General features: G+C 45.6%; 2 protein-coding genes, 1 long non-coding RNA gene and 1 other non-coding gene across 6 annotated transcripts; 3 read left to right on the top strand and 1 right to left on the bottom strand.

Moving 5' to 3' along the window:
- Positions 1-43,110: 43,110 nt before the first annotated feature.
- Positions 43,111-161,002, bottom strand: LOC146179007 (uncharacterized). Its single transcript, XR_014700677.1, has 2 exons — positions 160,913-161,002; positions 43,111-43,247 (listed from the first exon to the last, which is right to left on the bottom strand). It is a non-coding gene; the product is annotated as an uncharacterized LOC146179007 (long non-coding RNA).
- On the top strand, positions 142,759-173,295 carry LOC146179006 (uncharacterized). 2 transcript variants are annotated; one of them, XM_084578697.1, is made up of 7 exons: positions 142,759-142,989; positions 163,348-163,455; positions 163,721-163,762; positions 163,896-163,932; positions 166,260-166,545; positions 169,775-169,961; positions 171,746-173,295. In XM_084578697.1, exons 2-7 carry the CDS (start codon positions 163,426-163,428, stop codon positions 171,905-171,907), a joined length of 744 nt encoding a protein of 247 aa, XP_084434823.1. In that variant the 5' UTR covers positions 142,759-142,989; positions 163,348-163,425; the 3' UTR covers positions 171,908-173,295. The 2 variants fall into 2 exon arrangements, with proteins under 2 accessions (XP_084434823.1, XP_084434822.1); XM_084578696.1 differs by lacking the exon at positions 142,759-142,989 and having other exon boundaries at positions 163,196-163,455.
- Positions 173,296-179,263: 5,968 nt separating this feature from the next.
- LOC146179004 (uncharacterized) lies at positions 179,264-231,010 on the top strand. Of its 2 annotated transcripts, none has more exons than XM_084579826.1 (9): positions 179,264-179,339; positions 180,633-180,683; positions 215,963-216,119; positions 222,026-222,269; positions 222,994-223,081; positions 225,285-225,324; positions 225,983-226,181; positions 229,258-229,441; positions 230,098-231,010. In XM_084579826.1, exons 1-9 carry the CDS (start codon positions 179,307-179,309, stop codon positions 230,245-230,247), a joined length of 1,146 nt encoding a protein of 381 aa, XP_084435952.1. In that variant the 5' UTR covers positions 179,264-179,306; the 3' UTR covers positions 230,248-231,010. The 2 variants fall into 2 exon arrangements, with proteins under 2 accessions (XP_084435952.1, XP_084435951.1); XM_084579825.1 differs by having other exon boundaries at positions 179,266-179,339; positions 215,960-216,119.
- On the top strand, positions 200,224-200,365 carry LOC146179005 (U4 spliceosomal RNA). Its single transcript, XR_014701002.1, has one exon. It is a non-coding gene; the product is annotated as a U4 spliceosomal RNA (small nuclear RNA).
- Positions 231,011-261,372: the final 30,362 nt, after the last annotated feature.

The raw sequence follows: 261,372 nt of genomic DNA, 5'->3' as shown, positions 1-261,372 counted from the left end.
ACGACGAAGCTTGAGCATGCGGAGACGCTCGGGTGCGTTCGCTCGCCCATAGTTGGGGTACGGGCAGCAGCTCTGGGCTTTCGAAATAAATCCTGTACCGGCCGCAACTGAGCTGACATAGCGGTATGCAGTATGTATTATTTTGTAGCGAGAGCTACATTAGCAACCGTCTCGTCGTTTTGCCGTTGCCTGTCTAAAGAGCGAGAAAGAACAAGAAAAAGAAGAAAATAAGAAGAATTATATAGCAAATTCAGCTCTCAATGGGCCTGTTGCCGATGTTGTACCGAATATTATTTTGCTAAATATATCCCATTTTGAACGGTTTCAAACGTTAAACTCCTAGAGCCAGGAGCCGCTCTTTGCGACTACGTATTTCAAGCATTCAAACTTCCATTGGAATGTCCGATGTTGTACCTCGAGGATATGTGAGGTCTCCATGACGCTCATGCGTTGTAGAATTCCTTGCCTCAATCTTTATTTACGTCGCTCTGGATTAGCGCCGTCGAATCTTTGTGCGTCATATGATGACGTGGAAACAATTGAACTATCCTCTCCTGCCGCAGGTACGCTACTCAGAGAAGAAATTATTTAGAAATACCTCTTGCTCGCCTAGGACTGCCTTTTACAGTTCCTGTCCTCTTCTTTGGTGAAACCGTCAAAGGGTATATGCCCTAAAACTGGTGTGTGAGTGACTTCACAATTGTAATACTGCTACCGGAAGATTTGTGCGTTAGCGCTGATCTGGCTGAATGATACTCTTCTCTTTTAATTATTTTTATTATTTTTAAATTCTATTTAACAGTTTCATCTTACCTGTACTCACCTATGGGGCTGAACCGTGGAGGCTAACCAAGAGAGTTCTACTTAAGTTGAGGACGACCCAGAGGGCTATGGAACGAAAAATAGCAGGAGTAGCATTAAGAGATAGGAAGCGTGCAGAGTGGGTCAGAGAAATAACTCAAGTTACCGACATTCTAGTGGAAATCAAGAAGAAGAAATGGGCATGGGCAGGACATGTAGTGCGAAGAGAGGATAGCCGATGGTCGCTTAGGGTAACAAACTGGATTCCAAGGGAAGGAAAGCGTAGCAGGGGGCGGCAGAAACAGTTAGGTGGGCGGCTGAGGTCAAGAAGTTCGCAGGGGTCAAGTGGATGCAGCTAGCACAGAACTTGGTTAAGTGGAGAAATATGGGAGAGGCCTTCGCCCTGCAGTGGGTATAGTCAGGCTGATGATGATGATGATGAAATGTTATCCCTTTTTTCATTGATTTCTATTCCTATCGCCTCAAGATTCCAAAATATTTCAGCCACACTAACTACTAATAAATAGGTTATCTATCATGCAGTCAAATCGACATTATGAATTCTATTCTGTCACCTACAATGAATTCTGGCCAATCCCCCACTGTGGGTATGTGCCATATACACCGAAGGTGAAGAACAAAAGAAGAAGAAAAGGAGGAGAAGAAGAAGAAGAAAGAAGGAGAAGAAGAACGAAAAAAAAAAGAAGAGAAGAGGAAGAAAAAGGAAAAGAAAAAGAAGAAGAAGACAGATAACTCGGTAGTTGGTAGAGGCGAATTACAACAACGAGTTGCTAGGACAGATGGTTCGTTCGAACGTTGCGACGGCGGTGTGCCCCGGAATTCGACGTAGAGGCAATGTCATACCACCAGAAGTCTTCTACACCCGAATGAAAGTACTCAACGATGACAGGCAAGGGTTGCGCATATATGAAGTCATTCCCCTATGGCATAAATAAAGCTGAAAGCATAGAATAAACTAATATGTGCAAAAGCCATGCGTCTTTACTTTGAAGTCCAACCTAAGCGTAGCCATGCAGATTCCTCTCGCGTAACTCCAGGTTTAAACACATGCTAAACCACAGCTAATGTTTTCGGTACAAGTCCAAGTAGTGAATATAAACAATAATATTCCACGCACGCACATAAGGGCATACAAGCGCGCACCGACGTAGGCTATAGTAATTGCTTGTAAATATGCTCGAAATGGAACTGGGACATACGCTAGTGCGCAACTCAGTTCCATAGAGTAATGAGGTATGTGCCATTTTGTCTCAAGTCATCATCATCACCATGGAGTAATGAAAATGGTGAAAAAGGAAGAGGAGTGGGTTCAGCTGCTAGCGTCATGATCTCTCTTTCTTTTTTCTTTCCAGTCCTCTCATGTAGTAAGGGTCGTATATTTCACCAGACAGTGTATGCACAGTAGAGAAGTGCGCAGTAACATTCCCACCACTTCCCCTTAATTTCGGCGAGAGTATATATATGATCTTTCCGTGCGTATAAACAGATGCAGGCAGTTTTTAATGCCTGCTGGTCCTCCTGATGCTAATCTTTTTTTGTTTCTTCCTTCCGCCAGAAAACTGCTGCTAAATAGGAATGACAGTTGTGTGGAAAAAACCGAACAGGAGGACGAAACAAAGTGCACGGCAGAAGAAAAGACTGCTGTTAAACAGAAAAAAAAAAGAAATAAAAAGCTGGGCCGTTACGAATCGACCCACGCTCAAAGAGTTTCCAGGTTTAGTAAGCCATGGTGCAGTGATCGCAAGAAAACCCAACACGTTGAATCAGGAGATGCCGTTGACGGTTGACAGCGGACACAAAAGGATGTGGTAGAAGCAAACAACGTAATAAAGAAAAGGCGAAAACAAAATTCGCCAATGCGCCATACGCCTTTGCCAATACGCCGCTGAACGGTGCCGGTGCACGGATATTGGAATGCACAAGTCCTGCCCAGTATTGAAATAGCGGTGGCTTGGCCGGGTGTACTGCTCGTTTCCAGTGGGGGTAGCACGGCTAGAAAGAGGAGACTGTTTTTGTTGAATTCAAATGCACTTTTCCGGTAGAATATAGGCATCTTTTATTCAGTTGTTGATAGGGAATCACATGAAAATAAAGAACTGGGTGTGCTTCAATGCGTTCTGCATACAGAAGCATTCGTTATCGTCTTTTGACTACATTTTCCGAGAGGCAATTCCGAGAGGGCAGTTTGGTTGCTCACAAATATTAAAAAGGAGACGACCGACGTACGTAGCTATGAAATCAACAAAAAATACTAAGCAATAAATAATAAGCCCTACTTCAAAAGTATTGGCCACGAGTTTGCGGCTAGTATCTCTACTATGCTGTGACCTATAAATGACATTCGCGTTCATAAGATATTGTTACTGCAGGTCATTGTCGATTGTGAAACCACAGCAGCTGTGAATAGTCTCGTCACAGGCAAGGTAACGAGAAATGATGGAATAACTGAGAACATTGAAACAGAACGTCTACTATACTGAACTAATACTCACAACAATATTTGATCACTATAGTAACAAAGGTGTTCATTCAGATACTCTTAAAACCGCTAAAGTTGTCCCAGTTAACAAACAAGGGGGTAATAATTATCCGGACAATTATCGTCTAATCTCTGTTTCAATGAGAGCTTATTTCTTGGTTTATGAGTGTCGTGGACAAGGTTTGTGGTTACGAACTCTCAATAGAGAACAAATTGCTCCGGCTTATAGTTCGGATAAGGCTGGTTATGGAAACGAAAGCTTTGTTATCCTTGCTTGTGCTGTGTTGCTGGGTTAGGTTAGACACATATAGGCATAAACCTTGTTTAATGTGCGGAAGCTGTATTAAGCAAAGCCTTTTTTTCCTATTTCACTGTCATTTCACAAACAGCTACAAGTTTTGCACTACTGCACACATGTTCAAGATAGATCAAAATTATTTCTTAGCAGAAAAGAGCACTGTGTGTAATAAAATACTCTAGAATGTATTAGTTCTGTGCGCCCTTGTTCAATAGGTCACAGATTTTGAAGTTTCCTTTGCTATACCAAATGAAAATCGCGATGGCTGTAATAACATTGTGCGAAATAATCACCCTCTTTCAAATAATCTGTTTGTGTTCTCTAACAGGAAAGCTATACATGCAAGCAATATTGAACTTATTTACCCTCTAACCTAAAACTCCCAAGGAGAAAGTTTAATTTCGTTCGAAACATTGTGCCACAAACTGAAATCGCTAATAAGTTCCACTTCTTAATTAAGCGTTCTCAGTTTTCGAAACTCAAGGGGCTTGTTTGCTGACTTTTTGTACATGTGCGACTTGAGTGTTGATCACCGTTGCTGATTAGAGGGAAGTGGGTTTCACTCATTCGTAAACATTAAATAGTCCACCATGAATCCACGCTGCCAGCCGTTCGTGACCCGGACATTATTTATTGCGCATCATTCATTGTTGTTTACTGCGGTATAATTCTTCTGATACATTTTCTTTCCGCGACGTTTCGCCTTAAGTGAATAAACCAGCCACTTGCTGAATCACACACTTCATTTATCATCAGCAGTGATCAAACTGATAATTAGAATGGTTGATAACATCTTATAGCAACAGCGCGAAAACGAACGTACGCGCGAATAGCAAAAAGGACACCGCGAGTTACATGTGCGAACAAAGCTCACGGAGTTTCTTTTTGCTGCTCCATGGATGTGTTCTTTTTTCTCTGTAGTTTTATCGTGAATATTATCAGGCGTTAATGTTAATGAACTGCTCTTTAACAACACAAACTTCCTTTTGTGAGCATGAAAACAGCCCTGAAAGCTAAGTATTACTCAACTTGCGGCATGAAACCTGACTTCATTTTATGAGCTTGCAAGGTGCTGAGCCTTAAGAGGTACATCACTTACGCTACCGGATACAACACTGGCATCGGCCACGCTTTTTTTTTTCTTCTTTTTATGACAGATTTTGTCTCACAGCTGTCAGTGTCTTTCTTGCCTCGCACCCACTGCATTTAATTACAGCGTCTTTGAAGCGGTTACACTCACGCCCGGTTGGAGGACGGTGTTCACTCTTCCCTGCACAAACGACGTAGCGGTTGTTTCGCGACAGTGCATGGCGATACATTTTTCGCCGCGATAACTTTGTTGCGGAAGCCCGCCTTGTGAAGGATGACATTTCTGCTCTTTTCCAGTTTATCACATGTCACTTTCCTGAAGATCGCATTCCCTATCTCTTCCCGCAGAATCCACGACATTGGTGACGACTGCGTTGCACTGGCAGTCTGGTGGGACTCAAGTCCATCGATCTCGGTGAGTATAACGTTCGTGCTCCACCGTTTCACAATAGGGTCGTCTGTAAGGGACGGATTCTTTCCGGTTTTCAAGACAGACGCATTGAATTCGGTGTCATCGTTGCCAGATTTTTGAGTCCTTTTAGACACTTATTTCGGGGTCTTTCACAATGATCAGCAACCAACATCAGGTAACTATTATTAATATCATCTTCCTTCTCTACCGCCTTCATATTTGTACTTTCAGAAGCCTAGCTGGAAAAGCGAGCCTAGAGTGAAATTAAGGTATCTAAACACTATAGAAATGATTAGAGAAATAAATATTAGCAAAGAAATAATAATTTTACGAATCGCCAATTTAAAGCCCTGTCATTAATACAAACTTCTTGAACTGAATTTTCTACTTAAGTTCACCCCCCTCCCCCCCCCCCCCCAAAGAAAAAAAAACTAAAAAAAGACCTAATTTCATTAGGCGAACAGAATTCTCACTTCGATTTCATGATTGCGATTGGTTCGAACTCCTCCTAATCGCCTTAATAGTTGGCGGTCACAGGTTCGATACCTGGAGAAGGACAAATTGTTTTTTTTTCAGCTGCAGACCAAAGGACATGATTCTTTCATAAGAACCGAATGAACTCTAGTTTCCTTCCCTCCTTTGCTTCCTTCACCCGTCTCCTCGCCTGAAGGTTAGCTAGCCAGGATTTGAATGGCGGACCACCGTATCTTTCCCTTATTCCCTTGCTCTCTTTTGAGTTACGAAGTTTATGTAAAAGCAGAGTTAATCTTTTCCCTATACTCGCAAGACTGCGCTTGGATGATTGGACGTCAACGAGAAACTACTTATTCGAATAGGTAACGCCTCTGTTACAAATCTCGCGGACGCATATTTCCGGGACACGTCAGAACAGCTGTAAATGCATTAACATTGAGCGTCATTACCCGTCGTTCCGTGCTGAACCAAGTTTATTTAACTTCACTGATTTCAGTCGGCTTATCCGCCACGTGACGTCAGGACGAGCTGTTCAGCAGCGATATGCTAAAATGCTCACGCGAAGAAATTCCGCGTTGTCGCTATAACGCGGAAGCACAAAGTACCGGAGCTTTAGTGTAATTACTTTGGTGTAATTACTGTTAGCGCGGTGCAGGCAGCCCTTCGCGTGGACGACGATGCCTGCGCCTCACGACCTTACCATACACTCCTCGACGCGACTCGGATCAGGTGCGTTTAATTGCCACTCCTCCTCTCTCACCTTACTCTGCCTTCCCCACCTCCTTCATTAAGCGAAATTCGTTGCTTCGCGCGCTGCGAGCGCGCGGAGAAGGGAGGGGGGGGGGGGGGGGGGGGGGGGGTTGAGAGGGAAAAAAAAGTTCTGTGGTATAATCAGCGGGCAAAATTGTCTCTCACTCCTAACGTCCGTGGCACGGGCATCGCGCAACGGTGCTCGAGACGCCGATACTTGAACCGTGCTTGCGGGGCCCCGCTTCCTCGGAGCGGAAGAGGCACCGTTGGTCGTTGGGGAAAGAAGCGTGCCGCTGGCGTCGACCGACCAGGATTGGTGATTAATTTAGGCATCGCAGCGCGCCCAGGTACTCGCCGCCGTGTGCCGGGTAGTACCTCTCCCCCCCCGCCCCCCCCCCCCCCCCGATCTTACCCTCTCCCCGCTGCTTCGCTCATTAAAACGACCATGCAACGCCGAAACGCGCACCCGCAAGTTTGTTTCGCCCGCATTGCACAAGTGTTCTCGGGAAAGCAAACCGCGCGACTGCTTGGTTGGGTTGACTTGCAGTCTGGCTGTTTGTTGCGAAAAGCCGCTCAGGGCAGCTCAGGTTGGGGCGCGTCTGTGCCTTGGAGTCACCACGAAAGAAGACAATAGTGGGAAGCGGCATAATGAGCCTAAGTAAGGTGGCAGTCTTACAAACGACCCTCATGCTGCGCAACGAGAGAGGGAACGCCCCCAAGCGGCAGTTTTCGTTGAGACCTCAACTACTCAACCGCTTCGCGACCAGGAAGCTTTTTTTGTTTGTTTGTTTGTTTGTTTGTTTGTTTGGTATGGAGAGTTGAGCGGTAGGAAGATTTCTGATATTTTTACACTTCGTTTCCGCTTTCGCGGGCTATTGTTGGAGCGGCGTATACTGCATGCTGGATTAAGGCGGCTTTTGCTTTAAAATACTCGTGGCCGATTACTGGAACTGTTTGGTTATCCATATCTTAGCCAGGTGGCAGCTGTGGTTGGTTGGTACAGCTTTCACTCGGAGAAAGGAGAAGTAGAAAAGCATAGCTTCGTTGAAAGTTTTTAACGAAATTTGTTGCTTAGTGTTCAATAAAGCGCACTACGACAGCGCGATGACGCTCTTTCAAAGAATCGGGGAGGGGGGCAGACAGAATTTAAGGAAGAATTTTGCGGGCCCGGATTTATCATGAAAACCTTTATAAATTGCTCGAGAGCCCATAAAGAGAAATTGCCACTAGCACTTCGCCTCTTGTAAAACCCAAAAAATATCTCTCTCACTCACTCACTCACTCACTCACTCACTCACTCACTCACTCACTCACTCACTCACTCACTCACTCACTCACTCACTCACACACTCACTCACTCACTCACTCACTCACTCACTCACTCACTCACGCAATCAATCAATCAATCAATCAATCAATCAATCAATCATCAATCAATCAACATCAATCAATCAATCAATCGCTCACTCACTCACTTTCCTTTGTTAGTTCAATCTGTCCTGTGCGACTTATAAAAAAACAGCCGCCGCATACATTCGTCTCCGTCATAAATATAACAGAAACAACAGATAGCTGTTCTAAGGAACAGCCGCTATATTATGTTATACTATGGTGGGCAGTGTTAGACTATGCTATGGAGTGCAACTCTGTTATAAGATATATGGTATGATATGAAATGACATGGTAAGACAATGATATGCTGTGTTACGTTATGATAATGCTCAGCTATGTTATACTGCTACGCAACATTATTCTAGGATATGCTATGTTATGAAACGCTATATTATACCATGCGAGATGTAGCACTGTGCAGCTGCAGACGCGTTCTTGTAGGAATTTCTACCACTAATTCTTTAACTTGCACTGATGTCAAAATGCACACTCGGACATTGTTTAGTTAAGTCTCAACTGAAACGCTGGCGCTGTGGTCGAGATTTAGTCCAGTGCCGGCTACTTCAACATATCAGACAGAGACCGCGGCTTCCGAGGCTGCGACTGTCATAATTGTCCAAAAAAACAGCGCGAACAAACGGGGACGAAAGGAAGAAACACAGGAACAAGCGCTGACTCTCAACTAAAGTTTAATCGCAGGAAACACGCTTATATAAGGAACAGAAACAATAGAACACCAAAACCAGAACGCACGTGTTACTATGTGATATACAGATAAGCAACCTCACAGTCCCGCAGGAGCAGGGAAGGTTTGCTGACACACAATCTTTCTTTCTTAGCCATATTATACGCCTCGATGATTTCCCTGGTCAACTGGTCGGGGTGTTTGTACAAAATGTCAGTATGATGTATCACCAACTCGCCCGCTTAACTATCCTGTTGAACGTCACAATTGTGCTGCTGGGTTTGGCTTTGATCCTGCCCGAGACACACACTCTCTCTTATGGCCGCAAAGCCATGTTGGCCGCAATTTGTAGTTTGATATACGATGATGCACATCACATGTTTCATTTCCATGCCTGCCGTTCGTAGTTCAGGATAGCCTCGCTAAAGTAAGTCTTGAGTACCTTCTTTGGGTGTGGCATGAGTGGCAAGTTCAAATTTCAGCACAAGTGACAATACACTGGCAAAACACGACTTAGCGATGGATCAACACGCCGGTGCCGACAGTGTTGGGCAGTTATCGTTCTTCGGTTGGAGTGGAGTTGAAACAGCTGCCATCCAGCAAATGATTGTTTTACCATTCGTCTTTATTCAAGACCTATTTCGGGGAATGAGCGTGATGAAATATGAACAAAAATTCTTTGTTTCTGTTCAACATTTCTGTTCAACAGCGGAAACGTAAAAATTGTGCGCCCGCCCCACGATGGACGGTTGATCATGTTTCACTGTTTTCGCATTGATGCAGCCGAAGGCAGTCGTGCACCATCAAATGAAAGCACCTAATTTATTCGCCATGACCGCGCTGTATGGTAACGGGGTATTAAAAGAGATGTATATTCTTTGAAATATCCTACGAGTAAAAACGTCGCTCTACACGGTGACAGTGCGAGAAACAAAAAGGTCTACCCATAGTACACTCACGTACGGCCGACCACCACGCACTATTATAATGCAAATGCACTTTCAAATCTCAAAAAAAGAAAAAGAAAATGCATCGTACGTGCAGCCTAAGAACTATTTGATTTGATTTGACTTGTTTTTATTTGGTTCGAAGACATTTCATTTGAGTCCCCTTTTTGAAGAATTGTACTAGGGCTGACACGTCTGTAGCTTAGTCTAAACCAATTTCCTGCCCTGAGAGGCCAAATAACGCTCCGTTTCATTCAGGTTTAATAAGAAGATATTTGTATTTCAATGCGTGTTGAGTACATTATGTACTTAACTTACCAGGCGTTATATTGTACTGCTTAATGTTTCTGAATAGAAACACTAAACATTAACATTAACATAGAATAGGCCAATAGAACGCAACATGGAGAAAGGTCATGGAGAAAGGTCATGTATAGAAAGGCGTGTAGGACATTCGACTACAAAACTCCGTCCTGTAAACTTTCTTGCGAACACGCATGGTTCGGAAGTATGTTTTCAGTAATTTTGTGAAACCATACTTTCGGGGAGGACTCAAGAGGATATATCGGTACAGTTTATTTTGCTCTTTTTCTTTGCTTCGCCCAAGGAATATTTTTGTACTTCGAAGCACTGGCCCTTCTGGCAAAATCAGTTGGCTGGAGTCGGTGCATTGTACTCGCCGCGGTGGTCAGTGGCTAAGATGCTCTGCTACTGTCCCGGGTTCGAACCCGACCGCGGCGGCCGCATTTCGATGAAGTTGAAACGCAAAGGCGTTCGAGTGCTGTGCGATCTTCACTGCACGTTAAATACCGCTCGTCAGCCTCGGTTGAAGAGGCGAAGAAAAGATCTCCGAGAAATTAACAAAGTTCACTCACTCACTCACTCACTCACTCACTCACTCACTCACTCACTCACTCACTCACTCACTCACTCACTCACTCACTCACTCACTCACTCACTCACTCACTCACTCACTCGCTCACTCGCTCACTCACTCACTCACTCACTCACTCACTCACTCACTCACTCACTCACTCACTCGTCGAAGTTATTCCGAAACCCGCAATTAAGCACTTCTTTCTTTTCTTTCCTGTTCTTTTCTTTTAATTCTTTCTTTGTTTCTTTCCTGCGTGGGTCAGGTACCCGTAGAGAGGTGTGACATGTACTACGTATTTCCTGCAAACAAATTTACAAATATTTACGCTTTGTAGTCGGTATACATGGAAGCGCCAGTATTAAGTTCCATGTGTGGAAATATTTCGACGAGGAAAGAATTCCGACATTCGTCCTTTGCGTCAGCAGCCTCTGCAATACTTTGACGACGAAAAATTTACCCTCTCTCTATTTCTTTCCCAATTTCCTTCTCCTGCGCGCCTCTGGTCGCTTGCTCAACTGGCGCGAAAGTGCGGGGGCTGAGCGACGCGACTTGACGGGTGTCTATTAGCGAACCTAGATGCGGCACAAACTCGCCCGTACATCAATCGATAAGCGACGTCCAAGAGCTGCCCGTTCTGCGCCCGAGACCATATGTATGTTAAGCGCGGACAGTTCCCCCCGTCTTTGAGTGCGGTGCCGCTGCATGCCCCGGCCTGAGGACCGCAGCAGCTGCTTCCGACAAACACGGGCGAAGCTATTACTCCTGCTGGCTTCGGCGCTTATTGTCACCGCACGTTTTTTTTTTTTTTTTTCTCCATACCTGCGTGCGTGCTTGTGTAAGTGCATGCGTACATCCTAAGCTAACAAAGCACCAAGCAAAGCTAAAAACATTATGTGGGACTTTAGCGATTAAAGTAGTGAAAGGCGAAAGCATGAGTGCCGCATTCGGCTACGCAACTGGACCCAATTATAATTACTAATCAATCATTATAATAATATTTAGGTATTAAGTAGGTAATTATTTCATTAACTGAATAATTGTTAACAATTATAGCCAGTTGCGTAGCGGAACGTAGTAAATCAGGGATTACTTAGCTGTCAATAATTCGCATATAATTATATACTTGGTAATTAATCATTAATTAGTAATTGCGCATTGATTGACATATAGCCATATAAGGCACGCATTCGCGCATACTGTGGTGGTGCTTTGTAATTGGTCGAGACCTCTATGGCGTCATCCCGCCTCGGCCAATCTGAGCCGCCGCAAAAGTGGAACAGATTTTGTCGACGACACCATGAGCCATTAACGGCTTTCGCCTTAAAATTATGCCTAGCTTGGTAGCTGAAGATGCAATAAGTAGAGGATGAACCAGAAGTCTTCTCGCGTGCTCACAACTCATGTGATGAAATTATATTGTGCGCCTAGAGAACCCGACTTATGCATGCTGAATTATAATGAAATCTGAAAACGTGTATTTCAGAAGGCTTCAACAACAACTGCGTCCTATTAGTGTTTGCAACAAAAAATTCTAAGGGCAGTTGCGATACTCCCTCATGCGAAATTGAGCGCATCTATCATAGGGGTTTTGCGATATATTCAGACAAAGAATTTGAGAGACGCTTTTGTGCATATTTGTGCAGTTAGAAAATACTCCTTATTTTTCTTGCGAGGCAGTGCTCTTGGCTCTTCTTTCGCTTCTTCTGTGAAATTCTTTTTGGCTGGTGACTCTCTTGGTCACTTGGTCACAGCGGCACTGGCACCAAGGGCTACGCGACTGCAGCGCCGATTGGAGCTGCGCTCTAAAACTCCTTGTGTCCTTCTCTCTCTCTCTCTCTCTCTGGCAATAGAACGTCTTTTCTGCAAGACAATGCTCATTCGTCGGCGAGACACTTAGCTCTAAAAACCGTACCTCGTTTCGATGAATAGAAAATTATTGACGTCCTCATTGAAATGATCGGGCTGCCACATCTCAGAAATGAATCTCTCTCAAGCGTATGACCTCCGAGATCCGCGCCGGAAAATCGGTGTGCATGGGCTCATGCATTTTACTTGAGAAATCGGCCGATGACGGCGACGACTGCATTCTGTATTTTTCTTTTAATTCTCTAGCTTATAAAAACTGAGTTTTCTATTAGAGTGCTCTCAACTTGTTTAGAACGCGATACTCGATTGACCCTTCTATTTTTCCTCAGAGCTCATCTGTACAAAATGGCCGGTTGAACCCGCGTTTCACTGTCACGCTGCAATGCAGTTATTGTCAGCCAAGCGCGAGGTTGCTGAATATTCAATGAGTGAGTGAGTGAGTGAGTGAGTGAGTGAGTGAGTGAGTGAGTGAGTGAGTGAGTGAGTGAGTGAGTGAGTGAGTGAGTGAGTGAGTGAGTGAGTGAGTGAGTGAGTGAGTGAGTGAGTGAGTGAGTGAGTGAGTGAGTGAGTGAGTGAGTGAGTGAGTGAGTGAGTGAGTGAGTGAGTGAGTGAGTGAGTGAGTGAGTGAGTGAGTGAGTGAGTGAGTGAGTGAGTGAGTGAGTGAGTGAGTGAGTGAGTGAGTGAGTGAGTGAGTGAGTGAGTGAGTGAGTGAGTGAGTGAGTGAGTGAGTGAGTGAGTGAGCGAGCGAGCGAGCGAGCGAGTCTCTTCGACGATATAATCCAGCACCCGCTCCATTGCTTTTATTTCTATTCTTGGACAGTACTTGAAGTGCTTCTGCGAACGAAAAAAAATGAAAGAAGCGAGTCGCTCCGCCGCCCTTACTTTGTTCTCCAGGCGCCCTCATTATTCCTGTGGATTATTATTAGCCAAATACTGCAAGGATTTCTACATGCTACTTTTCTTCATTCCTCCCTTAAACCTACACGAAGAACGGGAGCTCAGCGTGCGCAATTACAAGTTGAATGAACTCCGTTTCCGTGGGGCCACTTTTAATGATGTCGAGCAACAGAGGCTCCAGAAGACTCATGAATTCAAACTTAGGCGCCTCCTTCATTTCCTTATCATTAAGAGACTGATGTTTGATTTCGATAAAATGCTCTTAATTATTTATGCCACGGCAAAGCTTTAAGTTGTTCGTTCGTGCGTGTGAGAGAAAGGAGAACTCTGAACCTCTGTGTTGTACACAGCCAATGTAGTCCGCCAGACGGTCGCCTTTCCTTCCGCCGCAGTGTCTCCATCCAGTGCAGCCGACGCAGACAACTGATCATTGATTCTGATGTTTCATAAATGCTGCAGTCACGCTACTCCTGGCAAGTAATCGAGACTTGAGCTATTCTGAAGTCCCAGCTCCCAAATTTGAATCCTGCTTCTTTGGATCACCGACTGTGGTATTCGGGGGCTAATGAAGTGAGTTCGAGCCGAACAAACGGGAAGCACAGAAACGGGAGTGCAGTGCTGCATCGGTGGACTCAAAGTGGATGCCGACTCTAATTAAGCTGAAGTTGGCCCGTTTGAATAGATTGCATCGTTCTATAGTTAGCAAGAGTCTAATCGTTCCTGAAAGTGTCGCTTTCGTATGCTAAAAAAAAGTGTATCTGTCAACTGCCGGCTCTCCCACCGCGGAGTAAGAAGAATCGACGCAACTGCCGTGAGTCTCTGCCGATCACGTGGCGCGTGACGTCACCTCCCAAACCAGCCAACCGAATTTTTTTAGGCGGTTACGCCTTTTTTGGATCCGTGATACGCTTCTGAGAACGGAGGAAGTGTTACTGAGCTGTAGCATAAAATTATATGCATCATCATCATTGGCTTTTTCCTAAGATGCTGTCGAGACTTTTTACCCGTCACGACGTTAGGTGTTGTTTTCAGTTAAACTACACCGCGAATCACATCCAAGCGGCAATAGGAGAGCCGTACTTAAAAAGTTTGAAACTAGAGGTAGGAACATTTTTCCATCCCATTGTTTTGCCAATCAATGAATGCGTCAACTCTTTCGACCAACCGGTGACATAGTCAGAAGGAGCGGCAGAATATATTTCCACCTGTAACGGAAGTTGTTTGCGGTTATCCTTTTAAGAGCCCCGGGTAGCTATACATTTTTCCGGTCCCCGTTCTACGCGTGCACTATATGGGTTCAATCGACGAATCCGCCTTTTTCACAAAATGTGGCGCCCTCTGGGAGTGGTCGAAAATTCGTCAGCTACTGGTTCCCAACGTCTCTGGGAGATGCAGCCGCCCGCGAAACGGTGTGTTTTCTTGACAGCTATACCACCATATATCGCATACGCCTGTCACGTATATTAACTACACATGGCCTCCGAGACCAGTTACGTTAGCGCCGATCGCGGAGGCCAAGAACTGCGCATGCGCAGTTGGGGTTGGTGGTTCGTATTCAACCAGGGGAGAAGCGCGCATGCGCAGAGCGACCTTGTGAAAAAGACGGAAAGAGCTTTCTCGTTGATACAAGCTGCTTATAATGAATTTACCTGTTAGGTTAAATTCGTTCCGTACGCACTATAGGCCTTCCGCGCCAATGATAGCGATGCCTTCCAGAATATAAGTCCTCCCAAAAAATGGTTTTTTGCTGTACCACAAAAATTTTTCGCCTCCATATTTTGTCTTGAAGAAAGTTTAGGTTACGTGACAACCCATTGCATTTTCCAGAGAAGTGATGAAATTCCATGATAAATTTACAAAAATAAATTCACTATTTAGGCTTCAAAATTTTCCTGAACGGAGTTGCGCATAGCACTTTAACACTATTCAGCATTAAACTCTCAGCATAATCTTTTTACTAATCGAAATCCTTTGTTTTACCCAAAGAGTGCCACCGTTACAGTTTTTTTTTTTAATTTTTTTTTCTGAATACCTTCCCGGCATTTCTGAGCAAAACGATTCCGCGGGCTTCCATGGCACGTACGCCTTGAGAAAAATGTGTGAATCCGTAAGGGATAAAACAAATTTCTTTAAAAAATCCCATGTATCGCACCTGACCTACCTCAGAAAGAGGTAGCTGAGGTGCTTTTCCTACTTGTTAAGGTTAAGCGCCCACACTGAGGTAGCTGACGTACAATGCTACTGATTGGATAGCTAGTACGATTGTTACTTGTCACAACGATTATTACAGGAAGTTTTTCGTCCTAGGCGAGAAAAAAAGTTTTGAAATTGAAAGCTGTCAACGCCAGTGGTGTCACGTGTCAGGCACACGCCGGCCGACTCATGCCCTGCTCTTCAAGCCAACGCCGGCAGCTGCAGAACCAAATTATTCTTTTCGTAAAAAGTGAAGGTTCAAGTTGCATATCGGTGTAGGCTCTCGATCTCGTTCGGAGAGGATGGGTATAGAGGTAGAATGCAGATGAAGTTTTCGCACGCTTGCTGCTTAGACGTGTCCATGTTTTGTTTGTTTGTTTGTTTTTTCGAGGGAGCCCCCACCAAACAGATAATTTTTCCGGGCGCCTGTTCCCATAGCAAGTGCACTGCAGTAATTACTCAATAGAAATGTCTACCACAAGGGCTCTATGTTGGCTACTGGGAGATAATTTTGTTTGGTTTATTCACGGAATGTCGGTTTAATCATAATGAGCTGAGCAAAAATGGCGTTGTCAATAAGATACTGGCTTATATAATAAGGGAGTAATTACTGATTGATATCCACCCAATCAGCCATACAGCTACAAAGGACAGCTATATATACACAGACACTTTGGAGTTAAATAAACATTCGTCCTGGTCCGGGGATCAGGACGAACTTAAGCAATCAATTAGTAATTACTTCCTTATTAAGAATATACTCCACCTGGGGGGATTCCCCTAAATATTCGACGAAGATACTGACTTCTGACACAAAAACTCTGCGCGATAGGCGATTTACCTCATACGCAGCCAACTTATGGTGATGGCCCTCGAAGTAACCAGGCGTTTTTTACTTCCGTGTGCGCCTGTAGAGGTCATCTATTATGTTGTTTAAGACAGTTGACTTTAAATTTATCAGTTCGTGAAAACCAAAAACATACACTCACGATAACCTGTGCGGAGGATAATTCATCGACGAATCATATTCAGTGAATTATATCGTTCAGATTTAATAGACCGACTTTAGCATGAAACGAAGGCTGAACCTATACGTTCAGCTTTTCTCCAGCAATACATCACTTCGACGCATAGGGGGTACCAAGTGCGGAGGTGAGAGCGCGTGCGTAAAGCGCCTGAGCGGTGTGTCGCGGAGCTGTATAGGGAGACCTTATAACACAGTTGCTTCCTTGGAGGCATCGTTTTTAGCGTTTGGTTCGTGTAGTATGCATACATGAGTATTTACGTGCAGGGATTGCCTGCATAAACTGGTACTTGATCAAAAAGTTCGCAATTTTTTCCCCGCCAACTATCACTTGTCGCCTCCACAGACACGTCTGTACGCGAACGCTCTGTGCTAAACGCAATTGGGAACGAGAGGAGAAACAGAGGGTCAGTATAAAGTCGATGAATCAGGCGCCAATTTTTCACTGTAACTTTGCTGTTATTCTTTACTTTTTACCTCTCCCTCTCGCTCTCTGAGTTGGGCGATATCTTAGACCTCAATCACAGTGAGTGTCACATAACGGCCATAGTCGTATTATCACTATACCTGTGTTTCTATAGACTACAAAGTTCTATTCTTGACAACTTTTTGTCTCTCTCTCTCTTTCTACACACACACACACACACACACACACACACACACACACACACACACACACACACACACACACACACACACACACACACACACACACACACACACACACACACACACACACACACACACACACACACACACACACACACACACACACACATCCTTGATCTCTAGTTATCTGATTGGTGGAGACGACGGCACCAGAAGCGTTAGCGACTTCCGGTTCCGGCGTTTCCACCAATCATATGATTCAGGGAGATAGAGACACTTGCGATAACGACGCAAACTCCATGGGTGATAACAGATAGTCTGTTAGGCCACGCAGGCACGTCCGTGCGGCTTCACTCAAGCGGCAATTTATACATAATTATGTCGAGTAGTCTGTCAAGTAATTGGGTAGCTTAACACCGTGTGGCTAAAAATATGTGCGAGGTAAAAGTTGAAGGATTACAGGTTAAACGAGGAACAAAGCGGATATACGCAAACGAACATCTCCAAGAGGGTCGCACACGGGAGCCGTTAACTATGTGACGTCATATCCTTAAGGGCGGAGCTTAAGTGTGCCCCTTAGTGTCTGTTTTATATTTGAAGCGACAGCTGATGAATTGGTGAAGGCTAATTCAACAAGTTAACAAGGAATACACTGCACCGGAGTATTCGAGGAAGTGCCGGAAACCGTTATCAGCACGCGTGGGGTAAACGCAATAAATGAGCCGGACTTCGCGCCTTTAAACTTCTTTGGTTTCCAGTACGTGAGAGGATAATCTTTTACCTCGTGAACTTCGATACAACGTCTAGTTGATTATCTCTAATACCATCAATTCAGCATCACCGGAATCCGGTTATGTGTCCGGCAGCGGTGCATGGAACTCATTCTGGCCCTATAATCCATGCAAGCACTGGTTAGAATGCAGCCACGGCAAATGTAGGAGGCTGTAATGGGGAAGGGAGGGAGGAAAGGGGAGAAGCGAAAGAAGGTTTTAGGATTTCGATCGGCACAGTCCACTTCAGGTCCTCGCCAAATGAACTGTCACCGTCGTCCTCGCAGCCATCACAGCCGCGGCAGCAGGCTTTCGAGATTTCTGCCTTTCTGCCGTTCGCGAACCGCGTTCCAGCCTTGGGGGCCTTAATCCAACATTGATTGAAGATGCCGCCGGGATGTAGAGTCAATATACTCTGCCGGCCCAAGCGCTTAAGAAATAAGCATTGGAGAACAAGTAGGTGGACTGGGCGCTGAGCAACTCACAAAGAGAGAGAGAGGCGCAAGGCAGCACGATGGAATAAATATCGCGCCAAGTAAAAGAAAATATATGTCCCGAGGTAGTACGCATTCCCTAGCGCAGCTTCGCCACTCCAGCATGAATGGGAATCTCGGGATTATATTTTCATTTCTATACAACCGTTCACTTTTTACCTCTTTGAGGTTGTCCAAGGGCACGCCACTGGCTCTTGAACATTCATCGTCACTAGCACTAAAGGCGCCGTGCGCCTCTAACCCGGGAGCGACGAGCGCGCCGCCGCACGGAGTGGATGCCAGCCGGAACTCTCCGTGTGCGGCCATGGCCTCTGGAATCACTCCCGCGGCGGAGGTGATTTCAGAGGCCATGGTATGGCATATAGTTAAGCAGTGGGTCACCGCCGAATTTCTTCCAGGCACCCTCATAATCATCATGATCAGCAGCAGCAGCAGCCTGACTATACCCACTGCAGGGCGAAGGCGTCTCTCATATTTCTCCAATTAACCCGGTTCAGTGCTAGCTGCATCCATTTGACCCCTGCGAACTCCTTAACCTCATCCGCCCACCTAACTTTTTGCCGCCCCCAGCTATGCTTTCCTTCCCTTGGAATCCAGTTTGTTACCCTCAGCCACCATCGGTTATCCCCTCTTCGCAATACATGCCCTGCCCATGTCCATTTCTTCTTCTTAATTTCCGCTAGAATGTCGGTAACTTGAGTTATTTCTCTGACCCACTTTGCACGCTTCGTATCTCTTGATGTTACCCCTACCATTTTTCGTTCCATAGCCCTCTGAGTTGTCCAGGTACCCTATAATTACCTTAAAGGAAGTAACCCTGACTGCTTTGTAGTTGTCTGCATCATATCTTATCGGAATTCACCGAACACCACGTTTTACTACTTTCTACGCGACGTTATGAGCGGGAACATCGTAAACGTTGGATACAATGAACGGTGATGACTACGAATACAACTCGTTCGTCGTCAAACATAAGCTCATTGTTTTAACCTTTGTACGAAATTGTCCGCAGCACACTTGTATTGTTGTTCATAGAAGGACTCTTTGAAATGAAAGAGTTTTCAGACTAATGCCATTCAGTTCAGTTCAGTCGTTCAGTCGTGTCCGACTCTTCATGACCCTATGGACCATGTCACGCTTTCCGGTCTCTCACTATCTTCCTAACATCACATAACTTCATCTGCAGTGCCTCGAGGATGCCATCTAACCATCGCGTTCGCTGCCTACCCCTTCTCCGGCGACCCTCAACCTTTCCCAACATCAAATCTTTCTCCAGTGACTCCTCTCTTCTCATCAGATGACCAAAGTAGCTGGGCTTTAACTTTAGAATTTGACCCTCCAATGAGCAGTCAGGGTTTATGGTCGACAATATCGACTGATTTGATCTTCTGGCAGTCCAAGGAACTCTCAAGAGTCTTCGCCAGCACCACAATTCAAACGCGTCAATTCTTCGGCGGGCAGCCTTTTTCACAGTCCAACTCTCGAATGCCGTTATGATTTCCTATTGCTACAGCTTGCTTCTATAGTCGGCTTGTTGCAGAAGGTGCCGCTATTTGGTGGCCCTCTTCAGTCCACTTTCGTCACGCGGTAGACGTGGCTGGATTTAAAAAGCTGAACCCCTGTAGTCAAGCTTCCTGCCGAAGAGAAGCTTGTGAGGCAAGTGATTGGCTGAAACCGTTTTGCTATACATTATGGGCCTGCAGATGCCAAATGCCGCAGCTGCGTTTACCTGTGTACTCCGGGCCAGAGCGGAATGCAAAATTATCAAGTAGGGCGAGGATCAGAAATTTCCCTGAACTCGCTGCTACCTCCAAATGATCGCGTCGTTTCCGCCTTCTGCTACACCATGTAGCCTGCTGCACAGCGTTTCCTGCCCAATTCTGCATCGCTTGCAATATCAAAAAACAGCGCCGCGACTTGAGACAAACAGAGGAAGAGAACTGTCTCAGGTCGCGGCGCTATTTTTAGATTTTGCAATACACCAACTAGCTCAGATTTCCGTTCTTCTGCATCGCTTAGTATCGCGATAGTTGTCAAATCATTTCCATGTCCGACTACAACTTCCTGACGTGATGTGAACTGGGGAGCCCGAGCTAGGCATAAAAATGAAGATAACATTTGAACGTTAGCTTTTGTAAAACAAAAAAGAGAGAGAAAGAGAGACAGAGAGAGAGAAAAAACGTGTTTTTAGGCATCACACTTCTCTAACTCCTTCGAAGTGCGGAGCACGAAAGAAATCGGCGTCTGTCTACGACAGTATTCTCTCCCTGGCTGATTCAAAACGCAAACAACGTTCCTCTCTTCTCTCGCACTTTCTGGCGGCTGTTTCTGACGAGTCTGTAGAGGGGTTGTCGGTACACTACGCGCATTTCGCGACACACTACGGAATCGTTCGTTCTTACGCGCTCGGGAAGCGCTCGGCGTCGCTCTACTCTGCGACATCCAGATATATCCGGGCGTCTCTACAAACTCTGGCGCGTCTATCTCCAGAAAGTATTTGGCGTCCTCGCTGTACAAGCGTTTTTTGAAAGCCGCGCCCCGTAACAAGCTAGTCAACAATGTGGCACCTCTCCTCTTTCCACGGTCGGCGTTGTCGGAGAAGACGTTGATGTATTCTGAAAGGAAAAAGAAAAAGAAAAGTAGGCTTGAAGGAAGTGTGAGAATGGTGACGGATTTAACGAAGTGTACAGACTTTCAATGTGGGGTGCAGATTGGCGGCTTGCTCGGCTTCGGATTATTGGCACTCTGGTCACGGGGATGAGGCTCGTGAAGCATAACGGCTGTATAAGAAAGGTTGGTTGGTTTGTGGGGTTTAACGTCCCAAAGCGACTCAGACTATGAGAGACGCCGTAGTGGAGGCCTCCGGTAATTTCGATCACCTGAGTTCTTTAGCGGGGCTGGTACAGGTGGGTCGCCGCCGCTTGTGGTGGAGGCTAGCCTGACACCAAATTTTTATCTGTTGTAGGCCGTCATTGCACCTGCCACCGCTGATAGTGTACGACGGATGTTGCGGCGCGCGTCTTTCTTTCCCTCTTCCTTTACTTTCTTCTCTATTTCTTTTCTGTCTGCCCCGCCGGGGTGGTGCAGTGGTAAGACGCCCGACTACTGTATCGGAGTTCCCGGGTTCGAACTCGACCGTGGCGGCTGCGTTTCGATTGAGGCGAAACGAAGAGGCGTCCGTGTGCTGTGCGATGCCAGCGCACGTTAAAGATCCCCAGGTGGTCGAAATTACTCCGAAGCCCTCCACTACGGCTCCTCTTTCTCTCTTTCCACTTTCACTCCCATCTTCCTTCCTTTACGGCGTGTGTGCGGTGTCCACAGAAAACAAGTGAGACAGTTGCCGCGCCTTTCCCTTCCTATAAATAAATCTTCTGTCTGCACGAGGCAGCGGAGGTGGCTCAGCTACAGAGCCAGTAGCAGGCCCATGCATTTTCTTTTTTTTTCGTCCTACAGCCACAACAATAACAACAACTGGCATCGCACAGCACACAGACGCCACTCCGTTTCGCCTCCAACGAAACGCAGACGCCGAGGAAAGCATGCAGTTAGCATCACACAAGAAAAAGAAATTGTAAGTCGGATATAGAAGGGCCAGGAGCATCCATGCAGAAGCGGAAGGAGGCTTTTAATATGTATGTATCAGAAGTATCGAACGCCATAGAATTGCTGATATTAGCCTTTTGAGACAAACCCCCGCCTTTAGAGGCGCAGGATCCCTTTTGCGGTTACCCGCCGTCCTTGTGCGAGGTTTGAGGATACAGTTCCAGTCAACCTGTGAAGTACGTGTGTCGGTGTGTGATTGAGGAATAAGTTCAAGAAGACCACTTTTTTTAATTTCGAAAGCAATACTACGACAATCAAATCGAGACCTCTGGTGGCCGCAGCTACGCCGTGAAGAGGCGTAGCTACTTATTTCCTCGTAAAAAAATCAGCCTGCCATGACATTTGAATGCACGTGACCCCTATGCCACGGGCAGGAGCTGCCAAATCGAGTTTGATTTGGTTTGGTAAAACTTTATTTCCTACAGTAGGCGTCCGTGTGCTGTGCGATGTCAGCGCACGTTAAAGATCCCCAGGTGGTCGAAATTACTCCGTAGCCCTCCACTACGGCTCCCCTTTCTCTCTTTCCACTTTCACTCCCACCTTCCTCCCTTCCCTTACGGCGCGGTTCAGGTGTCCACAGAGCAAGTGTGACAGAAACTGCGCCTTTCCCTTCCTGTGAACCAACCAACCAACAGTAGGGGTCCTGGAGGACACTCGGCTAGGCGCTAGGTGTAGAAGGCAGCTCCCACGTCGGCACAGAGAGCCCGAAGCTCTCCGCCGCCGCGCGGGCCTCCTAAACAGCCCGAAGCTGATCATGTAGTGAAGCACTTTTTAAAACTTTGTCCCAACGTTCCTTGTTCTTGGCGTAGGCGTCGCTCGATGCACAACCACACAGCATATGGTTTAAGACGGTTACTGCACCGTTCACTCACATCTTGTCCGTCGTAGTCTGGGTGGATGTGCTTCATGCGCCAGGGGTTGGGGTATGAGTTCGTTTGGAGCAAGCGTAACGTGACTGATTGGCTGCGGGTTGATTTCTTATCCGGGAGGGGAAATGCTCGTCTGCCTAGATAAAAGTGCTTAGTGAGCTCGTTGTACGTGAATAATTGATCTCTGTACTCGATATGTGGAGTAGCAGGGGAAACCGGAGGGACGCGGTAGATGAGTCCTCGCGTCGCCTTGTGTGCGATCTCATTGAGATTCCGCAGGCCGCCCCCTAAGCTGCCCATGTGTGCCGGGAATCATACGATGGAGTGATCGGTGATGTTACTTCCGCCTAAGATCCGTAGCGTCCTCTTGTCTATCCCGCCCTTGGCGAAAGCTCGAGTGGCTGCTCTAGAGTCGCTGTATACAGTTGTGAAGTTCGAGTCTTTTAGAGCTAGTGCTATCGCTGCTTGTTCAGCTACCTCTGGCTTCTTGGTGTAAAGTGTGAGTGAGTTGCGCGTACGCCCGTGCCCGTCGACTATTGCTACCGAGTAGGCATGCTTTCCCGGTATGTACGCTGCATTCACGAAAGCTGTCTGGTCGGGAAACTGTGCCGCGTCCGCAGCGAGGGCTTTGGCGCGGGCGAGCCTTCTTCCTTGATTGTGGATCGGGTGTACGTTTCTTGGGAAGGGGGGGCACCTCCTTTCATATGGGAGGGTGATATCAGAATCCGCCTGCCAGAACCGTTTGCATTCTCGTTAACCCTACGACACGCAGGCACGTCCCTACGGCTTGGTTGAAGCGCGACTTTATATGTGGGCTGGTAGCTTATGCTCTCGCGTCGTACTCTTAAAGGATGAGCTTATGTGTAGTTAATAATGTAGCACCTTACACTGATAAGGAGTTATAGGGGATTCATTTAGCAGAGAAAAGAAACTTCCGCAGTTACTTTCGCTATTCAACTGGGGTTAACCAGTGCTAAACCACAAAATGTTTTTCAAACAATTGGATATTTATGTATAGTAGTCCAAATTGCACTATATTATAATCGAACACACACACACACACACACACACACACACACACACACACACACACACACACACACACACACACACACACACACACACACACACACACACACACACACACACACACACACACACACACACACACACACACACACACACACACACACACACACACACACACACACACACACACACACACACACACACACACACAAAAAAAAAAAGAACGCCACGACACGATAGTGATAAAAGACGACCCGGTAAATGACAAGTAGGAAAACCGACAATGAACAAACACTGCGATAAAAGAAGACTATAAAAATAAAAAAGCGAGCATTCCAGGTATAGTAAGTAGGGGCAAGAGTTACACAGAAAAGAGCGTAAAATACTGAGCCAGATTAATGTTAATTAAGGGACAGTTTGTGGTAAAAAGGAATTCTTGTTCGGTGAGGCATCGTAGTCGCACAGTTGATCGCTAGCGGCGGCCGTACAAGATGAGGAAGAAACGATGAGTTGATTGTGGGCTCGGTGGAAACAAAAGACACTTTCCAAGAGAGAGCGGCCGCGAAAGTGGCCCGGAAGACTGCATCACCGCAGAGCGCACTGCCGCAGGCGTGCTGCGCTCTTCCTTTTTCTACTCTCGGTTGGTTGCGCTGCGGCCCATAGTCAAGGACGTTCGCTTGCCGATCTCTGCCCTGGAGAGTTATGTCGAAGCATGCTAGGAGGAGCGAGGAGATCCTGTAACTTCCGCTCTATATGTGAGGCAGCTTGTCACACCTCTATACGAACTAGTGACATCGTTACAATGTCACCACTTCGCGCCAAAATGACGGGAAAAACGTATCACAATTTACTTCCTATCTCTAGGCAAAGGAAAGGCCTTTTTCGCGGGCGAACGCCATCTCACTTGCGAAAGCTTGAAAATATTGTTACGGGGTAGTTCAGCTTGTAGCAGAGGGCGGACACGGAGAGTCAAAACTCACGAGAGTCTTCTTCTTCTTTCCTTATGCATATGCACCGCCTAATGTGACAATATTGTCCTCAGTATATTTTTATGTCACTCAACGATGATAGAACTAGCGCGTCCTACATGCGCATATTCCTTCGAGCGATACTAAGTGCCTCTGCTCACGTATGCGCATGTGTTTGCGTATATGCATCCGTACGTGCGTAGATACGCAAAAAAATTTAGAGGGTCTTATATGTCTTTTAAGAGAACACTCTCCGACAAGTGCGTGTTTGGACGGTACACCATCGCTCCTGTCCCGGGGTGTTCTTTGGCGCGCGTTCAAGTATAGGATTGCAGATGGCAGGAACGCTAGACAGGATGAGACTTCTGGTTGGTCGCTTCGAATTTGGCGGCTGGTGACGTCACTTCTCTGTCGACCAATCAGGTGCGCCGCTCGCGCGGACAGCTTTTGCCGACGACAGTATAAGCCATTAAAGACTTTCGCTTTAATACGTAACCAGTAAGAGTGCCTGTGCGTGACTGCGTGCGCGAAGCCTGTATTGGTGCTTCTTGACTACGATTTTAAGATATTGATTGATTGAAGGTCCTTTATTGAATGGAAAGGCTCATGGTTATGGATGGCGGTAAATGAGAGTAGAAATAATGTTCATTGTTTGCACAGGTCGTCACTCAAATCATATTGCCCTGACCAGGCCACTAAGGGAGCCATACTTGGCAAATATCATGTGTGTTATAGCATCAACATCAGTTTCTAGAAGGGAACGGTAGTTCAGGCGGTAGGGTTTGATCTCGGAGCGTCCAGTAGAAAAAGCAGGGCAATCCCAGAGTAGATGAGATATGCCGCCGCGCGTTAGAGTCGTACAGGGGGGGCACGTAATCATTTTCTCTGTATACTGACGCCAGCGGGCCATAATACGTGGCGTGTAAGGACTTCTTGACTTCGGGTGAAGTGGGTTTTTCGCGTAAAAGGTGGACCTCGTGTGGCCACCTGCATGCGATGCTGACTGAGGCTACGAAGACTGGTCCCAGTATACTGCATAAGGGCAAGAGAAGGGGTGTGTTGCCGGCCCAAGGTCGAGTAAGGATGAAGCAAGGGGGGTGGGGAAGTGACTGAAACCCTTATCTTAGTGCTTTTTAGATTAGCTTCCCTAATTAGCGCTCTTTTTCATTTATTTTTACTTCTTATTTCTCCAATCCGATGCTATCATTCATTCTAGCTACCTTCTTTTCACCTGAGACCACACTGAAGAGAGCGCCACGTCACACGAGTGGAATCTAATTTCTCGTGCACACAAATGGCGTCGACGCCACCACGGTCGCCAGTGATTGAGTTCTGCGAGTTCAGGAAGGACAGACAGCAAAACTCTCCACAAGATAGGGAGTGCCTCTTAGAAATTCGAGGAAAACGCGGTGGCAAGAAGGGCAGTAAACAGTGTCTCAAACGACTTGCCACAAGGCTTCTCTGCTTCCGAGAGCTTCAATGTGCGTCATTTGGGGACCACCGCCTCTCCACGATGTCGAACCTTCACAGCATCTGCACAGTCGGTCCGCTTTCACTTTTTTTTCTTTTACCCTAACTTTACCGTCGCTGTCACTGATCGTGACTCTCCGACTTGCGCCTTGTTTGAAAGAAGACACGAACAGTAAAAGTAGGAGTCTGGGGGAGGAGAGAAAGCACACAGAACGAGTCTTTTGAATCGAAGTTCCCCACTTCAGGCAGCCAATCAACCACATCGCTCTCTGGAGTGTTAGAGCAAAGGCGGTTTTTCAAAGACTACTCGTTCGTGACGAGAGTTTGATGCCTCGAAGAAGCAACAACCGCGGCAGCATCACCACTTCCGGTGTGCAAACAGATTTCACCGGGACGGGAAGGTCTCGAGTGCAGTGGGATCAGATGGCCCGTTCAACACTAGCCTAAGTGTCTCCCTACTCTTCCCTATCTGCTCATTTCTTTCCTTCATGCGGAGTCAGAGTTCGCATTAATTAGCTATACGACGCGGTGTCTCGGCAAGAACTTAGCGGTGCCGTGCCGCCTAATTCGTTCCCTGTCAAGTGTTTGCAAGCAGCTGATGTGCTGTAGGCTGCCTACGGATACACGCAACCTAATGAATAGGTTGCGTGTAATTGCTCTGCTTTAAACCGCCCTTCGTTCCCTATAGGGAATAAAGGTACAGAAAAGGGGATGAATTACCTGATTCGAAAGCGCCTAGTTCCCTTTTACACTTTCGCTTCCCGGTTCAACGTGGCACTTCTCCCCAAAGGAAGTGTTAGAAGATGTTTCTATTAGACTTTTTCTCTCTTTTCTTATCCAGAATTATGGTCTCTCTCAAGAAACCTTTTTGAAAACAATTTAGACAAACATTTAGACAGAAATTTAGAAATTATAAATTTAGAAAGAAATTTAGACAGAAACAATTTGAAAAAAAATTTAGACAGAAATCGTTTTCAACGTAAGAATGCAGGATTGATAATAAATCTACCCTGTCTAATTTGCTACCCACCGAAGCACTACTCTGTAACACCATTACTCTCGCTGTCTTTCAATGTTGCAAAAATGGAATTATAATACTCGACTGATGATCACAAATGTGTAACGCATCAACTTAGTGTGACACGCGACATTTTTTTCACAGACATGTGAAGTTGTTAACGCTGTTGTTCTTGAAAAGTAAAACAGCCGGTAGTGAATCCGTTCTTCCCCAGGACTAAACAATTATCAGAAGAGAACTTAATCAATCGCCTGCAGTGGACACAGTTAACCAGTACATCTGTTTAGTCACCTCGATTTGAGGTTATGAACTTGAACCCCCTTGTGAACATGTTAACGAGAGCCACCTTTCAAGTCTGTGGTGTTTGAGACAAGGTTTTCCTCCTAAATTTTGCAGCTGGGTTTCTGGAGCCTCTTCCTAGCGCACACTGCTAAGAAATCTGGGCGCCGGGCAGGGGGACCATGTTAATAAAAAAATTATCAATAAAAAGTGCCATTTTTTATTAGTACAATTTTAAGCACTATTTCCCTAAATCGCATACCTGAACTGCAGTTTCTACAAATGACCACAACATAGAGCAAAGACAATCCATCTGAAGCGCAGGCTTTAACGCGTAGTTACAGTGAACTATAGAACGAACAGTGTAGCTGACAGGGGCCTCCGTTTGTCCACCAAACCATCGCTTGTTTCGGCCCGATTTCAAGACAGTGCAGTTTGATCGTAGAGCCACCAGAAACTAGTGGCCTAAAATAGAGTTTGAGCGGTCAAAGTTTTGCGCCCGAAAACCCTTCGTAATATTGGCTGCAAAAAAAAAAAAAAAGAACGAAAAAAATATTTCGTTATATTTACATGGCGTAACACAGGTTACCAGTTCTGTTGGCAGGTTAATTCGCGAACTCTGCAGCAACGCGTTCACGAGTAGCGAGAATAGCTCCACAGCTTCGTTCTACATTTTATAGGACAAGCGTCCAGTGGGAAGTCATATACACTACCTATTTTCGTTCCTTATAGCATAGCCGTTTTGTCAGTTGACTGGTTGATCGGTTGAACAGCGAACTACGACCTCAGATGAACTAAACAGCCGGTGAGAACCAAACTACAGTTGGCGCTGCCGCGTAGTACTGCTAATTGCCGTTAAGTTCAACTGGATAAACTGAACTACTTTTTAAAACACTCGTGTAACAGGAATACCAGATGGTAAACCTCCTCTGCTCCGAAGACGACTCCTGATGTACGGCCAATGCACCTTCATCGGACATCGTCGATCAATGTTTAAGTAGTTACTGCTATGGACGGCGATTTTGACAACACGGCACTGTGTATAAACCATACGATGAAAGCGCTCCCCAAAAAGGTGCAAATCTCTCCAGTTTGTCCCTAACCTCAAAGGCGTTAACAGCCCTGCCTATGTCCTGCTCCCATTCAGTGGGTTTTGCAGACTCTTGGTGTGACGTTTCCCCTGAACCGAAGTCATTACTTTCCTGCTTCCTTATCTTCACCGCTGTTGTTTGTGCCGGGCTTTTTCCCGCCTCGCCCGGCTCCATTCCCTCAAGTTACAACGCAAGTCCCTAGTTAGCTCTAACTCAAACAACACAGGCCGACGCCTTCTTTCTTGCTTCATTTTGTTCAGCACGTACTACTGCAGAATGAATCTCCGTTTGGACAGGAGCTAATTTGGAGCCGGCACGCGCCCCACTGAAAGGAAGAACGGGAGGGCGGGAACTAAAAGAGGGATAGCTCCCATGCGGAGGCAGTTAATTCCCTAATCCTGACACCTTGTTCACGTTTGTGGTAGCGCAAGCTCCCGCTCTGCGCGACAAAAGGCGGCGAATGCGAAAAGAGGAACATGGATTGGAAGTCGGCCGAGCTAATCTAGGTTTCAAAGGAAAGGAAAAGAAGAAACGTATTATACTTGTCGCTTGCTCTCGAACCAATGGTCCGTACTCGCCCATCTTGTCTCTTCTGGTGGGGAAAAGAAGCAAGGAAAGTTGTACTAACTTTCACTCTTGAAATGTTTCACTATTTATTTTGCTGCTGCCAATCCCACTTTTCCTGTTTGTCTTTCCTGACGGAGAGGAACATTATACATTCGGAAGTTGCGAAAAGTCAGACTCTCTGCCATGGTAACGGAAGTCTTGGTTCATCCCTATAGATACCTAGAGCTAGGTAATACTGCTTCCTAACTCCCTTTTTCCTCATTTATCCTTTGTTTAAACCACACATAGGTTCTAAACAAAGAAAACACTAAGCGCCGTCTTCAACTTGTTTGGAGCCACTGTCCTTCCTTCAAACAATAAAAAAAGAATGAACTCGTTAATGAAGTGGACGTCGGGAAAGCTCAGTGGTCCAGACTATTCCTTTAAAGCTGTTGGGACGCTGTGCAATGACCTGCCGGGAAGAAGCGGTTTCAGTGAAGTGGGAGTGCGCCTTCTCAACCTCCCGCTTTCCCTAACTCCCTCCGGCAACAAGCTCATTAAAATACTGATGCGGCCACTCTAATGGCGAAGTCTGAAGGGAGAGGGGCGTGGCGGCGCGTAGTGGCGAGGGGAGTTGGCGATTGGGGAATAAGGGAAAGGTAGGGATGACTCGCCAGTGCCGGAGCTATATGCCCGCCTCTCGAGCGCGCCTACTCCGAACGGGCTTATTTGTAGCCCGGGCAATCTAATTGACCCCGCCGCGTGCTCTCTCCTGGCGGCGAAGGTGGTGGTGCGAGTGATACCGGCGTGAGAGCCCAGAAAAGACGCGGCCAGTGCCGGGCGAACTGAACCTTCATACGCGGTGTGGCGCCACACTTAAGGGGAGGAGTAGACGCACTATGCTCTCACCCGCGACTGAGATTCCACAACTGTGTAGGCTTGGTTCCTTTTCCCCTCCCCTTTCCTTTTTATTTACAGCCCTCTCCCTTTCTGTGTTCTCTCGGCGAGGTGTCATTCACGGTTAGGATCAGCGCTAATCCCCGGGGGACTACTGAGCCGTGATCGCGTTGTGCTCTAAGGCTAATCCGTTCCCAATCAAGCTAACCAATTTTTCCCCGGGGGCTATGGGAAGGAGCCGCGCTCCAATTGGTGCGTCGGGAGTGCTGGATTAAAAAGTTCCTGCTCCGCCGAGAGGAGCTCGCTCTATGAGAGCGCTTAGGCTTCGTCGTCGCTATGCACACGCCGCATTGATGCAACTTAACAGCCCGGGAACTTGAAGATAGAGAAGGGGGGTACACTAGGAAGCCTCTGCCATCCCTCGACGTCCTGAATCCGCCAAGACATGAGCTGCGCATTTACCCGGTTTGCTTCTCCGGTGCGAAAGATCGGATTCTTTGGAGCGTGTATACTCTGATGAGCTGACTGGCGACATCGACAGAGGGGATGGGCTGGGGACGGAGTTGGAAGTTGCAGAGCGTCGCACCAAATTAAAGAGCGCTCGACCTTGCAAACGAATTGAGTGGTTAATGAAGGGGTGCTTGTTTTCTCGCCGGTCGTGTACAGCTGCATTTGCTTGAAACTCTCCAGTTAGCGTCACTTTTTTTCTTGCATTTCTTTTCTAAAACAGAAACTGTCCCTGAAAATGTATACAGTCTTCTTTTTTACTTTCCGAGTTCATGTTCTCCAGAAACTTCTCATATTTATGAGTTCCACCCGCTTACTCAATAAGTGATGCAATTAACTATTACTAATTTACCAATCCAATCAACCCTTTCACGAAGTAAGTGTAATAACTACTCCCAGCCGCATTGCTCCTACTTACCCAGAAGTCCATTCACTTACCCTTGTAAACAAAGGTATTCGCACTGCCTTCTCCCCAAAAAAATCCGCTGCCGCTCCCTGCGCTGTCTCGACCGCACAAGATCACTCGCCTATAGCTCATCCTTCGGCTTGCACGCCTTATCATTCTTACATTGCATATTGCATCTTCACTCTCTCTTTCTCTCTCTCTCTCTCGCTCTCTCTCCTCGGGCCCATATAGGCAGTTTCGAGCAAGGGACACGGATAACGCCATTTAATTTTTCTACACAACAATAATCTTATTCATTTAATTTTATGGTTATGCTGATATCTGTTCGGTAGCATAAGACGGACTTGTTGCTAAAGAATTCCATTTGAAAATCTAACACTTTTTTTTGCCATTCGATTCAAACCTCTAACACCAATAACAAAAAAAGAGGACTCCGTAATCAGTGATCGGAAGTAAATAGCGTTGCAAGCAGATCTCAGCGATCTACAACCAGAATGATTGCTAGTGCCAAAACATTTTTTTTTTTATTTGCAGGTGGTCGCGGTGTCGGTAGCTGCATTTAATCTTCCGATCTCTTCAATCTTACGAATGCTCCATTTTCTCTTAATGTAGCCGTGTTTTCATTTCAGAATGCTGTCCCCCTTGATACTAGCCAACTTTAGTTTCCCATTAGTGCCTCTCTAGCATTCCGCTCATCTATGAATTGGCCCATCCACTCGCTTACGGGCATTCACTGATACGTAAAGACCAGCTAATCCACATGGTGACTAGGAAATCGCCACACCCTTCATCAATGTTTTCTATCCTAGTTACTTTCTTGTCTCTTCTCTATCAGGGAATCCATTCAGCCTCTCGTTTGTAAGGTACTTATTAACTCAGTGCAAATGTGCTCACATCGTCAGCCGTGCGAGACTAAGACGAATCCAACTCTGACACCGGAAGTAGACCTTATTTGTACGCTAACAGTCGGGGCCTCATTGTGGGGAAAATCTGCCGTCGGTTCCAGAAATTTGGTCATTTGCTGGAGGAAGGTGACTTAACGAGACCGCTTGTGACTGCTATATACGATTCGACGTATCTTCATCGTGATCGCATTTACACCTCTCTAGACAGCTTGAGGAAACAACTAAACCCTAGCCACATGACCCAAATAGGTGCTTGGCTGTGTACACAGAAACATTTAGTGGTCCGCAAACACAACCATAAAAGAAAGGCACAAACCTCGATGCAAAAACCTCCACATTACAATATATTGTGCGTTTAAGTGTCCTTTTGATTTTTTTTTTTTTTTTTTTACGGCAAGATGTCTCATAAGCAGAGCACGGTTCGATAGCTCCGTTCTTCTTTGTGAACCCTAAACACTATACACCCTGTGGGAGAAATAGACTGCAATGCAATATTTTCCATATAAATATGAAAAAGGAAAAAAAAACCTGGCGATATATATATATATATATATATATATATATATATATATATATATATATATCCACTATATATAGGGCTGTTTCATTTCCTCCCTTTATGTTGAGCTCTCCGCAGTTTTTTGTTCTTCATATACCAGCTCCTGGCCTGTTACATCCTGCAACTTGACAAACATGCTAACAGCTTGTAGTTATTCTCCGTCGCACCTCAATGCTAATATCGCCAGCGTTGCCTTTGTTTGCCCTTGTCGAGGTCGCCAGCGTTCATGTTAAGTTTTATTAAGGCGTGTTCGTTCGAAAGTTTCCGAATAGACTTTCCCACATGTAGAACACTTCACTACGACCTTGTGGCTGAATTTTTCCTTACTCGATCCTGGAAATAAAGCATCAGAATGAGCCCAATTGCACGAAACGGGAAAGAGTTAACATTGTTGAAGCATTGAAAAAAAAACAAAGAACATTGCTTGCTTTCGCTTTGTAATTGTTCGAAGCAGATGGTCGGATTGCATGGGATAACAATCATGCAGTGGTTCTTTAAAGCAAGGCTGAAGAGCAACCTATTTCAGGCTGATCTCATACTGAAAACTATTCCTACGTTATCGAGTTTCATTCAAGAAACTCCATTCTCATAGGGCCAAGTTTCAGTAGCCATTGTTACCGGACCGACAGTCTCATTTCTTTAGGAGTCCCAGCTAACTCACTGTCTAGTTTCGAAGAAGTCTGGAAATAAATCGATCAGTGTGCGCGGGTGATTTTGCTCGCAAAGAGCTTCCTTTGTGCCTTAAAGATGAAAATTAAAGCTTAACAGTCAGCACGAAAAAGTATATTAGTCGAAATACGAAAGGTGCACGGGGACAGTAAAAACAAAAAAAAAAACGTAATAAAATACTGAAAAAAATTTTGTCATTCGATTGCACACCGGCGAGTAATTACCTCTCCAACGACCCATTCCTTCATGTTCGCGCTTCGTATCGCATTGTCGTTCACCCGTACGCAGCCGCCTACACAATTTCTATCAAATTTTACCCCCCATGTGCATGCAGCGGTTCGCGAAGCTTTCCTATTTTACGCGCACCAAAAACGGAATGCGTGGAAACAAAAATGAAAAAAAAAAAAAAAAAAAGAAAACCGACGCCGCATACCACTGAGCCGTCGCCACTGAGGCAGAATCACAGGTTCTACGGCAAGAATACAGAGCACAGGAGGACGTATATATGCCAAATACACGTATAAATTACGATAGAACGAAAAGAAGAGTGGCACGAGGCACAAAGGAAGATGTTCGCTGAACACCAGAGGGGGCCATTAAAACGGACCACCCTAATTACGCCGCAGACAACGAGAAAAAAAAAAAAAAAGACGAGAGACTGGAAGTTAAAAAAAGAAAAAGAGTAACCAATCAGGAGGATTGAGCGAACTAGAGTGAAAGGCAGAACCACTGAAGTGCGCGGACAAAACAACGACGCCAGAATCGAACAGACCGATTCAGGATAGAGAGAGACATATCTTTGGAGTGTATAACGTAATTAACTGGAGCTCCTTCCCTTTTCTTGTTCAAGGACAAAATATAGATATGCCATTAAATAGTAATCAGAGGGTTTACAAGTGGCAAGCCGAGCGAGGCAGAAAGCACAGCGAACGGGCAAAGGGGGACAGGGGAAGGCTAGCGCATGAGATGTGAAAGAGGTGTACCCTCACCTTAGAAAAGAAAAAAAGAAAACGTCGAAAGTGTGTACAACAACTGTAAAGTTAAAAATAGAGACGGAAATGACGATCGAGGAAGAGAAAAATGCAAGATTGCGTGGATACGTCTGTAGCCGATCAATCTTTCTGCGTGGCTTGGATGATGTTCCCCGCCCGTGAACGCTCTTTCCTTACAACGTCGCCTCTCCCCGCCCCAATGATTTATTGCTGCATCACCTGAAGACTCGGCTCAATGATTCGCGCCGGATCGCAGCCCATTCTTTTCCTCGTTGCCGTTTCCCTGCATCCCGTATTTTCCCCTTTAATTCCCTCCTCTTCCCCCGCGCCTGTGCCATCCCCTCGCGTTCCATACACGAAACGTTCCTCCTACCCTCCCCTCTTTCTGGGTGTCTTGCTGATGGCCTCTGATACAGTGTGTGCGTTTTTTTTATCATCCGCTTCTTTAGTTGAGTCTCCGCGTTTGATATTCTTTTCTTCCCGTTTCCCGTTTTTTTTTTTTTTTTTGCGGCTGCCTCGCGGGAGTGCTTCGTGCGTTAAGGAAAGTTGGCTCCGTTTTTTTCCATTATTTTCCCTTTTCCTTCCCTTTATTTCCCGCAACCGGAGCAAGGTTTTCAGCGCCGTAATTTGGAACGAGGGAAACCATAGCAGAGTCCGTAATTTACTTCCGCCTCATGTATATAATATATATATACACACGAGAGCCTAGGCAGGCGGCTGTCTGTGCTGGTACGGTGTATCTATCAGTCGCGTTCTGCTTGGGCCTGAAGTGGTGTTGATTCATTGCTGGGAGGTTGCGGGCGTATGGGGCCTCGTTTTTCTTCTTCGCGATTGAGTGTCAACCGCAGTAGCTGTTTACTGCATCGTCCGTGGGCTCAAGCAAACAAAAAAGAAATCACCGGAAATTAGGATTCCCTCTCTCTTTCTGTGGAGGACTCTGCTTTCTTCTTCTTTCATTATTCGCAAATCACGTTGCGACAAACGTGCTTGCACGCAAAGTGCTTTTTGCTTTTTCGTATGCTACTTTGTCCTTGCCATGCAGAAAACGGGCTGTTGCGAAATAAACGCGGATGTATTCGTATAGAAATGAGGCGTTACGTATGTGGTACTGAAACTTCCTTTCAGGGGATGTCGGTCATGTGTACTTTATACATCCAGGTCATAAAGAGAAAGAGCACTCGCTACGCAGTTTGGTGGGCTGCCACTTTGTTTCTCCGCCCCATTTTTCCTCCTGAGGTCTGTCAACGCTGTGCTCGTCACTTCAACTTTGGAAAGCTGTCGTGTGCGAGGGCTGCGCGCGTTAAGTTGGATTAGCCACTCAGAATTACTAACAGACTACGGCGTCCCGCGAAAGCACTTTATAAAGTGCAGCAATAGGTTTGGTTTATAGTGTTTAACGTTTCAAAGTAACTCAGGTTATGAGTATAGCAATAATATTATCTTCTATGACAGCGCCCTCTTCGCCACCAGTGCCTGTCATGTCAACCTCTGTTAGGTCGCTACCAAGAATACAAGACGAGCGCTCCTAGAGTCTTATCTAACGTGAGTGAGGGAAAAAGAGTGAGGCTTCTCGTTCATGTTTAGCACAACAGGAGCATTACCAGATGTTCTAGTTATATAAAATTTTAACCTGTAAGCAGACGGAACCTCGAACGAAATGGTAATGCACAAAAACATAATGTCCAAATTTTTATAACGTTTACGTTTGCTGACGAAATTTAGAATTTCTGAGAGAGATGCCATGAATTGTTTTGATCTCTATTTCGGTTCCTTTTCCCTCTCAGTTAATAACTTCTTTCACAGTACTGTCCAGGTTCCGACTCGCTAATGAGGAAGCTGTTGCTGATAAGCATCTACCCAAGCTTAGCCATACGGCTCCAGCGGAACAATACGCAGCTTTCTCAGAAACTCCGTGTTTGAAGAGAAATTCATTCTTTCCAGGTATTCAAACCCCGGGCCTGTCCGGAGCAGTCGCCCTACTAACTTGCCTAACCACGACGGTTAGCACATCAGTTAATAAGACGAGAGCGAATGAACCAACATATCAAATCGTGAACTACGTTGGGTTATCACTGGTGACGACTACGTTCGCAGGAAGCGCTAGGGCTCGGGACACGCGTATAGGGAGGTCACGTGATCAGTGTGAGTGAACGTGTGCGTCGGTAGCAACTTCTCTCGTTTTAAGATAACACGTAGTACAACTGAGCGACTGTGCTTAGCGTGCTATCATAACAGGTTTAACAGGAAATCGTTAGTGCAGTAGTTAACGGTACTTGTGTCGCTATATGCTTGTTCTCTTCGTTCTCTCCGCATTCGGCACTATTGTGTGGAGAACGAGAAACTGGTATGACGTGAGTGAAATTTCAGATTGTAAATTCATGAATTTAACGTGCTGAAGCGATGCATATGGTCTTTGAGGGAGGAAACCGCACAGCGCTCGTGTGGCCTTGACGTTTCGACTTCATCGAAACACTGAAGCTGCGGTAGAAATCGGACCTGCGTCTCCTGTCCCATGTTAAACCACTGAGCCACCGCAGTCGATAGGATGACGTGAAGGGAGATTACATGCGCTGTATATACTGCTTCCTGTGCACGAAGAACATTTAAAGGGCAATTCCGGGTTTTTTTTTTTTGACATTCGAATATTCTAATAAAAATTTTACTGTATATTCTCCTCTCCGTCCTGGCGCATTCTACAAAATTTGGGCGCCGTACGATAATCCGTTCGCGCGCAACACGACTTTAAAATATGCTGCTTTCATGGCGTACGTTGAGACTATTTCTGCTGGCACCACTGAGTTTGTGACGTCACAAACAGCATACCCGCGTTGCTGTCCACTTCCCGCATGATTATGAAGTTGTGAGGCTTATATTGAACTCATTTTATGCAATGCTTCATGGTTTCCGTGCTTTATTTTCACCATCCAACGCACGTACGAGTGTTTCTCTAATACTGAGTGTGACGTCACCATTTCGTCACCTGGGACGTCGTTTCTGGCCGTGAAAGCAGTTTCGGTTTCAATTTACTGTTTTTCTTTTTTAAAAATACTTCCAATTGGAATTTCGAAAAGCGGTTTTTTGTGTTGGAGTCAGGACGTGCCGAGGAATGTAATTCAATGAAAAACAGAAAATTATGGAAAAACCACCGGAGTTGACCTTTAAGCCCATTTTGCCAGCAGCTGCTATCCAAAGCTTAAGAAAGCCTTCTTTTTATTTCCAATCTAGTTTTCTTTTTATCGCAACTAGATATTTTGTTTATATCGGATATTTAGGTAACAGATGTTTTTTGTATGAAACCATTCTCTTTCATACTGCCATCACAGAATAAAACTCGACGGAAAAAAAGGAGAAACCTAGTGCATAGATATATTCCTTCTAGCTTAGTATAGCTTTGCACCCCTGTATAATCTAGGTCAAAAAGAATAAGTCTTCTGTGTTTGTTTCTATAATAGTAGGTCGAACGCGTAAAAAAAAAAACTGAAATAAAATAATTTTCGAGACAATGAAAATTAGATACAGCAGAGATATTTATAGCGACTTTTTGGTAGACTACATGCACTGGAAGGTCACTTTGATAGCTCTATATCAGGCAGGCAGACTCAACTGTACACGTCATGGCTTTCGGCTTTGTCTCTATAGTCTCCTTCGCGGTCTGTTCCGTATTCTTCCCAGTGCACATTGGATGACAATCCGCATATCGTTATGATATCAGGGCTTACCACACCGCAGATATTTCGAATGCCCTGGATTATAATCAGAAATGAAATAGGACGTTAAGCCGGCTTCCCGTGTGCGTATTAGCAGCTGAAAAACATACTTTCTGGTACAAAGAACTAATTTGGACGAATATTAAGCACACAAAATATTCGTCGTTCAACAGGCGGCTGTGATAATTACACCAAATGCCGAGATTTTTCTACCACAACCCATGAAAATCGTAGTTGTCAGCAGCAAACACATGCAATCACGTGGCCCAAATAGTTTTTCTAGGATCTCGGCATTTTTTTTTTTATTCGTTGTCATTTTTTCACTAAACATTGGGAAGCGCAAGCTAAAATTGAATCGGCCGCGCCAACTCGCCACTAGGTTTCAAGTAGCGGAATGTTCAGGCTCTACCGGAGAGAATCTCAATAATGTTCATGAATATTCAGCATTCAAGATCCGTACAAGCTTGAATATTAAACATTTTTCCTCATTTCCATGCATTCTTGTGCCCTTATACGCCTTTAGTTCCATTGTACGTGGGGGCACAGTTTTTCGTTTTTCTTTTTGCTCCGATAGGCAGTGAATATTTAACATTCAGATATAAACATCAATGCAAAACACACGCCCTTGATACCATTTTTTTTTCGAAGTGATATTTAAACTTAATATGTAGTTGCGCATTTGCTTTCCAGAAATTTATATTCGATTCCTATAACCAGGTGTAACTCGCTAGCACCTAGTAACTAATTTGTTCTCTACTGATTCTTTAGTACAATATTGGTTTATGTTTGGGCATCGACGGTGATTAGAACGTGGAAGTTGAGCTATAGGGAAATTGTTTAATCGTTTTAAATAATTACAATTCATATATGACAGTTGGTCTCGAAAAACGGTACTTGGCGCCGTAGAATGCATACAAGTCACGTCATGAAAAATTAACTATAGATATAACAGTATCGTTCCGCTGTTTGACCCGAAGAACATCAACGAAGAAATTGAATTATATATTAGACACTAAGTCCAGATGAATTTAACGTGGTGTTATATATCTACCACTGCCTTGTGCACTTGTGAAACGAAAAAAAGAGCGCAACTAGAACCTAATGTCCGCACCGCTTTAACCGTGTGGCGTCGACGGCATGACGAATGGCCGCATGTCGTAAGGGTTTGCTCCGTTTCTGCGACGAGATTGCAAAAATTAACTCGTTGCGTGCATCCGCTGGAACCTGGCTGCTATTAATATTAGTGCTCACACCAGCACACCTCTGGCAAATAATTACCAAAAACAAAGGTCCTAACCCAGCCCCGACAGGCAGTCTTTTCGAAGCAGAGCATTATTATGGTTTTGTGGTTTTGTGAGGTTTAACGTCCCGAAACGACTCAGGCTATGAGAGACGCCGTAGTGGAGGACTCCGGAAATTTCGACCACCTGGGGCTCTTTAACGTGCACTGACATCGCACAGCACACGGGCGCATTGCTTTTCGCCTCCACCGAAAAGCGGCCGCCGAGGCCGGGATTCGATCCCACATCCTTGGGAACAGTAGTCGAGCGCCGAAACCACTGCGCCCCCCGGCGGGGCGCAGCGCATTACTAAGCGTTGTCCCTAAACTTATGTACACACGTCATTCTTAAATAATCGGAACCGAACGCGGCTCCCCATTGTTCCAAACGGTGCTCTGCAAGCACACTTCTCTCCACATTGTAGGCGTTTAATGGCGATCGAGAATCGCTCACCCTACGCAGCTCTGAGCGCGGGTCATCCAGCGAGCGAGCGAGCGGAGTGATTGGGGAGCCATTCCATTCGACCGCAGCGCCGTCTGGATGTGGCTGCCTCGCCGCCTGTTTTCGTTGCGCCGCACTTACAGCAGTTCTCCACTCGGTCGCAGGCAGCCGCGATTTTGCAATAAACTGCTCGCAAATCCAATAACGCCTTCCATTTCCGTTTTGACTGGGAGGGCCGGTGGGCGCTTCGCGTAGCAGGTTTTATTCGTTTCGACGTTTCCTTTCTCGCCAAGAGAAGGTCGGGGAGGCGGAGCAGGAAGATGGAGGAAGGAAGAGGAGTGAGAGAACGTCCTAGGGGGATTCACCGTAGGCAGGGAAGGTGGGTGGAGTGGTTCCCCGGATTACTTCCCAGTCCTTGCATGCCGCCCGCTGTGCGTTTTTTGCTTCCCGGAAAACGAAAAGAAGCAAAGAAGCGCCACCACGGCATATTCAGTTACTTCTTCCTTTCTTTTGCAGCTTTGAGCTAACATCGAGTGCAGGAGAAACGTTTGGCTTAGTGAAATCATCGATCTCAACGAGTGTCTGCAGGTTTTGATTATAGTTGCTATCAGTAACATAACTTGCTCCTATTGATTGTTTGCGGAAACTGCGATGCTCCAGCATTGTCGTGTTCTGATTTCAACTTGAAAGCAGCGATAACGATCGCATTAAAATTCCGCGTTCTTCTGTAAGGTACAGTTCAGCGAGATATTACGCTCGTATCACCGAATCACGTACCGGTTTATTGGTCAGGCGGTATGCTTACCGTATCGTTTAAAACAGGTGATCAAGCTATGATTCTCAACTTGTAGCGCACTGCACAGTTTTTAATATTGTATACTTTTCGCGTACTGTTCCTATGAGTACTCTTAGTTCTTTTATAAGTTCTGTATATTTAAACTTAACCATGTGTCTAATTCAGTTTTATAACGATCTCATGCTGCACATTTTTATGAGTTAATTGTTTTCCCAGGCCAAGTATCACAAGCCTCTAACAGTTCAGAGAGGCCCGTTTTCTATTTAAATTCATTTGACTTTGCGAGAGAGTCATATTAATCTTGTCGATATTTTTATTAGTGTCTTAAATTTTAATTACATTATTTTTACATCAGCTCGGATTTGTAATGTTTCAAAGAAAGTACAAGTACAAGTAAAATTGAACTACTTTTTGTCACTCGTTAAGACTATTTTGGAGTATGTTATTTTTATTCCGTCATCCAGTACCAACATATATATTTTCCATCCAAAGGTCTCTACATCTTCCCACCCTATTTTTTCTATAAGCAATTTTCCACCACTTCGGGAAATCAGACCTTCAATCGAATTCTGCTGGGCTTTGAAATTTAAGAAAAAATTATTTTCCGTTCTGTTCCTCAAATTTTTCAGCATTTATGGCAAAGAAAGACGCTGTCTATATGCATACGACGCCTTTAACCGTTTACCTGAATCTCTCCTGTAACCTCCGCGCGCTACTAGGAGATAAAAACGGAATAACTTCATTTTCGAGTTTCACATTCTTATTATCATTAGCACCGTTAGACTCCTTACTTGTTTCGCAAAATCATTTTTCTTACTAGTTAGTTCGAATTGATATCCGTTGTAAAAATGAATGTTGCCCTGTATAGAAATTACTTCTGCCTATGCGTCGCTTCACTTTTACTGCAGGACCCGATCCCTGAAGCCACTTGTAGAAGAGCCTCTGCCCTGTTACATACGATGCAAGAGGGGGGAAAAAGCATCCTATGCCCCGTCGCAGGGGGATCGGTAGATAGGGCGCTTGAGTGCTGGTCTCTAGAACGCGGTGTGGGTACCAGCCGTGGCGGCCGCGTTTCGATGGATGCGAGACACATGGCGCCCATATACATGCAATGTATGTCAGCGGCCATTAAGAACACCAGGGGATCAACATGTGCATATAGTCCACCATTACGGCGTCCCTCATAGACAATCTCGCTTTGGGACTCTAAACATTTTAAACCATAAATGGTTAGTACGTTTCTCAAGACATCCCTCTCGGCTCAGTTAAAAAGAACGGTATAATCCCGTATAAACTCGAATTGGAGTAATTACACGCTCGTAGCATGTAGCGGAACGGCTACGAGGAATAGAAGGGCTCGTATGCTTGCACAAGATACATGCGATTTCGATTCTTGCTTATAAATTGCTTGGGTGAGTATGACTTGTTGGTTTGCGATCGCGTTGGTATCAAGTTTGTCTTTTGTACACCTATCTATTTATTATGCTTTTAGCAACATGAGTACAGGTGTGATTTAGATCACTAGTACTGGTGCTTAGTTCTTGCGCAGTTCAGTTTGATGACAATGATGAGATCTTGACCCGTTTCGTAACATTTAGCCCAGAATGTACGCTGCGATAAGGCCGACACTGTGCGCTGCAGTCTGAAGCGATGAGGAGACTGCCAATATTGTGTTCTTTATTCCGCCTTGCCAAGAGAGACGGATGTAGCATGTTTTTTCTCTCTTTTTCTTCCTGGGGGGGATTACAAAATGTTGCGACACAAAGTGCGACTCTTGTTCGGTAGGCATCATTCTGTCCACAGACGATCTCCTATCACTGATTGTTTCTGAAATTGGAAACGTTCGCTTACGCTATCCAAGGTCAGAAACATTATCCTGTGTCTATTGATTGCTCTTAGCCCTCAAAGCACCTGAATATTGTTTTGCTTTGACTGCGAGAAAAATCCCCAGATATAGCTTCAACTAAGATCACATTTCGCTTGTGCGCCGATATAAAAACTTTATTACAGGGATTTTCCGTTCTCGGTGCTCTGTTCTGTTTTATGTTCGTATCTGTTGTTGCTAGGGCACAATTCTCGTTATTGGCCTGTATTGCATCATCCACTGTTACGCCACTCAGTATCAGCAACGTCTATGAGATCCATTCCATCATCTCGATGCCATTACACAGTTTCCAGCTACTGACGCTGGCAAGTAAGGCTGGCGCAATCATCAAATTTTTTTTTTTTTTTTTTTTGGGGGGGGGGGGGACATCTATTGAGATAAATACAATTAAAACAAAATATTCATGTTCTTTGAACACGAGTAACCATACAAGGGAGTATGGAGCAGCACGTCTCCAATCGCACAAACTTTTGGGGCAGGGCATTTTTCCGAAACCCTTCTGCAGATTTTCATCAGTAAATGTGCGGAATGCCTATAATGCCTATATAGCCGGCGAAGGAACCCGTTTTTTTTCTTCAAAAAGAGCGAATTCTTGCAGTCTCCAAAATTTTTACCGAGCTTTAAGTCTCCCCTAATTAATGTACTTGATGCCTCTAGTGCCGCTGTTAAAAGTCGCCCTTCATTGCTAATTACACCAAATTAATTTGACCTAAGGTAGTAATGAGCTTTTGTTGCCAATCATATATATCTTTCGGAATGTTTAGCGATCAAATTATACACCTGGGCTCTCTTCTAATAAGAAGCTGCTGCTAATATGGAGTGTGTTACAGGATCTTACAGTTCTTTTTACTCTCATACAGGATGATCCTTGTTTACCGTGCAGGCTTAGCATGCTACGCCAAGAGTATCCACAACGATAAGTAGAAACGTATATTTTTCTACGCAGTACCTACACCTTCTCGTTGTTCTTTCTATAATAGAGTTTTATTTGTATACGACAACCAACGCATTACTGGAGGTAAAGTTAAGCAAGGTCAGTTTGTTAACTATATCAGTCTGGCAATGATCATGCGGAAGAAAGCCCACAATAGGCTTTTCGCTTCATCTCACCTGTGATACACCGGTGTTCCTCTGCTTCTCAAGTGAGCTCTGGCTTCGTGCTGGCGAGATTGGCGCCCACCGAAGCTCGTGTGGTGCAGCACCAGCTCTCTAAGGGACACTGGCCCGTGTCACGAAGCGGGCGTCCGCACATCTGCACAGCCGTGAAGAGCTCTTCACAAAATGTAACATGCCTAGGGCCGATCAAGTCTTTTACTTCAAACTGTTTCAATGGAGTAACATTAATATAGCTACACGCCACACCTGTCGACAGTTGCACTTCATACGCAATTCGTAAGCTCCACTGCAGAGTTATTCCCACCGTAAGTACTAATTATGGGCGTCAAACAATAAAATTTAAAGCGATTAAATGAATAATCAGGGACGACCTTAATGTTCAGTACGCAAAACCTTTCTACAGTTTCTAAAAATAACGCGAAATGTTGTTAGTTGGCAGTGACATCGTATTTTAAATTGTATAACATGTTCCCCGCCTGATAATGAATTAAGGCTTATTTAAAGTCTGCCTGCTTGGCAGCGAATATTTACTCCATTATTAAAATTGTCATGCTGGTTTCATTCTACATTGGCCCACACCTTGCTGATATTTCCAAAAAGTTCTTAATTACAAGCTAAAAAAATATGCTGCTTACTTTTGAATCAAATAACGCCGTTTTTGTGTTTTGTGATCGCAGTGTTGTTACTACCTTTTTGTTGGTGTGTATTTAATACCCTTGTAACAATTGCTTGGGAAACTACATAATCATTACGATATGGCATAAGCCATATCTCATGGATGTATGCCCCTTTTTAAGTGACGAGTTTTGTTTCTCTTGAGTGATATTCCTCTTGTGAAGGATATAAGTTGCCTCGAACTGTGGGGGGCGCAGAGGTTCTGTCAGGCCTCTTGCCTTTACATCTGCCCACTACACGGCGGTTGTCCGTGAAACAATAAAGAAACTTCAAACTTCAAGTCTCGGTGGACATTTTACTGCTGCAAGGCTGTGCATCTGAGTTGACGAGCGTACTAAGATGAGCAAACTCGGGTGAGTGAAAATTTAGGTTCAAAATGAATTTTGTGGTTTAAAAACACAGAAATAAACGGGAACGTATAAGGCACGTTTGGGCTTGACCCGTGGTCGGTAAATCTTCTTCCCCGTGCATGAAAAATGAGACGTAGGAAGCTCCATCGCTTCCGAATTTGTAACAAGAGACGCGTTTTCACAACAAGATAGATGACGTATGCGGCACGCGAGCATTGCAAAATACGCTCGCCTGCTTCAGTGCGTGCACGCTCAATAGTGGTGTCTTGAACGATGCACCAGGATAGCACTCCTTGAGAATATCATGGCCGGAAATAGTTTAGACCACAGAACCCCCGGTCCTTGTGGTTATAGAGCTTCGAAAGCTCTGAGCAGGCTTCCATCGTCACCGGTGTTTTTGGTTTTGAGATCCGATTCCGGTAGTGTGTAGTGTAGTTTATGGTTCATGGGGTTTAACGACCGAAAAATATTCATTCTATGAGGGACGCGGTGGCAAAAGGTTTAGCCTAATTTCGACTGCATGTGACACTTCGAGGTGCACTGACATCGCGTAGTACATGGGAACCTTGCGTTTCACCTCCATCAAAACGCGGCCACTACGGTAGGGTTCGAGCCCGGGTTTCCTGACTCAGTAGTCGAGCGCCCTAACCACTGAGATACCGCGGCAAGGTTCGTGTGTATTCACTGGCTAGGACGAATTAAAGCTGTAGTTTAGAGACATAAAGAACAAATGATTCGAAAAATAAAACTATCAAGGACGTTATTGGAAGCGTCAGTATACCGACTGAAATCAGACTTCTGCGATTTATTTGCGGGCTCACGAATTCTCTACAGCTATCTGCCTTTGACCAAATCGAGAAAATACTTATGGTATTGAAATAAAATTTCAAGAGTTCAACGCTGCTTAACCGAATATTGAGCGAAAGCAATAGCTGCGGGTGATGATGATGATGACGATGACCTGATTCAAAATGGCACATACCCACTGCGGGGGATTGGCCAGGGTGCATTGTAGATTGTAAATATGTATGTCCAAGGACTGGAGTATTCAGATAAATTCAGGGTGACCGAGCATCCTTTTAATTCTTCTTTTTCTTCTTCTTCCCCAGCCCACCCATAAAGCCCTGCTTTAACCAATCCGTATGAATGTGCCTTAGTGGCCTAGAGGGGTAACGAAATGCCAAGGTCCTGGCAGGCTGATTCTGACATAACCGTCCCATGTGGAACGAGAGACCCAAGTTGGCAGCTCCTGCCAGCCCACATATAAAGCCCCTCTTTAAACAAGCCGTATGAACGTGCCTTATTGGGCTCTAGGAATAACGTGAATGCCAGGGTCCTGGCAGGCTGATTCTGACATAACCGTCCCATGTGGAACGAGATACCCAAGTTGGCAGCTCCTGCCAGCTTGGGGTCGTCTACGGGGGTCGTCTAAAGTGGTCAATGGTGGTCACCGCCGGGCCACGCTGACGGCTCAAACTGCGAGCAGTATTGCTTTTGCAATAAAACTGGCGCACAGACTTGTTTTCAGGACGCATTCTTTATCACTTCCCACGCCGCGTATTCGCAGAGAATGAAGAAAGGCACTCTTCTTTCCTACCAATAGGCAGCGTATTGCATAGCAGCAACACAGACCGCACATGCCTGCCAATCATTCGCCTTCAGCCATATGTTCGGACTCACCTTGGGTATACGCCAGTGACTTCTTATGGCTAATACGAAGCTCGGCCATCTTCACGTGTATACACTCAGAAACAGATACAACAGAGCCCGTACTCATCGTTTATTAACGAAAAAAAAAAATGAAGACTTCACGTCAGTGCCAGCTCCTCGGTGATGAAGCCAACAGCCGATTCCTTTTCCGCTCGGCAACAAATGTTCCGCTGGTAATGCGATCGCATCTCGGTCGTTGCGGCGGAAGTGTTTCGCCAACGTGTTCTCACGGCCGCGGCCAACATACGCACGCAGACACCTTTATCGGGGAGGTGGTGATGGCAGCCACGCGCGGTACACGACTGCTCAGCAAGAATGCGAGCATCGTGAAGGGAACTATGAGAGAAAATGGGGAGGGAAAAAAGGAAGAGACGTACACAGGAGGCAATCAACTTCCGTGGCCGGAGCACTCATCTAATGAAGCACGTTTTTTTCTCTGCGGCAACCATTAGCGCTAATCACGGCATTTTCCTGGTCTCTTCCTCCTCTATTTCTCTCATCTGTGGTTCCACCGGAGGCTCCTACAATTCTAGATTATTTTTTCTTTTTCCTGTTTCTTTATCTCTCCCCCCTCCCCTCCTCTCAGTCCCACGTTTCCGCATCTTCTGGCGTCTACCCAGACGATCATTTTCTTGTTACTAGCTGGAGGTAGGCTGTACGACCCGGCGTACGCCCACGCAGTCGGCGCCCTACGCTGGAGCCCGGTCGCGACGAGGGCTCGTTTCCGTAGTGGAGAACGATATAATTTTTGAATGCTGCCGTAGTATTTCCCGCAGAAACTTGAATATGTAACCTTTTGTACTTTTTGAACTTTCTCTTTTTTTATATTGCGCATTTAATTACAAAGCTATACATAGAGGATTGCAGTCTGGTGGGAGCCTGCATTCTGCACTGCGATTGCTTGTTCACTATGTACAAAGAAAAGTTAATCAACTACGTTCAGTGTCTTTTGTTGAACGGGCTACACAGAGTCTTTACCTCACGCGCCCAGCCTTCTGGGCTGAGTGTCTGACCATATAACATAAGGAAAAATGAAGGGCTCGTTATGGCACAATGAAAGGAACCAACAATCTCCGAGCCGTAGGTAAACGTAGGGGATACCTGATTTTTTGAATACTTTTGTAGTTTATATTGACCAGAATTAGTCCTGTGATTATTTTAGGGAGAAAGGTAATTAAATACGAAGTGGGAGGGAAGTAATGCACCAACGGTGGGAGTCGAACTCACGAGCTCCGAATGTTAATTGCGTTCAGTGCTCTTCCAACTAAGCTATATTCGTTTTTTGTTTTGCCTTTAATGCCTTTATTTCACAATTAACAGAGGCTGGTCGATTTCGCGAGAATGAGTCGGTTTACATGCAATATACTCTTAATTATAAAACTTTAAAATGAGACACTTTTTTTTTTTCAAATGCATAGCTAAACTCAGTTGCACAAGGCTTAATTTTCAGAACATCAATTTTCTATCGAATATCATCCCCAAAATACTCTTGGATGGGTCTGGCATTGAGATCAGCATGGCGAACAGCCATTCGGCGTTCCGACAAGCTATGCAAGCCTAATAACATTATCATTTCATATGGAACACTGTCATCATTTTCTACAGCCAAGAAACGAATTCCATCGACGTTTAAAGAAATATCTAGGCAAAATGCATTGAAACGTGTAAAATGAATGCCTGTACACCCTATGTGAAAATGTTCTTTCCTTTTTTTTTTTAACTGCATATAGGGATTCAGCCCGTAAAGACGTGGATGGCGGAAAAAGGAATCTTTGTACCATGGGGTGTGACCTGTAATTTGCGTACAAAGCCGGAGACAGTTGAACATGTGTTTATAGATTATTGGGATGAGGTTTTCTTTCGCGATGCCCTGCAACTGAGCTACATCGACGCGTGTCCAGCCTGCCACTTGGATATTTATGGTGGCTGTAAAAGAATCATGATAGTGTTCACCAGCTCTACCCTCATCACCGGTGGTGGGTTCGACTCCTACCATTGGCACCTTCTTTATACTTCCACTTTTTATTTGATTATCTTCCCCCTAAAATCATTAAAAGACTAATTCTGGTCAATGTCACCTATAAGGACTTACAAAAATACATATTCCTTACGTTTACCGTGGACTCGTAGACTGTTGGGCCCTTTCACTGCAGTATAACGAGCCCATCATTTTCACTTCAATTTTCTGTTTAATTGCTTGCGTTGTCCGCGGTTCTGGCAGTCTTGAGGACGAAAAGGTTGCGTAAGAGAGTTCTCGCACAACTTCCGCCCTCCCTAATGATCACGTGCCACGTGACGTTCGCGGTATGACATGACGTTCCACGTCCGCCGTTATGGATGAGGGTGGCGCTGGTGAACACTGTCTAACACTGTCAGGGTTCGGTAGCACCCACCATTAATACCCAAGAAAATGGGAGGCTGGACAGCTAGCCGTCTATGTAGTTCAGTTGGAAAAGCACTGTACGCGACATTCTGAGGTGGTGGGTTCAACTCCCACCATCGGCGCGTTGTTGTTTTTTCTTCCATCTTGTATTTAACTATGTTTCTCCCTAACATAATTACAAGGCTAATTCTGGTCAATATCAACTACAAGAGTGTAAAACGATAGGTATCCCCTACGTTTACCTTGTACTTGTAGACTGTTGTATCTTTTCACCTTTTAGCAAGGCACTTTGAAAGCCCCTGCAACTCCAGATACAGAGAGTTGATCAGACCACCCCCAGAACGATCCTAAGCCCTGCGTACTGTGGATATCGGCGGTGAATATCGGCGGTTACGCACTCTTCATCGACTGAAGCTTTCAGCGCAATTTCTTCACCGGGTTTCGTACTGTACCCGAACCAGTAATGACCGAATATGTAGGAGCAGCTCAGTGAGACATGCACCCTCCTATCAGTCACCACGAAACGTAGCCGGCGGAGGGGCATTGGTGGGCAAAGAGTCTTCCTGAACCGTTAAGCGCGAGGTCGCAGGTATGACCGTTGATGTCACTGGCTTAATTTTAGGCTCAAGAAGATTGCCGGGTGCCTTGGTACATTCTTCATCGTCAGTCAGATTGCGTTCGCTGAAGGATGATGGTCCATCCCAGCGATCTCCAAGGAAATCAGTATTGAGCCAATAGCAGCCACCCTGTTCTTCATCGTCAGTCAGATTGCGTTCGCTGAAGGATGATGGTCCATCCCAGCGATCTCCAAGGAAATCAGTATTGAGCCAATAGCAGCCACCCTGTTCTTCATCGTCAGTCAGATTGCGTTCGCTGTAGGATGATGGTCCATCCTAGCGATCTCCAAGGAAATCAGTATTGAGCAATAGCAGCCACCCTGTTCTTCATCGTCAGTCAGATTGCGTTCGCTGAAAAATGATGGTCCATCCCAGCGATCTCCAAGGAAATCAGTATTGAGCCAATAGCAGCCACCCTGTCCTTGAGAACTCCCTTACAACCACGTTGTACCACCTGGCTGTATGCGCTGCCAGTATATATTGTCTTTTCCTCAGAATCTGCTCATTGAACCAAAGAGACCATCGGTTATATATCTCACAACTGATACGCATATTCGAGTTTAGTGACCATCTAGTCTGTTGTCGTTAAATACCTGGTAAGCCCAGTAACAGCATTTCTTCTGCTTCTCAAATTTCAGAACAGCTTTGCTGATTTGAACTTGCAACCTCGGTGAGTACTAAGTTCGCTGTTCTTTGTGGCTTTACCTTTAAGCTGGAGACCACATTACGAGTTGAGAAAAAAAAAAAAAGCACGCAGATGATCTGCTCGTTGGCACCTCTTGAGAACGACTAGAAGCTTGTTTGCGTCTCTGCGTGCCGTTCCAAACTGCTGCCCTCGACGCAAGGGACGCTCCTCGCGCGCTCTGAAAATATCTCCGACGCGCTCCATTATCAGAGCTCATCAGAAACACCTGTTCTGCAGAACGCCGACTCGCAGGCGACCGCGTCCCCTGCTGCCCTTTCCCTCGCTTTCCCCGAGTATTACCGCAATGCAGTGCACGCAGTGGCCTAAAGGGACAGCGGACTGTCACAGATGAGCGGAAAAATTTGACTTTTTTTTTTTTTTTTTTTTGTGTAGATCACAGGGCAACGAGCAAGGCTTTTGCGGGCATTTGTGTTTTAGATTGAGAAAGAGAGTAAAGCCAGAGCCGACGGTGGCGCCATGCGGTGTTGAAACCTTCCCACTGTGCTTGCAATCGGCATACGTAACCTGGAGTAAATCGACAACAATTTTTTTTTAGGCGAAAGCCTTTAATGGCTCTTGTTGTCGTGGACAAAATGTGTCCCGCTTTTGCAGCGGCTCTGATTGGCCGAGGCGTGATGACGTCATATATAGAGGTCTCGACCAATCACAGAGCCCCACCACAGTAAGAGCGAACGCGTGCCTTATATGGCTATATGTGAATGACTAAGTGCTAATAATTACTAATTTATGACTAATTAATTCATTCCTGTGTAATTAATAATTATTAATTGATAAATAACTACTTAATTCCGAATTATTTAATACTAAATATAATACATTGCTACGAATTAGTGCCAGCTGCGTAGCAGAATGCGGCACTACAGTCGCTAAAGTCCCTAGTAATTTTTTTAAATAGGACTGAGCGCAGTTCATAGACGCCCTGATTTTAATTATCTTACAACTAATTCGCGTTTCGCATGACTGGTGTTGAATAATAACTAGTACAAACGAACTAAGTAGTCACGCTTCTCTTTGTGAGGTCGGAGACTGTTTCATCAGCAGTAGCGCCTTCTTCAACTAATTTTGCTTCACTTTTTCACCTTTCTGTCTTTCGGAGCACCCCTCAAAAATGATTGTGTGGTTTATCCACTCTTGAGTGCATGCTTTAATCTACTGAACTTGGACATGAATGACGATATGCATGCGTCGTTATGACATGCGTTTGAACGAGTCAGATGGTCATTGAAACTAAGGAAAGAACGAGAACGTATATGCATTTTTAATGTAGTGTTCTTCGGAGAGAAAGTTCAATAAGGTAGAAAGGACGAACTCCTCGCACAAAAAAAGTATCGTGTTGTGTTTGTTGGTGTGGTTTTAATCTGTCGGAAACTGCTAGTGTAAGTGTATTAACGTTTCAGCCCAAATGTAATTGATGAGAGAGTAAAGAAAAGAAAACCACATTCCGCCAGTGAGATCTGAGCCCATAGCATTCCGATGTCGCGTACGATGCTCTATAATATCGATTGATCGATTGCCCTGCGCTTTCCTTGCTGTCGATGACTGTTAGTTTCCTTTGAATATCTGTCAAAACGGGCCTACGATATCTCTACCCTTGTCTGCTCAGCAGCTTATAGAATGCTCCGCTGCTGAACCTCTTGATGTCATATCTAGTGTCGGATGGCTCTCGCGCAGCTCTTGCTCTCAGTTTTTGATTCCATTCTATGCCGCACTTGCGGTATCAAAGGACGTTCTGTGTACTCAGCTGCTGATTAGGGTACTTGTGGGGAACGTTTTTGAGGTTCGGTTCCTCGCAACGTTAATACCCGCGAAAGCAGGGGATTAACAACCTGCGCAGTAGTTGGGTTGGCGCGGCGAAGTACGCTCTACGTACCTGCGTCGCGGGTTCCGATATCATTGGCGGAATGTGGCTGTTTTTTCTGCTTTTTAATCAGTTATGTTTCAAGTAAAAATTATAACACTAATAACTTTCCAGTTATCAGTGACGCAAATAAAAAACGAAAATTCCCTAGTAACTTTTACCCCGCCGAGGTGGCGCAGTGGTTAAGGCCCTCGACTACTGTTCCCAAGGAAGAGGGATCGAGTCCCGGCCTCGGCGGCCGCTTTTCGATGGCGGCGAAAAGCAAGGCGCTCGTGTGCTGTGTGATGTCAGCGCACGTTAAAGAACCCCAGGGGGTCGAAGCCCTCCACTAGGGCGTCTCTCATAGCCTGAGTTGCTTTAGGACGTTAAACTCCACAAACCACCACCATTAACAACCAGTTTTGTTCGGCTTTGACGATCATATGGGTGGCTTCGGACTAATAATACTCTCACCACAGTGAACGAAACCGGGTGCACGAGCCTAGAGATAAACTTCTACCTGGCTAAAGCTGTATTTCTTTTCAGTGGCGCGGTACGATCGCACAATATACATCTGAAGCGCGGAAAGCAAACGCGCCGACGAAACACGCAAAAGTAGCGGCGCGCGCACTTGGTTCACTCTACTGCGCAGCGAATCGTGCCGAAAGCGCGCGCGAGCTTTATTATGCGCCCACCGTGTTTTGGCCTCGATTGCGCGTCTCCTCCTCACGACTCAGAAAAACATGCTCCACAGACTAGTAGAATACTCGATGAGTCAAGAAAGAGAGGGGAAAAAAAGGGGGGGGGGGGCGGGGGTGCAGGCCCACAGCGAGAAAGGATTTTCTCTGCAAATACGGGTTGCGCCCCCTTGTTTCGCTCAATTTCTGAGTTTTTCGCCGATGCGTGTAAGCAGTATATTCCAAGAGCGAGCGACGACGAGAGGTTTTCGGCCGGCAACGTGTCACCAAAATAAAAAGAGGTGACAGAGAGGAGAAGAGTGAAAGCGAGAACGGAAGAGAAAGTCTGAAAACGCAGTCGAGGGCGAAGTACGCTCAAGGCATTTCCTCAGAGCAAGCGCGCGCGAAAACATAGACTGGCGGCTTGTCGCGCGTTATTACGAGGCAAGCCGAGGACAGAGAGAGAGAGAGGGAGAGCGCGCGGATTCTGAATACGTGAACAAGCGCTCGACTGCCGCGTGCTCCCCCTCTTGCAGCCCCTTCTCTTTACACAGGCACACACGCGCACACACGCGCCACCGCGACCAACCCTGTTGTTTCCCCTTGACGTGGTGTTGTCGCAGTGAGGCGCAATACCGCTCAGCTGATGCGGCGACGCATAGGTGCATTGGAGCGGCAACGAGCTTTGGAAGCCGCTGCATGCCTGCGGTCAACATATGGGAACGCAGAGGGGAGGTCGGACGCTTTGCACATCGAGCACCTTATGGCTGCTCCATTATATGTACGTTGCCTAGTTATATAATGTGTGTGTATGTTCTGACAGGAATGAGGTGAATAACGCAAAATTGGGGAAGGGTGTGCGGGGAGAGCGGGTGCGAAAGAATTGAGGTTCAGTAGGAAGGACGTTTAGGTAAGAATTATATTTCGTAAAGAATGCCACGGATTCAGGATGTAATGAGAGCGCAATGCAGCCTCAATCTGTTTTGCAACGAAGCATCGTTTTCACTGAAACACTCTATATTTGTTTTTGTTCAGTTAATGCTTTTCTATTAAGACTTTCTAGACTCAGTGTGAAAATTTCGCGTTCGCGAGATGTGTTCGCGAGATTCCACGATACGTACCCGCGACAAGTCGCAATAGGTTCTGACGTCGATGTGATGTCACCGTTTGGCTAGTCCTTATAAAAAAAATTAGCTGTGGTTTAGCTTGTGGTTAAACGCGGAGATACGCGAGAGCTTCTGCGTGGATACGCTTAGGTTTAGCTTAAAAGGAGACATGGCGTTTGCACATAGTAGTTTACTCTGTGGTTTCAGCATTATTTATGCCATAGGGGGCATTTTTGACCACTAAAGTGAGATGAGGCGAAAGCCTCAATCGCGCGGCGCTCCAAAGCCCTCCACTACGGCCCCTATGTGTGTGTTTTCACTCCCACCTTTGCGATAACGCGATAGAGTAAGCTACCAGCCAAAAACATAAGGTCCGCTTTAACCGAGCCGTATGAACGTTCCTGTGTGGCCTAGGGATAACGTTAATGCAAGAGTTTTGGCAGGCTGATTGTGATATTACCCTCCCATATGAAAGGAGAGGCCCGAATTGGCAGCTCCTGCCAAACATAATGTCACGAAGCCCTACATTCAGTTAGTGCTCGGCCACGTCAGCTGCCAGCTACCGCCTCCCACGACCTCTTCCTCTTCTTCGTCGTCGTTGTCGTCGTCTTATTCTTCTTGCGGTTGCTAGGCAACGACTCAAGGTCAGCGCGATCAAGACGAAGAGTCGAAGCGGCTGGCGTAGTGTTAGCTCTCACTACAAAAGACCCGTAGGGCCACGTGCAAGTCAGTTCTCTAGCACCTCGATGAGAGGAGAGTTAAGATGCCGTTACCGATGACGACGAAACCGAAGAAAAGGAAGAAGGAAATGAAATTATCCTGTGCACAAACACGCAAGATAGAAGTAGAAACGAATAAAGAGAAAATGCTTAAGCGAAGGTAAATGCAATCCTGTATTTTTTTGCTCAATTCAAGTAATGGCGAATGTCATCCCATTAAAACCGTTTGTTGCTGCCGTACGACGAAGCGGAGAGTACTCGGAGCGAACAGCTGGGGTACTTGATTATGATTCAGAAGATGAGGCATTGTTCAGCATACTGAAAACGCGACATGGATGAGACAAGCGTCATCCTTTTCGGCCTTAGCTAGCGTATACTTTCATTGCGACAGCATTTATTAGATGCCTCCCTGAACGTTTAGTGAATCCGAATACATTTGAAGGAGAATCACTTTGTCAGCAGTACAAGCGGCCAACCAAGAGACTGTAAGTAGATCAACAGAAAGCATGAAACACGGTGAAAACGGAGAGGTTCCGGCTGAGAGCAGAAAGTGAAAGCGCGAAACATCCTTTGTTGCTTTCGCGTCAGAACTGGACCTAATAGACGAATTTTTTTTTTAATAAACCGACAGCTTTTTTTTCTTTTTTTTTTTTACAGTTTCCTTAATATCGTGTACTGTAAATACAAGTAAGCCCATAAGGGAGTAAAAAACTGGCAGCGTGTACACTAGTATACTTCTTTGTAGGGACCCGTACGTCATTCCCTCCAGGTTCTGGGGGTAGATTTTCATCGCTAGAAAATGAGAATACTTATGGTCGGCAATAGAAGCTGGTTCTCACTCCACAACACGGGAAGCTCGAATAATTACCTCAATTTTAAGGGAGGCTTTATTGTCTTTCCTAATTGATAACCTCAAAAAGCCTGGACAGCCGTTAGAAGATATAGATAGATGGATTTATTGAAAGGAAAAGGCAGAGAGGTTAGCCCGAATAATTCAAATCTGGCCTGCTACTCTGCACTGGGGAATATGAAGGAGAGAAGAAAGAAGGTCACAATGGGTGACGATGCGGGAGAAGGCATATGAAATATATATACAGACACAGCAGCTTGCTTTACAAGCGTTAGAAGTCTCCTTCCATTGCCGATTGCATGAATTACTGTTATGATTTGAAGAGGAAATAGTATGCTTCCTCTACCAAACCGTATCTTTTGCAGCGTTGAAATTTGGGCTTGTTGGTTCATACTTCGCAATAATAGCACAAAAAGACAAAGGACAAAGGACGAGTAGACACACACAGCTCTGGGTGCGGCGACACCTCCTTTGTCCCTTGTCTTTTCGCGCTTTTCCTTCGATGTATCCTTAGCAATGAAAATCTACCCCCCCCCCCCCCCTCCTCCAAACCCGAGCTTGAAAAGAATGTCATGCCCCCATAAGGAAACTGCGCTAAAGGACATGCCACCGTCTTTTCATTCCATCATATAATGTGCGATTAGAGTGTATATTATGTTGGGGAGACAAAGTGTGAGATTAGCACGGTGTTAATTACCGCTGCTTTCTTCGAAAACATGCCTTGATTACTAGGAACTCTCTATCCCACCGAATTAACCAGTTGACGAACGCGAAAAACAGCGACACTCAAAACATTATCACCAAAAATTAAAGAGCACTGCAGAATCTACATTGGAGTAAAGCACGGATGCTGCTGTTGGTTGCTTCTGGTTGCTTCTAGTAGCCTAATTCCCTTCTTGTTTGTCCATTTTAGTCTTTGGTACTTTCAAACTGCGCGCCAATCTCTTCATGCAACTTTTTTGGCTCTACTTCCGGTTGTGTGACGTCACATCCTCTACCTCACATTAATTCACGTCTTGTTTACCCTTTTTAGTCTTTGGTGCTTTCAAATTGCGCGTCAATCCCTTCCTATGCCCTTTTTTTGCTCTACTTTCGGTTGCGTGACGTCACATCCTTGATGTCATATCCACTATGACACCCGTTTCTCTCTTTCTGCTTTCATTCCCACCTTGCACGAGTAAGACGCCCGACTACTGTGTCGGAGTACCCGGGTTCGAACCCGACCTCGGCGGCTGCGTTTCGATGGAGGCGAAACGAAGAGGCGTCCGTGTGCTGTGTGATGTCAGCGCACGTTAAAGATTCCCAGGCGGTCGAAATTGCTCCGCAGCCCTCCACTACCGACTCCTCTTTCTCCCTTTCCACTTTCACTCCCACCTTCCTCCCTTTCCTTAGGGCGCGGTTGAGGTATCCACAAAAAACAAGTGAGACAGTTACCGCGCCTTTCCCTTCCTATAAATCAACCAGTTTTACCCCTTACGGCGCGGTTAAGATGTCCACAGAACACGTGTGGCAGATACTGAGCCTTTCCTTTCCTGTGAGCCAGTTATTATAATTAATTACCTAATTAATTTATAGGCCTAATTATTTTTATGCAGCAACATTACGTCAGCCTCTATCGATTGACACCACCCATTACCCTCTACCGCTTCTCAATTACCCGCAACTGCTGCGGGCACGATTTTGCGGACGTGGCCTGCGGACAGAAATCTGTGAACATAGCGAAGTAACGCTTTCGCTTTAATAAAGCATAAGCTCAGAATACACCGAGCTCTACTACAGGGCTTGGTACTTGCTTGAAAAACATAGTTGCATTTTATCGAGTGTTCGAAACTCAATTATGCTTTGCACGGGAAGCTAAGCACGGTGCTTTTTCAAGGGCGTCGCTTTCTTAGCAGATGATAACTAAGAGAAAAAATTACCGGAGGATGCACGCTAATCATGCATTAAGATTTCACTTGAGACGGGGCTGAATAAAAGTACATTTTGCATGCAGCACCTGTGAGATGCACTCCGGTACCTATTCCTTCCGTGTTTTTTAACTTTGTGCAGAAGAAATGTGGGGTTGTGAGGGGGGGGGGGGGGGGGTATGGTGGTTATAAAAATAGCGTATTGCGAATGAGCATCTTTCAGACTTTTAGACCACGCGAAAGTAATTCTAGAACAGCATTTCTGAGCCGGTTGGTTTTTCCACCCACCTAAAAAAAAAAAAGCTTCAAAAAAGCAGCTGTGACAGAAAAATTCTTTAAAATCAAACGTTAAAGACACCAGAAAAGGACACAACCGAATGGAGTTTGCTAAAGCAACTGTGACAGAAAAATTCTGCTTTAAAATCAAACGTTAAATACACACCAGAAAAGGACACAACTGTGGGGTTTACTCAAACGCACAGGCGGCCGGGGAACCAAATACATATACGTATCCAACGCACGCAGACAGACAAGTAAGTCTCGATTCAACACAGTATTGCGAGGAAGCTGTCAGTCATCGGTACGCAAAACTTCACTGAAGTCGCTTATTACCTAGATGCGCACACTCTTGCTTAACTATCTAGCCTCTTTTTTTGGTGAGTAATAGTGACGGTGCACTAATGCACTTTTCACTGCCTTGCATCATAACGCGATAGGTTTCCACAAGCTCCCTTTTCTGTCTGCTTTTTCCTTTGAAATACTGTCAAAGTCAGCAACACAGTTTTCACATTATCTGCAGTGACGAGGGAGATTATTTTAGTATTACACATTTTTCAGTCAGTTCACGCCACTGACGTCAATGCAACTCGAGTAATATGTAAGATTCCCCTCTCGTGTGGGAGGGCACATATGACTCAAACTGACAGATGCGTGAAAGGCCGTGCACATGAAGAAGTACGTGAACTCGCTCAAAAATGTGCGAGACCAAAATAAGCTTCCTCGGTAGTGCAGAGAATGTCAAAACTGTGTTCCTATGATATAATAATACTAACACTAATAATAATAATAATAATAATAATAATAATAATAATAATAATAATAATAATAATAATAATAATAATAATAATAATAATAATAATAATACTAAGAAGAAGAAGAAGAAGAAGAAGAGTTGGTTCAGAGGAAGGGAAAGGGGCAGTATCTGTTACACTTGTTTCTGTAGAGAAAGAGGAGAAAGAGGAACCGTAGTGGAGGGCTGTGGATTAATTTATACCACCTGGAGATCTTGCGCTGACAACGCACATCACACGGAGGCCTCTTCCTGACTGATTGATTTATAGGAACGGAAAGGCGCGGTACCTGTCTCACTTATTTTTTGTGGACACCTCAACCGCGCCGTAAGGGAAGGGAGGAAGGTGGGAGTGAAAGTGAAAACAGAGAAAGAGGAGCCGTAGTGGAGGGCTACGGAAAAATTTCGACCGCCTGGGGATCGGAAAAGGAAAGAGCAGGCAGGAAAGGGAGCTATAATTTCTAATGAAATTATATCTATTACTGATACAAATAACTTTCCCAAAGATTTAACCTGCATTGTATAAGTACTAGTAGTTTTGTGTCTACTAATACAATTATTGCCGATTTCATAGCTGATATTGTATATATAGGATGTATTACTTATGTACCCGATTTTTGCAGTGTTTCTTTTTTCCTGTATTTCTTTTTGCCCACTCCCCTCTGAAATGCCTGTACGGCCCTGAGGGTAAAGACAAATAAATAAATAAATAAATAAATAAATAAATAAATAAATAAATAATGGAAGCCTATTTCATTAGAATGCAAGAGAGTGACAATTGCATTAGTGTGCCGTCACTATTACTCACCAATAAAAATGTTAGGTTGTTAAGCAGCAGTGTGTGCATTTAGGTAGTAAGCGATATAAGTGAAGTTTTGCACGCCTATTAATATGAAAATCCTCGCAGTACTGCGTTGAATCGACACTTATTGGTCGTCTTGTGAGCGTTTGATACGCATATGTCATTTGGTTTCTCAGCCGGCTGTTCGAAATGAATCACAGTCAGTTCTTCTAGGTATATGTTTCTTCACCTATATGTATATGTACTATATGTCTGGTGTTCTATAAATTTGTGGGTTGTGCGGTTTAACGTCCCAAAACAACTCAGGCTATGAGAGACGCCGTAGTGGAGGGCTCCGGAAATTATATATGTATATGTACTATATGTCTGGTGTTCAATAAATTTCTGGATTGTGGGTTGTGCGGTTTAACGTCCCAAAACAACTCAGGCTATGAGAGACGCCGTAGTGGAGGGCTCCGGAAATTATATATGTATATGTACTATATGTCTGGTGTTCAATAAATTTCTGGATTGTGGGTTGTGCGGTTTAACGTCCCAAAACAACTCAGGCTATGAGAGACGCCGTAGTGGAGGGCTCCGGAAATTTCAACCGCCTGGGTTTCTTTATTTAACATGCGCTGGCATCGCACAGCAAACTTCTCTTTGTGTACTTATTTTGTTGTGTTTTATGTCTTTCGCTGGTTCATATGTTAGGCTCGCACCAAGCAGCCCAAATGGTCACCATGTCAAGTGCTCTCCTTGCGCAAGTGTAATAGCAAGACTCAACAAAAACGCGCATTGTTGCAAAATCGCCCATCTGGATATCTTTAATGTGCACTGCCTTTGCACTGTACACGGGCAAGCGTCCGTGTGCTGTGCGATATCAGTGCACGTTAAATTTCTCCAGGTGATCGACATTAATCCGTAGCCATCCAATATATGGCACCTTTTGCCGCTTTCATTCCCACTTTCCCTCGCATCTTCCTTCCTTTACGGCGTGGTTCAGGTGTCCAGAGAAGTATTGTGACAGGTACTGTGCCTTCCCTTTTCTGTGAACCAATTGATTGATTTAATGTCCTTTATTGAATGGGAAGGCTCATGGCCATGGATGGGGATAAAGGGTAGTAGACAGAATCTTCATTGTTTAGGTCGTCACTCGAATCACATTGCTCTAACCAGGCCACTAAGCAAGCCATACTTGGCAAATATGGTCTGTGTGTTAGCATCAGTTTCTAGAAGGGAACGGTAGTTCAGGCGGTAGGGTTCGATCTCGGGGAGTCCAGTAGAAAAAGCAGGGCAATCCCAGAGTAGATGAGATATGCCGTTGCGGGTTAGAGTCGTACAGGGGGGGGGGGGGGGGGGCACGTAATCATTTTCTCCGTATACTGACGCCAGCGGGCCATAATACGTGGCGTGTAAGCCGCATGGGCGATGAGCTTATTCAAGAGGACTTCTAGACTTCGGGTGAAGTGGGTTCTTCTCGTAAAAGGTGGGTCTGGTGTGGCCACCTGCATGCGATGCTGACTGAGGCTACGAAGACTGGTCCGAGTATAGCGCATAAGGGCAAGAGAAGGGGTGAGTTGCCCGCCCAGGGTCGAGTAAGGATTAATCAAGGGGGGTGAGGAGGTAAATGTGGACATCCCACCTGCCAAGGCAGCCGCGGCGTGTGCCGCCGCATTGCCCCCTGATTCGTCCGAGTGACCTGGGGTCCAGTGAATAGCGACAGTTCTGGTCGCGAGTTGGTGGCGTTTAACGAGGCGCTGTATGGCCGTAGCTGTTACATCTTGTGAACCCGGAGTAGCGATTTCCTTGTAAGCTTCAAAGGAATCAGTAAGAATACGGTACGTATTGACCCAGTTCCGATGCAAGGCACTCCTGACAAGACTCCCCAAATCGCGAGGAGTTCAGCGTGAAGAGGTGTACCTTGAGGTAGGTGGCAGGCATAAGCTCCTGAAAGGGAAGGGTTGTCATTGCATACCCAGGCCATAGATGCAAATTGGCTTGTAATCGATGCGTCGGTGTATATGTCAGTCGTATCAGGGATTCGCTCTTGTCGGTGATGTGCAGCGAGGAGCTCCCGGGGAATGACAAAATCGCGGTTTATAGGTCGGCGATGGAGGCGTGTGACTACTTTCTACCACCTGGGGATCTTTAACGTGCGCTGACATCAACGCAGGAAGCGTTTTTGGTGTTCTGAGCTTGCAATAAGAGTATAATAATTGGTTATATGTGAACGAATTATTATACTCTTATTGCAAGCTCAGAACACCAAAAACGCTTCCTGCGTTGATGTCAGCGCACGTTAATGATCCCCAGGTGGTAGAAATTGCTCCGTAGCCCTCCACTACGGCTCCCCTTTCTCTCCTTCCACTTTCACTCCCACGTTCTTTCCTTCCTTTACGGCGCGGTTCAGGTGTCCGCATAGCAAGTGTGACAGATACTGCGCCTTTCCCTTCCTGTGAACCAATTAATAATAATAATAATAATAATAATAATAATAATTATTATTATTATTATTATTATTATTATTATTATTATTATTATTATTATTATTATTATTATTATTATTATTATTATTATTATTATTATTATTATTATTATTATTATTATTTACACGCGCATAAATGCCCTCTGTATTTTGCACCCAGAGTGCTTAGACTGCAAGAAATAACTCAGGTTCTAAGATGAGACGAATATGAAAGCTTGACACTCAGTATCTGCTTCCTCAGACTATATACGACCGCAACTTCTCTATGCTTAAAGCAATAAATTGATGTTGGGCGGTCGTTCTTAACTACTGAACTGGACAAATTTATTGTGTTCATGATATATTTCTTCGTCGCTTCTTCGCAGTAGCGAACGAAATAAAGAAGTGAAGAAGTATTAAGCGAGCGTACGAGTTGTAAGCCTATATTAGCTGCCTGCAGACTAAGTGCAGCATGGGGTTTGATATGACCAGATGCGTGTGTTGCTTGTCAAGATATCTGCTCCACAGAGCAATGCTCCTGCGAGTACAAAATATGTCAGAGTGAAGTGCGTCCTACCATATACGCAGACAGATGTCCGTGGTGCGATGAGAAACCCACACTATATCACATCACATGGGCCTGTCAAAATATAGACGTGGTCCCCAAACTTCGAAACCCGAGTGCGGAGCAATGGGAGACACTGCTGTTCACCGACCGCTGCGAAGACCAGCAAGGTCTTGTACAGTGAGCTCTAAGGGCGGCAGTAGCCAGCGGAGCCCTAGACTGAGGGCAACCGACCACTGTGTAGAAGTGGACGAGGTCGACGGAGAAGACTATTGTGGATGCAACAAGCAGACATCTCTGAAAACGTCCCAAACACCGCAAAAATAATACAGGGCTAAATAAAGTTTTTCCTTCCTTCCTTCCTTCCTTCCTTCCTTCCTTCCTTCCTTCCTTCCTTCCTTCCTTCCTTCCTTCCTTCCTTCCTTCCTTCCTTCCTTCCTTCCTTCCTTCCTTCCTTCCTTCCTTCCTTCCTTCCTTCCTTCCTTCCTTCCTTCCTTCCTTCCTTCCTTCCTTCCTTCCTTCCTTCCTTCCTTCCTTCCTTCCTTCCTTCCTTCCTTCCTTCCTTCCTTCCTTCCTTCCTTCCTTCCTTCCTTCCTTCCTTCCTTCCTTCCTTCCTTCCTTCCTTCCTTCCTTCCTTCCTTCCTTCCTTCCTTCCTTCCTTCCTTCCTTCCTTCCTTCCTTCCTTCCTTCCTTCCTTCCTTCCTTCCTTCCTTCCTTCCTTCCTTCCTTCCTTCCTTCCTTCCTTCCTTCCTTCCTTCCTTCCTTCCTTCCTTCCTTCCTTCCTTCCTTCCTTCCTTCCTTCCTTCCTTCCTTCCTTCCTTCCTTCCTTCCTTCCTTCCTTCCTTCCTTCCTTCCTTCCTTCCTTCCTTCCTTCCTTCCTTCCTTCCTTCCTTCCTTCCTTCCTTCCTTCCTTCCTTCCTTCCTTCCTTCCTTCCTTCCTTCCTTCCTTCCTTCCTTCCTTCCTTCCTTCCTTCCTTCCTTCCTTCCTTCCTTCCTTCCTTCCTTCCTTCCTTCCTTCCTTCCTTCCTTCCTTCCTTCCTTCCTTCCTTCCTTCCTTCCTTCCTTCCTTCCTTCCTTCCTTCCTTCCTTCCTTCCTTCCTTCCTTCCTTCCTTCCTTCCTTCCTTCCTTCCTTCCTTCCTTCCTTCCTTCCTTCCTTCCTTCCTTCCTTCCTTCCTTCCTTCCTTCCTTCCTTCCTTCCTTCCTTCCTTCCTTGTCACTGCATGTACATTTTCAGGCAACTCACCGGCGGTCAGTGTGAGACGAACCGAGCTAACTGGGCGGAGTACGAAATAAAAAAACTACCTTTTCTCACTCTCACATCTTACGCGTTTTCTTGTCTGTTATTATGGAGGGAGCCCATGGTTCTGTTTCATTGTTACCGTTGTGTTAGGCTCCTCTCCACCTCAACACCCCCCCATAAATACATATAAAGCAAGAATGTTTTGAATCCACCAGTTTGTTTATGCCTTATTGAGACCGGGAAGCGCTAGCGCTAGGATTTTAACAGTGCCCATTGGACATAAATTTGGAAGGCTCCTCTAGTTTCGTCAGCTCAAAGTCTAACGAAGGTCTCTTTTATAAGTTGCATCTAAAGATACAGTCACTTATAAACGGCTTGGTTGCGACAGAGTGATGATTGTCTCTAGCTCTTTTGGCAATCCAACTTGGCTGCAGTCAAGGATATTTTTAAACCACGTATGTACATATAATACACCTGATTTTTACCGCACCTAAACCCTGCGAAACAATGTTTAACTTTTAGCGGCGCCTTAAATTTGCAGTCTTAGCCGGAGTGCAGCCAAGACGACGCAACGCCACTCCACTGGGAGCTCCTTATTGACTCCCTCGCGGTGCAGCAGTACGTCTTCCGCGGAGGGCAGCGCGGAGGTTTTGCTCACGCTCCCACCATCACCGCAGGCAGGTCTCGTTCGAGCGTCGTCGCGAGGAGCCGCCAAATCTTAGGGAGGCACTGCTCCGCGGCTGCAGGCTAGGTAGGTGAGATGCCAGCGCCGCGCCACAGAGCAGCCAAGCCGGCGCGCTTAGCATACCAAATTCACACGCAACGCATCCCTTCCCTCTTTTTCCCTGCTCCCCGCGCTTTCCCTACATCCCTACTGAGCCCGCAAACTGAAATTTTCCGGGCCCGAGCACACCTCCAACCCCCCACTTTGCACGCAAAAGACGTTTTTCTCAGTGCGTCGAATACAAAGGAGACGGTGAAATAGAGGGGGAGAGAAAGAAAAATAAATAACCATCCCAAACACTCCCCGTATAGCCCTCTTCCTTAGTCGCCTTCTCTCAGCCTTCCCAAATCTCCTTCTCCTCTAGCCGCACATAAATACGCAATTGCCATGTCGAGGAAGGCGTCTCGTGCTGGGACTTACCTTGGCTTCCTTCTTTCCCTGCCTTCTTACGAGCTCTTATACGCCGCTTTATCCGCCCGAAACAGACTTGTGCGTGAACCTTTATTTTTTTTCAGGAACGTCTCCGCCCCTCCCCCCCTCCTTTCTTCATCTTTTGAGCTTTTATATGACTCGCTTGTTTGTCGTTCCTGCAATAGGATTCGTGTCTATCAAAGCTGCGTTCTTTACACGTTGCCACTTTCCTTCAGCTTTTCACGCGTGTGAGTGACACAGTCTCAATTCTGCGGGGTTACACTAAAGCGCCCTTTCCACGCATGCCGGTCTTCTGTAATAACCTCCTTTTTCTTGTTTTTAGTTGCGCTTCTCACCTGCGAGGCTAACCATCATTTAACTGTAACTAAAAAATATATGAATAAAGAAAGCACTTCAGTTGTTTAGTTATCCCACGTGCGTTTGTTTTTTTTTACTTGAACGTCGTGGCGAGTTGCCTTAAGTCATTAGATACTCATTAGGCCCTGGTCTGCCAGCCTTGGAAAGCCTCTAAGGACACTGCAGTTAGCGTCTTGTAGGCACTGAGCAGAAACAGCGGGGTCTGAGAGTCAGCGTCAATACCAGACGTCCTGTTTTCCCGATAACCGTTCGATAATAAACTAAACAAAATGCGCCCTCGTTCTTCTCTCGTTAGTCATCCCTTCGACGTCATGAAGAAATTATGCGTCCCGAAACAAGCAGTCCTCGCAGCTTGACCGCCTCTCTTGCTTTAAAATTTGTGTTCCTCTTCTGCGTTTGAACTTCGAAGCTGCAGGAACACGTTGCCCTTGTTGCTGTTTTAGAAACGTTAGCTCCTTCCCTCCCATGCACAAACCACAAAGTCAATACATGATGCAGTTGCAACTTTGAACTCTCGCACTGTGCAGCCAACTTCATCATCTTCATCGTCACACCTAGGTGCACGAGAGCGCTATGCTATTGCCACAGCCGATCACGCCTCGTGTAAAACTGCAACACACTCTCGTGTTCACATCGTCGCCTTCATGTATGTATGTATGTATGTATGTATGTATGTATGTATGTATGTATGTATGTATGTATGTATGTATGTATGTATGTATGTATGTATGTATGTATGTATGTATGTATGTATGTATGTATGTATGTATATGTATGTATGTATATGTATGTATATGTATGTATGTATGTATGTATGTATGTATGTATGTATGTATGTATGTATGTATGTATGTATGTATGTATGTATGTATGTATGTATGTATGTATGTATGTATGTATGTATGTATGTATGTATGTATGTATGTATGTATGTATAACTTTATGACACGCCGGAAAACAACGGTTTAATGCGTCGTGACGCTGGCCAAGCGTCGACCCGGAGTTATGCCCTACTCTGCATTACCTCATTTTGGCCCGTTTGTGGTGGGCCGTAAGACTTGTGCTTTTCGAGCGCACCCCGAGCCTCCTGGACGGCCCATAGTTGACTGTCCTTGTCTGTTCTTTGCACAGCACTTTGAAGTTCGGGTGGGTATGTCTTGGATGTAGCTTCACCTTCATCGTCGCCTTCATCAAGTTGCAACAGCAAGACGCTCTAGCACCGTATAGTGAGCATTTGTGGTCTTATATAATTAAGTTCCATTTACACCACTCCTTCATTCAGCCTGGGTAAATGCGCCATACACATACGCCATCTCGCTAAAGACAGACACAGCAGCCGCGCCAAATAAGCTACCGAGACCATCGAAGAACGAGAAGCCGGACTCGCCCGTTGTCGAAATGCTTACCAAGCGCGGAAACGCGGAAGCGAGCCAACATTGAAGCGGCAGCGACGATTTCAGTTGTGGCTGATGGTTAATGCTTGTGAAACTTGGTTCAAGGATACTGAACCGCTACAATTTCTTTGGTTCCATATACAAGCGTCTCGCTTTTCGACCATGAAATATGGGGGTATTGTTATACAACCCCTAAATACTCAAGCACTTGTGCAAGAGACATATTTTCCATCCACGCAAAACTAACAAAAAAAATAAAATATGCGCCCACAAAAGGTCAACATATTTCGCTGAGCAATTAATCGCTTTGCAAGGTGAACAGGCAGCAATTTCCTTAAGAGTAAACCTAAATCGTGTAAGTTTTCAGATTGGGGAATAGAAAAAGAACGTTTTCACAAAATTAATGTGTGTCTTCAGCTGTATAGATATGATGCTTGATCATTTAAAGTGAACATATTTGGTGCATTTATAGCTATCGAATTAAAACAGCGGAGTTGTAGAGGTAGAACGTTCTCCTAGCATTCAAGAGGACCGTAGTTCGAACCCCAATGTCCTACAATTCTCCAACTTATTAAATATAGATCGGAGTGTCGGTAGAATTACATAAACAGGCCAGGGATGGCGCGTGGTCCCAATGGCCATCGTCCGAAACGCACTGATTGGACACGCTGGTGTAGTATTTGATTACCGATTTCTATATCAATGTACCAGTTATTAACCCCCGGCATTCATTCCTTAGCAACTACGGAGTGGTGAAGCCTGTGACTCTGCGGAGAATGCCAAGGATTTTCGACTACAGGAAGGGAATAGAATTTAGATGGGCGTCATCATCATCATTAGTCGGACTATACCCACTGCAAGACGAACGCCTCTCCCATTTTCCTTCTATAACCCCGGTCCTCGTCTCGCCGCGGTGGTGCAGTGGTAAGACGCTCGTCTACTCTACCGGAGTGCCCGGGTTCGATCCCGACCGCAAGCATATATACATACATACATATATATATATATATATATATATATATATATATATATATATATATATATATATATATATATATATATATATATATATATATATATATATATATATATGCAACTCCAAAACGATCTGCACAGACACCGCCACTAGTATTCGGTTAAGAAGCACAGTCACTCTCCGCGTCGTAGACCATAGGTAGCAGCCACCGACGGTGAGCACGAAGCTTGTAGTACACGTCACCCACGTTGATTTTCTTGCTAGCCCTGCGCGAGGTAATTTTCGTCGAATTACCGTACCTACACCAGCGCACATGTATACCATGCGCCGGAGGATCGCATTCCGCTCGTCTCCTTCATCTCAGACATCGCGCATACCGCATTTTTTCTCCTATTACTGATATAGTATATTTTTCGACGAAGCATCTCTTCGGGCCCCTAATACACCACGGCAGCCTGACTGCAGAGAGGGAAAGACACGCTGGCCCCATCGCTCAAACAACAGGTATGCCAGCGGCTTGTCATGTAATTCTCCGTGATACGGCTTCTCATAAAGCGCGCGTGTAGCGAATGTCTCATGCAAATATGTATCGTCGCTGGCCTGCGTATCAGTAACAGTAGGTTTCAATGCAATTTCATCAGCTAGATCTCTTTAAATTGGTATGTGTTGATGCTACTACGGAAAGCGAAGCGCAGGACTCTTTTTTTTTTTTTTTGTTGGGCGAGACCTTTGGAGCAACTTGCATTCTCTTTGCGGTGCAGGCACCCGTTTAACAGGCATTTGTTGAGAATCTGATTAGACTTGCTTTTCAAATTATTTTTGATCTTGTTTTCTTTTATTTCTGCTAAGCTCTTTCTGTGTCCGTGGTTCGTTCTCCGAGGCTCCGATTCCTATACCTCTATTTGTTCTTATAAAGAACGAAGAGTATCCGAAGCGGACTGTACTGACTCGCACAAAGAAAAAGAAAAAAAGGTCTTGAGCCACGATTGCGTCCAAACATGATTTCTTCAACAGCCGACCACGTGCAGAGGAGATTTGGCGCGCCTCGGGTTTCCTTCTGCTTCGAGGTCTGCAATGATCCGCTTTCGCACGGCTCCAGTCAACGTCTGGATGTCACAATCCTGCCGAGCGCTTTCGCGGACTTATAGCAGCCGTATCAAGTCTCCCTACCTATAACGCCGTCCAGAGATATTCGAACATGAGCTATTTCCAGGGCTATAACAAGCGGTATATGGCAGTCTATGACAGCTCGCCGATAAGCAATGCTGCAGCTTTATCTCTCCTGCTTGGAGCTAGAGAGGCATCTTTGAATTCGACATGAATTACATGCGCTCTGTGCTGACATAATGCTTTAAAGAAAATGATGCCAATTAAAGTTGGACTCGCCGTCGCTTGAGGTGAAAGTCTGTTCAGGTCAATGATGGAAACATGGAATGTCGAAGCCAGCTCAATACTTATGTTGTGTAGCCAAATGTCTGTTTTTGGACGTACATTTTTTAACAACTACGTCAGTGACAAGATACAAGCCAATTCACCCATTTTTACTTGCTCACGACTGACTGTGACTGACTGACTGACTGACTGACTGACTGACTGACTGACTGACTGACTGACTGACTGACTGACTGACTGACTGACTGACTGACTGACTGACTGACTGACTGACTGACTGACTGACTGACTGACTGACTGACTGACTGACTGACTGACTGACTGACTGACTGACTGACTGACTGACTGACTGACTGACTGACTGACTGACTGACTGACTGACTGACTGACTGACTGACTGACTGACTGACTGACTGACTGACTGACTGACTGACTGACTGACTGACTGACTGACTGACTGACTGACTGACTGACTGACTGACTGACTGACTGACTGACTGACTGACTGACTGACTGACTGACTGACTGACTGACTGACTGACTGACTGACTGACTGACTGACTGACTGACTGACTGACTGACTGACTGACTGACTGACTGACTGACTGACTGACTGACTGACTGACTGACTGACTGACTGACTGACTGACTGACTGACTGACTGACTGACTGACTGACTGACTGACTGACTGACTGACTGACTGACTGACTGACTGACTGACTGACTGACTGACTGACTGACTGACTGACTGACTGACTGACTGACTGACTGACTGACTGACTGACTGACTGACTGACTGACTGACTGACTGACTGACTGACTGACTGACTGACTGACTGACTGACTGACTGACTGACTGACTGACTGACTGACTGACTGACTGACTGACTGACTGACTGACTGACTGACTGACTGACTGACTGACTGACTGACTGACTGACTGACTGACTGACTGACTGACTGACTGACTGACTGACTGACTGACTGACTGACTGACTGACTGACTGACTGACTGACTGACTGACTGACTGACTGACTGACTGACTGACTGACTGACTGACTGACTGACTGACTGACTGACTGACTGACTGACTGACTGACTGACTGACTGACTGACTGACTGACTGACTGACTGACTGACTGACTGACTGACTGACTGACTGACTGACTGACTGACTGACTGACTGACTGACTGACTGACTGACTGACTGACTGACTGACTGACTGACTGACTGACTGACTGACTGACTGACTGACTGACTGACTGACTGACTGACTGACTGACTGACTGACTGACTGACTGACTGACTGACTGACTGACTGACTGACTGACTGACTGACTGATTGTGTTCATTCAAGCTTGATCTGAGGTGACAGGAAAAAATCCATTTGACTGACTGACTGACTGACTGACTGACTGACTGACTGACTGACTGACTGACTGACTGACTGACTGACTGACTGACTGACTGACTGACTGATTGATTGATTGATTGATTGATTGATTGATTGATTGATTGATTGAGTTCATTCAAGCTTTATCGGTGGTGACAGGAAAAAATCCATTCATTTTTGCCCCCCCCCCCCTCCAGTCATTATATCGCTCACAGGATCACAATGGAACATGGCAAATCAACATATACAGTCAATACAAAGTAAACTCTCATCCCGAATCAGGAAAGGAATCAGCGCCGCCGCATACGTCGTCACAAGAAAGTATGAAACGAAAAACATACGCATTAGCATAGAAAATAGTGTTGCAATAGAAACGCAAAAATTACAAAGAACTAAAAAACGAGAAATGCTTATGCGGGAGATAGATACAGGAGGTAGATTTCTACATTGTTCTTGAAGTGATCGCGGACACGAAGCTGTAACCCTTTTAATGTATAGTAACTATTACATTCAGTCCATTACTTTTCAAGTTTCACAACTATAATTTACTCATTAAACACAAATCTGGAGCTGCTAGAATACTGACAATGATAAGTGGGAAATGAATATACGATTGAAACAAAATTTGCAGATTTATATTGCATGTACCACAAATGACATAATTAAACAAGCAAAGCAATATAAACATCTCAGTGTTACACTAAACTGTGCGCCTGAAGCGGGAAAATTATTATAGATACCGTACGCTCCTCTGCGGTTAAACAGCCATGATTTCTGAGGCGCTGGATGGGCAGTTGGCCTGAAGGCGTACAAGACTGAATGCACATAAAGACACTTTCGAGCAAAGCCCCTAAGATCAATGCATGCTCAGTGGATATAGCCTTCCCCCCTATTTTATCCAATTTGCTCTAGCTTCGCTGTATTTGCTTTTATTGTGAAAGCAATACTATGACAGCCATATCGAGACCTCGGGTGGCCGCAGCTACGCCGTGAAGAAGCGTAGCTACGGTCCTGGTCCGGTCGCTCCTTTCATATAGGAGGATGATATCATAACCAGCCTGCCAGAACCTTTTGGATTCTCGTTACCCCTACAGCACGCAGGCACGTCCATACGGCTTGGTTGAAGCGTGACTTCATATCTGGGCTGGTAGTACACCCTTAAGTGATGAGCTTAAGTGTCCCCAATAATGTAGCACCTTACACTGATAGCGCGTGATAGGTGAATAATGTAGCAGGCAAAAGAAGCTTCCGCCGTTGCTTTTGCATTTCAACTAGGGTTGGCCAGAGCTAAACCACAACTAATATTTTTTTCCTTTCAAGATATATCAATTTGGTAGCTGATGTATCGATTTTATGAGGCTATTTACATCGTATGTCCTCTTATAGTTTTCATATGCCTCCATGCCCTCCTCTGACATGCCCTATACGAAGCATTCTGCAAAACAAAAATAGTTAGGCAAAGGTTTAACCCGGCTAAACCTAAGTAACCAAAGGGAAAGCAGCATGTTTCGCTTGACCCGCCTCTCTTCGTCTCTGCGCGGCAGCCTGCCGCGAGCTACGTACCATGAATGTCGACTGCTGCCATTAACATATGCCATCAGTCACTTTATACCCATCGGCGAGACAATATCGGAAGCTGTTGTAATGCGGCGGCACCAGCGGAGACGAGGCAGCGCCGGCGGAACTTTTGCCGATATATATATATATAATTAGCCAAAAGCCAAGACATCCTAGGCTAAGCTTAAGGACACCGGAGGGCGCTGAGGGAATGGACAAAAGCGCTCTCGAGAGAAAATGTAGAAAACGAACAAAAATATTAAAAGCGAAAACGAAAGCATCAGAAATATCCGTACAAAAAATAAAAAATAAATAATGGATTAGGCAGACGCGTGGCGCCATCTAGCGTGGTGCACCCAAAATGCCACAGCACAGGAGTCTCGTGCGCTTGTCTCAAGGGGACCGCGAATGAGCCTCGAGCTTCGCACTTGGTTTGATTGTTCCTCACCTGTAAGCTGCGCATTTTAATGCGAAAGTATTAAAAATGCAAAAATAAAGTTGTAGATTTTGGAAAAGCAACGAAACACAAAAGTGCTCATAACGAATTTAGGCACAAACTCGCAATGTTTTCGCATTTCCGCACGTAAGATGACTTATGTGAGTCCGTGTAATTTTTGTTTTAACACCGCAACCTCAGCTCATTGAAGTGGCCCCCAGCTGTCGGCGCTGGACGGAGCGCGATGCATAAAAAACATGGAAATAAAAACTTTCGCAACATTTTTATTTCTAATTTTACTGTATCCTAATTTCTTCATTCGATGCGACAACTTGACTGAAGGTCTTCAGATATTTGAGTCCGATCACGTTCACGATTTGAGGGACCTTGCGACTGAAGGTGAAAGCTGAATCCGCTAGTCACAGGCCGATTGCAAATTACATGTAGCATAGGAAACAGACAATATTATTCTGATAATATTTTTTAATTTATAGAGGATATGTAAATGAAACAATGAAATTAATGTTTACAAGTGTTTTAAGACAATAACAAACACATCTAAAGGAAATATTCATCGATAATAAGAGCTTCCTTCTGATGACGATCGACCCAGTTGAATTCAGTCTCTCCGCTGTTCTTGCTCACACTTCTTTGGACGCCGGCGAATTCCGATCAGCGCCGTTGCGGACGACAACACTGAAATTAGCCTTACTGCTTTTATGGTCAGTAGGTTCCAGAACGAAGCGCCGTGGCGAAACGGACTCAACACTCACTGCCGCACGCTCCAAGCATCCCTTGCCAACCCACTCTAGACGAGTGTGCCTCCGCCAGGGGCGCTCAAGTTGCTTCGGAGTGAGATGTGCACTAAGCGTATAAGTACTCCGAATTCACGTCATGTAAAAAGCCTTCGAACTGAAACCGGACTCTACAGTCACTAAACCCCGCCGTGGTGGCTCAGATAATAAAGCAAAAAATATTAATAATAATAAAGCCGTGTGGCCCAGTGGTTGAGACGTTCGACGGCTAAACCCAAGGACGCGAGATCGAGTCACGACTGCAGTGGCCGCGTTTCGATGGCGGGGAAAAGCGAGGCATCCATGTGCTGTGTGTGCTATATCAGTACATGTTGAAGAATCCCAGGTTGTTCTCCCGGAGCCCTCCGGAATTTCCGGAGACCTGAAGAACCCCGGGTTGTCGAAGTTTCCGGAGCCCTCCACTAAGGCATCGCTCATAGCCTGAGCCGCTTTTGGTCGTTAAACCCCATAAACCGAACCGAACCAAGCCACAGCCACTGCATGCCAGTTTTGATGTGATTTTTTTTTTACTTGAAAACGTTTGGCTTACCTAATATCACATGCGCATATTTTACTTCTACTGCGTGCTGTTGCGAATTGTTCTCCACAAACTGAGGCAATAATAATAATAATAATAATAATAATAATAATAATAATAATAATAATAATAACAATAATTGGTTCACAGGAACGGAAAGGCGCAGTATCTGCCACACTTGCTCTGTGGACACCTGCACCGCGCCGTAAGGAAAGGGAGGAAGGTGGGATTGAAAGTGGGAAGAGAGAAAGGGGAGCCGTAGTGGAGGGCTACGGAGTAATTTCGACCACCTGGAGATCTTTAACGGGCGCTGACATTGCACAGCACACGGACGCCACTTCGTTTCACCTCCATCGAAATGCAGCAAACTCACATTTCTGAGCCAGCAGGCGACATTCTGGGCTCGTACGTGCGTCCAGGTTTAAGGCGTTCGGCTGCTAATCGTCAGGTCGTCGGTTCCATTTGGCCCCAGAGGCCACATTTAAGTAAAAATTACAAAAAATGACCTATATATTTACTGTGCTGTCCGTCTGCACTACTGCAGGCGGTCATAAAGGTTTCGAAGCCTATCACTACTTCCACCCCCCCCCCCTCCCCTCGGAATGCGCAGAAACTCGTTTTGATCGTATAAGCCTTTCTTATTCCTATTTATACGTCACTGTTAAACATACAGACAAGCCTGCAGACAACACAGCGCAGATCTACAATGTTATTTCCTGCATTTTGCGGCTATCAGTGTTTCCCTTTTCATAGTCTCGGTAATAAAACTTAATAGCAAGGCTGCTTTGGAGTGCTGTGTCAAATAGCGCAAAAAATATTTAGCGTCTTTCTAGCTATAACTGAAGAACCCCGCGCACTATTTAAACAGGATGGAGGAGGGAATGAAAACGGGAAAGGGGGGAGGGGAAGGAACGACGTTTCACAACTCCATATTTGAGCAAATACACTTTGCAATGGGTCAAAGTTTTCGCCGCTCATTTGCATTTTCCTGCAAACTGTTTTATATTTCCGAGACTGACAATGACACACTAAAAAAACGATGCGTTGCCGATTGCATTCCATGGAACATAAAAAATGCAAAAGAAATGTCTAGCGCTATTATTGTGACCGATCGGAAGCACGCAGAGTGCGTTCCTCGCAGCGACGTCATCGGCTTGCGGTCGTACTGCATATGAAACATTGGACTTGCTGTCTTTACATCACTACAGTTCTTGTTTTTGTACTTCGTACCTGCACTGCATCTGAACGAATACTTCCTGGAAACGTTCCGTCGATCGAATATTGTCATCTTTACTTCGATATTCGACATGTTTTGTTATTTCTATCTTTCGATCCCGACCTTCCTCTCACTCCTTTTCACCTCCTCCCCACTCCCCCTCCAACCCATTTGCTTCAGTGCTCTTTCTATTTCCCGCTATTGTGCGCATAGAGCCGGTCGCTAAGCGTCGCCACCCTCCTACCTTTTCCCTTTTGACCTTAACTCGGGATAAGGGGAATGGAAAACAGAATAAAAAGAAAATGTTTCAGCGACGTTGCAGTGCCCTTATTGAAAATTCCGCGCTACCTATTCCGATTTGGCGCCAGCGAAGGGTGCTCTTGTTTGCTCCTCATGCTTACAACGCAGGCTCCCAGGTTGGTTACCTCTCCCCTTCTCCTCGCCCAGCCAGCTCCCCCATTCGTCGTGTTCCGTCTTCATCCTACCTTTCCTCCCGAACCGGCTTTGCCTGCGTGACGCCGAATGACGCCCCGTTGCTACTCAGCACACAAAGGCATACGCAAACATACAAACTCACTGACATAAACACGCTGAGGTATGTGAAACAAATACGCCACTGTTCTTCAGGCAAATCCTTCCCTCGGTTTCTTTCAACACGTTATTGTTCCTATAGTTCCCGTTTTCCTAACTTTCTTGTATATCTCCCCGAACCATACCTCGTCTTCTATTTTCGCCGGTGAGTTTTCGCTTCGACAAGCCGCCAGGGGTTGCCTTGCGTACCTCGCTAAGGGACGCGAAGATCGACAAGGTAGTAATAATTACAGAATAAAAAACTTTGCTTTCTATAGTGCAGAGCATTCGCTGCTTCTCTGCTGAGCGCGCTCTCTAATTGGCTTCTAGTCTCGTCCTTGCACTGGGTGATATCGGTTCATTCTCGTCTTCTCACTCCACTGCTCGTTCTATTCTTTCTTCCCCTTTCACATCCTGCACTCTCGGTCGGAGCACAAATTAGAGTTTCAAGTATTTTCTCGTTTCGCGTTTCATATGCTTACGCGACGCCGGCTGTGTCTTCCTCCCCGCTTCCTTCCCTTCGTGGGCTGATTCCTTTCAGAGCCGTTTTTTGAAACGGCGCGTCTACTTTTTCATTTTTCTATATCTCGTGCTGGTTGCCTCGTCTGTGTGCGCTGGTAATTTAGTTTTGTGCCTTTCCTCGCTCTCTTCTACCACTATACCTCTCTCTCCCCGCCCTGTTGTGCGTTTAGTTTTTGTTGGCCTTTCAACGTCGTCTTTGTCGCATCTCGTTCTTCTCCTATCCTTATTCTGATTCCATGCAAGAACCTTAGTTTACCTGTCTCTGCTGAGCCGTACGATGCGAAAGGTTGAGAAGGTGACATCTTTGCCTTGCGTGCTTTTATCCTTACAATGACGTTAATGTACGCGAGTAGAGCTCTCTTCTTGGCGCTGTATAGAAAGCACAGAACATTTGAATTATGCGAGTATGCGAGGAACAGCAATGCGACGAGCTGGATAATAGTGAAGGAGAACAAAATTTTTGTTCCGCGAAAGGGCTTTGGCTTTAGCAGCGCAAATGCGAGAGCAAGATGGCCTAGACTTGACACGAAGTACTGCGTTTTATTTACCCTTTACTAAGCCGCGTGTCATTGCATTTAAACGCATCTCTGCGCTTGGCGATTTCAGCTGTTTTTCACACCACGCTGCTCAACTGAACGCAAAACCCGTGCCTTCGACATTAAATCAACGAATCAGCATGAATTCAGCGCAGCTGTTCATCAAAGTGGCGAGCTGATGATCATCACATATGGCACCAGGAGGCAGTCTGTCGAGCAGAGTCGCTTGCTTCCTGATATTCGGAGGTTATGTTCTTCTGTAGCGGACGGTAACGTAGGAAGTTTCCCAGCTGAAAGCAGGAAATAGACCAAAGCGACAAAGGAAAAATTCGGAGGAAAGAAATAATTCAAAACCCCAACTAGAGCCATTTATGGACTTCATGAGGGGAAAAGGCTTAACTCAATGTGCATAATTTTATTAGTAATTTAGAAAAGACTAAATAGTACAGCACGATTTTGTGCAAACATGCTGGCGATGATCGACCTGCTATTGCTAAGCGCTTCAACTTCTGACTTACGAAGTACTCCGCGCACTGGCATCAACAGTAGCTCTAACTGCGATATAATTAAAAAAAAAATGTATGCCAAACGTTCATAGTACCCACGATTATTTTGTACATTCCCAGCCTTAAACAGCATGGATCGGGAGCAGCCCAAGATATAAGCCCTTGCCCAGATTTGTGGGCTTGCGACGAGTTGCAGTGCCAGTCAGAGTAAGTTTCATATACGAAAGGGATTTCGCCATATTTAGCTCGTCCTGCTCGTCGTAGGAACGGGTAAACAACCGAAGCATCTTGCCTCGGGACATGTCGGAGTCCACAGCGGCGTGTTTACGACACGAGGGGTTAGGGATTAGAGCTAATCCAGCAGACTCGACTTTGAAGTGCGCTGCGTCTCAGTCAGTCGTTATGGGCAATTTTACTGTCAGAAGCTCAAGACTGCGAAATCATCCTCGGGCAGCGTAAACAAGCAGATGTGTTACTGTGAAATTCGCCGATAGAATTGTCTCGTCAGATGCCTCTTCATCCCGTATTTTTTTTTTCTGCTACTTTGGCGTCACCCTGTATTTTTACTACTGCTTCCCTCAAGCTCTTTCCCTCGTCGTCTGCTTCGACGCCTTTCCCGTTGTTGTGCTGCGAAAATAGTGCTACGCCTTTCTGCGATCGGGGCCCAATTGCGACGTGTCGCATACATTATTAGATTTTGCCTTTTAAGCATGATGCGCATCTGAATTGAGCTTAAAGATTCCATTCGAGTTCTCGGAAAACGTGCGTGTTAGCTAAGATGCTATATCATATTGAAAATTAATCCAGATCCCTTCGCTACAACATCTCGCATGATTTTTGCAAACCTTTCAGAGTTCCAGCGACCATATAAAACCGCATATCATACCTACCAAATTGTGCCATGATATACCACACCACACTCTGCCACACCACAAGACACCACACCCATCCCCACACCACTATATACACCACACCACAGCACATCGCACCACACCACACCACACCGCACCACACCACTTCACTTCACACCAAACCGTACCACACCACTTCACTTCACACCACACCGTACCACACCACAGTGCACCACACCACACCGCACCACACCATAAACCATACACATTATTCTGATCGACTGAAGCCTCAAACCTCCCAATTCATACCAAAGTCGGGTCAGGCGATTGCTCTATTTGTTATTTTTAGAGTTGCATTTATTGCACTAGTTGCACCATGCGCTCAACGATAGAGAACCATGCGCTCAATGATAAAGAATGATGTCAGCAACAATGGTCGGTCGCGCATTTTTCTCTAGCGCCTCTGAATAACCGCTCGCGAGGTGCCTGGTAACTCCGTGCCTCGACTACGAAAGGGTCCATATTGATTCAGTGCTTTACTCAACGTGTAGATTTAAGACTAATTTACACAATTACCTCTCCAAAGCTTTTTGCTGGTGATGACTCACTGTTTGCTATAGCTTTTACTGTGCTTCTGTTTTATAGTAACAAGTTTCATAGTTTGGCTTCCTGATGTGAGATGCTGAGTAAATTGGTCTCTCGCCACGAACTTATTTTTGTCTTAAATTTTGGTTGGTTGGTTTGTGGAGTTTAACGTCCCAGAGCAACTCAGGCTATGAGAGACGCCGTAGTGGAGGACTCCGGAAATTTCGACCACCTGGGGTTCTTTAACGTGCGCTGACATCGCACAGCACACGGATGCCTTGCTTTTCGCCTCCATCGAAAAGCGGCCGCCGAGGCCGGGATTCGATCCCGCGTCCTTGGGAACAGTAGTCAAGCGCCGTAACCACTGCGCCACCCCGGCGGGGTTGTCTTAAATTTTCATCTAAATGTAACGCATTTGGTGGTACACATATTCTTGTTATTAATCCTCGCGTATAATGCTATAAATTCAATTAATATTTTGTTCATCCTGTCTAATTCGTAGTGCGATTTGATGGACGGGACGTAGAAACCTGATCTCACCATATGAGACAAATTTGCTAGAGATCTCCCCATGGTCAGTCGTTTCGCGATCCGCAAGTAAAATCTAAATTTGAGCTTGGGTATGCTTTAAAGTGATTTTTCCCGTGCCAAGGAACTACTATCAGGTTCTCGTCATCATTTCTTTTGCCATGTTATTCTTCGAGTAGCAGCTGACATTAGAAACTGGTATTTATGTTCACAATTTTAACAAAACCGGCGGATTATGCTTGTCACTGCATACAAACATAAAAAAGATGTTCTAAAAAGGGCGAAATCCAAAGGCTACAATCCTATTATATGACTCTGTAAATTGAATATAAGCACGCCATGTTCATCTGGTATTCGGTCAGAAGCATGGATAATGTCTTTGGAGACAGTAGAACAAATCACGTGATTACTGACCCTGGCAGCTCGCAGGCTACCTCGAATCCAGTGCATACACTCTGCCCGCTTCTTCTTCCTTCGCCACTGCCACTGCCCGCTTCTTCGCCACTGCCCGCTTCTTCTTCCTTGATGTCGTCCGTAACATGGCCCGGGGCCACCGAGCGATCGTCCCGATCGTGGTCGAAGAAGTGCACGATGTTGATGATACCATGGCATGATGATGGGCGTGTCTAGATGCTTGAAAAAGAAGAGGAAGAATAGAATGGCTTGCCGGCACGATGATTCGCGATGAACCTTGGCAGGACACTCTCGGGCCACACGTTGCCACGACTCGATGGCTGAGGCCAAGGCACGCACCGCATGGCATAGGCAGGGGAGAATGTCTTGAAGTGTAGCGGTGTCATGGGTCGTAGGGTCCTTGGTAGGCACATCAGGTCAGTGGGGTCACATTAGGTCATTCGGGTCTCTCCTTGTGTCTTGTGGTCATGTGTGGAGTCTCGGGTCAGTCTCTCCTTCGTCGTGTCTAGTGGTCGGGGCGCGGGGGGGGGGGGGGGGGGGCGGAGGAACGGCAAGGTCTTGCTGGGTCCGGCAGGCTGGAGAACAGCCATGCAGTGCCTCCTAACCTTTCGCCGACGGCGCAAGAAGTCACAGGGCGCTGATGCTCCGGACCAGGATGGGGCGGTGATGATGAATTACCCAGCACCTCCACCAAATGTTACGATACGGCAAGCCGATGAAAACAGGAGAACAGAGGACAGAGAGATGGTCGATGACAGTGAGATGACGTTTAATGAAAATGTTGCCGGGCCTAGCGCGAGCGCTCCTGTCCGCGCGCCACTGCCCGCTTCTTCTTCCTTGATGTCGTCCGTAACAATATGTTTACGGATCGTGCCTAAAGGTCGGGAATTTGCGGAGACGGTGCAGCCTGAAACTTTTAATAAGGACACATCCTAAAGCCACCGTACTCTCAGCAATGCATTCAGCCGGTTCACCGGAGACAAAGGTTTGCGTAGAAAATTGGGGATATAGGGAAGGGATGCTGTATGGAATGCGGGGCGTTTCTTCTCGTTGTGCTCCGCTTGCGACATTTCTCGGAACATCGGCAATCCCTGGCCGCACTTTAACTCCCTCTTCCAATTTTCAAAGGCAGTTCTCCCCTGCCCAACCAAATGCTCTTTTTCTGTGTTGTTTTTCCCTGGCCTTTTTCGGTCGAGCTCCGCGTCCTTTCAAGAGGAGTCCCCACCCTCTTGATACCAGACTGAAACGCGGACCGCTCTCTTCGCAGCTCATCAATAATGCACGCGAGCTTCGCCCAAAGGCAAACAGTAGTCGAGCTCCGCTGAGAGCGGCTAGAAATGCTCGGCAAGGCCGCTGCGTGTGCGCGCGGTCAACCTGCGCCGAACGCGAACAGGCTCTTAGCGAGACGTGCGACTCGTCGAATAGCGAGAGTGGCCCTTTGAAGCCCGATGGGCGAATTTTGTCCTGTCGGCGGTTGTGAAGTTTGGCTGAAGTCGAGGAGGGCATAGCAGACGACTAAAAACGTTCCTCCCGCAGGCTCCACGTGTCGATAGCCTGGGACACAGGGAGGGACGGCGTCTGCGCTGTCCGTAAAATGGATAGTTTGTGATAGTCTGTTTACCAAGTTTTTTTACAATGCATTTCCGGGCTTTGTTCAAGCAGCGATTGTTTGCGAGTAGGCTACTCCCCTTACGTTTTGGTTTCTTTGTGCGACAATTGGTAAGATGGGTAGCAGTGCAGTGTGGTGAGCAGCATTATTGTTACGTGTTCAGGTAACGTTTTGTTTACACGACGGTGACCGGGGAAGTGATTGAGCGAATGACAAAGTGATTTTACCGCAATAAAAAAGATCGTTTTTGAACTATTTAGCCCTTGTATTCGACATAGTAGCTAGGATTGTGCTCACAGGCGCTGCTTTGAACGTGTGAATTAAGTTTTTTTGCTGGAGAGTTTGTGCACATCTCATCCCATCAATTTCTGACATTGACTCACTTATAAGGTGTGTACGCATGTCTGTGCGTGTATACTGATGGTATTGATTTCGATATAGAATTTTCTCATGCACATGCATGATTTCCTTTCTTTTATCTGATTCAGAAATATTAAAAGCTGAAATCATCTGCAATGTTAAAGATTTTCTATTTCGTAATATAATTTAACTTAATAAAAGAAAACATTACAATGAGTATAAAATTCCACCAGACCCGCCGCGGTTGCTCGACGGTTATGACGCTCCACTGCTGATTCCTAAAGGACGCTGCAGATTTTAACCAGACCACGGCGGCCGCTTTTAGACGGACGCAAATAGCAAGACTGACATATAACGTGGGATGCCAGTGCTCGTTAAAAACCCAGGTGGCCGAAACTTCTTGAGCCCACCACTACGGCATCCCTTGTAGCCCATTGGTTTGGGATGTTAAACCATATGAAAGAAATCACACCGAAATTTTTCAGGGAATTGCTTTTTTTTTTTTGTGCGTGGCTTTATCAGCCTACGTGATGATCACCTTGCCGCGAATATCAGCGCATGACTGCACTGATATTTTTAATGTCTTTGAAACAACAACTGCAGGTTGGAAGAAAACAAAAACACCCTATATGCTGACAGGAAGCATTTTTATATTTATTCTTTGTGTTCTTTGTCTATTGCTGCAAAAAAAAAAGCACATTTAGCACTTTTCAATACGACGTCGTTAAAGGTCACATTATCCAGAAATTGTGCCGTTGGGGCTAGGCGCGAAAAAATTGCAGGGGTGCATTTAAGTCTGCTTAGGTGAAGTAATGCGAAAGCATTGTGAGTTTCGTCACGCCACCAGGTGGAATCGCCCGACATTACGCTAGTGGATTTCGGCCGCACTCCTCTCATGGCGTATGTGTAGGGGCGTGCATTTACATATACTAAACAAAGAAGCGGCGCAGAAGGAACTTGACAAAGACTACGATGTTTACTACACAGCGCCAAAGTGTGTTGCAGTTTTACACGAGGCGTGATCTGCTGCGGTGTTTCGTGTAGTGGTCTCTTCATTTTTATTCCTGACGGTGACAAGTTTTTTTTTTTCTTAAGTGTTAGTTTGTGCATGCGGACACGCTCTGATGACAGGTTTAGATGACAGGTTCTGTCCGCGCCACGCATGAGCCAAAGAATGCTTTTGCATTAAACTCAAGGGCACGTGGCTCGACCTGGCAGGTGTTGGCAGTTAAGATGGCCATGCAGTCTCTGTCGGGTTGTGTGAAGCCACAAGACAACATGATATAGCCGAGACAATTCAGGCTTCGCCTTTGAGTTCAGAGGGTGAAATCAAAATCAACTCCTTCCTCACCCTTGAATATACATTTAGACTGAAATCGGAGTCCAGCCCTTCAGTACCCTTGAATACCGAGTTAGATGTATACACTTCCAAGGCCACGCGGGCATGCCCGCACATGTCCAAAGCGAGATTTCATATCTCTGTCGGGTGGTTTTTCACTCAATGTGTAGGCGCCATGTTGACGAAATCACGGGACGCCCCTAACGTGAAACACACAGGGACGCGTAATCGAACGCAAAGGCGTTTTGAAGACTGCGACCACGTTCTAGTTAAGCGTTAACGATACTGTACATGTAAGCAAACGGAGGTCTGCAAGAGTTACCGTAAACGGGAGCCATTAACGTTATCGCCTCCCCCCCCCCCTAATGGCGGGGCTTATATGTACCCTCAGTTTCTTGTGTGTTTGTTTCTTTGTTTGCTTGTTTATTTCTGAAGCGACCAAAGCGTATTCGAAAAATCTTGACCACAAGCGGCTGTTCTATCCGGCGGCCGAGACTGTTGTCACTGGTGTTATGGGCCCACTTGGTCGTGCAAGTTATCCGCTACCGTTACAAAAAATGCAGCCAACAGCGATGACTGTTCTCGGGCCGGCGGCCAACGAGCGTTTAAATTTCCTGCTATCACCACCATCGTGATTCGTTCTTTTGTAGCTGGAATAGGCTTGAATGTCGAGTATGGCTGTTCTCGTCATTACAATTTCGTGACAGCATGTTTTCGGGTACATGTAACTGCACCTTCACTTTAATATATTCTCAGTATTGTTGATTCCATAGCTGTTATGTTTCATCACATGTATTTGCTCGGTTTCTTCGTGACATATACGTCATCTATATTTTTAACCCTTCTTTGTTTACTCTTCTTACTCTTGCAGGACTCGAGCCACAGATTGTTGCTGAGAGGCGAACTACCAGAATTGCGACGAAGGGCCACAGATGTCACCTCCCAGGCAGCTGTCGTGAAGTGGGCGTCCTGCCGTCTCTGGTAAGCTATCCAAATGAGGACAAGTCCACTACCCGAGCAAATGCAAGGTGAGCTTCTGACGCAAATAATGTTCTTGACCTTCTGGAGCGCACTCATTAATTCACTGTTCATTCAATTTTAGTTTAAAAGAGAGCCTTATGGCTAGAAACTAAAATGATGATGATGATTGTAGACTTTTTTAAAGGCTCAATTTGCGCAGCCGAATACGTTGGCTTCAAGGCCCTGCCATGCGAGCTGAAAAATCGGCAGCAAACAATTAAGATGCGACATGAAGACCGTGAGATGCGTGCTGCGAAACTGACCCTGCGAAAATGACGTCAGCATCAAGACTTCAGCTGTACCTGCTCGGCAAGAAAGACATGCGAAAGCCTCAAAACCCGTAAAGGCATTTCACAAACGATTACGAAAAAAAAAAAAAAAACTGTTTGGTTACAGTTTTTCTGTACTTCTAGATGTCTATCACGGTGTCACAATGGCCTGTCATTACCCTCGACTGTCGCCTTGATCTGCGAGGGGCGTTTTTAACTAGCGACTGTTTGCGTTCCAGATGTAAAGCAGCTGTCACGGAATGTTGCTTTACCCTGTGGTAAGCATAGCATTATTTAGAATAATTGTTTAGGCCACCTCTTTATATTATCTTTTTTCCGGATCGCTCGTGGTGATTGATCCCCTGAATTTGAGCATGTTCTCAGTGGTTGCAGAATCATTCTCAGGCAATTTTTGTTTGCATACGTTGCACTTGTCCTATTTTTTCGCCCCACTGGCATATACTACAGCTACTGAACGGTTCTTGTACAGGGTGATTATTTTTAACCATTTATCAAGGTGTTCAAAACCTATAAGAAATACGTCTCTAGGGTTTGTGTACACTATTATAATGTACACGAACCATGCACAGAGACGTATCATTATGCACGTGAAAGAACTTGATGATTAGTAACCTATTAATTAAATTAATCAATCAACGTTTATGTTTTTAATTCAAGGGGCGACGTTACATTGGTAAATTAAACATGAAAGGTGTGACCTGTTTTCCAATTGTTTTTGACAGCAGTGCGGTTCAAAATATTGAATTTCAAATATTCGGATTTCAAAGCCTATTGAGTTGGCTTTTCCGCACTGCATTGTTGTAAAGGACGTCGTTAATGTCGCGAAAACTTCGTTAACTTCTTCAGAATTATAAAATGCACAAACGGCGCCTCTATGTGATGCTTAGCTAATGCAACAAACCGCGATTTTGTGCTTCAGCATTGCCAGAAAACCAACTAAAACAGCTGTCAAATACGTATTTTTGACGCTCGATAATTCGAACGCCGCGGTTGAATGAGACAGTTTAAAAATTCGGCTCACCCTTGCTGTCGGTGGTTTTTGTTTTTCCCCAAAACATATTTCCCGTTAAAATCAAAAGTAAAGATCCATAGGTAATTTGAGTCAATAATTCATCGAATCATCAGGCTGAATCACGTACATGATGTCCGCCTTGCTGTAAAAGTCACGTGCACAAACCACACAGATGTGTGTATGGCATCTTAAACTACAAATTTGTAAAGGGTAAAAAAAAAAATCTGTTTATATTATTTACCATGGACTCATCGGTCCATTCATTCCTCATCTTCTGCGTGGCCGGTGATGTAGATTCACAATGGACAGGTGTGTTCTTTTCTTCTTCTTCCTCTCTGTGAACTTTTGTACGGGGCTCATTGCGTCCAGCTAATCTCTCGATAAAATATTTGATGTAACTTTTATTCGCCGTTGAGCTACCGTTGCAGAAATCTGCCGTTATTTGATTTCCTTAAAACCTAGATCCACCGCTACCAATTAATTGGTATCGCTCGACAAGTAACATTCTAAAGCTATAAACTATAACACCACTTCATACCAAGTCAGCAGAGAGCTGTATCCCTACCTCCAACTATATCCGAAATATGGGCTTAAATTCATGAAGGATTTCGAGGCAATCTAATTGTTTCCCAATTCCCATAGAAGATTAGGGGCTGCTTTGCGGTCTGTCCTTTTCATCACACCATTTCGGTAGGGAACTGTTTGCTTTATACGCAGTATCGGTCAAACTCCTCCGACACGAAGGGCGTCTCACGGGCATTGCCGTACTTAGCAGGGATAAACTCGCTGGCGAGTCAAACCACGATTATCAGGAATATATTTCTTGCGGACCTTGCGCATACATTGATTAAAGAGAGTAATTGAGACAGCAGCCAGTTCAAAATCAGAGACCCGGTGCTTATAATTCTTTACCCGTCGTACAAGTAGTTTCTGCTCCCCTCGTCCCTTATGTCACTCGCAGGCAGCCAGAGTGAGAGGGCTCTACAGATCTCCAGCGTCGTCGCCGAAAGTCGCGGCCACCGAGCGGCAGCGCATACGGCTCGTCTCGACAGGACAGCTAGGAGCCAGTCGCCATGGCAACCGCGAGCACCCGTGGCGGGAGCTTGGGGAGGCAGCGCCCGTGCGTATGCTCCCCTCGTTGGACTTGTAACGGGTTCCCCTTTCTCCTCTTCCTCTATCATCCTCCTCAAGCTCGTCGTCATTCGTCGCCCAGCTTTTGGCGCTGTTCGCTGACCTCACCTTTTCCCGTGCGCTCCTCTCCCGCCGCCCTCGACGACAAGTGGGAGTGCTCCAGCACGCGCGCGGACGTGTGTGCGGCGGAAATGTTTTCCCTCGCCCTTGCAGACGCCGGAAATGGACGGACCCTGCAGCCATCGCACACGGAGACCGCGTGCTGTTTGTTGCATTTGGACGCTTTGCGCGTCCCTCGGGCGAGGTGATACTGAAGCACCGCCGGAGGTTGGCCTCGTGACAGGTGAGAAAGTTGTCATGCTGCCTGTTCATGACCAGTGGTCGGTGCAAGACTGGCTTTGCTTGGGGCTGGAAGCGCCGTTCTGAATGCAACGGTTTTGTTGGTTTATTTTTGCCTTCTAGCACGTGTCTAAGAAAGCTTCTGCGACTCGTGGAAACCGAGGTCGTTTGGTTAACGACGCAGTCGCGTTGTGATATTCCCACCACATTTTTTCCTCCGCCTGCTTATGGGGACGTTGCAAGGTAATGTTTCGGATCTGTTTCGAGCTCCAGATTTCTTTTTAAGAAACATTGGTATTGTACAGCACGCACGTTTTTTTCTCTCTCTCTCTAAATTGTTCATTTTTGAGACAAAAACAATGTAATTTTGTTGAGTTGAAGCTTTTAGGGCGAAACACTACGCCGATAAAGCGGAGTAGCGCGTAAGTCATTCCTCCTTTCCCCGCCGGGATGGCGCAGTGGTTACGGCGTTCGACTACGGTTCCCAAGGACGCGGGATCGAATCCCGGCCTCGGCGGCCGCTTTTCGATAGCGGCGAAAAGAAAGGCGCCCATGTGCTGTGCGATGTCAGTGCACGTTAAAGAACCCCAGGTGGTCAAAATTTCCGGAGTACTCCGGCACAGTAGTCGGGCGTCTTACCACTGCATTGCCCCGCCGGGGTGGTGCAGTGGTAAGACGCCCGACTACTGTGCCGGAGTTCCCGGGTTCGAACCCGACCACGGCGGCTGCGTTTCGGTGGAGGCGAAACGAAGTGGCGTCCGTGTGCTGTGCGATGTCAGCGCACGTTAAAGATCCCCAGGTGGTCGAAATTACTCCGTAGCCCTCCACTACGGCTTCCCTTTCTCTCTATCCACTTTCACTCCCACCTTCATCCCTTCCCTTACGGCGCGGTTCAAGTGTCCACAGAGCAAGTGTGACAGATACTGCGCCTTTCCCTTCCTATGAACCAACCAACCTCTACTACGGCGTCTCTCATAGCCTGAGTCGCTTTGGGACGCTAAACCGCACAAACCAAACCATTCCTCCTCTACTGAGAGTTCGTAACACTGCCTAGTCATCACTGCTTATAATCGTCACTTCATTTTGTGAACTTATTTTGATCTTATACGCATTTTTGAATTATTTAAGGTTTAGCTCCTAGCTTTGAAATTCAATCGTAGCTCCCTAGCTTCCATGGACAGTTGCAAGTTTGGTTTACAGTCGGCCAGGGAGCTTTTTTATATTTACTATACACTGCAAATCAACAGGAACAGCTGTCATAAAATGGGTAATTCTGGTGTCATTTCAGACAAAGCCGTGTAGTTTAGTGAAAGAAGACCGCTGCAGTATGTGAGTCTGAGAGGGGCATAGCCATAAATATTGGGCAAATTTTGGCAAAGAGATTTGAGAGTAATTTTTTCATGTGTTTTAAAACTCCATCATAACAGTCAATATATCCAATATATTTTTCGCAATGATCGTTTGCAGGAACACATCCCATAGCTTTTTTTTTTTAGCACTATCAATGACTCCTATGATTGGTGGAGAATCTTCAGGGGCAGAATTTGGTATTCTTTGGGAGCTTGAGCCATTTTTACCAATAAGTTCATAAAGGTCTCTTACAATATTCGACAGTTGCTTGACAATTATTTTCAGAAATAAACGTGCGATGTCAGCGCACGTTAAAGATCCCCAGGTGGTCGAAATTACTCCGTAGCCCTCCACTACGGCTCCCCTTTCTCTCTATCCACTTTCACTCCCACCTTCATCCCTTCCCTTACGGCGCGGTTAAGGTGTCCACAGAGCAAGTGTGACAGATACTGCGCCTTTCCCTTCCTATGAACCAACCAACCAACAGCCTACTGGCTTTCTAAGGGAGGGTTAATTATTCAAGCAAACGCAGGAAAAACATTCGAAGGCTATAAAGTTTGGCTATAAATCATATGCTTAAACCATTGTTGCCAACATGGATGCTAGAGTTGCCTAAAAAATAAACAGTATCTCATGAAGCTTAACTCATAACGACAGAAGTTACGACAAGTATATTGAGAGAATGGGCCATGACATTATAATGATAATAACAATATAATAATCTTCTCAGGCTAGAACATATAGCCTAAGCAAAAAGGTTCAAATATTCAAAGCCTTTCCAGAATATATGCTCATTTGACAGAGGCCGACAATTGAGCGCGTGACAAAAAATAAACATAAATCCGGGCGACGTTTTAATATTTTGATATCCTATCAAGAAATTAAAAAGAATTTCTAATCACTACACGCATCGTGGCACATGCGAAAAATACATATGCAGGAACAAGTGTACATGAGAGAAGGCTTAAGAGCCCTACCAATTATGACAAATAAGGACCATGTTTGAAAATTTTCGCGTTAATGTATTCCACGAAATCGTATCTTAATTTATTGACGAAAATATCTTAAAAAGCACAACTGGACTTTACATAGGAGAGATGCATGAAAACAGCATAAAAGCACGCATCCTAGAACAATGATATATGCGCACATGAATCTCATTCGAAGCAGAATCACATAAAATATTTTGAAATGAAGGCAGAGCGCAATAAAAGACTGCACCGTTTAAGAAGAGCATTCAAAGCGACACAGAGGGACGTTGATGAGAGTAAGCCTAAACTGGAGAAGAAACAAAAATGTTATCTGTACTTTTATGTCTTTTCTGTGCGTATGCTGCGTCTGTAAGAAAACTAACTTTGTTTCTGTTTCAGTTTCGCCGTTTTCCCTAATCGCTCGGCCTTTATGTGTCTACACACGGCCGGTCTCGAGGGAGAGCGCGTTTCAAGCGCGCGCTCTCTCCCTCGAGACCGGCCGTGGTCTACATTAGCAATTTCTCAACTATGTGTATGAATGTGTTTTCTTCGTGAAAAAGCTAAAGCTTCAGGAAGTTCACGATCCTTTTGAGGTCGCACTAATGAGCATTACGCGAGCGGTATGAATACTTAACGATGCTTTTTACACTTCCCAACAACTGTAATAAACGCTCAATCCCGTTCATTATTGAAAGTGTGTCGCGCCACTCTTTTCCTCTATTTAAAAGTTTTACATTAACTTACACCAGTCGTATTTACTGGGAAAAAAATACAAACAAAAAAAACAAGGCCAATCATTGGGTGAATGAAAAATGTATTAAAAAGAACATCAGCATTCAGATGCAGTCCTTGTAAGCTCCACAACACTTGATATTTGGAACCCTGGTGTTCTGATCATTTCATGCAAAGTTTTCATTGCGAATAACTTTAAGGGTTTAGAAAATATTTACAATGTATTTTTGTCACTAACCTAACAGAAAATGTAGAGCAATAAAATAGATTTTGCTTTTTAGACGAATAAACACACCTTTTCTTGGACGCTTTTACTTTTCAATGCATCAGCACTTCACTAATCGTGCAATCGGGGGGTTAGCTATTTCGTTTATCATTTGCATTGGTCTGACATGTATCTCTAATCATGCAATTCATTTCTGGATCCATACATGCTGTGTTGTTGTCATAAGTGGTGAATCAAAACGAGTGGGAACGCTACTCTAATCTGCCCCTGATGTTGTCTGTATTTTGTACGGAGAAAAGCAGCTGAGGTAAACATACTGGTGCCTATTCCTTAAATGCGATGTTAATTGCCTTGAGTGGTGGCATACAGAACGTTAAAAGGGGTTCAGGGTGCCTAAACGTCATAGGCTACAAGGGAAGCCGTATAGGGGGCCTCCGAAACCACCATGATACTACCGCCATGGTTGACGTACGCTGTCATCATATATTACATAGGCTCCTTGCGTTTCATCTCCATCGATAATTGGCCGTCGTGGTTAGAATGGAACCCGCGCGTCGGGCTCAACAGTGTGACGCCCTAACCACAGAACCATCACGGTGGGCTTTAACATCCTGAGGAAATTGCCTTCGAGAAAAAAAAATCTGCATTTTTTTTTACTTAACGCAAAGTATTTTTGACAAATTAAATATAGTACAGAAAATTAAATGCAGTAAATACAGTAAAAAACTAGGCAAAGCAATCTAGGCCAAGTCTTCAACAGCTTATAATGTAAATTCCGCCTGTATGATGAAGTATGTTTAAATGACAGACGTTTACGAAAGTGAAGCTGCTATCTTTTTAGGGTGTTTTATTAATTGTAACAATTATTTATCCTTAAATTAACTTTTTGCAGTTAGCAAAACGAGGGTTATGACATACGCATATAGCACGCATGTCGATACCATTTTTTAAGGTGGGATGAAGGATCTGCCAGAATGATGTTAAATTACCGTTTAAGAGGAGTTGGCAAGTGATCGAGGACACGAGATAGGAGAAGGAGATAAAAAGGAATTGTCGCGGGAGACGCCACGGGAACGTAATCCGTAGAGGGCACTCATTTGAAAGAAAGATGCCGCATGAAAGTGTGATAAGCTGGAGGAAAAAAAAAAAAAAAACGACAGCTTTGAAAGCGTTGGGGAGTAGTAAGAGCTTATTAGGAGAATGTGCTCATATTCTGATTTGTGCGGTGCGGTCATAAATAAAAGAACAAGAAAAGTTTGAAACAATTGAAACCCCGGCCTGTCGCAATCGAGAACGTACATACACAGTCGTAGATCAATAGCAGGACGTCAAAGGTCAGTGCGTTCAACACAAACAGGGAAATAATCTAAAGAAGCTAAAGAATTTATTTTTTGTTTTCGCATTTTCCCATTCTGAAATTCATTCTTCCATATTATGGCGTCAACTTAGGCCCTACGCTTCATCAACTGTTTCGTTTGGTGGGTCGTACAACTGTTCGGTTTGGTTTGTGGGATTTAACGTCCCAAAGCGACTCAGGCTATGAGAGACGCCGTAGTGGAGGACTTCGGAAATTTCGACCACCTGGGGTTCTTTAACGTGCACTGACATCGCACAGCACACGGACGCCACACCGTTTCGCCTCCATCGAAACGCAGCCGCCGGGGTCGGGATTCGAACCCGCTTCCTTGGGCACAGTAGTCGAGCGCCGTAACCACTGCGCCAGCCCGGCAGGGTGGGTCCTACAATTGTAAGGAGCAGAGTGGTTCCTTAAGTGACGTTAGTGAATGCTCCAGGATACGTGCTGACTTCTAAAAGGAGGCTCAGGAAGGACGTTAGACGGAAAATATTATCAGCAGTTAAACGCGGTAAAACCAAGTTTGACAAGCGATTGATCTGCGTCGCATGGTTTTGCTAATACCGCGTGTTCAGATGATGTCATCGCGCGCCTCTCACATGATTTCTGACGTATAATCAATCAGCTTTCAAGGTCAAGGTCATGTGGTCAGTTATTCGTGTGGGCATGGACTAGCTTACCGCATAGCATGCACACTGGGCGAGACTTGTCACTAGACAGGCTATATAGGCACACGATTGACCTTGGCTCAGCTTCAAGGCCAATATGACGGAACCGAGAAGTCCTCGAGTTTGTACCTGTAGGATTGGACCTATTGTTCTATAAAAAAGCTGTTTAAAAAAAACAAAAAACAAGGGAAAAAAGGTGGTACTTCGTTCGTATGCGCAAATCTCTGCCTACACAAAGCCTTGGTCATGCAGTCACCATTTTTAACCGGTGGCTTCAGATCAGGGGTGAAGAGCGGTTTTAAAAAAGGTTCGAATTACCAGGAGAGGTTTCGACTATAGTTGGAAACGGCAATTCAGCGGTGTAATCATCTGCCACGTAGTCACTATTGCCACAAGACACATAGCGCAACATGAGAGGTTAAAGTAGTATTGCAACAAAAATTATTTCTTGCCTTCGCAATTGTACCAAGCATCCCACCTATAAGCAACCGAGCTTTTAACGTAGACGGCCTCTTCTAGCAACACGAAACCAACCGTGGGTCGCTGAGAGTTGCGGGGTTTAGAGTCCGCAGTATATTTCTCATTATCCAGTGTTGACTGTTTAACAAAGGCTAACTATATCCAACTTTTTAATTATTGGTACCGGTGCTAATATGCCAATATGTGAACTCTTAGATCGTGTTGGAAATCAGATGACGGAAATCTTTTTTACTAAAGTACGACTTAAACGACTTTATTTAACGCCTCTATAAGAAGGCTGCCACGCAACAGTTGGTGGCGCATTTTTCTCACCCGGTACGTACGCGAGGTCCCATCAAGGTCAACACTGGAATGCAAGAGCGAATGTCGTCCTCAGGGACACAACTTCGCACGACGAATCAGCACTTCGATCACGTTGGAGCTAGTGCATATTGTGTAAGAGTGGTAAAAAAAGGTAATTCATGTAGATGGCGCTTTTCTGCGGGCCAGGGCTTTTAAAAGCGACTCACAACTTCTGCATCGGCTCTTTATTCTCAAAACGAACAATTAAAGAGATAATTGTAGCGTTAACTTTGCAGAACGAAAATAGATTTCTCCAGAATCCTCCACACGGCTCTCAGAAGATCACATTAGACTCGTTCGGCTGAGATGGTCATTTAAAAAAAAGAAAAAAAGTACGTTTAGTGAAGACACCCGGTGCATTCTGGCCTGTTAACCTTGCCATCCACGTCGAAATTAGTAAAATATTGACATCATCATTATTATCATCAGCCGGACTATACCCGCTTCAGGGTGAATGCCTCTCCTATTTTCTTCCAATTAACACGATCCTGTGCTAGCTGCGTCCACTTTACTCCTACAAACTTCTTATTCTCATCCGCCCACCTATAATTTTCTGCCGCCTCCTGCTACGCTTTCCTTCCCTCGGAATCCAATTTGTTGCCCTAAGCGACCATCGGTTATTCTCTCTTCGCACTACATGCCCTGCCCATGTCAATTTCTTCTTGATATCCACTGCAGTGCCATTTCCTCGAGTTATTTATCAGTCTTAGTCTGAACGCCTCCTATCTCCTAACGTTACATCCCCCATTTTTCGTTCCATAGCCCTCTGCGTTGTCCTCAACCTAAGTAGAACACTCTTTTTTAGCCTCCACGTTTCAGCCCCATAGGTGAGTACAGGTAAGATGCAACTGTTATATACTTTTCTCTTGAGCGAAACCGGTAAGCTCCTAGTCATAATCTGAGAGTGCTTGCCAAATGCGCTCCATGCCAATCTTATTCTCCTTGTTATTTCTCTTTCGTGATCCGGATCTGCGGTTACTACCTGTCCTAAGTAGACATATCCGCTTGGTAATTCCAGTGCTTCGCTACCTAACGTAAACTGCTGTTCCTTTCTGAGGCTGTTGAACATTACCTTAGTCTTCTGCATATTGATTTTCAAGCCTACCTTTCTGCTTTTCCAGCCTAGGTAATCAATCATTCTTTGCTGTTCATCCCCTGAGTTACTCAGCAAGGCAATGTCATCAGCAAATCACAAATTACTGAGCTATTCTCCATCCACCCTTACCCCTAACTGCTCTCATTTCAAGTCTCTGAATACTTCTGAGCAAGCTTTGCATAGTACTGGAAAGATCGTGTCTCCTTGCCCAACATCTTTCTTTATAGGAATTTCGTTACTTTCCGTATGCAGAACTATGGTTGCTGTGCAGCACCTATACATTATATATATGTGTTGTTTTGTGGGGTTTAACGTCCCAAAGCAGCTCAGGCTATGAGAGACGCCGTAGTGGAGGACTCCGGAGATATCGACCACCTGGGGTTCTTTAACGTGCACTGACATCGCACAGCACACGGGCGCCTTGCTTTTCGCCTCCATCGAAAAGCTGCCGCCGAGGCCGGGATTCGATCTCGCGTCTTTGGGAACAGTAGTCGAGCGCCGTAACCACTGCGCCACCCCAGCGGGGCGCATATATATATATATATATATATAGCATAAGTAAATAGACGTACTTGGTTGCTAGAGGTTACATACAAGTGAAAAAATGCTTCATACTGTTTCCAAGTTTATTTGGAGTCGACGTTTCGGCAGGAGCCCTGCCTTTCTTGAGTCTTGAGAAAGGCAGGGCTCCTGCCGAAACGTCGACTCCAAATAAACTTGGAAACAGTATGAAGCAATTTTTCACTTGTGTATATATATATATATATATATATATATATATATATATATATATATATATATATATATATATATATATATATATATATATATATATATATATATATATATATAATCTTCCAGCAATTTCACGTACGGCTCGTCTACACTCTGACTTCGCAATGCCTGCATGACCGCCAATGTTTCTCATGAGCAAAATGTGTTTTCGTAATCAATGAATGCTAAGTATGAGGGCTGGTTATATTCTGATCATTTTTCTATCACCTGGTTGATGGTATGGATATGATCGATAGTAGAGGAGCGTTTTTAATAGTATGGGTGAAATTAAGAGAATTTAATCATGAGCTCGAATAAAGCGAATGCTCGAATTAAGCGGTTTGAGGTGCATTATCAAAACAGACAGCCGATAATGATATGCCTTTCTGATCACAAAGACAAGTTCTTAAATTTCTTTGGAGCGCATACGTCGCACAGCTGAGAGTTGAATGCCTCGTTTCAGACCCCCTCTCTCGCTCTTTATCTCATTTCTAGCCCCGGGGCGCCAGACGGTAATGAAGGCCCTTGTGCGGAAAAGCTCATTCGTGTGACCAAAGCTCATCGAATGAAAGCGCACGCTATACAACTAAATTTCCTTTCGCGTCACCTATGCCTTCACTTTCCCTCCACCCTGCATCCATCCCCTCTGAGCCAATCTTTGATCCCGTGTCCGACACTCGCGCAGATGCTGCCTGGGAAACGTATTTGCATAAGGGTGGAGTAGAAAAGGCTTCCCATCAGCGCGGCCACTGCATTTGCCATTAGAAAGGCCGGTACAGGAAAAATCACGTTGAAACTCGTTGCCGCAGAGCATCCGTGCCCAATTTGCGGCCAGGACGGTGTCCGCCACAACCTAAGCAACGCAACAAAACACGGTGGCGTCCGTAGTGCAAGCTACGGCTATTACGTAAGTAACTCGAGTGCACACATGCATGGGCTCACGGCGGCATCTGATCACATATAAACTGCGGTTGCATGGTGCATACGTTAGGCGCCCCCTATACCGTACCCCCAAGGCTTAACCCCCCAATAACACGCTAGCACGAAGTTGAGCACGCGTGCGAAGCCCAATGCGATGTAGGGAACAGGTTGCAACACACGCCGTTGAAAGCCACAGAGCAAAACCAAGGATGAGTATACCTGATGCAAGAAGGTCGAGAGGGTGAGGGAGAAAAAGAGGAGGCAGCACGTGCCACTGGTGTGTATTGCAGCTCAGGCAAAACGTTGGCTCGACGGGGCATCCGCGGCTCGCGCGTGGCTTCTCGCCCCGAGGGCTCATTACAGCGGAGTTAGGGAACTCCGGCGGGTCGGCTTCTATGGAAGCTCGCAGCGGGACGGCCAGCACTTGCCCGCGGCTTATCGGAAGGGGGGGGGGGGGGGGGGAGGGGGGCGTTCTCTTATACTAGGGGTCACAATTCCAAGCCTCTGGCCTCCATTGCTTCCTTTTTGCCCGCAGCCTTCCCGACGTCCACTCCTTTCTTTCCGTCGGGATCTCCTATCCCTAGCAACCAGGCTGCCCTCGCACCTTTCCTCACCTCAATTCTATCCCTCCTCTTTTTCCTTCTTGCACTCAGGCTCTTCCTCCCTCGCACTGTGTTCCTCGTGCGGGGCCATCGTCGATTCTAATAACCTTTTGTCTCGGCCTTCGCGAAAAACCCGCTCCTAGCCTCTCCCCTCCTCCTCATTTTTCGCGCCCGCCTTGCTCCCTATGCGAGCCGTCGTGCTTCCCCCGCTCTCCCGTCTCTTGGCGCCGGCGATGTGAGAACACGGCACCTCCCTCCAGCTCACAGCTCAGCTGACTCCCCCTTCGCCCGCGATCCTCCTTTACGGGCTGCCCAGCCTGCTTCCTGAAGCGACGGGGCAGCAGCTTTTCTGCGGGCCTTTCGCAATTACCGGGACAAAAGGATCGCCGGATGACACCTCCTTTCTCTCACTGTCCTCCCTCCTATTCCTGTCGTCTTGTTTATTTGACATTTATCCCTGTTTTCGTCTCACGCCTTCACCCTGTCGCCTTCGCGCTCAATTTTTTTTTTTTTTTTCACGCCCTGTTAATTTTTTTTCCTTCTTTAGCTCACGTGTCTTACTGTGCCGCGTGGCATAATCTTCCCGCCGGCCTGCCAGTTTGGCACGTTTTATGAGTCTGTACTCCCGCCGAGTCCATTCTTCGTAGTCTCGTTTTATCACACGCCTGGCCTTTCCCGGCTTTTCTTTTTGTCCGAGGTGATTCCAGGCAATCCTTGCAAGCTGGTCCGTCGCTATCGCTTCGACCGGTATTCGTGAGAAGTATAGGTGTGGGCTGTTCGAAGAGTTCGCTGAATGCATGCGGCCCCGGGAACAATCTCCGGAGACATCATTTGTTGTTCAAAGAATAAAAGAAGCGCTTAAATTGCAAGCAGGAGATAACAAGGTGTCATTTACAGGGAACCTCTTTGTAGTTTACTTGTTCCTTTTTTTATTGCGAAAGCAATATTACGACACCCAAAGCGAGACCTCTGGTGGCTGAAGCGACGCCGTGAAGAGGCGTAACGTATACGGTCTCCTCATTCAAAAATTAGTCTGCCATGACATTTGAATTCACGTTATCCCTACACATTGTGGGATATTAGTCAACATACGGGCAGCGTCTTCCCGATCCAAAACTCCCTCTCCACTTTCACATCTTTTCTCTACCGACCTTCTAGCGGAAAGGATCTTCATTGCAGATCTGAGGTGCATAACACCAGCATAGTAATGAACAATCTGGCCGGCTTATCATTGTAACTCTCAAACACAGAATTCCATTAGAAATCCCGTGGGTTTTTAGGAACAATCCGATACGTGACGCTGAGACGAACAAGTACATCTTCCGCTTCTTGCACAGGGGAACAGTTCTCTGCCAGTATTAGGGGGACATTTCCACGGCCTGTATAACTTTTCTCTTCAAACCTTGCCACTCTTACAAAACGGCCGCAATGCGTAGAGTCAAGATAATCTGTTATTTGTTGACAACTATGATGGCCACCTCCAAATGAGCGCAGCGATCTGCCACTGAAGTGAAAAGCCCAGACGAAGACACGTTCACTTGTCGAAATGCTGGCTCGTCTTGCGCGTTGAGGCCCTTTTCTTTCTCTCTGTACCCTCTCTCCCCTTGTTTAGGGTCCCTTCATACTGTGTAGCCATCTTCTTTCTCTCGCTCAACCCAAGTTAAGGGAAGTCCACGTTTGTTAATGAGACACGCCCCTGCGTCCCACATTTTTTTGACAGTAAAGTATCAGGTACAGCACCGGTTATAAAACCTTGATTACAAAACAAACGCAAAAAGATAAATCCGTGTTGTTCTGAATCTACAGGATTTGACATCTGGGCAGCAATGTTGCAATGTTGCTCGCTGATAAAGCTTGCAGAAAAAAAGACTAAAACCAACAATCCTTCCTTCCTGTTCCTTCCAAGTGTCGATTTTATTTTGTATTAAGCGAGAATGAGATAAAAGGTCTGCCTTCGCCTGGGCCCCTCATCTCTCGGTCCCTTCATACTCAGGCTACAGAGAGAGAGAGAGAAAGAGAGAGAAGGCAGAGTGGTTAACCAGGAAAGCTTCCGGTTTGCTACCCTGCACTGGGGAAGGGGAATGAGGAGTTTAACTCAAGCTGCAACGCGGGCCTCAGACAGTCGGCAGAGTACACTGCCGTTGCTCACTGGTAATAACGTTATTCTTACGTTTGAAAACACTTCGGGAAGAAAAGTATTGAGCATATACGCTTTAAAACATGCCACATTTTTCGGTGTATAAGGCGCGGCTTTTTTTTTTTTTTATAAAAAAAAAAAAAAAGTTGCTATTGCGTCCTATAAAACAGCGCTCCGTGTATGCGTTTCTTTTTTCGTTCTGCGCAACGTTTCCAGGTGAGCTTTACGTCGAAACGTTGGTGGTCGTGGGTTCTGCGATTACGAAAGCTATGTTCGCCTCGCAGGCTCCTAGCAACACTAATATAAAATGGACATCCGCGCCCTTCGCCCTTTCCGCACTGCCAAGACAAGCCAGGACAAGTCGACTCACTTTTCCAGTTTCGATTTACGACATTGTTTGCTGCCTTCTACGTGTGTGTGATTTTCGACAATACAACAGGCAGATTTCTATGCTAGGTGAGACTTGATTGCTCTTTCTTTTCCTTTATGTTTTTTTTTTTCCAAATTCTAGTTAAACACCCGTATTTATCTAAATAAACCAGTCGTTGACCATATTCAGTATCTACAATTTACCTTGGCCACTTTCCCGCCGTGGTTATGTGCCATTTTGTCTGAGGTCATAATCATCATCATAATCATCATCAGCGAAGCGACTATGAGTAGGAAGAGCATGCTTCACCAGCGAATATTTTGATAGCGCGTGCGAAGATAAGGCTCTTAAAGGTTTGAGTAATAATCATGTGCCGCTGCTCTCTTTGCACAGGAGTATAATGGGGCGTGAGTGTTGCATCCTTTATTGTATTAATTGAAAACAACGGTTTTCCTCTCAGGCACAGATAACTTCGCGGTTGTCGCGTGAGCACGCATATCCAAATCCCAGTGCCCTAAAGGGAAAATTGAGGCGCGTCTAATACAAGGATGTGTCTTATACGCTGGAAAATACGGTAACTATGATGCTTTATTTCACCATGCTGCGTTCATATGAAAAAAAAAAAAAAGCAAAAGGTGGTCTCAAAAATGGCTCATTCTGCGCTCTTCTACTCGGCAGTGTGAACCTCCGCTGCCTGATCAGAACACGCTCAAGAACTCCTTGGCTGATGACTTTCCTATCACAAAAAATAACAAAATAAAAATAACGCTCCTCATTCTGTGATGCGGCTCGTCATCGCAGCTTGGTGTTTGAAACATTTAAACGAGATGTGAGACACGGGGGAGGCGCCTTATTTAAGTATGACGGCTGCCGGTTCGTGGCGCAAGAAGTGCGTAGTAATATTTTGTGAGAACAATCACTGTATTCCGCCGACCTAAAACCAAGTCTACAGACGCAGTATGAAATGTGGTCTTGGTATATTTGATTGGTTTGGTTTGGTTTGTGGGGTTTAACGTCCCAAAGCGACTCAGGCTATGAAAGACGACGTAGTGGAGGACTCCGGAAATTTCGACCACCTGGGGTTCTTTAACGTCCTTGGTATATTTGAGGTCATTTTGCTACCGAATGAACATGTACAGCCTTTATCGGGTCAAATTCTAAGCCCTGTATTGGCGCGGATTTAGCATTAGTAGAAACCCTTTTCATTAGGGAGGGTAGGACAAAATATCTTCTAATCACAAAGTATTTCGTAACCCTGTAAATGCATTACAAGCCTCACGAACTGGCTCAGAAGCAGGCCCCCTGGGCTCTGGAATTTTGGCAAAGACTGTACGTACACAGCAACGCGGATGACGCAACTTTGTCTCGACGCACACACGTCACCGACATCTTGCCGATTTCGATTGAAACCAATATCGATTGCGCATGTACGAAGTACACTAGCACAGTAAATGGCCACAGTTGCTGCACCTCTTAATGGGCTTCCTCTCCCTGTGACGAAGCGATACTGGGCGATATCGAGCGAATCAGGCGGTTTCAGCCGCGCCTAGAAAAAACGCAGCATCGAGGTTTCCACAACAGCGTAGTGGTGGCTAAGGTCTGCTTTGTGTTCCGATAAGTGCCTGACGTTGATCGAGGGCCGTGGTGGCGACGGAATGCTTTGGGTCCAGGCTTCGCGAAGGAACTCGCTTTCTCTTTGGGCCCCCAAGAGCTGAAGGCGATGAAGCGTGGGGGTCACGTGATTCATAAGTGCCAATGGGGACCGCGCTAACACAGGTAGTGCGGAACCTGGAGAGCTTGCCGATTAAAGCATGTATTATAATAAAAGAAGAAAATTACCTACTTGTTGCTTTCACCGCAACGATCCGATGTTTACCGCAGAGGTGCAGAGAAAAGCATTCAGTAGGTGTCAGAGTTATTAGTGCACGCTAAGATTCGTTTGACGAAACACTGTTTGAAGCGGTGTTTTTTTTTTGTTTTCTTTAGCACAGACGATCTCAAATAGAAGCAACCAATCAAATTCTGGCCAATAATTGTGCAGAAATCTGTAATTAAACAGAATTAAGGGAAAATGCAAAAGTCGGAGCTATTAGAGATCAAAGCTTATTGCTGTCTACATTAAGTAAACCAAATTGCAAAAAAAAAATCTGTACAGACTGACTGACACTCAAAAATGACCGCTATGTGAAATCTTACATTGACCTCTATAGATCTGGACGCGTGAGCGTATTAGCAAATGACTGCAGACATCGCTCTTCATACGGCGCGCTGTTCCTTCCTCAACCTCACAGCATTTTGGATAGAATACTGTCAGAAAAACTTCAATTGTCTAAAGCTAAAACTTCATCTTTTCCAGCGCTCTCTCATGCCTTCACTGGCGTAGAATTGATGCAACTTGCGTCTACGCGTGTTCAGCGAAAAAAAAAAAAAAGGGAGATTATCCTATATAATCCCCTTCGTGCGTCGCGCTTGAAGCTCTGGAAGGAGAGACAACGAAAACGAATAAATGAGGTTGTGAAAAGCTTGTTTAAGAACGTACGTCCAGGATTAACAAAAGCATAGCAAAACTGGTCGAATATATGTACGGAAGATGGCTGCCGCTGCTGGCGACACAGAGTGCACTTTTGTTCGCTCGCGGGAAGCGGATTGTTCTTGCGATTCCTTAATCTCCTGCGTCGAGCCTTTCCCAACAGAAGGCTCATTCATCGCTCTAGGCGTTTCTCCAGCCATCGCCGGCGGCCGGAAGCCAAGTTGATGCTCCAGTGCTCCCGCGACCGCCGCAGACCCCCTCTTTTTGCCTAACGTGTCCTCCCTCTCTGTCATCCTCTCGTTTTCCCTCACTGCTTTCCCTAAACCCTTCTCCGTGTGCCTCCCTATCCAAGTCCTCCTCTCCTTTTTCTCCCTACGCTCACACTCACGCACCGCATTCTAGGCATGCATGCGTGGAGCACCTATTTCCTCGTTGACGAAGTAATCGCATCATCACCGCTTGCGCCGTCAGCCAACCGTAAGGGCGGTTGGGAAGCAACGGGAAAGTCGGGGAGGCTAGGGAAGCGCGGTAGGGAAAGAGGGAAGCTAAAAGACGACAAACGGACTGACAACGCTGTTTTTCGGGCGAAAGAACGGCGCCGCCGCGTTAGCACAACTCAAGAACAGTAAGGGGGAAGAGTAAAGGGAAAGTAGACAAGCCAAGTGCGAGAGACAGAGAGGGCGGCAAGACAAGTCTCTTGGGTATTCCTCCCTGGTTTATCTGTTCATTATTATCCGGGCCTTGGTTCTGTCTGCCTGGCGCGCAGCATAAGTTTTTGTCTTCCTTACGTCTCCCCCCTTTATTTTCTTCTTCTTCGCACCTTGCACTTTGACATCTAGTCCGCGCCGAGCTTTTAAGCACCCTATTACTTTAGTGTTCCTTTCGAGTGATGTTCCCCATCTTCGCGCTACCATAACCCAAATTGAACCTCCAGCTCCCCCTTTCCACCACAATTTAACGCCTGCCAGCTTTCTAGTTCGGCGCCTTAGTCTTCAGGCGCAGTACGTCGGCGATTGTGTTCGTCCTTTCTCCACTAGCGTAAATTCTGTATGGCTTTTCCCTCCTCTTCTTTCAGCTACATTGTTTTAGCAGTTTAAAGAGGCAGAGTTTCGTTGGTTTGTTGGGTAATATTACTCCCATCTGAACTATAAATCTTCAAACTCGCCTGTTTTAGAAAAGGGGTCTATTTTTTTCTTATGCAATGAAGCTACCCTCCTTAAAATTGCATACGTCTGAGCCGATTTCTTCCCCTGCTCGTGGTCTTCTTTAAGACTTCCTTGGCTGCTTTTGTTCCGAATTAACTCAGCAGCTTGAGTGCTCCGCATTGTACATCTATGCTAAACGCTGTCTGGCTCGCAATACCTATGACACCTCAGTACCTATAAATAATATTTCCAAATGCGATAACAGTAACTTGGCCCATATCCAGAGAGGCGGGGCGGAGGTCTTTCACCGCCAGTACTTTCCCCGGTGCTGCCCTTTATGCAGGCGGATATGGCGGCTATGCACCGGTGCCGGTAACTGAGGTCCAGAACGGTATAAAGGTCTCTCACCAGACGTTAGCACTGCGGTGATATGTGCGGTATTTGAGGTGTGTTTTTTTTTTTTTTCGCAAAATAGCGCTGCTGCACATAAACTAAAAAATCAAATCTGTAATGTTCAAAATTTTTCAAGTATTTATCAAGAGAACCATTCCTAGCCGAATTTCTTGAGGCCATGCAGCGCTAATTGAAAACGGCAGCATAATAAGTAATAGCGAACGACATATTCCTGCTTGCATTTCCTCCTTGCGCGTGCAGCTGCATTTAGTTCGGTTTGATTTGGTTTGTGGGGTTTAACGTCCCAAAGCGACTAAGGCTATGAGATACGCCGTAGTGGAGGACTCCGGAAATTTCGACCACCTGGGGTTCTTTAACGTGCACTGACATCGCACAGCACATGGACGCCACTCCGTTTCGCCTCCATCGAAACGCAGCCGCCGAGGTCTGGTTCGAACCCGGGTACTCCGGCACAGTAGTTGGGCGTCTTGCCACTGCACCATCCCGGCGGGGCAGCGTTCCGCTTGCAAAGAGGAGCATCTAGTTCATACTAGTTCTCCCACATTCTATAAAAGCAGAAAACGCCAGGCGCTCAGATGTTCAGCTGGCAAGCGCATCACCATTTAGACGACTTGGTTCCTTTTGTGTAAGCTCTCATTATGCCTATGATGCAGCCTAAGTACTCTGTGTACAGACCTTCGTGGGTCGCATTCTCGCGATGACAATTAACTCTGGACAACAAGAAGGAGGAGGTAAACTTTATTTAAAGAAGAGGTCGTAGGCGCGGGGTGGGTTGATGTTCCCGTCCCCGCGGTGGGCTCCTCTTCTAGGCCGGACGCCAGGTGGCCGACCGACGATGTCGTTCGGCGACCTCTTCAGCCCGCTCCGTGACTCGGAGTTGAACCTCCGGGTCGGAGCTGAGCAGCGCGGCCTCCCGCTGAGATTGGGTAGAGAGCTGCAGACTCTGTGATGGCTTGTCTTGATTACATGAGTATAGGATGTGTGGTGTGTCTGCCTTTTGATGTCCACAGAGAGAACAGACAGGGCTGAACTGCTCTGGGAACCATATGGAGTACATGTACGGATTAAATAAAGTGTCTGTTTGAAGCTACCGCCAGGTGACTTGCTGTGTTTTACTTAAGAGATCGATGTGGTTCTGGGAAGATTTGTCTTTCGTTCTTGAAGTGGGTAGTAATTTCTTTGTAGGCTGTCATCCGCTCCCTGGCCGACCTGAGCTCAGGGCAGCGCACCTCCCGGTTAACTACGAATCCTCGGGCAAATTGGTGCGCTGCCTCGTTCCCAGGATGGTCCGAATGGGCAGGGACCCAGATCAATGTGATAAGGCGGGTATGGGAGATTTTTTGTAAGATTTTGATGTCTGCGGAGTGGGCCCTTCCTTTTGCAAAATTTCGAATTGCGGTTATAGAGTCGCTAAGGATGTATTTGGCAGTGGTGGAGGTAATGGCTAAAGCTATGACAGCCTCCTTTGCCTCCTCCGGAAATTTTGTTTTATTGATTGTCGGCGATGCGAGGGGAGAACCTCGATGATCGACAACTGCCAGGGAAAAGGCATCTCTGTCCGCATGTTCTGCCCCGTCCACGTGCGCCGTGTCTTTCTGTACTGAAAATCTTTCGTGTAATTTTTGTGCCCTAGCCCTTCTTCTGTCCGTATCGTATTCTGGATGCATGTTTTTAGGAAGAGGACAGACTATTAACTGCTCGCGCACATGTCTTGGAATCGGCAAAGTGTGGGCCCGGGTCCCTTCATATTGTATTCCTGTTTTTAGGATGAAACGTCCCGTTTTAGTGCTTGATAATCGTTCGTATTGTGCGGTGAGGTGTGCTTCCATCATTTCCGCTAAGGTGTTATGAATTCCTAACTTTAGTAGTGTTTCATTTGGGGTATGACGAGGGAGGTTAAGCGCAATTTTATAGGACTGCCTAATTAGTGAATCCAGGTCGTCTCTTTCTCTAACTGTGCGGGTAACGTATGGTGTAGAGTAGATAACTCTGCTACGAACGAAGGCTTCTGCTAGTTTCCTGGTCTCAGCTTCTTTAACTCCTCCACGCCTATTCGCGATTCGTCTGAGGAGGAGGGAAATTTGGTTGACGGTGTTTTTCAGTTTCTTAATTAGTGTGTCGTTTTTTTGGTTTGACTGTATGAGCATTCCCAAGATTCTTAGTGTTTCCACTTCTTGGATGGCTGCACCTTCCGCGTAGATTTTGATCACAGGCGCTTTATTCTTTCTTTGACGCTTTGGGTGTAGAATGAGTAATTCAGATTTCTGGGGGGAACACGCGAGTCCCGCAGCTTGCGCCTCCTCTACGACTACGTCTACCGCTTGTTGTAGCGTATCTTGTATCGTGCCAATACTCCCCTTGGTGGTCCAAAGGGTGATATCGTCCGCGTACAAGGAGTGTTCTAGGTCTGGGATTCTTGCGAGTTCGTGTGCCATTTTGATTAGGGTTATATTGAATAAAAAGGGGGAGAGGACCGATCCTTGCGGAGTTCCGCTATCTCCTAAAGTGAAGGTGTCGGATTTGATAGTGCCAATTTGAATTTTAGCCATCCTATCGGAGAGGAAGTCCTTGACGTAGTTAAACGTTCTTGCGCCTACATTCAGCAGTGAAAGAAATTCTAGGATTGCTTTGTGTTTAACATTATCAAAGGCTTTAGTTAAATCTAGGGCTAGGATTGCCCTGGTACTCCTTTCTTGCTCATGAGATAGGACTTCGTTTGCTAGTCTTAGCATCGTATCTTGTGTTGATAAATGTGGTCTAAAGCCGACCATAGTGTTTGGATATAAATTCTCTTTTTGCATGTGGGACTGGAGTCTGTCTAATATGACGTGCTCTATCAGTTTTCCTATGCAAGAAGTAAGCGAAATATGCCTGAGGTTTTCGAGCGCGAGCTTTTTGCCAGGTTTTGGGATGAATTTAACGATGGCATGTTTAAAGACGCTGAGAGTTTTCCCTCCCTCCAACACTCGTTCGCAAAGTCCGCAAGGGCTGTGATAGAAGCGTCGTCTAGATTTCTGAGTGTCTTATTGTTAATGCCGTCCTCTCCTGGGGCGGGTGTTGTACGTACCTTAAAGATGGCTGCTCTTATTTCCGCCATTGTTATGTCAGCATCCAGGATGGAGTTAGGCTCTCCTTTATAATCGGGCAGGGACTTCGTCTCACGGGTTGTGCCGAAGTATTTCTGCTGTAGCGTGTCTATAATATCTTGATCCGTGCCTGGGTCTATGTTTAAAATTTTGGTGATTTCCTTTTGAGTGGTAGCTTTGTTGGATTCCGGATCAAGGAGATGCCGCAGAAGATTCCACGTCTCCCTCGTACCTAGATTGCCATTCACATTTTCACAGATATGGTTCCACTGCTGTCTCGCTAGTTCTGCGGTGTGGTGTTGAATTTCTTTCGTGAGTGTGACTATCCTGTTTCTAAGATTTTTGTTATATTTTTGCTTAATCCATCTTTTTTCTAGGCTCTGCCTTGCCTCCCACATGTGCGTAAGTCGGCTGTCAACCGTATTTACGCCTCAGTCATGTACTAGTTCCTTAGTGGCCTTTTCCACATCCGATAGGAGGGTCTGTGTCCAGTGTTCTAAGTCTATGATTGGTTCTTTATTGTGGTCGCGGATAGTCCTAAGTTTGTCCCAGTCGGTGATTTTGTTTTTTCTGGGTTGGGGTTTGAGATTGGCAACGGTGATTTTAGACATTATGATATAATGGTCACTTCCCAGATTTTGTCTGGTGTTGCTCCAGATTAAGTCTGGGAGATTTCTGCCCATCGTTAGGTCCGGGCACGTGTCCCTGGTCACGCTGTTGCCTACCCTAGTAGGTTGCATGGGGCCCTTGTATTGGGTGAGCCCTCTTTGCTGGATAAAATCCATTAGGGCCGTTCCTTTCCTGGATATGGTTGCGTGTCCCCATTGCACGTGTTGAGCGTTGAAGTCGCCCACAATTAGGGTTGGGTTTTGGCCTGCGATTTGGAGGGTTTTGAGTATAGCGGCTTTCGCTGGTCCAGCCGGTGCCCTGGGGTGGCTGTATGCGTTTAGTACGAACAGAGAAGAGGAGTTCCTTCTGCTAGGCAGAATTTCAATTAATATACAATCGAGCTCTACGTTTTCAATCTCGTGGTTAACCACGGTAAGGTTTCTATGTACCAACGTAGTGGTTAAAGGCTGTTCTTTGATGTGACATGGCAGAACCGCCCGGTACCCTGGCAGTTTTAGTCGAGACATTCTGGGTTCTTGAATCGCTATAACGTCAGGTTTTTTCGGATTGCGATTGAACGTGTAACTGCAGATTTGTTTTTTTGTTGCGCATAGACCTGCAGTTCCACTGCCAAATTGTTACGGTTTTAGGATTGGCCATTTTGCTGGGATAGATCGATTGGCGCCCCTTGAGCTGAAGGGGGAAGCCGGTGTAAAATTTTCTGTAAAACGGTGTCAATTACTCGGAACTTGTGATTTACATCCTCTAAAGAATTGCTAAATGCAGTTAAAAAATGCGCGCTTAGTGAGTATATGGCCTATACACGTGCTTATAGTATACAGTCGCGCTTCATTGGTTCACTATTGATTCACTGGAAGGGAAAGGCGCTGTAACTGTCTCACTCGTTTTCTGTGGACACCTGAACCGCGCCGTGAGGGAAGGGAGGAAGGTGGGAGTGAAAGTGGAAAGAGAGAAAGAGGAGCCGTAGTGGAGGACTACGGAGTAATTTCGACCACCTGGGGATCTTTAACGTGCGCTGACATCGCACAGCTCACGGATGCCTCTTCGTTTCGCCTCCATTGAAACGCAGCCGCCGAGGTCGGGTTCGAACCCGGGTATTCCGGACAGTAGTCGCGCTTCATGAATTAGACTCGGATAGATATGTAAACATGCGTCCGTTTTGTCATTTTCGGTCGTGTTTTTGTCGTTTTTTCTTGAAGCGCCGGTTGTGCACAACTATCTCCTAAAGCCAGAAGTGCGCGGAATTCGTCGCGACTGAAATTTCGCTTATACCCTGCTTCTGTTTTGGTGCAGCTGTTTTGCCAAAATACGCAGGTAGGCAAGTCGAATAAAGGCATTGTTTTATGCAATCCGTTTTTGCTGACCTAAATCAAACCAGCAATTATTGCTACTAACAACACAAAAGTCTCAGAAATATAATTTTTTCTGATTTATTGAGTTCCCGCTCGTTTTTTCTTATATGCAGGAGAGCCAGAACAAGCGGGCAAACAGTGTAAAAAATTCGGGTAGCCACGTAAGCCTAGAATCCTGCCATAGTTTATTATAATATTAATAATAATTGGTTCATAGGAAGGAAAAGGCGCAGTATCAGTCCCACTTTCGCAGTGGACACCTGAACCGCGTCGTAAGAAAAGGGAGGAAGATGGGAGTAAAAGTGGGAAGAGAAAAATGGGAGCCGTAGTGGAGGGCTACGGCGTAATTTCGACCACCTGGGAATATTTAACGTGCGCTGACATCGGATGAAGGGTGGCAGTTCCTGTCCCTACGGGGCTGGAACGGTAGGTGGTCAACGCCGCTTGCGGCGGGGGCTAGCCAGCCCCCGAATTATTATCTGTTGTAGGCCGTTATTGCACCTGCCATCGCTTAGGTGGTGGACGACGGCTGTTGTTGCGGCGCGCATCTTTCTCTCCCTCTTCTTTTTCTTTCTTCCCTATTTTCTCTTCTGTCCGCACGAGGCAGCGGAGGTGGCTCAGCTACAGAGCCAGTAACAGGCCCGTGCATTTTCTTTTCCTTCTTCCTACAGCCACAGCAACAACAGCAACGCTGGCATCGCACAGCACACGGACGCCTCTTCGTTTCGCCTCCATCGAAACGCAGCCGCCGTGGTCGGGATCGAACGCGGGAACTCCGGCACAGTAGTCGGGCGTCTTACCACTGTACCACCGCGGCAGAATGCAGAATAGGACTTCTACAAATGGTGAAGCCTTTGCGCCGGTCGTTCCGGTTGGTTACGAATGTTCCCGAGCTCGCTACCAATTATTGCCGGCTAGCAAATAGACCGGAATGTGTTCAATAGGCTTGCTGATATACGCTTGACAGCAACAGGCTTGTTAGTTATGCCACTCGTGTCATATATGATTCCCCTCTCGGCGGCAGCTTTTCGATCAAGGCGAAAAGCAAGGCGCCCGTGGGCTGTGCGATGTCGGTGCACGTTAAAGAACCCCAGGTGGTCGAAATTTCCGGAGTCCTCCACTACGGCGTCTCTCATAGCCTGAGTCATGCGAAGCAGTACGGAGCTTGTAAAGGAGCGTCAGGCGCTCACTGGCACCCGGTCGTCTCCAATCGTCGGCCGCTGCAGGAGCGGCGCGAATCGAGACTAGGCGCCCGATCCTAACAATGCGCGGGGTTTTTGAAGACCAGGCCACCAAACATTTCCGCGCAGTGTGAATCGTGTGCCTGAAATTTCACAACGCGGCACTATCGAGTGCAAAGTGCCGCTTGCTAGATTAATTAATTTCGCGCTGTTTTTACTTTTTCTCTCCCTCCGTCTGTCATAATCACCAGAGACACATTAACTGCGAGACCTCTTTCACGATTGCTATTTCTTCTCCACAAACCTTTCATGGTTCCTTTTTATGGCTTGCATCGTCCAGTTTACCAACTACTTACCACCCTATACAAACTATTACCACCCTGCAACATCCGTTCTATGTGTTGTCTTTTTTCTTTCAGGTAACAGTGGAGTATACACTGAAAGCTAAGCTGTGCCCGTGCCTACCGGACGGCAACAAGACACATATGACTGTTTCCAAAACCCATCCTTGGGCCACTGAGTTCGTTTGGTGGATAGATGTGCTTGCTATGCTCTAGCACCATTTGAATTCAGTTCATCCAAGGAGTAAGAATCTACGGAATCAGAACGAATCACCCAGAAGCTCAAGTACCTTCCTTACCACGTAAGTGTTTTTACATTCTATTCTTAAATTACCTTACTCATGATTTAGATCACATATGCTTTCATTAATCGTTTAATGACGCTAATCGGCCTTATTGTTACGTATTGTTGAACGAGATGACATATTTTACCTTTAATTGCTGCTGTTAGAGGGAATATCGGCTATATTTATTAAATTACTACTAGCACTGGGAGCGGTTAACTATTTCATACCAGAGTGTGGTATTAGCTGATGTGGTGTAACAAAAAGAAGCATCGTCAAGAGATAAGATAACGAAGACTGACCGCAATGAATGCGTGGTAGCATAAACTTCAAGACACTGCTGTATCGATGATAATATTTCGACATTTCTGTAACTATGGAAAAAATAAGCACGCAATATCTATATAGTAGCACGGGCATACTAACCATCTTTAAAGCTTTGTTCAATTTTTACAAAAGGTCTCTCATTTCTATGCGCCCTCTCCAATTTACTCTAGAAATCGCTCATTCCCTTTAAGTTTCTTTACCCCCCCCCCCCCCCCCCCCGCCCCCCATCATCTTCTTCATTGTCGGTCCACTTCTTCCTGGGTAGCACTTCCGGCCTCTTCCAATCAGGTTCAAGGTTCGTAAGAAGCGCAGTTCTTTTCAGTGACTTCGCACAGTGGGTTCGTCATTACATGACGAACCCACTGTAGTCTTCCTTGTCTAATTTTCCATTCAGGATCAGTGGCTTTGCCTGTTCTCTGCATGCAGTTAGTCCGGAATGTCGTTTTCTTTTGCTAACTCGCACGTCAATCTCAGCATGCTCATCTGTGTGAATTTCACGATTTGGAGAGTGGCGTATTTTTTTAAATTTACAGTGTTAAAGGCGCCGTTGGCTTGGCGCTGTGAGCCTAAACAAACTGATGGCGGCTTAACTCGGTTAAGCTTGGATACGCGTAGCGAAAGCTACCAAAGGGATTGTTCACAACGTCCGACTTGAACGATCTTGTCGCCGATGCACTGGCTGCCAACCATAGGGTGTGATAGGCGACTCGGCACATCTTGGCATATTCCGCATATTTTTGCTTCATCTTTTTGCCCCAACATCAAAGGTCAATAATGAGTTTGAAATCAAAGGTGTTTTGATGCACAAACAGTATCTAATGAATTCAGTGAACATTTTAAGTCCGTGTTTAATGATGACAATAACATCTTTCCGAAATTCGAAGCTTCCCTCCCGCCTCTGGATGACGTAGTTAGTGAGCATGGCATTTTAAACATGTCACTTAACCTTGACAGAAATCACCTGGACCAAAAACATACCTAACGCCTTTTTGAAAAGATATGCACAATGGACATTTAAGTATTTATTTGTTATATTTACAAGGTCCTTACATGAGAGTCAAGTGCCGAGAGACAGGGGGACTGCTAGAATGAAACCGCTTCATAAAAGTGGAGACAAGCGATTAATCAAGACCTACCGCCCTATTTCACTCACATCAACTGCTTGTAAACTACTTGAACACATAATTCACAATCACATATCAAACTTTCTCGAAGCAAATAATTTTTTTACTCATGGATTCAGGAGGGATTACGCAACTTGTACACAGTTAGCAGGAACTATACATGATTTCGCCTCGTCAATAAACAATGGAATGAAGATTGATGCCGTATTTATGGACTTCTCGAAAGCTTTCGATAAGGTTACTCACGAAAAGTTAATTTATAAACTGAATACAATACTTCATAACAAACAATTAGTAAAAAGGATTTCAGCCGACCTTTCAATAGAGAACAATTCGTTGTCTTTAACCATCATTCTTCTGACAGGCTTACAGTTCACTCTGGCGTCCCTCAGGGCTCTGTTCTTGGTCCTATGTTGTTTTTAATATATATTAATAATAGTGTCGTTAACAATCCTGTGAAAATTAGACTTTACGCTGATGACTGTGTTATTTATACAGAAGTAAGAAATGTATGTGATCAACAACTCCTTAATAGTGCGTTACAAACAGTTTTCGCATGGTGTGAAGCATAGCAAATGTCCATTAACTTTGAAAAACTGTACTAATGAGAATCACTCACAAATAGAAAGTCTTACCCTTCGAATATTGTATTAACGGCATGACACTAACTGAAGTAACAGAATATAAATATCTAGGGCTCTGGGTCAGTAACAATCTTAGTTGGAATAAACACGTTGATCTCATAAACACTTTCCGTAAACTCTTTTTCTTGAGACGGGCACTGCGGAAATCTGCTTGCTTACAAATATATCGTTCTGCCTACCTTAGATTATGCTGCAATCACTTGGGACTCGTTTACACAAACTAACATGAATAAATTAGAGAAAGTTCAAGAGAGGGCGGCACAATACATATATAACAATTACCCGCGTACATCAGTAACATACATTTTAATTCAAGCTGGCCTTCCGACAATAACTGAGCGAAATCGTTGTGCACGACTTAAATTTCTGTACCAATTAATTAAGAGACAGTATAGATCAGAACTCACCGATTTGCTTGTTTTTTCGTCCGGATACGCAACCCGACAACGACACCAGCTAACTTTAACTCCTTTTCGCGTTCGAAATAACTGCTTTATATACTCACTCCTTCCACGAACTATTTCCGATTGGAATAACCTCACTAACAATGAAGTGCTGCAGCCATTACTGACGTTGTTCTCGCAACATATCACCTAGTTTCTTTTTATTGAATTTGTTATTTCACTGCTGTGTTGTATACGTTTGGATCTATTTCTAATTGTGCAGAAGAGCTTCAACTTAGCTGAATGTACTGTTTATTTTTGCCTGTTTTGTTAAACTGCTTAGTTTGTATTCCCACCCTGCTAAAATCCCAACACTGGGATTGCAGTATCAATAAATAAAAAAAAATTTGGCCGGCGCTTCTTCTCCTTCTCCTTCTCCTCCTCTCTCTTGCCTTCTGCCTTCTCGGCGTCTTCCGAATCTTCTTGCTCGATTTTACCGGCTTCTCCTTCGTCTCCCTCTTCTCCCTTCCCTTCTTCTGTGGTAACTGTGGCAACCATGGCAACTAGTTGCCATGGTTACGGTGCGTGCGCAGTAGTGACTTTCGACGCTTACCGAAAATGCGCCGCTGACTAGCCTAGTGTGACTTCCCGTATTCTTCCCTTCTGTCTTTTTCGTTTCCTCCTCCTTCTTCTGTAGCTCGGAGAAACTACTTGCCATGGTTACTCTTACTAGACCTGTGACCATCATGTAGCTCGGAGCAACTACTTGCCATGGTTACTCTTACTAGACCTGTGACCATCATAGACAGAAGTCCCTTGTCAAGTGCAAAATGATTCTCGAAAATATTTCAGTTCATTTGCGCCGAAGCAGACTGCTCGATCACTCCGAACATGTGTGATCGATTCTGTACTTAGAGTATATTTTTATAGTGAACAGCCGATGCCACGGATGTTGCATTACTTTCTGCTGGCTGCTCCATCATCTGCCACCGTGTTTACTTGAGCTGATGAATCTCCGCTTCAGCGCAAACATTGCCTCTCAAATCAAGCACTTACGACTCATTTTCAGAGCGCTTGCGTTGTCTGTAAGCGGGCACTTATAGTTATCACCAGCCATCATATAGTTATCACAGTGCCATCATCACCCTAAAGAGCTTGTAAGACAAATGCGCTTACTAAATGGCAGCTGATTATTATGTGTTTTGCGTTAATAAGCCTATACAAGCATGCTTTCAAGTAAAACCAATTGCTGGGCCATGTGGTACATTTTAACAAGGAAATGTTAGCATGCCTTCACATTTAAGGCATCCTATGTAGCAATACCTTAGCTTCTATTGACAATGACGTGAGGTATAAAAACTTTCGGACCTAGCTCCAAGAATGTTCAGAGTGGAATCGCAGTACAGGAGTATAAACTGAACACAGAAAATACGTATAAAGAACTACGTGTGTAGTTTTTACTCCGCTTGTGGAGGTGACTGACGACGCTGGCCGCCGCCATCTCACATCGCACACCATGCCCTCTTTGCTTCGGACAGGAAAAATTAAAAAACAAAAAGGGGGGGGGGGAGGTTAGGCTCCGTTCTAATGGTATACAGAGTCATTGTTCTTTGTTTACGCTGTCAGATTTCTAAGCCTAGACTAAGCACCGTAGACACATTATCCGCCCTATTATCGTAACCAACGCAACACGTCTACGTGGCGTATAAGGTATCGGGCCTGACTGGCGATCCAGAGGTCATTGGCTTATACCCCGATTATGAAATGGAGACATGCCTTTACGTGCAACCAATTACCGTATAAGGTTGAAGACGATTCAAACATGCGCCGACCTTTAGTATTGGTCCTCTTTTCAATGCATGACGTGACAGGACTGCGCGGGTTTCACGACAAAATAAGATGGCCGCCGGTACGACACTACATTTTCCTCTGAACAGAAATTGCGCGCGGAGGCAACGTACAGGCTATCATAGTTTCACTCCGGCGCTTGGACTCTTATCCTCTTACATATCCAAAGATTCAGGGCCCTTGGACAAAACCTGCATCACAAAGGAAATAGCGGTGAATGCGATCCTGAAGTTCTTAAAGGGTTCAAGGTTGAACTCCCAGTTATAAAATTTAAGTGCGCGTCCTCTCTTCCTTTATTATAGTGTACTGCATACACACCTGAAAAGCTCATGTCATTGCCGCTCTTTCTTTCCTTCTCCCTCCGCTCCCCTCTCCACATGCAGGGTAGCCTAATGGGCATAGCCTAGTTAACCTCCCTGCCTTTCTGTTTTTTTTTTATTGCGATAGCAATACTACTAATACGCGACCGGTAGCCACGTCTTACCCACGTGACGCTGTGACATCACCCCTCACGTGACACTAGGGTGTGGGATGGCAGGAGCTGCCAACTTGGGTCTCTCGTTTCACATGGGACGGTTATGTCAGAATCAGCCTGCTAGGACCCTGGCATTCACATTACCCCTATAGACCACTAAGGCACGTTCATATGGCTTGGTTAAAGCGGGGCTTTACATGTGGACTGAGGAAGAAGAAAATGAGAAGAAGAAGAACGCTCGGTCACCCGCAGCTAATGCTTTCGCTCAATATTTGGTTCAGCAGCGTTGAACCCTTGTAATGTTTTTTTCTCTCTCTCTTTAGACTTCCTCTTACAACAATTTACTCATCAAATTTTGCAGCTGCAACTATACTATGCGGGCGGAAGATACAATCAAAAATCATTTTTTTTTTTCTAAACGCCTGTCGTGTTCTAGTGTTAAGTTATTAGTAAGCGAGGCTATCTTCTAGCCCACTAGGCATTGCGGCCTGTGAAACTTCAGTAGATGTGTTTTTTTTTTTTTTTTTTACCTGCTCGCCGCCATATTGCTCCCTGGACTACTTTCTGAATGCTGTTACCAGTCAAACAAGCCTGTGGCAGGGTGGAACAGCGGATTAATGAACAGTAAAGGGATACCCAAAGACCGCTTGGTAGTCCATGCTACAAAATGCAGGCTTTTCAGCATTACTAACTGTCCAGACATTACGCTCAGTACAACCGCAGCGTTTAGGGTCTAAATGATTTCCCCCAAGTACTGAAGTGTAGTCTCGATGGCTCACCTAATGTTCATCTTTAAACCAGTCAGAACTTAAACAATTCGTGCCCATGGAAACAACGAATAATTAAAGCCCGGTCGAGTGGTAAAAACATAGCTTCAGAGGAATTTACAGCTAACGTAGGTTTTCACCAGCAGCTTCATATAGAACAGCGACTGGGTTTTCCATTACTCAATGTAGTTTTTTGTCGAAACAAACTGAAAAATATTGTCCACATTAGAAATTGTTCACAACGGCGTCACCGCACCTCACACGGCCAAGTTTGAAGACAGTACGACTCTAAACATGTACACGTTGCACTGTAGCAAAGTGGCCTGACGCCAAGTCGTGTGGATGAAAAAGTCTTGAGATTGAGCCACCGTGGTGGCCACGTATTTTTTACAGATGAATTGTTCATCTTTTAAAGCGAACACTTTATTGGCCTAGCTCCGCGAGTTTCAGCGTGGTCGGCCAAGGCCTGAACTGCGCATGCGCCGTCGTTATGGCAACCAGCTGCGTCGGGCTCGGCATATGCGCTATACGCCGCATGTGCTGCAAGCAAGCCTGACCATCTGTCAATCTTGCATTTTGCTCATAAAGGAGCAAACTGACGGATGGTCAGTTTTCATAGCAATAAAGTGCTATGAAAACTGACCGTCCGTCAGTCTTCATAGCAACAAAAGAGCAAAATAATGAATGCTGAACGCAATCTGACGTCTAACACTGCTGCCGCTTGCATAACCTGGCATAACTACGTTAAGCTACCGCCATATTTTGTTGTTGTTGTTTTTATGCGCCACCATGTGGTGCAAAAAACTTGACAGCCGTCTCGAATTCCTGGTGAGCGAGTGGCATGCCTATGACTGCCTGGAGCGTGGACTGCGAGGCTTAGCTGTCCGTTTAAGCTCGAAACTAGAATATAAATAGGAAGAGAAACATAACTCTTTTTCGTTCGGCGACTACGAATGGGCAAACTGCAAAATAGGAAGTGTAAGGCAAACCAGGGTGTTGATATACACTATTCCCGTTACTTTCTTGCGTATGTTTCGCTGCGGGCCAGACGTGCATTAAAAAAAAAAAAAAATTGTGGTTTAACTGTGGTTAACCCTAGTTGAATTGCGATAGCAACGGCGAAAGCTTCTTTTGTCTGCTACATTATTCCCCTATCACGCCCTATCAGTGTAAGGTGCTACATTATTGGAGACACTTAAACTCATCCTTTAAGAGTATGACGCAAGAGCGTAAGTTACCAGCTGCTCTTCTTCTTCTTCGTCTTCGTCTTCTTCTTCTACGCTGCTACTCCTCCTCCTCCTCGGCTGTTTCAGATCAAGCGTGCGTCCGTCGGGGATACGCGACACCTCGAAACCTGGCGCAGTATTGCTATCGCAATAAAAAAAAAGTCAAAACGCACCACCTACTTTCAACGAAACAGTGGAGCTCATGATGATGCCGGAACACACTGTAGGAAACAGGTTAGCACACGGAGAAAAAATGATACAAGTCAACATGATTGCATTGCTCGGCACCTTCATGGAGGCTAGCCTATGAGGACTCTTCAGCCGAAATGCACACACTTGAAGATAAAAGTACTTCCAGTTACCAGTCTCCTGCACCAGTCGAGGCCACGTTACCCTTGCAAACATAATCTCACTCCCCTGAAACACGTACTTCGTTGTTCCTGCCTTCCAATCCTCTCTGTTCCACTGAGGAACCATTCACTACTTCCCCTTCGTGTCACATGCCCTGGCTATGCCTGTTTATTCTTTCTGGTTTCGCCTTGGACCTCATAAACTCGCATTTCTTCCTAAGCTCACTGTGCTCTCTTGCCCCTCGAAATCGCACGTGTGGTTTTCCTTTCCGTAAGTACGTTGCGCTGTACGCAATTTTTAGCCCCCAAATTTCTGCTCTGCAGAGAAATATTGGCAAGTCACAGCTGTAATATAGTTGGCGGGCTTCCAATATTTATCTGGAATTACCGCCTATGTGCACTGCGCTCAGTTATTACTCATGGTCTATATATATGGTAACTGCACGGCCCCGTAGATTCTGTATTCCATCAATACTTTCAGTGCTTCGCTTTGTATCCTAAACTGACAGCCTCTAGTGAGGTTGGCAAAACAGTTTCTTCGTATTCAATATTAAGCCCATCGGCCCACGTCCTGAATCATACCCAGCATTCTCATCAGCGTACCTGATATTATTAAAGTATTATTCAATAAATTTTGGCATCTAAATCTTCCCTGCGCATTTATTTTAATACTTCCTGCAAATACGCTGTAAATAACGGGGTAACGTGTGTCCATGGACCTTTCTGGCGAGCATTTTATCAACTTCCGTCAGTCAAATTAGGTCAACTCAAAACAATATTTTCATTCACAAAATTTGGTACATTTTCCTAAGAGGTAAGTAAATGAATTGGTGAACCTAGTAAAACATAGGGCAGCAACCAGCGGCTTCTTCGTACTGACGTTCCATACACTCTCCGTCCAGCGCGATCCCAGCCCGATCTTCGTCCGAGATGGCAGTTCGAAAGTTGAAGATCCCCCTTAATACGATGTGCTGTTGCGCCTCTCTTCGCGTTGTTATTGAGATTCTTGGTAGTAACCTTGGCACAAACAGGACCGTACGCGCCGGTAAACTTAGAGCAGCGGTGGCTGTAGATGAACTCGGCGAGAAAAGGTCTTCACCTCTGCGCAGCCTTGTCTTGGCCTTCTTGCTAAGAACTTTGACGGAGCCGCCATGAATCGTGAAATCGCCAGCGGCTGAGTATAGCATAATGGACTGACGTCTTGTGTCAATCAGGGGACGTTTCTTTAAGGGGGCCGCTGAAAAATCACCTGGCTGCATGCATTTGAGACGCAGCTTTTCGACTTCCACCGCTCTCACAAAAAGGGACGAGTGCAGCCACTATTATGCTATGAGGCGTAAAAAAACTGTACAGGCCTGCGGACAGCTTCCTGGTATATAGAACAATTTCATCGTCTTCCGATCCAATGCCATTGATTACATTTTCCTGAAAGCAAGCGTAGCCCTTTTGCTTACTGAAGTCTAAGGTATATGGAGCTTTATTTACGGTCACCTTAATAAATCCGTCCAATAAAGTAACCCGAATAAAGCTGTTATGCTTATCTTCATTGCTACCAAGGACGCGGGATCGAATCCCGGCCTCGGCGGCCGCTTTTCGATGGAGGCGAAAAGCTAGGCGCCCGTGTGCTGTGCGATGTCAGTGCACGTTAAAGAACCCCAGGTGGTCGAAAAATCCGGAGTCCTCCACTACGGCGTCTCTCATAGCCTGAGTCGCTTTGGGACGTTGAACCCCACAAACCAACCAACCGACCATCATTGAAGTCCGTATAGCATATCATTTCTTACGGTCTAAATAATGTCGGTGATGTGCCAGTATACTCAAAGAGAGTGGCAAGCGTTTCTGTAGCACAATATCCCCACCTTTTATTCGCCAGATCTGCTGATACGTCATTTTCAAGGCCACTTTTACCGTTTGCACAGTTAACAGTTTTCATTACCTCCGCCTTTCCGTTCATTAAACGAATTTCTCTTCCCGCTTTTCCTCGCTTTCTTTTTCTCCACTGGCGAGACGGCCGGTAGCCCTCACCACTGCCACTATCATGACTGCTTAGAAGAGTGCACAACTCTTTACAAAATTTCTTGCTTCCTATAACGCTCTTCATCCATCACCCACATTGTATCTTCGAGCGTATATACGGCATTTTAATTATTCTAATTTTCTATATGCCATTCTTAGATGACATTCAATATTCAAAACAAGCTCGCGCATTTTTCTGTTATAATTAATAACGTTAACGTGATCAATGTATATAAAGGCACTGTTCTGCACTGTATCCGGCCTCGGCTACGGCCTTGTCGGCTTTCGAGCGATAGATCAGTAGTATGCTTCTTGTTTTGTGGTTGTTGGAAAGTCAAGGCGGGTACGTGTCGGTCAGCGCGTTATGCTACATCACAAAATCAGACGAAACGGTCTTTTCTAACTAGTACAGCTTCTACGAGATAAAGGAGGGCGAAATAAGAATCGTACCCGGGACACTTGTATCCCGAGTCGGACGTGCTACACCGAGATCACGCAGGTACACTAGTACGGCTTGATTAAAGTGAGGTCTTATAACTAGGCTGCTTGGGCGGACCAATAATGGGTTAGCTTGCCCCTGTATGCTGATGAGTATGTGAGAGACAATGAACTGGAGACACATAAGCTCCGCCTTCTGCGTCTGCTTATTGCCTTCTTATGTGTGCCTTATTGATGACCTAGACAGGAAAAGTAGAAAGGTAGGCTTGAAAATTAATATGCAGAAGACTAAGGTAATGTTCAACAGCCTCGGGAAGGAACAGCAGTTTGCATTAGGTAGCGAAGTACTGGAAGTAGTAAGCGAGCATGTCTACTTAGGACAGGTAGTAACGGCAGATCCGGACCATGAAAAGGAAATAACAAGAATAAGATTGGGATGGAGCGCAGTTGGCAAGCACTCGCAGATTATGACTAGCAGCTTACCGGTATCGCTCAAGAGGAAAGTATAAAACAGTTGCATCTTACCTGTACTCACCTATGGCGCTGAAACGTGGAGGCTAACCAAGAGGGTTCTACTTAAGTTGAGGACAACTCAGAGGGCTATGGAACGAAAAATGGTAGGGGTAACATTAAGAGATAGAAAGCGTGCAGAGTGGGTCAGAGAAATAACTCATGTTACCGACATTCTAGTAGAAATTAAGAAGAAGAAATGGACATGGGCAAGACATGTAGTGCGAAGAGAGGATAACCGATGGTCGCTGAGGGTAACAAACTGGATTCCAAGGGAAGGAAAGCGTAGCAGGGGGCGGCAGAAAGTTAGGTGGGCGGATGAGATTAAGAAGTTCGCAGGGGTCAAGTGGATGCAGCTAGCACAGAACCGGGTTAAGTGGAGAAATATGGGAGAGGCCTTCGCCCTGCAGTGGGTATAATCAGACTGATGATGATGATGATGATGAAGCTCCGCCTTTAAAGGTGTGACGTGAGAGCACTAATGCCGCACTCTCCTACTCGTTTAATCACAGAGGGGGAAGCGCTGCTCCAGTTGCTCGATTCTGCTCCAAACTGCTTTCCCTGCTCCATCCTGCTCCAAGGCGCAATATTGCTCCAAAACTGCTCCAAACCATCTGCTGCGATGTTTTGCTATCAAATTTAGCTCAACACAAAAACGACAGTAGTGCACAGGTGGTAGAGGTCTTCTTGCACTCGGCTCAATGCAAACAAAATTTCCAGAAGGTAGGGAAGTGTGAAGCATAATCTAATTTTTTTTTTCAAGTAAATTTAGTATGACTCGCAAAAACTGGAGGCAATTGTGAAAAAAGAAATGCACTGTTCATGTGACATAGCCCATCCTCCCAGGCTTTTAAACCGTCAGTGGAGAGAGAAGCGAGTGCAGCAAATGAAGTAGGTAGCGCTAACTACACCATTAGCATGGTAAGAACCGCCTGGAAACTTGTTCGGCGATAAAAGGTACACAAGTTCTTCTAATGCTCTTGCTGTAGGAACAAGAAGGTACTTGACCATTGAGCCGCTTTGTCAATGACAACCGTGTCAGGCTTATGTCAGACAAAAACATACTTGAAGCGTCGTAGGTTGCCAAAGTGCCAGTCCCTAGAAAAATTCTCAAGGTACTTGGAAGGCCTCACAGGGCCTATCGCTGCAGCTTGTTAAAACTGACAACCTAGTATTGCATTAAGAAAATCATGACGAGCTACTGGCAAGAGGCAATGAAGCGAAGAAGCTAAAGGAGGAAAAGGCTGCCATTTAGTGCCATCTATTCTCCCTGAACGCACCACTGCCCAGTTATCGGGAATTTATCAGCCCAGACAAAGGATCAAAGAACATGAACAAGATAGCGGAAACGTGCCCATGGATCTGAACACCCAAACTAGTGCTATTGCTTAAGTGCATCGAACTCCACATTTGAATCTATCAAGTCAAAATTGGCAAAAGCTTTAGGTCAAACGAGATGTTCGTTTGTGCGGTGCATAACTAAGTATTCCGTTGCTGCAAGTCAAGTCTGAATGTTTACTTAGGTCAGCCTGTGTTGTTTTAAACATCATTACATATACTTCGGCAATTTGTCTTGTCTTGTCAGAGGTGAATTTATAGTGAGCAAAAACACTGAACGTTGCATAAAATGAGTAAAAGGAGAGATTTTATACGTCAGGAATAGAAAACAAATGATCAAAAACGTTTAACCCTAGAAACGTGCTCCAAAACATAATCGAAATGCTCCGAAATCCTTGTTTGATTGCTCATTGATGCTCCAAAATACTCGAGCCTGTTTTCACCCCTGTAATCATTGATACCTAAATGTCTGCCCCTGTTATCACATGCATACCCATTGGCATACAGTAAGTAGTACAGTACTATTCCATATGAAAGACCACCCGATGAAGATATAAACTCGACTTTAACGAGGCCGTACGAACATGCCGGCGTGGCTAGCAGGGTTATCGCGTCTGAGTACGTATCCAAGAGTATATTGGATTCTCATTTCAACCTCCTGTCTCAAAAGCATGGCCCGAGTTGGCAGTCCCTGTACACTTTGGAGTCTGTAATGCTGGAGTATGTCCGTGTACGTGCACATATCCTGCCGCACACCGCAATCTAACAAGACGCGAGGCCGTCCGTTGGCGCAAACTACAAACTGGCAGCTTCCCACACCTCCTCTTATACAGCAGGATCTTTTCGGAACAGATAGCCCCCATGTATAAACACTGCTCAACTCCGGCCACTCTCATACACATGGCCTGGACTTGTACACACTACAACAGAGACAACTCAAACACCCCAGAGACGTGAGAGTCTGTCCTGCGTACTTCCGAGCCAGCAGACCAACGCTGGCTTATCCAGCGCGCGGTGGAGGCCGCGACATCCCAAGGAATCCCCGCCGTCCTCCTCTAAGCCATCGCAACCGGTCCGTTGACTGGTCCCGTGTTTTTGGATGTAATAAAAGAGTTCGCCACCACCCCGCTGTAAACTCGGCCATGTTACGTGCTCTCTTGAAGTCACGAAACACGAAAAATCAATGTTTCGATGGAGGCGAGCCCCGCCGGGGTGGTGCGGTGGTAAGACGCCCGACTACTGTCCGGAATACCCGGGTTCGAACCCGACCTCGGCGGCTGCGTTTCGATGGAGGCGAAACGAAGAGGCGTCCGTGTGCTGTGCGATGTTAGCGCACGTTAAAGATCCCCAGGTAGTCGAGATTACTCCGTAGCCCTCCACTACGGCTCCCCTTTCTTTCTATCCACTTTCACTCCCACCTTCATCCCTTCCCTTACGGCGCGGTTCAGGTGTCCACAGAGCAAGTGTGACAGATACTGCGCCTTTCCCTTCCTATGAACCAATTATTATTTATGCTCACTCCTGCCACCTTCGAACTACAACCTGCCAGGGGCGTGCCAGTGAATTCATTCACAGCGCCGACATCGACGACAGCGCCGACATCGGATTTTCTGCAGAAAGCGACATTTAACGATGTTGTCGATTTAATACAGGCCGAGAGTAAAGAATAAGTGATTAAGCGAGTATATCAAATTGCATGTACCCGAACGAGAATCCGCAAAGAATCCGCACATTTGCTTGCTTGTACGACTCTCATAAAGGGCGACTACGAAAATTTGCTTGACATTTTTATTACAAACATTGGCCCTCCGGCAATGAACTCTGGAGAAATCAGCGCTCGTCTTAAAGATTATGTGCCGCTGTTTCTTCTCGTGGAATCATGCCTCGCATAATGTCTCAAATGCTATCCTTTATTCACATTCGAAGATGTAATTCGGTTACATGTGAGAAGTTTCACTCCAAAATAGCAAAAAATTAAATTGCCTTGTAGAATCAATGCGTCTGACGCGCACACTGCTTACCAGTCGCTTCTGTCTCTGTTCAAAAATTTTACATGCCTCTTAACAAGTAAAGTCTAAAATCAAGGCTATAAAACCCTGAGTAGGCTTTCTGAAACTAATCAGAGAAACATGCTCCATGTATACTTTTTTTTAACGCAGGATGCGCCTACCATTTATCCCAATTTAAGACATTTCGAAATAAGGTAAAAGTAACCCTCAGGTAAGTTCAAATATATTGCATTCATGGGTTATTTAATTCTGAAACCATGAAACGAACGGGCATCGCATGGAAAAAGCTTGACACAGTGCTTTTATATGTGAGCATTGGAAGGGCGTAAGAGGGTTGGTGATTTATGGTGACCCTTTGTTGGACACACACTTAGCAAATACTTTATCTTATACCCCTGATGAATAGTTGGCGCGATCCACGCTTCATAGATTACCTGAATTCAAGAAGCCGCGCTCTGGTTTATTGCCACACTCTACAATAATAAAAGCTGGGATATTGATCACATCCAGGCTCGTCCCGCAAAACATGCTTTATATCCGATGCGCCCAGTTCTTCAGGGTCTGTAAAATTTGTGTTTTGCAAAAGACATATTTTCTAAGCGCGTACAGTTTGCAAGGGCAATAGTTATTTTCACATCCGGAGATGAGAACAAGCACTCTAGTCGGATGTTCGTTTTACCAGTTTTTCAAAGTGCTTTTAAAACTTGATTACCCTCAGGATTATTCCTCAGTGTGAGTTCAGTTTCCGAAATATCGTTCGACAGAGTTAGCTCTAGTCACGCCGAAGAAACTAAGGCTAAAGCTATTTTAACAAAATATATTTACACTGTGCACTTTAATCGATTTTTCCAACTCATATTAGAAAATTAAACAAGTCACTTTGTAATAGAACTTGGAAGATACCGTTACAAAAATTTTAATCAATACCTATCTGTACCTCAGCTGTCTGGGGATTTTCGTAAAAAACCTGTCTTTTAAAGATATTGCCCTTTCATTCTGTTGCACCTCAATGAATGATCCGTGCACCTTTGTAATTCAGTATTTAAATTAATGACATAATAAATACTTATACAATTCCACAACAGTATACACGGTGATGACATCAGTCTTTTCTTTTTTTTTTTATGCGTCCGCTAGTGCGAATAACCTACTGGCTCTTCAGAAGTGCTTGCGCCAACCTTAGAAATGATATTCCATGAAATCCCCAGTCCATACATAAAAACATGGCAAAATCTGTTATCTTTCAACCTAAAACAAAGAAGCAACATTGTTATCCGCGAATGGTTCCCTGGATAATATCTTTTCTGCCTCCCAATAAATGCCTCAATGTTATAGTTGAGGAGAATCTACTCTTAAAACCTTGTACTAACTCAGTTTAGTTTAGCCTCCACCTATATGGCACAGAAAGCAGTAAAATTGAAAGGGTCAATTTATAAATGCACTGCCGAGCCACACAAAGCAAAAGACTCACAGGGCTCATTTCCAGGGCTCACTATGTAACTTTACGTATATTTAACACCGCATTATGGGGTAGGGACCCTTGGCTTCGACCGCTTTCCGTGGCGGCCATACTTAATGTGAAAAAAGATCTGATAGATACTCTCGTTTCTGAGAACTTTCCCGGCAAGAGATGGAGCTCGACACGCTTTGCAAAGCAGTCTACAAGAATGCATAGGAATCATATGTAGGCTTTGCAGCTTGTGTTTTCAGTAACTCTTCTTTAGGCTGTGTTTATTAATGACAATTATGAACGGACATATGGTGACATGGTTACTAGAGATAAGACATGCTTACGGCCATTCGTTTTTGACTGCAGTTTGAACTGCAAACATAACAGAAAGGACTGCCCTTGGAAATCAGTTATCAACTTAAATAATTGATATTATATCAGAATATCTCCTTCTTGAGCTTTTTTAAACTACAAAGCACAATACAGCTGGAAAGAATCACCTGCTGGCGGCGTAATAAGTTGTGATATCAAGCATAAATGTGATGAAATAACTTACTCTTGACTTCCCGCACCTTTTCTGGTGTGGGAGCTATTTTTGTTGTCTATGCCGCACACTACAACAGTGAATATTGCTTAACAAGCCTTTTTTTTTTTCTTTAGGTATACAGCAGTAGGATTGCTGCTTCCTAACACAGCTACGTTCTGTCTGCTGCAGCAAAAAAAAAAAAAAAAAAAAAAAAGTTCATTACACTACGGCTGAAGTAGTACGAAAGAGCACTGAGCAAGGATGAATAAGTATGCACTAATTTTGCTAGTTTGCATAGTGTGTGATAAATTGTACACGATAATTAACAGAAACACACTGATCATCTGTGACATTGCCGTCGTCGCCTGCTTCTAAGAAAGCAATTGAAGTACATGTATAAATTAGAAGCAGATGGGAAATTTTGTCGTGCTTTGGTGACTCAACACATGCACTTGTTCCACTATGGTGCAGCATCAACATGGATAAACGGTTGGCTAGGAAAGCTCTCCAACAAAGATGCTTTACCAACTGCAGAACAGAGGAATGATGAAACTTCTTAGAAATGTACACAGTACACTCATTTCTCACCATAATTCCCTGTACTGGCAAAGTTCTCGTTTGTAATGTGCAATGCAAATATTTTTGTGGGCATTCTGTACTTCAAACTTGCTGTTTTTGTTTTGCTCGTATGCCACGAGGCAACCTCAGAGACCTGTCTGCATGTGGGTCTGCACCATAGGCTAGGCTGGAAAGGGGAGGCGAGATCACTTTGTCCTTTTCGTTTGGGGTGTATTGTTGAGAGTAGATGTGCAGTGGGGTAACAAGGGGAGTTGGAGAGGCGATGCGGGATCAGTAGTGCTAAGGCAGCTCAATCTCCATAGGAAGAGGACAAAAGTCAATCACCTTTCCTTCTCTGTCCAACCTTCACGATGAGCCACAGAAAGCTGTCCGTGAGTATAGAAATAGAAAATGTCTCTGTGGCGTCAAGGCGGTAGTCGTAAGAAGGTCCAAGCGCCTTGATGATAGAAATGGGCACGAGGAGTATGGGCCTTATCATACAGTACTGTCCTTGAAGTCACCGGGCCCTTATGACACCCCCAATTTATATATAACAGTAAGGAGCTCTTGCCCCCATAATGTAACAAGTGCTTTATATGGCTTTTATCGAGAAAAGGAGCAAACAATATGCACGAAGAACGTTCACCAAGCTTACCTTTCTATTCATAACTTGAAAATCTCTGCTGCACAGCTTCAGATGATGCAGCATCTAACATTGGGGAGACTTAATATAGTAACTCTATGTAGCTCTGTGATCACAACGACTGCCACGTTGTCTAAGTCGCGTAGTGAATGTATCAATAACTAAGGCGCACAGATTTTGTTACATCTATGATTGGTGTACCAAAATAACTTTGAATTAAATGAATATATAAGCTAAGTAAACCCGGTGACATCTACCACAGATGATACCAACCACAGTTTCTGCCTCCAGTGGCGCTACTGATACACAATACCCCCAATATCGACTCCAAGCGCAAGCTTAGTGCCATGCTAGACTTCATGCCGTAGTATGGCGTACTCAACCTCACCTGAACACCCCCTTCCCCTCTAAACCTGAGGTCATCCTTATGAATGAATGAATGAATGAATGAATGAATGAATGAATGAATGAATGAATGAATGAATGAATGAATGAATGAATGAATGAATGCGTTGCTGATGGCTGCGCCGCTACAAGTATGATGGCGTCACTGGTTTGTAGTTTTCACCGATTTTAAAAGCGAATCAGCAACATTAAAGAATAAAAGTAGCGGTAATTTATTGAAAAAAGAAAAAAAGTAGGCGGCCTTGAATTTATATGAACATAATACCTGCCTGTGTGACGCTATGTATACTTTTCAGACGCTGCAAGCAGATGCCATTTAGTGACAACGGAAGGACACAGTATGGCGTCACTATCAGCTGAAATGTGACTTTCTCGATGAATTTAAAAATAAATTTCTGGTTAAACCGCGAGTTCTTCCCTCGATACCGTCGCCAAAATGTAAAATCTACCAGAATATGCCAATGTTTTGTACTCGGCTTTGGCAACAGACTGTCCCTTTAAAAGGTAGAGAACTAAGTGCACTCACTTTTTTTTTTCATTTTTTCCCCTCTCAGTGAGCCTTTGTCCCTTACCGAAAAAAAAAGCTAAAAATGTGTTAACTTTATATTAAATGCGTATTCTCGGTCCCATATACTTAAATATAAGAATGAGTATATTATATATATACCAGCAGTAAACGTATGAAACTTTCTACAAATACGTTAAAAAATTCAACTTTTGCAGCTTACTATTTCTAACGTATTAAAACTTCACTTGAGCCATTTCGGCTATAATTAGGATTTTAAAAATGTGGCACGAGTTACAGACAGTATACCTTCGAAAGAACCGTACTTCACCCATGACCTATTTTGATGCTAGCAGGAAGTGTACGAATAATATATGTCAAATGTACGAACTTCTAGGATCCTTCGAATACACTCATAATGCATCAGAAATAGGAATCACGATTCGAAACCGGAAAAAAAAGGTACGCGGAAGTTGCATCAGAAACATAGTTATGAATTCTGTAAGAAACTAAAAACACACCAAAATTCTGGCTAAAAAGAAACAAAAAAGACTAATATTCATAAAGATCCCCATAAGTGACCTCTGCCTACGTTTCCATGGCAACGAGCTTTACAAACGTGTTACACCAACAGACACCTTATTTTTAAGGCTCAAGTTTTGAGGCAAGCATCCGTCGTGCGTGTGGGAACATTACACAAAGCAATAGGGTTGCACAGGTATCGTGAAGCAATAGACGCCATCCCAGGCGGAACTTCAACGCGATGCCAGTTTTGAGAACTTTCGTATCAAATTTTGCCTCAACCGTTCTTTGTGCGTTGTTCAGTTTGACGCCATACGATTTCTCGTTTAAAGAAGCATGCAACTGTTAATAACGTTAGAGCTAATTTGCGACAGAGATTAGATCTGAGGAGGTATGTACCTACACAATCATGAATATTTCAAGGATTTCCTAAGATTCGCACCAACCTTGTGGGACAACCGTTTGTCTTGAAGCCTTTCATGGGGTGATTTATTTTTGCGTATATCATACGACTCTTATAGTCAGTGCAGGCTAGCTGGCGGCCATCTCGCTGAAATAATTTTCATTAAAACTTTTGCAACACAAAGAAGTAATGCTTCCGCATTCCCATACGCAAGCAGTCACAACTTTTATATCCACTCATCCCTTTCCCCCAGTGCAGGGTAGCAAACCGGTTTCTTTTACCGGTTAATCTCCCTGTCTTTCCTCCTCATCTTCCTGCTCCTTAAGTGAATAAACGAATTTTTATTTCCATGCCTATATTTTACCTAGCTAGACTGAATATGCGATACACCTTTGAACGAAACACTATAAAATATCCCTGATTATTGTAGTGTTTTATAATAAGAAAGTTTTAAAAAGAGGTTCCCGTATGGTTAGAAGTATCCAAACTCCTATGACCGCAGAATTCTTATATCAATATATTTACTAGGCTGAGTGGTACCTGGTTGCAAGGCGGTGGCTGTCTGCCTGTCAGATGTTATGTGAACCGAAGGACAAGTAGCAAAGAAGTGTTTTTGTGTTCACCAAAACCTGATTTTAACCACTAAACTTCTAGGCAGCTTGAATTGTGCAGTGGATATGTTTGAGGACAACATTTCGTTACATCTGAAATACACTACGCACGAAATAATTTCGTATTTATGAAACTACATATTTGCGCCATTGCCAACAGAAAACAAAAAGCCACAAATATGTGTTTCTTTCGAAATATGCTCGAAGTGCACTTTTAGATCTAGATTTTTTCAAAAAGAAAAAAAAATGAAAATATATTTCGAACATCGGGCAAGAGTTGAATGCATTTCAGACGAATTAAACTCCTATTTACAAAAGTACATTTTATAATTCATTGCCAGTATGCTAGAAACGCATACATATCTTTTCATCCATTCGATATAGGCTCCTAGTCTACTTCTAGATATGGTATTTTTGGCATATTTTAAATATATATTTGAAATATTCAGTAAAAATTTGAACTTATTTCCGACGCATTCTGGCACATTCCTGAATACATGACATGTTTAAGAAACATTACCACTATCTCGCTGTATATTATGAACGTATCATTTTTTGCTATGCACGAAAGTTAGGTAGGATTAATTCGTGCTTTATTACTCTGCTCAAGGTTAATTCTCAGACCCTATGAGTGGTTCTCGATATCAAATAACAGAATTACGCATCGTAGCGGTGGTATTATATGATCTCAGTTATACCTATACGCTGGACGGGCGTTCTTGCGAATATTGGTCGGCTTATTAATTTAATTACTGATTAATTGCCACACATTTTACCAAATCTCTGGCATGTACAGTCTTTGTCAAAAGAGTATAGTCCATGGAGTCTGCTTCTGTGTCGTATAGTGGCGCTGATTTAGCATTAGTGGAGGCCCTTTCCATTTGAGAGGGTAGGGTAAGAAATCGTACCATCAAGAGATCAGGAACGCTGGAAATTCATTACAGGGTCAACGACGTGGCTCAGAAAAAGACCCCTGGGCTCTACACTTTTTACAAAGACTGTACATACGGATAGTCACTATCACATTTTATATGCATCTCCCCCTTTCTCTCTGCCTATACGAAAGGATTTTGAGTTCCACTATTTCTTCTTCGTCGTAGCACCTCCCGAATGTCACTTCACAGATGGTTGCCGTTTGCACCGCACAATCAGTACGGTGATTGTTATTCTCCTGACGGGCTTTAGGGAGATCCAGTTTAAGCCTCCCAAACCTCGTCAAGATTGAGTGACTACAGAAAATCGGGTGTTTGCCTCCTCCTGCTTAGAGTGCGCCTCTGAAATGAACAGTTGAGTTTATGCAGTCGAACCACTGCGGACTTCAACCAACTTCCTTTCCTCTCTAAGTTTAACGTCTGAGGTGCGCGCCCGAAGGAGTCGTCAGCGAGCGGCGGTTGACAATGTTCCCGCCGTCCAGCTGCATTAGATCCACGCCTGCTGAGGCGGAGAAGGGTAGGGCATGAGGGAGGGGTCAAAACAATAGGACCTGCAAAGCGTTTAAGCTGTTTTCGAGCAGCGCTTGCCTCCTTTCCAAATCCCTCTTCCTTACCTACCTCCAAGAGTTCGGCCCATCAACGGTTCTCGTGTGACGTGCGCTGGCTGACGACCGTCTATTGTCGTTTCCAGTCGCCGTCGGTCGACGGCTGCGGAGCCGCTTAAACGGAATCGGTCGACGCTGTGAACAATGGAGTGGAGAGGAGGGGTGTTGCGCCGAACGCTCGCGGTGCGGGCTATAGCAAGAGGCTTAGGCAAACACCTCGGCATCCTGCCCGCCCGCCCGCCGAACGGAGCAACACACAGTCGTTATGCGCGCAATCCCCTCGTTCCTGTCCCTTCCCGTGCCCCTCTCTGTTTTTCAATTTATCTTTCGCTGCTTGTTGCTTTCTCCTATTTCGATTTGTGTCCTCAGTTCTTGTTTTCGAGCTTCTAGGCTCTTTTTTTTTTTCTTTTTCCTCCGTTCGCTCGCCTCGGTCGTACTGATTGCTGCGCTGGGGTTTGCGACGCGACTCGTGCGGCAATACCGGAAATGCAGAAACGTATAGACAGACTCCTCCTGCGCTGGCGGCGGCAGCATAGTGCTTTTCGAGCCCCAGAACTTTAGCCGCACGCGCGTGCTTTCAATTCGGCGCATAAAGGGTTTCTTTCCAGCGACAATTTTCCGTGTGCGGAGGAAATCGCTTTACACTCCAGCGCGGCTAGCGATGGAGATGTCTCGTGGCGAGTTTTTGTTTGTTTGTTTGTTTGTTCGTTTGTTTGTTTTCGTTCTTTCGCGCGTTCTCCTAAGCATTTCCGCTATTCTTGCAGGATGCTTGCGCAGGGCGCTTTGTCTTCCCCGCTGCGACCACTAGAGGCAGACTTGGCGCGCAGAGAAAGCTGAAGTCGCAGCTTAATTTACCCCTTGGTGGCAGCCCGAGAAGAATACCTTTTAGCAGAAAATATAAGAATAAGACGAGTGCTTCTAAATAAGAATGCACAGAATGCTAAACCTGGAATTAAATGTCGGACGTCCATGGTTAAAGACAACACCCGAACTAGTGCGTCCCACGCGCCTACAATAGCACGAGGTGTGGGAAGAGGACATCTTGCTGTTTCGCCAACGTCTACATATACTATATATATATATATATATATATATACTTTCTGTTGCCACAACTGAATTTTTGTGCGGTTTCTTGTCGTGGTCCTGCACAAATAATAGAAATATTTGCGCAGTTGCACAACGAAATATACTGCAGCACTGTACACTACAAAAAAGGTCCACAGAAAAGAAAAAGAAAAAGACCTTACACAATCAAAACGTTCTGCACAGCTAGAGAAAAGTATGGCGTTACAACACAAGTAAACAATAGTTTGCCGTATGCTTGGTATAACTGATTATTTTTGTTCTGTTTTTCTACTGGCAATAGCAGAAAATGTCATGCATCTGTGGCCCGGTTTGAGGAGACGAAGGTTCTTGGCAAAAGTAAAGACAGGACGGCACGGATTAGCCTAGAAGCCTGTCACATTAAGAAACTTGGTAACGAATGCATCAGCGAACCCTCGTTATCTCTGTTCGCGGCTGAGATTGACTTTTTCAACGCCACTCCTGTTGACTCTGGCAAAAGTGTCTTTTCAAGCGCAACACACGCCCACCCGCGCATGCGCCTTGATTTCCTGGCTTTTAGCTTGTGATTTTTTATTTATTTCTTTTCCATTGTTATTAACTTTCGATTCATTATCTCCCACCATTCGGCCTATATATGATGCTGCCTTCCACGAATAAACTCAGTTGATAGTTAGCGCTTGTGTGTGTACGTCTCGCCTTTCTTGTCCTTATCTTTGCGCTAAAAAAAAAACCTACATTAAAATGAACTACCAACTCGCCCAGCAGGAAGTTTTCATGAAGCAGAAAGAACTGAGTACGTATTTCAAAATCTACGACTCAGAGACGCTGCGAGCGATTTCTAAAATTTCTAAAGGGCAGCTTTTCTTTATTTGGCATTCCCTGTTAGCAATATCCCAGAATTTCTATGCTGCTTTGAACAGAAAAAAGTAGTTGGGGCTTAACGTATGAAAGTGACTCAGGCTGTGAGAGACGCCGCAGTGGAGGGCTCCGGAAAATTCGACCACCTGAGGTTTGTTAACGTGCACTAGTATCGTACAGGAAACCCGAAGCGGCCGAAATCGAACTGCAGTGCCCTATAGGACGCTGCCGCATGCTATCGCCTAAGGATTAACTATTTAAGTTGCGCGAAGTTCAATTGCCTTATTTCGATCAATTCCATCAACCGTGTTCTAATCGTGTGCGCAGTTTGAAAATCGATAAAAATTCCAGTCTCTTTTTTGTGCACTGTTCCCCTGGAGCAGTTGATAAACCGCGTCTTGTACACTTTGCAAGTAGGGGATAAATGAAGCGCAACCAATTTATCGCCACTATCCCATATCTTTTTGATCATTTCATTTCATTCACTCGTAATCACCCACCTAAGTGACCGATGGATAACAGACAGGAGCCAGGGTATGCGAGCATAAAAAAGCTATTTAATTTCACAAATCTGAAAGAAACCGTCGTGTCATCAACCCATACATTCTGTCGTGGATAATTATGCACCATGTCCCCTTACATGCACTCCTACTAATTAAAGGTCGTCATTGCTAGTTCTGCGATAAGGGACATGGCGGGCAACGTCATCACTAATATGGACAAGATAGTCAAAGTAGCCAAGGAGTTCTATACAGATCTCTACAGTAGCCGAAGTAGTCAGGACCGTGATGAGATTGGCGGTAGGGAAAAACAGTCAGACGTTCCACCAGTGACAAAGGACGAGGTCAAGAGAGCACTAGAAACTATGAAAAGGGGGAAATCAGCTGGAGAGGATCAGATAACTACAAATTTGCTGAAGGACGGGGGGGATATCGTGCTAAAAAAAACCGGCCACCCTGTATACGCAGTGTTTGGTGTCATCGACGGTACCGGAACCATGGAAGAATGCAAACATTATCCTCATTCACAAGAAAGGGGACTCTAAGGACCTTAAAAATTACAGACCAATCAGCTTACTGTCTGTTACGTATAAGGTATTTACTAAGGTAATCGCTAATAGAATAAGGACAACCTTAGACTGCAATCAAGCAAAGGATCAAGCAGGGTTTCGGAAACAGTACTCTACTATCGATCATATCCATACCATCAATCAGGTGATAGAAAAACGCTCGGAATATAACCAGCCCTTATACATAGCATTCATTGATTACGAAAAAGCATTTGACTCAGTTGGAACCTCGGCGGTGATGCAGGCATTGCGAAATCGGGGGGTAGACGAGCCGTACGTGAAAGTGCTGGAAGATATATATAGTGGCTGCACAGCAACCATAGTTCTGCATAAAGAAAGTAACAAAATTCCCATAAAGAAAGGTGTTAGGCAAGGAGACACAATCTCCCCAGTACTATTCACAGCTTTTTTAGAGGAAGTATTCAGAGACTTGGAATGGGAGCAGTTAGGGATAAGGGTAGATGGAGAATACCTCAGTAATCTGCGATTTGGTGATGACATTGCCTTGCTAAGCAACTCGGGGGATGAACTGCAAATAATGATTGATGACCTAGACAGAAAAGTAGAAAGGTAGGCTTGAAAATCAATATGCAGAAGACTAAGGTAATGTTCCACAGCCTCGGGAAGGAACAGCAGTTTACATTAGGTAGCGAAATACTGGAAGTAGTAGGCGAATATGTCTACTTAGGACAGGTAGTAACCGCAGATCCGGACCATGAAAAGGAAATAACAAGAAGAATAAGATTGGGATGGAGCGCATTTGGCAAGCACTCGCAGATTATGACTAGCAGCTTACCGGTATCGCTCAAGAGGAAAGTATACAACAGTTGCATCTTGCCTTATACTCACCTATGGGGCTGAAACGTGGAGGCTAACCAAGAGAGTTCTACTTAAGTTGAGGACAACCCAGATAGCTATGGAACGAAAAATGGTAGGGGTAACATTAAGAGATAGAAAGCGTGCAGAGTGGGTCAGAGAAATAACTCAAGTTACCGACATTCTAGTGGAAATTAAGAAGAAGGAATGGACATGGGCAGGACATGGGCAGGACATGTAGTGCGAAGAGAGGATAACCGATGGTCGCTGAGGGTAACAAACTGGATTCCAAGGGAAAGAAAGCGTAGCAGGGGGCGGCAGAAAGTTAGGTGGGCGGATGAGATTAAGAAGTTCGCAGGGGTCAAGTGGATGCAGCTAGCACAGAACCGGCTTAATTGGAGAAATATGGGAGAGGCCTTCGCCCTGCAGTGGGTATAATCAGGCTGATGATGATGATGATTGCTAGTTCTGAGCGAACAACAAACAAATTTCGCGCTTTAAATGTGCCTGTTGGTCATCGATTCTCAGCAATGATTGTAGAGAAATAGGCCATCCCATTCATTACGCTCATCAAAGATATAAAAAAAAAAACGTACTTCCAGAAATTCAGTCTGGTGCCTGACACCGTCTCCCATAGCACGGAAAGCTCTCATGCTTATTCTATACGTGCTCACTCTACATTGCTGGCAGCAAATATTTCTGCAGTTATATCCCGTTAGCAGGAAAATATCCGCTTACAGTTGTGTCAAGGTATATCTTTACGTGAAAACTGTGACGGAAACGCGTCAAATCAGCGGCGAATCGCGCTCGCCACGGAAGAAATAACGTATTTTCACGCGTACCCATAATTCATTGAATAGTTCGCCGTGCCGCCGCAGCGTGGCATTGACTTCGCCAAAAATCGGCAATGCAGTCTTGTGGCATATACGTACAAGTGAATTTTGTACGTATATATACACTCTGGGGAAGCGTTTTTGAAAGCAATTTTCCACACAATGTATAACAGCCCTGTAATGATGGTTATATATCCCAAGATCCTGCAGCGGCAATCTTGTAGCCTTTTCTATTTATTTTAATAAGCAGTTTCTTATTGTTGTTTTATTTAGTTTCTGTGGGCGCAGGACAAACTTCGAAAACACAATTTGTCGAGAAGCTTGTCAATCAATAAGCTCAAAAATATCTTACAATATTCCACACTTGACTCACAGTAATTACTTGAAGAATGGATCACATAGGTTTTCTGTGGCAAGCTTAGTTAGTTAGGCAAATTAGTTAGTTACATAAGAAACAAAATCTTGCTACATATCTGAAGCTTAGACCATTTTTATAAATATGCTCATAAAAGTATATCACAATACAAAACCCATGATTGTACTCAAAAACGTACCTACCGCGCGAGTTTTCCATGACTTTTTCGTGCGCAGCGAGGGCAGGGAAAACATTAAAAATATATTATTTTGCTACGCATATAGAAAACATAGACTAACCCCCTCAACATATATACATAACAGTTCTTCCTTCATCACCCTACCGACCCCCTTGTTACTGCGGAAACTGCAAAACAACGCCTGTTGTTTCATCGAAGGTGTACGAACCGTAACAAAAAAAAAAAAAAAAAAAGAGTAAAACACAGCTACGGCGTTCTCGAAAGTTTTTATATAGCTGAATGGCTTGGAAACTGTTTGATGAATATTTTTAACATATACCAGTGTTTACACACTTTATAAAAGCACCCTTCACACGTTGAAAATGGGGGAAGCTGTGCAGACCGGTACTGTGCAGGTGGAGAAGCTGTGCCTTCCCTACCAGTCCTCGTGGGGGAAGCGCGCTGATTTTCTTTGCGAACTCTGTCCCGCGGTGACTTTTAATGAAACCGGATAAAAACGCGGCGCCTGTTTGGGCTCTCGTGAACAGCATCAGCCTTCTCCCTCCAGCACAGCATATCAGCGTGTCACGCGCAGCCGAACAAGCCTCCCTGAATGCGGAACGGGCGAACGGATTACTCGGGTGGCGATTGGGGCGAGATTGCAATTAAAGCCGTACGCAGCAACAGCGGCAGACTCAGCACCAACTGCCGCGTTTGCGGCGGAAGCAGAAACAAAGACAAAAAGGCAAAACAAGAATAATGTAAGAGAACAACAAATCAAACAAACAAAAAAAAAGAAAACAAGAGACAGATTCCTCTTCTCGCCTCACGGTCCCACAGGTGCACTTTTGTTTCGTCTTTCGTCGCTTTCGAGCTTTGTATGTTTGCGTCGCTATTATGTTGGCGATGCGCTTGAACCGCAATCAAGTCCTCACCTCTCGGCATGGCAGCTACAGCAGAACTCGGTAATTATTCAAAAGGGGGAGTCATTACTTGCGCTACGCAGGCAGGAAACAAGCCACATCGCGTGGGCATTCGTTCTTTCCGAGCGGGCGCTCCCATTTCGGGAAAAGAAAAAGTAAGAGAAGTCATTCTAAACAGCGGTCGACCGTTGCTAACTGGAAACAGGTAACTCTTTCGAATGTTGGCGACTTTCGGCTCATGCCCAGTGGATAAGACGAGCCTCGCGGGTGCGATAGCGCACTTTTTGTTTTATGCGTTTGGTATAGCATCTCGGGTTACGAGGATTAAGTACCTGGGAAGAATAAGGCTTCTGCTTCCGGACGGGGTTCTAGACTGTGCGCTGCTTTGTGCAATGCACAAGTGCCATTGCTTCAGCGGGGAATTAAGATTAATTGAGTCCATTCACATTTCCTGCGTTAAGAATAAACGCTCTTTGTAGACAAAGAAATAATAGGGGAATTCCGAGAAGAAAAATGCAGAAAAACGCGCACTAGTGCGCGGTAGCATGCGTTGTGCGCGTATGACGAAACAATGGATATAACAAAAAATTACTCGCAAGCGCGACAGTTACTGAAATTAAACTTGAATTTGCGGTATTTGTGGGATAAGAGTTCGCCTTTTCTTTCTGGAAAGAAAGAAAAGGCGAAAAGGCGAAGCCCCCCCCCCCCCCCCCCCCCCCCAAAAAAAAAAAAAAGCGCAGTCCTCCCATCGCTCAAGCAGTTTTCTCATCTTCACAAGCTATAATTTCTACAATAATATAGCTCTGTTTTACAGAGTGCTAATGAATAAGCGGCCTAGCATAATTAAGCGCCGTGGCAACTGCCACATCAACGCTTCCCATGTTGGTTGAAACCAGCTCTTATAGGGCTATGTGATTGTCGACATCCGGATAGTTCGGTCGATGCAGAAGGTTAATCCAGGTGGGGATCGATGCTGTTGCTGGCGCGTCATTTATACAAAGCCAGCTAAAGACAGCAGTCAGTTCTTCGACAATCTGACGTTAATTGAACATTTCTCATTTTTTAATAAATGATGAGAAGTAACAGTTTACTTTAAAAACAGTCATCTGTGCCTCTCGCCTTTGGCTAAGTAACTTATAGGCCTATTTCTCCATTTCTCCATTGCATGCTATACGAAGCCCTTCAGTACCAAGCATACAGAAATCGTCATACGAGGTCACGTAGCTTTCAGAAACAACAAAACTGAAGTATCTGTCTTCGGAGAAACAATTTCCTTCCGTGAACACTTATACGAAACCTCTGATTACCAAGTACACAGAAATTGTCGTATGTCCTGCACGTATGGCCGTATAATTAGCATACAGAAACCTCTTTGGCGACGCATTACCAGCGGGTTTTTACGTAAAGTAGAGCCTTTTTTTTTTTTTTTTTAACACTGCAGTGCTGTCACCGACCATGAAGTATTGGTTGATGTGGAAGCGCCGTCAGAAAACCGAGCGAACGCAAACACTTTGGCGCGCATTAGACGACCTCAAAGAGTGTTGTTTGTAGATCTAGAAATGCTAATGGAGTTGCTGGCTAAGCAGGCGTACTTACTTCGCTGTACCGGAAGCAAACAAAGCGAATTTAAGGTCTTGAATCGCTCGTTAGGCCTCAGTCTGCACCGCACTCCACTGATTGGATTCAGTACACGGCTCCTATTGTAGCCCATTGTTTGTGCATTTCCCTGCATTTTGTGGCGAGAAGCGAGCGGCTGTTAGCTGAATCGCGCACTGGACTGTCTTTATCTTAGTCAGCCCAGCTAACATGTCTTACGGCCGCTACCTGTGCACCTGTCATTTGGTATTTACTAATGTTTTTACATTACTTTTCTTTCCTCTGTTGACCACTTTTGCGGCCATTTTTATGTACACATTTACCGGCATTTTTCCGTTTCATGTTACCTAAATTATTTTCCGTTGACCGGTATATTATATTTTCACATTTCGACATTTTATTTTTTTATTTTTTTGTGTGTGTACGTAATGTACAGCTTTCTCTTACCCAATTCGAACGGAATTTTATTCTATAATTTCATAGTAATCGACGTCTTCTCAAGCTGTCAAGGATTTCATGCGTGATGTTCTGTCTCTCTTTGTGCCTCTTAGTTTTGTATGCGCGACACTTTTTAATGCTATTTTTTTATTTCATTACAGACTTTGGTAACCGCTTTCTTCCTTCTGTATGTATACGCTGGAATGTACTCAACGGTGATATAATAAAATTGAATTGAAAATTGAATTGAATATATTTTTAGGCTGAAGTGTGTTTAGCATATTAGATTTAAAATTCTATTTTTTTGTGTATTAATCCTTAATGCACAATTTTTTTTTTTGTTTCTGTTCTCACTTCTTTTGCAGCTTTTGGCTACCCACAGACATTTTCTTGGGGCCTGCCAGGAATTCTTCTATATATATTATTGGCGCAGTCGTGCGGCTGCCATATATGGCTTTGCCTATACTTTCTTTTCCAATAACTTTGCTCGTGCTGGTACTTCCTAAAATTTAACTCTTTTATTCTGACATTTGCATATTTCCCCTTCCCTTAGTGCAAGGCAATACACCGACACTTTCTCCTGGTTAAACCTCCTTACATCCCCTTCCTCTCGGCTCTCTTTTATGTGTGTGTGTGCGTGTGCGTGTGCGTGTGTGTGTGTGTGTGTGTGTGTGTGTGTGTGTGTGTGTGTGTGTGTGTGTGTGTGTGTGTGTGTGTGTGCGTGTGTGTGTGTGTGTGTGTGTGTGTGTGTGTGTGTGTGTGTGTGTGTGTGTGTGTGTGTGTGTGTGTGTGTGTGTGTGTGTGTGTGTGTGTGTGTGTGTGTGTGTGTGTGTGTGTGTGTGTGTGTGTGTGTGTGTGTGTGTGTGTGTGTGTGTGTGTGTGTGTGCGCGCGTGCGCTAAAACGTCCACAGGCCATATAACAACATAACCGATAACAACATAACTCCGATAGTCACCAGCGGCCGAGCGTAGCCTTCCACGCTGCCGTCAGATGGCGATGCACATACTTTACATCTGAGATAGGCGATTAACAAGCGCAGCCATCTCTAAGGCTTCTGTAGGCTCGTGCGCTTCGCCGCCTCCGCTATAGGTTCTTTGGGAGCAAAAGTAGGCCTACGTGAGTGCTCCCACCTGTCAGTTATGTTACTCGATGTACAAGCACCGTACGCATCTATAGCTAAACAGCAACGCGCACGCCCGGGGTGGGCTGCCGACTTAACTCGGTGTGAGCGGAAAATTAGTTCAGCCGGATCTTGCGCTTCGTCGTCGAGTTCCTTTCGGGCACCTACGGACCCTAAAGAGTGCTTTCTCTAACAGCACGTTTCAAAATGCATCAGAGATACCGTTTCACAACTGCCCGATGAACTGAATAGGGGAACAAGAAGGGCAAAAAAGGTTGAATCCAACCAGCTCATCATTGGTCGTTTGTCAACTGCCTGCGGCATGACAGCGCCGCTACTTCACTCCCCTCTTCAGTCACAAGCTCCTTCAGGTCGCGTACTTCACTGGGTTCAGACATTTTAGCGCCTTTAGTCATGTCTCAACCTAGAAAGAAACTTATCACAAAGCTCATAAGCCAAAACTCTGCTTCGCTTACAAATATGGGGGCGGTCGCCGACTACGGAAGCGCCCAAGGGTATCTTCGGCGCCGTCGTCTTCAACGGTTTGTTGTTTGCATTAGTATAGTTCCATCTCAGAACAGCTCTGGATTTAGAGCTTTCTAGGCTGGCTAGTATCCGTGACTGGAGTATTGAAATAATGCAGTGCACGTGGCAGCATGTCGGACTCCAAGAGAAGTGTGTCCGGACTCACAGCACGTATTTATCGTGCCTCTTGAAATGGTAGCTTCGAAATGACGTTGTCTATTTCAACACTTCGCTTTTTAAACCTCGCACCAATTGTTAACTACGTACCGGCTTCCTCCGTGAGCACAGTTAAACAAACAAACGAAAATGTCCGCAAGTATTTCTGATTTTTATTAGTCTGAAGAAGGAATGCAACAGATTAGTAAGAAAGAAGTCCATCAACGAATTAGCGGTGAGAGGGAAGGCAGGAGAGTTCAGGATCTCGCTACAGAATAGATATTCAGCTCTAACCGAGGATGGCGGCATTACCCTATAGAAGCAATAAACAACAATTTCAGAGATATCATAACTCAGTGCGCTGTAGAAGTAGGCGGTATAGGATAGTTAGAGAGGATACCGGTAAGCTGTCTAAAGAGACGAAAGATTTGATTCAGAAACGCCAAAGTGTGAAAGCTTCCAATCCAACAGACCAGATAGAATTGGCAGAGATATCAAAGCCAATCAATAAGCGCAAAGTGGCCGATATAAGGAAGTATAACATGGAGACAATTGAGCAAGCTGTAAAGAACGGGGGAAGCGGTAAAGAAGAAATTAGGCATAGGCAAAAATCAGATGTATGCGTTAAGAGACAAGGCGGGCAACGTCATCACGAATATGGACAAGATAGTTAAAGTAGCCGAGGAGTTCTACACTGATCTCTACAGTAGCCAAAGTACTCAGGACCGTAATGAGATTAGCAGCAGGGAAAAACAGACGTTCCACCAGTGACGAAGGACGAGGTTAAGAAAGCAATAGAAACTATGAAAAGGGGGAAAGCAGCTGGAGATGATAACTGTAGATTTGTTGAAGGACGGAGAGGATATCGTGCTCTAAAAACTGGCCACCCTGTATACGCAGTGCCTGGTGTCATCGACGATACCGGAACCATGGAAAAACGCAAATATTATCCTCAATCATAAGACAGGGGACGCCAAGGACCTTAAAAATTACAGACCAATCAGCTTCATGTCTGTTACGTATAAGGTATTTACTAAGGTAATCGCTAATAGAATCAGGACAACCTTAGACAGCAATCAAGCAAAGAATCAAGCAGGGTTTCGGAAACGATACTCTACTATCGATCATATCCATACCATCAATCAGGTGATAGAAAAATGCTCGGAATATAACCAGCCCTTATACATAGCATTCATTGATTACGAAAAATCATTTGACTCAGTAGAAACCTCAGCGGTGATGCAGGGATTGCGAAATCAGGGGTAGACGAGCCATACGTGAAAATGCCGGAAGATATATATAGTGGTTGCACAGCAACCATAGTTCTACATAAAGAAAGTAACAACATTCCTATAAAGAAAGGTGTTAGGCAAGGAGACACGATCTCCCCAGTACTATTCACAGCTTGCTTAGAGGAAGTATGTAGAGACTTGAAATGGGAACAGTTAGGTATAAGGGTAGATGGAGAATACCTCAGTAATCTGCGATTTGCTGATGACATTGCCTTGCTAAGTAACTCAGAAGATGCAAAGAATGATTGATGACCTAGACATGAAAAGTAGAAAGGTAGGCTTGAAAGTCAATATGCAGAGGACTAAGGTAGTGTTCAACAGCCTCGGGAAGGAACAGCAGTTTAAGTTAGGTAGCGAAGCACTGGAAGTAGTAGGCGAATATGTCTACTTTGGACAGGTAGTAACCGCAGATCTGGACCATGAAAAAGAAATAAGAAGAATAAGGTTGGGATGGAGAGCATTTGGCAAGCGCTCGCAGATTATGACTAGCAGCTTAGCGGTATCGCTCAAGAGGAAAGTACACGACAGTTGCATCTTACCTGTACTCACCTATGGGGCTGAAACATGAAGGCTAACCAGGGTAACACAAAGAGTCAGGAAGCGTGCAGAGTGGGTCAGAGAAATAACACAAGTTACTGACATTATAGTGGAAATCAAGAAGAAGAAATGGGCATTGGCAGGACATGTAGTGCGAAGAGAGGATAGCCGATGGTCGCTTAGGGTAACAAACTGGATTCCAAGGGAAGGAAAGCGTAGCAGGGGGCGGCAGAAAGTTAGGTGGCCGGATGAGGTTAAGAGGTTCGCATGGGTCAAGTGGATGCAGCTAGCACAGGACCGGTTAATTGGAGAAATATGGGAGAGGCCTTCGCCCTGCAGTGGGTATAGTCAGGCTGATGTTGATGATGAATAGTCCCCCTCTCGTGCTCCAGTCAGGATGACTGACACCCACCTATCGCGGTCACAGGTAGCGGTGGGCATAACTCCGAAAGTGGAGACACGTTGCAGGCGCAGCCTCAGGGAGCCTATGTAGTTACGAGGCCTCCCTTGGTCTCGCTTCGGGCAGGCGGTGGTAAATCCTGCTACACTTTCGGTGGTGATGTTGCTATCAGCCTATCGAGTAGTTCGTGTCACACATCGCGTAGACATAAATGAGGCCGCCACTCCCAAAATGTAGGCTTTACAGGGGTGCTTTGTCTAAATTCGCTGTCAAGCTACCTGTGCCAACATTTCGATCAGAGGATCAATGTTGTGCGCGAGTTTAGGAGCTCTTGAAAAAGATCGGCCCTTCGATCGAAGCGTCGGATCAAACAAAAATGTTTCCTCCGGCGAAGCGTTAGATTCATTATATATATTATATGCGGTCCCGGCCACAAACTACCACACTCCACATAATCCTATCATTGAGTGCTTTTTTGTTTGTTTGTTTGTTTGTTTGTTTGTTTGTTTGTTTGTTTGTTTTTTGTTTTTCTGTCAGCTGTCATGTCAGATGGTTGCGCAGGAATCTGGGGAAAAAACGGTGACAAGTTCAACATTGTTGCACAGTACGTAAAATACCAACAAGAGAACGTGGTGAAGAAAACCTCTTCAGCGTAAACTACCATAGAATTCCCTTTTATGTTTTTTTTTTCTCGGATTCAGCGATGTTGTTCGGAGACCATTCCAGCAATCGGTAGCACGCGCTTTCCTAACTTCTGTTAGGAAAGAAGTTTGAAACTGAGACCATTATGTAAGTGCTGTTACGTGCGATTCAGTTGGTAAAGAGCTATGGAGTTAAAGGATGACGGCTGTGAGGTTTTTTTTTTTTTTTTTTTTTTTTGCGTGGGAGGGAAGTAAACGCGATTGTTCTGGAAGATTTTAATGATTACGGAGGCACTGTTGTCACGACGTTTGCGCTCTACTTTCGCCCACACTCTCAATGAATATAACGAGCGGCACAGTTGGGTAATCATTGAAGGGGATTAACTTGACGCGATGGTGGGGTGACTAAACAAAAGGCATGCATTCGCGTGCCTATTAGATTACGTAACCAAAATAAACCCAACATCTGTCAGCGTTCCCAACACAGGAAAACTTCGCGATGCACTAGAAGAATATCGTTCGGACCCGTCGCACATCATCTCACAGCTAGCGTGCCCAGCCACGAACGATGCAGCGAGACTTGATGCCGGAGGGTGACAGGCTGGACACTAGCGAGCGAGGCGTTGGCTTTCCACCCTTTCTCTTGGTTCAGTGGCGTCGCAGGGACCCTCTTTCTCTCGGAAAGGAGACGCCGGCGCCGCTGCCGCACTCTCGTCGGGGGGAGGCGTGCCGTCATCGTCACAGACAGCCGTCCTGACCGGGCCATCCAGCGCTGCGCGAACGCGCAAGGGATCCGCTCTCTGCACGCCAACTTTTCTGGCCACTTAATCTTATCCCTTCACCGCGGAGTGGAGAGGGCAGGCTGCATGGGCCGGACGAGACACCGACTGCGCCGCTGCAGCATCAGTCTCTAGTCGGCTCACAAGCGAGGCGGTGGTGCACCGGAGAACGCGCCAGCCAGTGGAGGTCTCCACAAAAGCAACATCCCCGGTAAGCGGCGACCAGAATATGTCTGCCGTCTTTGCTCATTCGTGTTTTGCTTATTTTCTTTTTCTCTTCGTCGTAACCTCCGTGTGTCCCACTTCTGGCGAACAAGGTTGGCCCGGTCCCATTTTTGTGTGTTCTTCGTTGGCGTTATTTGCACCTCTCGGCATGTATTTTTCGCGGTTTCACGGTCAGCTTAACCTGTCTGTGCCCATGACAACGGCTTATTTGTTTAGCTCCGGGTTCCCTCTAAACGGCTGGTTCGCAAAATTGCATCCATGTGTGCCGAGAATAGAATGGCTGTCTGCACGTCATCCTGGCGTATCCAACCTCGGTTTTAGGGAATTATCGTGTAACTGAGTGTTATGTGCGTTCTGTATGTGACCATAGGAGCCTTATAAGGCTTGCGTCTCTGGGACTTATTTCTCCTGCAGCCGTAATTACTGAATGCGTTCAACGCTCTAGCGACTAATAAAACAGCACGTGAACTGCAAGAAGCACCGGACAGTTTCGTTAATTAGTGCATACCACATTCACTCGTAGCTTTTCGCCGCAGCGTTTGTGTTGGTCATTGAGCATTGCTTAATGAGTGTTGTATCCGGCATTTGCGAATACTTTGCAAGATGCGTTGAAAATGTTTGTATATCACTGCAGTTCAACCACGTAAATGCAGCTTATCACCATCTTGAGTCAGCGGAGAGGAATCGAAGAAGCCTTTGACGATGAACAGTTTTCAGTTCATATGAAAGGTCGATGACTCGTAAACAACGCTGAAGGCTGGCGTCCAGTGACTCGGTATCACCGCCAGTGCCAAAAGAGTACGTCATACATGAGACATAATATCTGCAAGACGAATCCGTTTAACTGCAGGATTTCAGTTTGGACGTCCAAACGCCTGGCGTTCTTCGTTAAGAACTTGATTATACCTCCTTACTATAACGTTTTAACTGCGCTCGTCATGAAGGCATAACGCATGCAGTTGTCACTTGCACACGACACGACGAAGACTCGCTAAAGCGCCCTAAGATACAAAGGTCCTCTTCGAGCTTTCGCGGGGTTCGCACTCTGCAAGCAAGTTCAGGTGTATGCCAACCGGTGTTTAAGGTATGTAGTGTATGAACTGTAGGACACAGCACGTTGACAAGGCAGTTCTTTCACCTGTCCTTTGACAGGTGCCGTGCATAAGAGGTTTCGTGCCATCACGCGCAGCTGCTGTTGCTGGAGCGTGGCATACACGGTGCTTGAAAACTCCATAAAACCGTATCCAAGTCCCGGTGTGCCGGTTTAGAGGGGGCTGATGTGTAGAGGGCTCCTCCTCTCTCAACAAGCTGCCATAATATGTGAAAGCTTCCACACATGGCAGTAATGCGGTTCTTGGATTGAGATCACAGAATATTTTCTGAGCATAAATAAACTGTTTAAATCATTTGCGTTATAATAATAATGTCTAGGTCTTTCTGGTTAACATCCCTGCTTTCCATCCTCATTTTTATCTATATAGAGAAACTATAGTTTCATTATGAAACTGCTTTATGATTTCGTAACTTGTTTGTTCTTAATGTCACTCCTCTTTTTATCTCATGCCTAAAAGACTTACGTCCTGATGGCAAAAATCTGTATTTAGAAGGGGAGGGGGGGGGGGGGGGCTGTTTGAAACAAGTGCAACTGATTATTAAATCAGGGGACTTAAATCCTGAAGATAAATTTTAGAAACGTAATCCCAGACCAGTTTACACGCTTTAAGCGTAAATGTAGTAGTGTTCCTGTATCTGTTTTTATCTTTGGTTTTCTCTCGTGTCCCAATCTTTGCGTCCAAAGTCATCAGTTAATGGCAGAACTTGAACTTAGCGCCGCTTGGTCCGCTGTGCCGTTAGTCGTCTCTCACCATAATGCGCTGCTTCTTCTGAATTCCTGCCGGACGCCTTGTTTTTTCCAAAACCGATCACTTCTTTAATTCGTGACAATTTTATAATTACCTTGAATTTTATCTTTACCCTGATGACTAAAAATAATGAATGTCGGGTATCGTCTACTTTCAACTCCGTCCCTAGAAACATGCCCCCCTTCCCTTCCTCCTTCCCCTTTCTTAATTTTATTTCCTGTAGCGAGCCCTGGCAGCAAGCACCGGATCCTTTCTTTCGTCGGCGGAAAAATCACCACGTGACTCGTGCGCGCGGATCGAGCCAAGGACGGTTCTACACTAACTACAGCATATCAGACTAATCAAGTTATCAACGGTAACAAGCCGACGTTACGTTACTCACTAATTAATCCACGTGTACAAATTACCGCAAACATAGTTCACTTATGTTCTCCTGCTCGTTAACAAGTGGCCGCAAAAAAGATTCGCAACATAGGAGAAAAAAAGACAATGACAACTGCACTTTTTTGTGTGTGACCATTCACGAACTGGCCCCGCAGAGTTTATTATTAATACCAAGTGGGCTGGCATCTAGGGGTATGTGATTGGATGGACGTTATTTCGTGACACGCGCATCTCTTTGGATTAGTTAAAGCTCATCATCCCGTAATAGCGCTAGGCCGGACCTTATTCCGTAGTGACCAAATATTGTCGGAACTTGGTATTTCCACCTACATAAGATTTTAGCGCACAAAAGAAAGGTTATTCGAAGGACCATCCCTCAATTTAAATGGAGAATATTAGAGGTCCGAACGCAGACTCTCTGGAAGCGCTTGAGCAACGTCGAGTAAAGAAAGAGTTCTTTGACACAACAATGGTGCGGGCGCAGGCGTACCTTTTTAGGCTCCATCTTAATGTGTGCCCTCCTTAATGCAACAATATACAACCGGTTCGCGAGGAGATTGTGCTGTCATCAAAATGAATAGGTATCTCCGTTAAGTGTGTTTGGTTAAAGTAGTTCAATATAGCGAAATACTCTGTCGAAGCATTCCTAAAAAACTAATGGCGGCTCGACTCGGTTAAGCCTAGATATGCGTAGCGAAAACTACCAAACGGATTGTTCACAAAGTACGGCACGATCGTCCCCGTTGCCGATGCACAGGCTGCAAACCATGGTGTGATCGGCGATATTTAATTAATTTTTTTTTTGCGATGTTTACTACCTGGGGGCTTAAAAGGATATGTTACGATGGATGAATGGTACTGTCAAATAATGAAAACAGGTTAGATTATGTAATGACGTGCAGGAGTGAACGGCGATCCGGCGCGTCTTCAATTTGCGTCTTCAAAATCTTTTTGCTCGATTTTGAGCAGCTTCTTTTCCCCCTTCCTCTTCTCTCTATTCCGGTGTTTTTCCCTTCTTCAGCACTCTTTTTCTTGTTCTTCTTGGCGTCTTCCAAATATTCTTCCTCGATTGACATTTAACGATGTGTGTTTTTGCAACACCGCCTGAGGCAGATAAACAGGTGAGACAGGTTTTCAATGCGACTAGCCGTCTTGACACCCAAATGCAAAAATGCTATCGCCTGTTCTCATAGTCACAGTTTCGGTCAGCGAGAAGCTTGTGTCGCCAGAGTCGTCGAATGTGATTGTGAAACATTTGGAGCATAAAAAAAAAATCTTTAAAAATCATGAAAAACCTCGGGAGCCACCACACGATAAGAATAGCTCACCGAGCAATAATCAACGCTCTGTAAAGTAACTCTCACGAGGCATTTGGCAGCCCAATAACAGAGCGGTTGATTCTAGCAATAAGCATGCGTTAATACTCGTATACGAAACATTCGAAGTGTCCTATAGATGTAACTTGGTAGGTAGACTGTAACCTTTGTCTTTCTTGGTACCACGAAGAGTAATTTCTCCAAACTAGAACTGTAAGTAAACGTAATCACTGCTAGGGCTCTTACGGAATGGCGTGCCTAAGCCTTGACTGGTTTTCTTTGTTTTTTGTTTCAGAACGGGGAAACCCTGCTAAGAGTAGTTTGTCCAAGTAGCACCGGTAATTGTTGTAGTAAATGAAGAGAAAAGAAAGAAGAATAGAAAGAAGCAGTTCTTTTATGAAAAGCGCATGTTATCTGTCAATGTTCGAGTCCGTGAACATGTAAAAATGCGTATAAAATAAGCTCCGTGGAAAGAAAGGTGTCAGAGAAATAGTGACAGGAAATATCTAAGAAAGACAATATCTAAAAATGTGCAGGGGCCGGAAAATTCAGCCGTAGCCACCCTAAAACGTTCATAGAGAGAATATAAAGTTGTTCAAAGTGCACATCTCCTACATGATTGAACGGATATATTCACGAGACATGTAAATCCATGAGGCCTGAAGTAGGAGGAAGGGGTATACATACAAAGCAAAACAAGAAAAATGAAGGGACGCCTAATTATCCTTAAGAATTGATGCGATAGCTTCACTGTACGGAAGTCGGACTTATGCGTATTGCTAGTAATCTTAATTAATAGCACCAATTGCTAGTTCTACTTAGTAACGTTAATTAGTTATCTTTTGTTTTATTTATGCGTTGCTGTGTAATTTGTGCAGCTGTCTTCCATTCTAAGGCGTAAGGCGGTCGCATCAGTCCTTTAAGCAATATTGAGTCAGTTGTTGGCAGAAAAAATGACGCGTCAAACTGCTGTTGACATTCATAAGTGTCCACGCCTGCCAATAATTATGTGTCCAATTTTTTAAGGTTACTTTTTTAAATCTGTGAGGTCAATACCTTTGTAGTAGTCTACATCGGACTTTTCAATTCCCAGACTTTACTAAGGAATTGAACAGAGGCGCTTTGCAGCGTTTCTCCAGTAAGTGAAGCGTTCCAAAAGTGGAACGCACTGGAGACTACGCAAGTATTACCACACTGCATGATTATAGCTATACGCCTTTTGAATAATATTCTTCTTTGGGCTCCTGTTTGTGTGCCCTTGTCACCCCCACGTTTCTCACCCCCATGTCTCGAAGCAAGACCTGCATACGTATTTTTATTGCGAAAGCAATACTACTCGCAGTTTGAGCCGTCAGCATGGCCCGGCGGTAACCACCATTGACCTTTGACCTTTAGACGACCCCCGTAGACGGCCCCAAGCTGGCAGGAGCTGCCAACTTGGGTCTCTCGTTTCACATGGGATGGCTGTCAGAATAAGCCTGCCAGGACCCTGGCATTCACGTTACTCCTAGAGCCCAATACGGCACGTTCATACGGCTTGGTTAAAGAGGGGCTTTATATGTGGGCTGGCAGGAGCTGCCAACTTGGGTCTCTCGTTTCACATGGGATGGCTATGTCAGAATAAGCCTGCCAGGACCCTGGCATTCACGTTACTCCTAGAGCCCAATACGGCACGTTCATACGGCTTGGTTAAAGAGGGGCTTTATATGTGGGCTGGCAGGAGCTGCCAACTTGGGTCTCTCGTTTCACATGGGATGGCTATAACAGAATAAGCCTGCCAGGACCCTGGCATTCACGTTACTCCTAGAGCCCAATACGGCACGTTCGTACGGCTTGGTTAAAGAGGGGCTTTATATGTGGGCTGGCAGGAGCTGCCAACTTGGGTCTCTCGTTTCACATGGGATGGCTATAACAGAATAAGCCTGCCAGGACCCTGGCATTCACGTTACTCCTAGAGCCCAATACGGCACGTTCATACGGCTTGGTTAAAGAGGGGCTTTATATGTGGGCTGGCAGGAGCTGCCAACTTGGGTCTCTCGTTTCACATGGGATGGCTATGTCAGAATAAGCCTGCCAGGACCCTGGCATTCACGTTACTCCTAGAGCCCAATACGGCACGTTCATACGGCTTGGTTAAAGAGGGGCTTTATATGTGGGCTGGCAGGAGCTGCCAACTTGGGTCTCTCGTTTCACATGGGATGGCTATGTCAGAATAAGCCTGCCAGGACCCTGGCATTCACGTTACTCCTAGAGCCCAATACGGCACGTTCATACGGCTTGGTTAAAGAGGGGCTTTATATGTGGGCTGGCAGGAGCTGCCAACTTGGGTCTCTCGTTTCACATGGGATGGCTATGTCAGAATAAGCCTGCCAGGACCCTGGCATTCACGTTACTCCTAGAGCCCAATACGGCACGTTCATACGGCTTGGTTAAAGAGGGGCTTTATATGTGGGCTGGCAGGAGCTGCCAACTTGGGTCTCTCGTTTCACATGGGATGGCTATGTCAGAATAAGCCTGCCAGGACCCTGGCATTCACGTTACTCCTAGAGCCCAATACGGCACGTTCATACGGCTTGGTTAAAGAGGGGCTTTATATGTGGGCTGGCAGGAGCTGCCAACTTGGGTCTCTCGTTTCACATGGGACGCTTATGTTAGAATCAGCCAGCCAGGACCTTGGCATTTCGTTACCCCTCTCCACTAAGGCACATTCATAAGGCTTGGTTAAAGCGGGGCTTTATATGTGGGCGGACAGGAGCTGCCAACTTGGGTCTCTCGTTTCACATGAGACGCTTATGTTAGAATCAGCCAGCCAGGACCTTGGCATTTCGTTACCCCTCTTCTCTAAGGCACATTCATAAGGTTTGGTTAAAGCGGGGCTTTATATGTGGGCGGACAGGAGCTGCCAACTTGGGTCTCTCGTTTCACATGGGACGCTTATGTTAGAATCAGCCAGCCAGGACCTTGGCATTTCGTTACCCCTCTCCACTAAGGCACATTCATAAGGTTTGGTTAAAGCGGGGCTTTATATGTGGGCGGACAGGAGCTGCCAACTTGGGTCTCTCGTTTCACATGAGACGCTTATGTTAGAATCAGCCAGCCAGGACCTTGGCATTTCGTTACCCCTCTCCACTAAGGCACATTCATAAGGCTTGGTTAAAGCGGGGCTTTATATGTGGGCTGGCAGGAGCTGCCAACTTGGGTCTCTCGTTTCACATGAGACGCTTATGTTAGAATCAGTCTGCCAGGACCTTGGCATTTCGTTACCCCTTTAGGCCACTAAGGCACATTCATAAGGCTTGGTTAAAGCGGGGCTTTATATGTGGGCTGGCAGGAGCTGCCAACTTGGGTCTCTCGTTTCACATGGGACGCTTATGTTAGAATCAGTCTGCCAGGACCTTGGCATTTCGTTACCCCTTTAGGCCACTAAGGCACATTCATAAGGCTTGGTTAAAGCGGGGCTTTATATGTGGGCTGGCAGGAGCTGCCAACTTGGGTCTCTCGTTTCACATGAGACGCTTATATTAGAATCAGCCAGCCAGGACCTTGGCATTTCGTTACCCCTTTAGGCCACTAAGGCACATTCATAAGGCTTGGTTAAAGCGGGGCTTTATATGTGGGCTGGCAGGAGCTGCCAACTTGGGTCTCTCGTTTCACATGGGACGCTTATGTTAGAATCAGTCTGCCAGGACCTTGGCATTTCGTTACCCCTTTAGGCCACTAAGGCACATTCATAAGGCTTGGTTAAAGCGGGGCTTTATATGTGGGCTGGCAGGAGCTGCCAACTTGGGTCTCTCGTTTCACATGGGACGCTTATGTTAGAATCAGTCTGCCAGGACCTTGGCATTTCGTTACCCCTTTAGGCCACTAAGGCACATTCATAAGGCTTGGTTAAAGCGGGGCTTTATATGTGGGCTGGCAGGAGCTGCCAACTTGGGTCTCTCGTTTCACATGAGACGCTTATATTAGAATCAGCCAGCCAGGACCTTGGCATTTCGTTACCCCTCTCCACTAAGGCACATTCATAAGGCTTGGTTAAAGCGGGGCTTTATATGTGGGCTGGCAGGAGCTGCCAACTTGGGTCTCTCGTTTCACATGAGACGCTTATATTAGAATCAGCCAGCCAGGACCTTGGCATTTCGTTACCCCTCTCCACTAAGGCACATTCATAAGGCTTGGTTAAAGCGGGGCTTTATATGTGGGCTGGCAGGAGCTGCCAACTTGGGTCTCTCGTTTCACATGGGACGCTTATGTTAGAATCAGTCTGCCAGGACCTTGGCATTTCGTTACCCCTTTAGGCCACTAAGGCACATTCATAAGGCTTGGTTAAAGCGGGGCTTTATATGTGGGCTGGCAGGAGCTGCCAACTTGGGTCTCTCGTTTCACATGAGACGCTTATATTAGAATCAGCCAGCCAGGACCTTGGCATTTCGTTACCCCTTTAGGCCACTAAGGCACATTCATAAGGCTTGGTTAAAGCGGGGCTTTATATGTGGGCTGGCAGGAGCTGCCAACTTGGGTCTCTCGTTTCACATGAGACGCTTATGTTAGAATCAGTCTGCCAGGACCTTGGCATTTCGTTACCCCTTTAGGCCACTAAGGCACATTCATAAGGCTTGGTTAAAGCGGGGCTTTATATGTGGGCTGGCAGGAGCTGCCAACTTGGGTCTCTCGTTTCACATGGGACGCTTATGTTAGAATCAGTCTGCCAGGACCTTGGCATTTCGTTACCCCTTTAGGCCACTAAGGCACATTCATAAGGCTTGGTTAAAGCGGGGCTTTATATGTGGGCTGGCAGGAGCTGCCAACTTGGGTCTCTCGTTTCACATGAGACGCTTATATTAGAATCAGCCAGCCAGGACCTTGGCATTTCGTTACCCCTCTCCACTAAGGCACATTCATAAGGCTTGGTTAAAGCGGGGCTTTATATGTGGGCTGGCAGGAGCTGCCAACTTGGGTCTCTCGTTTCACATGGGACGCTTATGTTAGAATCAGTCTGCCAGGACCTTGGCATTTCGTTACCCCTTTAGGCCACTAAGGCACGTTCATAAGGCTTGGTTAAAGCGGGGCTTTATGTGTGGGCTGGGGCAGAAGAAGAAGGAGAATTAGAAGAATGCTCGGTCACCCGCAGCTATTGCTTTCGCTCAATATTCGGTTCAGCAGCGTTGAACTCTTCTAATTTTTTTTTTATTCCTGATACCCGCCTCCAGCACTGCTAAGCTTAGCGCGAAGGATTCGAACCATATAAGAGCGTGTCTTGGCGCTTCGCATTTTATTGAGAACTTCAAGACAAGCAAATGATTGTAATCCCAACTTGAGATATTTTAATTCGCGAACGTATTTCTTTTCTCATAAGTCATGAGTCATTAGTCGTTTTTCATAAGCAAGAGTGTATCGACAGAGTGCGTGGACAGAGCCTGCCATCATAGCGTGTCCGTGGGGCAAAAGAAAGTCCTGATGAGTTCAAGTATAGTCAAGGGTTAGAGCTCCAGTAAAGTCCGTGGGTTCAAAGGTCACGAGTTCGAATCCCAAATGGGGTCATGGGTTTTTAGCTCTAGCTCCCGCTCTCGGAAACTCGGACTAACACCTTCTAGCTGAACCTAAAGTATAGGATATCAGTACGCTAAACTTATCTGAAACACCTCGAATTTTTCCCTTCCGATAGCAGTGAACAGAAAAAACTTGCTTCTAACGGTAGCCAGAATTGGATGCAAACCGCGGCCCTTTTGCACGGTATTAGATGATATCATATCCCTATGGTTATGACTCCTTCCAGTGATAAACAGCGAAGTGGACCCATATATTTATCAGGTTTATGGTAGACGGAAATAAAAGTTATCCCGGAAACTTGAGCCTTTGGCACGTATAATGATGGAGTCGACAATCAGCGTGTTCGCTATATATCTCTCCGCCTTTAGCAGATCAAATATAGGCTATCTAGGTATAACTGAAGTTTTCTTTCGAGATGAGATTTCAGGAAGAAACTGGCTAGTTGAACGACATCGAGTGCGTCATTTTGAACTAAAGAGAATGACACAATTCATTATCGGAGATCTTCACATCAGCGCTACGAGTAATGCGGCGTGCTAACGGCGTCAAGGTCGTCGGTTTGACTTCCTGTTCCGATAGCCGTACCCTCTAGGTGCCGCAAAACTCGCGAACGCTTTCTTTCGTTCTTTTTTTTTTTTGCCTTTCGCAATATCACGTAAGGCTCACTGACGTTAGCCCCGCCACTGTAGCTCAGTGGTCGGGGCGCTCGACTACAAAGCTGGGAACCTCGGATTCGATCCCGGCGACGGTGCCCGAGTTTCAATGTTGACGAAACACAATGCGCGCCCGTTTATTGAGAGATGTGAGTGCGCGTTAATGAACACTGGGTGAAATAAATTATGCTAAACCCCCAAACTCTCCATTACGTCGAAACTTTAAGCTTATTTATTACCTAAAGGTCGCCTGTGAATTGCTAGTTATTTTGCTCTGTGACTCATAACACAGAAGTTGCAGCGGAGTGCTCACATTACGACCAGCAAAGCCTTATCTCCCCGTATCGGAATGTATCGATGGATCTTACTGTAACACTTTCGGCATTGCACGAGCGAAAGAACTATGCTGTATAAAAAATAAGAATAAACCAACGAAAAAGGTCGAATGAAGAGCGGCGATGAGATTAGTGGGCGCACACAACGTGTGAGGCTACGTAGTCCAATGGTAAGTCATTGGTGCTATATGTCAAATCATGGACAACTTCTGTAATAGAGCAGGCCGACTGTATGCAACGGATGTCTGGTTCTTTTTCACGAGAGAAAAAAAACGCGCACAAAGGGACAAGCTGAGCGCATCTATGAGCCTCGAATAACAGGGCGGCATTAGTTTCGGCCGCCATGTCGTTTACCGAACTAACCTAGTAAAATGTTATAGAAAGAAGAAAAAAAAAAACGGAGAGCACAATGGGGATATGATCAAGCAGCTCAATTACAATAAACACGCTTCTTCGTTCGCGCACTTTCGCACAGTTCCACAAAACCTCGGTTTATTTAGACAGCACACCACGCCCTTCCTTTGTTCCCATATGCTCCCACGGTTGCACTGACGCCAAGGCAGACGGTGGGCACGATCTCTCGAATACACAATAGAAAAAACTGCGCGTTTGACGCCCACTCGCCGGATGCGCACGTGATCACAGGCGGAGGGTGTCGGATGACACCTGATCCACCTGCGTGATGGCATCCGACTCCGATGCGTCACGTCAGGAGCAGACGGCTGCTGCCCTGCCCAGGTGGGAACTGGCGCCGGAATAAGACAACAGCTAAACAAGAGTCGGTCCCTAAATTCAACGCCACGCTGTTGTGGCCCCGAGAACTATACATCGCGCAAGAATTGGATCGGCGCGTCCGGGACCGAGTCGTTTGTTCCGTTTTGTTTGGCTTATGACTGGTTTGTGGGGTCCAACTGCCAAAAGTGTTAGTACTTAGGCTATATGAGAGACGCCATAGTGAAGAAATCCGGAAATTCCGACCACTTGGGGTTCTTTAACGTGCACTGTCATCGCACAGCACACGGGCGCCTTGCTTTCGCCTCCATCGAAAAGCGGCCGCCGCGGCCGGGATTCGACCCCGTATTCATGGGCATAGGACTCGAGCCACCTAACCACTCCACGACCGCGGCGGGTTCCACCGTTTTACGAGTGATAATGCGGACACAATTAAGAGCTCTGAAGTTACACTCACCTGGCAAATAAATTTCAGCTGCCTTTTAGTGCCAGGGCCTACCACAGCGATGTGCAGGATGTTGTACTTAATCCAGTTTTTGGAGCATTTTTTTCGCAAGGTTGTCTAGAATGTCCGAGGTGCGTATTAAGTTATTATTTACAAATATTCTCGACTGAAGCATCCTCTTGGTAAGGGAACCAAAGTCTCGAGAGCTCTCCTCTCAACTTTGCGGCATATTTTAAAGCGAAAGCCTTTAATGGCTCATACTGTCATGGACAAAATGTGTCCTGCTTTTGAGGAGGCTCCGTTTGGCCCAGGCGGGATCACGTCGTGCAGGTCTCGACCAATCACCGAGCACCACCACAGTAGGCGTACTTTATATGGCCATATGCCAATCAATTTCTAATTAATGACTAATTGACTTATTAACGACTAATGAATTATCTAAACTTAGACGTTTCTAGGCGTTGCGCAGACAATGCTTTCGCCTTTCACTGCTTTAGTCGCTAAAGTAATTTTTTTATATATAACATTGATATGGAATAAAACGAAACACCCTGTATAGCCAGGCAACGACTTTCGCACACTCTGCATGAAGGTAAACGTAATACGTACATGGTGCAGTGAGTGGGTAGCTGTCAGCAGCGTGCGAGGGCGGACACGTCAACAAAGAACACGACACTGTGGCGACAAGTGGCATGCGTGGGTCTGACAAAGACTGGCCGAGCTTCCCACGTGTAGTGACCCTGCTTTATTCGACCGAGCAACCTGCTCGCTTAGGAGCGGATGCCTCTCACGGAGAACTTTCTGAGCGTTGATTGTCCGAGAACGGTGTTCAACTTTACATAACACGCGTTCGGCGCGTGTAAGATTGAGTCTCCTCGCTTTTACCAATATACAAAAAGACCAAGCGTACAAGAAAAAATAACAAAAATGAAGAGAAAAAAAGAAAACACGACTCGGGAGGCATGTGGAGTGGACAGGAATATTTCGAACCTTTTCAGGGGTGACTATTGTTCTCTACGTTGTCACTAGCAGGTCAACCACGTGGACTGATGGCAAAAGCGGAAGCCTCTAGGTAATTAATAGCTCGCACTGGACACGTGGCGAGGCGGAAAGAAAACAGAAGTCGGCCAGAAAGAGATCGTTCCGATTATCGCTTTTGTGCGGCACGACACAACAATACGATGACTGGGACGTATATGATGATTTGTTAGGCGTGATCTACTTTAGCTCTAGTTGGGCGGAGGACATTCGAAACTCCATTGAGGATCACGGAGAAAAGTTCCGAGAGCACTACAGAATCTGCGGGGTAGAAATGCGAAAGACTGAGGGTTGCTGCTGCGCACGGTACGTCGCGCGCCCTTTGTCGAACACAACCAGCGCTCCGTTCAACGCACCAAGTTCACCGGCGTTCTAAATTGGTTTACGGGAAAGTAACGGCGCAGCGTCTGACACTCGCGGAATTTCTCTGACACATCTCGCGGGCAAATCTAGCCAATGCGAGATTTTCACTATGAGCCTAGGAAGGTTTTCAACACGATAGCTATAGGCGGGCGAGCTGGTGATACAACTAAGGTTTAATAACAGGAAACACTTAGAGTCAGCACTTGCATTGTGTTTTTCTACCCTTCGTCCCCGTTGTTCGCGCTGTTATTTTTATAAAGGCTTTCAGATTAAAAATAAAAGACAAATAATACATATATCAGCGTGGGAAGCATGCGAGACGCTAACACTGATACTAGCACCGATTCTCGTTAATTCACAACCATAGCAAACTTTCATTTAATGATTTTATGGCCAGCCTTTAGGCACCGTTTGCACAGTCTATTGAAATATGTTGACGCTAATGTTGTCCCTGCAGCATTTCAACCATTCCGCGTATTGGATAATGCGCTAAAGCTATTTGTTAATCTCGTTCCAATAGCAACTGACCAATTACTACATTAGACTTAATTCTTTAAAGCACATAATCGCTTCCTAGTTCATCACTAGTTCCCAACTTTAAGGTCGCAGATTACCTTATCGGACGAGCTGTCTTGGGAATACTGCCGCCCGGCTGCAGGCAGGCCGTGAAGGACGCCACTGTGATAGGCTCCAGATTGATAGCGACCGCGTGGGGTTTATCAGCGTGAGACGGCATCGCGCAACACAAAGATACAGTTTGCAACCGGCTCGAAACATAAAAGAGTGCTGTTGTATAGGCCAGCTGGTGGGACATTGTAAAAATAAAATCACACAAACAACAGGAAGGAGGCAAGTGGACAACACAGGGCAAGGGAGCACGCACAGCTTTCGTAGACGCCCATAAATCTTCACTCTCGCACTATTCACTGTTGTGGTAGAGTAATAAAAGCATCAAGTTGCTACACAAAGTAACATGAAAGCTCGAACGAAGGAAAGTTTCGCAACCGTGACTGACTTATCTTACTCCCGAAACATTACTATTCGGTGTGAGTGAGTGAATAAACTTTATTGAGTTAAGACAAAAACAAAGGTAACGTAAGTGGGCCTCTTCCAGCACGGAGAAGTCTCCGGCATATTTTATAGACCGAGCTTTATAATATCACGTAATTGTCTTAAAGAGTTCAATAAAGGGCACCCATAGCATTCACTGTAGTCATCCTCAGGCTGTGACCCAAATAAAAATTTGATTGGCACTTAAGTTGCGCATTTAAGGCTATAGTGTTAATGGTCTTAATGGCGTTAATGGCAGAGGATGCCACACAGAACTCCCCTCGCGGATGCTAGTTCGTTTACATGCGATCTATGCTCGCGCTTAATCACTAAATGTTTATTTTGTGCATCTGGTATATCAAACATACTCACTAGCATATACTCGCAAGATACCATGTGAGAAACCAACCAACATAAATGCAAAGCCTCGCTTTTAATAACCCAGGCAGCACGAATCGTTTGTCCAATATTGGTACTGTGTTGCAATACACCGGTTCTACTTTGGGCCGGCCATTGCCAACAAAGTAACAATATTGGATCAGCATGAAGTAGCGTTTCTGACTCGGTACCAACGCGTCAAGGGTTCGATTCTCATTTCGCAGAGGCTACCCGAGTAGGCGCGTCCAGCTACCTTGGCCACTTGTCACGTGCTCTCGTGACGTCACTCAACCTCTCGACCAATCAGTGCATGCAACGACGACGCCGGACTTCCATGCAGAACAAGGCCCTTAACGATGTCGCGTTTAAAAGGGGTACAATGTTATGTGACGACAAACACTGCGCATGTTGACAGATAGTTAAAGGTATGTTTCTCATCGCGTCCAGCTACCTTGGCCACTTGTCACGTGCTCTCGTCACGTCACTTAACCCCTCGACCAATCAGTGCATGCAACGACGACGCCGGACTTCCATGCAGAACAAGGCCCTTAACGTCACTGCGCAAGTATGTTACGCTATAGAAAAAATGAGGGGGACGCTTAAGTTGCATTCAGAGTAGACGGGAAATGCCTTTAACGCCACATTTTCATTGCAAGATTTTTTAATTCTTTAAAAATAATTTCAATTTTAAGAAATTTTTACTGTAACATTAGCACACATCCCAAACACACGTTAGTAAGTTGTACTAGCTACAACGCGTTCACTACAGGTACTGCTCTAACACTTGGTACCAACGACCCTTCATGGCGCCTATATGCGTTACGTGCACGCGTCTGGCATGCGAGAGGAACTGTGTTCGAGCCACAATGACGACCAATTTTTTTCATATATTGGTTTCTAATTTCTGAAATACCTCAGTTTGAAGAACCTTCTTGCAAGTTGTGGCTTCATTTGGACCATTTGGACCCTTCTCCAATTCATTATAAAGCTTTACTTTGAATGTACGGTGTTTAAAATTCCCGCACGAGGTCATTGATTGTGACGTCACAACCCCGTCGACCAATTAGGGTTTTCCTACACGAATGCCTCCGATACTAGGTGCCGACAACTATTACTACTACTATACGCCGAATACGACGATTAACATTTTTAACCCATCCTCCGATGATCATCACAGTTTGAAAGGTTTGGTAAGAACCATTTTTATTGCCAAGCTATCCCTGTGCACAACAAAGCTATTCTGTTTTCAACAACGTTATTAGGTTGGAATTTTATGTCATTTCAATCCGGCAGCAGTGCCCCGCAATGCTCCGGTGATCAAGTCATTTTACATTTCTTCTCCTATGATCTTTTGTGATAAACCGGTTGTCTTCTGATCTCTTGTTCCTAACCACACTGTAAAAATTCGCACCCTTAAAGGTGCATTTCGTGCCTATACTCACATCCTCCAGAAATCTCCAGAAAAGGGTACATTGAGATACTGATGCAACCCTTAAATGGGTACAGTGCTGCTTGCTGCACCCAGTAAAAGGGTGCATCAGTACCTCAAGCACCCTTTCTAGGGGGTGTGAGTTATAGACGCGAAAAGGGTGCGATTTTTGTTTTTTTTTTTTACGTGCACGGTTTTTCTGCCGCCGATAACAGTGGGCCAGGGTCCTGCTCGAAATAGTCTACTCGCAGTAACACGTCGTAAACGTGCCGTGTTGCAGAAGTCGCAGGGTCGGCGTCACCGTCGTTGTCGAAGTTTCGCGAAAATCATGGTTGATCGGCAGTGCCATTATATACCAGCCACATGTCCTCACGCTGAAATTTCAAACAGCCCGTAATGCCCAAGATAAAGGAGGAGCTAGGCGTAGATTGCCGAAGTGATTAAAGCTTGATATAAAATGCAAATGAACAGTCGCCGCTTATCAATAATGATATTTTATGACGTAATTGATTTCGTTTAAAGAAAACCAAGATTACTCTGAGGAACCCTGCGTCCCGATGAACGCTCCTTTGTAACTTCAGCGTTCTCCGTTCGGAGCCGGCGTTCGTGATAAAAATGTGCGTATTCTTTAGATTTGTCAGTGCAGAAGCTGCCCCCGAGAGGACCGCAGCCTGCTATAGCGTGAGCGTCCCCCTAATCTAAATTTCTTAGTGAAGTTCCTGACTACATATCTATCTGCATCATACGGGCGACTGTGTTTAGCATATATACTTAAGCTGAACAGTACCTCCTCTAGCACGGTTAAGCCTCATCGAACCACGATGTTCGAAAGGGCTAATGCAACTTTGTTTTGAAATGCAAATTTATGCGCGTGTCAGGAATGCTTGTAAGTTGGAAAATTACCAGCGCACACAGGACAGGGGCAGAACACAAGGGAGGTATCAGAATCCTATCATATCTACAAAAACCAGCTTACATGTGTTAGTGACCCATATGTTGTCCTGCATGAACGGGAATTTTCATATCTGGACGCGCCTGCGTGATTGCATGAGTTTTTATGTTTTTGTTTTCCCTTTGAGTATATATTTTTCTGCATTTGCGAATAAACGCTTAGTTGCGAGTCAGCGCTTGTGGTGTTCTCTTTTGACCCTGTCCTGTGTGCGTTGGTAATTTTACAACATGCTGTACCAACTCGCTCGAATGTCAGTTTTACTACATGCTTGTAAGCTCAGTGATGCGTATTTGTTAAAGTCTGCAACCTTTTGCGCAGTGACAATATACTATCATTACGTCGGCCTTATACTGCCATGCAACAAACTAACGTTGTAAAAGAGGATACAAAGACGCTGTTAAAATGCTTCCAAGTCACTCAGTTGACCGAGAACACTCCACTTTTTCCATCAACCTGCATTCGCAAACTCGCCTATGAAACTTTCATCGCTCTAAACTCAAATACGAGTCGGCTGTCTGGGACCCACATTAGGCATATCTGATTAGTACCCTGTAAGCCGTTGGGAATCTTGCGGTCCGCATCATCTCATCACTCTACGACCCCAGCTTCTTAGTAACTATACTATCAAGACCTCCCTGGATTTTCAGCCGGTATAGGGCTTCCGACCCCCTATAGAGGTCGCCACTTCGATGTTCACGCCTACATTTTAGTTCTGTAAGTGTCCAGCGATTGGAAGTCAGAGTCACTAACGCTTTTAATGTCTTGTTTTCAATAGAATGTGAGCTGACTTTCAATATGTCTTTTTCTCCCAAAACAATAGCAGCGTGGAACTATAATTACTCTTGATAGTCATTGAACGTGGTCACTTTACTTTGGGCATATATAGACAATGCCCAATGTAGATCTCATGGTATTGAAATTTGCATAGACCCCCATGGGGCCGAATGAGTGAGGCACGAGTTTCTTTGCACCGCCGCGCCCTCTGCGAATGGTTCTAAATACTAGTGCTAACAAAAAACAAACAGTGACGTATGTTTGGCGCGGATTTCGATTTTTTTTTCTCGTAGACACGAAAGACAAGGCTAATGACGACGACTAAAGAACGATACTCGGTCAAGTCGGCAAAAAAATTAACCCCGTAACTGTTACGGATATATAGTTTGGCCGAAAATTTGACAACCAATTTGAGGCAGCTCTTAATGTTGAACAGGGTACATTGCTTGCCGACTTGCCCAAGCATCGTTCAGTTTCCGTCGTCGTTTGCCTTGCCTTTTTGTGTGAGCGATGCAAAAACATGCAGCTTTACACCGCTAGTTACATCCACATTGCGACGGTGCAACCAATATCAGCAGCAAAGCTAGCAGGATAAAGGCTGTGCAGAATGCACGGGCACACGAAAAGGAATTTAAATGCTCTCTTGCTCACCTTCCGAGTTATTCCAAAGCGACGCATTCGGGCTCCATTCGAGCCGTGCATGCCGCCACTTGCCGCGACGGAAGGTCTCTCCGGAGAAGCGCTGACGCAGCACCGTTCGAGAAGCTTTGCACGATACAAGCTTTACCGCAACCAACACAACGACGTGCGCCTACATCTGACACATCAGAAAGTGTGTTCATGATGCGTGCCGCTTCCAAACGGCAAGAAGAAGACGTGACGGTACAACGCAGACACCGCTGAACCGCCATCTTCCCGCACGCAAGCCCATCGTGTTCTGGAAGATTCCGCCAGGTTTACAAGAGCAAGAAAGGCCGCTAAAAAAATAAGATGCACTATCATTACTGCGCAATAACTGTGCCGCGTTCTTTTAAAGAGATCAAAAGGTTAAATTTCATCAACATGAGAACTTGAAAAATGTTATTTTATTTTTGTTTTTTACTCAGTAGTTCCAATATTTACCACCCCATTTGAAGATGTTCTTCCGAGCGATTGGTGTCGCTGGCAATGGATTTCTGTCCCCTTTGGTTTCAAGTAGCGCTACCATGGGATGGACCTTGCAATATCTCTGAAGAACTCATTGTAATCATTTACTTTTTCGCGTTATGCGAGTTGTGATTTAGATTTCCCCAGACTGTCCTCGATATATTGTGTTTATATTGTTCTTTTTTTTTGCCTTGGCGTTGCAGTTCTTTTCCTTCGTGACAAGCTGTCGTTTGGCGCGGCTGTAACGCATCCTTGTTCTGCTTCCTTTTGTGCTTGAATGTTTATTAAACTAGTCTTTTGTCATTTTATTCTCTCGATTTTAATTGTCTAATGCGCGTTCTTTGCGCATGTACGTACTGACTATTGGCATATGTTCTCTATCTCCCCAGAATGCCTTTTTTGTTTTGCAATACCCCAACTCGGGGGCCTTTATAAGCTAAGCATTAAGGATGATAATGATGTGCATAATTGCAACAATGGTAAAAGCGTTATGTCAGCGCCTATGCCGATACCCACGCAATGAATACGCATCGAAATGGCTTGGTGGGTTCTGGTACCGATGTTTCGTGTGCACAAAACGACTTGTAAGCAGTTAAAAATACACTCTAAGCATGTAGAATATGCAACTTAAATGTATCTGCGAAATGGAATATAAAAGGTTTGACTGTAGCGTATGTTTAAGGATTATTTCACCTCTTGTCCAGTCAGGGAAAAGTATTTCATGTGAGCAACACGGCAGACCAATATTTGCTCCCCTTTATGTAATGCCTCAAAATGCTCTCTTCTCCCAATCACTTGCCCATGTACGTGTAATTTCTTTCGAGTGTGCTTGCTGGCATAACATTTTGTCGTTCAAGGCATGAGATACAAAAAAAATGCAACAACAAAATAATGGATATATTTAGAAGTGGGCGACCTGATCTCCACTTACATCAATCTAAAGGATAACTGCCGTTCCTTTTTAACGTCGAACGAGAAACCTAATCCTCTAGATGTCAAGCAATTAAAGTCGACGTGCTTATATAAAGTAACGTTTTTTATTTCCAGTTTTTTTTTTCCTTTTTTTTTTTTTGCCGAGACAAGAACGCAGTACTTTTTCGGTTCCTACTGATTCTTTTCCAGACAGCAAAATAGATACCGTCTACCATGCAAGGAATCCCTCATACAATCTCATGGCAAAAATATTGTGCAGTTTTACGCGACACTGCAACGGCAGATATATAGCTAAGTAGTAAAACGTAGTGTTTACAGTGGATCCTCATGCATTACAGCTCTCGTTAACGACCGTGTTCTTGGTCACTATGGTCCTCTCCATACTCGTTTCGAAGAGCGCGAGCACCTCATGCCTCTGTTTACGTACAGGTTGATAATTTACGTTGCGCTGGGGATCCTCGCGTAAACGTAACATGCGCCTGCATTCGTCAATTTCAGCATCTTCTTCCAGAAACGGCAAAGAGGGGAGGAAGTTCTGCCTCCGCGCAGGCTTCACCAATCCACATAAGAGCCCTCCATCGCCAGCGCATGACATTTGCCGTGTGAACCAACCACGGCCGTTCGTCGCATGGTTTCGGATTCGTGGAACGCATAAGGAGGAAGGAGACACACCATAGTATTCGAGCCGTTTAGGAAAAAACAAGAAAAAGAACAACACGAAGAGACGGGAATGGGTGTGGAGGAGAGACCGTTCTGCACTCGAGAAGGGCGCGTTGGCGAGGGCGTAACGACAAAGAGGCGAGGGAGTCCCAGAAGCTGAGTCTGCGGGGTTGGGAGGAGGAGTTGTCGCGGCGCGTGAGAAACCCCGTGCCCTTCGCGACGCGGTGACTCGGTGGCGGCGGGTGTTGTTGAAACTGCGTCCGCTAGTCTGGATGCCTTGTCCTGGCGTCCGCCACGCCGTACGCAGTCTAACGCACCTTGCTTTGTTTCCACGTTCTCCATCGCAGGTTTGCCGTTCTGTACCCTTTTGAGGTACTCCAAGTAGACTTAGCGCTTGAAAGAGTGAGAACAGAAGAGCCGACGCCATGGCGCCAGCCAGGATCCTGCTGCCGGTGGTGAGTGTACCCACATCTATCGCCTTCACTTCTTCGTTCCCGTTTGGAAGATATAACCACTATATTTTGAACAGCAACAACTTTTACGTTTTGAAGTTCGTTTTCAACTTTGAGAGTCCTTATCTTATCATCCTGGAAGAATCGACATTTTCATGCTGAAAACTTTATTTAATGACAACGAATATAGCAAGTAGTGTTTGCACTGAGGTGTTGCGATGTTGATTCGCCGCATGATTCAAGTGTTCACTTATTTTTCTACTCGCAGGTGCTTTTCATCTCATCGTGCGGGTTTGCAGTTGGACAGCAGGTAACCTTCTTGCCTACTCAGTGCGGCCACGCAGGCCTTTGCTGATTGAACGGAAGTGAATTCCCAGGCACTTTCTTTATATATTGCGGTGCATAGGTTTATATGCAAATTGTTTGTAACACTTTTTTTTCAGGGTCAGCGGAACGCAGCTGCACCGTTCTCTGTCGGCGGTGAGTCATTCAGTCCTCTGTTGTGTGTTGCAACATTTGCAATTTCTCCTCGCAAAAGCATTCTTCAAGAGCACAATTTCTGAAAATTACCTGAAGTAAATGGTGACGTCTCGGTATATGTGAATTCCTTAATGATTGGCTCATCCAGTAAATAAATTATTAACGATGTAAATTTTATACTTGGCTTGATTAGTTTCTGGCCGATCATGTTAATTATCTGGCTTCGTAAACATAACTCCGCCCCGATTCAGAGTAATATTTTACGAGATGATTTTTTTTTCTTCTTCTTTTATCTGTTTGCAGATCGCTATTTTAAACCCTACGAAATATACGTCGGAGCTATGCAGGGGGATTGTTGATCAAGGTGGACATTATGTTTGTGATAGAGCTCAGGGATGAAACGATTAAACGATTAGTTCACTAAAATTAACTAAACTTTTTTTACTTTTGTTATTAAGGGGCAATATTATGTTAACAAATTGAATGCCGTCAGCATAGATGTTGTGTCCCGTTTTTTTTTTTTTTTAATTTTGTTTATCAGCATTGCAGTTTGAAACATTTTATACGCATTTTCTAACTCGGAAAACTGACTTCCCGTAATGCATATATTTAAAGTGGCTTTGCTTCTAATTGTAATACTGCAAATACGGAAGCCTTTTTGCCCATTTTATGCCGTAGAAGCAGTTAACATGATTTCCGCGACCTTACTATACCTAGCGATTCCATTTTATTATTGTACGTTGCGAGAATCCAACTTTACCAGTTAAATATTTCCAAATCCAGTGCCGTTAAAGACGAAAGAAAATGTTTTATTACACCCGTAGGTGACATGTCAAATACATCAGTACAAAGCAGACCCATCAACACCATGACATGGGATCAATACAATTATATGAAAACATGACAGGATGCTGGATGAAAACAAGAGGACAATACCCTCCAAATCAAAATTGGCTGTAAGCATGAATATTGTTAACAAATGACAACCAAATGAGCAAATCATCACTTTGCATATACCCAAAAGTTACGACAGACAACAAAAGGGACCTAACCAAAGAAAATTTAGAAAACGACATCAACTGCTATGTTGAGAGTCTGTATCATTCTGGCAAGCATTCTGGTGCTATATTGGAGCATTCAATGGTGAAGCGAGTAAATGTCAGTACTGATTGCGTTTTATTCTTCTTGTGCGCACTTCATTTCACCGCTGGTAATATATTACAGATTTAAACTGGATACTGTCGATAACTTTTTGTTTGTTCTTCGATTTTATTGCCACAAGGTTGCGATAGCTCTAAAACCCTTTTTTTTTTTTTTTTTTTTTCCCTAGAATTTCACTCCAGTGAATCTGAACAGCAGGCCTGGAGAAAGCGTTCGCCCGTTGAAATGCCTTTGGGTATCCGACACGACAATGGGAATCGAATTCCGTGCTTCCCATTTATACGCCCACATTTCAACCGCAGGCCATTACTGCCGTCTTCTAGTATATATTTTAGGCTTAGTATTACGAAATAATCATATAGTTACGGGTCTACGGCAGCTTTCTTCTATGCGCTACAGTACCGTGAATAATTTAATTTCGTCAATTTCCGCCGGCCACAGCCGCGGCAATATTTGGACATATGTCTGGCATTTCAGAGGCTCAGTGTTTTGATAATAATAATAATAATAATAATAATAATAATAATAATAATAATAATAATAATAATAATAATAATAATAATAATAATAATAATAATAATAATAATAATAATAATAATAATAGTAATAATAATAATAATAATAATAATAATAATAATAATAATAATAATAATAATAATAATAATAATAATAATAATAATTGGTTAGAGAAAGGGAAAGGCGCAGTGTATGCCACACTTGTTTCTGTGGATACCTGAACCGCGCCGTAAGGGAAGGGCGAAAAATGGGATTGTAAGTGGAAAGAGAGAAAGACGAGTCGTAGTGGAGGGCTACGGAGTAATTTTGACCACCTGGGACGCCCTGCATAGTTTTCCGATGCGCGCAATCTATTCGCCGCCTAGTGCTTGACTGCTCCGAGATGATGCGTTAAAAAAAAAAAATGTGCCTCTTGCGCAGGCTCCACCACATTAGTCGCGGTGGTTTTTGGTCTAGTTGCCGGTGTGGCGGTAAAATAAAATAATCATCATTACCAATTTCCGTCAATACTACAACGTGCCACTGACATCCTTCGTTTAACGATGCACTGTCATCAGTGAGCCGGCCGCGCATTCCAAGAACCGAAACGTGAACAGCTCGGTTGACCAGCCAGTGCGACTCAGATCTTTGCTTGGTCTCCGATATCGCAGGTACCATCAATTCAGCCCCACAGGGTTCGTCCGGAGCAGGTGGTCTGGGCCTGGAGCATTTTCAGGTAGCGTCGGACCTCAAGCAGGCTCTGTCGCTGCGCGTCCCGCAAGACTTCTTGCGCGATCACCTCGGGGACTACCACTTCAAGAACCCCAACATCTTACTCAAGGCCCTGCTGCACCCGACCTACAAGACGCGCGACCGCAAAGACCGGAAGGACCGCCACGACTCGTTCGAGCCGCTCGACTACGTCGGGTCATTTGTAATGGATTACATTGTGTCCAGGTGAGTTCATATTAGGGAGTGGTATATTAGCCTTAGGTACAAGCTTTTCTCAATTGTTTAGCTGCTCATGACACCAGGAACTTAAACAAGAGGAAAAAACGGAACAAAGGGCTTGCTCCGCCAAGGCTTCGTGGTCATTCGCCGAGTTGGAATGTACCGGATGGCTCCAGTGGAGGGGAAGAGTGAGATAAATGACGAGAAAAAGATTGAAGCTTCACAGGTTTTTCGGCTTTATCATACTATATCATACAGTTTATAAAGCTTTCTCACGTTCCTGATTACTTTCCTCGAATTTCCATTTTGCCATGCTTATGGCAAAAATTCATATTAAAGTTGATAATTCCTGTGGCCTTACTTCAATTGATTTCTGTTAAGAACACTATTTCAGTGTCCCCAACGCCCCTGTACCAACTCCCTGCTTCACTTACAGAGAGAGAAACAAAAGAAGCTAAATGTGGGGAAGTTAACTAGGAAATGTCCTTTAAGCTTCACTACACGTGAAGAGGGGACGAATTGAGGAAATGAAATGAAGTAGTGGCAATTAAAAGAGTTTTTCACGTTTTCACGGTCCGCAATGATAAAGGAGCCGAAGGAGCACATCTTAAATTCTGTAATCGCGAACTCGACCCTGAGCCCTTTAAAACTTGCCGGAGCGCCTCCACCGCTCTCCATTGTGATGAGGATTTTATCCGAGGCCCTAGAACATTTGCTTGTATAAGAGGACTAGAATCAAAGCGGCAGAGTGAACGAGCCAGGAGGGGATGCTCGAATCGAGAGCAGTCGCAGAGTATGTGCCCAATATTGTTTCGTTGCACCTAAGCTGGTCACACGTTAGAGAGTCTGCCATTTTGATAAGGTGGGAATAGGTGTTAGTAAACTCCACTCCCGGCCACAAGCGGTACAACTGCGTAGCATCACATGAGTGGATGCCGAATGGTATTTGTAGTTAAAGTAAGGGTCAAAGTGGTGCGAGCGAAGTGTCTAGCCTCCGGTTGTAAACCATTACTGTATAGTCACGTTTCGGGCAAGCAGCCGAAGGTGTCTTGCTGTGTCGGCTCTTGTCAGTGGTATCTCGACAATGTTGGTTGTATCGTGAGCCGATGGAGAAGCAGTGTCATTTGAGTCGTTGCCAATAATGCCACTATAATCATGGTAGCCACTGGAAGATGATATCATGACCCTCTTATAGTGCCTGGTGGTGCCGATGTCATACCTCCGCTACAAGTAAAGCTCATGGTCGCCACGCCTTGAGCCATGACGACCATGAGCTTCACTAACTAAATTTCGAAGCATGCACTAGGTCATCTCAGACATTTTATGAAAAAGCTATTTGTTTCCAGTCCTTATTTTAGCCCTTAACTCCGCATTCCAGTATTTTCCTGAAAACTGATTCCACTCACCATCATCATCATCATCATCAGCCTGACTATACCCACTGCAGGGCGAAGGCCTCTCCCATATTTCTCCACTTAACCCGGTTCTGTGCTAGCTGCATCCACTTGACCCCTGCGAACTTCTTAACCTCATCGGCCCACCTAACTCTCTGCCGCCCCCTGCTACGCTTGCCTTCCCTTGGAATCCACTCACTGTTAAAATATATATATATATATATATTTAGAGACTCTAAGGACAGTAGGCCACCAATTCAAAATGTTCTAAAAATTGGAGTGATAACTACGCAGGGTGTGATGCGACAACGTAATGGCTCGATCCCGTTTGTCGGCTCTCCCTGCATATACTGTTCCCGCTGCTCCTCGCCTAATTACTAACCTCTTAATTTGTTTCTCTAATATCTGAAAGATACTTTTTAGCATACCATCGTCTATGAAATTACGCCCGGTTTATATTTAAAACCCCGCTTAAGTATATTATGAGTTCGATGTGTCGCGTCAAAACACGGACGTACCCTTTAATGGCGCAGTTACGTGAGCACAGAGTGCGCTCGATATTCGCCCTCATCCCCTGATAGTTGGGATCATCGTGGTTGGGACAGTGAGCTGTGTCTCAGCACCAGTTTCAACAAGACAGTTTGTCTTCATCTGGACGATCATTTTGGAAAATTACTGTCTTGGTTCCAGTTTATGAAAAGGAGAATGCTACGATTCCCTGCGATTTGTAGCGTGTACAGTATAGTCCACTGTTAAAAGGAACACTAGACCGCGTTTCTGCCGCGATTTACAAAGCACTCCAGAGATAGCCAGCGACAAACAACTGCACAAGTTCATGCGCAATAAGCACGGCCGACTGCTCTTCCTGAGCATGCACTTGGTGCCGTCCATTCTTGCCTGAGGTTGGCGGCAGCGCATTTCAAATTGTTTAGGCCACGTGATCTCATGTTCACTTTAACAATGAATCGTATACTGTACATACGGGAAGGAGAGCGGAAGGCTAGTATTTCTGAAAATTCGATGGGGTGTGGGCGTTACCGTAGAACGGCAGTTCTTTAGTCCAGTATTCGAGGGACTTTCTGGGGAACGACTTGATTACCCATTACAGTCAGACGCAGTCTATTGCCTATTCCCAAATAGCTTTAAGTTTATTTACCGCTGTCACCTGAGCCAGAGTGGCAAAACGGACTGCACAGTATGCAAACCCAGATGATGCCGGTTTTCTCGGACAAAACTTTAAGTTTTCCACAAAATTGTGCTCAGCTGCGTAGCGGTACATGCTAAAAAATGGTAACAATGATAGTAGAAGGCGGCTGCTGTCATCTGCTTTTTTTTTTTTTTTCAGGTTATCAATTCCAAAGTAAGGGGGCGGGAGGGGGTGGAGGTGGGGGGGGGGGTTGTCTTGCGCATACACGAGTGCGCCAGACTACCCCCGCCCCTATTTTGCCTGCCGTATGCTGGCAAGTGCTGCATCATATACGGTATGCAGCCGTTGCCTGCATAAATATGATGCTAATAAGAGCTATATGTAGTGTACCTTGCTACTTTCCACCCGTAGCGTAGGTCAAGACAAACATATATCGAGCAAAAAAATATCAACTTGTACTAAAACAGCCGGTTGCACATCAGCAGCAGCCCGCAGGCTCACACTACCCCCTCCGTCGTCTACCGCCATGTCTTTTTATAACGGCAGGCTGCCCACAAAGCACCCTTCGTATGCACACAAACAAAAGTGTCATCTTCAGTCACGACAGAGCAGATAACCCCTGCTGAACCGATGCATATATGTACATCGGTTAGATGTTAGATGGCATATCTTTACTTATGTCCTACGCATGCAGGTACGTCCTGATGCATGCTCGGAACAAGTCCCAGCACCATATGGCCGAAGTGAAGGCGTCGGTCCTTCGGCAGGACTCGCTCGCCTACTTCGCTGTAAAAAACAACTTCCACAAGTTCGTCTTCGTCGACCGGCCCGTCGAGAAAGCGTCGCTCAGGGAATTTGCCGATGGACTGCGGAACGTTCAGGTATGGTAACGGCGACAGGCCACGGCGCAATCCAACGCGTCACAAAGGCCCGACACGCACAGAACAAGATTTAGGTTCAGTTATAATGTCGAAATACTACAATAGAGAGACTTAGCTTATCGCGATCCACGATCCGCCACCGCGACACGCGCGGGACGCACAAGCTGATTGGTCCAGACGTGGCAGGTTTATGTGCGGACATCTAACAGACATCCAGTATGTGGCGCCATCTATCGCCGTCAAGAGGTTCTGGGCATGCGCAGGGGAGCGCGCGGTGGTGGATCACTGTAGCGGATCGAGATTCACGGTAAACTAAATGTCTCTAATAACTTTACTGCCGGAATGAAGTCCGTAGAGTTCGTCAAAATATCTCGTTTTAATTGTGAAGCGGCTTTTTCACTGCTATGTTTCGATATTTGAAAGAAAACCGCTACAGTGAGATACAAGTTCAGCAATCAGCATGCTTGGAAAAACCAGCACGGAATCGCACTTTTCCCTAGAATTTATCATACAAAAAATGCTCTTTAACTATGTTACATTTAGTAAACAGAAAACTGCCGTCTGTCAGCCAGCGGATATTCGCTCGTGTATAGGGTGCTTCTTTTCGATGACTGTATAATCATCGAAGACAAAGAAAGCAAAACCGTGCATGTCTTGGTCATGTGTTGTCTTCTTGTAGATTATTTAATGGTGGCTCATTTCCGCTTCGTGGCCCTGTAGTGGTTTGATAAGAATTGCACGTCTTGGTTTTCATTTCAGGTTTGTTTAGCACGCGTTTATTGCCTTTGTTTAACAGTCGAATAGTGGTACCGGCTATATGGTTATGACAAAATATTCGACAGTTGGTTCCCAGTGCGGTGCTCCTTCAGGTTGTTTTGAGAATGATGTGAGCGCTATGTGTCGTCAGAATGCTTCCAATATATTTTCTAAGAATTCTCAGCATACCATTTGAATTTATTAAAACTCAAGTGACAGCTTCTTTAATTGAACCGAAGAGTATGTATGTTAGACTATTGATGGCATATTTTATTGATTTCGGAAATACATTAGGCAGCTATAAGGACCATAGTTAAGGCGTTTTTAAGGCAGAATGTGTGTCACTAAGCACGTCAAGTAGTTATCGCCAGCTGCATTATTTCTATGGAGCTGTGTGCAGCATACCTCCCAGGTTTTCTGAAAAATTACTGGCTTAAGTTAGTATATCATTTAAATAACCTGTCCTTATGAAGATCTGTCTCCCCTTTGAGCACGAGTGGCTTCTTCGTAGCTGGAAAAATTCTGGGCATAACTCGGCACTTTAATAGCGAGCTTTGCGGTATTGATTAATGCCCGCACATTAATTTCAGCCAAGTTCCAGCGCTTATGCATTTTTCACTGCGACCTTATTAAGGCGAAAGCCTTTAATGGCTCATGCTGTTGTGGACAAAATGTGTCCCGCTTTTGCGGCGGCTCTGATTGGCCGAGGCGGGATGACGTCATAGAGGTCTCGACCAATCACAGAGCACCACCACAGTATGCACGAATGCATGCCTTATGCCCATATGTTCATTAATGCTCAATATCTAATTGATGACTAATTAAGCCATTTGTCATATAATTAAGTGCTTATTATATGCATACTTAATGACTAGTTAATTAAATAGTTAATTTCTAATCAGTGCCAGTTGCGTAGAAAAATGTGGCACTCAGGCTTTCGCCTTTCGCTACTTTAGTCGCTAAATTCCCTCGTAATTTTTCAGTTCCCTAACTGGTTTTCCTTTATATTTCGTTACCGTTGCCCACAGACACTGGGAGAGCTGAGGTTTGCAAAGAAGAAGCGGAGCTTTGTCTACAAGTTCTTCAAGTCCGTCATAGGTGCCATCTACGTAGACAGCGACTACAACGCCGACACGGTCGAACCGATCCTCCTCAAGATGATCAAGCGTGATCTGGACCTAATCCTGTAGTTGCATGATCCACACGGCATACAACGCTCGTACTCTACTATTTACATTTAAAAACCATTATTCATCCCATATAACAGAGTGCAACACCATTCTTCTCACACAAAGCACACTTATGTCAAATAATGGGCGGGAAACATGTCCTCGTTTTTAGGAAAGTTGATATAGCTACATGTCAGTGTTATTTGTTTAGACAGTAATCGACGCGGACATTAAATTGTATAGGCCTTTCAGAGAAAGCCAGGGTGCCTTGTAAACACTATCATGGCAGGCTTCATAATACCATTCCTGTATAATTAAGGACCAGCACCGAAATCCCACTGCGCATATTGTGCCAGCTGCAAAATGTCGAAACGGCTTTACGCTGAAATTTTGATGCTCTATATTGAATCACAAATGGCCAAAATTCATGCACAATCGTTCACAGAGGCACTCGGAATAGGACACAACTGTTGGATAAAACATTTCAGATTGTTGGAGAACTGGTCATAAACATGTCGCGAGCTTTGTCCACCAAGTGAAAACAATGTTCGCGAGATCGTGTTTCATGAATTGGCACAGCAATGACACGCTACAACTTCTCATCTCTTTCACCCTTGTAACTAGGCAAACTTCCTTATCTCATACCCGTCGAGTATTGACTGGGGTATTCTAACCAAGATAAGCGTGTAGATTACAAGTAGCGATACTTTATTACCCGTCTCGAAGACCGAGTGAAAGCTGATTCACCTGGTCCGGCCGCGTTGATAAAACTCTAACATGAAACCTTAGATTAACTTCAACACCGACACAGCGCGCTGTGCTACTTTGGGTAGCGGGTAATTGGTGGTAAGCGTAAGACCTGTTACGCGACAAGGGCCAAAACGAGTGCTAAATTCCCGATTTTAATTTAGTTCATACAACATGTATCCCCATTATCATATGAACCGACAGTATGGCCTCACTGAACATTCACAATCTGAATGCCTACATGCGTTCAATACTTTTTCTCATTTACGCATGCAGCAATGGGATGGCGTCCTATGGGCTTCTTTTTACGAGAAGACTTGTGCAAGTCGTCGATCGTTGACAGAAGTGTACTTAAGGGCGCATACTTCAGCAAACAGGCGTCCGGAACCTATGTCACAGCCCTCTTGAAGCAAAACCTTCTCCACCGGCCTTTCATCTTCACCCAACATTTGTCATATCATCATTTCCGGGCTTGCCAGTGTAGGTGCGTATAGTTCTGTTTGAGGAGCACGCCGCCGAGCTGCTGGCGTCTCGGCCTTACTGGTGTTGCTCCAAAGAACGTATATGTGCCGTTTCTTTCTCTTGTGCTACGCGATATGTAACCTGTCAATAATACTCCGGGAAATAAAATGATACTCGATTTGTTTTTAAGGCGAAACCTATCTTGGCTCATGGGCTGTGGAAAAGCTTTCAGGAAATGTCAGTACCGAACTGACACTTCAGGCAATGAAAACTGCCTCCACCGGGAATAGAACCCAATCGCTCCGATCCCCAGCCGAGGTCGAAAACTACTACTCCACGCCAGGTTCGTGAGAAACCGATCGCAATTCTTCTTGTGTGGCGTAAGGATGATAGTTGCGATGACAGTGACCATGCAGTTAGCGATAATGCTGATAGCTGCAATGGTATCTTTGCTGCGCCACATTTCTGGGTACTATGTAGCAATCTTAATGACGCTGCAATTAGTGATATGATGGTACTAGCGATGACAATGACGATGCACTTGTTAGGTACTGATGATAGCAGCGATGGCGATGACAATGACGACGCAGTCAGTGATGATAATGATGATAGTAGCTATGATAATTATGCTGCGGTTAGTGATTAATGGTGGTAGCGATGACAGTGACGGTGCACTTGATATATAATGATGATAGTAGCGAAAGTGATGATGATGATAGTAGAGATGACATTGACGATGCATTTAGTGAAACCAGCCCTGTAAGGTGACTTTATCATTTTCGCTCTTACTCAGACTTAAGCGCAGCCCTGTAATTTTCACTCGATCCTTTTTGCAGCACAGGAGCGAAAAATTTATGTTAAGAGGTAAGCTTTTTCAGCGATGACAATGGCTTGACAGAACGTAAAGGGCTGCTGCAAAGGAGTCACGCGGCAATGAAATTTCGGACACTTTTGCATTTTGATGCATTTCGTGGTTATGAGTGGTCTAAAGAGAGGCCTTAACCACATTAAGCTTGCCACTGGTCAATTCTGCGGCTAAATTCAGTACAACATGGTCTAAACGTCAGTTCTTTATTTCTACTCCTTATTTTCAGCAGAAAGTCTTCGTTGCTCCAAAATAGTAAATTTTGTTGGAAACAAATGCCTTTCACATCGGTGCATTAAATCGCCACTGCAGCAAATAGTTTTTTGAACATTGCCTCATTGGTCACCTCGAGATATTGACTAGATTAGAAGAGTACTAGCCGCTCTGGCGCCACTGGTAAGGCGCTCTTTAATTTGCAATTTAATTTAATTCAATTTGCGAAGCGGCGGCCAGATTTCAACTCCAGCAATGTGAGAGTGCGTGCGTACTGAACGATGTGAGCTGATGTTAAACACTGAAAATAAATTTGGTTCGCCTCGATTCATTTATAACGCAGGACCAGCAGACTATTTTCAATGATAACTGAGCTATTAGAAGCCGGGAAGTGGCGAGAATTTAATGGTATTGACACCGCGGAGTTTTCCCAAGTGCATGACAACTATATTATATTGACGCTGATCTCCGAGGCTTGTCTGTGTTACGATTTGCTTCTAAACGGGGATCAAGGAGCCGTTTTCAGAACTGACGTCATGGGTTTGAATCAAAGTTAGAGGAGAAAACTTACGATTTTACACATTTAAGACAAGTTTTATCAATAATGCGCCCTCTTCTGCCGCATGGGCGCCGGCAGTGTAAATGGCGATGTTCCCGATAACACGGAGTTGTTTCCAAGTGTGTTTTTAGTGCGCAGCTCCGATGCGTTTGTTCGGAGTTTGAGCCGCGTCGCTATTGGTGTCGTTGTGGGTGTAACTGGGGAAAAGAGTGTCACGAGCAACGAGAGAATTTCTCAGAAAACAAAGAGAATTTCTCAGAAGAAGAGATATTCTCTATGACTCGTCACAAAGATAGTGTTTTGTGATTGCACATTCATGCATACAAGCATCTTTCAAATCGCTGCCTCAATATGTCGCAAAAACGCTGACATAGCTGCACTCGAGTTTCACATTACGGAGTATCGTAATCGTTCCTAGAATTTTCTTTTTTGTTTTCTCCTGGAAACGAAAGTTCTTCTGATAGTGACCAGAAGCTATCCTGATAGGCTCGACTTTCGTGGGCATCAGCAACTAGCGCCATCTTTTCGCGGCTAGTAGCGAACACATCGTTATTCAATGGGGACATGTCATACACTCAACTTTCAGAACACTACTCAGTTACGAGAGATTCAGCATGTGCATAGAGACTTTCATGGCTACTCTTCTCCCTCGCTGCGAACTCTGACCTATAGAATGGTTCCTGCGTTCACGCATTTCTGAGGGAGTTACAAAATTACTGCTTTGCTTCGAACTTTCGAAAATCCCACAGTTTCCAACGCCACGCGTCATTTTATTCTGGTCATAGGAACTGAGTGATAGATTTTTAACTGTGCCGAAAAATGTCACCAAAAAGAAATAGTAGATTTATTTAATTCACCAGAAATCAAGAAATCGAGCCGGAAATCAAGCGGAGTGTGATTGCTCCACAAGTATTAGTGTGCTTGTAAAGACTCCTGCTTGTAAAAAATAAAAAGGAAAATAGAAAATACGCTACTGTCCAACTACTCACCAACTGGTCTCAGGGGTATACCGGCCAAAGTGGTTTGTTGAAAATTGTGTATAACTTCACGCCCGTGTTTAACAAGAGTGCAGCCATCCGTTATAGGACCAAGACCCAACAGACAAGGCAAGCGATCTCCTGTCGTGCCTACTGTCCTTCCTGTGAGGCGAAACTTGGCTTTCTCGGACAAAATGTGTCACTTAACTGAACAACCCACTGCGACATTTGCAACACACCTGCAATGCCACGCAGGTCGCGTTGCAGGTGAGGTGAAATAATTTCACGATATTCAGCTCGTTCGTGTCTCCAAAGCAAAACAACCTCTGAAATGCACTTAATGTAGACTGGGGACGTATATTCGCGGAAAAAATATCTCGCCTGTACGCAAGCTGGTCATTTTTTTATGAGCCTTCTCACACGAGTGGTAATTGCAAGACTTAATACTGTACGGCTACCGTTAAAGCATAGCACACCGCTACTTCAAGAAAAGAAGAAAAGACATAAGGCTGAGCATATACAGTCCAGTGCAAACAGGTATCTGATATTAGGCCGGAGCGAAACGGCAACACTTCGCAGAAAAGAACAAAGTGTTCGCGCTTAATTCTCACTTGACAGTGCAATGAGGCTAAAACCCGAGGATTGGCACCGCCTTTGTCGATATCCATCTCCGGCTTATCCACCTCAGAGCGCGGAAAAGAAAAAGATGAAAATTGTGGTCGTTGTCGTTCATCGCTCAGGTTTGATGCGATCCTACCAAAAAGCCAGTGTGACCGGCTCAGTCAAGAAGTCCAAGAAAGGTGACAGTCATCACGCTCCGAACAGCAAAAAAAAGGTTCGATCTTGTGAATTTTGCGGATGATTATTTTCTGAACTGCGGAAAAGATTTGCGAGAGCTGTACTTAAGGCCCACATGCAACTCTTTGCTCGATGTAATGAAGTTTCATTTCACTCTGATGAGCAATAATTTCTTACGTTTCAATAAACTTACGGTCCAAATACATTTTTCCTCAGACCAGTACCTGTACTACTTATTCCCGCAAATAAAAATCTCCAGTAAAAATATCTGTATAATCAAAGCTTGTACGAGTATGGAAATAACTGTCTACTATGATAATCTTGAGAAAGAATATATAACTAATTTCTCCAGTCATTATTAATAACGGCAGGCCACTAAAGTTCTAAACAGAAGCCCGCAGATACAAATTTAAGCAGGGGATATGATTATTTCCATACTTACATTAGAAAAGAATTAACAGCCACTGACGCATAGCAAAAAAATTGTTTTTTTATGTTGATGAATGCGAAGTAACAATCATGCAGATAATTGAGTACAAAGTAGAAGACAAAACACCACATACGGCAGATGGGATCAGAACACTCAACGTTGCTTCCGTCATGCTCTACCACTTCTACGGCGACGGCTTCCGACACGACTCTCTGCCCCTTCTCCCACCTCTCTCACCCTTGCAGATTCTGGGAATACGAAGACCCGTTTTCTCTCCTCTCTGGTCACAATATAACTCCACAAAAACAGAAACGAACCAGAGAACATGCACTGTCGAGGCCCTAGACTAGTCGCGCCTGTCAGATAGAATCTTTCACTTTCTTAGGTATTTATGCAGAGTGCAACCTATCCTTTAGAGCGTTCGCCAGCGCCACCCTCGCCCGTAGCGGTGAGTGTGGAACGTCCTGCGACACTAGGTGCCACATAGAATATGAGCTCATCAACGTATTCTGTACTATGTCTTTTTTATTTATGTTGTTTACCCTCCTACAATAATGCCCCAATGAGGGCGCGGTAAGAGCTCTGTATAAATAAATAAATAAATAAATAAATAAATAAATAAATAAATAAATAAATAAATAAATAAATAAATAAATAAATAAATAAATAAATGTAACATGGAAATCGAGCGCTGTGTGATGGCACTCTTACGCCAGCTATGACATCAAGACCTATAGTTTAGAAGTCCTCGTTAAAAAGATCTGTGAACAAATGCAGAGAAGATGAGGAGCTCATAAGATCAGGGATGGGGTATTTCACAACGAAGCCCCTCATACTACCTGCATTTGTTTGATATTTCTTTAGTTAGGTTATAAACGTCAAGACTGCCTAGTGACACAAACACTTATAGCGGGAGACAAGTCATTTCTGCGGACGTGAGAGCGACGCATGTAAGAGATCGGGTGCGGTTTTGGGCGCGCTCTGGACGCCTGTTTGCGTCGTCTTCCCAGCAGAATCAGCTGACTCTCATCTCTCTCTGCCCCCTCTCCCACCTCCCTCGCCCTTCCAGATTCTGGGAATACGAAGCGCCGTTTTCTTTCCTTTCTGGTGACAATATAACTACACAAAAACAGAAACGAACACGCGTTGTCGAGCGAGGCTTAGACTGGTCGCGCCGTGTCAGATAGCCAAGCGGCGCGGTTCGTCTCCCTACTTCGAAGGCGATTGCCAAGCGTCGTGCGAAGAAAGCGAGCAGAGAAAAAAGCGCGCCAGGCATCTCTCGGGTTGCCCTGAAGAGACAGTTAAGGGCGCGACAGATTGCTGTCCCCGCTTGACTCACCCCGTCTCTACTTTCTTGTTGTTGGGTGCACCACTTCGATATCGTCAACGATGGGCACGACATGTCTCGGTTCACTGGGGGAGTGTTACGCCGGCGGCTACAGCTTGGCTGGCTCATTGTTGTAACTTAGCCATAGCCTTTCGCATGTGTCTAGCATAAGTGATTACTCGGCTCATAGCCTCGTATTATGACAGTCACACACTACTTTAAAATTTTAAATTCTAATCTTCGTGCCACCGCAGCCCTCTTATCGTGTAAGACAAGGGAGTGCTCGGCTTCCCGCCACTCTTAGGCTCAAGTATCAGTTAATCCCACTCACGCCGTCTTGGGCACTTGAGTGATGCTCTATTCGAGGAACAACATTCAGCAAGAAAAATACAGCTTCTCTCTATCTCATCTAGCGGATGCTTCTATCACTTTGGCTCACGTGATGTTAATTGAGATATTTATTAGAAATATTTATCTGACGCTACATATCCCATTGGCATGTGTGCGTGCGTGTGTGCTTGTACGGGCGACCTGATGCTACCAATCTTTTATATTATTTCTAATGTTTTTGCCTGCACGATAAAAACAGCTAAGGTAAACGATGAAGAAAGGAATCAGTATCAGGTTGCAAAAACAGAAACGTGCACTCGCATACCCACGCACGCAAACGCAATCCTAGCACAATCCTGCACTACGGTGCTCGACTCTCAAGCTGTTGCGATGCGCTCGTTTCGTTCTCGCACGCTGCAGCAAACTTCGCACAAGGCTTAGCGTACTGCACGTAACATTCGAGCCACTATGCGTGCCGCTTCCCCCCGAAGGGCACCACCCAAGTGCCTGCCATCCGAGGCGTCGCCTGTGTGACGCCGCCGCCTGTCACTGTCTTTGCGTATTTCCTTTTAACTCCGGTCACGTGGGTTTAGATACCGATGACGTAGTCGGCTGGCGTATCAGACCGGAGCACGAAAACGACGCGTGTGAAACTAGATCCATTTCGAAACTTTGTGCCCGGCAAACGAAGTCCTGCCAGAGAAACGGCGTCATGGCCAAGCGGACCATCTGTGCCTTTTTTCTGGTGAGTACGCATAGTGGCATACAAACTATTCAATTATGCATTTTGGCATTCTGCGTTGATCCGGACCGGCACGGTCGTCATGTAGAGCGGCCTGGCTTTGGATGTCCTCCCAGTTATTAGCAGAGTAGGAATTTTACATTTTCTACTTCTCTGCAAAAACCAACTTTTGACCAGCCTTTATAACACATATATGCACTAGTGCAGCCGGGGAGGGGAACCAAGGATGAACACAGAAACCTGTCGTAAGCCAAGTGGCAGTTTGAGAACTGGTGATTATATGTGGTCGTTTAACGCTTCCAAGCTTCACGCTTTCAATGGAAGGCTCTGGTGTTTATAGGGCAGGAGATTATTTCGACGACAAGATCTTCCCTATCGCGCACTAACGCCACCTCAGAAAAACGAGGATATAAAATCGTCAATTATCGCCTTCGTTGAACTGATTGCTCTGCATCGTCAACTTCCCATTAAGGGCGCTGCAGCGGCTCACTCTGTGTAATGATGACGCGTGGTTTCATGGCTCACACAACAATAATGCAGGTGGCATTCGGCGACCAGTGGGAGTCTTCGGTTGATTGGAGATATCAATTTAATAAAGCCAGTTTTATTGAAGTAAGGGAAGAGAGTCGCTGGTAAAAACGAAAGGTGAATGTATTCATGTGTCTCGTCGGTACTGCGGAGGTGTTGAAAATATGCATCTGCATCATCTCGCGCAGCCTCGCTGTCTATTTGCGATCGTCAACAATCACCTCAAGTTGGAGCTATAGATACCGCATGGCAGGCTTAAATTGCTCTAGATCTGTTATCCCTGGTAGCATATACTTTGCCAGCGCCTTCTGGCTACCATGCAAAATAAGGAAGGAGGCTAGGTGGAGACTAGCTTCCGTCTCTGCATGAAATGGCTATAACAACCCAAAACACATGGACTCACATTTAGGAGTGACCTCGACAGCTCTCAGGTGTTACCCATCGAGCGAGCATAGCTTCATTACGGGTATGTTATTTAACGGCGCAAAATGCTTTGATGCTGACACTTTTACTGAAGGGTTCGATGAAACCATTTCAGCCCACGGGCGTATTGACACTTTGAATGTTTCTCCGTACTCAGCGAGCAAGTTCGAGAGCTAGGCTAAGTGGGTCACAGCTATATTGGCGTTTGTAGAAATGTACCATGTGTGTTTGTTTCAAGTACATTGTGCAATGATAGTTAAAACCCATTAAAAACTATTTTTGTTTATGAAATTGCGAACATTAGTATCAATAAACCCCACTAATACTGTCAATATCGATTTGCAGGTTAGCGTGCTGTTGGCTCTACAGGAGCCTACCTATGCAAGACGTCGCCAGGTAAACAGCGCCATTGCAAATTACATACAGCAAAAAAATATTTTACAGCTTGAGTTGCGTTGAAGTATGTGTTTGATATCCGCCAATTTGAAAAACGTTTCATATCGCTGCAGATATTCTTAGATCATTCTAAAGGTGTACGGAAGATGCTAATAGTTGCTGAAGTACAGTATATATGGGTTGAATAACGTAAGTGAAAGTTGGGCAAAAATAGCGAGAGCCCTGGATTGAAAACCGCTTACCAAGATAGCAGCTATCGTCTCTAAAAACTGTCAAGCCTCGATATAAATGTGGACCACCGCTCGTTTGCTTTCAGATATTATTTTGTAATGAGTGCACGAGGGATAAAGAGAGAAATAGAGAAATTTATCATTCACAATAAGTAGAGGGAGTTTCCAATATTCCTACCATTCACCTCTCACCATGCCTTGAGGCGACGTAGAGATATGAGCCGATGATTCAAAGCTAGTGTATATATAGAAAGTGAAGCATCGCGTTGTGTGTCATGGAATTTCTTGGCTGTGAAATGGAGTTGTGACGTCAGCTAGGCCACGTGACGCCGAGGAGTCAATCACACAGTGGAGCGAAATTTTAAAAAGGCCCGAGGACTCCACAGTAAGCGGGTGGAACCCCAAACATTTTTAGTTCGTACACCGCCGCAAATGGGCCAACCCCGAAAGATTTCAAAGTTGATCCACAGTGGGTCGAGGACCTACATAAAAAAGGGTGGGCTACCAAAATTGGCTGTCATTACACACCGAAAACAAGCTGGCGATACGAAACTTTCATAACTGTCTCATCAAATGGGTCGAACCACCTTAAGATTTTGGAACCCGTAGCGGACTTGGACAAGCCAGGCTCGTCGTAAGCCGAGTGCCATTTTTGTCTCATGATAAGTCTATTTCGTCGTGCGCATTTTAAACTCCGATTTCGATTTAAGATGAATTCGTTTTATTGTTTTCGGATTGTCGAGAAATGGCAACACGAATACTGAAGGGCTGTTTACGCTTCCTTGGCCTAAAGGGTGGACCTTTTTCACTACAAAAATCAACATGACGGAGCTCGAGAGTGGCGACGCGACCGACTCGAGTAATATTGAAAAATACAATCTGTTTTGCTCCTCAAGTAAGGTCGACAAAAGCGTTGACCTTTCTTGCAGAGAGGAAGAAGGTGAAGACAGAAAAAAAAAAAGAGGGACCAGCATGGCGCTGTGCGAAATGCTGCCTGTACAATGAAAGACGCATCTGGTGCAGGTGGTGCAAGAAACCACTGCGTGCAGTTCCGCGCTTTGTGCCCTGCCATACTCGTCAAAGGCTTGAATAGGAAGACTTGAATAATTTGTGGCTTTTCACAAACATTTCGTGACATTTATAGTCATAATTTTGTAATATCTTCCTACAAGCTGTCTTAAATGCCATGAAGTTGCGATTTCCACACAACCCAAATAGGTGTAATAAAGATCGCTATATAGAAAAAAAGAGCATTTCTCATTAGGTTTGTTTTTTTATTTTTATGCTTTCAACTAACCAAAATATCATTTTCAATAAAGAACTGGCCATTTTGGTGCCATTTCTTGAAAAAGACCAGCTAATGTGTGGGTCAAGAAACCAGTTCGGATAATTCCACGAGTTAACGTGAAATTCGGTGATAAGTCCTATAAGCGGGTTGGTTAAGGTGCAAAACAGAAAGCTCTTGGGCCAGTTGGTGCATCTTTAAATGAAACAAAGTTAAACTAGCAGACTATAAAGAAGATGCGTACACAAGCAGAGGCGTTAGACGCGGGCTGAAAATGGTTTGATTAAGGTGCAAAAGAGAAAGTTCTTGGACCAGTTGGTGCATCTTGAAATGAAGCAAAATAGAAGTAGCAGCATATAACGAAGACATATACATAAGAGATGTTAGACACGAACGGAAAGCAGGTTGGTTAACGTGCAAAAGAGGAAGCTCTTGGGCCCCTTTGTGCTCCTTGAAATGTAGCAAAATGGAAGTAGCAGCACTTAAACCAGGTAGTGCATCCTGAAATGAAACCAAATAAACGCATAAAGAAGACGCGTGCACAAGAAGAGACGTTAGACTGATAGTGCCCTCCCCGTCTAACATCTATTTTTGTGTACGTGCCTTTTGTATTTGCTAGTACTCCCATTGTGTTACTTTGGTTAAAGTCGACTAAGGGGTCGGATTAGTATAAACCTTCAAGATCGTCCAGTGGAAGGTCCTAGAACATTTCAGAAAAGATCACTTCTGCACGCGCATGCATTAATATTAGTTCTTTAAGGAACATCCAACCTTTCCGAAACCATTGGGGCGCAGGCTTCAAAGAAGGTGGTACAAAGTATGAACGAGTGCTCGAGTTCAAATATTTTTTTCTGTTGTGTCCTACATTGCATAGTGATGAAGCTTCTTTTGAAGGTATGCTCCCAACTGAGTATTACACTGGGGAACGGCACCGAAAGCTTGCTCCTTTCATTCTTCTTTTATAAAGCTCCGCGCAAGAAACGCCTTTGCCAAAAGTCTATATTCCAACCAAGGGGTCTGCTTTTAGGCACAGCAGCATGTAACACGTCATAAGTAATTTATCACTTTTTTTATGGTGAACCATTCTTAGTTAGGCAAGCATATTATTCACGAATCAGTTACAAGTAATTTGCTAAATTTTTGTAGTTTTCCTAGTAGTGTGTTAGCTTATGTATGCGGCTGCGTGTTCATGAGGTCAGTGAGATAATAAAGGCAAAAGTTTAGGGATTAGTGATCAAGCTAGTAGCAGAAAGCACGCACGCGAAGGAGGATCCTAAAGGGGAAAGCGCTAAAGGGGAGCTTTTATCACGCTGTTGCACTACACCCTTGAAGGCGGAGTTTAAGAGGAGCTATTACCACACTGTTGCATTACACCCTTCAGTTCAGTTCAGTCGTTCAGTCGTGTCCGACTCTTCGTGACCCTATGGACCATGTCACGCCACGCTTTCCGGTCTCTCACTATCTTCCAAACATCACATAACTTCATCTGCAGTACCTCGAGGATGCCATCTAACCATCGCGTTCGCTGCCTACCCCTTCTCCGGCGACCCTCAACCTTTCCCAACATCAAATCTTTCTCCAGCGACTCCTCTCTTATCAGATGACCAAAGTAGCTGAGCATTACACCCTTATGTGCCCCCTAATATTTTTTTTTTTTTGTTTCATTTCGAGACATATCGACGTCAAGAATTTGTGAGCGTCACGAATGTTGCTAAGACGACGAACATAGACCGTAATTCGAAAATGACGAATAGAAACTGATGCTTTCGCAATATAAATAAGCTGTTCCGCTATTTTCTGCGGCTCTAAGCGCCGTTGAATTATTTTCAGTCGCCGCGTGCGTCTCGGCTGATCTCTCTTAGTGGACGCGCTATTTTTATTGTAGATAACAATACAACGTCGAAGTAAAGGTGCAAGGTAACAAGGGCTGAAAGACGCTGGCTGCCGGCGAGTATGTCTGTGCTGTGGTACTACCTGTAGTGCTCGCTAACATTTTTGGTGGCAATGGTATCATGCCACTGAGTGCAAAACCAAATACAGTACCTGGCCAACGGCCGGAGTCTACCGCCAGTCAACGAAGGGTTGTCTCGGGAGAGGATGGTGCCGATAATATTCGTCTGGCGCACTGCAGCTGAACGCTGACCTCCGATACATCGTAGACGACGTCTCCCTGCGGATAGATGCGCGCAATGTCCGGTTTTCTGGACTTGTGGTCACGTCGCTTTGGGGAACCATGACGTCAGATATTGTGGGCCAGATGGTGGACTCAACTATGGGTAGTCAAATGGCAGCTAAAAAATTATTTACAATGCGGCAGCTATGACCACGTGACGTGGCCGCCATCTTAAATCTGAGAGCCACTGAGAAACGAACGAGAAACTGGCAAATGTTAGTAGTAAGAGCTAACGCTCTTAAAGACGGCATTCGTGATCCCGAAGGCCTTTACAACATCACCTGTATGTCTTGCCGGTCTCTCCAATGTTTCAGACACCTCTGAGTGCCCCATGAACCGCGTGCTGCCCCATACCATGGCGTTGGTGGACGTGGACGACGTGATTGTGTGCGCGTGCAGTTTTTCAGGGAATCAGGGACACCTAAAAATAGTCTAGCACTGACATCTGCCTGGCTTCCATTGAAACTGAAATATTAATTGTTTCCTCCGCTTTGCCGAGGTGACGTAAAGGGTTGCCCATTTTAAGTGAGTAGGCGAGCACGTGGCCGTTCTCTTAGAGCTTCAGTGCGTCTGACCGAAATGCGCTTCGAACCCAAGCGGCAGCTCATACTAAGCACCTTCTTCAGATCCGTCTGTACCTGCGCTATCTGATGTGATGTAAGACCGTGTTGCGCGCAGCGGCGCTCCAAAGACAGCGACCACCTCCTTGCGCGTTCACTATAAGAGTGGACGATCATGTATATAGGTCTTGCCGTGAAACGGCATGACATTCATCCAGATCAGGACAGGGTGTGAGAGCTCCAGCCGCTCTAAAGAGCTCAATAGCTGTTTGTAAGAACTCACTCATTAACCCACAATCGCCTAGCCTCGAAAAAAAGGGCGCTGCCTCTCAAATTATATTACACATTTGTCAGAATTGCGTAATTTCCAACTCTGTATTTTTGAATGATTTATTGATCGAATGACGTGTGCAGTGCTGCGCCTGTGCCTCCTGCCGAGGGAGTCGCCCACGGTCCAGAGCTACGCTGGACTACCCTAATGAAAAAACCCTATGAGTCACAATAACCGCATACAGATTTCTCATACTAAACTCGTACAAATCTCATATCATCTCATACAAATATCATTCAACGTATGAGAAATGTATGAGATTGTATGAGATTTCTATGAGTTAGTATGATAAATCTGTAGGTTATTGTGACTCATACGGTTTTTCACTAGAGTAGGCTGCACAGCTCGGTCTGCCAATTAGCCATAGCTGCTGCCGAGTGGTTTGTCCCAAAGAATTTCGGCTGGGGTGCAAGCTAAGGGGAGTGGTGTGGGCTGTCTTGACAGGTGCAGGTAGAATAGCGAAATGTGAGCTGTTTTGGCATAAGCGTACTGAAATGGTTATTTAACTGGCTGAACTAAAACAAATGACGTTGAAGGAGATGAGGAGAAAGTTAGTTCGCAGAAGGCGTCATGGGACAGCGTCCTCTCGGTAGAAATCCGGGTAAAGAAGGGTGCACGGCATCAACGCACTTTGTGGTAGGTGACGCGCTTTGGAATCATTAATTTATAAAAGGTTGGCAGGGGTATCCGCAGAATTTAGGGAAAATATATCTGCGCATGAATACAGAGCTGACTGTATCTCTGTATTCAAGCAGTGATTGGATAGATGGATGGATGGAATATAAGAGCGTCCCCTTTGAAACGGGGGGGTACCAGCTATCATGCCCATTTTTCTCCCTATACCTTAATTATTGTTTCAGATTCTATACCATCATTCTATTTATTATTTTTTTTTGTTTCTACATTACTAACATTATGTCACTTCTCTGGTCTTAAGCCATCAATCTTCCAGTCATTTTTTGCCAGCTTCCACAGCCGGTTTATTTACCCGGCCACTGGTATCGCTAAACCCCAGAGCTTCAGGAACAGTTTCGTTCCTGAAGCTGATTTGTTTTCTCCAGCGCCACCTATCGGCCGTCGGTATAGCGCACATCGCTTATCTCAATGCTTATATTTCTTTCGTTATTGTGCGAAAACTAATTAGAGCTGCCAGGTGATATTCGGACATGTTGACAGTAATAGCCACTCTTCCTACAACTTGCAGCATGGCTTGTAAAACAGTTGCTATGCTCGTACCTACAATGTCTAATCGACGACCGCAGAAAGCTATTGTTGTATTAAATGTTGCTTATACTGGACGTGAATGTGCAAATGAGGGAAGAAGCACGAAATAAAGGCACTTTTCCAAATTTTTGGGTATTATTTTTATCCAAAGACAGGGCAAGCATATTAGACCCTATACTTTCGTTACGGTAGCACGAATTCGCACACGAATTTTCAGGTTGATTCTCTTCGTCGTCGCTCTGGGCTGCGCAGACTATTTGTCGTCTCAAGTGAAGGGTCCATTAAGCGGCGAAGAATGTACACCCATCCGCCAAAAATAAAAACACATCCAAGTACTGCAATTTCGTACACTGATAACGGCACAGCTGACAAATCCCTTCACCTATTTTACTCCCTCGAACGCTGAATGCTAAGGGACTAAAGCGGAGCTGCCTCCACACGGACCAACCACTCGTCACATGGACAAAGTCGTGCAATTAATCGCATTCTACTATTTGGCTTAAAGTGCACTTTCTATATTTTGACAAATAAAACCCCGTGGAAAGTTTGTCCAGCCGCGGTACAAACACAATTGGAACAGGAAGTAAGCGTTTTTTGCCGCTGTGGCGGAAGACCTGCGCGAAGATACTTTTAAGAGTATATTGATTTGTTCTATAGTTTCGTTTTAAATGTCAAGTTGCTGTGTAACAACTACTTGTGGGCTTCTTTACTGTATGCAGAACAAGTTCATCGTCATCATTATTAGCCTGGTGATACCCACTGCAGCACGACAACTTCTTCAATACTTATTTAAACCTTTAATTAAGCGGGTCCTGTGCTAACTGCATTCACTTGTTTCCTGCAAACTACTTAACCTCATTTGCTCAGCTAACTTTCTGCCGGCTCCTGCTACGCTTCCCTTTCCTTGGAATCCAACGTTTTACCTTCCCATCTTTTCGCACTATATGTAGTGTCCATGCCCATTTCTTCTTGATTTCGGCCAGAATGTCATTAAATTTTTTTCCCTGACCCGCTCTGTACATGGTATATCGCTAAACGTTACACGTAACGTTTTTTGTTCCATACCTCTCTGCGTTGTCCTCAACTTAAGTATAACCCTTTTCGTTAGCTTCCACGCTTCAGCCCCATAGAGGAGTACTGGTAAAATGTTATTGTGATACTTTGTGCTTGCGCGATAGCATTAAGCTGACGATCGTGTCCTGCGAGTACTTTTAAAATGGGCTCCATCATAATCTTATTGATCTAGTTATTTCTCTTTCGTGGTTCGGATCAGCAATCACTGCCTGTTTTGAGGAGTTGTATTCATTTACTGGGTACTCCAAGCGCGATCGCTACCTATCGCAAACTGCTGTTCCTTTCTGAGGCTGTTCAACATTGCCTTGATCTCCCGCGTACTAATGTTTAGACCTACCGCTCTACTTTGCCTGTCTATATTATTGATCTTTGTATTTCGTCACCTGAGATACCTGAGATCGCGTATCCTGCGAAATAAATCTCCTTATTATTGTCTTGATGGAGGTCTATTGCTGCTGAGCAGCTACTACGAATATCTTCCAGTAATTTCCGATATGCCTGATCATGCCCTGGTTTTGAGGTAGTGGTGGCGTAGAGGTAGAACATCCGCCTCGCGTGCAAGAGAACCGTGGCTCGAATTCCCGTTGCCGCGATATTCTCCACCAGATTAAAGAGGAAACATCCGCGTTCTGATGAAACGTCATAAACCATTTTGGGGTGCGACTTTATACAGGTCCATGGTCACCCCTCAAAACACACCGCATCACCAAAACAGGATTTCGGCCACACTGGTGTAACAATTGGCCCCCATTTCCATATGAGTATACTCCAATAAACCTCCAGCTGTCAGTCTCCAACGGCTGCGGCGCAACTGACCATGGCGGCGACCGGACCTGTGACGCAGCCGAGGGGACCTTTGGCTGCGGGGAGGCGAGACAGACCGCCATTGGAAACTAAACCTGGCAATGTGTAACGCTTGAAACCTAGCTAGCGGGTCTATAGTCTAACGGTGGTTGTTTGAGTGACTAGCGGGCATTCAACCAGATATTATGGGATTTATTAAGGTAGGAGGACTCATGAAGCATATATCGAAGAACAAGTTACACCCTGCTGAACTGAAGGTACTTACATGGCGAAGAGAGGGGGAAAAAGGCAGGCGGACGATGACATGGCGATTCCGTTCGATTTATATGCACTGGGGGATATATGTATAGTGAAGTGAGCTAAAGAAAAAATCAGGAAAAAGTGAAGGAAGAGCAAGGACGCGAGAAGAGCATATGACAGTGTCGCCACTTGTCGGACGCGACCAGCGACGTAGTGAGGTATGAGAGCAGTGCTGTCTAGCCCGTGGTAGAGCCTTCAGGCTTTAATGTGTATGGGACGACCGTTCGAGCATCCTGTTTTCCATCATCGGGCGGTTGTCAACGTCGTCACGTTCAAAGAAGCTTTCTTCTTTCGGCGGTAAAAGTGAAGGTGGCCCCACGAAGCTTATGATGGATCGCCTATAGCTCTTCGTACAGGCAGACGCTTTACTGCATGGAGATTGTGCGCTCGGCCGGGCCGAAATAAATACGTCAGTGATAGCTCAGGAGTGCAACGCACACGACCAGCCTCAGATCGGTTATGACTGAGCACCGAGACGTACACAACTTTGCCATAACGCTGGACAGGAGTAGATGTGTAAAAGAAAGAATTATTCTTGATATATATTCGATGTCACACGGCCATGGCTAAACATAAGCGAAATGGCTCCAACCATTACGCCGATTCAAATGCGATGCCGATAAAAGTGCATCAGCACAGGACTAATTAGTATTAAATATGCAATAAGTGTCACAGCGAAGTTGGTTAACGTTGCGTTATCTTCTGTAGCTGAAGAGGCAGCTTAGCGAGCGACCAGGATTACGCTTCTGAATTTTTCCAAAGTACCTCAATGGCGCCAATATATAGCGGCGGTACTTCAGTCGCCAGCTCTTGAGCGCGTAGCTGTACGGCGTTGCTAGTCGTAAAGATAACTGTCAACTTTGAATGGTCCGCGTACTTGTAAGGTCCAAAAAAAATAAGAAATTTTTTTTTCTACGATGCCCAGTCAAAAAAAACTACAGAACTGTGTCAAAAATACGACAAAATAACCTGTAGTTCTGTCGTAACCATCAGATTTTTCTGTAGTTCTGTAGTTTTCCTGTAGTATATTTCTGTTGTCTGTAGTTCTGTAGCACTTTTCTGTTGTAACTACGAATATTTCTGATGTTACTACAGAATGTTCTGTTGTCACAACAGGATTCCCGTCAAAAACCGCACAGAAATTCTGCCGTAACATCAGAAAATTTTCTGTAGTTTTTTCCGACTGGGTGCTGCCTTTGAGGCGACGGTTATTTAGGAGAAACATTAGGACCCGTTTTGAATACACTCGAAACGACACAATCGTCCGCCCATTTCTGTAGCGCTGCGATCGGATGCTTTCGAAATCCGGCTACTACTGGCGACGCCGCTTGGGTCGCGCGAGAACCCCAGCCCGCTGCACTGTCTATTCCAGGTCACTGTATGGTTGTGCTACGCAAGGCGGAAGATGAAGTCTCAGGTTTGGATGCGAGAAATGCGAACCGGTGGTCGCATATTCACCCGAGTTTAGCTCGATTTCACGAAATAGTGGGCAAAGCGTTTATCCTTGCAGCGATGGTATCATTGGCCAGCATTGTGGTAAAATGTGGTTTTATCGGAGTGGTAGTATCCGACATGTCGCACTAACACGGTGAGGACTGATATAGCAAGCAATATATGCACGCAAGGACGCTGTCACAGAATCCTCTGTTATCACGAGGCAGCTGTTCATCAGATTCGCGCCGCCGTGCAGCTAAAGGGCGTCCAGAAGTCATAATATGAAGTTAAATGCCAATATGTTTTCGGATCATTAGTAAAAAGCAACCAGCTGTTTTCAAAGACTAAAGCGAAATGTAAATATTGTGCGGAAATATTTGCTGAGACAATTGCTGTACCTGAAAAAAGGATGAAATCATTCCAGCCTTTTTGTATGCAAGCGTAGTTTTTTATCTTTGTAGACGTCTCAAGCACAAGAAGAGATTTATCTCTGCTGACGAGATAACGCCAGGTAAACAGCAACACAATGCAACGAACTCTATATTTGAAGTGCCCCCAGAATACATCGGCCTCTGAATATAGAACACCCCGCTCTACCTCATAATGTAAATGCATCAACAGCTGGGATAAGTCAATCACTATTCGAGTGACGAAAGTAAGACAACTCAAGTCTTGACTATCGAAACAAAATGCCATCTGAATTGACTTTTCAACGCTAGTTGTGAACAACAAAATCTATACAAGACTCAAACAAGCGCACAGCGTCAGCATGCGATATGCTGTAGTTTATTCCACACTATAACTAAGAGAAGCCAGACTCTTCTCAATGATGGGGAATAGTCATTCTCTGCGTAAAATGTGCGCACTTTGCTCTTTCCACTCACTCCATTCGGCACATCTGCGTTTTCCAATGCGGGCGGCGCAATAGCCCCACCCAGGCCCCCGGGAACAAATTTATGCCCGAATGAAATCGGACAAAATGCCAATTAGCGCGCTGTACCATAAAGTGACCACCGCTCCAACGTGCAGTGGGATTAAGGCCGCAGCGCATAAACCAATTGGCTCGTGTAGGGACAGAGCGAAGAAAAAGAGAAAAAAGACGGGGTACTATCTCTCAACAGAAGCCATGCGCCACCGCTGGGCGGATTATGAAGAGTCTGCATTATATATCGAATTTTAACGATAGAAATAAAGGCAGCGCGTCAGTGCCTCAAGTCTTCCCATGAAAGACTTTCAAAGCTTGTAGGGCACGGATCGTAATGCAGGCATGAGAAAGATCAAAGATATACAGAGTAGTGATTAAAGAAAAGGATAAAAGGCGCCTTCAGAACGCTGAATGCACGTCGTTAGAAGAAAGCTGTTAATCTAAGACGCCTTTAATTAATAATGCTCTCCTTGGCGTGCCGTCAATGGCCGCGCGAGCTAAGCCTTCTCTCCACACACGTCCTTTCTTGTTTTTGCCCTTCATTCGCTCTGATCGCAACTCTCTTTTCAGACAGTTGGGTGCACAATGGCGAAAGCGTGGTCACACAGTGGCTCCGTAATCTGAAGAGAAAAGTTTGGGAGCCCTGCAGAACCTGCACTGGAGAAATGCTCAAGCGCGAGCGTTTTACCTGCACATAGACGAGTCGCATTTTTCATTTTACAGTTATTTTTATTGCTCCCTTAACATCTATTGTTCATTTAGTTTTTGAATCATTTTTATTTTTTATTTCCCTCGACGCCCTCCAGCATTCTTAAGGTAGGAATCTAAGCGATAACCTTCTTCCAGCTTTGCACTAACACGCCGGTTAAGCCCTGGCGCGAAGAAAATGCATTTTTGTTCCTTGCAGTTCAACCTGTCTTCTTCGTAGAAAAACGGAGAACACTAAACACATCTTTCTTGAATGCTGGGGTGCGATTTTTTTTAAGAAACGTCCTCCAACGAACTTTAAAAAATATTTCCCGTTGTCGTCTCGTGGCATCCTGTTCCTACATTGTTCAAAAAAGGACAGCGTACCTTTGGATGTTTAAGTTACTGATGTTCTTGAGACTCGCTTGGAGCTGCTTCTCACTACAATCGATTCCAAATTCTCTAACATAGAGACAGTCGTCGCAGACTGTCTCAAACACTAGTCTGACCTTCACCACCACCTTCAAAAGCATGAGAAGGCCATCACCTAAATTGATGCCAGATTCAATCGGCTGAATACTCACGTCAGTGTTCAGTTCGGACGCTTAATTTGACCTCCACCTTTCAGACTTCCCTGAAAACCATCAGGAACTCTCCTCCTCTCCCCCAAAGAAACGCGATGGCGTGTCACAGCACAATCAAATTGCTTAGATGTCAACATGGAGGACCTCAATGTAATTCAGTGGAGCTGTTGCAATCTTAATACTAACCGCACTCCATTACGCCAATATCTTCTTACTCTCCCCACTCTACCCCACTTTCTCCGCCTCCAGGAAACCCGCTGCTCCGCTAACGTTCCTGGCTACCGGGCATTGCACTCTATAGCTCCTAACCCTCTATCTTCTATCTTCGTTCGTCATGACCTCTCGGTAGCGGCCCTTGTCATTCCCTAATAGCTCCAATCCTACCTGACACGCTCTATCTTCCTCAGACTCACCTCAGCCTGGCACTGTTGTCTTTCTACAACACCCCCTCCAACTTACGCCATACATCTCATGGCCCTAAGTTAGTTTCTTGACACATTGCCCTCTCATATTGCTGCACTTCTCCGTGGAGACTTTAATGCCCCACACACGCTGTGGGGTTATCCGCAGACCTTGCGTGCCAGCCGCCGACTCCACTCTATGGTGCACCAAGCTCACCTCACTTTCTTCAACACCCCCGGAGTACACACTAGGGCGGGTACATACTCCCAGCGCCAAACAACCGCTGACCTCACTTTCTGCTCTGGTCCTATTTTACCTCAGTGGCCAACCACTGCCAATACCCTTCTTAGTAACCACTACATTATTTAGATATCCGTCCCTCTTCAGATGCCCACCTGCAAGCAGCGCATTCGACATACCGACTGGCATGAGTTTCGCCGTCTCCTCTTCTCTGCCTTCATATGATGAGTGATATGGATGATATGATATGAGTCATATGAGTCATATGATGGGTGGACTAATGCCCTTCTCTAAGCAACTTCGTCCTCTACTAGCACGGAGACCGCTGCATATCCCTCTTATGACCCCGAACCCCATCTCATCAGGCTATGGAAGCATCGCAAAAAGCTCTTCCGAACAGCAAGACTGCAACCCCGCAACCTCCAATTGCAGACCTCCCTTTCAAAGTTGCGATACGACATCGTAGCTCATTGTGTTACGCTTGCGGATTCTCAATGAAATATCCTATGGAACAGTATTGACTAGAAGCTGTATAAAAGATCAACCTAGAGCCGTTTTCGAACCCTCATTCGCACCACCGCTGCCCCTTCCCCGACTCTCGCTAAAGCCCTAGCCACAAAGTCTCCCACCCCGCCGGGGTGGCGCAGTGGTTACGGCGCTCGACTACTGTTCCCAAGGACGCGGGATCGAATCCCGGCCTCGGCGACAGCTTTTCGATGGAGGCGAAAAGCAAAGCGTTCGTGTGCTGTGCGATGTCAGTGCACGTTAAAGAACCCCAGGTGGTCGAATTTTCCGGAGTCCTCCACTACGGCGTCTCTCATAGCCTGAGTTGTTTTGGGACGTTAAACCCCACAAACCAACCAACCAACCACAAAGTATCCCAGTGAGGCGTTCGCAACCCTTGCTGACCTTTGTCTCCCGTTTCATTTGTCCACTTTTTACCCTGAATCTGCAGGCTGTGCAGGCAATGACCGATGCACATTTTACACTGCGCGAGCTTCAAGTTGCACTTCTTGCTAACGCCACTCCCGGTGAAGATGGCATCACTAACTCAACTCTTCGCAATCTTCCCGATAACCAAACGAGCACCTTCTCAACCATATAACACCGCCAGGAAAGAAGGTTCTCTGCCATTGTTCTGGAATTCTTCACTTATTTCTCTCATTCCTAAACCTGGTAAGCCTCCAGCCCTTTCCAATTTCGGGCCCATTTCTCTGACCTCCTGTGTCGGCAAGACGATGGAAAGAATGGCGCTCACTATAGGCTTAATCGGCATTTGGAGGCTTCGAACTCGCTCTCTCATACCCTCCTTGATTTTCGTCCCCACGTGTCTGCACAGGACCTTTTTCTCATACTTCAGCATACGTTCTTCACCTGTAGTAGTTCTCATCTTCATGTCGTGGTCACAGTCGATGTCCGCAAGGTATTCGATTGCGCCTCCCATGACCACATTCTTACATGCCTTTCCAGCACTGACTGCGGCTCCCGCGTGTATAACTACGTTCGCGCGTTTCTGTCTAATCGCGAGGCCCGTTTCTATTAGTACTTCCCATCGTCTCACCCGCGGTACCCCGCAGGGTGCCGTTCTTTCATTCACTCTTTTTAATATCGCCATGGCTCCTCTCATGGTTCAGTTATCATCTACTCCCGATCTTGAGCACCTCTATTACGCTGACGATGTCAAATTTCCTCGAGCGGATCTCCTGGTCAAGTTCAAGACACCATTTAGCAGGGATTGGATATCATTTCTTCCTTTGTTGACCATACAGGCCCGTCTCCCGCGCCCGATAAGTCTGAACTCCTACTTTCGACTCACTCCGCCTATCAACGAGCTCACAACTCACTGATCTCCCTTACCTTGGGCGGCCCCCGATCCCCAAAGTTTCTCAATGTCGCGTTTTTGGCATGCCTCTTGGCATGCGCATGCGCCAAGAATGTCGGGGCTCTCCATGCGGCTATTTTTACCTGTCCGTCTGTCACCCATTTTACTTCGCCGAGTTGTGAGATGGTCCTCTGGCTTGTGGGAAGCTGACGCCTGTCGACTGGCTCACGCGCTGCCTATTAACAAATTTCATTATTTCATACCACACCGTTCATTCACCCAGAGTCGACTAGGCACACTTGCAACAGCTCTTCACGGCCTTTATAAAGGTACTCTCCGTCTTCCCATAACCACTTCCACCGATAAGCTTTACGCCACCGGGCGCTTTCATCCTCTCTGTAGTCTCCTTTCCCTTCACCGCGACCGAAAGGTAGCTCGCCTCTCCGGATGGCTCATGGACGCTTGCTTCTCAACCAGGCTAGTATTTACCCCATACATTCAGTCCCTCAGCCAACTCCTTCCCGGCCGGAGGCTACTAACCTCCGTATGGTTTCTCTTTCAGCCAATATGTCGCCGGTCCTGCATGCTGGCCGCCGACATGCTGCTGCCTCTCATCATAGTCCGCCCTTCAATACCCATGGAGTCGCTTACATGGATGCTTCTTATGTGGTTTCTCGCAGATCCGGAAGCCAGGTCCTTTTCATCATCATCTATCTACCCCTGTCACTCACACCAGAAGAAAGGAACCCTTTCTCCGCCCTTCATATATTATCTCGCTTGAGGTCTTCTCCATCATTCATGCAGTTCAAAGTTTCCATTCTCTCCCATATGCCCCAGTATATACACTGACTCTCCAGGTGGCTATTCGTGTCATTCCATCAAAAAACCTCACACCTCATCTGTCCACGGGGCTCGAGGCCTCACTTGTCGCGCTCCCCGTTGTCGTCCGATGGATCCCTGGACACTCGGGGATTGACGGCAATGAGTTGGCGAACCAGCCTGCCCCGTGAAACTCGTAACCGGGCACCGTTCATCCCCTGGCCAAGGTCCTTCGAAGGCGGGGTCAAATGTCACTTCGCGCCACCAATGCTTCTCGCTTAGACCGCAAGCTCTACCCCGAACCTCATCCTAACCTCTCCGTTCCGGAGGCTCATGTCCTTAGGCATGACACAGCTGAATACGCCCATAAGCCCTGCACGGCTATATCTGTAGAAATTCTCCGGCGATCTTTCATGCCCCAATTAACTGCCCTTCCCTTATGCTAACCTTTCCCACTGCCTATTTTCCTGCCCGGTTGCCTGTTTCCTCGACATGTGGTATGTTATGTGCAGTGTCTCCTGTTCTTAACCGCGTACGATTTCAGTTTTAGTCATTTGTCAACACACATGTCAATGTGCGTGTCTAATAAAGCTTTTTCTAAACATCATCGGAAAGAGCATCGAAAAAAGATGTGCAAGTGACAAAATGTTTGGTGTGGGTTCGGGAACATTTTGCTTAAGGTGTATAAATTAAGGAAGGTTCCAGTTGGCAGTTTCCGCCAGTAGACTTCTTCCTGTTGATTTAAGACGTTGTGGGAAGGAGGGTATTTTAATCTCATCCCTTTATAATAATTTAGGATATCAGAATAAGTCGGGATTACCCTCATGAAGATAGCCGGGTCCGCGTTGAGAAGCGCTCGGTTTGTGTGCCCGCGAGCTACTTCGTCGGCCCTTTGGTTAACCCTCAGTCTCGGTGTGCCCCGATATTCAGAAAATACGGGGACGTTTGTCCATGGTGCGGTGCTATACCCACCCTATATCACATCACTTGGGAATTCGATAGAAACAAAGCTTTCCACAAACTAGAAAATCAGAGTGCAGAACAGTGGAAGAGTATGCTCTCCAGCGCCAACCCAATCCTCCAAAGAGGACTGGTCATCCATGCCCAGCGAGCAGCAAAATTCTGTGATGCCCTGGAATAGGGGCGCCAACCCTGTGAGACGGAGCCACGCCATCGACGCAAAGAAGTTAAAGGAACTCTGTCGGGAATATACACTCAGGGGAATACACTCTAAAGTAGAGCAATAAAGTTTATCCTATCCTATCGTATCCTTGGTGTGGGTTAATTAGGTAATTGCTTAGAGACAATTAAGAGGTTTACAGGAAAGGAAAGGCCCAGTATCTGATTAAAGATTGTGCGCCCTAAAAATGCCGCAAAACTTTGAACCAGTTGCATTTCAATCCATGCGGGAGCTAAACGGAGGTCTACGCGGGTCGGTCCTTGCCAAAGCTGAGCCGCGGGCGTGATTCAGGTGCTCGGCGTAAGACCAAGTCGAGATTGATTTTGATTGATTTTTTTAGGAAGGGAAAAGGCACAGTAACTGTCTCACTTGTCTTTCCGTGGACACCTCAACCGCGCCGTAAGGGAAGGGAGCTAGATGGGAGTGAAAGTGGAAAGAGAGAAAGAGGAGCCGTAGTGGAGGGCTACGGAGTAATTTCGACCACCTGGGGATCTTTAACGTGCGCTGACATAGCACAGCACACGGACGCCTCTTCGTTTCGCCTCCATCGACACGCAGCCGCCGAGGTTGGGTTCGAACCCGGGTACTCCGGCACAGTCGATAATGACGCGCCGATAATCCAGGGCAGGGGTGAGAAGAATGACTGCACCGTCACATGAGGACGGCATCATGACACGAGGACAAATACATTTGTCAAACAAAGAATGGATCGATCCGGAGGTAACATGTGGTGGTGGTCGAAATTTTTATTAATAATAATAATAATAATTGGTTCATGAGAAAGGCAAGACGCAGTGTCACACTTTTCTGTGGACACCTAAACCGCGCCGTAAGGTAAGAGAGGAAGATGGGAGTGAAAGTGGAAAGAGAGAAAGAGGGGCAGTAGTGGTGAGCTCCTGAGTAATTTTGACCAGCTGGGGATCTTTATTAACCAAGTATAAAAATGGTGAGGTCGAAGCCACCTGCTCTCCCTCACTGTGACACGCGAGCATACCTTGTTGCCGCGGTATATTGTAGTCAAAATAATTTGCTTTACATAAAGGAAAGGCGCGGTATCTGTCACACACTTCTCGATAAACGCTTGGACAACGCCGTAAGGGAATGGAAAGAAGAAATAGATGAATAGGTGCCATAGTGGAGGGGTACTGAGTAATTGCGACCACGTGGGGATATTTAATGTGCAACGCAAGAATGCAACTAGAGGGTATACAACGTGCTCAAGAAAGTGAAGAGGAACGGCAATGAAGAAGAATAGCGTAGCCAAGAATATTGCTTTCACAATCTCCTGTAGGCTTAACTACAGCTAAGCCTCTGTGAATTTTAATCACTGAGCCACTGCGGCGGGTGAACTGCGTACGTTAACACATACGCTTTCCTACAATGTTTAGTTGTTGTTTTTTTTACTCCACCAATCTGATTACGTATAAATATGCGATAGCATTGTATCCTTGAGCACCCTTACGCTCTACCACATTACATAGTTGTACCGCCTTGTCTAGCGCTTGTGATGCGAGGTTGAGGAGCTTTTACCCCATGCGTGCGTTGGTTGTCAGCATGAATTTTGCCGATAGCTCACGCTGCAATTTAGCCTGATAACTTTTAAAGGCTCCGTTCTCCAGAAAATCTGGCATCCATGTAAGCGCCGGCGTTGTGGGCGAAAAATCCTTTTTTCTTTCTTTAAGCGTCCCTAATGCCACGTCATCTCTCAAACGTCAATTAACTTGCCCGAACGGTCGATCGCTCTGCTGCCGCGAGTAATGCTCGACTACTGTTCCCAAGGACGCGTGATCGAATCCCGGCCTCGGCGGCCGCTTTTCGATTGAGGTGAAAAGCAAGGCGCCCGTGTGCTGTGCGATGTCAGTGCACGCTAAAGAACCTCAGGTGGTCGAAATTTCCGGAGTCCTCCACTACGGCGTCTCTCATAGCCCGAGTTGCTTTGGGACGTTAAACCCCACAAGCCAAGCCAAGCCAAGCTAAGCCAACAACGCCGCGGCCGGTGGTGCGTGGCGGAATGCTCCTCGCCTGGACATCAAACGCGTCCGCCGCTGGTTCAAGGAACGAAATACGAAGAGCTGCTGCTCTGAAAGAAAGCAAAAAAGACAAAAAGCGCCCCACCCAATACACCGGGGGTATTTCATGGGCACTAATAATTTATAGATAGCTCGCAGTGGAGACAATGCAGGCACGAGTCAAGAACAGCATCACTTGGCTAGTGTGGTGCTTGACCTGCACTACGACCAATTAATCCTGTGACTCAGTTGATTGCAAAAATAAAGAATTAAACATTCTTGTTAACAGAAACTTTGCTCGTGCATTTTCTAAAATCAGACCAACAACCTATAATAATAATAATAATAATTGGTTCACAGGAAGGGAAAGGCGCAGTATCTGTCACACTTGCTATGTGGACACCTGAACCGCGCCGTAAGGGAAGGGATGAACGTGGGAGTGAAAGTCGAAAGAGAGAAAGGGGAGCCGTAGTGGAGGGCTACGGAGTAATTTCGACCACCTGGGGATCTTTAACGTGCGCTGACATCGCACAGCACACGGACGCCACTTCGTTTCGCCTCGATCGAAACGCAGCCGCCGAGGTCGGGTTCGAACCCGGGAACTCCGGACAGTAGTCGGGCGTCTTACCACTGTACCACCCCGGCGGGGCAACCAACAACCTAGAGCGTTCCAAAAATGATGTTCCAGCACATGGATGTATTTATTATCAATGGAATGAATCTGTAAAGAGTATTAGGATATTCATAGCACCGTACAGAACAGCCGATCATAGTTTTTGCGCGGACAGCAAGACCCTTTAGAATTGCGAAAGAATCAACTAACGACTGTTCTGCGCGTTTTCCAGGCCTAATGGTGGCAATTTGAATGCAGAACCATTATTACCCGCTTTCATAGACTTCACCGGGATGATAGTGAAGATTCCTTTCAGCAACCGCAAAATAAAGAAAAAATGAAAAACGAAAACCCGCGCCATCGTCTTCATCCGCTCTGACAAATCTGCCCTAAAGACGTTAATTAGGCCCCATTTCATCCCCAGTAAGACTAAAGTGTGCGCTAAGTTCTTGCCTATAAACATAGCAACAAGGGTAAAAGCAAAGCTAAACGGAACAAAACTTCCCTAAACGAGTGAAATTTCGCTTCTGCATGCCTATCGGGGTTTAGCCAAGCTAAGCCGGCGCTTGTTGTTCCTTTTTTTTTTTTTTTTTTTTTTGCGAATGGTGCTGCAGATGCTCCCCGGATATGATGGTTTACAAGAATGTTTTCTCCCAAATTTCATTTTGGCGGCTTAACTTCAGTTAATAGGTACAGGTTAGGGATTGCAGAAAAATGATTTTTTCAGGTTAGGTGCTATCTTCCGATCCGTGGTCCCTACTTTGGTTCCCTGACGTGTGGCTGAAAACCTGTTTCGCTATGCAGGCCGGCCCAGATGGGCCTCCGCGCACTGCTTGTCTTGGTCAGCTTTGCGCAGAGGCAGTGTCGCATCCAATGAAGTCTCGACTGAGGAGCGACTATTGCTAGTTGAAAACTTTTCCCAATGCCCCGCCTGGACGACGTGCAATACCGTCGGCTATGGCAATTTTTGGATGGCTCTCCGGAGCCTCGCATTAACATACAAAGAAAGGTTTTTCGACGTGTGCGTTCTTGCAATGTAATTGCAGGTGGTACATGCGACTACACTCAATCTGGTTTCACTTAGGTTCCAGTTATAAGTGGAACTTTAAGAAACTTTCTGCTTAAAACAGATAATGCATGCCGTTGGTCCGAACTAGCAGTTACGTCGCAGTTTTAATGCAGAATCAAGTCCATGTTTTTTTTTTCTTTCGACGTGTCTTTCTAAAAACTAGGACATAGCAAAGGTGACAATTTTTTCGGCTGAACGAGTTCAAATACGCTTTCGCATAATATCGGTACATGCATATGAAAAGGAACGGGTGTGCACAAGGTGGGCATATATAGCGCCTGACAGTCAATTTACCTTCTCGGTAATGGCACTGCAGTGGAATACTTAGTAAATGGATCAATGCGACTTTGACCCTACCTTTATTGAGCCACGGGAGATCTGGCCTTTATCATAAACACAAATGTTGTCCTTATGATAACCGCCTCCTCGGTGGACACGTCAGTCGCGCCTAGAGGGGGAAATACAGTAAAGGGAGAGAGAAGGAGGCGCTATAGCTGGGTTTGCTTTATGGGGTTTAACGCACCGAAGCGTCGCAGGTTTTGATGGTTTGGTTTGGTTTGTGGGGTTTAACGTCCCAAAGCGACTCAGGCTATGAGAAACGCCGTAGTGGAAGGCTCCGGAAATTTTGACCACCTGGGGTTCTTTAACGTGCGCTAACATCGCACAGCACACAGGCGCCTTGCTTTTCGTCTCCACCGAAAAGCGGCCGCCGAGGCCGGGATTCGATCCCGTGTCCTTGGGAACAGTAGTCGAGCGCCGTAGCCACTACGCCACCCCGGCGGGGTAGGCATGCCGTATTGTAGAGCTCTGGATAATATCGACCACCTGGGTTTGTTTAATGTGCTCTACCGTTGCAAAGTACATGGGAGCCTTGTTTCACTGTCATACTATCATGGCACTGCACCCACCGTGGTTGGTGTTGAACCCGTCCCTCTGTACTCATCACTGGAAAGCTCTAACCACTGAGACACCAAGTCAAGACCTGAAGCGCTGTAGCAAAAGTGTTTGAAATAATTTCGACCTCCGGGGGGGGGGGGGGGGGGGGGGGGGGGTTAAACGCTCACTGACAGTGCACAGCGTGTTAGGCTGACGTACGAAGCACCAAGGACTACGATGACCATAATGATAAATATGTCAATTATGTATTTGCCTTCTGTCAGTCCGGGACGAACACCCCCGTGCTCACGCAAACAGCAAATACAAGTGCACTGGAGTGCTGCCATCTACTTTCAGTGCATCTATTTAGTCGCTAGAAGGTAATGCTTTCAGCGGCAAGGCACCAGTCACAGCATATACTGCGCGTCTCGTTGCTACGGGGTATTGGGCATTTTACTTCTGCAAAGAATGCAAAGATAAAAGCCGCAAAAGGCACACTCTCAGCGCGGTGTCCGGCATAGTAAAACACATTTCACTTCACAGTCGTGTGCACAATTTCTGAATATAAATACTACATTACAGCAGTCGGGACCACAGATATTAACATGTAATTTTTTATTAACGTTACCCCTGCGGACAGTCTATGCAAATGGTAAAGAAGAAACTGGACAAAGGAATTCGGAGCAAGGGGTACAGCAGCAGACGCCTATGTGGAAAGCTCTCAGCTAGTTAATAGTTAAGTACCAAACGGTAACATTCCAGACTGAGGTCAGCGCTCTCGCAACGCTTCCTCCTTTATATTTTTCTTGTATATCTGTATCACAGGCTCATCCGTGGTCCTGGCGCAATTTTCATTAATAATGGATGGTTGTCGCGGGCATTCATGGCTTTATGCGATTGTTTTCCTATTTTTCTTTTCTTCAACGTACAACCTGACTAAGTCTAAGCAGCGACGTAGTGACTGCAGCATTCGCTTAAACATTGTTTTATGAGATGTTCACGCTTAATAAGTCCAAGCACGCATGACTCAGAGGAGATGCATCATCGCCCTTAGAAAGGGAAAGATGAAAATGACAATATTGCAGCGCCCTTTCGAGACCCTTGCATCACGTGACGAGCATATGCAAAACAAAATGAGACCAGCTACAAGAAAGAGCTGAAGGCGCCGTCATGGGGACTTAATTCCTGTTGATTTCTGTCATACAAATATTTTCCTTCTGATGAAAGAACTTCAGTCTCCTTTCTCGAGTTGCACCTGTAGTTTTGCTTGGACGCTTCAGGTTCCGGCTTGCGTTTTTATAAGTAAGGACTGAAAGAACGACACCGATAGAAACCAAAGGCCCACTTTGAGTCCCCGGTAAACATGCGCTTGCCTTTACCCGCTTGCACTGCGCCACTCTGTCCGTCGGTGCACAGAACCTCTTGTCCATGGCGCAGCTTTCCTTTTCGCCGAGTATTTCTCCCGGCCCTGCTGAGGCGTTACTAATCTCCCCAGCGAGTATGCGCCTCACTGGCTCCGCTGCTGGGCGAGCACCTCTCCCCCCTCCACCCTTTCTTTCCCTATTCGCCTCCTCGTATTCACCCCTTCCCCAATCCCTGAATCTGGCAATGGCGGCCGCGTCGATCCACGGCGAGCCAGGCCAAGCCGTGGCCACCACAGCCCCTCCTTATCGTTAACTGGCGCCCAATGCTCCTAGAGGCGGCGGCGGGAGCCGTTCAGCAGACCGTGCGTACACGAAGATGCATGGCCGGCCTGGGAGCCGTATTCGTATACAGTGCGTTCGCCGGTCGTATTCTCACCGGTCGGTGGGGAGAATTCACGCCAAGGCTCCAGTCGAAAGCGAGGGCTTAGATTTACGTGGGTCCCGAACGCGTGAAATATTTGTTGGCCAATACTCAATCGCCGGGGCTCCAAGGGCTTCAAACGGTGTGCGGCCAAAAACTACTGTTTTCGCCGTAAGGCATTGGGAAATAAAGGGTGCACGCGATTCTTTGATTTAATCCGTTCTAATTCATATTCACAATTTCTTGCAGCATAGTTCTTCGTCAACGCTGGGCGTCATCCTTTTCTTTATTTCCTAAAAGTTTTAACAGAGAGTTCAAGCTTTAGAAAATATATGTTGCTCACATTTTAGTAAATTACACATGTATGTATGAATGCAAGAAACATGTAAAGAATAATTAATTTATTTACAAGTAGCGATTAATTAGTCCCCCAAAACGGTCGGCAAGTCGGCATTTTTTTTTTCAAGTTGCCAGACATTGGCGCCCAACTTATTTTAGATGCAGGGAATGAAATCGCGTTTTCTTTTTTCGCACATCGAATGGAGCGGCATTTCAAGTGTAAAAAATGTCAAACATATTTTCAGGAAATTAAGCGCGCAGTAACTGCCTAAATTATTGTTTGAAAGATCTACCACATCGTGAGGGAATGCAAAGGGAGGAGTTGAAGATACTTGTAGTGGAGGGCTCCAGAATAGCTTCCACCCCCTGGGATTCCTAAACGATCGTTCGCCGCACACAGGTGCATTTTGCGTCCTGCTTTCATAGAAACACGACTGAAATGTCAGTTAGCTTCTCCTTTTCCGTGGAGTCACAGTATGCTCTACCAGAAATGTAAACTAGTGTAGCAAGTTGTCACACCAGGGAAGAATGGGAAAATGAGAGCTATGGAAAGAAAAATGTTTCGTTTTGCACGCATCTTCAGAACACCAACTTAGGTGAACTAGACTATTGTATGCCGCCCGAGACCCTGTGAGGTATGTACAGCCTTCCAGAGTTTTGATGAGAACACGAGAGCGTCGACTACTCGGCACTGCTGTGCCGGAAGACGAAATAGAGAAGAAACGATTTCAAAGGGAATGACACGCCCAGAATTCTTGCTGCAGCACGTAGCGCACTCTGGTAGGCTGTTTGGATTACGCAAAGCAACTTTCAATCCGCCTCTTTCCCACGGAGCCACTCTGCGCGTGCGCGCTCCACCACTCGTTGAAAACGAACTGCAAGCTTCAGCTGGGCAATCGAGCTCCAATTCGTAACAGGCTTATGCGACAGATGGCAGCAGCTGTCAAGCCCACAGATCGCCACTTCGCAGGTGCAGGTTACTTCGTGGAAACAGATCGCGGCTGCGTCTCCTAAGTGCGTTTTTTTTTTTTTTTCAACAATAGCAGAAGAATTTTTAGCCATCATCAGTGGACGCCATATCTTGTGAAAAGGGCGGATTATAACCTGCTATGCATGGGGCCCAAAGAAGCAAACACTGCCTGTTTGCTTCTTACCTTAAAGACCCCCAATGTGGGGGCTTTAAGGTAATAAAGTGAAGTGAAGTGAAGTGAAGTGCATACCAGTACAGGCAGTGCAAAAAAGTCCGCATTTGCGATAAACAGCCTTCTTCTAGCTGGGACTTACTGTAGATCAGCCTTTGACTCTGTGTATCTGCCATAATGCCTTTCATGTAAACGCACTGTATTCGTGACAATATGTTGTTAATTATATAATCCCTCAAGTAATGCCCTATTCCCGGGGCCTGTGAGGTATAACTAAATACATTGATTAATTTACTGTAAATGCTCGAAAGAAACAGGCATCTCGAGCATTCAAGGTGTGTATCTGTGTGTTTGTCGGTTGGTTGGTTGGTTGGTTGGTTGGTTTGTGGGGTTTAACGTCTCAAAGCAACTCAGGCTATGAGAGACGCCGTAGTGGAGGACTCCGGAAATTTCGACCACCTGGGGTTCTTTAACGTGCACTGACATCGCACAGCACACGGGCACCTTGTTTTTCGCCTCCATCGAAAAGCTGCCGCCGAGGCCGGGATTCAATCCCGCGTCCTTGGGAACAGTAGTCGAGCGCCGTAACCACTGCGCCACCCCGGCGGATTAAAGCATTACTGACATATCGGTTCATGAAAATAGCCGACAACGATGGGAAAATACTGCATGCCGGCAACATATTCAATTGCGTTGCCGAAATAAGCAAAGTTTTTCATAATGTGTTAGCTTGCTCGCGAAGTCTTGATTTACCATTTTGCTATCCCTGGCAGGCTTCCGGCTGCAAAATGAACTTAGGGAATCCTGCAAAAAGTAGAACTAATCATAAAAGTGACAATGAGGTAGATTAGGTCGGGTTCATTTTACCGACAGAGGAGACAGGACCAAAGGACTCTATTTTGTAGCTCCAACAGCTAGCACTTGTAGCTCCACTTCCTCGGAGAAGAATGAATTACGCAAAATTCTATTAAGGACAAGGTGCAGCGCTGGGGAGCAGCAAAAGACCGTGGGCTATTAGCTGCTAACATCTCCGAAATCATGTAGTGGTGGCGCCGCGGCGACGGATATGAAGAGAAATTGGTCGCTGCGTTCGTGACACACTTCGCGGTGCCTTCTGCTATCACGGATCGATGCTAGCCGTATGCTCCTGTCTCCGCAAAAGATTGTACGACCCTGACGAGAAAGACGAACAAGAAGTACGAACGACGTCTGTAGCGACGGTGCATCGGACACGTGTACGAATATGGCGGAGGATATCCTTCGGACCTAATGGAACTTCGACGACGCCATTACGAGGCCTGTGCTCTTTCCTTTGATGAGTTCACTTAGCCGTTTGCGCGCCTTGCTTCGTGATTATTCACATCCTGCCTCTTTTAGCTCTGACATTGGGCGTTCGGTAAAAACTTCGTTTTGTTCTTGTGCCGTGGACTCTCGGTAGCTGCTACGTACGTCCGTGATAGACGTTGCACGGTGCTAACATTACTACTAAATCTATCGTCTTCAGTAACTGGCCGTCTGAGGCACGTGCTAACTTAACATAGAAGGCGGCGTAAATAAAGTTTTGCTTAAAAAGATATGAAAAAGAAAAAAAGTTTTAAGGATGATTGCGACACTCCCTAATGAGAAATTGGAGCGCAGCTATTATAAAGCGTTTTTGCGATATATTGAGGCTGAATTAAATCTTAGAGATGCTTGTATGTATTGAATTGAATTGCCTTTATTTCCATACCAATTATATAAGCTCAACTGCACTAAAACGGCTATTCTTTATCGGGCGGCGCCTCAAAATAGCTACCTATAAAACTAAATTACTAGCCTACAATACACTGATTCGCTCTGTCCTCGAATATGCAAATGTCGTATGGTTTCCTTTTACCAATCAAGACATAAATAAAATGAAGCAGTACAAAGGAAGGCAGTAAGGTTCATATTTAATAAATACAGAACAACTGACTCACCAACTGAAAAAATGAAAAGACAGGGAATAAAAACACTTCAAACCCGAGCTAAAATCGCACGTCTTAAACTCTTGTGCCAACTACTTCATCGACACTTAAAAGTTGATCCTGCTAACTACATCGCTTTCTCTGCAACTAGGCCGACACGTAATAAGCGTTCAAAAACGCTAACTGAATATCACTTCCACATGTTGACTGATTCAAATATTCATTCTTCCCTTTAGCCACAAGAGAATGGAACAGCCTGAGTTCATCTATTACTAATTTATCTTCGTTTACTAAGTTTGCAACCGCAGTGGAAAGATATTTAACTTATTAGCAAAAAGTTCTTTTATGCTCATATTCTCGGTATGCCGCCCGTTCGATTCTGTTCTTGTTCTGTTCCTTGTGATTTACGCGTATACATGTGAAAACAGTACGTTTATTTTTTTTCTTCTCTTAGTGTCGTAATACATGTATAATTCTCGTTCATATCTGCCTCATATTTGTTTTTATTTGTATAATATGTTTCACCATTTTTGTACCCTATGCATTTTACATTCTTGATTTGCTTTGTACATATGATCATGTCACTGTGTGTTCCTTATATGCTCTATATACACTTCTCTGTACTAACATATGCCCAACTGCAACAATTCCGAAGGAGATTAGCAGTATCTGTAAATAAATAAACAATATATGGGGATTTAAGGTAAAAGTTGCGCACGGCAACTTGATGGGCCTTAAACCCAGTCTGAGGGCAGCCGGTGTACGTATCTAAAACTACAGAGAACTGATTATTTTTCTTACGAGCCAAATAGAATTTCCCAGAAGCAGAGAAAGAAGAACCACGAGGGAGCAGCGCAGAACTCGTGGCTCTTCTTTCTCTTCTTCTGAGAAATTCTCGCTGGCTTGTCACTCTCTCGTGGCTCGTGGCACTATTTCACTCGGTTACATCCACAACCATAGGGTTTCTTACACTCTTAAAAAACTCTATGCCCACAACGACACCAATAGCTACGCCGATCAACCGCCAAAAGGGCGCGTAAGAGCAGCGTTTTAAGAAACGTACCGGCTAGCGCCTCTCTTTAGAAACACCAGACGCTTGGCATGTCCACCTCTTGTGTATGCGGGAAGGGAATTGTTTTACCTGTCCATGCTTTACTCAGTGGACGCTCCAATTTATCGGAGCAAAAGAGCCTCATCATACCACTGCCCATGTTCTCCAGCTCTAATGAGCTTTTAACGCGCGGGGACCCAGCTGTGCCGGCATAGTGGCAGATGTGAGCCCGAACTGGCCTATCAAAGCCATCTGCGCAGGCGCAGCTGATGTCTCGCGCACAAATATCGCAGTGCGCGCCGCCATCGCTTTCCGCGCGTTGAATGGACATGTGCAGATTTCCATGGGCTCCAGATCACGAATAGCAACAGTAGGAATCGAAGTAGCTACGCATGCGTAGTGGCGGCGCGAGATATATGTGGTAGCGGGGTCAGAATGGGCTATGCGAAAAGCCTCTGCTGGAGAGATAATTAGCGCAGTACACTCCGCGGCGGCTGTCGCGACCCGCGCTTCCGCGAGGCCAGAAAGCCAGATTGATTTCTGTGGACACCTCAACCGCGCCGTAAGGGATGGGAGGAAGGTGGGCGTGAAAGTGGAAAGAGAGAAAGAGGAGCCGTAGTGGAGGGCTACGGAGCAATTTAGACCACCTGGGGATCTTTAACGTGCGCTGACATCGCACAGCACCGCACAGAAAGCCAGACGAAGCCAGAAACCGCAAGGTACCGGCCAGCTGCACGAACGCCTGCATCGTTGGGAAGGATAGATGGAATAAACTTTATTAGATAAAAGAAAGGTTTCCGGGGTGGTCCCCTACTGGTGCAGCAGTCCACAGGCTTGTGCTTCACATAGAGCCTGATCCACCAGTCATTTCTGGCCGGATGGCTGAGCGGTCCGCCAAACAGCTTACCAGAAAGAATAAGTGGCATGGGGATGGGGGATACTGCCTCGGGGGAAGGACGTTCCCACAGGCAGTCGAAAAGTGAGGATTTGGGCAAGCCACAAGAGTCACAGTGAGGGGGCAAGCAGTGGTAAAATCATTAGATACGGTAAGGAGAAATGAAGCAACCCGTCTGCAGTTGTCGACATGTGGCACTGGACAAGGATGACAAGGTGCTGCGGGTTAGTGGTAATGTCATGCGGCTGTGTTTGTGGAATGTGGTGATTTGATGATTTGTAGAAAGGATCGATGTGGTCTCTTGCGCCGAGTTGGGCGCCTGGTCGTCCGGGGCCCGGGAAGTGAGTTCTCCGGCCAGCGTGATTACCGGGGATCGAGGAATGCCCAGGGATCTACGCCAGACTAACCGTTCGGTCGAGATAGGTGTCTGTGCCAAGAATATGATGGGTGGCAGGCGTCGCCACGCCATTTAGGTAGTGGCGGTATGCAGCCTGAGAATCTGTCCAAATTTTGGTTATGTCTTTGTCAGTGGTGGAGTGGGCCAGCTTAAGTGCGATGGCGGCTCCTTCCGGAGGGGGGACAGAGAGAGAGGAGGGAGAGACAGCGTCGTCTCACCCCTCTCTCTGCTTTATCTCGTGTTAGCGCTGTTTTTAGCCACAGATCTGCAGGCGAATAAGTTCGGATAGTGGTGGCGGCCCCCGCTGTGCCAACTTCGTAGGCTGCGACCGCCTTGAAAAACCCTACTTTAGAATTCTTTGTCGCGTCGGCAGAAAGAGATATCGGAAGATCTCTTGGTGTAATAGCTCGCTCCAGCCTTCCACCTACACTGATAAAGGCTAGCGCTCATATTGCGCGGTAGGGTCTTCTGGCATATGTGATCCTGCGTGCGCAGAATCATCATGAAAGGTGTAGGACTTTCTGGGGTGGGGATGGGTGGATTAAGACGGACTTGTCGTAGTAGGCATTGTCCTGTTTTCCTGCGACTCAGGCGGGCTGATTGGTTAGTGAGTTGAGGCTCTATTATTTCGTTCACGTTATAGTGGGTACCAGTGACCAGTAGACGTTCCGTGCTAACCATCCGTGGAAGACGTATGGGGCGCAGTTGACAGCCGTGCGTACTAGGATCTCCGCCTGCTGTTTTTGGCGCTGAGTGAGTATATGTTATGGGAGGTTGTATGTGATTCGGCTAATGGTTAATACGTCGGCCATATTGAGGGTCTCGCGTTCAGACAGCGCATGGATGCGCGCTGCCACGCACATTATTAGTCCAGCAACCTGTTTGGTCTGTCTTTGCAAGAGCTGAAGGGTGGCGGTTGCATAAAGTGCGTTGTTAACGAGCAGGCCGAGAATCTTCACCTGAGACACAATGGGTACTGGATTTCCGTACATGTGAAGTTCAATGGTGGGATCCCTGTGTAGGGGTTTCAGCTGCAAGCGTTCAGATTTAGTTGGAGAGCAGCGGAGGCCTGTGTTTTCTAGATAGGTAGGGGGGATGTCTATGGCAGACTGCAGGCTGTTCCAAAGGATTGGCCCGTGGTGCAGAGTGCTATATCATCGGCGTACATGGCTGTGTCGAGCTCTGAAATAGCACCAAGTGTCTTTGCCAATTGTGCTAGGACCGCGTTAAAAAGTAGAGGTGATATGACCTCCCTTTGAAGGCTTCCCCGGTTAGGCAGGGGGAAAGGCTGGTAGGCGATATGCCCAAAGTTGTGCCGTGCGTCCCTGAAGGAAGGCCCGAGCATATTGCCACATGAGGGGGCCGCAGCCCGTGGTGGCTAATGTCGTCAGGATATGGTCATGGCTTATCGTATCGAATGTCTTGTAAATATCAGAGCCGACATGGCGCGCGTAGAGGCTGTACGTCGCTTAGTGTGAAAGAGAGATTCTTTAAGGGTGAGAAGTACGTCTTGCGACGAGGGGTTTTGGCGAAAGCCAAATTGAAGCCCCGTCGGATTGGCGCAGCGGTTATGGCGCTCGATTACTGTGCCCAAAGAAGCGGGATCGCATCCCGGCCTCGGCGGCTGCATTTCGATAGAGGCGAAAGGGAGTGGCGTCCGTGTGCTAAGCGGTGTCAGTGCACATTAAAGAACCCCAGGTGGTCGAAATTTTCGGAGTCCTCCACTACGGCGTCTCTCATAGCCCGAGTCGCTTTGGGACGTTAAACCTCACAAACCAAACCGAAAGCCAAATTGAACATCGTAGAGAAAACCTGTTGTTTCTAGGAACGGTTGCAGGCGATTGAGAATGGCATGTTCGAAGAGCTTGCCGACACATATCGTTAAGGAAATTGGGCGCAAATTTCGGGTGATGGCTTTGCCCGGTTCGGGTATAAATAGCATCTGCGTTGGAAACAACATGGTGTGTGTAGGTCGTGTTGGCGGCCGCGGGTCGCGCTATGCTAAATCTCTCAAAAATCCTAAAAGCGCCAAAGTGTCTTTTATTTTGCTCCACAGAGTCCGCGCTAAATGTCAGTACTTACCAACCGGTGGTACCTTTCACGTGCTGTTGAGCAACCTTTTCTCTAACCGGCCCGAATTCCCGCTCATTTCACATTCCGTATTCACAAAAATTCTAACAAATTTAGGGATGTCCCATGTGTGCGGTATTTGCTTGTGTCTCGGTAAATGCATAACAGCGCCCCAGCGGAGAAACTGTCTTCTTGAGAACAGGGTGAGCAGTTCGTTTTCTTAATATGGTGCACGTATTTTGGCGGAGCCGAAAGGAGAAAACGCCCGCTTAGGTGTTCACCGCCCATTTCAATCTAGTTCGAGTAACCTGATCGCAGACAATCTGGAACACGAGGAAATCGCCTTGCTTTTTTGCCAAAGGCTTCGTTCGGCTTGTGGGGCCCTGCGCCACATATCTTTAAGGCCCGTGGCGCGCCGCGCATTCAAAGGCCGCGCCATTTCCCAATACTCCCTGCGCGGTGCCTGTTTCCCTCTCTCCGCTCGTTCGGGGATCGCGCCGCGTCTCGCCCTCTTCGTTCCTGCTATTCGCTCCTGGCTCTTCGCCACGGAGACGACCCGCGGTTCACTACCTGCCCTCCCGGACGACGACCCCGCACCGCCTTGGACGATCCCCTTCTGGACGTGAGATTAAAGGTGTTTGTTACACGGCCCGCTGTGTATTTGTCGTGCGTATCCCTCCGGCAGAGGAATCGCCCACAGGCCTTAGCTTTCGATGATGTAGCTTGGAGGCCACTGCGCTGCGTTACTTAATTACTTAATTAAACACCGAGAAAAAAAATATATTCTGCGGCGTTCTTAAATGTAAGTAATCGCTTTCATAGCCTAGCTACCCACGTTTGTATAATGGTTTGTTCGGTCCTGTCACTTTACTGGATGATATTTAGAGCAGTAAGAGCTCGCTCAACAGAGTTATTCGCTTTTAGTAAACCGAATACTTGCACCAACTCTTTTCCCCAAACGATAAAAAAAAGTCAGAGTTTCTCACGCTTCGCAAGAAAATTATTTACGGTTTTCATCCAAAGATGTATTCTGCAGAATGATTACAGATATACTGAGCCACGGCCGAACCGAACTTTTGGCCCGGTTCGAAGACCGTGCTGCTTACGCTTGAAAATTGAAACAGTTCGATAACCAATCTGTCACTTTAGTTGAAAATTTTGCTAGCATTATCGGCAGCATATCTGACTCCAAACAGCGGTGCTACAAAGACGAACATCGCTGCATAGCGCCTTCCAGGGTATTGTAACTCAATAAAGCTTTGTCGCAATATAGCTTTCGAAGTCAGCAGTACCCCCTCAACAAGGTAATTTTTGTTTGCATTTATGGATGCTTACACCGCGCGAAGGACTCCCGAAAGCACATTACAGTAGCCTTGCAGTCTTCGTCTCCCTCCCCACTCCCCCGCTTCCCCATTTCACCATTCACACCTCCCACTCGTAGTGGTTACAAATGTGTTTCATGCAATGGGCGCACAAAACAAAAAAAAAAGTAAGTAAAATATTTAACACAACCATTGAGGCTTCCAAAACGAAATAACCAACCCGCAGGACAAGTCTGAGTGCCGAAAATCAAGAGGAGGGTGGAGTGCACCACTGGTCTTGCAGAACACGAATGCAATTTTATTTATAGGTTACATTTTTATCAGTAAAATCTTTACGAGGTGTGTCCTATATGAAGGAGGAACGAAGAATAAAGAAGAATCAGATAGTTTGAAAAGAAATCAATGCTGTTGGTTAGGCGGCACTGATATACGCGACCATCATTACACAATCAAATTATTCAAGTGAAAATGTATAAAACAGAATAAAAACAACGCTTGCAAAGGCATAATCTTAACAAACGAGCCTTTGTGCACAGAAGGACGATCCCAGATAAATTAACAGTGCTAATTTTAATCTCTTACATTCCTTTATTATGGAAACTTTAAAGACGACTCGTCACTTTTTTTTGAGTGTGTGTGATAAAGACAGAGTCAAACTTCTGCCTCTCCGTCAGGGAAGAGCGGGGGTAACAATAAAGGATTTATCGGCACAAGATGAGGTGTCAAAGTCTGGTCAAATATGAGACAAGGCGAATTGTATGCGATTGTTATACGGTGCACCAAAAAGAATGATAACTGAGCGAGGATTTCTGTCCCGGCCTACCACAATGGGAATGGTCTTATACCTAGAGTGCAGAGTGCAATGAAAGAGTACACCGAACTGCTTTATCCTGCTCAGCCTCGAGGAGTTGAATGAAGGTGACCTCATGACGACACAAAATGATTTTATATTTATCCAGGGAATAACGAAAGAGACAATTTTATCCAAGTACCCTCGTGTTCTGCTCGACCAAAGTCGCGCTTGATAAAAGTGACTTTCTTTGGTGCTTTTCAAAAACTATGTTTAATTTGCTAGTCCAGGCTAACAACGTACTCTGCAATTTTTGCATGTTCGGGGAAACAGGTCACCAAAGTAGTAAGTTTTTAACTGTACTGAATAACTATACCGTAACAGTCAATATATATCCGCAGATCCTCTCTGGGCTGGTTTCTAACTTTTTTTATAACTACTAATTTTCAAAAACGCACCCCAAATTGGTTTTCTCTGACTGTATTAATTACTCGTGTCGAGAGCAGGACAAATTTCAAATGCAGAATTTCGGTACACATCGGAAGATTAGACCACTTCTGTGAATATGTTCATAAAAGTACCTTATAGTACATTTGCTTCAAATTTATTTTCAAAAAACGCGAGCATTTCATTTTTTCTAGGTAGATTTAATCATTTGCTGCCAGCACAGGAAAAAAAAAAAAGTTGAAAGCACATTTTTATTACACATCGGAAGCTTCCACCATTTTCCTCAACGTGTGCGTAACAATGTCTTGCCATAACTTTCAGTAGACTCAGAATTGAAAGTTCTAGTGATAGAATAGGTGCAGTCATTTTTTGAAACGATATTTTGTATTGTTACCCGAAGATGCTCAATTTAATTGTTTGTCTGGCCAATTCTCTAACTCGTAATAAACGTCCCCGTAAAGTTTGCGAAATTGAAATTTCTGTGATCGTTGGTAGCTCCATCGCAAGGCGCGTACCTTACAGCACGCAATGGTCAGGTTCGCCATGAGATCGAATTGTTAGTTGGATGCCGAGAAGTCGAACGAGTTGTTGAATTTCGTTTCCTAAGTTGGTCGAATAAAAATTGAAATTTAAATAGTATTAAGTCTAATGCGGCCGGAGAAGCCACGTTTGCCCCTACAACGGCATCGGCATCCATGAAAGCGGAAGATGATAGTGAATTTAATAGTCGTGTAGTTCCTTTGTACGTAAGTGTGCGCTCTTTTTCATGAGTGTGCGAGCCGAATCTTATTCCATGTGTTTATGTTCAGATAATGCTGTCGTATCTGCCACGGACGTAACTAGCAATGCGCGTATCGCGACCATTCCGCGCCGGGTGGTGAACAGACTCGCGTCCTTTATAGGGACTTTTGTTTGGAATAGCAAGACAGCGCTAGTCGCCCGTCACATCCTACACCTTCCGAGGAGCAGGGGAGGCCTTGGCCTTCCGTGCATCCCGACAGTGGCTCGAGTACTCGCGTTAAGGCTGGTGGAGAGGCTATTAGCTGACGAGTCTTACCCTGGTCGCTCGCTCATCCTGTACTGGATGAGCACGGCGCGTCGTGTGCTTACACCCGAACATTACCTCGCTCCACAAGCGGACAGACCTCTGCCTTTTTACGGCGAGGTTGCCGAGATAAAGTCGACTCTCAATGCAGACCTGTCAGATGTTAATGTAGGCGACCTACCAGCCATACGAATCAGCGAATTAGTAGCCGTTCGAAGGCTTTCAGCTGATGAGCAACGAGAGATCGCTCTCCCCAAACGGTGAGCGTGGGCAGCTTGTCGGCTGCCAAATGAAGTGCGAGATTTTGACTGGCTTAGGCGCTGGGGCGTCCTCCCCACGAAACAGCGCCTTGCCAGATGGGGTGTTGTACCCGATGACCAGTATGCCAACTGCGGTGCTCCCGAAAGCCTCGCGCATGTTTTTTTTTTTTTTTTTTTTTTTCGAATGTGTAGTTGCAAGAACAATGTGGCGGCTCGCATATAGGAGGTTTAACGTCCGCATGAACCCCGGCGTCAGGCGCCGGCGCCACCCTTCTGAACACCTTGTGTTCAGTGCGGTTCTGTTTGTGTTGTGGCGTCGCAGGTGCCTCGCTGAGGCGCGCCGAATTCCCGCCCGAGCAATGTACCCAGCCTTGCAGAGGCTGCGCCTCGTCGTCTGGAAGTATCTGTCTGGACAGTTAGAAACTGACGACGAGACACGGTTTCTGCGGCGCTGGCACATGCGCTTCTATGTTGCACGAGGCAGCAGACTTGAGATGCCTGTCGTCCTTTATTAGAACCCTCCTCGTTTATACCGTTTTCCCCTCTCTGGGTAATCATGTTATATTTAATTTACTATGCATATGTAACCTATAGTGTTTTGTATAGTGCTTTGTTTTGTGAGTAATGAGTGTTTTTGTGAGTAATGAGTGTATGTATGTATGTATCTAATAAATTCTCTTTATGAAACGTAACTAGCAATGGTGATGCTAATGTAATGTCAATTCAACTCTCAGTGCAATTGCTAGTGCACGTTGGAGAGTATGGGGGATTGTTGAGTATGATTAGGCCGGAACCCTTTGCGAATCGGAGGAACCCCCCTCCTCTCGCATCGCAAAGTAATCCTGGACTTGATGAAACTTAAGGTTTCTTCCTTCTATCATCTGTCTTGATATGTACCATGAAGCGCAGCTAGGCAGGCAAAAAGGAACAATACGGACGAGAAACAAACGTTCTTTTCTTCTTTTTTTTTTTTGCCTGTGAACCCTTTACTTTATTCGTGTACTCATGCACACGCTCAACGTGATCGAAAAACAGTTCCCAATTCTTCATCCTATTAACCCTCTCTTTATTAGCAATGCGGCAAAATTAATACCTCTGCAATTGACGCTGATTACGCCTCATCTCCTCCTCTTCGCATGCTGGAAGCAGTCGGCGACCAGCCGACCGGAAGACGGCTCGGGCACAGTAGAACTCGAGGAGGTAGCTGAGGCTGAGCAGAGGATGCTGCGAGCAGCTACGCTCATTCGGCAGACGCTGCAGCAGCGAACGCCGGCTCCCGGGGGCATCCTGGTGCTCGTCGCTGACAGTGAGTGTGTTTGCAGCTCCCTTTTCCCACAAGACTACAACACTGGAACGCAACACTGCCCGGAGTCAGCGTCCTTTAAATCTTGCATCGTTCGCGCCCTGGTTGCTGCCGTATACGTGTGTGTATGCGCTGCATATGTGATTGTGTGTTCCTGCTTGCTTGGACGTGATGCAGAGAGCGACGTGGCTTGTATTGCTGATGTATTGGTTCAGGGCCGTGTGATGCACTCGGCAGCTTGCATATTTTAAGCCGAAGAGGATGTTTTCGCATTAGGCTTCCATCTTAGCACTGCAGCAATTGGCCACAGCGTTTCGCATAGTGTGAACGTTGTTTTTTCACCGCAGTAAGAAGCAGCCTTTTTAAGTAATGTTTTCAGCCGATACGCCAACAAGTTCATGATGCAGGAATCCCCGAGAAAAATATTCGTGAACATGGGCGCGCTGACGGTGCTACCTAATTCCGGGGAAAAGCTCATTACGTTTAATGGACGCTTAAGAGTTACGTCCCCATTTACATCTTAATCGCATCCTTGTCGATATGCTTGAATATTAGAGGCCTCTTTTGACGTTGTGTTATGCAAGGTTGTAAGTTCTATTTCCACTGCGTTATCAGACGTGCCAATAACGAAGGCTTGGTATATAATAACACGCTGTTCAAGGACCGCACCCTTTCGCGCCTATAAATAGCCGCAACAGACGACGTCATCACTCCTGTCAATAACGTGAGGACATAAGCCCGCGCTTTTTAGGACAAAGGCTTCCGACACAGCCATTGCGAAAGCGGCTAACCCTAAGCCCGGCGACTTCTCCTGCCCTCCACGACGAGAAAAAAAAAAAAAAAAGTGAGCGCTGTTTTCTCGTCGCACCGAACAAAAAGCTGAAATCAGTGGCGGCGCGCGAAAGGCACCGGGAAACGAACGGAACAAAGTGAGACCCGTAAGCACATCTGAAGTCTTACCGGAATCTTCCGGACTGCGCTTTCCTAGATTTTCTCCGATATTTCCACCCGACAGGACTCTTCACTGCTGGATGTCGTTACAAAAGATGACTCCCTCTGCACTCAGCCTCCGCATAGACTGGGCAAGTTTCTTACGCAACCGTGCCGGCCGCCTGTTGTCCGAGCCGCAGCTTGGACGTGTCGTTATGAAACAGCGAGAACTAGAGCTGCTTCGGGGCAGGTGTCGCTGCATTCTTTCGGACGAGAAGCCGAAAACACAGTAACCGGCAAAGTAAGGGCGCTAAGCACGAAAGGGAGGTTTAAGTAAGTTGCGCGCGTCTCATTACAAGCACTTGCCGACATCTCCACGACGTCGCGATAATTTCGCGCTTTTAATGGTAGCCTGCTAATGCGTGCTTTTTTTTGCGAGCTACGCTGATTACATTAAAGTCAAGCTGCTGCGTTCTTCTTTTTGCGGATGCTTTGTATGATTCATGATTTATGGGATTGCATCATGGCTTTGAAGCGAGGGATATGCTAGGTAAACCCACTGTAATTGAATAAAAGCAACTTGGACAAAACTTTACGCGTGTAAAACGCTATAGCGTGCTGTAGCTAAAGTGGGATGCATACATACAGTTGCCGAACGTGAAAAAAAGAACGAAAGCTTACAAGGAACTGTAATGACTTGAGCCCGACTTTAAGCGCGGTATATATACAGAATGCTAGAAATAATGCAAGAGGGAAGATGCAGAAAGTCGTCTTCGTTTAATTCCGCATGCTTGTGCCGGACGATAAAAGGGGGGGATGTGGGTTAAGGTTAGGATTTTCACGCTGATATATGCACGGCTGGTTGCGTTCATTTATTTATAAAAATGTTAATTCGCTAGGATGATCTGAGGCCGAGAGAGGAAATGGGTGGGTTAGGTAAGGGCGCCAGACTCCGAAATGATGTCTAGTTGGGCATTAAAGCTTCGGCCTGGCATCGGTACTGTCTGCATGGGGTGAGCAGAGGTGTAGCGGGCGCGGGGAATAGCCGTGCCAGGGCAGGTCCAGATCAAGCGATGCAGCTCAACGGAGCCAGCGGGGCATAGCTGGGGTAGTCATCTTGATTCGGCACCATCGACTCTGTATATCCGATGCATGATCCGATGTCTACGCTACATCTTGCGAATGAGAACTTGGGCAGGGCCAGGGTAGCGGCAGGGCTGTTTGATAAGTTGAGAGGCGCTATCCTCTGCTCCCCGTTGCCGGCCGTGGCACAAGACGCACAGTTAGTAGATAAGTCCGATAAAGGAAGACTTCTCGCTGCCAGCTCACAAGAGCAAGCCTTGCAATGCCAGCACCCCGTTTCGGGAAATCTTATCAACGCATCAGAGCACCTAGATTTGGAGCTCGCCATGAAGCGGCGCTGCCAATATGAACCTCCCTCCCACCCACTCCGGCTCTCTAAGGCGAGATAGAGTGGTGAAGAAGGCGATCCGACAGAGTCTAGAAACGCAGGCATTTAGCGTAAAAATTTACCAATCGCGACCGCCAGAGGCAGCACTATACTAGCGGGCTTTTTTTCTTGCTCTTTTCGTAGGCGTTTCTACGGCGCGCCTCGCACAGGCGCCTTATTTCGATACTCACGTTTTCGCGTACTTGAAACGATTCTTTTTGGCTAGCACAACGTTTACTTTATCGACCTGCGCTCAAAATACCGTCTTCAGGAGCACTGGGGAGTGGTACCTTCTCCCTGCAGGGCGCTTATCCATTGCGGCAGCAACGTTGAAAGCACTTCTTTCCAGTGAGCGCATGAACATACTACACCGTCTCCATACCTGCAATCTATGTGACTTGCCACTCCCCGCAGGCCGGCGACATGCTCGGGATTTTTCTCTCACAATGTCCACCACCTAACCTGCTCCTCCCCTTTCCACCATACACTTCGCCTTGCAGTAAGACCCACAGATAGTGCGTGGTGGCTCTGCAAAAAGCTACCAATTCATGAAAAAGTTACGAGGGATTTTTGCGACTTAAGTAGTGAAAGGCGAAAGCCTGAGTGCCGCATTGCACTAATTATTAATTATTAAGCAATAATAAATAATTATTATTTAAGTTCTAATAATTAATTAGACATTATTTGTTTAATTTGTTAATTAATTACTCAGTTATTTTGTTATTTTCCTTAATCAGTAATAAATTAGTCATTAGTTAGTAACTGATCATTGACTGGCATATCGCCATATAAGGCACGCATTCGCGCATACTGTGGTGGTGCTCTGTGATTGGTCGATACCTCTATGGCGTCATCCCGCCTCGGCCAATCAGAGTCGCCGCAGAAGCGGGACACATTTTTGTCCACGACAGCATGAGCCATTAAAGGCTTTCGCCTTAATACAAACCGTCCGTCCCTGCTCGCTTCTTCATTTTTAAATCCTGCGCATGCGTCGGTCGATCACTGCATAAATTAGGTTCATTGAAGGGTTACTCACGAAAAGGCTACAGACTGGTTAACCTTAATCAACACCTATGAATGCTTCCGGGACTGTGTCTGCTTCTGATGGGCCAGCGCCGTTTTTGAGTGTCAACACATGTCATGTCCCACATTTGCGCTCTGCTGTTCTACGCGCGGTGAGGCGGTGCGCTGTTTCTAATAGAAATTTGTCGTTATTACACAAAATTGCGTGCGCTCGCCGCTCTAAAAAAGCAGATCGTGGCACCAGAGATAGATGAAACAATGGACTACAGTTAGTTGCATACAAGCATGTAACGTCTCTTAGCTCATTCGGAGCAGTCACAGCTTTGTGAACTGTCATACCTTCTGGTAACAAGAGCGGCATATTCCATCATGATTCTTTAAACTGGGTGCTCGAAATTGCCAATACCTTTTCCGACAATCAATTTTTTTCCCGCATTTATTTCAATGGCACCTCTCCCTCGTTCCATCGGTAATAAAGAAAAGGCGTAAAAGAGGAGGAAAAGGTGGCCCTGCAGTAGACGCACCTGCGAGATTTTTCGAGTTTCCTTTCATGCCGGGTGTCGTAGATTATTATGAATTTTTTTCTTATTATACTGACAATAGCGCGCATGAGAGTTTTATTGCCTTGACGGACGGCTGGAGCAGGTGGTACGGCGGAGACAAGGAAGGCGGTCTCTGCTCCAATACTTCCTTTGATACCTTAACCTACCGTGTTTGCGGACCTTGCACGAGTGGTGTAATCAGCCATCTAAAGTTGTTCGGCTCTTTGACCAAAATCCGCGGTGGCATTACCCGAACAAGGCGGCTCTAGGCAGCCCGTTTTTCACGGTCTACGCCTGTTCATTTGTTCAGGCATTCCTACTCTTTTGGAGGAGGGGGAGGGGGGGGGGTGACAAATGAAGGTTTATTAATAACTGTGTGAGTTTTGGTGCTCTTATTTACTCTTCACGCTTAATACGTTCTTTGTGAGCCGCGGTGAATGCGGATGTATAAATGAAATCCGTAACGAAGTTCTCGATGTGCAAGGCACCTTATAACTCGGCCATATGGACACGAAAAATTGACATTAAGCACATGATGGAAAACGGCTTACGTGGCTGGTGCTGCACGAATACATCTAATGTCATTGAACCTTTTCATGGTGGTTATGTAGTATTTTCATAAATATACTGCAAAGGATATAACACTTTTTTTATTCGTTCAAACTGTTTTCAGTGTTAGAAATATATAAAAGTAATTTTTTTTTCGCAAATGGTGCTTATTATAAGGAAACAGACGGCTAGGTACAGGCTAAGTACAAGCCAACAAAGTTGTTTTTAGGCAATTGTGGTCACATTTGTTCATAGTAGTAAAATATTGTAACAGGATTGAAAGCAATTGCTTGTATATAGCTGATTTAAACTAGGTGTTACTAATATGTTCGTTTCGGTGTTAATAGAGAACTTCTTCATGTGCAAAATGTATGCTATTTGGCATAAACGGTGGGCACAAAAGCGGCCGTTCAATCGTCGAACACAAGTCGAATGATTTGTGGCGAACTCAACATATGGTGCCAATGCCACTGGGAGGAATGCCACTATAGTTTTCGCGCTTGTAGCGCCGTGTGAATGGAATTAACATTAGGTTCTTAATTGCATTTTTCGTGCCCATGTGGCAGGGGTATTAAACGTTAATAAATAGTTTGGTTTGAGAATGTATTTCCTTGTGTCAGCTTAAATGCTGCAGACAGGTGTACGTGCCGTGTTCTTGACAATCGGAAATTTTGCCAAGGACAGTGGCATGTTACCACACTCTTTAGTGCCGAAAAATGGAACACAAGTGTTCCAAAGCCTCCGAAAATATATAATGGAACTTTCCCGGTTTGGGAGAAGCTCTTTCTTTTCCGCAATTTTTGATAAGTCCAGGTCTAAACAGCCCAAAATTGAAGTTAGCTGATAGGCTTTGTTCATGAAGAAGTCGGGAATGGATGGATTATGAATCGTTGATTACGCCCTAATTTTGATGAAGTAAACACATTTTGTTCCTGCATCTGTTATTTTGTATGCACTAAGTTTTTGCTTGGGAACTGGACCACTATATAAAAATTATGAAGTGGGCCGGAAGCAGTTTACTTTGTTATATAGATCTGCATTCGCGCAGCTAAAGTCCAGTGAACTTCATTAAGATACTTTCAACCAGTAACGCCAGTAACATGACTAAGATGTCAAGCTTATAATGGGATAAAGAATCATGACATAACGCGATAAAGAATTTTAGCAACACATTGATGATCTTCTTTTTTTTTTTTTTTTAGTTTTACGCTGTGATAAAGCATGACCAGGAAGAGCGCGACGCATGCTGATTTCCACTCCTAGAGGCATGCGTAATTAGAACTTGTTATTTGACTGCTAATAAGTGCATATTTAACCTTCCGCAAGCACAGTGACATCGCCGCAAGCACTCAGCACACACCCGATACCCAAAGGCCTTTTAACACTCCCTTATTGACATCACTATTCATGTCCAGCACCCATGGCCCAGCAATACGAAGACTACTTCCGGAGTGCTTACCGGACACTGCCTCTGACCAGAGCTCTGGATTCGTTGAGCGCCCGCACTCTGGCTGCCAGGGGTGTTACGCTCACTACCGGAGCAGCCATGGCACGAGCCCTACAGAGACACACTCTCGCCCTCAGCGACCTGAGCCTCATCTTGGCTGACAACGCTGCAGACCTCTTTTCCGGAGAGCCACTGGACGCAGACGTGGTCGGGTGCGTTGGTAACTTATCACTTGGCGCCATCTTGAAAAAGATTCTACGCAACATTGCCCTGTCGACATTGACAATAGAGTTGTTCTCAAAATAGGGCTCCAGCTTTCTGCTGTCCTTTCTTAACGACAGAGTGGTTTGCAGTATTCTGCGCTTAATAATGTCGGTGACTTATACAGAAGCCATTGTTGCTCCTGCAGTTATTGTTGAGAGACTTTCCAATGTTGCATGGACATCTGTTTCGAATAGCAAAATGTTGCTTGGCGTTTTCTGACTGCGTGGCCCTGTATCTAAAGAATTACGGAAGCAGAGTACGCGGTTGATGTTGCTATCCACGCCCGATGCTTCAGTAAGCCGCAGTGCTTAGCAGTTGTCAACGAGTCATCGAGTTGACCACGCAACATGGCACTTGAAGTCTTATCATGCAGCCTTTGTGATCGCATAGTACGTGAATCCCGCATCCTTTAGCTGTACACCAGTGGTTGTGCTGACTAGTGACTGGCATATACGTTACCTGCACTTGCATCCCAACAGCGCATAGCGCGTCAAAAATTAGGATTGGTCGTAACTGTAAAAAAGATATATAGCTTTCTGTACCAATTGCTTTTCTGTGCAGGGGCACTTTCGCAACAGTGTAGATGAATCAATTGATTGACTAATTGATTTATTGATTGATTTGTTCAGTCACTGGTCAATTATTTATTTATTTTATTCGGTTTCTGTACAGGTCATCAGCGCCGTTTTCAACCAGAAACGCATTGAAGATCGTAGGATTCAAGAGACCTGGTTGGACAGTGCCCCTACGAACACAGCGGGTACCTTGAATAAGCTTTCACTTCATGAGAATATACTTCAAGTCACTGCCCCATTACCTCGTAGAAATGAAATTTTCGCAGAGACCTAGTGTGACAGAGGTTATGATGTCATACTCCCATGAGACGAACAAGTGGGGCGAATTTCTGGTGAACATTTAGAACCGTAGGATAGGGTTAGAGTACCTGCCTCGAGGGCAAGAGGACAGCGATTGGAATTTCGGTCCCCAATAGACTACAAAAAATAACAAAATATGGGGCACCCTTAAGCTCCGCCTTTAAGGGTATGACGCGATAGCGTAGGCTATCCGACATATAAAGCCCCGGTTTAACCAAGCTATATGAATATGCCTGCATAGCCTAGATGTATCGTGCATCCAAGAGCAGCGGAAGGTTGATTCTTATCCACCTTCCCACCACAAATGCCCCTGACAATGCTTTACTTGGGAAACTGGCCTGAGTTCTGAAAGAGTGGTTTCTTTGAAATTAGAACGCGGTTTACAGGCCAACTTCAATTTGTTCTCACTGCACCTTAACGTAAGTTCGCGTTACACACACTAAAAAAGCGTTCGTAACATGGTGACGCGCTTCGAAGCAAGAACCCTCGCTCGGGATTAAATTCGTTCCTCTCGGTTCTTTTTTTTTTTTTTTTGCTCTTTCACTTGCCATACATGGGGCGTTGAAGTTTTAATTATGTTTCATCTAGCCTACAGTGCAATTCACTAGAGAAGAATTTGATTTATTTTTATTTGGAGTGGCATTTCTGATACTGCGAGGCCAGAAGAGAAGGTCGGTTTATTGGAAAAAGCGGTTTCCGCTCTAGAAACCAGGCGGCACCACTACGAAGGGAATGGCCACAGACTCATCATCATCATCATCATTTGTTTCCGTTTCCACATGCTGAACTAAAGGTGCGGATGTGAGAGACAGTGTAACGTGACGCAGAATGGTTTTCCTAAATCAATGACTGTATTTTCGGTGTTTCGTACCGGAACACCGTTTGCTTAAGCTCTTTTCAAACTATCTGCACACACTGTGATCAGCCGCCGAAGAGCGGAGGAACACGCTTAAAGCACTCTCGAATTGGCTGAGGTGGTCCCTAGCATACATAATTCTCAAGAAAATTAGCAGATGCAGTGTAGGCATTGGGTTCCTGATCATTACAGGTATATACAGGGTATACAGGAAATCCTGCGGAGACCTGTAACAGGTGACTTTTTTTTTCTGTTTAGAGATTAGTATTCTAAAACCTGTGAGAGACTGCTCGGAGTCGTTTGAACAACTGGGTTCCAGAGCGCGGCTATCATTTTGTATAATACAGAGCATAGTGATTAGATGACTAATTGCATAAAATTAACATTTAATTTTTATTAGCAATCTGCTTCCAAATCAAAGGTATTCGACATCAGTGGTGAGTCTCCCTTTTCTAATTTTGAATTTTTGTTATTGCGAGACACATTGCCTGTTCGGCAATATCCAATTTGCCTCATCGGCAATGTGTCTAGCAATATCAAAAATCCAAAATGCGCCTGCGAAATCTCATTGAGTTGGGTTCCACTTATAGCATACTTATAAAATGACGTTTCTGCGCGCGGTATTGAAGGCGAAATCTACTTAACTTCTTTTACGTCATCAAAAGCATGAAATTCCTTCTTTATCTGACGCTTAAAAATGCAGGCGAAACCGTTTCATTAAAGGTACAATGCGTGAATGCGAACTCAACGCAATTTCAGATGCATATTTTTGACTCTCTATATATCAAGAATATTGATCGTTAGAAAACTTTAGAAGGTACTCACCTCAGGTAATAACGACCTTCTATTTCAGAATGAAGTTTTGCCTCTTAAAGTCAAGAATTAAGGGCTGATCGGTTAATTTTATTCAGCTAAACGTGTGAGCATTAGGCTTTAAAACGTTAGTGATATCCTCTCTGCTGTACAATCCGCTCTTACAGACCGCACCGAGGTATCTCTTATGGGTTTCAAAAAAAAAAAAATCTTTAAAGAGCAAAACCATCCTTTATACAGGATCGAAATACGCTATAACATAGAGAAAAACTTGGTTTAATGGGATGCGTTGCTGTTGTTGCGATTCAGTTTAATAAGATGTACAATTTGTACAAGACGCAATAAGAACTGTGAATACGCTAGGAGCAACTGTGGATTTGCTCTGTTGAGCGCATTCTTGTTTTATTTTATTTTCGCAGGAACAGCCACCACCCATTCCTGTTGTGGACCAGCCACTAGGTTCGTATCCTACCCATGTAGCCCTTTGCCGCCATTGTTGCCACCAAGATGTTTTCGGGCAACTTTCTGAACCGAGCTTGATTAACTGGCCACATTCAATACTGAACTGGAGTCCCCACAGACGTAAACTATACCTGTGTATTGTCACAACATTATATACCCTCCAAGCCGAATCAAAATCCACAGATTGCAGAAACACTCAAGAAGAACAACATTCTAATCTCCTCATGCAGTATATGTTCCCGACCATACACTCGCGTCTATGCAGCGACAGTCAGTAACCTACGCTAACTCTCTGCACGTGCGAATGTGCAGAGAGAATATGGAAGTGAGAAACCTGTATGCACTTACAGGAGCACTGGGAGGCACTTCTGGTTGACTCAGACCCCCTGTGTTGAGCTTCAGCTGATGATCACGCGGTCAAGGAAGCCGCCAAAAACAGAGGAGTTCTGGAATGAGGACCCACTCCTGTTCCTCCACCGCCCTCCCCTCCTATCGCGGTTCATCAGTAAACAATATATGTATATTCCTTTCTTGATATTGTCTCAGTGGTTCCTTGTCCTGCCGCCTCGTCCTGGTATCTTGTCCTTGAGCCGTAAGACTGCCAATTGACCACACTCATTTCTACAAACACACTGTGTGCCTTGTGACGCAGCAGGTCTGGATGTGGCGGCAAGGGCTCTGCGGTTCCCACAGCGCTTCGTGGATGAAAAGCTGTCGCCCTACACGTTCCGAAATCGCGACTTGCTGCTGCGCGCCCTGCTGCATCCGTCCAAGGCGCGACGGATCAACTCGACAGTGTCCTACCGCCCGCTCGACTACGTGGGACAATTTGCACTCGAGTACGTCCTCTTACGGTAAGGAAACGGTATGTTTCTCAGCAAACAATTTGTATCGGTCGTTCGTCAAGAAAGATTCGATAATTGGGGGGGAACCAATGTCGGTGAATTAAATCCTGACTCTATTTAAATGAAGATGGAATACGGAAAATCCGGCGTGCTGCACGATGGCAGTGCACGTTAAAGAACTCCGCTTTGTTGAAATTAACCAGTAACGCTCCACTACTTCGTATTCTACAGCTGTAACTTAAGTGTAGCTTTCGGAGGTAGGTTCCATACATAATACCATACCATACCATACCATACCATACCATACCATACCATACCATGCCATACCATACCATACCATACCATACCATACCATACCATACCATACCATACCATACCATACCATACCATACCATACCATGCACTTATGCAGGCAGAACTGCTTTTCTTGAGGAGCCAATGGTAATTTTTTTAATATCAGACGGGAGAGGCTGAGAGAAAGTCCTGTGGACTTTATGCCCCAAGGAATACTTCCAAGAGATAAAAAGACAGTGGGCCGACTTTAATAGGGGGGAGCAGGGGGGGGGGGGGGGGGGGGGGGGGGCTTCCCTCTTAGATACGTGCCTACCATATATTGAATAGACATGCGCCAATTTGGTCACGTGGATTTCGTTGCTGCACACAATGATTCACACGTTTCACACAATGATTGTGTGAAACGTCGCAGCGACCTGTAAACAGGAATAAGCAGGCATTTCTTTCTGAGAAAACGCTCACTGTATGAAGAAGCTTTTATTTTGGGCTGAAGGATATTTGCAAGGACTTACTCCTATAGGCTGATGTGAGGATGAATAAAATTGCACGCAGTTAGTCTTTAAGCGCATTACACGTATGGAAACCGCTGTTGCCACAAGCTGAAGCACCAGTCACCAGATAAAATAAAGCTCTTAATTATTTCGCAGCGTCTAGTCGCCTATGGGTTTGTGGAAAAATCTGTAATATAACAAGTTTAGTCTTTTTTTTTCATCAATAAAAAATGCGTGAAAACTAACGTAAATTCCAGCACTTCTTGCGAAAGTTCACACCTCCTTTAGGTAAAGCAGTTATGAGTTACACTTATTTCAAAGTTTTCAAGACCACAACCCCCAGGTGGTCGAAATTTCCGGAGTCCTCCACTACGGCGTCTCTCATAGCCTGAGTCGCTTTGGGACGTTAAACCCCACAAACCAAACCGAATAAAACACGGGCCAAATGCATTACCGTGGAAACAGGATATGTCTGCATGATGTGACATAGCGAAGTCATGTGATAAATATTCTGCATCAGGTGTCTTTGTAAAGATAAACGACTGCCTTGGTCAGTCAAGCTGAGCTGTTTTATAAGTTGCCTTCGACTGATGTGATTGATCACGAAGTGATCACGAACGTTCTGCACCTTATCGCCGCAGAGTTAGACGTTGTCACCGATTATTCTGACGTGGAGCCTGACAGTTTCTGGGTTGGGCTCCATTTGTTGAAATGGCAGGTCAGCGCACAGCTTGCGAAGCTTGGCGACTAATGAGTGGTTAGAAGATGAAACAATTGGCTGCCCAGAAGATGAAACTTGGCTGCCCCAAGTGAAGAACTCTGTGCTCGCCTATGGCTTGTTGGTTCTACATCATGTACTACATTCCGCACGATTGTTTCACTCCCCTTGCTTTCAAAGTCCTGACCGAATCAGTACCTCTCCCCTCCCCTTTCAAACTTAAAATAATTTGTTTGTGCGTCACTTCATGTTTTCGCTGCAAGCAATATCGCCCTTCAGATCACTCTCCATCCGGAGATTGATCTCCCTGTCATTTTTTAAGGCCTCATCTCTAGAACGTTCGCGTCACCCTGTTGCAAAGCGCAATAATAAAATTACCACAGTTGCATCTCTTCGTGGCACAGTTCAAAAGTCGGCAGAAGGTGGGTGAAAAATAAACCGATTAACGCTTCACTTCGAGAGCAAAACAAAAAAATAATAATTTCATGCACATCTCTTTGGTTTTGCACGCAGTGTCAGAAAATGTTTCGCGTACATTAGTTTAAAAGCACATAATAATAACTGGGACCAGCCCGTTCCAACGTAGGTCTAACTGTTCAGAGCGTAGGATTATTTATGAGGGCCTCGACTCCTCTATAATTGAACGGAAGGAAGAAACAGCTCAAATGGACGGGACGTGTAGAAAGGTGAGACAGAGAAATGAGCTGTTGGACCAACCAGCCCGACAAAGCCCTCCTCTTGAATTCCTGTGTAATTGCATCGGCACTGTCTGCGTCTTCATATTTCGAGCAGGCGAATACAGCTTGACAATTCATTTCGGACTTTATATCTCCGTCCTTGAGTCCAAACGCGGCAAAAGTAGCTCTAAAAGCTGGAGAAGTAATTTTCTACAATTTGGCGAGCTTCACCGGTTTGAATGGCTAAATCTAGTATGTAAAGTACGACAAGTTGCTCAGAGCTATTATTTGAGACGGTGTCGTAATCGCCTATCAATGCTCCGACAGCATTCTGGCTTCTCCACACTGCACAGTACCACGTGATGGGTAGAGAATTTGTTTTGAGGTCATTTTCCGGATACAGTCATTAGCTCCTTCCGTCTCTCCCTTGCTGTTCAAAGCGGACTGACGCAAAGAAAGAAACAGAGAAAGAAAAAACATTCTTTCGAACGTTTCTACAAGGTGTTTCGCGTGAGGAATGTACCGCGCCCATAGATTACGTCATCGGCCCCTCTGCTATCATCCTATCATCCGACCGGCGATGTGCTCTACGAGGAAGCCTGAAAGCAGTCATGGTTTTAATTGGTGAATACGTCACCGTTCTTAAATCTGAAAGCAGATATAAAAATAAAACCTCGACATGAAGTACTTACCAGCTTGAAGCCTTTGTGCCCCCCCCCCCCCTCCCCCTCCCGTTTGAAGCTCGGCAAAATATAAAACTTCTCCCAATTTAAGCGCTTTCTTTTAATACGCAATATCTAATATAGAAAGCATCTGGACCTGAAGCTATCTTCACCCTAAGCTTGCGGTTCAAGTTGCTTTGAGTAGTAAATGTTCCCCTCCGGCATCGTCTTTTATGCTCGAAGGCACCTACTGAAGAATGGAACGCTGAAGACCAACCAAGAAATGCACGAGGCCAAGACACGTCTTCTTCGCCAAGAGACATTGGCCCGTGTGTCAGCTCTCAACGACCTGGACAAGTATGTCTTCGTCGACGATGGTCCTCAGAAGCTCTCCATGACCCAGTACGCCAATCAGGCCAGGTCCCAGGTGAGACAGCACCCACGTAGGTACATTGGTCGTACGTGTGCTATGAGGCAAAACTTTGAGCGTACCGGAACGTGGTCAAGCCTCGAACATTTCGCAAAATGCAGCCCTTATATGTCCGAAAGAGTTATTGTTATCAGTTTCTGTATGCACTCAAGCTAAGAGCAGTATTCATCTTTGATAAAGCCATGCGCAGATTAATTTCCCTTTTTTGTCAACTCGAGTTCTCAGTGTGTCATTACAGCCTCATTGCATTGTTGCACATTAAAAAGCGGTTATTTCGCCGTGACTGCCATAAAGAGTTCAACATTTTGGCAGAATATCTATGTGCACCATCGGGTAGACCACATTAATGCGCTATATAGGTGGTCAGGAAACGACATATTTTATGGAATTACTATCACAAAGCGATTCTGCAGATATGAGGGTACGTCCTTGTTTGGAAAGCACCCGCATTTTGTAAGCATAGTCGCACGTAATCATCTCCTTGATTGCGACGAGATTTAGAAAAAGTCTTACTGTGACAAAGGCACCAAGCCCTTGTGCTGTTCTGCACACGATACGCTTTTCAAATAAGGGGTTAGTGATAACCGCAGACATTATTGCCATAACAGCTGGGATAGCGAGCACACTTTCCTCAGTCTATTCTTCTTTTTCAGGCGTCTCTTCACAGCAATCCGGACATCCGGCAGAACAGCTTCTTGCACAATTTTCTCCAATCCGTCGCGGGAGCCGTCTACATTGACAGCGGCTACGACGCGGACATTGTTGAACGTGTCTTTGTGAAGTTTTTCAAACCGTACCTCTAGGCTGACCATGTCAACCTTCGAGGTGGGGACCCTAGACATACGCAGCTGGGGCACCAAATCTATCTGCGTTCCCTGCTGTTGTCGCTGACTTGTCATTGGTCACTCAGTGTAAAGTTGCTCTTCAGTGAGTCAGCCACACAACACAGCGTTCTGTACGGTGTAATACTTCTCCCTTCGTCCGCCAGTCTGCTGTAAACTGCAATTGGGCAACCAATCTTTATTTTTCATGTTTGTTTTTACCTATAAGCGCAGTGAGAACAAATTGAAGTTGGCCTATAAACCGCGTTCAAATTTATAAGAAACCACTCTTACAGAACTCAGGCCAGTTTCTCAAGTAAAACGTTATCAGGGGTTATCTTTGTTAAACTGATTATAGAAAGAAAGCACGGGCTTTTTCGTCGTCGGCAACTCGGCGTAATTGCTGTTTTTTACTTGATACCTGATGCAAACTTTCTGCGGTTCCCCTTTCTTCTGCAGTTTTAGCTGTACCTACATATAGCTCCATCTGGAAGCCATCGCGTAAAATGGCGGTTTAATCATGGCCTTCGCGATCAGTTCCGGTGCAATGATGCGCTTGATCGTGGAGGCCACGGGTTTAACCCTACTTGCGGATCCGTCTGTGAACTGTCGCATCAAATGGCGGAGCTTCAACCTCATTAAACCTAGTTTTAACGAACTAAAGTTCCCGCCGGGGTGCCTCTGCGCTTAAGACGTTCGGCTACTTAACCCGAGCGATAGAATCTGCTGTTACATGTTTTCATTTTTTTTTTTTTTTTTTTTTTTTTTTTTTTTTTTTTTTTACTGGGAAAGCCCTACATAGTTCAGTCATAGGCTCTATCACACTCTCTGCTGGCTGGCGAACTTGGAAGAACCGTCGGGGAGAATTGCACGTTCGAGCTGCTGTATCAGAACTAGCTTGGTTTAACCGCGCGAGACCGCGTGGTTGTGACCTCACGAAGCACCTTAGCCAATCAGAGTGGCAGCACAAACAAGATCGGACAAAATTCTTGGTCGGTGGTTGTGAGCGCATGGGTGCATTCTCACTAGTGTGACTACTAGGGTTCTCCCTACTAGGATTCTCCCTAGGACACCGAAATCGAACGTCGGGCACGGGTCCTAGAAGCTAGGTTACTTTTCCATTCACTTTAATGCAGCGGTAACCTGTTCTTTTCGGTACAGATGTGATAAGTCTGAATCCACTTCCGGAAAGATATTTAAATACAATTTTCTTCGCAGTGAACACATCTATGGCTCTCGGACAAATGCCAACTTATCCAGAAAGATCCAGAGGATCAAAGAATAATGTCAACAATAACGCATGCTCTTCTTTTGAGCATGTCTTCACCGTGAGATCCTTCAAGTTTTCTTGTACCGGGCACATCTCGCAGAACATAAAATTAGCTGATGAGCATATAATCCCATTTCAGGATGAGGCTCGGATGATAGATAATACAAATAAAGTTGGTGGGCTCCTTCAAAACCTCAGTCAATTTTTTAAGCTTACTGTCTTCTGTTATGAGTTTTAGAATAACTTTTGAACCTATCGTCAGGAACTGAAAATGAAGTGCTAAAGGGCGACGAAACAAGATGCATATATGGCCACGCTAGCGTTAATTTCGCCGTATTGAACCACACTGACTAAAACGAGGAGGCTGCCAATGATTGTAACAGCGCAAAGCAGAATAGGGCCAACACTTTACAGGTGCATTTACAACTTCGAAGCATAACAGAGCTAGGCAAAATATACTGTCATCACGTCATCGCATAGCGTTTATGGTAATAAATGTGTCTGGTATATATGCCTTTTTTGGTAATTCTTCCTAGTAATAGACTATCACTGTTAACAACATTACGCTTTAATTTTTCTGCTCATTCCACTGCTTGTGATGACGCCTCTGCAACCTTCCATATTACGTCCTTCTGACCTGGACTCGATCGGAAAGCTCCGGGCCGGAACCCAATTGTTTAAGAACAAACAATTTGGAGCCAATTAGGGGGTCTAATGTTTGCAGTAAACGAAATAAGGTGAAGCTTGATTGTGTAGGTTTCTGATATGACTTAAGCAATGGAACATTAACTGGAATAGATTGCAGCCGTTGCAACTGAGCACGTGGGCCATTGTCTGAGTATTAAAAGATTCCAGGTAAAGCCCTGTCATCTTGCTTTTTCTCCAATAATTCTAGTGTCACCAGAATCGATGCCATTATCCTCGGCGAGTGCACGTTTCGCCAGCGCATTAGCCGCCACGCGCTCACTTTTGCATCATTGTTGCGCTGCTGCTGCCTTATTCGCAAATCGCCCGTTTCACCAATGTACAGTACACATATGTTCTGCATGGGCAAGGAATCCTACACACGACACTCAGGAACTCCTTTATCTTGCTTTTAACTGTCATTATGAGGTGCCTAAACCTTCGCGTGAGACGTTAACTTTGTGCGATCAAAATATGATTTAAGCCGGGGACGCAGAGAATTGGAATCCTTTGCTGCTTCCCTTGTCGCTTCTGTAGTCTTGTCACAAGACGATTTTCGACGGCGCAGATAAACGAAGTGGATAGCCTGAACACAACAGGTCACGGCGTACAAGTCAGTCTGTCTCTCGTTCCTCTGGCGTTGAGCGCAGTCACACCGGCATGTAGCTAAACTTTTTTATCGCTCCCGGCCTGCCAAAAAGTCGGTTGTAGCCACCAAGGTATATGTACTATGGTAGAGGCTTCATAGACGCCTATACGTACCAAACATGGCGGCTCATGGGCTCCAGCGACCAATAAAAATTAGGGGGTCATGACGTCAATGACGTCACGCACACGTTCACTTTGGCGCGAATTATAAACAAGTTAAAAAAAAAATGCCGCCTTGCATTGACAAGCCTGCATATTTTGAAGATTGTTGCCTTTCAAGGCGCGCCAACCTTTACCATCTAAAAGAACTCGAGTTTCTGTTTTTTACGCCCTTGTTTATAAGCAGTTGCTCGAGCAAAATGAAAGTGGTTGGTAAAGGTGGCGGCATAGAAAGGCAGCAACACTTCCAAATAGAGACCACGTATGCAAATTCATAATACAAATAATGCTGCAAGTCATGCAAGTACTTCGGCCATTTACTTTGTCCCTCAGCACAGTAAGGTGCTGTCCAGCAACACTGGTGCAACAGGGCAGTCTTGCCCAGTTCTCAACAGAGTGTACCAAGTGAACAATTATGGTTTTCATATTCATGGTTTATTGCATCAACCAATAAAATACAGCAACAAATCACAATAAAAATGCATGTCGCAGACAGCACAAACAGCAGCGCTGTTTAAGCGGGCTAATCTCAATGATCACAGCCAGGCCTGGAAAAGGCTTGAAGTACCTGCAACAAAACATCATCAGATAAGAGACAAGCATGTACAGAAAACAAAGCTATGACAGCTGCAATTGAAATAAAGATGTCATGAATTAGTAGGTGCATCAAAACATACGTGGAGCACAGAGCACTGGGATCACTCTTCACATTTAAATTCTTCGGCAGAAAGTATACAGCAGTTAATTTTCAAGGCAATTTCAAGGTTGCACCAGTCCAGACAGCTTTAGCATCAACAAATGTTCTTACTACAGGAGCATTAGAGAATACACTGAGCCTGTGTGCAACCTCCAGATCTGCTCACCTGTGAAAGTCAGCAGGGAAGCGGTAAGACACCGACGGTTGAGTCCACGCTGTCGCAACGTGCCACAGAGCATCGCTTCCTCACTTTGTGCGGGCTCATCTTGCGATAAAAAACTAAGCACAATACACTGCTGCAAAAAGACATCGCACTGCCCGCACGACGAAGGGGACGAAACCAAAAAAACTCGGCTGCAGGGGGATACTAAATCTCAGCAAACGACGACAGAGCAGCGACCAGCAAGGACGTTGAAATCTTCGCAAAAGGGACATTTTCAGACTTGCGAACTAAATTACGCTTTCCCGGGCGCACCAAGGCCCGCACCACAGCAGACGAGCAGCATGCAGACAGTGATAAGAAACCGTTTCGTGCTTTGTCAGCTTCGTTATCTCCGTTGCCTTGGTTACCTCTGGCAGCGCCTCCTGACCGATGCAGCATCACGGGGATGGGGTGATAAGAGTGTTGCAAGATTTAAAAAAAAAAAATTAAGAACGTATTTATAAATTACCTTACCTCATTCGCAAGCGAACTTATCAAAATGTCTATTCTTTTTATGTTGATTGATACTTTGAATTTGTAGTACTAGTATAATTTCTTAATCTAAGTGGTTGGCCCCCCGACCTGTGGCTATGCTGCAGTACCGCTGAACCGCTTTTGGGCCCAGCCTTCGCCACCGTTCTACTTCCGCTATGGCCTCACTTCTTCGCTTCGCAGACACTTTCTGCTCAGTGATGTGGACGCCGTCACCTGTTGTCATTGGGTTATGGCAGTTCGTTTATCCGTCAGTAATAGTCCGATGCTAGCGGTGCAATTCGGAGCTGATAAGGCAGGTGCCCATCACGAATCTCTGCCAGCGAGCATTTTGGTCAGCCTGCGATGCGGGCCCGACTTTGTGCCGAGATTGATTTGATCACTTCGTGCACACCGCTTGGAACCATGAGGTTCTTCTTTTTGGTGCATACATGTAATAACACTGATTTACAGGCCATCACGAGGTTTTCTTCATGTAAGGACGAGTATCATCGTCTATGGCATCATGCCTTCCTACCGGCTTGATGCGTTGGAGTCGGCACTTGGTTCGACAACAGGAAAATACGATGAGGATCAAGTATCGCCAGCGTGCACGCTCGCTCACTTGGGAAGAACAATGCCATCAGAAGATCGCAGTGATTCTTCGTTTGCCGACCACTTTGCTCCGGACTCTCTGGTTCTTGATGCTAGCAGCTCCTGGTGGTCTTTCTCAGAATCTCGTCGCCAAGTACAGCATGCCTAAATAGTTATCGAAGAAGCTCGCCGGAATCCTAGTGACACCACAAAGGAAAGTGGCTTGTTGTGCGAGTTAGTTGGACATTATATGTTAAAACAGCGCTAGAAACAAGGACAGATAGAAAGCAATAAGCACAATACGTGTTTGTCGTTCTATATGTCCGCGTTTTTAGCGCTGTTTTAACATAATAACCACAACGGACTCCGCCATTCATCTCAATCCTCCATTCGAACTGAAAGGCTGAAAATATTTCTCCCTCACGAGTCAAATATTCGTAAAGAAATATTTTCATGATACCACAAGTGGTTTCTAAAGAGTTCCGGTAAAATCTTCCCCTGAAAAAAAAAAAAAAAAAAAAAAAAAAGCCCCGGTGTAGAGGTCTCTGGGGACAAAAAGGCCCCTTTTGCGAAATTTCGGCTCAAAACTCGAGTTTTACATACACCCGTTTGTGCAAGAACTCCTTAAACAAAACCCCCTAACTTCCAGGATTGGTCGTTTCTTCCGGATCAAGTTATCAAGGGCAGATCATGAATGATTAGAAGAAGGGAGAGTGATAGTGCCTGTAGAACCAGATTTTTTTTACGCTTTTTTTCCTTCATAAAATCAGGCTCAGAGTGGCGTTCTACCAGAACGCTTCTCGCTTACAAGGGTGATGGGGGGGAGTGAGGGGGGGGAGCTGCCTTCCGCTTTCTTTTTAAAGCCGCCTCTGCATGCAACGTGCCTGAAAGGCTTGTGCAAATGCACCATGTATACCTGGGCTTTTCACAGTGACGCTGTTTCTTCCTTTTTTTAAATTAAATCAAGGTTAAACACGTGCGATGAAAAGAATAGTCTATACCAGGCTGCGCCGCCTGCTTAAGCTGCATGCCGTTTAGTGACGACGGGATACCTCGAAGTCTCTAGAATTCGCAGAAACGAGTCGGCCATTCCTGGAATCCATTTAAACTAAATCGCAGGAACGCCTGCGAGGAAACAAGAGCTACAGCATCAAAAGTTTTGATCGTTCATAACCATGACCAAGCGCCCCCGCGACATCCCGTGTCCGTTTTCCGAACTCTACCTTGAATGTATCATCGCATATCGAGGCCGCATTCGTCGACGGGGACGTGGCTCAGCGCAATGAAGCCTCCGAGATGTTTACACCATCAACGCTCGGGAGGCCAGGGTATGCTTTTACAGTTGCGAATATGAAAGCCAGATGGCGCTACAATTCTGACACACAGCGCATAGCCGGCAGTTCTCAGAACTGTGAGACCCACGAGAGCATTTGCGGATGTTGTTGATGCAGCTTGCTTTGCGGGCTGCGCATTTTGCCGCCGCGGCAGTAATCATTCATCTCCCTCCGCCCTCTTCTTCCTGCAGCGGTCAAAACTAGGCGCCGCCACCTCGTCGTTTCTGCCTTGGCCTCTCCATTACGGCAGTGTACGGGGGCCGCGACGGCTGTGGGAAACGGCTCGCTGAGGTGAGAGCGCGGCAGAGGGGGTGGGGGTGGTTCATGACCGAGAAGCTGCTATGTTAGTTTTGTGCCGCGAAGGCGCCTCTGCGCCGGCATACCTTGAGGGAAAACTGATAGGATGCTGAAGTAAATTAAGGGACCTCTATACACACGGTACAAATGCTGTTATTCTCACCACTTACTCTAAGCCACTTTTGACGAATTACTGCGTCTTATATCTGCTATTTTGCAGGAGCTCCTATAAAAGCCGAATAGCGAGCATTTACGACTCGCGATCTACCACGGGAAGCGTCTGGAGAAAACACTGGGAATTTCAGTCAAAGTCGCGTCGAAAGAGTCCCAAGAAGCATACCATTACCTTAAGTTAAGTTAAATTGGTTCACAGGAAGGGAAAGACGCAGTCACTTGCTCTGTGGACACCCGAACCGCGCCGTAAGGGAAGGGAGGAAGGTGGGAATGAAAGCGGAAAAAGAGAAAGAGGAGCCGTATTGGAGGGCTACGGAGTAATTTCGACCACCTGGGGATCTTTAACGTGCGCTGACATCGCACAGCACACGGACGCCACTTCGTTTCGCCTCCATCGAAACGCAGCCGCCGCGGTCGGGTTCGAACCCGGGAACTCCGGCACAGTAGTCGGGCGTCTTACCACTGCACCACCCCGGCGGAGCGCATACCATTACCTTCTGCTTGGTATGAAGGCGCCTCAAAGGTTGCTTGAGCAATTTATCTGGCTCGGAGAGATTGTAACCATGTCCGTCTTTAATACATCAGTTCCACACTTTAATAAAAGTTCCTTTTTTTGCGGTTCTTCGTATTCCCTGCGTTGTATATGATGCACACAGCGAAAAACCATCAGCAAGACTCTCAACTGACACACAATATAACATGAACAGTTGTTGTTGTTGTTGTTGTGGCTGAAGGAAGAAGGAAACGAAAATGCATGGGCCTGCTACTGGCTCTGTAGCTGAGACACCTCCGCTGCCTCGTGCAGACAGAAGAGATTGATTAATTGATTGATTTACTGATTGATTGATTTATAGGAAGGGAAAGGGGCGGTAACTGTCTCACTTGTTTTCTGCGGACACCTCAACCGCACTGTAATGGAAGGGGGGAAGGTGGGAGTGAAAGTGGAAAGAGAGAAAGAGGAGCCGTAGTGGGGGCTACGGAGTAATTTCGGCCACCTGGGGATCTTTAACGTGCGCTGACATCGCACAGCACACGGACGCCTCTTCGTTTCAGACAGAAGAGAAAATTGAGAAGTTTTTATTTATTTATAGGAAGAGAAAATTGAGAAGAAAGAAAAGGAAGAGGGAGAGAAAGACGCGCGCGGCGGTGACCTACCTGTACCAACCCCCCCAGGGGAGTACAAGTCTCTCGCTGAGGGATATATGGCACCACCCATAACAGGAACAGCCGCATAGTCCTCCCAAGACGTCCCCTGAAACGCTTCGAAGCGGTTCATGTGATTATTCCCCAAAGATTAGCATTTGTTTTATGTGCATGGCTGAAAAACCAGGACAATAAAGTTCTTGTAGAGGTGGAGGCGAAAGGAAGAGGTGTCCGTGGCTGTAGGAAGAAGGAAAAGAAAATGCACGGGCCTGCAACAGGCTCTATATCTAAGCCACCTCCTCTGCCTCGTGCGGACAGATGAGAGAAAATAGAGAAGAAAGGAAAGAGAAGAGGGAAAGAAAGACGCGCGCCGCAACAACAGCCGTCGTCCACCACCGAAGAAGTGACGGGTGAAATGACGGCCTACAACAGATAAAATTCGGGGGCACTCCACTACAGCTCCTCTTTCTCTCTTTCCACTTTCACTCCCACCTCCCTCCCTTCCCTTATGGCGCGGTTCAGGTGTCCACAGAAACAAGTATAACAGATACTGCGCCTTACCCTTCCTGTGAACTAATTATTATTATTATTATTATTATTATTATTATTATTATTATTATTATTATTATTATTATTATTATTATTATTATTATTATTATTATTATTATTGTCAAGTTCTTGTACGCACGTGGAAACCGCGTTTCAGCGCTCAACAGGCAACGCCTGCCGAGTCGATGCTCCCAGTACAAAGCACGACCGGTGCATGAGCCAACATGGGTAGCCCTGTAGCCAGTGAAATTGTTAAAGCTGCCGCTTCATGCCAGGGATTTTCTTGGAGTACAAGCAACAGTCTCATAGTGGATCTCAAAAATGTTAAACTCATTCGTATTTTTTTAAATTCTGATCAAAGCGTAAAGACGTCAAGTTTTCGTCGTGTATCATGTCTCTGAAATCATAGCACAGTACTAAACATGAATAGTCACGTGAACTATTCATGTACGTATAATTGAATTTTTCCTATGCGTATTTTAGGTTTCAACTGCCGATAGAAGGATATGATGCCACTGGCGCGCTGAGATAAAGTGCGGCGTGCCAAAACTGCAGTATGGTCACTCCTTTATTACTTTAAATTAGCCCCAATTCTTATGCAGGCCTGTCCAAAAATAAAATAACAAGGGCATGACTAATAAGGAATTATATAGACCTTTTCCATGTCTCACGTGACCTCAGCGCTTTAATGACAGCACAGCTGTCGTTCGGTGCCTGAAACTGCCAACGAATTTCTACGAGAAAATTTTTAATCGTAAAATAGCTACATGGTGTAGGCGAATTCCGCGTCGTAATTCATGTATACTGCTACTTTGCGTACTGTTCAAGATAACAAAAAAAGCGCGGGTAAAAGTTTTGGTGCTTGTGGCAGGGGGAGGAACTTCCTTTCACCTGGAGATGCTGCATGGGCGCACGAAGTGTTTCGCTCCCAATCTCTTCAATTCTCGACCTCCGCGCCCTGCCCCCTCCGCGACCGTTGCAGTAAGTTGCATCCCCGCACATCCACTGAATGGTTTGTGTGTTTCGTGATCTCCCGGTGTTGCCTTGGGCTCAGCAGGCTTTTGCGGTGTCAGTCGCCTTGCTGTCTTATAAGGCGAAGCGAAAGCATGTCTAGGCTCATGGAGCGAAATCCCGTGCGCGAGATTTGTGGGCGACCTGTACGCGGTGTTATAAGTTGAGGGGAAAGCGCCTCTTACGATCCCATCGCTGCCACCAGTTGTTAGATGCCAGGGGGTCGAGCCGTCACGATCCAGACAGGGCAGCAATTGAATTACAGTAACAAAATTACTGCAATTTAATTAGGTTTTCTGTAATTTGTAATGAAATGGATAACTTTTTGGCAGCAATTTCCCAGCAAAAGTAGCTAATTCCTTTCGAAATTACTTTTATTAACACGCACCACTGCTCTTTCGATAGACAATACTGAGAGGGTGTCGCGAAAGCAAGACCGAACGACGTGCGGCAAGCCTGGGCCAGAGTAACGGATTGGCAAAAAGAAATAAAATTGAGAGGCTCTGCGTCTAATATCTGCGGGTCCTGTGTAGCCGCGTCACTTAATTGAGTAGTTGCAACCATACCCCAAGCAGCAGGATGTAAGGCGTCAAGGGGCCACCGAAGGGACCCTTTCAACATAACAGTTATCCAAGTCTATGCACCGACCACTGCTGCTGAAGAAGCTGACGTTGAGAGATTTTATGCGGACCTACAATGCGTTTTAGACCGCACCCCATCATCAGACGTCGTTTTTCTCATAGGAGACTGGAATGCTAAGGTCGGGAGTGAAGAAATATCCGGAATTACAGGCAAGTTCGGTCTTGGTGAGCCAAATGAAGCTGGGCGGAGGCTAGTAGAGTTCTGTCAAGAAAACAACCTGACCATAGCGAATACTCATTTTCAACAGCACAAGAGGCGCCTGTACACATGGATTTCACCGGACGGTCTGTACAGGAATCAGATCGATTATATTATTTGCCGGCAGAGATGGAGAAGCGCTATACAAGCAGTAAAAACAAGGCCTGGGGCCGATTGTGGCACCGATCATCAGCTTCTTGTTGCCAAAATTAAGCTTCGATTGAGGAAAACGCAGAAAACTAGAAGGCCTTTCAGGTATGATCTGGATCAGATTCCATTAGAATATGCTGTGGAAGTGAGGAATCGATTTCAAGAATTAGATCTCGAAGACAAAGAGTCCGAAGAGATGTGGACTGATGTTCGTGATATAATACAAGAAGTTGCTACTAAGGTAGTTCCAAAGCAAAAGAAATGCAAAAAAGCAAACTGGTTATCTGAAGAGGCTTTGCAAATAGCTGAGGAAAGGAGGATGGCAAAAGGTATGGGGGAAAGAGAAAGATACAAGGTTCTCAATGCGGATTTTCAGAAAATAGCAAGGAGAGATAAGAATGCCTTCCTGAACATACAGTGTCAAGCAGTTGAGGACAACAGCCAATTAAGGAACACAAGAGCTCTGTATAAGGCAATCAAAGATATCAAAGGAAGCTTCTGTGCTAAGCTGGGCGTGATAAAGGACAAACGAGGCAAGGACCTCACTGAAGCCTCAGACATAAAGAAGAGGTGGCAGGAATACACAGAAGAACTGTACAAGAAGGACCCGGATGTGCAAACCCAACATAGGACGGTTGTGATTACTGATCTCGAGCCGGGCATCCTGAAGAGTGAAGTTGAATGGGCCTTAGCCAGCCTTGCTAAGAACAAAGCTAGCGGAATTGATGGTATTCCAGCTGAGTTGCTTCAAAACCTCAACCACGACGCTGTTAACACACTGCATACATTATGTCAAAAGATTTGGACAACCCTGCAGTGGCCACAGGATTGGAGGAGGTCAGTTTACATCCCCATTCCAAAGAAAGGCAGTGCCAAAGATTGTTCCAACTACCGCACGATCGCGCTTATTTCGCATGCTAGCAAGGTGATGTTAAAAATCCTGCAAGGTAGGCTGCAGCAGTATGTGGATCGGGAGCTTCCGGACGTGCAAGCTGGGTTTCGCAAGGGCAGAGGAACTAGGGACCAAATTGCCAACCTTCGCTGGATCATGGAAAAAGCAAGAGAGTTCCAGAAACCCATTTACTTCTGCTTTATTGATTATGCGAAAGCGTTTGACTGCGTAGATCACAGCAGATTGTGGCAAGCTCTCCAAGAGATGGGAGTTCCAATTCACCTCATCTGTCTCCTCAGGAACCTTTATGAAGGGCAAGAGGCCACAGTCAGAACTGGGCATGGCCTTACTGATTTGTTTCCGATTGAGAAAGGAGTGAGGCAAGGCTGCATACTGTCGCCCTGCCTATTTAACCTATATGCAGAGTGCATCATGAGGAAGGCCGGTCTGGACGAGTCTTCAGCTGGAGTGAAGATTGCTGGAAAACGTATCAACAACCTTAGATATGCGGATGATACCACTTTAATGGCAGAAAGTGAAGTGGAACTCAAGAGACTTGTGATGCGCGTACAAGAAGAGAGTGAGAAGTTTGGGCTTAAACTGAACATTAAAAAGACGAAGATCATGGCGTCTTGCCCTATCAAGTCCTGGAGCATCAATGGACAAGAAGTGGAAGCTGTGACAGATTTTCTGTTCTTGGGCGCCAAGATTACCTCGGAAGGAGACTGCAGCCATGAAATTAGGAGACGCCTGCTTCTGGGAAAGAGAGCAATGGTTAGCCTTGACCGCCTAGTAAAGAGCAGAGACATTAGTCTACCAACCAAGATCCGTATAACCCGTGCTATGGTCTTTGCAGTTGTGATGTATGGATGCGAGAGTTGGACTGTGAAAAAGGCTGACCGCCGAAGAATTGACGCGTTTGAATTGTGGTGCTGGCGAAGACTCTTAAGAGTTCCTTGGACTGCCAGAAGATCAAATCAGTCGATATTGTCGACCATAAACCCTGACTGCTCATTGGAGGGTCAAATTCTAAAGTTAAAGCTCAGCTACTTTGGTCATCTGATGAGAAGAGAGGAGTCGCTGGAGAAAGATTTGATGTTGGGAAAGGTTGAGGGTCGCCGGAGAAGGGGTAGGCAGCGAACGCGATGGTTAGATGGCATTCTCGAGGCATTGCAGATGAAGCTATGTGATGTTAAGAAGATAGTGAGAGACCGGAAAGCGTGGCGTGACATGGTCCATAGGGTCACGAAGAGTCGGACACGACTGAACGCCTGAACTGAACTGAGCTGGAGTTCAAAACTAGTTGGGAGCGCGCTGTGGCACTCCCGCACACCTTGTTGCGTCGGCTATGGCACAGTGGTGTCTGGTTCATTTATTTATTTATTTATTTATTTATTTATTTATTTATTTATTTATTTATTTATTTATTTATTTATTTATTTATTTATTTATAGGAAGGAAAAGGTGCGGTAACTGTCTCACTTGCTTTCTGTGGAAACCGCAACCGCGCCGTAAGGGAAGGGAGGTACATGGGAGTGAAAGTGGAAAGAGAGAAAGAGGAGGCGTAGTGGAAGGCTACGGAGTAATTTCGACCACCTGGGGATCTTTAACGTGCACTGACATCGCACAGCACACGGACGCCTCTTCGTTTCGCCTCCATCGAAACGCAGCCGCCGAGGTCGGGTTCGAACCCGGGTACTCCGGCACAGTAATCGGGCCTCTTACCACTGCACCACCCCGACGGGGCAGTGGTGCCTGGTTACACTCGCCACCACGGGGCTGATGAGAGTGAGGTGGGTTGGGGGAGACAGGTGAAAGGGTCCATGTCGTGAGCATTACTCAACGCAAGGTGCCGATGTCAATTCTTGAGACCACGGAAGCAACAAATATAGCTTCCTCGGGGTCTTTAAACGGTGGAGCTCCGGGACAGCAAGACGCCGAGTTCGCCGCGCATTTCGCGAGCGTTCGGCCATGCTTCTTTTTTGCTGTTTTGTTGCCATCGTCTTATATTTGTAATGGCACGTGCTGTAAGAAAGAGAGAGGGAAAAATTGTCTGGGACAGAATTTGGCGGTAAGATGAAAGAATGTGTGCGTGGTGTCTGGAGAGTAGTAGTTTTGTTTACTAGAAGTTAGTCAGGTTTTAGAAAGTAATTTAAGGTAATTGAATTTCTCTGCACAAATAATTGTCATGTTGTTTAATGTATTTAAATTTCTGGAAATGTATTTAGAGTAATTAGTTATGTAATTTAATTCCTTTCAATAGTAATTTTGCCATGCATATGCATGATTCCGCCGCTGACTTCAGTGTTAGAGCCCCGTACCGCTTAGATCATCCTCTGCCAAGACGGCGTCCGACCAAACCAGAGCGAGAACAACACGGTCACGATTCTAATCGGCGTATCAAGGCTCCGAGTTCACAAGACGAGCTGTACGAAAGGTGGCTTTATAGATTAATTTACAGCGTGGTACAGGATCGAACAACATCGGCATGTGGCCCAAATCTACTAGCTGCACGCGATTGTCTTCCCAATGCATGTTAGCAGACACAAGCCTTCCAGGAAATCATGAGGAAGTACCGTATTCCCCGCGTGTACAATTAATATAAGGGAAATAATACTTAGAATGGCACCATAAACCAGGTTCAGCATATATCGATTCAAGGTCTGGATCTCTTCCATTTCCATTGCTCTCCAGTTTTCCACCGTGACTGGTGTCGTCCTGCCGCAAGAAAATAAAGCATCCCTAACTTACGCATGCTCCGTAAACTCTTTATTCCGGAGCGGCTTCCTGTTCACTACCGTCGGCTCTGAATCGATTACAGAAAGAAAAGGAAGACGGAGAGAAAGACGCGTGCAGCAACAACCGTCGTCCACCACCGAAGCGGTGGCGGGTGCAATGACGGCCTACAACAGATAAACATTCGGTAACAGGCAAGCCCCCGCCGCAAGCGGCGGTGACCTACCTGTCCCAGCCCCATCAGGGGAGTACTAGCAACCGCTATTTTGTTGTTGTTGTTGTTGGCCTCTGGAAATGTGCATGTACCCAACGGGTGCCATTGGCTTAAGTGCTGTGGTGTATTTGCGAGGTTTCTCATAAGCTTTTGCGAGAAAACGATGGCGCGAAGCGGCAATGCACAATGCTGTAAAGTTAGAAACTGAGAGAGAATGTAAAAGACTGCTAGTTGCATGCAGGCTTTTATCTTGCCATATGAATGAGCTTGCAGGGCCGAGGGGTAACGTGAATGTAACGGTCCCGGCAGACTGATTCTGATATCACCCTCCCATGTGAAAGGAGAGGCTCGAGTTGGCAGCTTCTGTCAAGCGTCATGAAACCCTACGTACAGTAGTTCTCGGTCATGTCAGCTGCCAGCTACCGCCCTCGTGATGTTGAAGCGAAAGCTTCACTACGTTACTTTGGGTCAAGGTCACCGTAGGCATCCATTTGACCTTCAAAGAATAGCAGAAGAAATTGTTGCGATGTGATTAGGTGCCCATTAAAAAAATGTGGCGTATACTACGCCTGTTATTTACTATAAACCCTTAATAATAATAATAATAATAATAATAATAATAATAATAATAATAATAATAATAATAATAATAATAATAATAATAATAATAATAATAATAATAATAATAATAATAATAATTGGTTCACAGGAAAGCAAAGGCGCTGAATCTGTTACACTTGTTCTCTGGTGACCCGAACCTCACCGTAAAGGCAGGGAGGAAGGTGGGAATGAAAGCGGAGAGAAAAAGGGGTCGCGTAGTGAAGGGCTCCGGAGTAATTTCGACAACCTGGGGATTTTCAACTTGCAACTGCCATCGCACAGGTGACCTACCTGTGCGATGGCAGTTGCAAGTTGAAGATCCCCAAATTGTCAAAAAAAAAGTAGGTCACCGCCGCTTGCGAAGGGGGCTAACCTGCCACCGAATTTTTTTGTTGTAGGCCGTCATTGCACCCGCCACCGCTTCGGTGGTGGACGACGGCTGTTGTCGCGGCGTGAGTCTTTCTCTCCCTCTTCCTTTGCTTTCTTCTCTATTTTTTTTCTGTCTGCACGAGGCAGCGGAGGTGGCTCAGCTAGAGAGCCAGTAGCAGGCTCGTGCATTTTCATTTCCTTCTTCCTACAGCCCCAACAACAACATCGCACAGCACACGGAGTCCTCTCATTTCACCTCCATCAAAACGCGGCCGCTGGCGGTCGGGTTCGAACCCGAGTACTCCGACACAGTAGTCAGGCATCTTAACCACTGGGCCACCAAGGCGGGGCTAAGCTTCGGATTTTTTGAATTTGAAGCAGTGGACAGACTGATAGAGATCGACAAACGTGAGATGAGTGTACGCTCCTACAGGTGTGAGATACTGCGATTTTCGTTTCCCGTAAACCAGTTGTTAAAGAAAAATATGTCGCCCCGCGCAGTGGCACAATCTTGAACCAATACACGGGACTAGCAGAGGCCAGCCGGGCTCCGCCTGCTGGACCGTTTACACATGAAACCCGAACGCACTCCAAAGAAGACAGTTTGGCTATCGCGGAAGCTGTAGTGTTGCAAGCTCTGGGTCCAATCACTCTCTCGAAATGTGGACAAGCAAACTCACGAAGGTTCACGAGCAGCACATGCTCGGGCACTCGAACGTCAACGCACAGGGGTCTGCTACATGGATGTGGCAGGGCCGTCACCCTCCGGATGGCAGCTATTGTTCACCAAGACCGCAACGTGAACGGGCTCTCCTATAAAGGCTCGAAATTTTGCGCAGGCCGAGGAGCTCGCCATTTCGTTGACTGCCTTTGACCCGAATTCGAGAATAATCGTTACAGACTCATGACTGATTGATTAACTTTATTAACTGAAAATTGGGTTAAGGGGTAGTGGGTAGAAAAGACGCGCGACGAACCTGTGAGCATTAATATGTGGCTGGCGAGGTCTCTATGTCAGCCAACCAGCTCCTAAACCAGGCTATGGGAGAATCGGTGGTGGTGGTGAACTCTTTCATTACGCCCAAAAACAGCGGATCAGTCTAAGGGCCGGTTAATTGCACTGGCTTAGAGGAGGTCACCGGGGATCGTTTAGGATGTCGCGGCCTTCACAACGCGCTGGATAAGCCAGAGTTGCTCTGCTGGCTCAGAAGTACGCAGGAGAGTCTCGGGTGTTTGAGTTCCCTTTTCCCTCATCGTTTGTATTCCAGGCTACTATGCTCTGCGAGGCAACGAAGCCTCTGCCGCGGCTGGCCGAGCGCTTACTTTCAAGGCTTCTCGCGCCGATTCCTCCGGCTCTGAGCCTAGACAGCCACTTATGCGGCTTCGCGAAATTCTTATTGAATTTTCACAAACAACGTCGGTTTTACTCAGCTGCAGCAAAGGGGCTGGATAGGGCGGATGAACGAACCCTGAGACGCCTGCAGACCAACACGTTGTTGTGTCCTGCAATAAGCAAGGCATTTTGATAATAGGATAGATGGGCGGTGCCCACACTGTGGGGAGACTTTCGATGTCTACCACATGATGTGGGCATGTCAGAAAAATCCTACCCTTCCCCTACCCCTTACCCCATCCTAGAGCATGGGAGGCGGCCCTGAGCTGCTCATCTCTAGACTCCCAACGGTGGCCAAACGGGCAAGGGCGGCGGCTTTGTACAGCGGGTCCCGGACTAGAGATTCTGTTCGTGCAAAGGGCCTTCTCGGACCTGCACTCTTTTTTTTTTATTAAACGTTTTCACCATCACCCCCACCGGCAGCTGCGTTTGATGGAGAGGTGTCTGTGTGCTGCGCGATGTCAGAGCACGTTAAAGGTCTCCGTGTGGTCTAAATTATTCCCTAGCCCTCCACTATGGCACCTCTTTCCCTTTTACACATTCACTCCCACCTCCCTTCCTTCCTTCCCTTACAGCGCGGTTCATGTGTGAGTGGAGTGTGTGACAGATATTGTCTTTCTTCTCCTAAGCAAAAAAAGAAAAATATTTTTAAAAATAGAGGAACTGATATGGCGGCGTCAAAGCGAATATCACAGCTACTCTCAAGGCGAAGCATGAGCGTTGACGCACCTTTGCTTGTATCAGGGGGGCAAGGCACCCTCCTGATAATTGATCTGATAGTAATAGAGTTTTTCTATGATTTACTATGCTTTGCTATGCTATATGTTATGCTATGTTCAAGCCATGCTTAATCCCCCAAATATTTCTTCATATAACATAAAATGTTTGTTCACTTGCAGATAGGCCAGTTTAGGATAAAATTCTTGCTAGCTGTGAGACACTAAACAAAAATATTTCTTCTCGCCTAACTCGGTTTATATATGCGCGATCTGTGCAGCGCTAAATAAGCTTTCAACCAGCATATCTAGGCTCTCTTTCTGCCAAGGCTTTGTGGTGCCCTTCTAGTGTACTGCTGGATCCAATGTTAATAGTATGCGATAAAGTTCTTTTCTTAACCGTGTCCGTTTTCAGTTTTGGTCATTTGTCATCAGACATGTTAATGTCTAATGAAACTTTTGCTAAACAGGGCGCAATGTTTGAGACTGTATTCTGCCTTGTGTGATGTGGAAAGCCCAGCGATGCGACTAATGAGTTTATGCGATACCAGCCATCACGAAACATGTAAATCATCCTCACTATAATGGGTCTCAGCAATTCGAGTGCTGGGCATATTGATCATCAACAACAACAACCAAAAAGTTGGCCGTGGTAATTAGGTCTGCTTAACCCTAGTTGAATTACGAAAGCAATGGCGGAAGCTTCTTGTGGCTGCTACATTATTCCCCTGTCACGCCCTATCAGTGTAAGGTGCTACATTTATTGGGGACACTTAAGCTCATCCTTTAAGAGTTTGACGAGAGAGCATGAGCTACCAGCCCACATATAGTAAGGCTTCAACCAAGCCGTAGGGATGTGACTGCGTGTCGTAAGGGTAATCATAATGCAAACGGTTCTGGCAAGCTGATTCTGATATCACCCTCCCATATGAAAGGAGTAACCCGAGTTGACAGCTCCTGCCCGTGGCATAGGGGTAACGCGAATTCAAATGTAATGGCAGGCTGATTCTAATGTCACCCTCTCACATGAAAGAAGAGGCCTGAGTGAGCGCTCTATATGAGTACACGCTCGCCCGAGATACACCGCTGACTAGCCTAACATCATCACTACTATCATCCTCACGCTTGAGAAGGAGAATTAAGATGCGCTATTCACAATCCCAGGCGCTCAAATTGGGAGCTAACTAGCCGCATTAAGTTAAATTGGTTCACAGGAAGGGAAAGGCGCAGTAACTGTCACACTTGCTCTGTGGACACCCGCACCGCGCCGTAAGGGAAGGGAGGAAGGTGGGAATGAAAGTGGAAAGAGAGAAAGAGGAGCCGTAGTGGAGGGCTACGGAGTAATTTCGACCACCTGGGGATCTTTAACGTGCGCTGACATCGCACAGCACAGCGCACGTTAAAGATCCCCAGGTGGTCGAAATTACTCCGTAGCCCATCTTCCCGTGAAAATGGGTGGCCTTGGTCTTTCAAACTTGTTTTTGAGACAATTTGTATCACGATTTCTCTTTTTTTTTTCTATTTTGCGATCAAACAGACCCTTTGTTGCGCACAATGATGCAGATGCGCTTAGGTAACGTGATACTGGATTTTGTTATGTCTAGTTATCCAGCCAGAAATCACATTGTCACTGGATTTTTAAGAGAAGTTCTTTTTGCCTTACAAATTTTGCGTGCCCATTTTCGGTTGAGTATCTTAGTACTGTACACAAGAAAAAAAATTGCCCACGATTAAGTTACTTCCTAATGCGACATTTGAGCGCAGCTCATCAGCTGTTTCCCATTTTCGATAAATTGAGGCAAAGAATTCGAGCAAGACACGTATGTACAATTACAGACAACTTTCTTTAATTTTTCACACGTATTTCATCAAGAAACACTCCACTAACAGTTCTTGGCTGTCATGAAAGAAGCTTTGCGGTCGGAGAAAGGAAGAGAGCAATTGAATTATCGGAACGTTGCGGGAAGCAGCGCGTGGGCCCATGGGAACGTTGTGCGACGAACAGATAGCAGCGACTGACTGATGCCGCTGACGCCGCTAGCGAGTGAAGCGACTGAGAACGGTATGCACGCTGATAGCGAGCCGGCCTTTCGGCAACCGGAGAGCACCCTCGCCGCCACACAGGAAAAGGGGGACGCCCTCCTTCTCTTTCTGCATGGCGGCGTGGGTGTTCTACGCAGTCACATTGTCTTGACTCGCTAGCGGCGGCAGCGGCATCAGTCAGTCGCTGCTAGCGCTGCCTCCGGTGCCCCCCCCCCCTTCCTTTCCTTGTGTTCTCCGGTTGCTGCGCGCGCCCCTGCCCCCATCGTTCGCTACTGAGTGTACCCCCCCTCCCCTCTTCCTGCGAGGCTCCGGTTGTCGAAGCGCCGGCTCGAACTTGGGGGGATGAAAGGGGGCGGAGCTGGTTACGAGGCCGACGACGACGACGCGAAACCCAGGAACGGGTGCCAAAGAGCTGCGCTCTAAAATTGTATAAAGACTTGCTCAACCTGTTTATTCCCGTACCTGTATACCGATCCATATATTGTGGAGGCCCAGGACACGATGCCCTAAACAGAGTTAGGAAGATGCCGATTAAACCAATCGTCAAATCGTTTTTCTTTAAGCTGCACTCTGGTACCCTGCCCGTAAAAACGTACCTTAATGATAAAGGTATATTTGTACCTTGGACCCTCAACTGCGCAATGTGTAAAAAAAAAAAACAGAGACTATCTATCACGTTTTTATAGACAGCTGGGATCTCGTTTTTCACTGGGATATATTACAAAGAACTTTAACAAAAGAACTACCCGTTAATCCTTACGACATCCGGTTTTTACCCGTACAAAATGACGAGGTCCCACACGACCTGATTATTGTGCTAGGCCTCCACAGCATTTGAAAAACGCGGATGGCATTTAGGCACGCCGAAGAAAATGTATGATCGGTCAGGGACAACTTCGCTGAAAGCGTGACTTTTTTCAGAGATGTTCTCCGTAGTCAGCCTGAACAGCCGCAGTGGATGGATGTAATCGACGGATGGATCAAAATGAAATAAGGTTTATTAAATCGCTTAAGCCAAAAGTAGCTAGTTATTGATTTTTATGTCTGTTTTATGTCCCTTATGCACTATACACGGACCAGCCTCCGTAGCCTCAGTCAGCATAGCATGCAGGTGGCCACACCAGACCCACCTTTTACGCGAAAAACCCACCTCACCCGAAGTCAAGAAATCTCCTTGAATAAGCTCATCGCCCATGCGGCTTACACGCCCCGTATTATAAGCCCGCTGGCGTCATTATGCAGAGAAAACTATTACGTGCCCCCGCTGTACGGCTCTAACGCGCGGCGGCATATCCCATCTACTCTTGGATTGCCCTGCTTTTTCTACTGGACGCTCCGAGGTCAAACCCTACCGCCTGAACTACCGTTTCCTTCTAGAAACTGATCCTAACATACAGATAATATTTGCCAAGTATGGCTCCCTTAGTGGCCTGGTCAGAGCAATATGATTTAAGCGACGATCTGTGCAAATAATGAAAATTTATTCTACTCCCGTTTACCCCCATCTATGGCCATGAGCCTTCCCATTCAATAAAGGAGACTCAATCAATCAATCTAGCGGGAGCGAGCGGCAGCTGCGCGGCGTAAAGAGGGGCTTTAGCGCGGCGCCGACTGCGACGCCATTTGGCGGAGCTCGGCTGAAACGGTTGCTAGGCAACGGCTGTTCAAGGTCATTCGTGCCCGCTGGCCACCGGCTGCGCGACGAGGCGAAACCTGGCGTAATGTTGCTTTCGCAGCAAAAAAAAAAAAAAAAAAAAAAAAAATGTAATAAACTACTACAATGGAAAAACCACCCGTTTCTTACTCCTAATTTCAGCCTGCCACGCTGGCATAGTAGAAAACCTCAACTAGATCGTGCAAGTCTTCGCCCTCGGTCGCATCAACTAAGTGGCCATCTATATTAAACTATACGCCACCGGCCAAGACAAAATTACCCGCCCAATTCGGGTTGCTCATAAATTGCACTAGGACTCCCGCAAAACACCTGTACGGACTCCTCCCGCGCTAGGACTGCACAAAACGATCGAAGAAATAATCGACACTGGTGTCTATTCCGGATAAATGCGGCTTGCTGCTACTTCAGTCGGCAGATACATCCCCCTGGAGTGTGATATTCACTAAGGCACGACTTGGCCAAACACGTGCCACTCCTCCAATTAAGGACCATCCTAGCTCGCCTCATACCCTCCTCCCTCCCCCTACCCTATCCAAGGAATATGCACCCTGACTTCCATACTAAAAGACGGCAAGCCAGATGCAAACATCAACGCTACTATCAAGACGCAACCGCTCTGTACAGTGCCAATAACGCTTAGCGTGAACACTGCTCCGCGTGGCGACGCACGGGCTTTGTGCTATATTACTCATAACCCGGTTACGAATCAATGCCGAGCGGCGAACCATTACGATGACCTCGAAGTAATGCTTCGTGTTGTTCACTGTTTTGCTTGAACGTGCTACTGGCTTGTGCGCAGTGATGCTCTGCACATGCGCAGCCTCGCGGAGCCGTGTTCCCGCTAACTGTGATTGACACTGTACGCCTACGCAGCGGATGACGCCCTCTACCCTATTCTGACAGCGGTAGTAACAGAAGTGAGCGGCACTTCCTTCACTAGTTGCATTCTACGTGCAATCAGCACCGAGGTGGCCGAGGAGCATGCCGGGCAAAATTATTTTTAAAAAGGAATTAAATTACATTGCTTATTACTTTCCTTAAAATTGTTTCAACGTATTTGAAGTTCTTTGCCAATTACTGTTCTCAAAAAGTAATCACATTACATTACAGTTATATCCGAAGATTGGTGCTGTTACACTTAAATTAGATTTTGGTTTTCATACCTACACAAACTAAATAAACAGAGAAAAAAAAATCGGCATCTTTCGCAAAAATTTTGTCCCAGCCAACTGTTCCCTCCCTATTCCTACTTCCCGCATTATAAAGATAAGAGAAAAGCAGCACAACACACGCTGAAACATAGTCGAAAACTCGTCGCTTTCAATGCGCCGGTACACAAATTAGCGCCAAAGGTGAACCGGGCCCGGTCCTGTTTCCACTGTTTGAAGTCCTCGACGCAAGTTACTTATTTATTCGAACGCATCTCTTGCCTCATGAGTGGCGTGAACACGAGTAGCGCGGCGCATCCTCATGACTGTCAATCATTAATAACAAGAATTAAGAAAAAAAAACATTATGGGGGCACTTAGGATTCGCCGCTAAGGCTATGACGAGAAAACGTTTCACGCACACGGATGTCGTTTTTCCCTGCATTAATTTTGTAATTTTTCATTTTTTATATTTTCGTTTTTTCGTAATTCTTTTTTTTTTGCATTTTATTCTGAACAATTTACACCTTTGAACACATTTCTCATTTTAAATTCTTTCAGTTAATTGAATATCAGTTGAACACTAAATTCTTCATTAGCATCATCCAGCATTAGTTTTTCATTCTGAGCATTTGGACACATTTACATGGTTTTTAAATTTTTTCAATTTTCAGTTATTTCAATTATTTCACTGATCAATTATACTATCTAAATTTTACTGTTTAGGTTCTTCAAGCATTGGCTTTTCATTCTGAGCATTTTGACAGCATTGAACCCCGCTTTTCCATATATTTATTTCACGTTTTCAAATATTTCTATTCATTAAATGATCAATTCTGCACTCTAAATTTTATAAATTAGCATCATTAAGCACTGGCTTTTCATTCTCAACATTTTCACACCTTCCAACCCTTTTTTCGAAATTTTTGTTCGTTAATTTCTTTGTTCATCAATTTTAAAATGACCATTAACTCGCCATCCCACCCCAGACTAGTCAGTCGTCAATCACTAGAAGCAAAAATTACTATGATGCGATCGTCTTACGCAGCCCCCGACTACTTTGGACGCGCGATGCCGATGGTCCGAATGAGCTATAAGCTATCGCGTAAAAAGAGCTATGTTGAAAATGAACTGCCATACAAGCGAACAGCAAAATATACCTGGAGCATAAACCCTCATAAACAAGGATGGTCAGTGAATTTAGAGGGCATGATAAATCTTGGCAAAGAATTATCTAAGTTTGCAAAAAAGCTCTAAATATTGCGATCGATGTCAAAAAAAAAAAAAAAAAAAAAAAAAAAAAAAAACATGAAGCGGGATAAAATCTGTCACACATAAAGTTTTACTAAACATAGACTACCGATGCTCAGAAATCGGAAAAGGTAATCACGTCACGTGGGTTCAGTAAACGATCGCCAAACAAAAATTTTGAAAACCCTATAAAACAGATTAATAGTTCTAGCGCAGTGCATAATCTGCAAAACTTAATGTTTGGTTGCTAGAAACAAGTTTCAGGCAGTTGCCGAATACTGACACCATGTGAGACAAACGTCTGAGCATAGCGCTGTACAGCCGATACCCAATCTTTACGATAGTTTTCAGTGTGCCTGTACCTGCTTCTTGTATGCCAAGGTACTTAAGCTGCACACACCCGCATATTTTTCAGCAGGTGTAGATCCCCACAATCCAAACCTCAGAATGCAACTCTTAGGATGGGTCATCTGGTGACTTGCAACTGTGCCAAATTGTTGACATATGGGAACAACTTCATCAGCGCTAGTCTTGTCTAAGCATAAAAAAAAAATACCATCTGCATAAGCTATTACTTCGAGCTCACTTTCTAGCATACGTGGCAATAATTGTATTACTGGGATGAAATTACTCGAATTTCATTAATTTTTCTGGTAATTGGTAATTCAATAAATCACATTTCTGGCCTAGTCACTTCGTAATGAGAGAATTACTTTAAGGTAGTAATTTTTGCCACAAAAGTAATTAATTCCTTTCGAAATAACTTTAGTAAAACACATCTTTGCTTTTTGTTTAGGCAAAACACTGGACGCTCGGTAAGGTCCCTGAAAAGGATAAACAAAGCGCGCCAGGCTTGGGCCTGCATAAAAGATCAGCAACAACTGCTCCACGAAGTCGCCAAGGAGCCGCCAAGTAGCCTTCAAGGAGCCACCAAGAAGCCGTCAAGGAGCCGACAAGGAGCCGCCAAGAAGCCGACAAGGAGCCACCAAGTAGCAGTCAAGGAGCCGGCAAGGAGCCGCAGAAGGGGCACATGGGTTGCATTGGTGCGTTCCAATTCTTTTACGTCTATCAAGACTGCTTCTTAGACGTCATCGTAGAAGTCTACACGTTCGCGTAATGGAACGCGCCGACCTGTCTACACCTGGCGTCACCTCGCGGCATGAAGGTTGAACTAAAACGGCTGAATAACTATTATAACGTTGCTTTCTTTAAAAATTTACGACAGTACACGTGAAAATTACGTTTTTAACAGTTCGTCGATTTTTTGCAGCAAAAATTGCGTGTTTAATCGCCACAACGCAGATCGAAGGTTACTTGCAGTAGACCGTAATGGCATGGGCCTCACGCAATGGGCTCGCTCACGGTTGACGGAAGAGAATGTTAGTCCGTTTTTACTTCTTGATTACTGATGCTGAAGTGTATGTATGTGCTTCGCGGATGTCTCATGCACACAGCTGTAAGCATGAAAACATGCAAAAAAACTGCAAACTTAAGGGGATTACGGACGAAAGGTGATAACTGGCTACAGCAAAAGAAAAACTGTGCAGTCACTAGGCAATGAAACCAAAGACAGCAATTCGTTTTAATAATATACAGGTGCAATAAAATCAATGCGCAACAAGCCGACCTCGTTAGGTGAGTTCGTTCTTTTGATATTAACTGGAAATACACAGAAGAGTTTGCCATGGCTACCACATGAAGAGAGAAACACATGTGCCGTACAGCAGCCGTCCTGACTCCCGGCGACGTGGTGCCCAGAAAGCGACCAGTTCGTCGATAACATCAAGACTCAAGAAACTCGTCATCAAGTTAAAAAAAAAATGCCAACAGCATTCAACTCTTAAGCAAAAATCTCAACCGCACACTTTCCTTAGAGCGCGAAGAATCTGCAGTGCTGTGAATCTCACGACCATAAAGGCAGCTAAATTAGCCTCTGCTCGCGCACACATTGACGTAACAACTCACATTTCAAAGATCGTTCATGTGCATACTCCGGCGTTAGTAAAGAGAGAGAGAGAGAATAAACTTTTTGGATATAATGTGATTACGAGGGTGGTTCACCCAGGTTCGGGAAACCATTGGCGAATACGCACGACCGACCGTACAGCTACTGCAACCCCCGCAAGCACGACTCGCGCAGCGAGGACCGCGCACTGTCTGCCATGTTGTTTAGACCACCAAGTAGCCTGCATAGATATTGACTTCGGCGAAGCAGTCTTCGCGAGACTGCTTCGCGAGAATTGGAACGCGTCCCAAGATGGCGGCTGCCCGGCAAGCCGTCTAAGTAGACGTCTACTAGGCAGTACTGGAAGGCACCCATATTCCCTCTAGCTAAGTACGGCGTGGTACCTTGTTACACTCGCCCCCAAGGGACGAACGGCCGGGGAAGGAGCAGGCAGAAATGCTCATGGCGCGAACATTACCAGGAGGATGCTGCTGAAGTCGATTCCTGGGGACCACGGAAGCAATAAATAACCTGCCTTGGGGGCTTCAAACGATGGAGACAGCTCTGGGCAGCGAAGGCGCCAACTTCGCCGCTTGTTCCGGCCTTGAGAGCATTGAAAATGACGAGCGTTCGACTATGCACTTGTTTTCGTTATTTTGTTGTCACTGTGTTACCTTGTGTTTTAAGAAATCAGGAGAAAGGAATAGCTTTCTGGGGCGGAATTCTGCGGGAAGAGAAAAGAGTGTATGTGTAAGAGTGGTTTTTTTGTTGTTGTTTTTTTAAGTGTGAAAATTGGAACGTAGTTAGAGAGTAACGGCATTACATTTTTTGGAATCAGTAATTGGCAATGCATTTATTTATATTTCTATGATATTTTGGAGAGCAATTGGTAATGTAATCAAAATACCTTCAAAAATAATTTAGCCACATATGCTATTTAGGATACGAAAATTTCGAATGACACTATACTGCAGATTTTCCATACGTAGCGGCTCTAAGTAGAGCGCTAACAGCACCGCTTCTTGACAGATAGACACAGGACGTGAAGTTAACCATTTATAATCAAGCAGGTGGGGGGGTTAGTGTAGCACGGACGTGGTCTCTTGTAATCAAGTGAACCAGAAATAACGTGCTCTAAAACTGAGAAGAGAAAATTGTGCCGAACACGATCACATACCTTCGCAAGGTCAATTTTAAGCATTGCCAGTAGTGATGCAGAACTATCGACAATACTATCGGTACTGTCTATAGAAAGTTCACTATCGGGCTATCGATGGAAAAACTGCCAATAGTAATCGCGATGGGCTATTGATGGTGCTATCGATAGTACCTTCGCTATTAATTGTGATAGTGCTATCGTTTATATAAAATAACCTCACGTGCTCATTGCAGCGTAAACTTGGTTCCTTGAGTGCGCGGTATGGTTGGTGGTGGTGATAACTATAAAAGGGCTCTCGATTACCGCAATCGTACATTCCTGTTGAGAAAAGATTAGCGCTAGTGACGTGTTTCCGAAGCGACCGACAACTGCGGCGCAGCGGTTACGAACGCGCCGATAGCAAGTGTCAATCCTAATCCGGCTCGCAGAGCACGGCGCCGTGCCAGCCGCGCGGTGAAATTTTCGCCACTCGGTGACGTCATTGCGCTGATTCTTTTCAACACAACTGTACCTATAGGTAGAGTTGCCCGATAAAGTGTTAAGTGTCGCAGATGTCGTATGTGTGCTGATAACAGCCCCCCGATGGGCACCGCTTGGCGCGCCTGCTTCTGAGCCGAAATTGGTAGCTATTTAACACTTAAGCGGGTGTGCTTGCCGAGATCCGTGCTCTCTGTAGTATATAGCTGCTGCTTCCAATACAGTAGCAACGGCCAGTTGCTGCTGTTGTCTAGACAGCATACAGTTCCAAACAAAGCTGCGGCGGGATGCTGATCCCGCGGCTCTTTGAGAGACAGCGAGAAGAGCCCTCAACAGCAACCTCCAACGCAGAGCGAATGGTTCGCTAGTACCTGCAGTTAGGTAAACAGAAGATGATAGACAGCCCTTATAATTCTGGAGGCCTTGAAAGGCAATGCTCCGCAACGCTGCTCTGTGAAGTGGCTTGGAAGTAGTTATGAATTCCAGCAACGTCGGTTGAAGTTGAAGTTGAAAGTTTATTTTCGAATAAAAAACAACGTACAAGAATATACAGCTAGAGGTCCCATGGTACAAGACCGCAGGTGGGACCTCCAATGGTAATAGATTTTGATAGGCAACATGAAGAATAATATTATTGTAAGAACATTTATAAAGCAACACTGACCACCTGGGGTTCTTTAACGTGCACTAACACCGCACAGCACACGGGCGCCTTACTTTTCGCCTCCATCGAAAAGCGGCCGCCGCGGCCGGGATTCGATCCCGCGTCCTTGGGCGCAGGAGTCGAGCGCCGTAACCAGTGTAGCACCACGGCGGGGCAAAACTGCACAGCTGTTAAGGCAATAAGTAGGTTAATTTGAATGAAACGGCTCAGAATTTGTGCCGCCTTTGATTGATTGATTGATTAATTGATTGATTGATTGATTGATTGATTGATTGATTGATTGATTGATTGATTGATTGATTGATTGAGTGAGTGAGTGAGTGAGTGAGTGAGTGAGTGAGTGAGTGAGTGAGTGAGTGAGTGAGTGAGTGAGTGAGTGAGTGAGTGAGTGAGTGAGTGAGTGAGTGAGTGAGTGAGTGAGTGAGTGAGTGAGTGAGTGAGTGAGTGAGTGAGTGAGTGAGCGAGCGAGCGAGCGAGCTTGTATGTGTGGGTGTAAGTGTATCTGTAAGCGTATTCGTGAGTCAGAGAGAGAGAAAGAAAGAGAGCGGGCGGACGAGCTGTTGACGAAAGTTGTAGACGGTCGATTTCGCGCGAGGTCTCTTCACTTGCATCCATCCTGCTCATTTTGTTTCCACTTCAGTTTATTTTGCACCCACATTTTCGACCCTTTCCGGACGCGTCTTCCCCAGCCTCTATGCATTTTGTGATCGATTACACGCATCAAATCGCGCAAAGTCCGCGCCGTCGGCGGCTATTATTCAGAGTTCTTTTCTTCTTTATTTTGCTTTTACTTTCCCTTATTGTCGCCCAACCCGGACGCCTCCGCGCACTCTGACAGGACAACACAAGCAGAGAAGTGTGAAAACCAAGTCAAAACAGAGAAGCCGAGGCTGAAGTAACTCAGGCAACAGTTCACACAAACACCATCATAAAGACGCATATAAAAACGAGCGAACGCTCATACATACCTGTACACTGCCAGAGGCCTACTTTCCGGCGTCGCACGCACGGCAGAGGCCGCGAGCCACGCACGCCGGCTCGCATGCATAGAAACCGCGCGAACTGATCGATTGCACAATGCGTGTATCGACTGAACGCGCGCCGTCCGGCACCGTCATCGAAATATAAAGGCTTCGCAACGGGCCCCGCGACAGAGCCCTGGAACCTGAGAAACTCCCCCTTTTTTGTTTTGTTTCACAGCGGCATGAAAAACTTGCCATAAAGTTTGACCCGTCTTGTGTGACTGAGGTAACAGGTACTCCGAGCACAACTTATCAAATGTTCGCTCTATAAAGTTCGATAGTTTGAATTTAGTTTTTCGCCAGCAAGTAAAGAAAAAATGATTTACTGATGCAAAGCGTGCACTTAAGCCTTTCCGTCACTACTAGTTATTTTGATTATCATAAATATGCGTGCGACTAAAGCGCCCATTCTAGTTTAAAGAGACTGAAGTATTTCGCACCGCAGTGTGAAACGCCAACAGTTAATTTTGTACACAAATATTGTGCCGAATTCACAGAATCCCTACGAAACTGGCAGTGCTTTGAAACAATTACAAAGAAATACAAAGATTTGTTGAGTGAGCCCCGATGTATTGTTACATTATCTCTCGTTTAAAAATAAAAATTATTTTTGATAGTGGCATCCAAATCTGTCAAGTACTTTCTGGACAAGTATTTACCACGTTTGCTGACTGACATCATAAACAAATAACGGTTATATATGCTTCACATCTTCAATAAACATTGAAAAATTTGTTTCTCAAGCAACCGAATACATGGCGGCCAGAATATTTCGATCGATTGATTTTTCCTGCAACTTTGACTCAAATTTATGACATCAGGGATGACGTCCGGTGCACCAGAGACCCTCTGCCCGCTCATGAATGTCCGAGTGGTGTGGTTCAGTTTCAGAAATACGTGTAAACACTGCACTTGGCGTCTATGAAGCTTGATCAGGGTAGATTTTCGGGCGGGTTGGTTTGTCATGATGCAAATGCAGCGCTTCAATTACAAGGACCGGCATAGAATAGACAGAATGTGTGCTAACTTCCAATTCAATTTTATTCATTGCAAATACAGGTTTTTATAACCTGTTGGAGGATGAACAAATATATTAGAGAGATTTAACATACCGTGATCCGCGATCCGCCACCGTGGCCCTCTATACCACTTGTGGGCGGGGTACACAAGCTGATTGATTCTGATGCGGCAGGTTTGTGTGCCAACATCCAGTATATGGCACCATCTATCGGCATCAAAGTGACCTGGGCATGCGCAGTGGAATGCACGGTGCCGGATCACGGTAGCGGATCGCGTATCACGGTGTGCTAAATCATTCCATAATGCTATCGAGCCGCGTACCCCTACATATTGCACAGCTAAACTTTCATTACCAATTTCTTGTAACTCAATCCTCTTTTTTTTTTTTTTTAGAATGATTTCAATGGGACATTTACACACTGACGCGGGTATTGAATAGTGAGAACATTTTTTGTATCAAGTAAATAAGATATTTAAAACAATAATGAAGCCCAATTAGGCAGCCAGAAGGATATAATAAAGGAGACAACATTCGAAAGTAAATAACTCAAGTGCTAAAGTACTAGATAGAGCAAATATCAGACAAATAACGATAGAATAGTGTGTAAAGATAGACAATGTGAAAGAACAAACTTCGGCCAGTTGCACAGAATATCAGTTTCGTGTGATAGCGAAAAAAATTGCAGGGGTAAAGCAGAATACAAGGCTCAGCAGTGAAACCAGATTTAGCAGCTCCTGCCAATTCCGCCTTGTCACATGGCATCGTGACGTCACAAAACCCGACGACCAATCACTGCACTGCCATGTCACCTACTAACTATCACTTGGTAGAGCCCTGCCAGTGATTTTTCTAGAACGAAGACGCTGGATATCCTGGAGTACAAGACTTTTAACCAAATCACGCTGGAAATTGATGATGTCCACGTGTGTATAATGAAAAAACCATCAGTGCGGTGCTCCGACCGCAGTGAATCTAGCCGGCCGTCCAAAGCCTCGCAAAACCTTCCGCGTAGCTTTCTCATTGGCTTGGAGGGTTGCCTTCACGCCCGTTACATATTCAGGCCGCGTGGGAGAAGCGCCCGCTTAAGAAGGCGCACGTCCGTCACGACTTTGATCGAGAAACGGGCGCCTGAAGGGAGCACGGCCGACAACGAGCCACGACTTCCTTCCTCGTGCCTCAGCAGAGCACGGGGCTCTTCTCCGTTGCTCTCGCCCTCCCTTATCCGTCTCTATTTCTCCCGCTTCCCCCTCTCTTAGCCTCTTTCTCTTTCTCCATCAGGGGTTGATTTTGTTAAGAGTCCCTCTACCCTTGTCTTCCGCGTCGGTTGACTGCAAATGAATGTCTCGCTTGCATGTCAGAAAGGGTTCCATAATAATTGGGGTTCAGCACCTGCCTTCTTCACAGGCTCGGTTCTGGAGAAAGGTTATGGCAGGGTAAACACCTGCGGTGTAAAAGATCGCCAAGCCGTAGCGAGGACAGTGCTCTATGGCGGTTTCATGAGGGAGAGGCCGGATAAGGAGAAGAACCTGGTGAAAATCCACTTCCGGACGATAGCCCTC

Source organism: Amblyomma maculatum, chromosome 9 (genome assembly GCF_055883805.1).
Source record: "Amblyomma maculatum isolate TAMU_Amacu chromosome 9, ASM5588380v1, whole genome shotgun sequence".
NCBI lineage: Eukaryota > Metazoa > Arthropoda > Arachnida > Ixodida > Ixodidae > Amblyomma > Amblyomma maculatum.
Note: the sequence above shows the minus strand (reverse complement) of the source record. Positions and strands in the feature narration are given on the sequence as shown.

Excerpts from the sequence above, each read along its gene's own strand:
- LOC146179006 (XM_084578697.1), top strand. The coding sequence starts at position 163,426 with ATGGCGCCAGCCAGGATCCTGCTGCCGGTG. Across the intron at positions 163,456-163,720 it reads CCAGGATCCTGCTGCCGGTG|GTGCTTTTCATCTCATCGTG; the intron begins GTGAGTGTACCC and ends TTCTACTCGCAG. Across the intron at positions 166,546-169,774 it reads ATGGATTACATTGTGTCCAG|GTACGTCCTGATGCATGCTC; the intron begins GTGAGTTCATAT and ends CTACGCATGCAG.
- LOC146179004 (XM_084579825.1), top strand. The coding sequence starts at position 179,307 with ATGGCCAAGCGGACCATCTGTGCCTTTTTTCTG. Across the intron at positions 216,120-222,025 it reads CCTGGTGCTCGTCGCTGACA|CACCCATGGCCCAGCAATAC; the intron begins GTGAGTGTGTTT and ends ATTCATGTCCAG. Across the intron at positions 226,182-229,257 it reads CTCGAGTACGTCCTCTTACG|GCACCTACTGAAGAATGGAA; the intron begins GTAAGGAAACGG and ends TTATGCTCGAAG.